Source organism: Panthera tigris, chromosome C2 (assembly GCF_018350195.1).
Source record: "Panthera tigris isolate Pti1 chromosome C2, P.tigris_Pti1_mat1.1, whole genome shotgun sequence".
NCBI classification, from domain to species: domain Eukaryota; kingdom Metazoa; phylum Chordata; class Mammalia; order Carnivora; family Felidae; genus Panthera; species Panthera tigris.
Genome location: NC_056668.1, coordinates 27,315,818 through 27,596,943, shown reverse-complemented (window position 1 = coordinate 27,596,943; position 281,126 = coordinate 27,315,818). Strand labels below are relative to the sequence as shown.

The following is a 281,126-nucleotide window of genomic DNA, read 5'->3' as shown; positions in this document are numbered from 1 at the left end:
AAACCTAATAAATTTTTTCTAACAGCTTTATTGAGATATAATTTACATACCATAAAATCCACCCTTTTAAAGTATACAATTCACTGCTCTTAGTATGCTTACAAAATGGTGCAACCATCACCATAATCTAATTTTAGAACATTTTCATTGCCTTAACATAAATAACATTTTAGTTCTTTTCTTTCTTGCTTTAGGAATTCCGTATTTCTGGATAAACATAAAAAGCATTTTATTAATTTGGCAGTGGCTGTGTCAAACCTACAATAAGGAAAAATAAGCAAAAATTTAGACAGTTGGCAAGAAGGAGATAATAAAAAGTAACTATTTTTGTTGAAGGCTTTAGAAATGTAAAGGTTTCTGGTAGGGATCCTCAAATCTTAATTTTCAGTAATGGAAATTCTAGAAAGTAAAATATGTCACACACCAAATGTTATGCAAAATTTTTAAAGCCATAATAGGCTGTGTTAGTAAGGTAAATTTCTATGTAAGCTTATAAAGGCTTTTCTTATAGATCACCTTTGAAGGATTTGTACTATTCTAAAGAGAAAACAAACTCTCTTCGATGTAATCCTAGCCTTTGGCTCTGCCAATGTCTAACACATGTTATCATGTGACTGCGAAGTAATAAGAGTGTTTTTATAGTGCCTATTCATACAGAAAATGTTCTTTGTAGCCCTATGCAAACTGTTATAAAAAGGATAGATGCTATATTTCAGCATCTAATCAGAAAAAAGGTATCCACTTATTTTACATTCATTAGTCTCATATAATCTTTACAAATCTTTATAATTTGTGTTATTTATTTTATTTTTATTTTGAGAATGAGAGTAAGTGGGGGAGTGGCAGAGAGACAGGAGAGAGAGAATCTTAAGCAGACTTCATGCCCAGTGCTAAGCCCAACGCAGGGCTCAATCTCAATCTCATGACTGTGAGATCATGACCTGAGCCGAAATCAAGAGTTGGATGCCTAACCGACTGAACCACCCAGGCACCTATGTGTGATTCATTTCAAATTTGCATTGCATGAGTTGGAAGAAAGCTCAATGGTCAAGTTGTTTGGGAGGATTAGTCATTGTTCATTACTATGGTCATTGCTACACTGGTTTAAATTGTCTTTGATAGTCTTTTCTCCAACATTATTTAATGTGCTTACCAAATCAACAATAAAAATGCTTTTTAACAATTCAGTCATTCGAACTTTCAGATATTACAGAATTTTTCTAATTTTTGAGTATTGCCTCCCCCCCAATAAAAACCCACTTTTTAAAACTTTTTTAAATAGTTGAAACTTTTTAAAAATAATAATTCCTGTGTCAGTCCTGCATATTGAAACAAAATCTCAGAGTTTAATAAGTTGAGAATCTAAACTTGTAATAAACATTCCAGGCAGTTTCTTATGAAGTTGGCCTACACCTTTCTGAGACAGAGAATTTGGGAAAAACTACAAGAATGTTGTGCAACAAGATTTGGGAAGCAACTTGTTCGGAATTTGGAGCTATGGTGTTTCAGGACAGGAAATCATTAAGATGAAAACACACTGAAAGCAGGCATCATCTCTGCCTTGCTCCTAATACTTATGACTACATCACATGCATGCACATATTCGTTGAAAGAATTTGTATGAAAGAATTTTCTTTATGGACAGATCTCAGGTTGAACTTGAAGCTACTTCAGAAAAAAAAGTAGGCGTGTAGACACAGGAATCTCAGATGAAATGAATCTTTCATATGACTATTTCAACCAAGACCTTTGGTTACGTTAGAGTCAAGAAAATTCTAGACATTTTGGTGAAAGGTACTGTGATTAGATTCACCTTTCTGGATGTCCACTAGATCAAAAGAACATGGACAAAGAAAATAAAGAGGATGGCAGAAGACTTTCCTGCACCCTTAAACATTTATTTGGAAAAAAAAAAAAATCAGTCCTTACAGAATGTCTAAAAGAATGATAGGAGGCTAGCCTTAAAACCAGTGTTTGCCTGGTTGCTGTAGTTGAGGGAACGTCGAGCAACACCTGACTCACCCAGCAGGACCTGTTGGCCTTCTTCACTATTTAGGGGCACAGCCTCCCCTCTGTCTGAAGAACAGAGAGAAAACAGGAGGAACAGCACAAGGCGTTCCTCAGACAGCATGGCTGGAATTCTTTCTCAGCTTTTGTGTTCACATAGAAATGTTATCTTAATCTCAACTGACAAGAGTGTTCTTAAGACAAAACTCAGAGGTGGAAAGCTGGAGGAATGCATCAGGGATATCTGAGAAGAACCGAGTGAATAGGATCTCACAGCAATTACATTTAGAAACTGAAACCCGTTAACCACGATTTAGACACTAGATGGAAAAAGACGAATTGATCCTTTCTATTTGGGGGTGAAGATTATAACAGATCACAATAGTGGCTTTTCACATGAAATCATGTTTTCCCATTTCTGTAAAAATGCTTGAATGTTGAAAAGGAAGGAAAATCACTTAGTCACCTCATTGGGAAAAAATGAAACTATGTAGTGGCAGTAAATCATTTATTCCTCCAGCTCGCAGTTCCTAAACACCTATTGTGTGCCTGGTTTGGGTCTAGGCAAAGAAAGAGAAGGAGAGATAGTTGTCATAAGGGCTTTAAAAGAGAAACTCAGCTTAAATCTTCAACCAGGGGGCACCTCCAAACAATGACAGGAGACAAGGGAGGGCTTCTCAAAAGAGATGAATACTTGTAAGTGGATAATATGGAGATTTTAGAAATTGAAGTTTAAAACATCTTAGAGCAGTATCATAAAGTCATCTTTCCATGTAAATTTAGTGTTCTTACCCAAATTGCTGTGTGTCCAGGGCATGTACTCACAGAAGAGTAAAAGCTCAGTGCAATGTGTGGGAGGAATTTCAATAATTTAAGAATGTCTGATAATCCAACCTCCATTAAAAATAACTATTGATCTTCACCTGGTTCAGACATTATGCTGATAACTGAAATTAGGAGAAAAGAATTTTTTCAGGAGTAGCGGGGATGAGCAGTCTTACATTATAAAACTTTGTTTGCTTGTTTGTTTTAAAATGTAGTGATTATAGAAGCCCCCTTGGTGGCTCACTTGGTTAAGCATCCGACTTCAGCTCAGGTTATGATCTCAGGGGTTCGTGGGTCGGAACCCAGCGTCGGTCTCTGTGCTGACAACTCAGAGCCTGGAGCCTGCTTCGCGTTTTGTGTCTCCCTCGCTCTCTGCCCCTCCCCCACTGGCTCTATATCTCTGTCTCTCAAAAATAAACAAAATGTTAAAAAAAATTAAAATTTAGTGACTATATTGGAAAGAAGTTTCATTTTATTCTCTAAGAACCCAAGAACTCTTTAAATTTTCCTTCTCCCTTCCTTCCTACCTTCCTTCCTTCTTTCCTTCCTTTCTTCCTTTCGTCTTCCATTTTCTTCTCATTCTTTCTCTTTTGTCTCTTTTCTTTTGAGTAAATCTCAGATCTCTAAGAAAGAAACATGACACAACTATTAGCAGGTGCTTGTTGCATCCACTCTACACGTGCCATCGCATTGCCTTGGAAACATTATCTCTTAGGCATTCACCGATGATTGGGGAGGAGCGGAGATGGGAGCCCACATGCAGGAAGGTAATTGTGGTTAGCACAGAAGGGAATCTGAGCAATGAGACCAAAGAGTGGAAACCAAATATATTAAACATCTTGTGTTCAATACTATTGATGCTGTCTTCTATCCTTTCTACTAAGATGCCAGGTTTAAAACCATAAGTGACAAATCATTGCTAGCAATATCCCTAAACTCTCTTAGCCCCTTCTCTATGACTCTGTCCTTATGATACTCCCAGAGTCAGGAGACAACGTAGACTGCAGGCTAAGGGGAAAAGAATAATCAAGGAGAAGAATTCCAGATGTGGCGAGAAGGAAAATTCCATGGTCTTCAAAGCAACCTTGTTTCCCAGTTTGCGGCTGGGAGGGAGAAAGAAGGTAAGATTGCAGCACACCCGATTGTCCAACCGCTGCATATAAAGCAAGGAGTTCCCACGTTGAGAACACGGATGCTCTCAAACACCTGTCTGTGCTTACAGAACAGGAAGGGTGCCGTTGAAAACGTAGAATACTATAAATTCCATTTACGTGTTTCTGACAGCATACCTCTTTGAGAAACCCTGGGTAAGAGGTGAAATACAGGTTTCTTGGAACAGACTGTAAAGTCTGTTGAGGAACTAAAAGAAACCAAGTGGAGCACTTACTAATCATCGGGTGCTTTTGGCAAATTCGACAGCTCCCAGCGATGAGAGAGAGGCCTTGGCTGGCAGTTCTCTCTCTCTCTCTGTCTCTCTCTCTCTCTCGTGTAAACTTGCTACCTCACGGTAGGTTAACAATGAAAACAAGTTTGAGAATAAGCCCTATGTAAGTAACATTTACTAACGAGCAAGTATAAATAGTCATGTAAACCATGCTTGGGAGTTCCGACCACCAAGGCTGTTAAGACACGCTGAACGCAGACCAGCCAACCTTCTGGTTTGAGTCAAGCAACACTAGCCTCTCTGAAGTGAGGGTGCCTGGCCAAACGGAGCTGTGAACCTCACATGCTGCTTCAAAGCTACTAGCTGCTACCAGATTCTTATGTGCCATGTTCACACATCAGTGTTGCCTACTGGCTCATCCTATGTGCTCACATAACTCAAGCACAACTCATTTTTAAGACAACCCTCTGGTGTATATTTTGATAATGATATTTAACAGTTTTAAATTTCATTTATTTATTTTGAGAGAATGCGCACACACACGAGCAGGGAAGGGGCAGAGAGACAAAGAGAAAGAGAGAGAATCCCAAGCAGGCTCCACACTGTCAGCACAGAGTCCGACGCGGCGCTCGAACTCACAAACTTGGAGATCGTGACCTGAGCCTAAATCATGACTCTGACACCTAACTGACTGAGCCACCCAGGGATGCTTTATGTTGGAAGTTTTTATGTTGCTACTCCAAATTTTAGACATACTCTTAGCACATTGAACATAGTAAGCATTCAAATGTTAGCTAATTCTGTTTTTCTTGTAATTACCCTGGTTGTTATTTTCATCTGTTATAGTATATGACACATGCAGCTATTTCTTTACATATCTTACTTAGTTCCTACACTAGTGCTTTTCAAACCCATGAGGGGGTTATAAAATCAATTCAACAGTTTCTACATAGCATTTGTTAAAATAGACCGGAAGAGAATAAAAAATATTGGAGCATATCAAGCTTTGGTTCAGTCTTATAAAGGTACAAATACTGAGTTGCAATGAAAAAAATGTGCAATGAAAAATCTGGGGGTCATAATCACAAATAAAAGATGAAAAGGAACTATAGTACATGATATGCCTCACAATAAGGGAGTAAGGGACTTCCCATTTATGTTGTTATCTGCACTGGTGAGCATATGTTTTAGATGCTTACTGTTCGATTGAATGAATTCTCTTTTTTTTTCCTGCTAAGATAAATTTCACTGTAAAATGCAACCAAAGATATTTAAACCTTTTGCAGAATATGAAGCAGGGCGTATGTAAGCATTTGTAACTGATATTTGTAGAGCCAAAGAGTAGAAGTATTCTCTGCTGCTCTGGTTTGAAAAGAACTGTAATTATGTCCCTGGAAATCTTTATAGCTCACTTTCTCCTGTATCACAAGGTTCTGCTTTTTTTTTTTTTAAATTACTTACTTTTATGAAATGTATGCCTGTGCCCTTCATATTAGTTTCTTATTGTTGCTACAACAAATTACCACAAAGGTAATGTCTTAAAACAATGCAGATCTATTATTTCACAGCTCTCTAGAATAGACATCTGGCATGAGTCACACTGGGCTAAAAACAAGATGTCCACAGGGTTGCTGTATTTGAGGCTCTGAAGGAGAATCTGTTTCCCGGCCTTTTCCAGCTTCTACAGGCATTTCTTGGCTCCCGGCTCTTTTCTCTGTTTTCAAAGCCAACAGTGAAGCATTCTGGCCTCTGCTTTGATGGTCACATCTGCTTGTTTGACTTTGACTGTCCTGCTTTCCTCTTTCGTTTATAGCAACCCTTGTTATTACATTGGGCCAATGCAGATAATCCAGGATAATCTCCCCATCTGAAGACCGTTATTTAGTCATGTCTGAAAACTCCCTTTTGCCATTTAATATGTACAGGTTCCCAGAATAAAGCTTGGGCATTTGGCGGGGACAGGGGCATTATTCTGATGACCACATCTATCAATTCCATCATCTAAAACTGCCCCACAGAATGACCAATTGCAAAGCATTTTTAGTAATGTTTCTTCTACTTGATTATAGACATCACTATCCAGGAAACTTCCTATAAACCTGTTTTCTGATTTCATATGATTTGAAGGACAAGGGCTAATACACTACACCTTACATCTGTGATTTTAGTATTTTTGGTTTTGAAAATTTGATGAAATTTATGTAAGAATACTAGTTTTTATGTCGGAATTTTTAAGTTGATCATTTTTAACATCTGTATTGTTTAGTTAATAATCTTAAAGGAAAGAACTAGAGAAACAGAAGTACAATGAACACACAAAATTCTAAGCAAGTGGAGGATGGTTCGATAGTTTGTAAAGATGCATTTCTGTGTAATATTTGAGGAAAGAATACGGGTGTTCACCAAAACATCATTGCTGTGTTTCCTGAACAATTGAGGAAAGTGATTCATAAGAGCTGCTATCTGTTGCCAGAACATTCTAACCCTGTCTACTGTGGTTTGTTTTTGCAAAAACAAGTGCCTAACACTTGTTTTTGGTGACCAGCATTTTAATTTTTTTCTCCAGCTCCCTATTTTCTATGAGAATATTGTCTCACCAAGCAGATTTTTGCCAATCGTGGGAATTGTCAGCAACATAGATCTTTGGCCAGGAATTATGTTCCTTTACTTAAAATGTTTATGGATTCTCTTAAAACGTGTTCTGCAGAGTAAAATTCAAAATCAAACATCTACCAAATGAGTAGGTGTTTCTCATTACCTCGCGGATGTTAAACTGCTCTTATAAATTAGTTTCCCATCGTCTTTTCCATGATTTCCTTGGCTTTAATAGCAGGGTGCACTTGCTCATTTCACTCGGTTTATTGCTTTCCCTAAAAATAATTTTAATAGCTGAAGTAGGCTTGTAAATTTGATTCTCTCTAATAGTTTCATCTATAAGTGGTCACATTTTCTCTCTCAAGCACAATTTAGTATTTCGATCGCAAGCCAGGCAAGGTTTGGTTTTTAAATTGCGCACCTATCTCAGTTTGAAGCGACTATTGTTCATAATCAATATTAGATGAGGCAGATGTAACAGAACATACCTTAACAGTAAATGTTTCTCGGAATGTTTATACTAATGGTTCATTGAAAATTTGTTTGAGTCAGAAGGATTAGGTTATAAAGCCCTTCAACTAGCATCTGGAAGAAATCAACATTGAACTTAGAAATGAAACTTAGAAATGAAATGAATCTGACTTTATTGCTGTTAGCTGTGATTTGGAGTAAGTTATTTGTTGTCTGTGAACCTCAGTTTTCTCATCTGTGTGAACTGGAAAGTACCTATCTTGCAAGAATCATGTGAGAACTATACAGATATAGGTGATTTTTAGCACAGTAAGTACCTAATCAACAGGGCAGCTGTTGTCACCTCAAATGTTTTACTTTGGCTTTTAAAAAATCCCAAGTATTCTTAAAAGATTTGTACTTGATATGTGTTATAAACATTTCTCAACATCCACAAAGAATACACAGTATACCAAATAGCTCAATATCACAGAAAACATTAAATTTAAAAAATTCAATAGATGAAAATTACATCGATGTCATTTTTAAATTATCAGACTGGCAAGAATTTTTTAAGCAAATTTTCTTCTGAATAGACTGACATAGCAGGCAGATGTGTATGTGGGGGGATGGGTTTTTTTCTATGCAGATGCTAAAACAACTAATAATCTGTATCTAAAAGAACAAAACTGGTCCCAATCTCACACCATATTAAAATACCAATTCCAGATACACAAAAGACTTAGATGTGGATGAAAAATATGAGGCAACCCAAAGTAAAAAATGAATAGACATGAATGTATACATAAATAAAGATAAGTGATTGTATAAATCAACTGGGAAGAAGAGACAAATCTTCCTTACAGAGGAATTCCATTTACCATACGTAGATATTCCTCCCTTGAGTAGATAGAGCCTAATCACCACTACCCCACCTGCTGTGCAGGCTGGATGTGGTGACTTATTTCCAAGGATTAAAGTAGGAAAAGAGAAAAATAGTCACTTTACAGTGGAGAAATCTGGCAGCAGTTACTGAACAAAGTGATTAAGGTTAACCTAACCAGTGATGTCTTATAGATATTATATAACCCTGGATATTCTGGGATAAGATATACCTATATGCTATTTTTTTTCAAAAACTCTTAACCCCACTCTCATCATGAGGAAAACATATGAAAAAAAAAAAAAGATTCAAATGCATTCTACAGCATAACTGGCTGGTATTCCTCAAACTGTCAAAGTCAAGAAAATCAAGGAAAGCCTAAAAGCTTGTCACAGATTAGCAGAGATTGGGGAGAAATGACAAAGAAATGCAATCTCACCCAGATTAGATCCTGAAACAGAAAGAGAAGATACTGGTGAAATCCAAATAAAATCTGGAGTTCAATTAATAGAAATTTGTTAATGTTGGTTTCTTACCCTCAAAAAATGTACAATTGTAATGTAAGATATTAACAAAGGGTGGAACTGAGGAAGGGATATATGAGGACCCTCTGCACTATTGTTGAAAATTTCTGAAAACATAAAATTATTCCAAAATAAAAAGTGTATGGAAGAAAGATTGCAAGACTTAGAAAACAATATCAAAAATATCTTTATATTCTTACAATATAGAGAATTTCTTAACTGAGAAAAAAAAGTGTAGGAAAATATTGGTGAGTTTGACTACCTTAAATCCTAGATTTAAGAATGTCTTTAATCTAGATATTCTAGAATGTCTGTTCATCCAAAGACTCTCAAAGAGAGCAAAAAGTCACAAAGTGGGAGAAGATATTTACAACAAACACATTTCAACGGCAGAGATCTCTTGCAATGCAAATTGAGAAAGACAAGCAACTTTGTAGAAAACTGAGGGAAAGACTTTAACTAGGCACTTCAGAGAAAAAGAAATCCCAAAGATCGGTGAATATATAAAAGATGTTCAATCTCATTACTATTCAGGAAAATCCACCAGGAGATATCATTTCATGTTTGCCTGATTAGAAATTTTAAAGCCTAAGAATTCCACGTGTTATCAAGGACACGAAACACCAAAACATTTATACACCACAAGTGGGAGTGGAAGGCTATATTGTCACTCTGGAAACAATTGGGCTGTAGCTAGAGTTGAAGATGTGTCTATCTTACTTATGGCAGAGCAATTGCACTCCTACGTTTACACCCTAGAGAAACTATTCTATATATGGACAAAGAAACATGTACCAAAATACTCCCCAGAAGCTTTGTGATAGAAAAAAAAAAAAAAAAGGAGGAAAAGAAAAAGCTAGAAGCAACCTGAATATCTATCACAACACAATCCGTCCAACAATGAAAATACAATGATAACAAGGAACAACAAGGATGCATTTCAATAATATAAGCTGGAGGGGCAACTGGGTGGCTCAGTCAGTCAAGCGTCTGACTTTGGCTCAGGTCATGATCTCATGATTTGTGAGTTAGAGCCCCTCATCACGCTCACTGCTGTCAGCACCATTAGTGCAGAGCCCTCTGCAGATCCTCTATCTATCCCCCTCTCTCTGTCCCTTCCCATGTGCTCTCCAAAAAATAAATAATTAAAAAAAAAAAAAAAGAATATAAGTTGGAGGGAGAAGAGGAAGATTCAGACCAATGCACCTGGCACGACCTCATTCCCTAACAGTTTAAAATGGAGAGTTAGGGGCGCCTGGGTGGCTTGGTCGGTTAAGCGTCCGACTTCGGCTCAGGTCATGATCTCAGGGTCCGTGAGTTCGAGCCCCGCGTCGGGCTCTGTGCTGACAGCTCAGAGCCTGGAGCCTGTTTCAGATTCTGTGTCTCCCTCTCTCTCTGCCCCTCCCCTGTTCATGCTCTGTCTCTCTCTGTCTCAAAAATAAATAAACGTTAAAAAAAACATTTAAATGTAGAGTTAAACAATTTTGTGTTTAGGATGACAAACGTGGGAAAGCTATAAAGAAAATTAGGAGAATGGTAAACATAATTCTTACAACTGGTATCTTTATGGAGGTAAGCACATAAAGAATTTTAAAAATAATGTAATATTCTTTGTTTTTAATAGGATGGTCAGCTCACGGGTGTTTGTGCTGTTATAATCTATACATTGCCTATAGTATAAATATTATTTTATATCTAACTAATAAAAATAAATGAAAAAAAAAAGAATAGGAGAGAAGAGGACAGAAAGAGAAAAAGAAGAGGAGCAGAGAGGATGTGGCTTATCATTCCCACTAACAACCATACCCAACCAAGAAGCATGGTTACCCCAACATAGAAAGGGATTCCCAAGTTTTGAACTAAGTGTGTTAGTTTGGTAGATTTCACTGCCTCTTTTTATTGTGATCCCATATGAAATCTCCATTTAGATTGGCTGGGCCCAAGGTACAGAAAGGAAAACACCATTATTTACTTCCTCAGAATCAGCCTCTTTGACACACTGGGTTCCAGGCCCTGCCCCAAGCCAGCTTTGGCAGAATCTCAGTCCTCTGTCTTCCTCCTCTCGTTGCCACAACAGATTCTAATGTCTCTGTCTCTAAATGTACTCTATCCCACTACACATCTTTTATTATTGCTCTCGTGGCTCATACACCTGGGCTCCTGGATGCTGTAATAAGCCACCCTTCCTGAGAACTCATTCCCCAGAGCCTGGGCTGCCTTTTCCTCCCTCCCTAGGACTTCCTTCCTCCTCACTTTGTCCGAGGCCATTGATGCAGTGGCAATGGAAGATTTCTAATGAGAATCTGGCCAATCACTGCCAGAAACACCTCTTATCTCTTCCTGTTCATGGCAGCTGTCAGGAGTCCTCAGAAAGTGGCCTGAGAGAAATACAGATTTCTTTTTTTAAAATGAAATGTTCCATATTAGATTTGAGTGTGTCTTATTTACTTAGGATGCCAGAAGAAAAATGTTGAGCAAGTGTAGAGTTAGGCAGACACATGGGCTAGTCCAATAGAGGGGATGGTCTGAACCAAGGCAGTGGATGTGGCAGAAGTGGAAATAGGAAGGAGAGGACAGATTTGAGAGAGATTTGCCTGGAGACTTCTTAGTCAATAAAAAGCAATCTAGAAGGAGTGATGTGCATGTGAGCCATAAACTCCGTGAAACAACAGTAGATGGACAGATTTAGAACTTTAAACTCTAAACCTGCTGCTACAATGAGGCACGCAGAAGCTGAGTATGTATGAAAGTTATTGGATTATTGGAGCAAAATTATTCATGGAGGACCAGTCTCTGCTAATGCCTGCAGGAAGCAACAGAGAGAACATTGCTTGTAACCTAGTAAAACCTTAAGAAATCAATGACTATCAGGGAGCCTGGGTGGCTCAGTACGTTAACTGTCCAACTTTGGCTCAGGTTATGATCTCACGGTTCATGAGTTTGAGCCCCACGTTGGGCTCTGTGCTGACAGCTCAGATCCTAGAGCCTGCTTTGGATTCTGTCTCTCTTTCTCTCTGCCCTTCCCCTGCTCACGCTCTCTCTCTCAAAAATAAATAAACATTAAAACTTCTTTAAAAAAAGAAATCAATGACTATCTTGTTCATGGCTTGCTATAACTATTATTATTATGCATGAATTGAACAAATTTTAGTATTGTACAAGGATTTAACCTGTCTTTTTGACCATTCTCAACTACTCACATGTATCTTTCTTATTCCACAGTAAAGTAAACTATATTGAAAAATATGAATATGATTCATAATATTATTTTAGCTCAATAATTTATTCTTTTAATAATTAAAAGGGTTTCTGAAAGGATAATAGAAAACTTTTAAGAAAATATTACAAGTGTAATTATGTAAATGATGGTAAAAGATCTGGAGGAAAAAAAGAAAAGTGGGAAAAAAGAGCTTAGTCAGCAACTCATACCATGGACAGTTTTTAGAACTAAAAAAGAATTCTCTAGCAACAAAGAGAAAAGTTCAGCCACATTGCTTTCATCAAAGAGGCAAAGGCAATATTTAAACCAGAGAAGAAAGAAATTAGTTAAGTTTATTTTTTTACTCTGAGTTTAGCGTTTAAAAATAGCCCTTCAATTTCAGGTATATAGTTTCTTTTCCCATGTGATAAACATATTTTTATAACATAATTTGGCACATTTTATGGCAAAAATAAAGCATGCAAAAATATACTGTTAATGTCAATGATAACTCTAAAAGAAAACTTCATAGGGGAGAAAAAAGTACCCAAATATCTATTAAATAGAATTCAAGATAAGTGTAGAGTTTTTTTCCCCTCCTACATGTAAATGTTTATGTGTTGTATCTTTTTAAGGTAGATTAGCCCAGAATGTGTACTCTCTCAACAGAAGTTATTTCTTTTGGGGTGCCTGGGTGGCTCAGTCGGTTAAGCGTCTGACTTCGGCTCAGGTCACGATCTCTCAGTTTGTGAGTTCAAGCCCCACGTCGGGCTCTGTGCTGACAGCTCAGAGCCTGGAGCCTACTTCAGATTCTGTGTCTCCCCGTCTCTCAGCCCCTCCCATGCTCATGCTCTGTCTCTTTGTGTCAATAGTAAATAAACGTTAAAAAAAAACTTTTTTAGGGGCGCCTGGGTGGCTTGGTCGGTTAAGCGTCCGACTTCGGCTCAGGTCATGATCTCACAGTCCGTGGGTTCGAGCCCCGCGTCGGGCTCTGTGCTGACAGCTCAGAGCCTGGAGCCTGTTTCAGATTCTGTGTCTCCCTCTCTCTCTGCTCCTCCCCTGTTCATGCTCTGTCTCTCTCTGTCTCAAAAATAAATAAACGTTAAAAAAAAAATTAAAAAAAAAAAACTTTTTTAAAAAGAAATTACTTCTTTTAGGCCTATATATCTCTTGTGTTTTCACTGCATTGATAACAATAGCCCAGCACACATCTTTTATTATTGTTCATATTACATGACACAATTTTTTTTTAGTTTGCTTTATCCCCTAGAATGTTAATGCATTGAAGACAGAAATTGCCATTATTATCCGGAATAGTTTTTTGCACAGTGCGTGGCACACAGTAGTTTCTCAATAAATATGTAATGAATTGATTTACACACATATAATATCTTTTCCCAGGATATTTTAATTCACCTAAAAATTGTTAGCTCTAAGTATAGAGTTAGATAATACAGATGTTCTTTATAAATGCCTGCTTAAAATCTGTGTTTATGTATAAGTGCTGTTGTGAAAACTTTGTACAAGTACTGTAATGAAAACTTTGATTCATCCCTCTAAAACATTGTGTAAATTCTGTAAACCAAAAAAAAAAACCTCTAAGTATTTTTTCTTCGTGAAATACAATACCATTAAATGACTTTCTTATATTTTGGAGAGGGACTATGTCATCCAGAAATGTAATAGAATATAATGAATTTTAAAATTTTCATAAAATGAAGCACATAGGAGTGTGAATCTTCTCTTTTTCAGGCAGGCATATTCTGCTCTGTGGGTTGCTAAGATACATAAACTTAAAAGTACAGAAATGTGATTTAGCTCTTTAAAAATAGGCTAGGCAGCTTTCTTATTTCTGGCAAAATTAGCCTCTAGAGAATATATACAATCTCAGTACCATCATTTATTTTAGTTACTTTCTGGATTACTGAATTAAATTGTGGTTTGTAAAGATTTTAATCTTAAATTTTAATGCTGAGATCAGCAAAATTATTTGCAAGCATTAACCAAATGCCTCTGACTTTGGCTTCCCATCACCCCCCTCCCTTTATTTTGGCAGTTGGTAGAGAACAAGCCAGACCCATTTCAGCCAGCGGCCACTGATTTCTATTTCTGCAAGTAGCTAAGTCACATTCTCTTCATTTCTTCTCCTTTTCACAGAGGAAGAAAGGTTACACCACAGAACCAACCCCTCCCCGCCTTGTTTTGAGGTAAAGTGGTACTGAAAGTGGGTGGGGATACCATGATGAATTCTTAGATTATGACAAATCTTTGGCAAATTTTGCCGGTTGACCCAGATAACAAGCATTATGGAGATCTTTAAAAGGTTCAAATTCTGTCTGCCGTGGAGCCTGACCTCAGAACGCATGACTTGTTTTCAGTTGTCAATATTTTTTTTAAGTTGATTTATTTATTTTAGAGAGCAAGCCGGGGAGGGGCAGAGAGAGACAATCTCAAGAAGGCTCTCCACTGCCAGCGCGGAGACCAATGCAGGGCTCGAACTCCCGGATCGTGAGATCGTGACCTGAACTGAAATCAAGACTCAAGACGCTTAACCGACTGAGCCACCCAGGCGCCCCAGTTATCACTATCTTCAAGCTGAATGACACCCTGGTCATGTCCCTGGCCACAAACCTCACAATATGTTCATGATAGAAACAAACACAGAGTTGAGCTTTTACAGGAGTTTACCCTTAAGTAGAAGGTATGAAAGGAATATATAAAACTTGGGTCTACGTAAGTTTGAAAGCAATATGTATATAACAAATTTAAGTAAATACGTGTAACAAGTAAGATCGCTGGACCTAGCGATGGTAGCTTCAGATCAAAAATCTCTGCCATGTCCTGTCTCTTAATCCTTGAATGTGTTTCTGTTTTTAGCCCGGGCACTATTTCACATCCCCTTGTTTCCTCTCTTAATTCTACATAGAATTTGATTTCTTCTTCATTTCTCTTTCACATAGCACCTCTCATTTTACCTACTGCACAACTCCACCTTTTTTCCTCTTCCTTCCTCACTGCACACTTAGTCTAGGTGAATTCATTCACTGTCGTGTTCCAGTCAATGCCAATACGTGAGTGATTTTACATAGTTCTCCCAAGCCCATACCTTCCTCTTTTATGCTGTCAATTCCCATCTCTAAAGCTGTTTTCAAATGGAGTATTCGTAAGACCAAACTCATTCTTCAAGATTCCATATCTATTCCTTCTCCTCTGTTCCTTACCTATTATCCTTATGATTCAGACACTGATATGGTCAAGACTGATGGTAGAGTCTTCCAGTAATGTTTCCTTACCCAGGATAAACCCTCCTAGTACAGACTCTATCTACCTGCATGCATTAATTACTTGCTCATTTTACTAGATAATGCATGAACGAGGCACAAGGTGCAAAAGATACAGGCTCCCTAATTCCCCTCCTCATAGTAATTATGAACAGTTCCTGAACTGTTATAATTCTTTCCAAGATGGTCTTTTTCTCTGTAAGTATGTACGTGCATATAACAGTGTGTGCGTGTGGCAACAGTGTGTTGTTCTTCACCTTTCTTTTTTTTTTATTTAACAGTATACTGTGGAAAACATTTCACATAATTCATAAAGTGGTTCCTTGTTTCTAAAAAAACTGGTGCAAGTTATTCCACTAAATGTAGTATGAATGGTATTCCATTAAGTGTAAAAAAGCAAAATGTAGATCACAGTAGTGCAAAGGGTAGGAGAGAAGAAACGGAAATATACTATTATAAAGTTTTCATACTACACATTAAGAGGTATGATACCACTTTAAGCTGGATTATGATATGTTAAAGATGTATACTCTAAACCCTAAAGCAACCGCAAAGGTGTTATCTGTTCAAAAGGGCTTTTCACAGACACTGCCAACAACAACCCATATAGACCAAATTAGTTGATACAAACAAAAGAACTATGTACACCTTACTCTACAACAAAATAAAAGCAATTCCTAATAATAGGAATAAATGCAAATATTAACAGCAGAGACCACTGAACATTTTGTGGATAGGAGCTCCTCAAGACAAATGGAGACTCTCGATTTAAAATTTTGTTAATGTTTATTTATTTTTGAGAGAGAGAAAGAGTGTGAGCAAGGAGGGGCAGGGAGAGAGAGAGACACAGAATCTGAAGCAGGCTCCAGGCTCTGAGCTGTCAGCACAGAGCCCGAAGCGGGGTTCGAACTCACAGACTGAGAGATCATGACCTGAGTTGAAGTCGGACGCTTAGCTGACTGAGCCACCCAGGGGCCCCATTTTTTTTTTTTGAGACTCTCAATTTAAAAGAGCAGATACTGCCTTTGTTCCTCTTTTCTCTTTTCTAAAACCAACTAATAATTCTGTAGAATGTCATCTTATTTCTTGCTCTCCTCTTCTCCTCTGATGAAAATTTCCCTTTCCTAGTCACCCTACTTCATACATACATACCAAGTTTCAGGCCTAACTGGTTTCATCATTTCATTAAAGCTGACATTTTCCTTTCTGTGTTTTTATTTGCATTGAGTTAAGATCGGTTTCAGAAAAGAAAAACAAGAAAGAAACGATGTCTGCTGTTTTAAGACTTCGGGTGCTATTTCTCCTTCAGGAAAAAAAAAATTCTCCTCACAAAAAAAAATTCAAAAGCCTCTACCAGAGATATTTGTATTTACTCACAGCTACAGCTGCTACGCTTAATGTTTTGGGTTTTCTGCCTTCAGGGTACTGTGCTTGAAAATCTTTATTATCCTTAAAGTTATATGACAGCCTAATTATGCAGGTACAAGGGAAAGAAAAAGTAACTGATTCTGTGATTTATAAATTAAAACTATTCTTCCTTTTTCTCTTGCCACCCATACATCTTTCCCATGTTCCACTAGGCAAAACAACTACTCCCAAAGTCAGTTCCAAAAATCCAATATAAAATTTCAAAAACGTTAAAGAAATACAATACACTCTGCTTTCGGACTGAGAATTTCAGGACACACAGGCAAGGAACTATCTGGGTTGGTACAATCCCACCTTCCACGGTGTTTCAGAAATCAAAACAAATGATTTTCACTTGTTTTTCATGTCATATATTTAACAATTGTTTTGTGCCACCAAGTCAGATTTCTCAAATATCGGGCCCAAGTGGATTATAGAAAGATTCTTGAATGTATCGCATACTTTTCTATTCCAAGTTCCTCTGGGTTTTTCTCACCGAAGGTCACTTTGTCAACCACCCCCAAGTGATGACTTCTTATGTTTCTGAGACCTGATGCTGCCCTGGGATGCCCATAACACAGCTGTCACCACCATCTGCAGATTTTCATTATCTCCGGGAAATATTTTTCTCTTATCCATGTGATATTATGACCTTTCCTGAGTATTCCAGTGGGGTAAAATATTCTTTCCCCATCAGCATTATAACCTGGTCAGCTGACAGCATTGACTCATTCTCATAGTATTCTGGATTCCAACTTTTGAATTACTCTTTATCATAACTTTCATCTCCTAAGGACTTGGGCAACAGTCCAAAGGGGAATAGCTCACAGGTCAAATTGAGTATCACCATGTTATGTATCCATTATGAAAATAAATATTTGAGTTTTTTTCCTTCTATTACGTGTCATTGGGTAAAGTTAACCTTCCCATAGTCTACATGTAAATAATCCACATTGTTGGATCATCTACAATAACATGTTATGTGTTTGTATCTCAGAATACATTAATTGCTCCCTTCTCTGTGTTCTTTACAATAGTATTGACAGACGGCAGATCATTATTTTTGTGTGTTCGCTTTTAACCAGTGTTTTCAGCAAGGCAGAGGATCTGCTGATATTTGTCAAGTGCTTCCTCTGGGCTGGAACTATGCAAAATACTGCACATACTTAGCTCTCACAGCGCTCATTTAGTAGAAGTCTGTACGATGACGGTCCCATTTTAGAGATGGAGAAATGGAAGCACACAGAGGCTAACTAATAATTTGTCCACACAGCAGCAAGTGTAAAGCCAAGACGAAAACCCAAGCAGTGCAGCTCCAGGATTTACACTCTCAACTAGTGCTAACTGCTTCTCGCCATAAAACACACACAAGCCAGTGATTTCTTAACCAAAACCAAATTAATGGACATTTAGGTTGATTGAAATCGTTTGCCTTTATGAACGATGTTACAAAGAACACCTCTGTACGTATATCATTTTACACATGAGAGTTTATCTATAGAATAAATGTCTTGAAGTGAAATTTTTTGAAAGAGGGAGAACGCAAGAGGGAAGGGCAGAGGGAGAGGGAGACAGAGAATCTTAAGCAGTTTCCACTCCTAGCGCGGAGGCAGATGCGAGGCTTCATCTCACCCCCATGAGATCATGACCTGAGCCGAAATTAAGAGTTTAATGTTCAACCCACTGAGCGACCCAGGCAGGCACCCCTTGAAGTAGAATTTTTTTAATCAAAGGGTATGTACCTTTGACATTTTTCTAAGTATTGCTAAAGTATTCCCTGTAAGCAGTAGTAAGAATTTATATTTCCTACACCCATGTATTAGACTAAAGCAATGTATTTTACAACTATTCAGTTATTTTTGGAGGGTATCTCCATGTTCTTTGCTTTTCTTCTCCCTCAGGTTTCCTCCCACACTAAATTGATGCAATTATTCAAGGACTTGGGCCTCAAAGCATTTTGTTCAAATATTCAAAATCTAGGCAAAAGTATGTTTTTGGTACTTCTGAAGGATAGGGAAGGAGTTACATAAAGTTATCTGGATAATTGGATCTGTCTCCCCATTTCAACTGGTATGTCTAAACTTACAGATGTTAAAGAGAAGGCCAACTTTATCATTAGATTTTTTGGAAATCAGATATTAACCATACATGAGAAAACTTCAGTTTTTCCATATATAAATTGTGAAATATCTGAAATACATTCAAAGCAAACTAACCACAAAATGATTTATGGAAATAAACCTTAAAACAGGGGGAAATTAAAATGGAAAATTTGTCTCAAAAGAAAGAAGCAGCAATTAAGCACTTTGAAGACTTTTTAAGGCAAAATTTTCATCTCACATATTTAAATCTAAGTAGGAAAATTTTCATACTTTGATTTTTTTCAAAATGTTAAACGAAAATTTAATTGACCCTAGTGCTGATACAGAAAAAAACTAGACAATTTATGAAAAGCTATAATAATGTTTAAGGACATACTATATCATTTGAATTAAATTATACAAATACAAGTTTCAAAATCAATCTTGGGTTTCAAAATGAGTCAATTGCACTTTAAAATAATCTAATTTGCATTATGAAGACATATTTAGAATGACTGTTAATTGAGTGACTAATAATAATCCATCTCTTTTCATGTTAGCTCACTTATGACCCACAACAGCCAGGTGAGATAGGAATTTTCATCTCCCTGTTACAGATAAAATTGGAATTCAAGAAGGTAAAGTGACCTACAGACATGCACAGGCAAAAACAGATATAACCATGCCACATCTCAAACACCACAAGTCTGAGACAGAAGACATAGTTGTGAGTAACAAGAAGATATTCTGTCTGATTCCTGAATGTCAGTTGAATTCGCAGTAGCTATTTAGGGGTACTTTGACCCCAGAGTTTGAATGTTGATTATTTTAAGTTCCTGCTATCTTGATTTTAATTGTCAAAAATAAACTGGAGGAAATACATTATTTTTTAGGAGTAAATTACTTAACTCTCTGCACTGCTAAGACCTCCAGACATAGATATCAGGTCACCACCAGTACCTGTACCAAGAGTGCCTGAATATGCTTTCATTATTACTGTTGGAAAGAGGGACAACTTACTATTAAAAACTAATATTGTAACTTTCAGAAGTCACAAGTTCAGTGCCTTCAAGAGTCACAATTTTAGGAGCAAGCTAGAAAAAGACTATGGGGAGTAATAGGTCCAGAGGCATATGGAAGAGGCATGATTTTATAGAGATACCCAACTTCAAAGATATTTACAATCAAATATGCAGACTAGGCCTATGGTTTTGGTGTCAGCACCTTGGCTATTTTACTAGAATTGAGCCTGAATAGTTATGATATCCAGAAATATAATAGAAAGATGATTTAAGTTGGATTCCAAAAAACAAACTGTCCATTAATCATAACACCTAGTAGAATAAAGAATATTATAAACATATGTAAATAATATACTATAAATAAACATATATTTATTTTCAACCTTGCTTGGAAATAAAATCTACAGCATTCCCTACACAAATTTTAAATTTAAATACACTGTTACTCAGATCTAACAACACAAGCCCAGTTCTAGATCTCAAAAGAGATGTAAGCTAAAAATAAGAGAAGAATATGATGTTGCCCACAGTCTCTGTCACCTTCTTCAGTTTTTCCTATCTCCTCTCAAGGGAGACTTCACAGTGCTGCAGAGTTTGCAATGACAATAGCTCTGAAGGTGGTTTCTCTCCTCTAAACCTCTGGTCTTTTTCTTAGAGTACCTGTTCAAGGGGAAAGTGAAGTTCTGCAAATTTTTATACAGGGAATGATAGAATAAAGGAAATCCACCAAAAGCAAAAAAAACAAGAAAACTAACAAACAAAAAAAACAATGCCATATTGATGTATATATGATATAAAGGTCTATAATATCCTATACTTTCTAAGTGAAGGAAAGCTGAATAAATTGTTCATTATTTTAGATGTGTCCAAAAAAAAAATGTTTTCAGATTCTAGTTAAAAATCCAATTCACTAGCACTTAAAATACCTGGCAGAAGAAATCCTTAGACCCCTATTCATGACCAAGACCAAAGAATCTCCTGTCATTTAATATATCCACTCCCAAAGTCATTATCTTTCCCTGTAAAGCCTTTCCTTCGTCTTAAGTCGTTAGCGTTGTTCAAGGTGCAGCTTAAATAATTACCACCCCCCCATGACATAGGTTGTGATAAACCTGATGACAAGATCCCTCTCTTTCTCTTTCTCCTCAAATTCTCTAGCGTTTGCCTGCGATATTCAGATACTTTATTTAATCATAGTTATGCGTACATATTCACCATCACCAATGACACTCTAGGCTCTAAAAAGACAATGGTAACATTGTTTCTCTTAATTGTATTTTACTAAGGACATGAACATAAGCATAGTTAATATAAGTTCCTGGCTGTCAAGGAACCAGTGGTCTGGTTTCTCAAAGCATCTTACATATAGTAAATGCTCAGTAAAATTTTTGGAATTTTTTAATGGGTTCCCAAGCCCAAAATGATAGCCAGGAAAGGAATGTAACCAACAAAGATTTTTTTTTGGTCTTTTGTTTTGTTTTGTTTTGTTTTGCTTTTCTGGAATATCATTTGAACATGGCAATTTGATAGAATAACATAAAAGTTACAGTATTAAATGGAGAAAAGACAATGAGTTAATACTTTGAATTGTATTCACGTATTTTGGGATGGGGGGAAGGGAACCACAATGAATAATGACATTGCAGTTTCTATTTTCTTGATTTATTCTTTAGCTTTAGTGTTTAAACAATTAGTAAGAAGAAATGTTAATATTATTTAGATTTAGTAAAATATATCATATAAACTAAAACAGGCACTTAGATAAATCTTATTACACTTTGAAGTTCATACTTTACCACCATTTAAAGCTGAAATACAAGAAAAAATTATAAATGGTCACATAGAAAGTTAGAATTGAAATAAGTCAGGTGCTATCTCTTCATATTTACAGCGTACTACCTCGTTTATTTTGATCCACTGTTTAAATTTAAGGATCGTGCTGCCATAGGAGTTAAAATGAGGAACTGCATCCAAAGAAAATTCCAGTGAGACCGAACTGTTTATTGCAAACAAACCCCTAAAATGAGAGTGGGTACCAGAGTCCACGGGTGTATGCGCGTGTAAGGGGGGAGGCAACCCTATAGAATTTCCCAAAGGTACTTCCATAACGTTCATCGAGAGGTAAGCAATTTTTTAAAATGTGCCAATGTGAAGCTTGCCCTCATGTTATTAAGCCCAAATAGTTGCCACAGCAATTGTTTAGAGTTTAAACCAACAAGAGATGTCTTTTGGGCAGGAGCATTTTATTGACATTGGATCAAGATGCTGATGCCTGGTAAGAAGCAGACTAACTTTAGTCAGCTTTATTATTATTGTTTGGTTTTGAAATTTCCCCATACAGCGCAACCCTTGATTCCAGCTGTGCCCTCGTTACTGCACTGCCTAACAGCTGCTATCCTTACCTGAGATAATGAATGTGACACTACCCGGCACCAGGCCCCGATGGGTCATTTTATGGTGGGGATTGCAGAAGTGAGTGTTAATCATTGGCAGAGGATATTCTTTCCGAAATACGTAGAGGCTTCTTTCTAAGCCACTTTCAAGTTTAGCATGTCAGATCAGGATTTGTGTTTGGACTGTTAACTGCAAATCAATCTTGATCACTCTCCGGATCACTGTGGATTTTTTTTTCTTTTAATGATCAGATGCATATAAGTCTTTAGCTGTCAAAATTAACTAGATAAAGAAAAGGCCTCCCTTCTTGCTTTTCACTGGCTGTAACATGTATACAATAAAGATGTTGAGTGTGGTTCCAGAATAGGGTTTATAACTGAGATCCTCAACCAAAGCTGTGGCTCCTTTTCCCCAATTTCATGAGCTTTGAGCCGTTTGACCTTGGGCAAATTTCTTAACATCTTAAAGCCTCAGTAAACTGGTTATTAACATCAGTACTTGCCTTCATAAGATTGTTATAAGGATTAAATTAAATAATCCATATAGAGTAGACTGTACCACCTCTGGGATACTGAATGAAAAACATTCAAATGATTAGCTACTACTATTAACATCATAACATTTAGATAAATCAAGCCAAATAGTTCCTTATTTCTCCCTTTCTCCTTCTGCCTCTCCCTAAATTTTATATTGCTGCCACCACAATGAGGATTAAGTTGTCAGGGTTTAGTGTTATTTTTTATTATTGCTATTATTATTATTATTTGCTGTCTCTAGTTTTTAAAAATCCTTAATGTCTCAGACAATTCTTTATCACTGCAAAATAGCAGTGTTTTTATGTGGTGTTGCTCACACACATTGTTTGCAATTCTGGTTGTAGTTCCCTCACAGACAGTGCTACTTTAAACACTGAAATGCCAACCATTTGGTCAGTGGATTACCACTAGATTTAAAAAATCTGACATGTGAGTCATTTATGTTTTGGGGACTCATTTTAACTCAAGGACTTAATGTGTTGAAGAAGGAGAAGTTGGAAGAGGAGGAGTTGAAACCATGGGACAATCTGCATGCCTGGGCGGATCGGTCCAGAGTGAATGTCAATTAGCAACAATATCCTGGTGTTATCAAAAGTCACAACGAGGGGCGCCTGGGTGGCGCAGTCGGTTAAGCGTCCAACTTCAGCCAGGTCACGATCTCGCGGTCCGGGAGTTCGAGCCCCGCGTCAGGCTCTGGGCTGATGGCTCGGAGCCTGGAGCCTGTTTCCGATTCTGTGTCTCCCTCTCTCTCTGCCCTTCCCCCGTTCATGCTCTGTCTCTCTCTGTCCCAAAAATAAATAAAAAACGTTGGAAAAAAAATTAAAAAAACAAAAGTCACAACAGGAAAAGTCCTTTTTCTAGTCCAAAGACTTTCAGACCAAATGGGATATAAATGTGAACACAGAACTGAAAAAAAAAAAAAAAAAAAAAAAAAAAAAAAAAAAAAAATCATCAATGGATCATGAAACTAAAGGAGATAGCAAGCCCAAAATGCCTTATTGGAAATAAAACAAAAACAAAACATCCCAGCTTGACACCAATAAAATGTTGCAACATTTCCAAAAGCAAAACGTTGTTCAAAAACCACTTCACGAAGTTATCAAATGAGATACGGGATTGTTGAAGATGGTGTCAGAAGGAAACACCCTGATTGGCTAAAAACAAACTCAGTATAACACCCACACCCTCAACTAGTTTAAAATCAGAGGAAGTTTTTTATTAGCAACAGGATTTTTTTCACAAAAACATGTTCATTACTCAACTGTGACACAATTGATTCGTGTCGATTTAAAAAGTCAATAATATTCAATTTTTAATATATCGTGATTACATTTTCCTCACTGGATGTAGTGTTAACTCTATTTTTCATTAAAATTTACTTTTATTAGTTTTACCTGCTAATCCTTTATATTAGAATAATAATAGTATCTATTGACTGATATCAAACTTAACTTATGTTACGTGGTACCTATAAAAATGTTTTGTAAAAAGTAAATGTCTACCTACAAATATTTTATAAACTTGTACATAAAATGTGTTATATTTCTAGCATGGTAATTTTATTTTATTAATTTAATATCTTAAACTCTCAGAATGTGAGTGTTGCAGCCACTCTGGGCATGCTGTCCTAGCTTGCTCTGGAAAAAAAGAGAGTACTGAAAATCTTTCTTCAGCTTCTCTTCAACTCACATGACCTCATTTTATTTCTGGGTTAAGGAACATGCCAGAAACATGCCAGGTTAGAGTGTGATTATCAACATTTTTTTTCTTCTACATGAACTTTTTTTATGCTTTTACAACTCTGTTCTCTGGTTTTTCGGTACATTTCACGGAAAATCATCTAGGCAAATTTAGACGTGTCCTGAATCTTCACTTGTTTCTGCACACAAAAGCTGATCAAATGTCTGGTTTTCTTTTCATTTTACAAATGAAAGCATGTTCTTATATATTAGTGTTGAAGGAAACAAGAAGGGATTCCATGGAATGTTTTTTTATGTCACCTTGAAGAAATTGTCATACACCATCTGCTGGTTTATTGAGCATACAGCATGGCAATGTTGATGAATTCTTCTTTAGTAAATGATACGTATTGACATAGCCACCAGCCATATCCTAATGACCAGCAGCATGCCAAGGTGCTTTGAAATACATCCAGCTAAAATTACCCATAGGTCTTTTGTATTTATAAAGTGACTAATATTCTAAATAATCTATTTTGGTTAGTGCTGTGCTTCATGTGTCCATGCTGGTAAATGTCTTTCAAACCAGCTCACAAATGGATTGCTTAACAGTCTTCCCTGTCTTCATTGTCCTTGTGGGTTGTCATCTGAGAATTCTTGCCCTGTTAAGAATGGACAGGATGAAAAAAGGTCATCAGTCTAGTTGAATGTCAAAAATAATTTAGAAACCATTCTCTCTGTCTTATTCCTTGGATTTACTAACATGAATATGGGAAGGAAATTACAACTATAGCCTAGAAATGAGAATCATTCCATAAGTCATTAAGATCAAAGTCTCAATGATTCCCAAACAAGGAGGAAATTGAATACAGCTTCTTAAGCAGAAAAAGTTGGGGGTCCAAGGGTGGGTGATGAGGAGGGAGAGGGATTGCTTATATAATTAATAAAGAGCCAATTTTGAAAATTGAGGAAGGAGGCTTTTATGAATCATGGAATAAATTATGGACTACGGAGTCATGGGAAAAAACATGGAATGTGTCAGAATCTCAATTCTATAACCTGGTTTATGGATATGTAGGCTGGAAGACTCGAAATAAAACAGAAACCTGCTGTCAAGCATTGGATGCCCAGCATTTTAACATTGCTTCATAATTAAAAATATTAAATAGGGTTCAGTTCAAGAATTATAATCACTTTAGGTACTTTAAGCAGGAAAGGAATCAAATCAAATAATTCTATAATATCTTTAGAAGAATTGGAGGTGTGGATTGATCTGGGCCTCTAAATCTGACCTCCGTCAGAATCAGAAAGGCAGGGAAATGGGAATCACTGATGAAAGTACTGAATTAAAAAAAAAGATGCCACCACTGCTGTGCTCCAAGGATAAAAAAAAAAAAAGGCACCGCCAGAGCAATGCCCTTGGCTCCCACAAAACTGGTGATGGAACTCTGGCCCCCAGACACCAGCTGCCTCCTTCAGGGCAATTTCCTCCTGACATCATTAATTCTGCTTCTCAAGTGTGCCTGCCAGCAGAACACAGCATCAGGCATGCAGGAGATGTCTCCAGCTCACTTCCACCTCCCTGGGGTCTGGCATCTATGTTGGGGGAGCTTATTTTCAAATATAGCACCGTGGATGCCAGAGAGCCTGGGTGGTCTTCCAGTCTCTGCAATGCAGAAAGCCTCACTGGAAAGAAGCAAGGATGGATGTCAATTTTACACCAATTAACCATATTCAATATATTTACAAAGTGTTTTCATGGTCAGAGTGATGCGCACTCCTCCTAAAAACCCATTGAGATAGATAGTGCTATAACCACTTAACAGAGGAGGAAACTCACCATGTGAAATTGTCCCATGTCTAAATTACAGATGGAAGAAGGTGCTTGGAGGAGTAATTTGGTAGCACAGATTTGCTTTTGAACCCCTCCGCATTAATGTCACACTGTCTCTACTGGGGTCTGCTGAGCAGAGCCATTATCTGTATCTTGATTATCAAGCATCCATAAAAGAAAGATGTGTTAAGCTAAAACTTAAAGGAGAAAGACCATCTGGTGAAAACTAATATATATATCTATAATAAATATGAGTAAATGATGTTCTGAAATTGAATATGAGAGTACATTTATTGAATCAAAGAAATGGATTGCCCTAATTGACCACCCAAAGAAGTAGTTGTGTATCAAAAATCCTGATGCATAGGAAATGTTCACTGTAAAGTAGTTTTAAGTGACAGAAGTAGGTTATGACACACTGCAAAGAAAGGGATATGAAGACTATATCAAAATTAAATGGCTATGTCTGGATAATGGTAATTTGAGGGTCTTTATTTCTTTGTGATTCTTCTCCCTTTTCATTATTAAATGAAAGTCGAATCCTACACATTTGAAACACTGAATTTTATCTTATATATTTAGAAATGGATAACTTTATTTTTTATGCCAATAAACTAGAAGTAGGATAACACATATTTCCTTTTGGGACCTTGAAAAACCACACACACACACACACACACACACACACACACTCACACAGTCACTCATATAAAACAGCTCTGGTTCAGATAATGTGATTTTTGAAAGCATATCATCTTGGCTGTGAATTATTACACCAAAAGGATATAATTAACCAATCATTTATTTCCTTAATGAGTATACTGAAAACTACTAAGCTATTCCTCAAACAACCTTTCAGACATTACCTCTGGACCATAGCACACTGCTCTACGTTGTGTTATTGATACCCTGGCACTGAATTGAACTCCAATTTGAGGAGGTAGAACAGGCTGAAGAAATAAGCAAATACTGTACATAAGTACAAGCCTAATATCCATGGATAATTTATAGCTTCCTACGTCAAATGTTGATGGAAAGCATTTGAGAATAGAGTGCGGATTAAGCCGAGATGAAATTTCAAGGGGATTGAACAGGGATTAGCTGCTACTGTTTTGGAATCTCAGGCCTACAGAATGCTAGACTGCTCCACTCAATACTCTAGCTCCACAGATTTCATAGTTATTAGTTCCACTCACCCCAATGGCCTCTGTCATCTCCAGAGCAGCTCCACATCTATTTCCTAATTGCTTATTTTTTCTCCCCAAAATATATTCTGATCCCTTTCGGGAGTGATCCTTGTCTTCTCCCAAGCTCAGCAGTCTGCCCTCTGACTTCTCTATTCAGAAATGGACATTGGCCAAGACATTCTTAGTAGATGATTTGTAGTCTCCATTACTGCTCCTACTGACAGCGTTGAAAACCTAGATGGGCACAGAAGGCACTCCTATGGTGATCACGCTGCGTCACTATCGCGGCTCATTCACTTTGCTTAACTGTCCAAGTTAAGCACTTTTTGTTCTCACTCCCCCCCACACACCCACGCAAGTTATGAACTGTCTGTATATTTTAGTAGTCCTGTATATTTAAAGAAGGCAAACAGAATTTGACTATTCGCCCAAGCGAAATATTATCGTGTAATCTATAAAATCGTGCCATGACCAGCCCAGAGAATACAGATTCACTTATTCATTATTTTTTGGAAAAGTTATATTTGCTTACCATCATGAAATTTTCAAATTGGGACAATGTTGCTCTTTTATCTGGTAATAAGTAAGAGATAACAACCAGTATTAAAAAGATTGCACATGTGAGTTTGAATCAGATGAGGAGAATTGGCAGATGTAGGCTGAAGAATTAAATTTCCATAAAATTGTGAAACCAGAGAAATATGCTTCCATAGATGTCACTAAGCACATCTTCCTTCCTTTTTCCATTTTTTTCTCCCCATTCATTTAATTTCTGCAACCTTAAAAACCTTAGTGGTGAGGAGAGTTTGGGGAGGGAATGGGGAGGTGGGGCAGATTAGGGAGAAGACAGTGGAGAAGGACAGGATTTGGGGAAGTTTGAGGAGAAGTGAAGAAATGAAATTCCTACTGTCACTGGAAAATCAGACTGAAGGGACAGCAGGAGCTCCTTCTGTGAGCAGCATAGCTGGTGATTTCATTCCAAAGGCAGCTGGGACAGAGCTCTTTCCAAAGAAGGCATCAGTAACTGTTTATAAAAAGGGCAGAATTGCTCAACTGCAGTCCCAAGAGAGTTACCCTACCTGTTTGTAAGATGAGTGTCGGAATGTTTTGGGACATCCCTCACCATTCCAGGTCACCGGAAACAGGTTAGCATTGGTGGGGGAGGGTCTGGGGAGAAGGGCTTGACACACCTCTGCACGCCTCTCGGACAAGGACAGAACAATTTTTGTATTGGTAATGTGGAAGAAATGTCAAACGTACAAAAAATCAGTGAAGTGTGAAAGTGTCATTGAAAAAATTGGTAGTATACCAACCTAGAAGTGCTGTTAGCACTTCGATCCAGAGTATAAAAATATTGAACAATTGATACAGATGGGTAATGACCACTGCAAATAGACACAACACAGAGTGTTGGAAAGGAACTTACAAGGCCTGGGGGTCCGGTGGAAGTCTGGGGATACCCAGGTGTTAACAAGTATTTCAGTATTTCATTACTGTAAAGACCTGTACAGACAAAACAATGTCTATGGCCTGAATTTGAACCCTGCCGTGATATAATTCAAATGTTGATAACATACTATTTATGGTCTCTAGCAGCCTCATATTCTGCCTAAAAACCAGAAGGAATTTGCTTGTTCACAGTGGCACATATCTTTTCATGATTTGCAATATATGTCTTTTACTATACTTCAATAATTTTGTGCTTTAACATTGGCTAGTTACTGTTTTTTTTTAATCAGATATCTTGATTCATATGAAAATAATGTTAAAACAATCCTGTTGTCTTTCACAAATAATTCTAAGAGTTTGGCTACCATATTAATCAAGGGTACTAATGTGTGAAATAATGGAATATTTCATCAAATGTTTAGTCAGTCAATGTACAGCCAATACCAATATAAATATAGCTAATAACAAGATTTCATACCAGAAGTCTGCATCAAAATTTACCAGTAAAGACAAAAGATCAAAATAAAGTTTGAAATTTTTTTTTTAAGAGAGAGAGAGTGCGAGGCAGAAAGAAAGGGAGAAAGAGAATCTTAAGCAGGCTCCATGCTTAGCATGGAGCCTGATGTGGGGCTCAACCCCATGACCCTGAGATCATGACCTGAGCAAAAATCCAGAGTTGGAGGCTCAACCAACTGAGCCACCCAGGTGTCCCAAAGTTTGAACTTTTAAAGAATATTTGTATTAAAACTTCAGTTTTTATTGAGATATAATTAACATGCAACATTACATTGGTTTCAGGTATACAACATAATGACTGGATACTTGTTTATGTTGCAAAATGATCATCACAGTAAGTCTAGTTAACATCCATCAATACACATAGTTACAAAAGTTTTTTTCTTGTGATAAGAAGTTTAAGATCTTCTCTCTTAGCAACTTTCAAATATACAGTACAGTTTTGTTAACTGTAGTTACCAGGCTGAACATTATATCCCATGACTTATTTATTTTATAACTGGAGGTTTATACCTTTTGAGTCCCTTCACCTATCTTGTCTAATCTTCAGCCCTCGCCTCTGGCAACCACCAGCCCTGTATCTATGAACTTAGATGTTGGTGTGTGTGTGTGTGTGTGTGTGTGTGTCTGTGTGTGTGTGTGTGTGTGTGTGTGTGTGTGTTTTGGCTGGAGATTTTTTGTTTGTTTGTTTGTTTGTTTGGGGGTGACTTTTTTCTTATATTTCACATACACATGAGATCATATGGCATTTGTTTTCTCTGTCTGACTTTTTAAACTTTGCATAATGCCTTCAGTGTGCATTCTTGCTGTTGCAAATGGCAAGATTTCCTTCGTGTGTGTGTGTGTGTGTGTGTGTGTTACATTTTTATTATCCAATAATATATTAATGGAAATTGAAGTAGTTTCCACATCTTGGCTGTTATAAATAATACTGCAACAAACATGGGGGTGCATATATGTCTTGAAAGTAGTGTTTTTGTCTTCTCTGGTAAATAACTAGAAGTAGAATTGCTGGATCATATGGTAGTTCTATTTTTAGTTTTGTCAGGAAATTTATACTGTTCCATAGTGGTTGTACCAATTTGCACTCCCACTGACAGTGGACAAGAGTTCCTTTTTCTCCATCTTTGCCAGCACTTGTTATTTCTCAAAAACTTCCATTTCTTAAATTACTTTATATTGTCTTATTCTATACATGTAAACTGTTTTGACATGCTTACTCAAGTTCAGTTAGGTGTGGTTTTTATGTTTTCAGCCAACTTACTGTTAAACATACTGTTCATAGTGAAGACATTAACTTATCAAGTTAATAGTATCAAGTAACAAATAGGTTATTTATAAGAATTCTGTATATTTTTTCAATGCTTGCCAAATCTGTCTGAAATCAAGCTCGGAATTTCACACATTGCTGTATTAAATATATCCAACTATTTTACACTTAAGAAAGTACATAAAATTGTTTATGAGAGTTTCATGCCTTCCAAAGCATTTTTACAAGATTTAAGTTTTAAAAAGTAAAAGTATAAATAATGCCAAATTCCTTTTGAGAACTTTAAGAAGAAATATACATAAAATAGTAAAAGAGAACTCAGATGAACTAAAATCAGGGGGAAACTCTTTCTCATCTAAGACAGAAGTAGTACTTGAAGGAAGCAGAGAGCAATTGGAACCAAAGAGCCAGTTTCCACACGACAAGTTGATATAAAAGAATAAACCTAGAAAGGGTGTTCCCACCATGAGTGCTAATATCAGAATACTTTGCTTGCAAATAATAGAAAATCCAACTCAAAGTGACTTAACAACTAAAAAGAATGTAACCCCAAGTCCAAAGATATGCTTGTTCAGGACAGACTTGAGCTACAGGTGTATAAGCACTTCGCCAAGGATCCAATTTCTTTGTCTTGCCAGCCCGCCTTCTGCCCAGCCAGTTTCCTTCTAAATATGCCTCTTCTTATAATAATACCATGATGGAACCATATGGATCCACCTATCCAGCCTTCAAGACCACCAAAAACAAAGCAAAATGAAACAAAACAAAAACAAAACAAAACCTGAGACCATGAGGAGTTGGTGCTGGGAAAGCATGCAACAAATGCCCTCCAAAATAAATACTCTAAACATAATAATTGATGTCATGAAAAACTTTCTCCAATTAGTCATACACAATTCACAGGATTTTGATCATTGGATACTAAATATTAAATCTGAATATGATGCGGACATTATGCCTGTAACGAAATATGTAAGTTGATATAAAAAAACAAAGTAATATTTAATTAATAAACACTTTGCCGGAACAGCATGTTTTTCACCGATTATAACTACTGATATAAATAAGTAGAGCTTCCCTGTACTCAGTGTTCTGCCAACAAAAATTCAGTTATGAGGAAAAATGGCAGTTAAGGGCTTTATTTGGATAAAGGTTCTAGGATACCCTAAAGACTTCTAAGCGGAATGCATTTGAAATTAGAATTTTGGAAGAAATATGAAAACTATCAATAAAAAATGTTAGGGCATTTTAAATAGATTAAAGAACACAGAGTACATCTTAAATCTATATGTAAAAATGGCAGTTGGTAGAAAATAGTGCTTACTCTCTTATGTGGATCCTGAGAAACTTAACAGAAACCCATGGAGGAGGGGAAGGAAAAAAAAAAAAAGGAGGTCAGAGTGGGAGAGAGCCAAAGCATGAGAGACTCTTAAAAACTGAGAACAAACTGAGGGTTGATAGGGGGTGGGAGGGAGGGGAGGGTGGGTGATGGGTATTGAGGAGGTCACCTTTTGGGATGAGCACTGGGTGTTGTATGGAAACCAATTTGACAATACATTTCATATATTGAAAAAAAAGAAAAGAAAATAGTGCTTACTTACAAGAAGCGTTGATGAAATAAATCTGAGAACAAAAGTAAAATTTTTACAAGTAGAATCTAGAGTAAAAGATGAGGACAAATAGAAAACCAAGAAATGAACCCACAACTATAAGGTCTACTAATCAACAAAGCAGGAAGAATATCCAATGGAAAAGAAGACAGTCTCTTCAAAAAATGGTATTGGGAAAACTTGACAGCAATATGTGGAAGAATGAAACTGGACCACTTTCTTACATCATACACAAAAATAAATTCAAAATGGATGAATTACCTAAATGTGGGACAGGAAACCATCAAAACCCTAGCAGAGAACACAGGCAGCAACCTCTTTGACCTTGGCTGTAGGAACTTCTTACTATACATGTCACCAAAGGCAAGAGAAGCAAAAATGAAAATGAACTATTGGGGCTTCATCAATACAAACAGCTTCTGCTTAGTGAAAGAAACAACCAACAAAATTAAAAGGTAGGCTACAGAATGGGAGAAGATATTTACAAATGACATATCTTATAACTGGTTAGTATTCAAAATCTATAAAGAATTTATCAAACTCAACACACAAAACACAAATAATCCAGTTAAGAAATTGGCAGAGGACATGGACAAACGTTTTTCCAAAGACATCCAGATGGCTAACAGACACATGAAAAGACGCTCAACATCATTCATCATCAGGGAAATATAAATCAAAACCACAATGAGATATCACCTCACACCTGTCAGAATGGCTAAAATTAACAACACAAGAAACAACAGGTGTTGGCAAGGATGTGGAGAAAGGGGAACCCTCTTGAACTGTTGGTGGGAATACAAATTGGTGCAGCCACTCTGGAAAACAGTATGGAGTTTCCTCAAAAAGTTAAAAATATAACTTCTCTACAATCCAGCAATCACACTACTAGATATTTACCTAAAGGATACAAAAATACAGATTCAAAAGGGTAGATGCACCTAATAGAAGCATTATCAACAATAGTCAGACTATGGAAAGAGCCCTAATGTTTATTGACTGCTGAATAAATAAAGGAGACTTGATATAGATACACACACACACACACACACACACACACACACACACACACAAATGGAATATTACTCGGCCATCAAAAAGAATGAAATCTTGCCATTTGCAATGACGTGGATGGAGCTAGAGTGTTTAATGCTAAGTGAAATGGGTCAGAAAGACAAATACCATATGATTTCACTTATATGTGGAATTTAAGAAACAAAATAGATAAACGTATGAGAAGGGGAAAAAAGGAAGAGAGAGAGAGGGGGGGACAGAGGGAAACAAAGCATAAGAGACTCTTAACCATAGAGAACAAACTGAGGGTTGATGGAGGGAGATGGGTGGGGAAGGGGCTAGATGGGTGATGGGTATTAAGGCGGGCACTTGTTATGATGAGCACTGGGTGTTGTATGTAAGTGAGGAACCATTGAATTCTATTCCTGAAACCAATATTGCACTGTATGTTAACTAACTAGAATTTAAATCAAAATTTAAAAAGAAAAAAAAAGATGAAGATAAAATATTTTCACTATTCTTTTGTATACAAACTTAATAGGAATAATGAAATCCAACCTATTGAATCTGAACCATATCGTCCCAGTTTATTTAACAGGTAAATGGACAAATTATGGTACAAAGGAGTAACTGTGAATTAGTTTAAACTATGAGTAGAAACCCTCAAAAATATCTTCAATAAAGAACGTCTCAAGTTTTAGCTATGCTGTCAAAATAAATCACTGAGGCTAAGTTTTACTATATTAATAATAAACTTACCTTCAACAAATTAAATTATGGCCTTGTTTATAATGGACCATTTAACTGTAATAAAAAATGTAAAGACTGCCACATTTGAGATATATATACATATGTATATATATGTGTATATATATACAAAATATATATATTATATATATTTATTTATATATTATATATATTTATATATATAATTATTATATATTATATATATTATATATTATTTATATATATAAATATTACATATATTTATATTTATATATATTATATATATTTATATATATTTATATTATATATATTATATATATTTATATTATATATATTTATGTATATATATATACACATATATATATAATGTTCCACAGACATATATAATAGCTTTGAGATTCAGCAGTAATGATATTTTGTGGACAAGAAATAACCATTAAATGCTTTCAGTGGTATCAGTTCTTTATCAGATTATATACATACAAAAAGACCAATTATTTTCCAAAACATTTTTAAGTGAACTTAAGTTTAAAATTATGAGCACTTCTGGCTAAATAATATGCTATTAAACAATGAATGTGTCAACCAAGAAATCAAAAAAGAAATTAAAAAATTACATAAAAGCAAATGAAAATGAAAATACAACAGTCCAAAATCTTTAGGATGCTGTAAAAATAGTTCTAAGAGGGAAGTTTATAGCAATACAGGCCTATATCAAGAAGCAAGAAAAATATCAAATAAGAAAGCTAACCTTACACCTGAAGAAGCTGGAAAAAGAAGAGTAAGCAAAACCCAAACCCAGCAAAAGGAAGGAAATAATAAAGAGTAGAGCAAAAAACAAATGATACAAAAACTAAAAAGCAATAGAACAGATTAATGAAACCAGGATCTGTTTCTTTGAAAAGGTCAACAAAGTGGATAAACCTCTAGCAAGACTCATTAAAAGAGAGAGAGAGAGACTAAATAAACAAAATTACTAATGCAAAAGAAGAAATAATAACCAGCACTATAGAAATACAAGTGTAACAGAATACTTTGAAAACCTATATGTCAAAAAATTGGGCAACTTAGAAGAAATGGATAAATTCCTCAAAACATATAACCTACCAAAACTAAAGCAAGAAGAAATAGAAAATGTGATTAGACCAATCACCAGCAATGAAATTGAATCATTCATCAACAACAACAACAAAAAAAACTCCCAAAAAACAAAAGTCTGGGACCAGAAAGCTTCACAGGCAAATTCTACCAAACATTTAAAAAAGAGTTTATATACCCATTCTTCTCAAAAGATTCCAAAAAATACAAGAAGGAAAATCTTCAAATGCATTCTATGAGACCAGTATTACCATGATACCAAAACCAGCCTGATAACCAAAACCAAATAAAGACACTACAAAAAGAAAGAAAGAAAGAAAGAAAGAAAGAAAGAAAGAAAGAAAGAAAGAAAGAAAAAGAAAACTACAGGCCAATATCTCTCATAAGTATAGATGCAAAATCCTCAACAAAATATTAGCAAACTGAATCCAACAATATATTTTGAAAAATCATACATCAGGATCAACTGGGATGTATTCCTGAATGCAAGGGGTGGTTCAATATTTGCAAAACAATCAGCGTGATATGTTACATTAATAAAAGAAAGGATAAAAACCATATAATCATTTCAACAGATGCAGAAAAAGCATTTGACAAAGTACGACATCCATTTGTGATAAAAAAAAAAAAAAACCTCTGCAAAGTAGGTCTAGAGGGAACATACTTCAACATAATAAAGGCCTTATATGAAAATCCCAAAGCCAAAATCATACTCAGTGGTGAAAACCCGAGAGTTTTCCCCCTAAGATGAGGAAAAGACAGGAATGTCCACTCTCACCACTTTTATTCAACATAGTACTGGCAGTCCTAGTCACAGCAATTAGACAACATAAAGATATAAAAGTCATCCAAATCAGTAAGGAAGAAGCAAAATTCACTATCTGCAGATGAATAGAAAACCTTAAAGATTCTACCAGAAAAAAAACTAGAACTGATAAATAAATGAATTCAGTAAAGTCACAGGATACAAAATCAATGTACAGAAATCTGTGGCATTTTTATCCACTACTAATGAAGCAGCAGAATGTGAAATTAAGAAAACAATCCCATTTACAATTGCACCAAAAACAATAAAATATGTAGGAGTAAATTTAACCAAAGAGGTGAAAAACCTGTACTCTCAAAACTGTAAAACACCAATGAAAGAAATTGAAGATGATATAAACAAATGAAAAGACATTCCATGCTCATATTTTGGAAGAACAAATATTGTTAAAATGTCCATACTACCCAAAGCAATGTACACATTTAATGAATCCCTATCAAAATACCAACAGCGTTTTTCCAAGAACTAGAACAAACAATCCTAAAATTTGTGTGGAACCACAAAAGACCCTGAAGACACAAAGCAATCTTGAAAAAGAAAAACAAAACTGGAGGTATCACAATTCTGGATTTCAAATTATACTACAGAGAAGTAGTAATTAAAACTGGTACTGGTATAAAAATAGACACACAGATTAATAGAATTGAACAGAAAACCCAGAAATGAACTCACAACGGTATGGTCAATTAATCTTTGACAAAGGAGGAATGAATATACAATCCAAAAAAAGTATCTTCAACAAATGGTGGACTGGACAACCACATGCAAATTAATGAAACTGGACCACTTTCTTTCACCATTCACATGGATTCACATGGATTAAAGACATAAATGTGAGACCTGAAACCATAAAAGAGAACACAGGCAATAATCTTTCTGACATTGGCCATAGCAACATTTTTCTAGATATGTCTCCCAAGGCAAGGGAAATAGAAGCAAAATAAACTATTGGAACTACATCAAAATAAAGTTTCAGCACAGCAAAGGAAGCAATCAACAAAACTAAAAGGAAACCTACTGAGTGGGAGAAGATATATGCAACTGACATTTCTGATAAGGGATCAGTCTTCAAAATATATAAAGAATTGATATAATTCGATACCAAAAAAGTAAATAATCCAATTAAAAAATTAAGAAGACATAAACAGACACTTCTCCAAGGAGAACACAGACATGGACAACAGACACGTGAAAAGATGCTCAACATCACTCATCATCAGGGAAATGCAAATCAAAACCACAATCAGATATTACCTCACAATGTCAGAATGGCTAAAATCAAAAATACAAAAAAACAAGTGTTAGGAGGTGGAGAACAAGGAACCATTTTACACTATTGGTGGGAAGGCAAATTGGAGCAGCCATTGTGGAAAACAGTATGGAGATTCTTCAAAAATTTAAACTACCGTTGGGGTGCGTGGGTAGCTCAGTCGGTTGAGTGTCCGACTTTGTCTCAGGTCATGATCTCACGGTCTGTTAGTTTGAGCCCCATGTCGGGCTCTGTGCTGACAGCTCAGAGCCTGGAGCCTGCTTCAGATTCTGTGTCTCCCTTTCTCTCTCTGTCCCTCCCCTACTCGTGTTCTGTCTCTCTCTCTGTCAAAAATAAATAAACATTAAAAAAATTTAAAAATTTAAACTACCCTATGATTCAGGAATCACACTATTGGATATTTACCAAAAAAAAAAAAAAAGCAAAAACACTAATCCAGAGAGATACATGCACCCTTATGTTTATTGCAGCATTCTTTAATAAAGCTCAAGGTTTTTGTTTTGTTTTTTATTCTCAAGTTAGCTAACATACATGACAGTCTTGGCTTCAGAAGTAGACTCCTGAAGTAGAAGTAGAAGTAGACTCCTGATTTATCACTTGCATTTAACACCCAGTGCCCCTCCCAACAAGTGCCCTCCTTAATGCCTATCACCCCTTTTTGCCTCTCCTCCCCCACCCCCACCCCCATCGACCCTCAGTTTGTTTTCCATACTTAAGAGTCTCTTATGGTATGCCTCCTTCTCTGTTTTTATCTTATTTTTCCTTCCCTTCCCCTCTGGTCATCTGTTAAGTTTCTCAAATTCCACATATGAGTGACATCATATGATATCTGTCTTTCTCTGACTGATTTATTTCGCTTAGCATAATACCCTCCGGTTCCATCCACGTTGTTGCATATAGCAAGATTTCATTCTTTTTCATTGCCAAGTAGTATTCCATTATATATATACCACATCTACTTTATCCATTCATCAGTTGATGGACATTTGGGTTCTTTCTATAATTTGGCTATAGTTGATAGCGCTGCTATAAACATTGGGGTGCATGTGCCCCTTTGAATCAGCACTCCTGTATCCTTTGGATACATTCCTCATAGTGCAATTATTGCAGCATTATTTTCAATAGCCAAACTATGTAAGTGGTTCAAGTGTCCATCTATAGAGGAATGGATACAGGAGATGTGGTATATATATATATATATATATATATATATATATACACACACACACACACACACACACACACACACATATATATACGGATGCATATATATATATATGTACACACGGATATATGTATACACAATGGAGTATTTCTCAGCCACTAAAAGTGAAAGAAATCTTGCCATTTGCAATAACATGAATGGAGCTGGAGAGTATAATGCTAAACAAAATAAGCTAGAGAAAGACAAATGCCATATGATTTCACTCATGTGGAACTTAAGAAAATGAGCAAAGAGGAAAAAAATAGAAAGAGGCAAAGCAAGAAATAGACTATTAACTACAGAGAACAAACTGATAGTTACCAGAACAGAGGTAACTGGGGGATGGGAGATATAGGGGATGGGGATTAAAGACTACACTTATCATGATGAAAAAACAAAGTAAAATTAAATTAAATTAAATTAAATTAATTTAAAAAACGATAGGCACCTCTGTCATTGAAAATGAATCATACTGTTGTATCATAGTGCTTTATTAATCATGATTGGAAAGATTAATGAAAGATCATTGAAACATGTGGTATTAAATGGCTTTTAAACAATACATGTTCATTTGTAAAAGTTCACACAGTACCAAAGTGTACGCACTGAAAAGTAGGTCTTCCTTTGTAGGTGCTTGCAAAGTCTTGTGCAGTTTGAACTTAGCTTAGCGATTGCTACCTCCCCATTCTCCCCCACACCCTCGGGAGAACCCAGTATCTAGAATCTAACACAACATTCCAGTGAGTACTGGATCTTTCAGCCCTTCCCTTTATATAGGCGGTGGTGATGGAAGGGGAGGGAAGTGGAATTAAGAGGTGCTACAGTTATGTCTGCCAGATTTTATATCTTGTCTCCTCACCCTCACCTAGCACCGTTTCCAGTTTGCTACCAGATAAGACATACAAACCGAGGTTCTTGTAAGGGGACCATGAACAACTTTTCCTTATAGTAGCTGTTATCTCTATGGAACTTGCCTCATCTCTGAAATGGCATGACATACTTAACCAGGAAATTTACAGAAGGTTGAATTTGCATGTCTGCTTGTGCAAGCGGTGGGAAGTGTTATACAGATTTTTCTTTAAAAGAAGAAAGGCCTGTACCACCAGGGAGAAATTACAAAGATTTAAAAACACTTGGGATAATGATACCAAAAAGGAAGCTCAAAATAATTTATAAGTTGAAAACAACTTACCTTCACAGAAAGATATTCTGTGGGAAAAGGAAAAAAAACAAAACAAAACAAAACTATACTACTCCATGTATTACTTTCTCATCAGAAGCATAGTATAAAGTTAGTATTTATTCCCAAGTTACTGGATTTTTGGATTTATATTAAATTTATCTTTCTACTCTGTAGCATTCAGTTACTTTACATGGTGCCATGTGGTAAGAGAAACTCCATTTCCAGGGCTTCTTGGCTAGAATTTGTAACCAAAGCCTGGAGCCTTGAGAACCTAGTGGTATTGTGAGTAGTTAGGTGCATCAGCTAAAGGACTTTTGATGTTGCTTTCATATATAAGGATTTTGAACTTCTGTTGGTCTGTACGTATAGTTTACATCTCCCAGTTAAATTATGGATATCCCAATGCTCACTGTCATCATTAAAGTTGGCTATGATGTAGTCATTCTTGCTTTATCATAATAGTCATATAACAGTTATAAATTTTTTCTTCTGTATTTTTATCACAAGTATAATATCCTGGTTATGCCATTTATTAAATAGGCTTCTGTGGGCTAGCCTGGGAACTAGAGTGTTTACAATGAAGTAACATGTTAACATGTCCTTTGCTCCAAATAATCAACTTAGTTTAGTTTTATTTTCTTATTTTTTTTAAGTTTATTTATTTATTTTGAGAGAGAGAGAGAGACAGCACAAGTGAGGCGGGGCAGGGAGAGAGGGAGAGAGAGAGAATTCAACTGTCAGCATGCAGATCAACATGGGGCTTGAACTCACGAACCATGAGATCATGACCTGAGCCGAAATCAAGAGTCAGATGCTTAACCGACTGAGCCACTCAGGCGCCCCAGAAGGTTACCTTTAAAACATAACTAATTGATATGCTAAACACCTATATCAATATACAGTTGTAAAAAGGATATGTTTATTACTACATGTTAGTGCTTAGTAACACTGAACACTCTAAATCAAATTAAATTAAATTGAGGCCTTGTTTACTTATTATAGATATTTTTACCTGTTGAACTCTCCCTAGTGCTACTTTGTTTCTTCTAGATTAAATAAAATCAAAGGCATGACAAAATATTTGTCAAGTGTAATAAGTTTTATTTATTTCTGAAGAAAAAGATTTCCCCCCCACTTTGGAGTATCCATTGATGCCTTCCCCTGGCATCTAGCTTATTCCCCTGTCTCAAAAGCATTGACACATTCACAGAGGAGCGACTCTGTATCAACCATGTTACAGATTACCCTACAGTTACCCACATGAGGAAGGAAAAATTCAGTCCATTTCTGTTTTTGATAAATTAAACTGAGTCATCTCCCTCACGATCCTTTTGGTTTTCTGTTCCAAAATGATAATTCGGTCAGCTAGAGGATCTTCTGTCTAGCACACACACCGAATGCCTTATCTTTTATGGGAAGCATTTTGCCTTCTGTTTACACGTCTAGTTAGATGTAACCACTGGTATGAGGCTGTCTTGAATACATTGGAGTCCTTTCAGAAACCAAGTGGTCCTTTAGGGCTTAGTTGTTCTTCACTGTATTAAGAAGAGAGAAACATATTTCACCAAATGCATCGAATAATGCCAAGTTAGACATTAAGATACAAATTATGTATTAAATATCTTAATGTGCAGAAATAGCACAATGTAATGAAAATAGCACAATGTAATGTGTTCAGAGGTACACAATACATAGTGTGCAATATGCATTTACAAAAAGGAAAAAGCATTTGATCATGAAAATATTCACTACTGAGTTCAAATCTTTTTCTTGGAGTTAATTAATTGTAGTTAAACTTTGTCATTAATTAATCGAATGAGGTCTTCATGGATCACGTCTGAGCCATGTCTGTGTCTATATTGTAACAAGTTAAGTAATTTAAGGTTAAACTGGTTTCAGCAACACCAATCGTGAATGAAAACTTTCAATGATTTTTTCCACCTTGATATGAAGAGGGGAAGTAAAATCCAAGATTAGTTCATTCAGGTTTTATGCTTGTTGATATTTTAAGAAGGGTGTCTTAGTTTTCTGAGGCTGCCATAACAAAGTACAATGGATAGGGTGCTTTAAAATAATGGAAACTTGTTCTTTCAGTCTTAAGGCTGGAAGTCTGAAATCAAGGTGTTGGCAGAACCTTGCTCCCTCTGAAGCCTCTGGAGGACTCTTCCTCCCTCCTCCAGATTCTGGTAGCCCTGGGTAGTCCTTGGTGTGTGACAGCATAGCTCTACTCTGTCCATTTTCACATGGGTGTCATTCCTATATATCTCTTCTCCTTACAGGGACACCTACCAGATTGGACTAATGTCACACCCTACTCCAGTATGATTTCATTTTAACTTACCTAAAGAAATCTGCAATGACCCCACTTCCAAATAAGGTCACATTCTGCGGTACTGGTACATATCTTTTGGGGGGATATCAATTGAACCCATGATAGGGAGCGACCAACAGAACACATTTATTTGCGTCCCACGTGAGTTCTGAACCAGGTGGGAAATAAATCTAAAGGGAAGACAAATGGTGAGTAACGTATCACTTTTATTGGTGCTAAAGCTCATTCTGAGAATCTGACAGTTCTGCAGGCAGATGAGCATGGTAATAGGAAACACTGACATTACATCCACTTACCTGTTCAGTAGCAGACAGCATTGGACGGCCACAGATCTCTTCATGTGATTGCTTGCCCCTGAAGAACGAAAAGCATGGAGGAGCAGAGCAAATGTGTCCTTTTTGCAGCTTAGGCTGACTGCTCCACAAACACAGCAGAAATAAAAGAGAAAGAGAAAGGGAGAAAGGAAAAAAAAAAAAAACCTCAAGTGTCATGTTAGTATTGTTTTCTCCACATAAAAGAAACGTCAGGAACAAGGAATAAGCTTCCCCATGACAATAAATGTGTAACCTTATCAAGACATTTTCAGGGGCTCCTGGGTGGCTCAGTCAAATGTCTGACTTCGCCTCAGGTCATGATCTCATAGTTCATGGGTTCAAGCCCCGCGTCGGGCTCTGTGCTGACAGCTTGGAGCCTGGAGCCTGCTTCAGATTCTGTGTCTCCTCTCTCTCTGCCCCTCCCCTGCTAGTGCACGCTCTCTCTCTCTCTCTCTCTCTCTGTCTCTGTCCCTCTCTCTCTCTCAAAAATAAATAAACCTTAAACAAAGAAATTTTTTTAAAAAGACATATTATTGTGAACAGCCATCAATAAGGCTCAGAACATTTTTTCCTGGAGCTTGATTTTATTTTATTATTTTTTTAATGTTTATTTATTTTTGAGAGAGATAGAAAAAAAAAAAAAACGAGCAAGAGTATGGAGGGGCAGAGAGAAAGGGGGACAGAGGATCCAAAGCAAGCTCTTTGCAGACCGCAGAGAGCCTGATGTGAGGCTCAAACTCATGAACCCTGAGATCATGTCCTGAGCCAAAGTCAGATGTTTAGCCGATTGAGCCACACAGGCACGCCATTCTGGAACTTGATTTTTAAAGATTTTTTAAAAAATATTTGTATAATGAATGGATATATAATTTGTTCTATATGTTCTGTAGAATTCTATGTTCTGTTTTGCAGAATTTTAGCCTAAATTTAAAATAAAACTGTCTAGAATATTTTGTATAATAGAAAAAGGTTTAGAATCCCACATCACTAAACCCATTCTACATTGAACAACTTTGAGCTTGTCACAAGAAAGTTTGCCAGGAGGTTCATTTGGCTAGAACTGCATGTTCAGTAAGGGCCTCAAACATTGACTTTTTATATTTTCCAAAAGGAGTAACATAAAATCTTAGAAGAGTAAAAGTATGTGTCTCTTAGCTTTACATTTGTATCCTGGTACTAGACCATGCCTACTAGACTTACTAGACCATACCTACCATAAGCTACCAGTAGTTTTTGTAAATTCTGAAATTAGCTTGTTAAATAGAAAAATATATATATTTGTGTCCTGAAAAGGTTAGGTTGTTTAATGTAAACACACAGGTGAATTACAATTTTATTAACGCCTTTTTATATACCTTTATTTTTAATATTTTAGAAGTGTTAAAAAATAAAAGGGGGGGGGCTTTCCTTTCCAAAATTCTAAAAAATACACACACTTAGAAGGCTTTTGTTTCTGAGTAGGGAAATTTCTACTAAGGGGAGGATGCGGTAGGCATCCTCCAAGATGACTTCCTATCATTCACCCACCTGTATGCAATCCTCTCCCCTTGAGTGTGGGCGGGACTTAGTGACTTGCTCCTAAGGAGCAAGTCTCATCCTCCATCTGATGGATATCCCTTCGAAGATGAAGTTTCAAAAGTCTGTGGCTTCCATCCTGTTTGCTCTATCATACTATCTCTTGGATCACTTGCTTTGGGGATAGCCTTGTGGAAAGATTCATGTTATGAGAGACCTTAAAAGATTTCCCCGCTTTGAACCTTCACGTGAGACTGCATTCCCACTCAACAGCTTGACTGCAACGTCATGAGAAGCCGTGACCCCAAGGTACTCAATTGAGCTATGCCCAGGGTTCTGATCCACAGAAACTGTGAGATAATAAAGGTTTGTTTTAGTTTAAGCCACTGATGTGCGAAGGAATTTATTATGCAATCAGATAGCTAAAAGGGGAAAGGGGAAAGGGGAAAGGCCAAAGATTCTGTGTAATTTAGTGTTAAGATTATGGATTTTAAAAGCCAATTTGTCCAATAACTTAGAAACATTTTATTTAAGTAATACATAATATTTTCTTGTCAAAAAATCCAAATATTAAAGAAGTATAAGCAGTAAAATTCAATCTCCAATCTCCCTAAATTCACATCCCTCTTCTGAATAAATCATTAACCTGTTTTTCTGGACTTTTTTCTCTGCATTAGCATTTCATAAATGGAGTTTCATTTCACAGAAATAAAATAGAATGTTCTGTAACATTTTTTTAAAATATTTAACTTGTCCTGAAGATCTTCCCACAGCTGCACATCGATATCTAACTTACTCTCTTACTCTATGGTAATCTATAATATAACCATAACACAACTTTATTTAATCCACCCCCTACTGATACACATCTGAGTTGTTCCTAATATTTCACTCTGACCAAAACTGTTGCAATTAATAGATTTGTCTTTATCTCTTTGTGCTTGTGAACTAATATATCCCTTTTCTAGACGTGTAGATGTGAAGTTTCAAAGAGCATGGGCATTTTTTCTTGATAGATTTCTCATCTTCTCTTTAACACAATAACAATTTACAGTCACAACAGTATATTGAAATATAGGTTTTCCCCACACCTATGTCAATCTTAGATACTTTCCATCTTTTGAACACATTCTACCTTCTTCTATCACCCTACCAATTACTATGTGTTTTATGTTTCTTCTCGTAGTTTTGTTTTTAAAATGTTTAGATCCTGGGATGCCTGGGTGGCTCAGTCGGTTGAGCGTCCGACTTCCACTGAGGTCATGATCTCGCAGTCTGTGGGTTCAAGCCCCGCGTCGGGCTCTGTGCTGACAGCTCAGAACCTGGAGCCTGTTTCGGATTCTGTGTCTCCCACTCTCTCTGCCCCTCCCCCACTCATGCTCTGTCTCTCTCTCTCTCTCTCTCTCTCTCTCTCTCAAAAATAAATAAACATAAAAATAAATAAAAAGTAAAATGTTTAGATCTTTAAACCACTTGTCAGTTTTCTAATAATGTCTAGTTAACTTACAGATCAAATTTGGAGAAGACCATAACAACAAGACCACTCTTCCAAATATGAAAACAGGTAATATTCTTAATTGGCTTTAAATTAAACCATAGAACGCAAACCCTGTTGAATTCCTCATTTTCTTCTCATTAGAATATCCTGCAGTTCTTCTACGTAGTTGGCAATCAATAAATGTTAATTTCATTTAGTTGATTAAATTGCCTATGATGTCTCACATCAACTACCATTGAAATATAGTGACCACCCAGAGCTCAGATCTTTGTTCTAAAAACATGAGCTTCCTTAGAGATATGACTGAATCCAGAGCTGGTGGAGGGGAAGTACAAGATGAACCTGGAACATCTTGTAACAGAAAATATGGAAAAACTCAAAGAATGATGGGGACATGCCAAAACAACACGAGATCTGGCTTGATTTTCGTGATTTTAATAATTGTGTATCCTTCTTCTTGGGAAATACACACTGCTACTTAAGAGTCAAGTGGCAAGGTTTCTGCAAATTGCACTCAAATGCTTCAGAAAAAGTTGACTGATGATAGATGATACAATGATAAGATAAATGGAAGCAAATATAAACAGCCGATCAATCTGAATCAATAATATATAGGAGTTATTCATAAGATTTTTATAACTTTTCACTAAGTTTGAAATTATATCAAAATATAATTTACCCCAAAAAACAATGTTTGGGTTTGTTTCTTATAATATTAGTAATCAATATCCTTTGAAAGTGGAGATCTTTTTCTCAAAGCATTTTGGCTATAATTCTGTCTCTTAGATACTTAATTCAACACAAACCTCACCATTTAATTCTCTAAAAAACTTGGGAGCTCTTTCCCACAGCTAACTTTTCATTTCATACTATGACTGCTATGAAATTTATGATTTATAGATTTCAAATTGCTGCACATCACAAAGCAGAACAAAATTAGTTGAAAAGTTTTCACTGTTGGGAGACTAGACTGATATTCTAAAGCCCTGAATTCTGATCTTACATTTGAACATTGAGCAATGTAAATTAGCACCATTTTATTCATATAAATACTATAGCTTAGTGTTCTTGGACTCTTTTAAAATTATCATTGCTTATGTTGAATTTTAATATATAAAAGAAAGTAAAGCTCCTCCAGGAAGGAATATTAATGTAGGTACATGTGTAGAAATATTTTTAGTCGTAGAGCAACAGAAAAAGAACAGCCCTTATTATTCCACCCACTGACCAGCCTTCACTGAAAACTGTTTTTGTGCATATTAAAATTCAGAAAATAATTGGGGAGAAATATCTCATTCCATAAAATATTACTTTCAAATTTTCATTCAGGTTCGAATGTGAAAAATGCAAATGGAAAACATTATTGGTTCAATATTGTTAATTAAAATATTCTGTGTCCATGAGTTACAGTTTTCTATGCTGTACACTTTCAGATATCCAAAATAACAATGGATATATAGGGTATATTTTCAGGAATGTAGTGTTCATTACTTAAAAAAAGAAGGGGATTGTGGGTGGCTCAGTTGGTTAAGCATCCAACTTCGGCTCAGGTCATAATCTCACCGCTCCTGAGTTCGAGCCCCGCATCGGGCCCTGTGCTGACAGCTCAGAGCCTGGAGCCTACTTCTGATTCTGTGTCTCCCTCTGTCTCTGCCCCTACCCTGCTTGCGCTTTGTCTCTCTCTCTTTCAAAAATAAACATTCAAAATTGTATTTAAAAATTTAAAAAGAAGAAATTTTGACATAGACATTTTTGAAAATGGATAGATGATACTGTTTGAAACTGAATGGTTATGGTCCTGAATATGAATGCAATTCGTTACATAAAAATAGTTATTTCATGAAGACTTATACTTCAGTGGAAAATATGATTGAGAAATTACAATTCTTTAAACATCATTTACTGCTACTAAAAGTACTTGTGGTTTTCTTTAATAGTCTTATAAATTCAATCCCATCTACGATGGCAATGTAAAGGCCATCTATTACATAAATTCTAATTTATGAACTCAGCAAAATATTGGTGTGTGTTATACTCTGGTGATTAACAACCTTAATATCTTTGGCCATTAAAGTAAAATAGGCTTGGGGCACTTGGGTGGCTCAGTCGGTTAAGCATAGGACTTCAGCTCAGGTCATGATCTCACAGCTCGTGGGTTCAAGCCCTGTGTCAGACTCTGTGCTAACAGCTCAGAGCCTGGAGCCTGCTTCAGATTCTCTGTCTCCCTCTCTGCTCCTCCCCCGCTCACATTCTCCCTCTCTCTGTCTCTCTCTCTCTTTTTCAAAAATAAAAGAAACATTAAAAAAAATTTAAGTAAAATAGGCTCCAATCAAAGCCCAGCATGAAAGGTTTAACCATATTATCCAGGTGATTCTTGTATACTAAAGTATTAGATGCTCTAATGTAAGAAAAATAGATGCATTGTGGCACCTGGGTGGCTCAGTCGGTTGAGTGTCCAATTTCAGCTCAGGTCATGATCTCACAGCTCATGGGTTCGAGCCCCACATCAGGCTCTGTGCTGACAGCTCAGAGCCTGGAGCCTGCTTCGGATTCTGTGTCTCCGTCTCTCTCTGCCCCTCCCCCACTCATGCTAGCTCTCTCTCTCTCTCTCTCTGTCTCAAAAATAAATAAACATTAAAAAAGAAAAAAGAAAAGAAAAATAGATGCACTTGTCCACAAGTATTTTGAACAATTATTTGGATCACAGGGTGAAATAAGAACTAGAAAAACATTCTGTTTTCTAAATACTGTTTGGTAGTACTTGGATTTAGAAAGTACATTTCAAACTTAAAAAACTCAAGATACTAATAGTTTTTAGTTGCCTTTACATTCTCTAATTAAAAGATATTAATTTTGTCAGGGTATGAAGTTACCTCTATTTTTTTTCTAGAAGGAGTGCCTTGACGAGGCACCATTGTCATTACATCTCTTCATTAACCGAAGGTATGTGTTTTCAGAAAGTTATGATAGGATCATGTTGATCCCTTTCCAATGCCTTGGCCTAATTTGAAAGATCACTGGCTGAACTCAAACTACTGTCTGTTAACGGAATCTATGAAATAAATCTATTACTTTAGTCACAACCGTAACATGATTTCATAAAATGGCCTGCAGAGAATGGCAGTTGCTTAATGGAATACCTTCATGTCTAAGAATTCTGATTCATTTGCAGTGTTTATGTGTAGAGTTGCCTCTTGATCCCAAGGACTTCACCCCAGATCCATGGCTACTGCCACAAAGCAAGCTACTAGAACATCTTCCTACTGCAATATCTGAACTGAGCTCTCTCCATCTTCTCTCACTCAATTATAATTAGTTTTCTAGGTAGCACCAGAGTAATTTTTTAAACGGTCCCTCACTGCTGCTCAAAACTTACCTGTGGTTTTTCAGTGGCACTTAAAATTCAAACCTACATGAACTGGCCACAGCCTTCCTCTGTAGCTTTGGGCTATTTGGCTCTCTTTCTGTTTCGGTGATATGCCAACATGGTTTCTGCCCTCAGTCTTCAGCATTCCTTGTCCCCACTGCTCTTCCTCCAGCTCTTTGCAAGGCCTTCCTCCTGACATTTGGATCCCAGCCCAGATGTCTCCTTTCCAGAGCAGCCTTCCCCATAACTATCTCAACACACCGTTACACAGTCATCATCATATTTGTGACTATCATTCATCATCTTGTTAGTTTCCCCTCCGAAAAACAAACTCTATGAGTATAAGAACACTTGTCCCTAGGAGAATGGAAGAGGATGTCTAGCATAAAAGGGGAATTCAATATTTGTTTTATGAATGAATTTTCAGTGTAGGTATCATTTTTCTTCTGAATAGAAACTGTTCATTTTGGCGAAATCCTGAAGTCTCATAAAGTGCCTCCTGACTGTACTGTAAAAAACGGTTCCTTTGGGCGACTGGGTGTCTCAGTCGGTTAAGGGTCTGACTCTTGATTTCAGCTCAGGTCATGATCTCATAGTCATGAGACTGAGCCCAGCATCAGGCTCTACACTGGACATGAAGCCTGCTTAAGATTCTCTCTCTGACCCTCCCCCCCAGCACATGCACACGGTGTGCGCACTCTTTCTCTCTCAAAAAAACAAAATAAAATAAAAAAAAGTTTCTTTAAAACTAAAATAGATGCCTTCAGATTTTTTCAGGTTTGTAATTTCATTTCTTCTAAAATTAAGAAATATATATAGGCAAAACCTGTTTTGTGAGGCTAGGGGAAGCATCAAAATGCCTGCGGTGTGTTCAAATTCAGATACGATAGAAATGTTATGACTCTGGTGTTATAAAGTGTGTAGGTATTGTTTTGTAAGCATTTGCATAACACACATTCTGATCATTGTTGAATTTGCAAACATCACTTAGTTGAGAGGAAGAGGTGGGAAAGGCTACGTCATGCTTCATTGAGGTAGAATACTATTTATCCATCCTATTGTTTAAAATAGAGAGCAGGCAGGCGATCCACACAGATGTTTGTCCTGGAAACAACATGAGTCAGATTCTAACCCTGCCCTGGCTGCATAGTCTCCATTGTAATCATAGGTTTAGACACAAACAAAAACTGTGCATAAACCTCTCTCAGTTCACTTTAGCATTTCACAGTCAACAGGGGATATGCCCTTAGGCTCAGCTGCCCAAAGAAAGGAGACCAGTTACTTTCATATCCATACTTCTAACACCTGGCATAGTCCCTAGCAGCAAATGAAAACTGAATAAACAGGTCATATAGGTAAGAATTGATAAACCTAACATATTATCAGTCATCAATGAATTAAAAAGCTTTGTTCTACAATTTCATTTCCAAACCACCCACTTTTGTATTAGGAAAGATGTCCCTGCCAACCGACATGTGAAAAAATGCTCAACATCACTCATCGCCAGGGAAACACAAATCAAAACCACAATGAGATACCGCCTCACCCCTGTCAGAAGGGCTAACATTAACAGCTCAGGCAACAACAGATGTTGGCCAGGATGCGGAGAAAGAGGATCTCTTTTGCATTGTTGGTGGCAATGCAAGCTGGTGCAGCCACTCTGGAAAACAGTATGGAGTTTCCTCAAAAAACTAAAAATACAACTACCCTACGACATAGCAATTGCACTACTAGGTATTTATCCACGGGATACAGGTGTGCTGTTTCCAAGGGACACTCGCACCCCCATGTTTATAGCAGCACTATCAACAATAGCCAAAGTATGGAAAGAGCCCAAATGCCCATCGATGGGTGAATGGATAAAGAAGATGTGGTATATATATATATATATATATATATATATATATATATATACAATGGAGTATTACTTGGCAATCAAAAAGAATGAAATATTGCCATTTGCAACTACGTGGATGGAACTGGAGGGTATCATGCTAAGTGAAATTAGTCATAGAAGGACAAAAATCATATGACTTCACTCATATCAGGACGTTAAGGGACAAAACAGATGAACATAAGGGAAGGGAAATAAAAATAATATAAAAACAGGGAGGGGGATAAAACAGAAGAGCCTCATAAATATGGAGAACAAACTGAGGGTTAATGGAGGGGTTGTGGGAGGGGGGGGAATGAGCTAAATGGGTAAGGGATCTACTCCGGAGATCATTGTTGCACTATATGCTAACTAATTTGGATGTAAATTTTAAAAAATAAAAAATGAAATTAAAAAAAAAAAATGACCTCCAAAAAAAAAAAAAAAAAAAAGGAAAGATGTCCCTGGTTCAAATGTTAGCTGTCTAAGTCCATTAAAAAAGCAATTTTGCCTTGATTCCTTCATCAATATTTATCACATGCTTTCTCCAATGCTAGGCACTATGGGTATAGTGTGGGAGAAATAGACATAAACCTGCTATGATGACACATATGGTCATCTAGGGAGGAAAAATGTGATCAGACAATCACCCAAGTATATAATTATGAACTGTGATAAGTGCATTTAAAGAAGCTCTGAGATCCCCGTGACCTCCTTATTTGCTGCAAAAAAAAAAAAAAAGTTTCCTTTGTGTGAAAACTCCAAAAAAGGAAGAGGAGAAGGAGGAGCAGGGAGAAGAAGAAGGAGGAGAAGGAGGAGGAGGAGGAGGAGGAGGAGCTCTGAGACTGCATGGAAAGACGTGTGATTTAGTCTGAGGAGTCAAAGAAGGCTCTCATGAGAACATTACTTTTGAGTTGAGATTGGAAAAATGGTTAGGAGTTAAAGTGAAGAGTTTGGGGGAGAGTTGTATTTATGGAAAGTGAAGAGCTTATATAAATATAGGTTTCTGGTGGGAAGGAGAATGGACTACTGGAAGAACTGAAAGAGTAGCAGTGTTGCTGGAGATGAAACAAAGGAGAGAGACTGCCACAAAGTGAGACTGGAGGGCTAGGCATCAGCTAGACCGTGGAAGGAGGGGGTCCTTGTCGGCACTGTCAAGGGGATATTGATACGCTTCGTGTCTAGATAACAGGACCAGATTTGTTACACCATTGTTCCTCTAACGTGTTGGATGTGGGACCCTGCTAAATGCAAGGCTCCTCCTGAAGGCTCAGAAGCTCCCAGTCAATGATAGCAGTAGAAGAGGGAGCTAGCTAGCTAATGACACCTGACTTCTCTATCCTGTCTTTTCCTCGTGCACAGATCAACAGTTCCTTACAAGAAAATAGTGGAAGCCTCATCTGAAGCATTTGCTTAATGCACACACTTGGAGAGGACACAAAGTTTGTCATGATTATGGGGTTACTGAAGCAGAATTGCTTAAGGGTGCCATCAGCAATCGCAAGTAAAATTCATAATCTTAAGGTCTTGACATAAAAGGATTTTAAATTCCAAATAATAATTTTAAAGAATTTTCTCTTTGCCACACAAACTATAATTTAGTGAATATGTACTTTTGTTATGTTTAATTTATAAAATCATAGAATTCAGCCATTAGATTCTACAATGACCCTTAAGGTCCCCTATGACTTTGCTACTTGAAATGTGGTCCAGGCATCAACAGCATCATCATCATCATCACCTAAGAGTGTATTAGCAAGCTAGAATCTTAGAATCACCCCCAGCCAAAACCTACTGAGTTAGAATTTGCTTTTTAATAAGATCCTCATATGACTTGTTCACAAGTTAAAGTTTGAGAAGGATTGCCTTAGAAGTTTATTCACATTCAGTACAGAAATCTCTATTTGAATACTAGAAAGCGTTTAGTTATATGATGTTTAATTTCATTAAATGTAATACTCTGTCCTTTTGATATGTAGGTATTTAATGTTGACTTGTAAGAGTCAAACTGGAAAAGTTTGGGAAGTCAACATTAAAAAATTCTTATTCATCAAACTTTACTCTCTTCCCTTCATTAGACACATCATTTATATATTCCTATTTAAAATGCCCAGTGTAGTATACACAAACATATTTTATCATTTTTTTGGAAAAAGGATATTATTTCTAGAATCATTTTTGGACAGTATATTTGTGACAGAAATGAAAAATGTCATAAATATGGTAAGAGAGCTGGATGGGGCTCAACATCATGATTTCACGGTTCGTGAGTACAAGCCCCATATGGGCTTGACAGAGCAAACCCTGTTTGGGATTCTCTCTCTCCCTTTCTCTCTGCCCCTCCCCCACTCACTCTCTCTGTCTCTCTCAAAACAAGTAAATAAACTTAAAAAATTTAAAAAAAAAAAAGGAGCTTGAGCATGAAAGGGCTCTTTCCCCTTCATCATAGGGATAGACAGCTGTTTTATAAAGGAAGGTTTGTTAATGTTGTTTTTAATTTGGCAATGGAAGGTCCCAGAGTTTAGGCTGGAGCAGATTTTGAGTGAAAAGATTTAGGACACTTCACACCAAAATGAATTTGGATTTGTTGTCTTGGTTTTGTGTTGTCTTGTGTTCTTTTTGCTACTGTAATGAATTATTACAAACTTAATGACTTAAACAACACAAATTTATTACCTTACAATTCTGTAAGTTGGGAATCCAACCCCAGTCTCAGGATTAAAGTCAAGATGTCAGGAGAACTGAATCCCTTTCTGGAGACTTCAGGAGAAAGTACAATTTCTTGCCTTCTCTAGCTTCTAGAGGCTACCAGTATTTCTTGGTTGTGGCCCCTTCTGTCTTCAAAGCCAGGAATGACCAGTGGGGTCTTTCTTACATTGAGAACTTACAGTTCTCTTCACTTTCAAAGACCCTTGTGATTTCATTGGATCTTCCTGGATAAGCCAAGATATTCTCCCTATTTTGAGGTGACCCTGATTTTCAGCCTCAATTTTTCTTTGCCATGTAACATAATGTATTCACAGATTCTGAGGATTAGAACATAAACATCTTGGAACACCATCATTCTACCTACCACAGTCCTTGAAGGGAGGAGTGAACTCCATGGCATGGGGGAAAAATTCAGAGAGAGGGAAAGGAGGGCAGGTTGTGTTCTAATGAGAAAGATATCCAGGCAGAATTTCCCTATCATAGGGATTGATTGCCAATGAGGCTTTAAACTGGTTTTTATCATGTTTGTTTTTTTAATACTTATTTATTTTGGGGAGAGTGCAAGCAGGGAGGGGCAGAGAGAGAGGGACAGAGGATACCAAGCAGGCTCTGCACTGGCAGGCTCACAGCAGTGAGCCCGATGTGGGTCTCGAAATTAGGAGCCACGAGATCATGGCCTGAGCAGGAGTCAGACACTGAACCAACTGAGCCACCCAGGTGCCCTATCATGGTTTTTAATACCCCACTTTGTGTTTATTCCTGTTCTATGCATTTCTGCATTTTTCCATTAAGCCCTGATGTGTAATAAAAAGTCCGTTACTTTAAGGTGACTTTTGGAGTGAAGAAAGAGAAGAGATGGAACCACGTTCACAGAACCTGGACTGAAGCCAAGACCACGGAGAAAAGAGCTGCAGGGCAAAGATGATTAGAAGGGATAGTGAGTCAAGCAAGCCAGGAACAGAAATTTACAGTAAGAGAGGACAGGGAGATCACCTACTATCTCTGCATCCTGCCATTCACTGTGTCCATAGGACATATGCCTATGGCAATTCATTTGAAAAAAGCAGAAGTGACTATTGATTTCACAAAGCTCTACATGTGGATTAGGCTCTGAGATACAAATGCTAAGCTTCTACCTTCAAAGCGCTTGCAATCTAAAGGAAGGGACTGGCAAGTAAATGTCTATTTTTCGGACAAAATATGCACAGAGCTCTGTACAGGGAGCATCTGGGAGCACAAGGAGAGATTTCCAAAACAGATTGCACATGTCAAGGAAGGCTTTCCAGAAATGATGTTGGAGCTATGTATGGAAGTATGGGTGGGAGATATGTGTCCATGGAGGAAGGAAGCTGGGTATTTCAGAAACAGCAAATAACAGTGTGGAGAAATGTGTAGTCCTAATATAGATCCTAGAGGCATACTCCTACTTTACCTTTGTTGCCCATTAATCCTTCCTCACTTCTGTCACAATGGTGCAGAATGGTTCTTTTCCTATAAAAATGTATCCAGTCTGACCCCATCCACTCTGGCCACCCAGGGGTTTTTCTGCTGCATTGGGTATCCTTTTGCCCATTTGAGTCTTCAATCTTTCCCTCTCTTTATCTTTTTCTGTACTTAAGCTCTCTGATGTCTCCCACGTTAGTAATTTTGTAGCCTTTGATCCAGTGCCATATCTCCATTCTGCTACTCCCTCCCTCTGTTTTTTCCCCCAACCAATCTTCTTGAAAGGACTCCAACACTAGATTTTTCTACTTTCTAACATGCTGCTTACCTTCAACACTCAGCTGTCTGAGTTCCAAAGGCTCCCTGCAAATCTGCCCAACACTGCTTTCACTGAAGCAGTGAAACTTTTGTGTTGAAATCAGATGGCATTTTTCAGTCATAAATTTTCTGAATTCTCTGACACATCTAACACTATTACTAACTTCCTTCTGGGAATGTTCTCTTCCTCTTTCTTCAGGGATGACAAGATTCTGATTTCCCACCTGTTTCTTGGCCATGCCTGCATCTCTTTAAAAATCTATGATCTGGGGCGCCTGGGTGGCTCAGTCAGTTAAGCGTCTGACTTCGGCTCAGGTCATGATTTCACGGTCCATGAGTTCGAGCCCTGCATCGGGCTCTGTGCTGACAGCTCAGAGCCTGGAGCCTGCTTCAGATTCTGTCTCCCTCTCTCTCTGACCCTCCCCCGTTCATGCTCTGTCTCTCTCTGTCTCAAAAGTAAATAAATATTTAAAAAAAATTTTTTTAAACCTATGATCTAAGGTACATTCATATACTTTTTCTCTTATTAGTATAAAAGTATTAAATGAAATAGGTTTCTTGTTGAATAAAATATTTGAAGGGTACCTTAGAATTTATTCTACTAGGATTCAGCCTATACAAGTCTGCTTCAAAAATCAAACATTTCTTCCTATGGCTGACATTGTAATTAGAAAAGCAAGTGAAGTCTACCAAGATTACAAATAGTTTTGTTGTGAGAAACATGATTTATGCTTGTCCACAGCCATGTTTTCTCTCAGACACTTCTGCTACTATTGTTTTAGGAAAGCAATTAGAATTGGAAAATTCTATTCAAGAGTGTGGGCACAGGACAATGTAATGGAGAGGAGAGGGCATAAAGTAATCATGGTTATGAACTTCAGTTTGAAATACTTAATGAGTGGCATAAAAATAATCAACAGTAACTAGCTAATAACATTTAAATATAACTCCTATTTCATTTTTTTAATATTTATTTATTTTTGAGAGAGAGAGAGACAACAGGAGCAAACGAGGGGCTCCTTTTTTTGCCCCTTTTTTGAGGGAGAGAGGGAGAGAGAGAATTCCAAGCAGGCTCCACGCTGTCAGTAAAGAGACCCACACAGGGCTCAAACTCACAAACCATGAGCTCATGACCTGAGTCAAAACCAAGAGTCTGACGCTTAACTGACTGAGCCACCTAGGTGACCCTTATTATTATTTTTTTAGTGAGGGGCAATTTTTCAGAAGAAAATATTAAATCATCAACATCAAAAAAAAAAAAAACTACCATCTCTACTTGATTGAAGTTGATTTTTTTAAATAGAATATATCCTTTTAAAAAGTCAGGAGTATATTTTCTGGCATTGAGAAACATTTTGTTACTTCTAAGAATCAACCACCGTTCTCTGCTCACACAAAACATGGTTTTGAAATAAGAGTTCATTTTCTTAAGAAAAATAAAGTGCTTATACAGAGCTAGCCAAAACAAGTCTCCACAGATTGAATAGATTAAATTGTTGGGAGTACTGTAACTCCAGAAGTGCCTTGCATGGGGAATTCAGTGTGAATGAATGGAGATCCTGGGATGAAATACCGCAGCAATACTTGTATGGTTATTCAGTTATTCCACATATGCTATAGAAACATGATTTTGTAGATACATCCTTGTCGGTGGGGATACAATGGTCAAATGGTGTTTACGTTTTGACTTAAATGCTATAGAAATGTAGCAATTACACTAAACTTAAATGGCATTTTGCCCAATTGATGTATACCCCAAATTGTGTTGGTAAGTTACAATTATTTTGTAAAGGTCATTATTTTTCTAATATTCTAGATAAACTCAATATTTTATTGAAACATTGATTCTTCTCAGGTTTGAATTTATTGGATCCTAACGTATCTTTTAAGTATGAATTCTTTTTATGTCTGGCTCAAGCTAAGATTTCTATTTGTAATTTACAGTGGAGTCAAATTTTAAATTTTTTTTTTTTAATGTTTATTTATTTTTGAGACAGATAGAGACAGAGCACGAACGGGGGAGGGTCAGAGAGAGAGGGAGACACAGAATCTGAAACAGGCTCCAGGCTCTGAGCTGTCAGCACAGAGCCCGACGCGGGGCTGGAACGCACAGACCGTGAGATCATGACCTGAGCTGAAGTTGGACGCTTAACCGACCAAGCCACCCAGGCGCCCAGCGGAGTCAAATTTTAGGTAAGAGCTTGGTTCTGAAGTCAACTTGAGATGTGAAAAATTGCATACAGTCAGCATTGTCCTTGAAAATCCCTTAAAGTGCTGGTAAAAATAAAAGGGCATATGACTTAGTATTGTAAGCCAAATTAGAGTATAATCTCCTGTATCTAAAGTCCAGTGTGAAAGAGCAGACCTAGGCCAGCCGACTAGTGACTATGTCCCTGACATGGCCGCAGAAAGAAGTTCCCGCTCAAACCTCAGACCACGCCTCCTCCCCTTGAGTAACTTATGTTTTCTAAGAAAGCAGGCTGCTGATTGATGCATTCTTCCGAAGTCTGAGGTGGGAGGAAGGGGAGTGTGAGAGGCGTAGGAAGTGTGAGTAGAAGAGGGAGGGCTTCTCTCAGGTAGCGGCCAAAGGTAGGAGCCCTCAACCCTGTCCAGGCTTAGAATGACCTGGGAGCATTTTACTCCTCTCCAAACCAATTAATCAGAGTCTCTGGGGATGGTGTTTGGTGCTAGGTATTTATATAGCACAGCAAGGCTGACAGCCAATGGTTAATAGGTGACCAGTGAGAAACGTTCTGCATACATGGAGGCCAAACATGTTAGAGATCCTCAGACACAGTGGTTCTTAAACTTCAGGTGCATCAGAATCTCTTGGAAGACTTGTTCAAACACAGATTGCTGAGCCCCACCCCCGGAGTTTCTGATTCAGTAGGTCTGTAACCACCAGGCCCAACATTTACATTTTTAACAAGATCCAGGTGACGCTGATAATTGCTGATCTGGGACCACACCTTGGCAGGCATTGTTCTATCCTTCCCCAGCCAATTGGCTGAGGCCACGACCCTTCCCCAGCCAATTGGCTAAGGCCATGATCCCTATAAAACCTTTGTGCTTTTTGAAACTCGCTCTCTCTCCGGTATCTCACCGCTTCGTCAGTGCATGTAGGAGATTGAGCTCGAGCTAGCTCGAATAAAGGCTCTTTGCTTTTGCATCGGACTCGGCTCCCTGGTGGTCTTTGGGGATCACGAATTCTGGGCATAACAAGTGCAGTCATTTCTCCTTGAGCTTTGGACCAGATTTTTGTTCTTCAAATAACAAATAACATACTTTGTTTAAGTTTAGGACCATACTGTAATAAAAATGTATATATTTAAATGTTAAAATCACAACTCAGTGAGGGAGATGTTTACAACATGAGAGGCTCATGAGAACAAAATAATTGAGGAAACAACAGATAAAATCAACCAAACTGGTTTTTTTGGCCTATCTTATACAGTATATATTAATTTGCTAGGACTGCCATAACAACGTCACATAGACTGGGTGGCTTATACAACAGAAATTTATTTTCTCATAACTCTGGAGGCTAGAAGTTTGAGATCAAGATATCACAGGGTTGGTTTCTTCTGAGGCTTTTCGTTGCCTTAGAGATGACCCTCTTTTCTCCGTGTCTTTACATGGTCTTCCCTCTGTGTATATTGGTGTTTCAATTTCTTCTTCTTATAAGGACATGAGTCATTGGATCAGGGCCCATGCTAATGATCTAATTTAACATTAATTACCTTGGTAAAAGACCCTTCCTTCAAATATAGTCACATTCTGAGATACTGGGAGTTATGACTTTAATCTGTGAGTTAAGGGGGGGATAATAATTCACCCCATAACGCAATAGTGTTTAATAATATTGTGTCTGATTATATTAGATACATTTCTGCTGCACTAAAAGATAAGGTAGCCTGGAAATAAAACGGCTTATTTCTGTGATTTGTGCAAAAAGGCCACCCCACTACTATTATCTCTATCTCCATCACCACTACACCATCACCACCATCATCTCCATCATCAACACAACATGGCCACCATTCCACTACCATCACCACAACCATCACCCCGCCCCCACCCAGTAACAGCTACCCTGGATAATTCAGCCTTCAATTCTAAAAGAGGAATTTGAACCAACTGTTGACCAAGTCAAAAAATTTCCATGGAATAGGTCAGTTATATCAAATCTTCAACTTGGATTCTAAAGTAATACAGACAATATCTCTTGGTTAGTGATAGCTTCTCTAAAACATGATACTGATACATAAATTATAAAGGAAGGTATTGATAAATTTAATGACATAAAACCCAACATCCTTGGCATGTCAGAAATATCACAAATAAAATTCAAATACCAACAAAAATCCAGAGATTTTGTTTGTTACATGTATGTCAGAAAGGGTTAATAAAGTGCATTTATAGGTTAGCTAGAGTAAAGATGTCTAGCGCTGCAATTTATTGATAAGGAAAATCTTGGAGAGAGTTAGTTATGGGAGAAAAACCAAAAATTTTATTCAGGGAATACCAGAGTTGAGATGCCTATTCAACGTACAGAGATACTAGGTAGAAAATTGCATATCATATTTATGTAAGCCAAATGACATTCATATTATTATTTTTTTCACTAGTAAGATTTTACTTCTAATAAACCATGAATATCTTGATTTTATATTTTTCAAAGTACATTTTCAGGTGCATCTCTCAGCCCTCCAAATATTGCTCCCATTCACTTCATGCAATAAAAGATGTTGTCCTTCTGTAGTTATATAGTTCTGTCCTCTTTCTGTATTATAATATTAATAATTTTAGTTGCCACACATCTTTATCTGATTAAAAAAAGAATTTACAAATGTTATAAACTTTGTTTTGAGGGGTGCCTGGGTGGCTCAGTCAGTTGAACTTCCAAGTCTTGCTTTTGGCCTTAGGTCATAATCCCAGGGTTGTGAGATTGAGTTCCACATCTGGGCTCTGCATTGAGCTTGGAACCTTCTTAAGATCCTCTCTCTCTCTCTCTCTGTACCTCTTCCCCCACTTACACATGCTCTCTTCTCTCTCCTCTCAAATAAATAAATAAATAAAACCTGGTTTTGGAACATTTTCATTAGTTTTTAATCCAATCAGCATTTTGTGGTTTAAAAAAAAAAAAAAAAGCAAGACAACAGTTTGAACTCACGGTTTACTGGCAAAGACATTTCTGCTGAGGGAAGGGTCAGATTGAAGAGAAGCAACCGTTCCATTTCTTCATTGGCCTCAGAAGTGTGTGCTGCCCAAAAGGATGCATCAAAATGAAGCCCACAATGATTATTTTGAAGCTTAGACAGCTGCCAATTTTTACCCCAAATAATGTGAATAAGAAACTAACTGTATTTGCAGATACTAACTATAATTGTACAGCTTCTTAAATCACCTAAGAAGGGGCTTACATTCAACAATCAAGAAATCATTTTAATTTTTCTTTAAAATTTAATGTCTTTAGGGAGAGAGAGACTAAGCACGAGCGGGGCAGGGGCAGAGAGAGAGAGAGAAAGACACAGAATCTGAAGGAGGCTCCAGGCTCTGAGCTTTCAGCACAGAGCCTGACACAGGGCTTTAACTCAGGAGCCATGAGATCATGACCTGAGCTGAAGTCAGACGCTTAACCAACTCAGCCACCCAGGTGCCCCGAGAAATCATTTTAAACTAGTAGTTATTTTCATATAAAGAGAAGGTTTCCCTTTTTTCTACAAGTATTTCTCATTAAAGAATGTGTTTTCTTACACCAATGTCATACGTATTTGAAGAAGCAACAATAGTCAAAAAAAAATTGGCATTTCTGTATACAGTCACTCCAAAATATTTTTCAATTTCACAAAGCTATTATCCAATGTGGCCATAAAATAGAGACTATAGAGTCTAGGTAGCAAGGATTATTTCTAAAACCAATGTTAAGTCAAAGAAATACAAAACACAGCATGACACTAAATTTCTGGATTTAGTGCAGTAAGAGTAAACACCTAAGAAAAATTTCCTACTATTTTCTAAAAGAAACAAAGACCTGCAAAGGCTGGTTTCTGGTTGTACAACATTCTACACACTGTATGGATATGCAATTTAAATAGACATACACTACATTCATCTCTGCCCTATTTCCTATGTCTCGCCCTTTCCACCCCCAACAGTATACTACCTTTTACCAAGTTACAGACATTAACCTAAATCATCCCACATGGTCCAGGGAAGAGTTAATGTAATGCATTGATGTAAAATGTGAGGGTAAGAAAGTCCCTTTCAGTCTTCTCAAAAGCAAAATATGTATATTTCATAAGGCTCTCAGGAAACACTGATGTCTTTAACCTCGTGATCATGTCTTTTTCCTCATACTATACTTGAATGTGCTTGTCTTCATCAGCTGGGGATACTATAACAAATTACCATAGATTGCATGGCATGTAAACAACAGAGATTTATTTCTCATGGCTCTGGAGGATGGAAGTCCAAGATCAGTGTGCTAGCATAGTTCTGGTGAGAACCTTCTTCTGGATTACAGACTACTGACTTGGATCCTTACATGGTCGAAAGAAGGCAAGAGAGCTCTCTGGGGAGTCTTTTACAGAGGCACTAATCTAATCTAATTAATGAGGGCTTTACTCTCATGACCTAATCACCTCCCAAAGTCCTCACCTCCTAATGCCATCACATCTGGGGTTCGGATGTCAACCTACGGATCCTGGGGGAGCACAAACATGCAGTCCATAATAAGGGTTCATACAAGTTCTTCTGGCTCCTGCAACTCTTCCCCTGCCACTTCCATTCCTCTTCCTTGGCCACGAGCTTCCAGACATCATCCACTTGACATCTGAATCAGTACTCCTAAGGTTGGCTACTTGGCTGAAGTCTGAAGATTTTCATGACTTGTTTGAGGTAGCAATACTGGAAGCAGTGAAGGTTTCTGCTGATTGATGTATCTCATCTCAGTCAAGGTTGATTTCATAAAATTTCAAGAGCAAGTCCTACAGAATCTGCAGCTGTAGCCACTGCTCAAGGCTGAGGAAACCAGTTCTCACTGCCTGAGGAAGTCAACCATAGCCTAACTTTCTCTGTTCAGGACTTCCCATTAAAAGATACTTCTATAATTGCAGACAAGCCACAGACTGGGAGAAGATATTTGCGAAATGTATATCTAATAAAGGACCTGCGTCCAAAATATAGAACTCTTGAAACTTGACAATAAGAAAACAAATAACCCAGTTAAAAAGTGGCCCAAAGATCTGAACAGACACCTCACCAAAGATGATACACAAACGGTAAATAAGTATTTGAAATGATGTTCTAGGGGTGTCTGGGTGACTCAGTTGGTTAAGCATCCGACTACGGCTCAGGTCATGGTCTCACGGTTCGTGAGTTCAAGCTCCGCTTCGGAGTCTGTGTCTTTCCCTTTCTCTCTGCCCCTCCCCCACCCCTGCTCGTTCTCTCTCTCTCTCTCTCAAAAAAAAAAAAAATGAACATTAAAAAAAATTTTTTTTAAAGAGAACTGATGCTCTCCATCATATGTCATTAGGGAATTGAAAATTAAAGTAACAATGAGATACCACTACACATCTATCAGAACAGCAAAAATCCAAAACTGACAAGACCACTGCTGGCTAAGATGTGGAGCAGCAGGAACTCTCATTCATCGCTGGTAGGTATACAAAACGGTATAGCCACTTTGGAAGACACTTGAGTGGTTTTGTACAAAACTAAACATGCTCTTGTTATATGACCCAGCAATTGCACTCCTTGGTATTTACCCAAGGGAGTTGAAAATTTATGTTCCCATAAAAACCTGCACATGAATATTTATGGCTGCTTTATTCACAATTGCCAAAAATTGAAAATTACCAAGATGTCCTTTAGTAGGTGAATGGGTAAACAAATAGTGGCACAGACAGCGGAATATTATTCAGTGTTAAAAAGAAATGAGCTATCAAGCCACAAAAAGACATAGACAACTGTGGAAACGTATTACTAAGTGAAAGATGTCACTTTGAAAAGGCTTCTTGCTGTGTGATTCCAACTATATGACATTCTGGAAAAGACAAATCTATAGAGATGGTAAAAAGATCGGTGGTTGCCAGAGGGAAGGAGAGGGGGGATGAATGGGTGGAGCACAGAGGATTTTTAAGGCAGTGAAACTAATCTGTGTGATACTGTAACACAGTATGTATATGACACCATACATTTGTCAAAACTCATAGACCTGAACAACACAAAGAATGGCCCCTAATGTAAACAAAAGAGTTTAGTTAGTAATAATGAAAGTATCAATATAGGTACATAAGTGATAGCAGGGGTATCATACCAATGCAAGATGTTAATAACAGGGAAAGCTATGGTATTGGGGGGACAGAGATACATGGGAGTTCTCTCAATGTCTGCTCAATTTTTCTGTGCACCAGAAACTGCTCTAAAAAATAAAGCTTATTAGTAATTTTTAAAAATATAAAGTAAAAAAGTACTGCTCTGTCAGGGTTGTTGAAACCAGCTCATTGACATGATTTCATTGTATATTTTAGGGAGAGGGAGAGAGAGAATCTTAAGCAGGCTCCACGCTCAGCATGGAGCCTGACACAGGACTCGATCTCATGACCCTGAGATCATGATCTGAGCTGAAATCAAGAGTCAGACGCCTAACCGATTGAGCCACCCAGGCGCCCCAATTGCCATATTCTCATGAGGCCAACCTGTCACAAGTACTCTTGTTGCATCTTCAAAAAGGTTTTTACTGAGAAGAACCTCCTAATGTGCCATTCGGTTGGTATTGGGCAAGTGCTCACTGAAGTCTCCACTGGCTTTTGTGCAGGTTTGTCTCATTTAGTTGCATTAGGAAGTGCAGATTCAGAAGATGTTGTCCCTGCTGCCTGAGGAAGGGGTGCAGTTGCAGAAGTGGGAACCAAAGCAGAGACAGCAGTTGGACTTGAGCTACAGCTACTGCTGGGGATGAACCGACTGGAACAGTAGTCACAAGATTTGGTCACTGGGTTGTAACTGGGGCTGATATTATTGCTTTGGAATTTGTCACCATTATCATCATGAACTTTTCCTCATCTTGATTATTTATTTGAAGGCAGTTATCATAGGAGCATCTGGTGGCTCAGTTGGTTAAATGCCCTACTTCAGGGGCGCCTGAGTGGCTCATTCGGTTAAGTGTCCGACTTCAGCTCTGGTCATGATCTCACAGTTCGTGAGTTCGAGCCCCGCGTCGGGCTCTGTGTTGACAGCTCAGAGCCTGGAGCCTGCTTCAGATTCTGTGTCTCCCTCTCTCTCTCATCCTCCCCTTCTCACACTCTGTCTCTCTCTCTCTCTCTCTCAAAATTAAATAAACATTTAAAAAAAAATGCCCTACTCCAGCTCAGGTCATGATCTCTCTGCTCGTGGGTTCAAGCCCTGCATTGGGTTCTGTTCTGACAACTCAGAACCTGGAGCCTGCTTCAGAGTCTGTCTCCATCTCTCTGCCCCTCCCCTGCTCATGCTCTATGTCTCTCTCTCAAATATAAAATAAAACATTTTTAAAAATGTGAAGGCAGTTATCATTAAGGGGATTATCATTATTAAGGACTTTGTCTGCAGAAATTGACATTTTTCCCATTACCCAAAAATGCATGATTCACCTTCGAGGCTGTTACTACAAAGCTGCAGCCAACTCTGAAGGGTCCATTTGCGTGAACTACATTGAACTCTGGCACCAAGGCCTTGACTGAGGCTGGAGCCCACAGTTCATATCACATTCACAGAGCCAGAGTGCCCAATTCCCCATGTCACAGTGTATTATCCAGGCCTCTAGAAAGCTCTCTTCTCAGACTGACTGCTGCACACAGCCAAAATTACCTTTTAAATGACAACAGAGTCAGTATCTCTTGCTTCAAAAAGAAAAAAAGAAGAAGAAAGTCCTCCATTAGCACGTTAGTTCTCACCACCCTAAACTAAGAGAAATTTTCAGTAAAAGACGCACAGTTCACACTGGAGAACTTAAATCATACTGTATTTTTAAAAACAAATTTTACACAAATCATGTGATGACAGCTTTCAGAGGAGACTGTTTTTGACCCTGTCCCTGAATGTACAGCTGAGAGAACACGGCAACCCAGACAACCAGGAGTGGAGGGTGACCCTGCGGGAGAAAGGGGTTCATCATGGCAGATGACCTGAAGCGATTCCTGTATAAAAAATTACCAAGTGTTGAAGGGCTCCATGCTATTGTTGTGTCAGATGGAGATGGAGTGCCAGTTATTACAGTGGCCAATGATAATGCTCCAGAGCATGCTTTGAGACCTGGTTTCTTCTCTACTTTTGCCCTGGCAACAGACCAAGGAAGCAAACTTGGACTTTCAAAAAATAAAAGTATCATCTGTTACTATAACGCCTACCAGGTGGTTCAATTCAATCGTTTACCTTTGGTGGTGAGTTTCACGACCAGCAGCAATGTCAATACAGGATTCATTGTCAGCCTAGCAAAGGAACTTGCTCCATTCTTGGACGAACTGAGACAAGTTGTGGTAGCTTCTTAATCTGGCAGTGGTTTTGATGTTCACCTTATTTTCATTATAACAGACACAATATCAATTCAGCAATCTTTAGACACAACAATACTTGTATCCATATACTCAAGAATGGGCCCCTTTCCCACCTTCCACTAAAGAAAGAGCCTATAGATATAATTTACGGACAGATTGTTATCTTTTCTTGTGTAGGGACTTTTCTTAATTTAGTGAGATCAGGGGTACCACAGAAATGGTTCAGTACATCACAGCTCCCATGGAGTTAGTGCAGTCACCAGATATGCATGAGATTCCATTCGGTGGGTCAGAATCAAAATCGTACTTTGATCCACTTGAGCCATGAAGTGCTCCCTATAATATAATATGCCCAGGCCTACAGAATGAAGCAGACCTTTTTTATTGTGAATAATAATGAGGACGTATTTTCTTTATATTGTTTTATTTCTTTGTATTGAGAGTGACAAAGATAAACTGACTTAGTAAAAGTAATAAAATCAGTACAATCGCTAAAAAAAATTTACAAATTAGAAAATAAAAACAAATTTTAACTACTAAAAAAATGGTTTTAAAACTACCTTTCTGTTTTTTGGCATTTAGTACCTGGCAAATAATAGCACCCAAATGTATACAATGGAGGCTTAGGGAAGAACAGATCTAATCGAGAATTTAGTTTTAGACAATCTGTGGGTCAGGTACTTGTAGATATCCACCTGGAGTTGTTGAGTAGGCAGACATTAATTTTTTATGGCATGAAAGCCATGGAACTAAATGACATTACCTAGGAAGTAATATATATATATATATATATATATATATATATATATATATATAGACAAAGAAGTTTTCTGGGGCAGACCAACTTAGAGATTATCAAGGCAGAACCAGATCTTACAAAAGAGACTGGTAAAGAGTGGCCAATGAGACAGATGACAACCAAGAGCAAGAAGAGTCCTTGACATGGAGTAAAGAAAGTATTTCAAGAAAGAAAGGCTAATCATTTGTGTCAAAAGCTACAAAACCATTTGTGTAAGCCAAAAGGTGCTTACAGGTACGACAACATCCCAACTGAGAATTGACTTGGATTTGGCTGCATAGAAGTCATTGGTGATCTTTAACAATCAGTTCTTGAGGAAGGAAAGAGACAGAAACACTTTGGAGTAGATTCAAGGGAGTGTGGGAAAACAGGAAGGCAAGAGAATTGGTATAGACGATTGTTTTTAAGAGAATGTGATATGCTGCGAAGGGAAGCAGGGAAATGGAAAATGGAGCTGAAGGAGATGTAGAATCAAGTTGAGGTTGTTGTTAAATGGAAGAGAGAGGGGGGAATTGCAAACATTAAGTCTTTCAGCAGATGAGAAGTGATGAGAGTTAGTACCCCAGAGGAGGAATTGACTTCAAGACAAAGTACTACCCTTTGTGTTTAACCATAGGAGGTAATATAGGATATAGGATTACAGGTGCAGATTGGCAGGTTGGTATTTTTCTATGAAATAAGAAACAAGACCATCCATTAAGAATGAGGAGGAGGGAGGGGTGTCTGGGTGGCTCAGTCTATTAAGCCACCGACTTCAGCTCAGGTCATGATCTCGCCGTCGGGCTCTGTGCTGACAGCTTGGAGCCTGGAGCCTGCTTCAGATTCTGTGTCTCCCTCTCTCTCTGCCCTCCCACACTCATGCTTTGTCTCTCTGTCAAAAATTAGTAAACATTAAAAAAATTTTTTTTTAAAGAATGAGGAGGAGGAGGGAGAGGAGTTAAGATGGCTGAGAAGTAGGGGGACTGGGCTTTCCCTTGCCCTCAAACACAGCTATAATGAGGTCAGATCACTTGGAACACCCAGGAAATCAATCTGCGGAGTGGCAGAAGGATCACCACAGGGGGAGAGAGACAGTTTGGTCAATTTGAGGCGCGTGTGTGAGAATTGGGGGAAATAAAACGACATAGGCATGGAAGAGAGGGAACCCCTTCTGTGGAGAGACAAAAGGGAAAGACAGAGAGACTGGGGAATTGTGGTATTGACAAGATTAAAAAACCTCTCAGGACCATGGACTGGGGAGGGAGAAATATGGACAGTGTCAGTTTCTATTTTGCAAACAGCTTCAGGAGCTGAAGATTGGAGTTTTCAAAAGCAAAAGTGCCTCACTTTCTCTGGACGGGAGCTGCCAATGTGTGCATGTGCCTGTGGGGTAGGGAACCAGCCCCGGGGCAGTAGCAATCTCAAGGGTGCACTGGGAGAGAACAGTCCACTTCCTCGAGTGCTGTGGGAAAAGGGTCCATTGTCTCCTAAGGACAAAAGAACCTGCAGGTGCCAGCCAAAGGCATTTTATCTGCAGGACTGAATGGCGCTACCCCAGAACAGGGTCCACGTGGTGCAGGGGCCTGGAAGACTTCAGGTTTTGAATCCCAGCCGAGCACCTGGGAGGCACAGGAGACTGTGGATCAGGACAAGCGGCCGCCCTCGCTACTCTATGAGGGCTGCCTGAACAGTGTGGTTTAAGACACGCAGTCCAAGGAGGAGAGACTGGGGTGTCTCCATTTTTCTCCCCAACAAGAACAGCAATGTGAGGCTTCAGGGAACAGCACAGCAACCTCAGCTGGGTCACGAACAGCCTTCAATAAGTATAAAAATATTGAGATCATACCATGTATATTTTCAGATCACAACACTATGAAACTTGAAACCAACCACAAAAAATTTTTTGGAAAGCTCCCAAATACATGGAGGTTAAAGAACATCCTACTAAAGAATGAATGGGTCAACCAGGAAATTAAAGAAGAAATTACAAAAATATATAGAAGCAAGTGAAAATGAAAACACAACATTCCAAACACTCTGGGATGCAGCAAAGGCAGTCCTAAGAGGAAAATAAATTGCAGTTCAGGCCTATCTCATGAAGCAAGAAAGGCCCAAATACACAAACTAACCTTACACCTAAGGGATCTGGAAAGGCAGCAGCAAAGAAAGCCCAAAGCCACCAGAAGAGAAATAATAAAGACTAGAGCAGAAATAAACAATATAGAATCCAAAATAATAATAATAATAATAATAATAATAATAATAATAATAAAGAAAGAAAGAAAGAAAGAAAACAGTAGAACAAATCAATGAATATAAGACTGTTTTTTTTTTTTTGAAAGATAAATGAAATTGATAAACCCCTAGCCGGACTTCTCAAAAAGAAAAGAGAGAGAACCCAAATAGATAAAATCATGAATGCAAGAAGAGAGATCACAACCACACCACAGAAATACAAACAATTATTAGAGAATACTATGAAAAATTATATGCCAACAAAATGGGCAATCTGCAAGAAATGGACAAATTCCTACCAAAACTCAGTGGGAAAAAATAGAAAATTTGAACTGACCTATAACCAGTGAAGAAATTGAATCGGTTATCAAAATCTCCCAACAAATACGAGTCCTGAGCCAGATGGCTTCCCAGGGGAATTCTACCAGACATTTAAAGCAGAGTTGATACCTATTCTTCTCAAATTGTTCCAAAAAATAGAAACAGAAGAAAAATTTCCAGACTCATTCTATGATGCCAGCATTATCTAGATTTCAAAACCAGGCAAAGACCTCACTAAAAAGACCTCTCACTACAAAGGAGACGGACAGACCAATTTCCCTGATGAACATGGATGCAAAAATTCTCAACAGGATAGTAGCAAATCAAATATAAACATATATTAAAAGAATTATTCACCATGACCAAGTGGGATTAGTTCCTGGGCTGCAGAGTGGGTTCAATATTTGCAAATCAATCAATGTGATACATCACATTAACAGAAGAAAGGATAAGAACCAGATGATCCTGTCAATAGATGCAGAAAAAGCATTTGACATGTACAGCATCCTTTCTTAATGAAAACCCTCAAGGGGCACCTGGGTGGCTCAGTCAGTTAAGCTTCCGACTTCAGCTCAGGTCACGATCTCACGCTCCGTGAGTTCGAGCCCCGCATCGGGCTCTGGGCTGATGGCTCAGAGCCTGAAGCCTGCTTCTGATTCTGTGTCTCCCTCTCTCTCTGCCACTCCCCCGTTCATGCTCTGTCTCTCTCTGTCTCAAAAATAAATAAACGTTAAAAACATTTTTTTAAATAAAAACTCTCAAGAAAGACAGGATAGAAGGAACATATCTTAACATAATAAAAGTCATGTATGAAAGGCCCACAGTTAATATTATCTTCAATGGGGAAAAACTGAGAGCTTTCCCCCTGAGATCAGGAACACGACAGGGATGATCACTCTCACCGCTGTTGTTCAACATAGGGTTGGAAGTACTTGCTTCAGCAATCAGACAACAAAATGAAATAAAAGGCATTCAAATTAACAAAAAAGAAGTCAAACTTTCATTCGTCACAGATGACATGAACCTCTACGTGGAGAACCTGAAAGACTCCACCCAAAAACTGCTAGAGCTGATACAGGAATTCAGCAAAGTCACAGGATATAAAATCAGTGTACAGAAATAGGTCACATTTTTATACACCAATAATGAAGCAACAGAAAGAGGTATCAGGGGATTGATCCTGTTTACAATTGCAACAAAAACCATAAAATACTTAGGAATAAACCTAACCAAATAGGTAAAAAATCTGTACGCTGAAAGCTATAGAAATCTTATGAAAGAAATTGAAGAAGACACGAAAAAATAGAAAAACATCCCATGCTCATGGATTGGAAAAACAAATATTGTTAAAATGTCAATACTACCCAAAGCAATCTACATATTCAATACAATCCCAATCAAAATAGCACCAACATTCTTCACAGAGCTAGAACAAATAATCCTAACGTTTGCATGGAATTACAAAAGACCCCAAATAGCCAAAGTAATGTTGAAAAAGAAAACCAAAGTTGGAGGCATCACAATCCCAGACTTTAGCCTGTATTAGAAAGCTGTAATCATCAAGACAGTATGGTATTTGCACAAAAACAGACACATAGACCAATGGAATAGAATACAGAACTCAGAAATGGACCCACAAATGTATGGCCAACTAATCTCCAACAAAGCAGGAAAAAGTATCAAATGGAAAAGACAGTCTCTTCAGCAAATGGTGTTGGGAAAACTGGACAGCAACATGCAGAAGAATGAAACTGGACCACTTTCCTACACCATACACAAAAATACATTCAAAATGGATGAAAGCCCTAAATGAGACAGGAAACCATCAAAATCCTACAGGACAAAACAGGCAGCAACCTCTTCGACCTTGGCCATAGCAACTTCTCACTTGACATGTCTCCAAAGGCAAGGGACATAAAAGCAAAAATGAACTATTGGGACCTTATCAAGATAAAAAGCTTCTGCACACCAAAGGGAACAATCAACAAAACTAAAAGGCCACCAATGAAATGGGAGAAAATATTTGCAAATGACACATTGGATAAAAGGTTAGTATCTAAAATCTATAAAGAACTCACCAGACTCCACGCCCAAAAAATAAATAATCCAGTGAAGAAATGGGCAGAAGACACGAATAGATACTTTCCAAAGAAGACATCCAGATGGCAAACTGACACATGAAAAGATTCTCAACATCGCTTATCATCAGGGAAATACAAATCAAAACCACACTGAGATAACACCTCACAGCAGTCAGAGTGGCTAAAGTTAACAACCCAGGGAATGACAGATGTTGACAAGGATATGGAGAAAAGAGAACCCTCTTACATGGTTAGTGGGAATGCAAACTGGTGCAGCCACTCTGGAAAACAGAGTGGAGGTTTCTCAAAAAATTAAAAATAAAACTTCCCTACAACCCAGTAATTGTACTACTAGGAATTTATCCAAAGGATACAGGGATGCTGATTCAAAAGGGCACATGCACCCCAATGTTTATAGCAGTGCTATCAACAATAGCTAAATTATGGAAAGAGCCCAAATGTCTATCAACTGATGAATGGATTAAGAAGATGTGGTGTGTATATATATATATATATAATGTATATATATACATTATATATATATACATATATATATAATATGTATATATATGTATATATATAATATGTATATATATAATATGTATATATATATATACACACACACATACATGCACACACAGACACACGTGTGTATATATATATATATATATACACACGTGTGTCTGTGTGTGTATGTATATATACAATGGAATACTACTCGGTGATGTAAAAGAATGAAAATCTTGCCATTTGCAACAACGTGGGTGGAACTACAGGGTATTATGGCTAAGAGAAATAAGTCAGAGAAAGACAGATATATGATTTCACTCATATGTGGAATTTGAGAAACTTAACAGATAATCATAGGGGAAGGGTAGAAGAAATAAGATAAAAATAGAGATGGAGGCAAACCATAAGAGACTCTTAAATACAGAGAACAGGGGCGCCTGGGTGGCTCGGTCGGTTAAGCGTCCGACTTCGGCTCAGGTCATGATCTCACGGTCGGTGGGTTCGAGCCCCGCGTTGGGCTCTGTGCTGACAGCTCAGAGCCTGGAGCCTGTTTCAGATTCTGTGTCTCCCTCTCTCTGTGACCCTCCCCCGTTCATGCTCTGTCTCTCTCTGTCTCAAAAATAAATAAACGTTAAAAAAAAAATTAAATACAGAGAACAAACTGAGGGCTGATGGGGGCAGGAGTGGAGGAATGGGTTAAATGTGTGGTGAGCATTGAGGAGGGCACTTGTTGGGATGAGCACTGTGTTTTATGTGTAAGTGATGAATCACTGGAATCTACTTCTGAAGCCAAAACTACACTGTATGTCAGCTAACTTGAGAATAAATAATTAAAAAATAAAATTAAAAGGGAAATAAAAAAATAAGGTAGAAGAGAAGAGAAGAGAAGAGAAGAGAAGAGAAGAGAAGAAAAAAAAGAAAGAAGAGAAGAAAAGAAAAGAAATGGGATAAGGTGTTGAAGGCTTTTGTAGAGAGGAGAATGTGTGAAATAGCTTTGGGAGATGGAGAGATTAAGCTGACTCAAAGAAATCTCACAACCTCTGTCTAGGGGATTCTCAGACTGATAAAATAGTTTGGGGCCTTTCTGCAGAGTTCTGTTTCATTGGAAGAAGTGAGAAATCCCAGTTAGTCTCCATTCTTCATGAACTGTATCCAAAAGTTCTAAGCTCCAAAATTTGCTGTCTTCATTGTCCTACAAAATTTCAGGGTTGTAGTTTGCTTTGGCTAAGAATACAACACCATTTAAATGTATTTCTATTTAAGCCTATACTTACAGAGCAATTCAAGAAACCACAAAGGTGAGTCATACAGAGAGAGGCACTCTGCTTCCCAGGACTGGCTGATTGAAACCACAGTGCCCCATCTCTGACCCACAATTGGCCTGGCATATAACACAAAATAACATATTATAAAATAGAGCCACTCAAATGAGAACATCTTCCTTATAATATACCAATATGATTATTTGAACATGGAGAATGTTGATAGTTTGTTAAGATATCTGTCAGTGACCACCACACACACACACACACACACACACACACACACACACACAAAGACAAAAATAAAACTTTATTTGTAATGTCAGGGAGAAAAATATCTTTTTCCCTCTACCTTTCTAGGTTCTTGGGTGGATCTCTATAACAAAAGACAGGCTAACAACAGAAAAGCATAGACATTTATTTAATGTAAGTTTGATGTGACAAAGGAGCCTTCATGAGAAAGTGAAGATCCAAAGAAGCAGTTAATCTTGACTGTTTTTATGCTAGTTTTGATGAGCAGTGACAAGTTGTGGGAAAATGTGATAGGACAAAAAGGGTATGAGCTAAGTATAGTAAGCTGGGAGAAAGTTATCAAGACCCACTCACTCACATTCAGAGATAAAGATACTTTTCTTCTGGGGTGGGGGGCAGGCACCTCTCACATGAGGGTCTTACGACCTGCTTCAGGGAAAACAGGGAGAATCCTTCCAGCAAATGCTCTTTCTCACATTCTTTCAGCTTAAAATATTCAATCTGCCAAAGTACGATATTTTGGGGTAGTATGTTCCGAACCCTGTCAGTAACAATATGTTCCCTCTATTCCAGAGAAGCTTCACTAATGAAAATAACTCTGAGATTGGGACACCAAATGTAATTTAAAAATATTTTAGGTTAAGAAACCAGTACAAATAGTTTCATAAATATAAGGTGATATGCAAACTCAAAGTTTCAGATGTGATTTATGTAAAAAAAAAAAAAAATACATTAATGCCTGAAATAAACTGACAAAAAATTGGGAATAAATATTACTCAATTAATACGGTAGTATTCATAATGTAGTCTCTGAGGAAGATTTCATGAAATGGCAGATTAGGATTGCTATATTTATTAACTGAGAAGTGATTGTTTTATAAACTAAACAAAAACAATTTTCACTATCAACAATAAAAATTGGCAAAAATCAAAGCATTAATTTCAACTAATATTAAGCACTGTAAGCTTTTTAATTTTTATTTATTTTTTTAATTTGTTTTGAGAGAGTGAGAGCACAAACAGGGGAGGGGCAGAGATAGAGAGAGATGGAGAGGATTTCAAGCAGGCTCCACACTGTCAGCGCGGAGCCAGACTTGCGAACTGGGAGATCATGACCTGAGGCAAGATCAAGAGTTGGATGTTTAACTGAATGAGCCACCCAGGTGTCCCTACACTGACAGCTTTTAAATTTTTTTTTTTTTTTTTTTTTTTAGGTTTTGGGGCACCTGGGTGGCTCAGTCGGTTGAGCGTCCAACTTCAGCTCTGGTCATGATCTCACAGTTTGTGAGTTCGAGCCCCGCGTCGGGCTCTGTGCTGACAGCTCAGAGCCTGGAGCCTGCTTCAGATTCTGTGTCTCCCTCTCTTTCTGCCCTTCCCCCACTCATGCTCTGTCTCTCTCTCAAAGATACACAGTAAATTTTTTTTAAGTTTTCTTTAGGTTTTCAAATATGGTTAAATGGCAAGATATTTAGTTCCAATGGAAAACTTAAAATCTTAAATTGCATTTGCCTAGAAGTTTAGAAATATACAATTAGAAATAACTTAGGCTTCTGGTTTCAGCTCTGACACATAAAAAACTTGGAAGTTGTCACTGCTGTTCTTACAACATGAGAAAACTGGACAAATTGAACATCCATGAGTATCCTGGAGCTCTGCAGAGAACTGAGGTCTCAGGGCAAATTGCCAACCAGAAATCTGAACAGGCAGGTTCATCCAGAGAGGCGCAGGTGACACTTGCTGATCTGGAGCAGAAACCACAGGAGCCATAAACCAGTAGGAACACTGTAAAGATAATTTTGGTGAATGGCTGAAAGCTGAGTATGGACCAAGGTAAGAGTGAGAAACTTCTGGGGATTGCCAACTTCAGAGGGTCCCATATTTTCATGGGCTTTCATTCTAATACCTGTACTAGGTTCTCAGCATGAAGATCCAAGAAAGATCGCTGTGGACCTGGCCGGGGAAAGGGAAGACTAACCCCTATGAAATAACCTGGCAGTTTTAACCGTAGTGAAGGACTACTCTCCTGGGGAAAGGACTTTTTCAGAGCTTTAGCCCAACTGGCGGAAGGGAATTCCCTTCACTCCATTCATCTCCAGGCTTTCTGTTTCACCTAAAGAGGCAAAAGCACAACCAAACCAAACTCCCTTGACCCTCAAAACATAGTCAACAGGGATAGGGCTTCAGGGAAATAGATTCGTATAGCTGCAGCCAGAAAAGGGAGTACAGAGTGGTAGGTAGGGGAAGCTATACCACTAGAGAAAAACTCATGGAAGTCATAGTCCAAGGACAAAGGCTCCCTAAAACACTGAAATTTTAAAATTATAGAATGCTCCCCCTTGCCCACACCATCCCCACTGCACCATACATTTAGTGGATATAACAGTGGATTGCACCTGCAAGTTCTACAAAGAGCAGGCTCTCTGATGTGACATACTTAGGGAAGGCCAATGTCAAGAAGGGAAATAAAGACATTACAGGAATTGGAAGCTTCTAGCACTCATAGCTACAGTAAAAATTAGCATAAACCCTCACACTCATGGCCTATTTACCTCAGTTTTATTCGTACATTTCATATTCACCTTTCAATAAAAAATTACAAAGCCTACCAGAAGCAAGAAAAAGCAGTCTAAAATGACAAAGCAAATGTCAGAACGAGCCTCAGATATGACACAGATTTAGGGACTATCATGCAGAGAATTTAAAATAACTATGATTAGCCTTTCTGCACTACCCACAGAAGGGTCCATACAGCATTGTTCTGGGTTCCTGCCATAACTTAAAGGGAAACTTTCACAACATCCTGAGGCCTTGATGTCCTGCAAACGAAGGAGGGGGATGTCCTCAAGTTCCTTGCAGCAGGAACCCACTCAGGCGGCAGTGACCTTGACTTCAAAATGGAACAGTACAGCTACAAAAGGAAAAGTAATGGCATCTATATGACCTGAAGAGAACCTGAGAGAAGCTTCTGACAGCTCATGCCACTGTTGCCTTTGAAACCCCAGCTGATGTCAGTGTCCTACTGTCTGAGGATACTGGTCGGTAGGATGTGCCGGAGTTTGATAATGCCACTCCTAGTGCTGGCCACTTCCTCCTGGTACCTGGGACCAGGTCCAGGCAGCCTTCTGGGAGCTGACGCTTCTGGTAGCAAAGGATCCCAGGGCTAATCACCAGCCTCTCACAGACACATCTTAATGTTAACCTGCCTGTCCCTGTTCAGCGTAACACAGACTCTCCTCTGCACGATGTGGACGCTGCCATCCCGTACTCAGTGGGTCTGATGCGGCAGAGGCTGGCCCAGGAAGTTCTACACATGCGTGCCACCATCTCCTAAGAACATCCATAGGAGGTCATGCCCGATTTCCACTTTTACAGAAATCCTGAGAAGGGATTAAAAAGGAAGAGCAGGCCACTGCTGAAAAGGCTATGTAACTAAGAAAAGTTTCAGAGTGAACAGACTGCTCTACCTCCCAAGTTTACTGCTACCCAAGGTCACAGGCTGATCCAAAAGCATGCAGGTGTTCTCTGTGCCTACCCAGAAGTTACTCACTGAAGACTGGAACACTCAGCCTGCCACTGAGGACTGGTCCACAGCCCCCACTGCTCAGGCCACTGAATGGATGGGAACAACCACTGAGTGGTCTTAAGTTGTTCATCCACAGATTCTCAAGAATAAAATGGAAAAATGTGGGCAGAAAATAAACAGTTTTCTTAAAAAAAAATTTTAAGTTTATTTTTTAATTTATTTTTAATGTTTATTTATTTATTTTGAGAGAGAGAGAGAAAGAAAGTAAGAGAGCATGAGCAGGGGAAGCAGAGAGAAAGGGAGAAAGAGAATCCCAAGCAGGGTCTACACTCAGCACAGAGCCCAACATGGGGCTTGATCTCACAAACTGCGAGATCATGACCTGAGCCAAAATCAAGAATCAGATGATGGGTGTCTCAGTCAGTTAAGCCTCTGACTTGGCTCAGAACATGATCTCACAGTCCGTGAGTTTGAGCCTCTGTGCTGACAGCTTAGAGCCTGGAGCCTGCTTCGGATTCTGTCTCTCTCTCTCTCTCTCTCTCTCTCTCTCAAAAATAAACATTTAAAAACTTTTAAAAAGAGTCGGATACTTAATTGACTGAGCTACCCAGGTGCCCCTAACACTGACAGCTTTTTAAAAGTTTTTTAGGTTTTAAAATATGGTTAAATGGCAGGATATTTAGTTCCAATGGAGCACTTTAAAAACTCAAAAATGTTTCAATAAAATAAAATAACTGATTAATATCGTAGTGGCCCTAATGGAAAAAAATAGACAACATGCAAGAGCAGAGAGGTAATATAAACAGAGACATGGCAAACCTAAGAAGAAATAAAAAAGAAATGCAAGAATAAAAAATACTGTGGCATACATGAAGAATGACTTCTATGGGCTCATTTGCCGATGTGACATGAATGAGGAAAGAATCAGTGAGCTCAAAGATAGATCAATAGAAATAATTTAAAGAATCTAAGGGATGAAAGAGACATTAAAAGTTGCCCAGTATATTTACTCACTTTCCTTTTGGAAACTTGGATTTAAAAATAGTCTTGGGGCGCCTTGGGTGGCTCAGTTGGTTAAGCATCCAACTTGTTTTTGGCTCAGGTCATGATCTCATGGTTGGTGAGGGTGAGTGACACATTGGGCTCTGCATTGACAGTGCGGAGCCTGCTTGGGATTATCTCTATTACTCTCTTTTCCTACCCTGCTAGAGCTTGCTCTCTCTCTCTCTCTCTCTCTCTCTCTCCCCCACACACCCCGTCTCTCAAAATAAAAATAAATAAACATTAAAAATGTATTCCTTTTCTGATGGGATGTCAATGATATAAATAATCATCTAACTCTTGCTGTCAAGACTTTTGCAAATAGAAGCATATACTTTAACACAACTAGCATAGATGAAACAATTTTAGACATTTAAATACAATTTGTCTCTAAGGATCAATGTAATACACAAGTTACAGGCAGTTATGATTTAATTAGGAGAATTAGAATAGGATCCTACATTTTCCCACTATTTTATAGCATGCTGACCAAATTTCTTTAACATATTTGCATTGTCATTCTTTCCCCAAATGCCCTACATTCTTCATGCTGTATCCTTTACACTTGTCCTCTGCTGCTTTGATCCTTTCTGGGATTAAGGATCAGTTGTCAAACATTGAAACTAAAAGCTCTTATTAATGGCCCTGTCTCCTTGATTCAAGTGTTTAACATCACTTCGGTCAGTGTTCAATTTCAGTCCTGCTATTCATGTTTGCAAATTTCGGTAACTTGTTTCCAAATATTCATTATGTTGAAACATTGAAGGTCAAGCTACTGCTAAGTGTATTTTTTAAACATATATTGTAACATCAGATAAAGAATAGTGTATCAGTTTAAGATTAGTAGCTTTTCCTACTTCATTGACTGAAATTGGCATTTGAGCTCATATTTGCATATTTCACATGCTCATATTTCACTTCTCTTATATGTAAAATTCTGTGCCGGTGATGAAGTGGCTAAGAAGAGGTTGCCCTGTCTTTAGGGCATGATCAGGCTATAACTGTATGTTAGAATTACCTTGGAAGCTTTTTAAAAAATTTTCAGTCAGGCCTGTTTGAAGCGGGTCCTGTTGAGTTGGGGTCCAAGTACCAATATTTTTAGGAGGTTCCCAGATAATTTTAATGTGTAATCAAGATTAGAATTATTGAACAATACAATAAGAAAAATATCATGCAGATAGACTTGAAAGTGATAGATGAGGGGCGCCTGGGTGGCTCAGTCGGTTGGGCTGCCGACTTCGGCTCGGGTAATGATCTCACGGTCCGTGGGTTTGAGCCCCGCGTCGGGCTCTGTGCTGACAGCTCGGAGCCTGGAGCCCGTTTCGGATTCTATGTCTCCCTCTCTCTGACCCTCCCCCATTCATGCTCTGTCTCTCTCTGTCTCAAAAAAAAAAAAAAAAAAAAAAATTAAAAAAAAAAGAAAAATAAGAAAGTGATAGATGAAAATGTCACACACACACACACACACACACACACACACACACACACACAAGATTTTAGAGGACAAGGAGTTCATTTCCCATGGAAGAATCAGCAACAAAGGATTTTGGAGGGTAATACCTGACTAAGTGGAGACCCAGTCTGGCAGGAGGACACTATGACTGAAAGAAGACAAAGAAATGTACTAGATAATGACCTTTTTAGATGATGCAGAGAAAAGATGGATCCAGAAGAAAATAGGGTAAGGAATTGTGGGAAATAAGATGAGACAGAGATCCCAAACTGAGAAGACCTTAAAATTTTCAGGATGAATATCAGATTGCTATCATTACAAGGTATTTCTTGCATATTTTTTTTTTTGTATTAAGTATGCAGGACCTTAAATCTATGACCCTGTTACCTAGCTTAAGAATTAAACGTTATCAATACAGTTGAAACCCCTGTGCTTCCTTCCCTAGTAATAACTGCCCCACCCTCTGCAGAGGTAATTATCATCTTAAATTTAGTATTTATTATCGTCATGCATTTCTTAACACTTTAGATACATGTGCTTATGTTCCTAAACAAAATACATTTCCAAGCTAAAAAAATACCTTGTAAAGAATAAACATGGCATAATGAAAAATGTGTTTCAGGACATTGGGCCCAGTGGCAACACAGAAGAGTCATGAAGGAAGAACTGGTTTCTGGGATAGTAGATGTTGTTTTGTGAAATCGGGACCTATTGACCATTCCCTTATCACTAAAACACTCTCCTCCCCAGTCTTCTGCTGTACCTCTCTTTTGACTTGCTGACCTCTCTCTTCTTTCTCAGTCTCTTTCATGGCATCCTTTTTTTGTCCACCTCTTACAGCTCTTACTTTCCAGAGTAGACTTCAGAGCCTTAATACACAAAATACAGATGACTTGCAATTCTGTATGATCAACATGTGTGCCTCCCCAGTTCTAGGCCTGGATTACTAATTGCCTGTAGTTATCTAGCACCACAGCCACTTTCATAGTGTCCCAAATCAATCTTGGTGCCATCGTATTCTCTTCCTGCTTTATTCATCCCCTTTATGATGTATTTCCTCTACCTTTACTTTCTGTCTCTACAAATGGTTACAGGTATTTGTCTTCTTACCCAAGCTAGGAAACTGAAAGCCTTTCCCACACTTCTCCCTGAACTTCAGTTGTGCCCACTAATGCTTTGTCTTGCCAAGTCAACCTCTTTAATCATGTACGTATTGTTTCCCTTCCCAATTCTCTCCACTGCCCTAATCTCAGGGTCATTTGTCACTTCTCCAGTCTGAGTCTGTAAGCTTATCTCCCCAGCCCTCATTTTGTCCAAGACCTACTATCTGTATCCCATCTTCTCTCTGAGTGATTTTCTTAAACACAAATCTGATTATGTTCTACCTCAGGTGCAAAAAACAAACAAACAAACAAACAAACAAACAAACAAACAACAACAACAAAAACACCAAAACTCCTCTAGCTTCTACAGAGGCTTCCCATTTGTTCTTTTGAGCCCTAATTAGGATTCTACAGAGTTGACTCAAAGACAACCAACAACGAATGATACCAAGTTAGAAGCTACCAGAGCAGACGAATCTTTTGGAAAGACATAAAAGAGTTGGGTTTCAAGTCACAGACGCTTTTCACTACTATCCTGTTGCTAAGTAATTTGTCCACCAAATATTTTTTTATTTGATAAATTTTACCTGCAATAATTTGTAAATTTAAGGTTTATGGCATATTACTGTGCACAGTAGATCTCTATGGCTTCTTTACTACTCATTACAACTTTGCACCCTTAAATACTGTCAATATTATCCCCCCCCATCTCCCCCCCCCCCGGTATTCACCATTTTACTCCTCAATTGTAAATGTATACCACATCTTTTTTTATCCATTCATCTATTGATAGCCATTTGGGTTGTTTCCGTAAGTTGGCTATCATTCACCAAATATTTATTGACACCTACCATGTGCCAGACACCCTTCTCTGTGCCTTTATATTAACTCTTTTAACTTTTATAACAACCCATGGAGGTAGGTAATACTATCATTCCCATTTTACAGATGAGGAAAGTGTGGATGTCAAATTACCCAAGGTCATAGCTTGGTGCAATCTGGAACAAGGACTTGAACACAGGCAATTTGAGTCTAGAATTTTGTCACTCAACATGGGATCCTTGGACCAGCAGAATTGTTTCACTGGTAATATTATTAGAAATGCAGATCCTCTGCCTCCATTCTAGTCCTACTCATCAGAATTTAACTTTTTTTAAGATTCCCAGGTGATGTATATGTTCATTCATGTTTGAAAAGCACTGTCTTTGAGTCTGGGCTTTTAACCATCATATTGCTCCCCTATATCAGAAGTTGGCTCATTCTTTCTTCTTCAGAAACATCAGTTGTCTCTTCTTTTCATGAGCCTGACAAAAACACAAATAACAATCCCAATACTTTTCCCCTTTACTTTTCACTGAAGGGGTGAAGGAAGGTGAATGCTATATACATATGCTCTGAAGATGGGGAGCCCCATGGAGCTGAGGTAAGTCTCCTCCTTTTTATGGCTGCTTCATCATTTGTCCTCAGTCTGGCATCTGTTGCTCTCAACACAGTTAAGACAGGAAATTAAGAAGCTGAAAGTTTTCTGGCCAGGGGAAATATGAGCTCGTATCCCTATTTGTTATTATTCTAATCAGTTCTTAGGGTGGGTGAATTTTATAGCTCCTAAAGAGGATCTGAGGGACTGATGTTCACAATGACCCCTGGCAACTTCATGGTTGTTCATACTTGGTATGAATTTAGTACCAGTTGCTAGCCAAGCAGGAGGAAGAGGTAAAAGCAGCTATGACTAGGAGTCCAAGTAGCAAGGAAACCTGGGGATCAGATGCCATTATAACTCTAATGGATATCACAACCTTAACAGTGAGTTAATGTGACATGTATCTTCTAAGTGCATATTGGAGGAAGGGGTGGGTTTCAGAATAAACTGTAAATCACTCTGTCTTCCAAAACTCACTCATGGAAGCTTCCTGGCCAGCCTCACCCTTGGCTCCTCATCTACCTGGGAGCTGTCTTCAGCATGTTGTCGGTTCTCTCACAAAACACTCAAAACTCTGTCAAACAATAATGAGAAATGGATGGTTTACTAAGGTTTTGCTGAGAATGCACCATGTCACATACTACACTGCAGACACTTGAGCAAAATCTTCATTAGACATAAGTGTCCATGTTTTTCTTTCTCAAATGTTTTCTTCCCAAATAGTTTTCCCCCACTCTTCTTTCTTTCCTCCTTTCTTCTTTCACAAAATGTCTAGCAAGCCACTGTTTTGTACCTAACATCAACTCCAATCCCAAGTTTCAATAACCTGAGGAAAACATAAACTGGAGAATTAAAAAAAAAAAAGGGGGGGGGGTAATGCATTTCCTAGCTCATTTCACTAGCCACTGCATCCAACCTCATTCTCAGGACCCTTTCGAACAAAAGCAGGTCTCTTCCCAGGTGGGGGTAGAGATGTCTAAAATAACAATAGACACCTTCTCCATATGGCTACATTCTCCTCCCTTGCAGTTCTACTTCATGTTTTTTATAGAACTAGGAATAAAAGCCTTTATCCTGTTGGCAAAGGGCTGAGTGGACATGCCATCTTCAAGGTTGAAAAGACAAGGTGCCTGCTCTTTGAATGTACGTATTTATGTGGCCAGCATTTGAAATAGGTTTTTTGTATCACTATGGTGACTCTCAGTACCTTACGCTCAATCAGAGAAGTCTCACTTATATATAATTTCATAAATTGGCTTTCCACATGTATTCCTCAGGAAAAGTAGCTCAAATTCTAGAAGTAGTTCTAAAAATATTGAAAACAAGTAACAGACAACAGAAAGTCTTACAAGTTTAACCTTCTTTGCATAGTGAAGAGCTCTGTATTACTTGGCCTCTACCAGCCTTGCCGGCCTTAACCCCTCCTCTACTCTTCTTATTCCACCATCCTGCATGCTGCCAAACAGCACTCTTGACCCAGAAGACCCCTGATGCTTCAAGTTTCTGTGCTATTTGATGGTGCTGTTCTGTCCATTCAACTGGGAGCACTTTACATCCCTCTGGGATACAATGTGTCATTGCTATTACCAAGACTTTACTTAGCCTTGGTCTGTTTTGGCTGCTGCAACAAAGTCATAGACTGGGTGGCATAAACAAGAGACATTCATTTAATCACCACTGTCAATGATGGAAGTGCAAGGTCAGGGTGACAGCATGGTCAGGTTCTGAGGAGAGCCTTCTTCCAGGTTCAGACTGCTGACTTCTCATTGTACCTTATGGTTGAAAGAGAGTAAGAGAGCCCTCTGAGGTCCCTTTTGTAAGAGCACTAATCCATTCATGAGGATTAGTTCAATTCATGAGGTCTCTGCCCTCATGACCTAATCACTTCTCAAAGGCCTCTTCTTCCTAATACCATTACAAGTAGGATTAAGGTATCAACGTACAAATTTGGGAGGTGGGGGACACAAACATTCAGTGCATTGCATTGATCTGCCCCCTTAGAAGTGATCACTTCTGTTTTTGTTACCCTGAGCATATTCATTCCATTGCATCTATCCTCACTTTGTATTTATCAGTGTTTTAACTCTAGTAGAAACTAAGCTTTTGGACAGCGAAGACTGTTGTCCTACTTTACTTTTTTTTTTTAATGTTTATATTTAAGAGAGAGAGAGAGAGAGAGAGAGAGAGAGAGAGAATGAGTGGGGGAGGGGCAGAGAGAGAGGGAGACACAGAAACCGAAGCAGGCTCCAGGCTCCAAGTTGTCAGTGCAGAGCCTGACGTGGGGCTCGAACTCACGAACCATGAGGTTATGACTTGAGCTGAAGTCGGTCGCTTAACCAGCTGAGCCACCCAGGCCACCCTGTCCTACTTTACTCTTGAACCTCAGCCACTGCATGGCTAATGTAAATATCCTATGAATCTTTGGATAAATATTCATTTGGATGTTTATTTCCATACTTAAATGACTACAGACTTTGATAAAGGAAAAGTAGTGTAAGTGTATAGTCTGCATTAAGGCATAACTCTGCTTGAGAGGAGTCAATGTGTCATAGGTTTTTTTTTTTTCATTCTTGTATTCTATTTTTAAAGTGTCTTGGGTAAGTATACAACGTTAATAGTTTAATTAGAACTCGCATCACTAGTGTATTACAGGATATAAGTGTGATTTTCAACTACTTCATAAAGTCTGAGATGGCTCTCTAAATTCTCAAAAAAGAAAAGAAACAACAACCTATGAATGAGTTCCAATTAAAAAAAAATTCCTGAAAATCTCTATTCTGTTGACAAATAGAATTATTCTTAATTAAGAATAATTCCATACATCTCCAGCTATAGTGTTAACTTATTAAGAAAATAAAGTTAACTTTCCCACTATCAGAGTGTTTATAAAATTGGCATATGTATATATGTATATACAAAAACATATGATACTTAGCTGGTAGCTGTCTTCTAGAAGGGTCATTAATGATCTAACATAGTATCAAACTGATAGGCAATATTTCCCTTGTGTTACAAAAATCAATTTAAATTTTAAAAATATGGTTAGGATGTCGAGGCAATTGATAAGCAATAAGGAAGGTTTATAAAATAATTCCCATTCTAAAACATAGGGCATACATTTGTGTTTGAATGTATGTCACTAAAATGGAATGTCTCACAGCACAAGAATATTGCGAAAACTTATCACTATCTCTTAAAAATGAGAACAGTCTAAGTTAAGGCAATAAATTAATGCAGAACAGACCACTTATACTCTGGAATTAGCATAGACCTGAATTAAAACTTTGAGATTGCTAGAATTCTTTTTGAATTTTGGTGACATGGGAAAAATCTATTTCTAGCCCTGTGATTTATTCACATTCGTTGTATGACTCAAATTTATGATTACATTTGGGACACTGGCTGGTTATTCAAAAAGATATAAAGAAAAGAGAAAAATATCTGTTTATCACCTTAAGAATAGAATTAGCAAACAAAAATTAAAATGTGGAAAATGAGCAATAATTAATATGCTATTTTATCCATAATATAAAAGGAAACTACTTAACGTTGTAAATCTGATAAATGCTACTTGTGTTACAAAATACAGGCAGAATATACTCTCAAATATGATGTTCAGGAAGGACCAAAATATCAAAAAATAAAAACAAAATGTCTGAAAAATCTTTCTACTTCCAGATAGAAGACAATAATTCCCACCCATGTACATTTTACTTGCATTCCACAACCTAATTTAAGAATGAAGAAGTGCACTAAGTTTTTATTTAGCTGAGTTCAGGGATAAGAATATGTAAAATTCCCTGGATTTTTAGTTATCAATCTAAATATAGTGTATATATCTTATTTATGGCTTTGAGAACATCCCTGAGTGCAACTTTTTGTCATTAAGTTTTATTTTTCTCAGTTGTTCCCAAAGAGAATATCAATATTGAAACACAGAAAACAATTTCAATTTGTTTTAGTGCACGTCTAGCATCAGAGAGGTTTTCTATTTAATATTTAAACACGTTAATAAATATTTAAGCAGCAAAGTGCTCGTGCTGGGTAAATTCTAACTAAAGTAAGATGGAAACTATTTTACTGTTCCAATGTTACTCACTATAAGTTGGGGATTCTCAGATATGAGGCTTTTTGATCTATGTGTTTGTGTTTGTATGATCATTTCAGTCCATTCAATGTAAAATATTTTCCACATTAATTTTGCTCCAATAAAATTTATTTCTTGATGAACAAACAATAAATCTAGTTGGAAAATTAAAATGACTCTTCTTAAAACTTTAGTTATATGCTTTTTAAAAAATACAAATTTCAAGAGGAAAGTAAAACTCTTTTCATATCCAAATTGGTAGTCATCGGTATGTATGTAAGTTTACTTTTATTTTTCTTTTGCGTATCTTTGATAATAAGTTAATATATCACCATTACACATATAGATTAGAGTCTTTGGAGTTTGAAGTTTGAATATTTGTAAACAAAATCCTTTGCAATTCTGTCAACTGTTCAGACAAATATCAAAAGTGGAAGTTATAAGAAGGCTAGAATTTTATGAAGGTTACTTATTTACTAAGTCTTTAGGACAAAAGTCCCAGTGTATTTGCCAGTCTGGTAAGAATTCTGTATTTTAAATAACAAAACAAAAAACAAAAACAAAAACAAATTGCAAACTTAGATTGGTAGGTAAAGATAAAGAGAATGTGGGTTAGATGGGATTTGATTAAATCAGTGTGGCTCCAGGACAGAACTGCCCCCTTTCAATGTTGGTAGAGCCTAAGGCACACAGAAGATTTTTACCAGTGTATTCAATCTGTTGAAATACTTTGAAAGTGTGTGTGTGTGTGTGTGTGTGTGTGTGTGTGTGTGTGTTTTTCCTATCTTTTTTTACCCATCCCCCACCCACCTCTACTCTGGCAACCTCCAGACCTAATCACATGAAACCTGTTAGAGAGGGTTAGAGCCTCTCTCTTTCTTACTGATCTGGAAGAGGAAAACTGCTGAGGCTTTTACAGCTGCAAGGAAATGTATTCTGCCAACAGCCATGTCAGCTTGGTAGAGGGCCTCAATCCCAGTTGAGACCCAGATCCTGGTGACTCCTTGATTGTAGCTATGTGGGACCCTGAGCATAAGGCCCAGGTAAGCCAGCCTATACTCACAGAAAATGTGAGATAATATGAATGAATTATTTTAAGCCACTGAGTTTGTGGTAATTTATGCAGTATTGAAAACGAATGCACAAGCCTATAGAATATTATAGGTAACTATGATATCCTTGTATCATCACAATAAGATTTTTACATGTCTCTATTTTCATACACTCCTTGAAAGCTGGACTCTTCTTGAAAGCTGGTTCTCTTTGTGTTTTCCTTCACTTAGACATAAACACTCTGTGAATGTTCTTTGAATGAATAAATTAGTGGATGAATTCCTTTTTTTGTAGTACCCTGGTTCTTTTTATGTTCAATCCTGCTAAGACACTACTCTTCCTATCTCCTAGTTTTAGTCCCTCCTCTGACTGTTCCCAACTGGGAATGAGTTGTATCCATGAACAAGCAATGTTTTGGTTATAATTAGCAAGCATTGGAATTGCAAAGTCTAGTGAAAGTTTATCCCCTTTGGCTTGGGAGTCCATGTGAACATCTCAAATTAATGTATCTTTCTTCATATTCAACCATTAAGACATTCTTCCTTTGGGATGCCATCACATGTCACTTAACAATTGTTAAGAAATTCTTAAAATGCATTTCTCATAGAAATTTTCCAATTAGAAGTACTACAAGATGCAATTACATTATACATTCTGTTACTTAGAGGAAACTGGGCCAGTCAGGGTTTCTTGTTATAAGTGACAGAAATCAATTCTGCCTTTAAGAAAAAAAGTGTGTTGGAAACCTACTTGGCAGCTGACAGAATAAAAGGTAGAATAGAGAATTCAGCTTGGAAAATGAACAGGACCCGAGGTGCGGGGGAGCCTATAACTCCAGTTAAAGAGATGACCTTCAAGCCAGTGCTGTGCGTTGGTACATCCTTGGCTCGATCCTAGGCACCACTCATGAAACCCTCACCACCACCACCTTCCCATTCCCCCCACCACTCCCACCATTAGTAAGAATTCTAAATTGTCTCTTTCTTTGCTTCACTAGCTAGAGATTCAGTGAGCCTGGGGGAGCAAGTGATTGGCAGAGTTTCTATGGCTCTGAGAGAACAAGTATCTGGCATTTTTGGTTTCTGTGGCAGTAGGTGGGGCCTTACCTCTCACCAAGACACAATAACCAATTGCCTAAACATAGGGTTTGGATAGTGGGCTGCCTTTCCCCCAAAACATAACCCCTAATACCTCCAATACAAAGTGTTGGCATTTTCAAGAAATAGGCTTAGTTTGATTGTATTGTTGATGAAAATAAGAAGCAGATAAGAGTTTCAAGAAAGACTAGAAATGAAGTCAGAGAATTTTAAAACATCACAATAAGATTATTTAATATCCAAGTATATGGCCACTTTTGGCGATAGTTACATAAAGAAGGAGATGAACACAAGATGGTTCTGGAGACTTCTTGTCTTCCCAGAAATTGTTATTCATATGCACAGCTATGGGTGATCCATTTAAGTGACATAAAGGTTCTGCAATGTTTAAAAAGTAGGATTCCCATTCTTATGGGTATCCCCACCTCCCGTCCGTATCCCCTATTCACTAGCCTAACTGTTATAGAGACTATGGCAACAGGACTTCCTGCTCATCACATGCAGGTAATTGGATTAAAACAAATACAACAGGTTCATGATCTTTTACTTTATTTTATTTTTATTTTTTTATTTTAGGGAGAGAGAGAGTACTTAGGAGAGGGGCAGAGGAAGAGAGAGAGAGAATTTCAAGCAGGTTCCATGCTCTGCACGGAGCCCAACATGGGCTAGATCCCATGACCTTGGGACAATGACCTGAGCTGAAACTAAGAGTCAAACACTCAACTGACTGAGCCAACCAGGCGCCCCTCCCTTCAAGTTTCTATGAGGCAAAGGTAAAGATTAAGTTTTTAGTAGGCTGGGACCTGAGGACCCTGCTGTCAGTTACTTTTACTTCATACGTTTTCCTCCAACACCTATATCAAATGTCACCTCTGTGAAACCTTGCTTTATTTTCTCACACTGAGTCCATTTCTCCTTCCTCTGACTTCCAGTAATTTGTAAATACATTTGCTTATTAACATCTCATGTTCCTGATTTCCTCATCAGATTGTGAATTTGTCAGAGTAAGGATCATCTTATTTGGGAAGAGTTAGGTTAATTCTATTCCTAGTTCCCTCATTACCATGAGGTTGTATTTATAGCTGACTCTCCATCAGGCTAAAAGCTTTTTGGGGGTAGAGATTATTTGTTTTCTTTCCATCTTTGTCCATGGTACTGAAATTCTAAACAGCCAGTAGGGTGGGATCATTGGTTTGTCTTAAGTGGACTTGTCGTAAACAAGATGTATACCAAACTCCCCTTTATTTGGCAATTATCATGCTTTTTGAAATTCCAGTGAAAGCCATGTGTGTGTATGTATGTGTGCATGTGTTCCTGGTTTTTAGAAGTTAATCCTCACATGCCAAGTGAAAAAGAGTTAGCATTACATCCCTTACTCTTTGAAGATGGAAAAAAGTAAATTTGAGGATTGAATATAAGCCCTTAATAAAAGAATGCATATCATCTTCATCTATTATTGCTCTCCTGACAAAGATATGCATAAATGAGCGGTAAATGAATACCATAAAGTGCCTTTTTTGAATTCATTTTGAATAATGTTGGCAAATGAGGCAGTGTTGCAAAATACATTCCCCTGAGCTAAGACTGGACTAGGAGTTAAAAGATCCGATGTTTTTATTTTATTTTATTTTTTTTAACGTTTTTATTTATTTTTGAGACAGAGAGAGACAGAGCATGAACAGGGGAGGGGCAGAGAGAGAGGGAGACACAGAATCTGAACTAGGCTCCAGGCTCTGAGCTGTCAGCACAGAGCCCGACGCCGGGCTCGAACTCACGGACCGTGAGATCATGACCTGATCGAAGTCGGACGCTTAACCGTCCAAGCCACCCAGGCGCCCCTTTATTTTTTAATTCAATAAATATTTGCTGAGGTATTACTCTGGGTACAAGTTTTAACACAACCATATACTTGCAGTTAACTTTTAGTAAATCATTCAACCACTCTGAGACTAGATTTCTACATTTGTAAAATGAATATAGAATATGTCCTGCATTGTCTCATAGCATAGGTAATGGAAGTCAAAAGAGACACACTGTATATTCAAGTGACTTATCTATGGTAGGGCACTTACATGTAAAGTTATTATATTTATTATATTATGCTAGTTATAATATAGTAATATGTTATGTTAGTGCAATAAAATTATATTTATTAAATAGCACTCTGGTTATCTCAAAGCCAATTCCTAACTTCCATCATTTCATTACTACGAAAATACATCATTTCATTACTACCAAAATATTATACTAACTTAAAACAGTATGCATTTGAATTGTTTTTTACCATCTTCAGAGCACTTTCCAATAATTCATCTTTGATCCTTTCAACAACGGATCCTTCATTTTTTCATTTTGCATTTCACACATTTCTAGGGCTCTATTTTTCTACATGGTAATATTTAAACCTAGAGATACACTAGCTTTTGAATGGTACTTGGATAAGGAAGACATTTTGATTCAATTTATTTCTACCTCAATTTCTTGAAGGATCACAATGATGATACATGATACCTAAGAGACACAAAAAGCTGTCAGATCAGTTTTATTACTAGTTCTTGCAAAATGACTGATGACAATGGAAATCTAAAGCAGTGACTCTCAACATTTTTGATCCTAGGGCTGCTTTACACTTTTAAAAATTATTGAGGACCTCAGTGAGGTTTTACATCTGTAAATTATATCTAATCACTCTTTATGGTATTGGAAGTTAAAACTGAGAATTTTCAAACATATTTATTTATTATTTCACATAAAAACAAGAAGCCCATTACATTTTAATGTAAATATTACTTTTACAAAAACACATTTTTCAAAACAAAAATGATTAGTGAGAATAATGAGACTCTTTTACATTTTTGCATATCTGTAATGTCTGGTTTAACAGAAGACAACAGAATTCTCTAATCTGCTTCTGCATTCTATGTGTTACCATATACTGTCTGCGTTGAAGCAGAAGAGGAAACACACAGAAATATAGTTGGAAAATGGAGAATCTTGACAGCCCCTGAAAAGGTTTTGAGTACCTCCAGGAATCTATCAACCACACTTAGAAAATGGTTGGTCCATAGTGCAAGAGATTTGAAGTCAGATCTCCTATCTGGGTTCATACCGGTTTAACATGTTTTGGTTGTGTGTCCTCGGGCAATTTACTTAATAAACCACAGCTTCTTCCTCTGTGAAAGGAGTGTAGTAATTTCAACATCATGGGGTTGTTATAAAAGTTGTTTGAAGTGTGAAGTGCTTAGTATGGGTCTTGGTACATAGTAAGTATAGAAAAAGTATTAATTGGCTCTAATAGACTGTTTCCCATAGTCCCCTCAAAATAGAAGGCCTCGACTAGCCATTCCAACTCACCTGACAGTACAACCAGTCTTAGAGCAAAGGTTCTGAAATCAGAACCAGTAGAATCTAATTGTAAAATGTGCTACCCTATTTGTTTTTACATTTATTCCCAGTCAGTATTTCCATAGAATTATGGATGTTTATAATATGCTTACCCAAACTGAAAACTATGGTAGATTTGAACAGAACAAAATAATTTACCTTCACATAAAAAAATTCCATATGTTGTTCTTGATGAAAAACAGACCAAATTAATATATTGAGATAAGAGATTACTGTTTATATATCTCATTTTATAAAATGATATCAGATAGACTAAATATACTAAAAGCATTTCCTGAAAGCCTGAAAGCATGAATGGAGATTTTAAAATTTTGTTTTCATTGTTGTTTATAAATTCATTTAAATTACACTTATTGAGCACTCATTCAGTATGAATGTCATTGTGCAGAATCCAAAAATGAGTAGCATTTTTGCTTAATATTTAAGTTTTTCATTTTGTTGTGTTTTTACTTGCTAATAGCTTTGTTCATCCAAAAATATATTTTTGATTTGCCATATCTTTAGTATGTATTTTTTAAAATTAAAGGTATTACACTTGAAATTTGTGTCTTTTCAACCACCCAAAAAAGAACACAAATACTCACCAAGGGTCTAAAATCAGTAGTAAAGTAGCTGCCTATGAATAACTAAACAAGTTCTTCTGTACATGATTTGATATGAAATCATTAGAGAAATGGCAATGGAACAGTCCCTTCTTAGACTGTAAGATTTGGTTAACTGCCCTCTCTTAATTCTGCTTCATGTATCGTTTTTCTAGACTAAGAATATTCAACCCCAGCTGACTAATTCTTGGTGCTCACCTAATGGTTTTCACTTTTCAATTTATAGGTCACAAGGAAGGCCTAATAATAATAATAAAAGCAAAACTAATAATAATAATAATAATAATAATAATAATAATAATAATAAAAGCATGAACTTACATTTATTATTCACTCACTTTGTGCCTTACTCTGTTTTAAATACTTTATATGTACTTATGCATTTAATCATCAAAATAGCCCTAAATTATTATTCTCATTTTGTAGATGACAGAACTGACCCAGAGAACATATGTCAGTAAAATTCACGTCAGAAAAACGGAATACTCTTTAAATGTTTAAATCAAGGGATACTTAATCCAAAGAATTGGTTATATAGGTAATGAAAGAACTAAAAAGCCAAACAGGGACAGGGAGTTAAACCAGTTTGGCAACAGCAAGAAATCATTATGACTCTTAATTTGGAGGGGTGATGGAAGGAGACAAGATTTCCAGAGCTCAGGGACCTGCCTCACCAGGAAGACCTTGAGACAGGGTAGAACAGTTTGATGCGAGCTGGGTCCACCAAAGATCTACAGCCCAAGGAGAAGCAACCCAAGGGAAGAGGGAGAAGAAGAAAGAGAAATAGCCTGAGTTCTCTTATTCTCTCACCCTCCAATCCTCCAACTATGCTAAATCCATTCTGAAGCCAGCTGACCTCAGAGCATGGGACATTCAAGGATAGTCTTTTCTGTGATTCAGAGAAAAGCAATAGAAATGCAAGGAATGTGTACTGAAAACAAATAGGCAAGGATTATGTTGAAGGTTTAAGCAATTTGCCCAAGATTACAGAACTATCTGTCACTGAGTTGTTCTTTGGGATTTGTATATATGTAGCAATCATGTGCTCTGAATACAGGGGATAGAGGTCTTAAGGAGTGACAGTAATCACTTTTGACTCCATACTTTTCTCTGTCCGCATACCTTATAGGGTAACTTCAGGAAAATGTGTGACTACCACCACAGAAGCAGAAGAAAGGCAAGAAATGAGGAAGGGTCTGGGAACTCTACGGCATTTGCAGTGTCAGAGTATGCTTTGGGACTTATTTAAAGTAAAGGGAGCAAGTGATTCATGCAAGAAATCTGTACTTTTGTGCTGTCTTTCAGTTGATAAAGAATAGCTTTTTCTCCATGTAGACCTTATTTTCAAAGTAGATCTTACAAAGAAACAGTTCACATTAGATTAGATTCCTTTTTCAATTCACAGAACTTTTCCCCCAAAACTATTCCAACTGGAAGTGTGAATATTGACAGAAAATGTGGAGTTACTATCCTTAAATGTTTTAACACATTTCTTACTGATCTAAGGGGTTATGGGATGGAGCAGGAAAAAGGATATTTGATAGTACATAGGTATGAAGTGTAGGATTAACTGAAATAGATTGAATATGACCGTTATGGGCTAAGTGTGTCCCCCCCCCCCAAATTCATATGTTGAAGTTCCAATCCCTAGTACCTTAGAATATAACTGTATTTGGGAGTAAATTCTTTAAAGAGGTGGTTGAGATAAGGCTATTAGACTGGGTCCTAATCCAATATGACTGTGTCTTTATAAAAAGAAGAACAGACACCAGAGGAGTGTGTACACAGTGGATCAACAATACATGAAGAGGCAGGAAGAGGGTGGCATCTACAAAGCCCAGGAAAGAGGCTGCAGGAGAAACCAACCCTGCTGACATCTCAATCTTTGACTTCCAGCCTCTGTGAGAGAATAAATTTCTCTTGTTGAATCCACCTGGTCTATGGTATTTTGTTATATCTGCCCTAGAAAATGAGCATGCTGACCAAAGAAGCAACATCTGGAGACTCTCAGTGTGTGAGGCACCACTACCAGCTGGAGATACCAATATTGATACACTTTGTCAGATAAAACAATATGGCTGCCAGGACACCAGAGCTGTCTAGTTGGAATGAGAAGTTAGAGTTAGCCATTCTCTGCAAAAGCATAGATAAACTTGCTTTCTTTCCTTCATGACTTCCCATTTAATTCAATAAGCATTTAATTGTGCATGTATTAGGCAGATAGTACTCTTACAGGTTCTTTTTTTTTTTTTTTTTTTTTCAACATTTTTTATTTTATTTTTGGGACAGAGAGAGACAGAGCATGAACGGGGGAGGGGCAGAGAGAGAGGGAGACACAGAATCGGAAACAGGCTCCAGGCTCAGAGCCATCAACCCAGAGCCTGACGCGGGGCTCGAACTCACGGACCGCGAGATCGTGACCTGGCTGAAGTCGGACGCTTAACCGACTGCGCCACCCAGGCGCCCCTCTTACAGGTTCTAATGCATGAACACCTCATCAATGAATGGTACCATTGTGACATTATAGAAACCTCCTCTTTCAATGATTATATACGGTTCCCTAATTGGTGGAAATAAAATCACCCCAGAATGTAAATGTCAATGTCAATACACCTAAAGAAGGAAAATAATTGATTTTCCTCAAGAGGAGATTTACAAACCATTCTTTTGTCATGGAAATAGTTCAAGTCTATACTATGCATTGAATGTTTCTCTTACTCATGTCTTACAAATGTGCTTTGGCAAAGGTGCCTGGGTGGCTTAGTCTGTTAAGAGTCTGACACTTGATTTTGGTTTAGGTCATGATCTCATGGTTTCATGAGTCTGAGCCCCACATTTGGTCTCTCCACACTGGCCGCTGAGCCTGCTTGGGATTTTCTGCCCCTCCCCTGCTCACACTCTCTCAGGCTCTCTCTCTCTCTCCCTCTCCCTCTCTCTCAAAAAAAATAGACTTTTGGTGTTCAGAAATGGATTTTCAGGCTCCTTCTAAACAAAGAGAAATAGTCAAAATAGAATACCAGTTTCCCTGGTTCACACAAGGCACAATACTGAATATTGTTAGAAACATCATCTTGAAAGCACCTGAATGGCTCAGTTGGTTAAACCTCTGACTTCTGCTCAGGTCATGATCTCATAGTTCATGAGTCTGAGCCCCACATCAGGCTGTTAGTGCAGAGCCAGCTTTGGAACCTCTGTCCCCTTCTTTCTCTGCCCCTCCCCCATTCATATTCTCTCTCTCTCTCTCTCTCTCTCTCTCTCTCTCTCTCTCAAAAATAAATAAACATTAAAAAAAATAATCTTGATCCCACATAGAAAAACAGAGTTGGTGTTAAAAACTAAATTTTTAATCTTAATGAAATCTGGCACTTTAAGTGTTTACCTGAGTGTCAACAATCCAGAGTAATACAACTTAGGAATTACTCAATAATATCCTGAGGTTATATAATTCCAACAACTATATATATTGAGGCTGACTCATGAACAGAAAAACTGACATTGGGACATATTGTTAAAATGAATTAGGATATCTGGCAATGGATCACATGTGCATATTTATCTCAAATTTTCAAATTTTTGTCCTCTATTCATTCCAATTATGTGCTTTCTAAAAAAGAATGTGTATAAGGAAACTTGAAATTTTCTTTTCATACAAAACAATTGAGATTTAAAAAATTTCAGTAGGAAACCATCAGAAGTAAGCTGGAAATAAATGATCAAAGTGGGCAAGTATGACTATAAAGATTTATTTAATGATTATCTAGTAACCACTGGTAATAATATTTTTGTGGAATTAAAAAAATTAACTCAGAGGAATATTTGTTTATTTGTTTACTTAATTTATTTTGAGAGAGAGAGAGAGAGAGAGAGTGCATGCATATGTGGGGCAGAAAGAGAGGAAGAGAGAGAATACCAAGCAGGCTCTGCATTGTCAGAGCAGAACCTGATGCCAGGCTGGATCTCTGGAAGTGCAAGATCATGACATGAGTAGAAGTCAAGAGTCCAGCAGTTATCCAACTGAGTCATGCAGGTGCCCCTCGGAGGAAATTTATTGTCAAATTCTTGAAACTAAACTTAGTATATGGCGATCTCTCTCTCTCTTTTTTTTAACTACAATACTAGATTTTTATGTTAAATTTTACTTTTTTATATTCAAATGTCATAAATTGTGAACAGAGTTATTTTTTTTTTAAAAATCCATATTACAGAGAAACGTGAAGGTGACATGTTGGAAAGCACTTTGGGCTATAAATGAGGTAAAATGGGCTCTAGTATGTTTTCTCTGCCAAATAACCTTCTTTGGGTCTCAGTGTTCTCATAACAAAATAGTGCATTCTCTCAGAACTGTTGCATTATTCCTAACATTCTAGTTTTCGAACCATTTCACAACTTTTCAAATTCCTTTGGCAAAAAACATAGGATATCAACAAAATAAAACTTGTAATATGTCAAAATCAAATGCGCAAATAAATACGAAGACTCAAGGGAAAGATCTCAAAAGGTGGTTGAGTACATCCAAGGTGCAGAGTAAAGACGGTTGTAAACTGCACAGATTTGTTACAAAGGCTACTATGATCCATGATTATTAAATAAAACCAGATAATATTTCAGTGATCATTTTCTACGCTTACTTTTCTTGCCATCAGATTAAAAATTATACCCGGATTTGCATATGAGTGTATTGCATTTGTGACAATATTCACTGATTATTATGCCCCTCTTATTGCTGCATCCTCACCTCCTATTTCCAGATTAGCTGGGGAAACTCAAGATGTTTTTGAGGATAGAGATAACTTATCTCGAGGCTAAGTTCTTCTTACAATTCCATATACAGTCAAGTATTCTATGCAGGAAGGTTAATTGCTAATTGTTTGGCAACCGGTATATTAGAATTATGTACCATCTGGGCAGTGATACTTTCGTTATGTTGTCTGTTGTATAGACCATATTTCATTTTTATCAAATCTTCGGGAAATAAACCTCATTTCTCCAGAGCCTCCCAGACACTGGCACATGCTTTAATGAATGAAGTAGACAGAGAATGTCAATATTCATTTATGTAATGATTTGTTATGGAGAAAAGTACATTGCAGCAAAAGGACTTCTGACAGCCCTTTGCTTAAATCACACTTGCCTTTTCCCTTCGGGCAAGTTTATTGCTTGCGAAATTCCTAGAAAGGTTAGGCGAGAGGACCGGAGACATAGAAAGGAGCTGAGGTTCAGGGACTCAGCACGGTTTTGGGACGTTACCAGACCTAGAGGGAAAGGTTTTGTCTTGGAGGAGTTCGGAAAGCTGGCGATCCGACAAGTCCTGGGTACAGAGAGAACGCTGCCCTTCGCCTCGGCTTGGAACTTAGCAGAGCCAGGGGAAGGCTTCGCGCAACCTGCCGCAGGGGCGGCTCCGAGGCAAAGCCCGCGGGGCGCGCCCTCGCCCCACCCCGGGAGCGCCGGGGCCGCGCAAGGCGGGGCGGGGCCGGGCTGGGGGCGGGGCTTCAAGTCAGCCCCGCCCCGCCCCGCCACCCCGCGGGTCACAATGTAGGGTTAGGGAGGCCGGCGGGCGGGGCTCGGCGGGGGAGGAGTCGCCGGGCGGGGGAGGTGACGGCGGTTGGGGGAGGGGAGGAGGAGTCGAGGAGGGAGGAGAACAGCGCCATTCCAGCCCGCGGCTCCCTCCGTCCCTTCTCCCTTCCCCGCAGTGGCCCGCGAGCCTCCAGCGAAGGAGCGCGCGCGCGTGACGCGGCCCGGCTTGCTCGCGCCCTCTCGCGCCCCAGCGTCCGCCGCCCGCTCATGGCCCGGGCCTCGGCGGACGAGCCGCGCTGAGGCGGGCCGCGCGAAGTCGTGGGGCCGCCGCCGTGGCCCTCGCTGTCCGCGCCTCGCCGCCAGCCCGCGGTGCCCGCGCACGCCGGCCGCCATCGCCTTCGCGCCTGGCTGGCGGGGGCGCTGTACTCCCCGGCGGTCCGCGCCGTTCCCTGGAGCTCGGCAGAGCGCGGCTGCCAGGGCCGGCGGAGGCGCGAGGAGCCGCACGCCGCCGCCCGTGTCGCCGCCGGCACCGCGGGGGCCATGACCGTGGAGCAGAATGTGCTGCAGCAGAGCGCGGCGCAGAAGGTGAGGCGAGCCCGGGAGCCGGCACGGCCCGGTCCCGCTCCTCCTTCCGACGTGCCGTCCTCACCCGCTCCCGGCCTTCCCCCTCCGCCCCTCGGGCCTCCGCTGCCCCGCGCTTGCTCCCCCGCCGCCCACCGTCCCTGCCTGTCGCCTTTGGGGGCGTCGCGCCCTGTGCGAGGTTGCGTGTGGGAAGTGGGGTGTAGTTAGTGGGTTTCAAGCCACTTCCTTGTTTTCCCGTAGCAGACAGTGCTGGCTGTGTATTGAGAGCGACCCTCGCATTCCTACACTCCTCTGTAGGGCTTCGGAATTAAACTTTATTCACCGCCTCCTTCCTTTAGAAAACGGAGTAGCCAGTTGTCATCCTTCCCGAACACAATTTGTATTTCGAAGGTGGGAGCATTCCAGGCCTGCTAGTTGGCAAAAGGGTCTCCTTTGACTTGAACTGCCTGCCTGGCGGGGCAGGTACATTTACCAGGTGGACTCTGTGGAAGTAGAGGGTTTGGTTGGTTCCTTTTCCTTTCTGTGTTTCTTTTTCTTTCTTTCTGAATATAGAAACTGCCTCTAAGAAAGGAAACCTTCCTGGCCATGTTTATTCCAGGAATCTTTTGTCCCCTCAGTTTGACCTTATTCCCTCCTTCACCCTTTACTCCTGACTCGGTCACACATTCAAGTGGTCACTCTCTTCAACAAAGTAAAATAAAATCTGCGTGAGGCTTCAGATCCTTTATAGCGAGTGGTGAGAGAGGTTCCTTTTAGTCGAGATTTCCTTTCAGAATCTCAAGTGCACGATCATGGCTTGCACCATATCCTGAAGAGTTGTTGGCCATGACTTAATTGTATTTATTTATTTATTTATTTATTTATTTATTTATTTATTTATTTTTTGGCCTTGTCATTTTGTGAAAAGCATGTTGGGCAAAAAGAAAACATTGCTTTAGTCGTTTTGAAATTTGGGGGATAGCTAGGGTTTACCGCGAGCTGCTCCCAAAGCTGTGTTTGGTTTATCTGGGTGAGTAATGAATGCCCCACCCTATTGTAGTTTTGGCGTAGTTTGTATCCTACCTGGGCTTGATTTTAGAATAAGGCCTGCTGCTCTCAAAGGAACTGTGTGTATACTCACTGTCTGCTAAGTTTCTGCTTTGTCCGCTAAGTTTTTGCTTTGAGATTATTTTTAGAATTCTATGATAGTACTTGAGGTAATTGAAGATGCTCAAGAATTTTGGAAAGCAGGGATCGTGTGCATTGTTATTTTAGGCACTTTGGGAAAGTTGTTTCTGGAACTCCTGGTGTGTTAGTTAACTGTTACTGGTCAATTGGGAAGATTGTTGCAGACTGCAGTTCATTTACAGTGAAATGATTCTAGATTTAATAATGGGAGTTTAGAACAGTTTATCTCCTAATCCTTTCTATTCTACTTTGAATTCCTTAGACTTTACTTTTTGATGTTGAGTATGTGACAAAGTGTTAATACTTAGAGCAGGATCTTGTGTTCATATGTATGCTAAGCAGTATTTAATAGGTTTGGTATCATTTTTGTTTATAGTTCTCCTCAGTGTTGCATATTAAAGCCTATTTGTTTCAAAGTTGGACATTTCAAAGTGGCTCCTACTTTTCACATCTTTTAAGTTTGAACTCTGGCAAGAAGTTTGTCAGTTTTTTTTTTTTTTTTAATTGATTTTGACTAAAGTACTTCTTTAGCATAGATTCAGGTAGTGCAGATCTTCGTGGTTCAGAGGTTTATGCATAAAATTGTGGAATCAAGAATCAAATTATTGCAAGTGATCTTGGCCATCAAATCCAATTTACTAGTTTAATGAACTCCCTCCTTACACAAAGGGAATAGTTGTTAATCCACAATATTACCATTATGATGCTATTTTTAGTGTGTGTGTTAGATCATTTTAGTGATATAGGGGAATTTTGGGGGGGCAATATTATGCATTTATTTTTATACTTCTATAGTGGTATTTATGTGTGTGTGTGTGTGTGTTTTAAAGAAACAATGTGTTTGCTTTTCACGTTAATAAACTATTACTTTGTTATTCATGGTAGAACTATTTAAAAATATTTACATAGTTATAAATACTTTAAACCATTCACTATAAACGAATAGATAGATTTAAATTCACCAAATTAGTAACTAGGAAGTGGACTTCAAGCTAGTAACTAGGAAGTGAACTTCATACTTTAGAAGAAACAAAAGTGAAACTCTTTGTTTTCACTTAGAAACTTTATGAATTATCAGGAAAGCAAGAAGTGTCTAGTTGCATAACCAAAATTTCAGCCTATTTTCTGCTTTCCTTAAAAAGTTATGTGATTGCACATGTATATTTGTTTTATGTATATAGTTCTATTCCAGTAGTTGGAACAGTTTGCTTTATTTTCAGGATTCTTTTTTTTCTTTCAAAAGGATGATTAGTAATCTTTTTTTTCTTTTTAATAGCACAACACAGAGCTTTCATCTATCTTTTGTTCACCTGCAAAGTAGCTTATCACAGTATAGGACCAGGGGCTGTCTTTTCCTCTGATGTGTTCTTTGCTTGATTGCTGAAGTTTATGAAATGGTATGGAGTGATGAGATGTAGTAAAAACTGCAGAAAGCTTTTTTGAGCTTTAGGTGATACAGGTGAGATGGTCAGTGATAGATTAGCTGTAGTTAGGGGCACCTGGATGGCTCAGTTGGTTGAGTGTTGGACTCTTGATTTTGGCTCAGGTCATGATCTTGTGGTTCGTGAGATTAAGCCCTGTATGGGGCTCTGTGCTGGCAGTGCAGAACCTGATTGGAATTCTGTCTCCCTCTCCCCCCTCTCCCCCCCTCTCCCCCCTCTTCCCCCTCTCTCCCCCCCCTCCCCCCTCTCTCCTCCTCTCCCCCCCCTCTCCCCCTCTCCCTCCCCCTCTCCCTCCCCCTCTCTCCCTCCCCCTCACTCACTCCCCCCTCTCCCCCCTCTCCCCCCTCTCCCCCCTCTCCTCTCCTCTCCTCCTCTCCTCCTCTCTCCTCCTCTCTCCTCCTCTCTCCTCCTCTCTCCTCCTCTCTCCTCCTCTCTCCTCCTCTCTCCTCCTCTCCCTCCCTCTCTCCCCCTCTACCTCCCCCCCCCCCCCCCCTGCGCTCTCTTTGTCTCTGAAAAACAAATAAACATTTTTAAAAACAATTAGCTAGGGGCGCCTGGGTGGCTCAGTCGGTTAAGCCTCCCACTTCGGCTCAGGTCATGATCTCATGGTTCCTGAGTTCAAGCCCTGCATAGGGCTCTGTGCTGACAGCTCAGCCTGGAGCCTGCTTCAGACTCTGTGCCTCCCTCTCTCTCTGCCCCTCTCCTGCTCATGCTCTGTCACTTTGTCTCAAAAATAAATAAAAAAACATTAAAAAATTTTTTAAAAAATATTTAAAAAATAAAATAAGATTAGAGATAGTTAAATCCTGTGCATAATTTTGGTTTTGAACATATACCTTCAGTATTTGTGCTTGATATTTACCTAAATGTAGGATCCTTAGATCTCAAAAATCTGATACATACATAGATTCAAGTCCTAAATGAGGGATCTTGAGGGCAGCGATAGAAAGCTTCCTCCTAGGGACCAAATTGATTTATAGAGTGAAGTGAGCTGGATGCTATTTACATTAAGTGCATTCTTCTGAGTTGAATAAAATATAAGGTTGATAGGGCAGGTATTTTGCCTATTTTGTTTTACCCTAGAGCTTAGAATGTTTCTTGCACACAGTAGGTTTCAGTAAATATTTGATGAGTGAAGTAATGAGTGAATGTTTTCTAAAAGAAATGCAAATGCAGTAGTTATTTTAGTTTCTTAATGGAATCTCGAGATTTAATTATTGAGAAACCGTGGACAACTGTGGAATATAGGCTGTGTAGTGAAAAGACCATAGAGTGTGGGTTAGGTCTAAATCACCTTTCTGTGACCTTGGGCAAGTCATTAAGTGACTCTGAATCTTCCATTAAAGCCTTAAAGTTAGTATGATTAGACGTGAGCAACTCTTTTAGATCCTGAGTGTTTGGTGGAGGTAAGCATGCATTTATTTCTGGACAGGGAGGACAAAAACGAAATGTTAGAGGATGGAGGCAGAAGGAATTTAATGGGTCAGCAGTCAACTTTCACTTAATTACAGAGGGGTGTTAGGTGGGAAAGATGTCATAGATCAACCAAATTAAGAGTTAAAGCAAAACTTGGAAAAATAATACAAACTGAATGCAGGGTAAATATTTTAGTTAAATTAGTATTTTCTAATTTAGCTATCATTTAAAGTCATGAAAATATAGTACAGCATTTCAAGGGACAGTTAACATTATGTAAATCACTGTAAACATTACATAAAAGGGATATTCTTTAGTACTAAATAATTGGTTATGTTGTTATTAGCACAAGACTTGGTTTGGGCAAAGAAACAGGATCCAGGTACTTACTCCCTTCTTATTCTTTCTCTTTCTCACCTAATTTTGATTTGTATCCAGCATTGGATAACATTGTATCCAGCTGCCTTAATGAATTTCATCAGTTTCAATAAATATTCTGTTGATTTTCTTTAATATTCTATGTTTATAGTTATATCATTTGCAAGTAATTATCATTCTGACCTATTCCTTGTTAATACTCATACTTTTATTTTCATTGTTATTGCTTTAGCTAATATTACAGAATACTGTTAGGATTAATGTTAGTTTCTGTTATGTATTGTTTCATTATGATGTGGAGATTTCCTTATAGCCCTCTAAGTTTTTTAAATGTTTGAAAACAGATTTTGATTTTTTTATCAAATGCCTTTTCCTTTTTCCTTTTGCAATTACCTATGTGATAATTTGTGTGTCAGTAGTAAAAACGACTGTAATAGATATGTGAAATATGATATATATTTTTATGTTAAGGAATTGTGCTTGGAGTTTTAAAAACTTTTTATTCATTAATTTTTTTCCAAACACATTATTAGGTGAGCACAATTGTTTTTTTTTTCCCCTGAATGTTGTGGTTGAGGAAAGAGTATTAGAAAAGAACTAAAACAACATTTCATTGCTAGTATGTGTTGGGGTGGAATTTAAATTCATGGTCATTGCAGGCAGGTTATGAGCCTGCATTCGTAACCATTATGCTATATTGCTTTCTGGTAAAATTTAATTTAGTCACGATGCCTCCAAATTCGATATACTAAATTTTAATCTGGAATTTAGTATCGATATTCTTAGATGAGATTGGTTACACAGTTTACTTTTCTGCATATGGGCTATCGGGGTAAGGTTAGCTTATAAAATCATTAGAAAGTTTGTTGAGTTTTCCTATGCTTTTGGAATTGTTTAGTGTAGGGTTAGGTTAAATCATTCAAAATTGTTGGTTTTCAGCCATTTTTTATTGTTAAATCTAAGTACTTGTTACTTTGAAGGTTTGATGAATATGACTATAGCAGGCAGACCATTTTATTTAGAACAAGTTTTAGATAAGCCTTCCAAATTTTGACTATTACCTTTTAGGTTTCTACCTCTTCCAGCATCAATTCCAGCATCAATTTTAAAAATATTTATTGATTTAGGTTTGATTTCATTTAGATGTATATATGTATGTATGTACAGGTCTGATTTTTTTCTTAAATCTGGCTGTGTAGACAGATCCTTTTCTCACTCCTGTTTGTTTTGTTTTAGTCTCAGTTTTGCCAGACGTTGATCTATTTCACTCTCTTTCAAAATCCACTTCTTTGTTTCCTTTATAAGCTCTGTTTTATCTTCTAATTCATTAATTTTTGCTTTTTGTCTTAAGTATTTTCCACCTTTCTCCTTTTTTTTTTTTGGGAGGTTATTATTGCTCTTTTTATACTTGGTGAGTTTCTAATAGAGTAATAATGACAGGTATTTTGGACTGTTGGTTTTCTTTGCTTGAGATTTGACTTCATTTTCTTTAAAAGTTTTTGTTTTTTGTTTTTTTGTTGTATGTCTCAAGATGTTGCATTTTTTTTAAGTTTATTTATTTATTTTGAGAGAGAGAGCATGAGCAGGGGAGAGGCAGAGAGGGAGAAAGAGAGGATCCCAAGCAGGCTCCACATTGTCAGCACAGAGCCTGATGCGGGGCTTGATCCCACGAACTAGAGATTATGACCTGAGCTGAAACCAAGAGTTGGGTGCTTAAGGGACTGGACCACCCAGGTGTCTCAATGTTGCATTTTTAAATTGTTGATTTTTAGTTTGAATATGCTGTTTAAACAAGATGATTTGTAATAGTTTTAGAAATTAAGATTTTCATATGACTAAGTACATGAGGTATTAATGAGCATATGAAAAGGATGTGTATTTGAAAGTTACAGAGTTCTATGTTGATATATTCAATGTACACATAGTGTGGTTTGAGTATTTCGTGTTTTTTCCTTGTGTCTTAATTCTGAGAGATGTTGAGGTACTTTTAATATAATTTTATCAGATTCTTTTTATTTCTAATATATCTGAATCCAAACTTGTGTGCTTTTGCTAGTCTTTTAATACAATTTCATCATTTACATATGATAACTCATAAATTTTTTGTCATCTGAGTTTCTATTGTTTTCCCCACCCAGCTTTGATGGCTTGATAAAGTTTTCATTCTATCACCCTCCCTCTCCCCCTTGCCTCTTATGTCCTCTATGATTGGGAAATCTTTCTCATTTCTGCCCTTTGTTTATTTTAGAAAGTAGGAACATGAGCAGGGGAGAGACAGAGGGAGAGAGAGAGAGCCCCATGCGCCCTACCTAGCGAGGAGCCCCAAGTGGGGCATGATCTTTTTACCATGAGATAATGTCCTGAGCTGAAATCAAGAATTGGATGCTCAACTGACTAACCCACCCAGGCGCCCCTCATTTCTGCTCTTTTAATTTTAAATATATATTTAAACATAGTTTTCTGATGGTGCCAAAATGAATAGTTTTCTCTGTTTTCCTCTGTCCTCAATAAAATAGGCTTTTTCACATATTTTTATGTATAGTATTCCTGAGTTTGTTGGGATAATATGGAATCGTAATTCTAAATAATGGCATTTTAATTTTCTTAAGATATACCTTACATCAAGAATATTACTTGCGTTATAGACACATTAGTAGCCAATTAGTTTTTAAAAATTAGTTATTTATATCCTTTGGTGTATATGCAAGTGGTGAATCTTTGGGTTCTACTTCTGAAACCAGTACTACACTGTATATTAACTAACTTGAACTTAAATACATTAAAAAAAAAAAAATGAAGAATTTTTAAAAAATTCGGTATTTAATATTAACTAGGTTTTTCTGTAAAATATAATACCGTTTGGTGTTACTCTACCAAAGTGGTAAGTTGTAGATAAGCTGTTAGTTAACTCTTTTTTAAAAAATTTTATTTCAATTCAAGTTAGTTAACATACAGTGTACACACTGGTTTCAGGAGTAGAATTTAGCACCTGATATACGGGATATAGCATTCGTATCCAAAATCTACAAAGAATGTATCAAACTCAACACACAAAAAACAAATAATTCAGTTAAGAAATCACTTACATATCACTTACATATAACACCCAGGGCTCATGTCAACAAATGCCCTCCTTAATGCCCATCACCCATTTAGCTCGTCCTCCCACCCACCTCCTCTCCAGCAACCCTGCGTGTTCTCTGTATTTAAGAGTCTTTTATGGTTTGCCTCCCTCTCTGTATCTTATTTTTGCTTCCCTTCCACCCGTTCATCTGTTTAGTTTCTTAAGTTCCACATATGAGTGAAATAATGTGATATTTATCTTTCTCTGATTTATTTAGCTTGGCATAATTCATTCTAGTTCCATTCATGTTGTTACACATGGCAAGATTTCATTATTTTTCGTCACCAAGTAATATTCCATTGTATATACGTACCATATCTTCTTTATCCACTTGTCAGTTGATGGACATTTGGGCTCTTTCCATAGTTTGGCTATTGTTGATAGTGCTGCTGTAAACACTGGGGTGCATGTGCTTCTTCAAATCAGCATTTTTGTATCCTTTGGATAAATACCTAGTAGTGCAATTGCTGGGTTATAGGGTAAGTTCTATTTCTAATTTTTTGAGGAACCTCCACATTAGTTTCCAGAGTGGCTGCACCAGTTTGCATTCCCACCAACAGTGCACTAGGGTTCCCCTTTCTCTGCATCCTTGCCAACATCTGTTGTTTCTTGTGTTGTTGATTTTAGCCTTTCTGACAGGTGTGAGACGGTGTATCATTGTGGTTTTGACACGTATTTCCCTGATGATGAGTGATGTTGAACATTTTTTTATGTGTCTGTTATCTGTCTGGATGCCTTCTTTGGAAAAGTGTTCTTTTGCCCATTTCTTAACTGAATTATTTGTTTTTTGGGTGTTGAGTTTGATACGTTCTTTGTAGATTTTGGATACTAACGCTATATCCCATATATCAGGTGCAAATAACTTCTGTTGGTTGTCTTGTAGTTCTGTTGATTGTTTCCTTCACTGTGCAGAAGTTTTTTATCTTGATGAGGTCCCAATAGTTCATTTTTGAAGTTATTAGTTAACTATCTGTAAGCTTGTAAGATTTCCCCTTTGGTTTTAGAAACCAGAAATTTTACATGTGTGTGTTCCTTCTTAACAGTCCTGCCTAGGAATTTTGATCTGAAAAGCTTCATGTTCTTAGGGAAAAGATATACATTCTAAAATTATCAATTCTACTCAATTCCTTCCCCCCCCCGCCCTCCTTCCATAACTGAATTATTTGAATATTCGATACCATTCATCTCTCTTATTTGCTATAAATTTCATTTTATAATTTCTTTCACTCCTTTTTGTTCTATATGCTGAGATAAATTTTTAGTTAGATTGTACAAATTATTATTTTTGTAGTACCAGTTCTAGATGCACTACCTCCACAGGTGGTCATATAATATTTTGAGGACTTTTAATAATCTACAATACCAATTGTGAGGTAAACAGAATTGAATTAATAAATATTGGTTTATGATCAGCTGTCCATGCAAATATGTTTTCATTTATTCATAAAATTGCTTATTAATATTAATACTTACAAAATTTTACTTTTTAATAATAAATACACATGAACTCTACTTAAAACAAAAGCTATATCTTTGGAGGTAACCTATATCTAACTAGTCTCATTTTCATTTCCGTCCCTGTATTTGCATTTGAAATTATAATTATCTTGAATCCTATGTTTATCTTCCCTTTGATTTCCTTTTTAAATATTTTTTAAAAATGCGTATTTATTTTGAGAGAGAGACAGAGAGAGAGAGAAAGAATCCCAAGGATTCTCCACCCTGTCAGCCCTGAGCCCTGTGGGAACCCAGGAACCGTGAGATCATGATCTGAGCCCAAATCAAGAGTCAGATGCTTAACTTACTCAGCCACCCTGGTGCCCCTCCCTACCTTTGATTTCCTTTTTATTGTACCTTTATGAATTGTCGAAGGTACATATTTTTAATTTTCATTGTTTTAAATTCAGGAACTTTTTTCTACTTGATAGCTTAAAGATATTCATCTGTGTTTTCCACTGAGAGTTTTAAATGTTGTTTGCAACATTTAGACCTTATTCTATCTCAGTTGCTTTTTGTAACTTGTGTGAGGTGGGGATCCAATTTAATTTTTATCATATATTTTTTTTTTGTTTTGTTTTTGTTAATTTTACCTTATTGAATAGGTAGGGCTCTATCTCACTGAACTGACATGCCATTTGTCATATACAAAAGCTTTATTTAATGCTCTTTTTTTCTTGTGCTGTCTTTTGTTTCCTCATTCATTTTGTGAATACCATCCTGTCTTCATTGTTGTAGCTTCATTATAGTCTCTAGTACTGGAAAAGTAAGTTTGCTTCTCTTCCAAAATATCATGACACTCTTCTTCCTTAGAAATTTTGGAATAATCTTGCCAGTTTCTCTGAAAAACTCTCGTGTGAGTTTTTTATTAATTCGATTGATCATATAGACTATTTTGGGATAATTAACATATTTATGATATTGATTCTATCCATGAATAGAGTATACTTCTTTTCTTTAGGTCTTCTTTAAGATCTCTTATTCGGTTTTTAATTATAACTGTAGAATTTCTGTACATTATTCGTTTTAGATAGTTGATCATTTCTGATAATTATATGTGGTACTTTCAAAGATTTGCTATTGTTACTTGTTACTATGTTCACTTGCAAATGGCTTTTGTATATTGATCTTCTATCCATAGAAAATAAGCTTTTTTATTGCACTACTTTTCCAGAGATGATTTTGGATTTTCTATGTAAAATTATATCAGGAATAAATTTTGACTATTTCTAATTTTTATGCCTGTAATATCATTTTTTTATTATTGTACTAGGTTAGACCTTTAATAAATGTTGCTTAGAAGTGATAATAATGGATATTGTTGTCTTTTTTTTTTTAATTTGTTTTAATGTTTATTTATTTTTGAGAGAGAGAAAGAGAGAGACAGAGTGCAGGCAGGGGAGGGGCAGAGAGAGGGAGACAGAATCTGAAGCAGGCTCCAGGCTCTGAACTCTAAGCTGTCGGCACAGATTCTAATGTGGGGCTCGAACCCACTAGCTGTGAGATCATGACCTGAGCTGAAGTCAGATGCTCAACCGACTGAGCCACCCAGGCACCCCTGGATATTGTCTTATTGCTGACTTTAAAGGACAGTTCCCTACTTCGGTACCTGATGAGTTTCTAAAGTATTTACATGTTGTTAGTTGTATGAACTTATATGTCATAAAAAGGGTTCTGTTTCTGAAGAACTAAAGAATATTGTTATATTTTAAATTTTGATGCTTGCATGTACTTTTTCTTTTGAGTCCTGGTGACTTGTGAAAGTTTCGGTCCAGACCTCCTGGGGGTGTGTGGGGAGGTAGTTGGTTTGTCAGAAGATAGTTACTTCTCTCATCCTACCTCTTGTAAAATCAGGCAGTGCACTTAATTTTTATCATGGGCCCTCCCTTTTCTTTTCCCCCAGGGGCCATTCCATAATTATTCATTCCTGCCCTGATGTGTTTAGAGTAGGGGTAGTTACTATAATCTTTCCTTCCCTGACTCTGCAACACGTTAATACTCTGTAATGTCATAGAACTGACTTGAGCGTAACTTGACTGCAGCAGTGGTCTGCCTTTTTCCTACAAATAAACATGGTGATATGGCATCATAGCTTATAATAATCATTAATTTATGTAATATATGAAAGGTCAAATTTGGCTTATGAAAGGCATTTTGGAATGTCACTGTGCAGTGTGGGTTAAGTAGATGAAGTAAAAGTTCAACTTATGACCACTTGTGTTTATTTTGGCAAACTTGTATTAATTTCCAAGAATATTCTCCTTGTCATGATACCTTGTTTTGTACATGTGATAAGTAGTTTTTGAAAGGTGTCTTTTTTCTCCTCTCTATTAACTGTTTTAGTACAGTCTGTCTACTTTTTAAAAATTATTTGGTCTGGGGGCACCTGGGTGGCTCATTCGTTTCAGCATCTGACTCTAGGTTTTAGCTCAGGTCACCATCTCATGGCTTCGTGGGTTTGAGCCCTGCATCGGGCTCTGCACTGGCTGTGTGGAGCCTGCTTGGGATTCTCTGTGTCCCCCTGTCTCTCTGCCTCTCCCCAACTTGTGCTGTCTTTGTCTCTCTCAAAATAAATAAACTTAAAAATTATTTAATATTTAAAAATGTCTAGCAATGTTTTTCTTGTCTCTTTAGCTTTGTTGATAGAGGTTTAGGTCAGAGTTTCTTACAGTGTGGTTTGTGGACTATTCATTTCCTGTGGTGCTTGCTAAAACTGTAGAATGCTGTACCTCACCTCAGACTTACTGTTTCAAATCCAAGAGTTGGACTAGGGCATTCTCAATAGGAATCACAACTGATTCTTCTGTACTTAAAGTTTGAAGACCACTAGTTGAAATTAATTAGTATTCTTAAAGATGAGAATGCTTTTTCAGCACTTGTGTGAATTGACTGCAGGGCTCCTCCAGGGTTTGAATTATTACAGTACACCCAACTTAACAGGGGAGCAGAATCTCTTTGAACACATAGGCTTTCTTTTGTTTCAGGTGTTTCTCCCCATCAGTTCACTGATGTGCTGTCCTGTCTTAAGGGAAGTGCCTCCTCCCTCAGGCTTTCAGGGTCAACATCTGTATGGAAACTCAAAGCTTCAGGTGCATGGATGGGAATAATTGCTCCCTGCCCCCTCGCCCCCAACGTCAGTAGGGCAGATTTAGTCTTGTTTTTAGCCATTGACTTCTATATCAAGGAGTTGGGAAACAACTATATATGCTAAGGTTACAGTCTTCCTGTTTCTCTTTTTGGGGTGTGTGTATATGAATCATTTCTGAAAATTTTTTTGCGTGTGTGTGTACCAAAGCATATGAAAGCTTATGTACACTTTAAATAAATATAGTAAGATTACTACTCTTTGTACCACCCTGGACATGAAATAGAACATTTTATTCTAGAAATTTCCTTTGTGTCTCCCTCAAACTGCCCCTTCCTTCCACATCCCACTAGCTGCTATCTTGACTTTTCTAAGTTAATGTTACTGTGGTATATTTACAAAAATAAATAAATAAATAAATAAATAAAATGGAAACATCCATTTAAAGTATATAATTAGATGAATTTTGACAACTTGACAAGATTCCCTTATATCACCCTTTCAGTTTAGTATCCCTACACTCCCTGTACCTGGTAACCATTGATCTGATTTCTATTACTATAAGTCAGTTTTGGCTGTCTTAGTTCTTCACATAAATGGAATCTTAAAATTCCTTTTTATTACATTTAACATTTTTTTGCTCAGCAAAATGTTTTTGAGATTCAGCCACGTTATTACATGTTAGTAGTTCCTTTTTGTTGCTGAGTAATATTTCATTATATGAATATTACAAACTGTGTAAACATGGTTCTTTTGGTGGGCTTTTGGGTTGTTTCCAGTCTGTGACTCTTATGAGTAATATGGCTACATGTACATTTGTAAGTAGATCTTTGAGGAGACATATTTCATTTCCTTTGGGCAAGTACAGAGGAATATAATTGTTATAAACTATTACTAAGTGGTTATTCAAAGTGGTTGTACTATTGTACATTCCTATCAGCCAGTGTGTTAAAGTTAAAGTTGGTCTACAATTTTGTCAACACTTGGTATTGTCAACTTTTATGTTTTAGCCATTTTAGTGAGTATGTAGTAGTACCTCATTGTGGTATTAATTTGTAGTTCCCTAATGACTAGTGGTTTTAAACTTTTTTTCATATGCTTATTGGCCACTTTTGGAGGAGTTTTATATATTGCTTCTCATATACAGTTGACCCTTGAATAATGTGGGGGCTGGGGTGTTTAGCCCCCATGCAGTTGAAAATCTGTATAGCTTTTGACTCTCCTAGGATTTAACTACTAAAAGCCTACTGTTGACTGGAAGCCTTACTGGTAACATAGTTGATTAATACAGTAAGCTAGGGAAAAGAAATGTTACTAAGAAAATCAAAAGGAAGAGAAAATACATTTATAGTACTGTACTATATTTCCTGGAAAAAAAAAAAAGCCACATATAAGTGGACTTGCACAGTTCAAACCTGTGTTGTTCAAAGGCCAGCTATTCTATCCAGTTTCACTTGGGATCAGCATTAATCATAACTAAAAAGTTAAAGATGTTGCTAGAGCTACGTTTTAGAAGCAAGTACTGATATGCTCAGAAAACAAAATGAAACTGCATAATTGTCCTTCATTTTATCACTTTTTAAATGCCTGTTAAAAAGATCACTGCTGAAGAATGAAAACCCTCTTCTTCATGCCTCAAACTAACATTAAATTAATGTCTTTGATAATTAATTACACAAGAGAAATCTTTTTTGTTGCACAGGGTACAGAATATTTTGTTGCACAGGGTACTTTGTTTGCAAGTTTGGAAAGAACTTGCAGGACCAATGGCGGGTGGGCTGAATTGTGGAGAGGTAAGCAGTTGGGTCAAGAAAGATTTTTATTACAGTTTTGGTCCATTGGAGTACAAGAAGGAAGAGACTGATTTGAACTGGAAAAGGAAACAGCTCATACTTGCTGGGTTTTTGTTGGTGCTGTTCAGCCTTGAAATGGGTGGGGTGGAGATGAGTGGTACTAGGCCTGAGGCAGGATTGGCTGCTTAGCTGAGAGCTAGGTCGTCAGTGAAGCTGGAAGGACGTGGAGGAGAAGAGAGGGACCAGGAATGAAGAAACATTAGTGGCCAAGTCCATTACTATGGTAACACTAATGTGAGAACAATGCTACACTCTCATATACACAAGTTTATGTGTTATAATTCATGCCAGAATACATGCAAAATCAAATATCTTGTTTCTTTGAGGTGGAGCTACTTTGGGCTCCACAACTTTGGGTTGATGGTGTGGGGCTTGCTGTGTCCTTCATTGAGCATTTGAACTGGTCTGGGTTTCTCATCAAGAACACCCTTGAAGTCTTCTCATGAGGCCTTAGACAAAGGCTATGGGGCAGAACAGGGCTGAGGAAGAGGATTTAAAGAAACCTGCAGCAGTCCACTGTCTCAGGTTTAAAATTCTCAATTTTTAGACAGAAGAAGCAGCTCTTTGCACAAGCTTTGTGGGGTCAGTGGACACTTTGTGTGCCTATTCTGGTCATAACATACAGATTCTCAGAAGTGGCTTCTGGGCTTCTTTCCTAGGGGGCCAGGGCTTCAAATAGTGATAAGACTGCAGAACTAATAGAAAACTGACAGCATGTATTTCCATTCCTGCTGGTGGCATCAGAGGAGTGGTACCCTTGCACCTGAGCATGTTGCTGGGTAGATGAAGGCAGCATATGGGATGGCTGGGTTCGATGTAGGAATCACAATAGCCCCCTTAGGGCATGGAGTCCTGTATGAGGACATATGGTCCCAGGAGCCTGTGAATATTGGTTTTCTTTGGTGTTGCCATTGGCTTGCTCTTGGCCATCTTGAAGTTGGCTCAGGCAAACTCTAGCTCAGGGTCTGTAGTTTTCTGATGGAAATGAAAACATTTCCCTGCATTCTTGGCTGTGCCTGTGGCAGTCAGGAACCTTCTACCCGTTGCACTGCTGGAAGAGATAGTAGAGTTCATAGAGCTGTTTGGGTTTAATGCGCAAAGGGAGGGGGCCAACCAACAGAACCTTTGTTCTTCCTCTCCCTCCTGTCTTAGGGTTTCAGGGGGCTTTCTGTGGAGAAGAGGGAATGGGGCTCTGGGAGGGTCTGGAGGTAGGCAGGGAGTGTGATGGGGAGGTACTTTGAACTGGCTGTTTTCATGTATTCCTTACTGATCATTTTTATATCTTGTACAAGTAATCTGTTTATATGTTATACAAATAAATGTTGTTACTGAGTTGTAGTAATTTATATATTCTGAATGCCATACATATATACATACATATAATTTGTGTATATATGTATATTTCCCCCCTTAATGTGTAGCTTGTCTATTGCTTATCAGTTTATTTGAAGTCTAAACTATTTTAACATTGATGTTCATTGTTCCTTTTTTTTTTCCCAGTTAGTGCTTTGACCTAATTTTCTTGAACCTTAGTTTACAATTTTTTTCCCCTGTGTTTTCTTCTAAAATGTTTTATTATTTTAACATTTACATGTAGGTCTGTCATTTATGTAGGGTTTATTTTATTTTATATTTTATTTTACTTATTTTATTTTATTTATTTTATTTTATACAGAGTGCAAGTGGGGAAGAGGGGCAGAGAGAGAGGGAGACAGGCTGTACACTCAGTGCAGAGCCAGGAGCGGGGCTCGACCCAACGACCCCACGACCCTCAGATCATGACCTCAGCCGAAATCAAGAGTCAGGTACTCAACTGACTGAGCCACCCAGATGCCCCAACAGTTTATTTTTGTGTGTGCTTTGAGGTGTAAGAGTCAAGGTTCATATGAAATAAATAAACCTTTGAGTTGCAGTTCATTTATACTTCTGGAAACACCAGAACTTAACTGTCCTAATGCTGGTAAGTTATTCAGTTACCCCCACCCCCCTTTATTTTCAGTTTATTTATTTAGTTTTGAGAGAGCACAAGTGGGGAAGGGACAGAGAGAGAGGGAGAGAGAGAACCCCAAGGAGGCTCCGTCAGTGCAGATCCCAACATGGGGCTTGATCTCACGAACCTTGAGATCATGACCTGAGCCTAAATGAAGAGCCAGATGGTTAACCGACTGAGCCACCCTGGTGCCCGCAGTTACCTTTTTTTTTTTTTAATTTTTTTTTAACGTTTATTTATTTTTGAGACAGAGAGAGATAGAGCATGAACGGGGGAGGGTCAGAAAGAGAGGGAGACACAGAATCTGAAACAGGCTCCAGGCTCTGAGCTGTCAGCACAGAGCCCGACGCGGGGCTCGAACCCACAAACTGTGAGATCGTGACCTGAGCTGAAGTCGGACGCTTAGCTGACTGAGCCACCCAGGCGCCCCAGCCCACCGTTACCTTTTTATCTTTATGGACGATTAAGACTTTTTCACATTTGTTTCTCTTGTTTTTTCTTTTTTCCTTTTTCTTTTTGATTTGAAGGAGTTCTTTATAGGCTAAATACTTTTTTTTTTCTACTTACATATTTTGCAAGTATCTTTTCCCATTTTCAGGATGTCTTTTTACTCTCCTTATGGTGCCCTTTCATGAATAGAAATTTATTTTAATTTAGTCTTGTGTAATTAGTTTCCTGAACTTCCATACCCTGTTTTATAAAGATATTTTCTTTTATTGCCCCCTATTGTTTTTCTTGTTTTGCCTCCAGTATTTAAGTCTTATTCTACTTGGATCTGAATTTTATACATTGTTTGTGTAGGTGGCCAAATTCACTTTTCCTCTATGGAGAACCAACAGCATTTCTGAAAAGTTCTCCTCCTGTCCATTAATACTCCACCTGATGACAATACTTTTTTTTTTTTTTTCTTTTTAAAGGAAAGCAGGTCTCCAGGACTCTCCAAGTATTTTTTATTATAGTTTTACTGAAGTTTGCATAAATATAAGTAGGCATAATTTTATTATGTTCTATTGTATCACTATTATGCACTAAAGCCAAAAGCCAACTAATGACTTAGATGTAAGCAGTGCTAGGAAATTAGTAAAATTTAGATTAACAAGGTTAATTTGACAGATGGTAGTGTTTCACAGAAGCTAACTTAAGCACTTACAACTTCAACCAAGGAAGTAAATATATGTGTATCAAGATATTCTTGTAATGTATTATTGTTAAACTTTGGAAGTAGATTTTATTGCTGTTGTCATCCACATTACATCTGTGATCCTGCTAGTCAGTTGATAGCCATTGTCTTAGAGTGGTGTTCTCAGCTTTTTTGTTGTAAAATCTTCACAGATGTGCCTCCAAATTTGATCATAGTTTAAAACAAGTTTGTCTTTTTAAAAATTTTTTGCTAAAGCTCTGTAAATGTAATTACTGCAGTATCTCTCAAGCAGAATATTGTGTGATTTAGTGTTGAGTGGAGTATACTTGCTGTGAATAACAGGTAACAATTATAGCTTACTTTTAAGTTAGTGCCTGATAAATATTATTTATTAGAACCTGTGAGTACTTTGCCTTGTGAACAGATCTTAGGACCTGGACAATCAAGAGGGTGAGCTAATGCTATGTAGTGTGATAACTGCTTTTGCAGACACCTTGAAACAGTATTATATACTGGAGTAATAATTGTGTTGTAATTGTTACTACCTCTTTTAGGGGTTGTTGCACTCTGTTGCGGTGAAGGTTTTAGACCTTTTCAAGCGTGCTGCACAGATATTTAGTATTTGAAAGCATGTTACAAGCGCACAAAAAATTTAGAATTATTTGGTAAGAAGACAGCAGACAGGCCTAGCTGTTGGGCAAGATTTCTGTGAGTTTGTCAGTTTGTGCTATGTGAACTTTCAATACATATATTTAAACTGTTCACATTTGGGCTGTGTTGTACAGTAAAATTTGGCTGCTAATACAATGTGTTTGTACTTGTTAACTGGGGAAATTTTCCAAGGTTTACTCTTTGATTTTCTGCTTTCTTTGTAAGCTGTCTTGGAGAGATCAATGTATTTTCTCACTCACATATATGTTCATTACTACCTAATTTGTATATTCAAAATTAATTAAATGTTACACCCTTACATAAACTCTAGTTTCCGTTGCCTGTTGTACATTTCTGCTTAGATATTCAGGCATTCAAGTATTATTTCTTTGTGTTAAGCAAATTGAGAAATAAGTAGTACACTAAAGTCTTCTAGTTTGGTGGTGCGGGAGCCAGAAATGCATATATGATATTAGACGTATTTATAAGACGTATTGGTAGGACCAAGGAGAGGATATAAGAAGAATAGAAAAGGCCTCATCAAGGTGGGAGTGCTTGAAATGAGCTGTGGAAGACAACCAGGCAGATTGACAGTATCATTCTGGGCAGAGAAGTCCATGAGCAAGGGAAAATGGAACAATTTGGTGTCTTCTGTTATCTACCAGTAGCTTTATGTGACTGGATACTGTATAAGAAAAAGTAAATATTTAGTCTTTCCCTGATTCCTGCCGCAGAGCTTCTAGAATCCTCAGAATTTACTGTCTTTTGTATGCTAATGAGTTAACTCCTGGATGGGAGACTAGGCAGCTTCAGAGGCTGTAAAACCAGCCTCAGAAAACCAACCACTGTGATTAGAGGGTTAGAACCCTCAGCCCACTGCCAGTCCAGGGGTCGGAAATGAGGGCTGGAGATTGAGTTCAGTCACCAGTAGCCAATGATTTTATCAATCATGCCTATGTAATGAAATCTCTGATGCCTTCTGTACTTTTCATAACTGCTCAGTTAATCGTAGTTCTAGGATAGGACTTAGCATATATATGATTAATTTTTCCCTTTCTAATTATTTTTGGGACTTACTCTCTTCAAAATAAAGAATTACAACATTAATATGTTGTTAGAGTATAAAAGTTGCTTTTGAGGAAGTTGTATTAATAAGGACCCAATTAGGACCCAAAAACCACACGGCAATTTGAATGTCAGGGAAAGTTTAATACAAGGAAGTATTGACCAGTAACATGTGATTAACTACAAAAATATGAAGAGAACTCTGAAGAATAAAAGAAAGAGTAAATTTGGGAGAGGTCTGTCCTAAGACTGAGATTCAGTTTCTAATGTAGAATTTGTGATTGAAGCCCACTGGGATGGGAGACATGTTTGCTGAGGTGCTGAAGACTGGGACATTTCTGCAAATAGTTCTTTTGTTTTTTTTTTTATTTTCAGAGACAGAGTCGTGTGCCTCACATGTGTGAGGGCATGTAATTGGGGGAGGGGCAAAGAGGGAGGGAGAGAGAGTAAATCCCTAGCAGGCTCCATGCTGTCAGAGCCTGACACAGGGGCTCCATCCCACAAACCATGAGATCATGACCTGAGCCGAAACTGAGACCCAGACGCTTATCCGACTGAGCCACCCATGTGCCCCTAAGAATATATATTTTATTTAAACTGCAGATTTTGTAGTCAAGATTATGACTTGATTCACAAAAGTTTTGATTACCCACATGTTTTCCAGAATGTAGGTGCTCTAAGTTAAAAACACTGTATCCCAGGGCACCTGGGTGGCCCAGTGGGTTGAGTGTCCAACTTTGACTCAGGTTATGATCTCACATTTCATGGGTTTGAGCCCTGCCTCAGGCTCTGTGTTGACATTTTGGAGCCTGGAGCCTGCTTTGGATTCTGTGTCTCTCTCTTCTCTGCCCCTCCCTGGCTCATGCTGTGTCTCTCTCTCTCAAAAATAAACATTAAAAAAAAAATTAAAACACTGTGCCAAAATATTGGTATACTTGGGTTTTTGGAACTCAAAATGCATGTATTTAACTCTTTATAGACTTATATGATAATGCTGTGTAACAATACTTTGGGGGAAATTACAGGTAGAATTTCTATTTATGATACATTTCTGTTATCTGCCAGTTAATAAGGTTGGGGGGGGGTTCTGTTAGGGGCATGGATATCATGCAGATGTTAGATTTGTTGTAGGCTTGGGGTGGCAGGAAGGGATATGAACTCTGAGGTGAGGAAGGATAAAAACCAACTATATCTTTACTTCCTTTTTTTTTTTTTTTTTTGTATTACATGAATGCTTAAGATTGTGGCTCTGGGATTCTATAAAACAATAGGGAAAATCTTCTTTCTAAATTTAGAACTTTTGGAATATTTAAGCCTAAATGTAAATAGTGAAGAATGAAAATGCATGCCTTCAGATTTGTATACCCGTAGAGGTTTGTGGTTTGTTTGTTGTAATGCTAAAGTTCTGTTAACCCAAAAAAAGATTGAGATAAGCATTGACTCCAACCATTCATGGGGTTATGATATAGATAATCTGCATTTGGAAATTTCAGCAATATTGTACTTAGACTCCTGTTACTATAGGATTGAGAAGACCAAAACTAGGAAATGAAACTTTTTTGTGGAATTCTAGATAGAATGTGGAGAGTGTGGAAAGTTGGCTTGTAAGTGGGCCTGATTTGTGTATTCTTCTTGTTCTATCTCCAGTAAGCAGTTAGTACGTCTTTCCTGTAGATGAGTTCAAGCCCTATGATCTACTTACTCCTTCCTGTTCACCTCTGCAAACTGCTGTATTCATTTATTCAGTCAATAATTGTTGAGTGCCTAACACATGCCAGACACTGTACTAGTTACTAGGAATACATTTATGAACAAAATAGTCTGTGCTGTCTTCAGACTTAGAGTCTGGTGATTAATTAACCATGGTATATTATTATAATCTGTGGCAAGTGCCAGAAGACCCTTTAATCTTAACAGAAGGCAAGTGGTAGGTAAATTCGGGTTGGTAGATAGGGATAAAGAGGATTTAGACCATGAGAGACTCTTAAATACAGAGAACAAACTGATGGTTAAGGCGGGGGTGGGGGGTGGAGAGGCGAAAATGGGTGATGGGCATTGAGGAGGGCACTTGTTGGGATGAGCACTGGGTGTTGTATGTAAGCAATGAATCATGGGAATTTACCCCCAAAACCAAAAGCACACTGTATACACTGTTTGTTAGCCAACTTGACAATAAATCATAAAAAAAAAAAAAAAGGATGTAGAATAGATGGGATCTTTTGAAATCAGTGTTGTTCTAGCACAGAACTGCCCCCATAGAACAGTAGAAAAACCTAGCGCACATTGAAGGTTTTCACCATGTCTTCAGTCCATTGAAGTACTCAGAGTATGTTTTTGCTTTGTTTTGTTTTGTTTTGTTTTGGCTTATATAGCTGGTTAGAGGCAGAGGCAGGTTTGGGGCTTACAAAGAAGTTACATGGACATATTATGTGTTTGGAATTATCTGTCTAGGAAGTTAGGGGATTTCTTGTTATGATAAGAGATAACATGAACTAGGGCATATCCAGAACGTATTTGCAAAAATAGACATATGTATGGTTATGTGCCTTAAAGGCAGCAGTATAATTAATTCTTTTTTTTTTTTTAGTGTTTATTTTGAGGGGGAGAGAGCACGAGCGCGTGCGAGTGAGTGGGGGAGGGGCAGAGAGAAAGACACACACAGAGTCCGAAGAAGGCTCCAGGCTCTGAGCTGTCAGCACAGAGCCCGATGCAGGTCTCAAACTCACAAACTGTGAGATCATGACCTGAGCCAAAGTCAGACACTTTACCAACTGAGCCACCCAGGTGCCCCTAATTAATTATTCCTTGATAGGTGACTTTGAAGTACTACATAGTGCCTAGCAATGCTTTTAGTGAATGTGATCCTGAAGTTTAAGAATGTCTTGGGATTTTCTATCAAATTAGTATTTTGTCCCCTTTTTCTTAAAAAACTTGGAAGTGTTTTTAGAGATCATCTTCAGAGTTGCCTTTTTTTCTCCTGAAGATGGAAACCTTTGACTTTCTTTTGCACGAAACCAAGTTTTATTTATATTTGGAAATTCAGGAGCCAATGGCTGACTTATGAGTTATTCACCATTTAATGTAGAAAGCTTTCTTGTCTTGTTGTCAGTGGGGCTCTAGTTTTTTTTGTACCATTATTTAAGTATTTTACTTGAACATAGTATTGGATTTTTGCACTGAGTTTTCACTTTTCACAGATTCTTTAATCTCCAAAATCAAATATCATAGAGAAAATATGGAAAGGGTGTGCATGTGTGCACATATTAAGTGAGATGATAAACTGGTAGCAATTAAAACAGTCTGGCATACAGCAAGAGCATAATAAATGCTTACCTTCTTTCTTTGGTCTAAGCCAGGGATCCCCTTTTTTGCATCCTCAGAAGTTATACCAATGTTAAATATGGTGTATATTTACTGAAAAATATTTAAAACAGACCCAACATTAGGTAGGGTCAACTGTGGAGGGAAACAATTCATGTGGAACTCTCTGGTTCTTAATTTATATTGAAATTACTGATGCTTCTTTTTCCCAGAAGTGTGTATAGTATTCTGTTTTGCACATAGTGGGCACTTAAGGATGTCATCATGCAATAAAAATAACGTTAAGGAAGGAATCTGAAGGCCTGCATGCAGTCTTGGCTTATTGATTTCTATGGTGTTTGCACCTGCTGAATTTCTTTGAACATTTTGTCTTGCCTTTCTTGGTCCAGCACTGTGAACAGATTGCACCCTCCTCCTTATACTTTAGTATATAAATTCATACTGAAAAGAGGAGCTCAGAAAAGGAGCTCTAGAGAGGGAGGTTGGTTGTATCCATCTTGGATCAAAATTGCTAGTCCAAGAGGAGAGAACCATATGCAGGACATTTTTAGTTGAGGATCAGGGTGTATGCAGGCCAGAAATTCAGTAAATAGAAAGGTGCAAACCTTGAAAGAAAGACCAGAGTCTTAATTACAACAGAAATAGCAACGACAACAACATATAATTGTAGGAAATGAAGGTGCAGGTTTTCAAAGACAGGAAAAGCACAGCTGGATGATGCCAGTAACAAGAGAAAACTACAAATGAGGTGGCTTCTGTACCATAAACTTAGATTTTTTTCTCATAGCTCATCTCTTTTGATCTCTCTCCCATTTCTTGCTAACTAAGCTAAGAAAATTTTTTCACCTTTTCTCCTTCCCACTCAGCCTTCTTCCCCACACCATTTTCTCCTCATTGTTTAATTTTCTCTCAAAATTCATGTGATCACAAACTATGCTAGAGATACTCCTGGATTGTTTTTTTCCCTAAGATACTTAGCTGACTTTTTTGTGAAAGAGAAACAAAACATCAAACTATAACTACGAATTAGAAAATTTCAAACACATTGCTTCTGTTTATTAAATACTCAGTATTCTTGCTGCACTCTGTATCAGTCAACTGTCACCATAACAGGCCACTCCAAAACTTAGTAGCATACCAAAATACTATCATCGTGCTCACAGATTTGCAGGTTGGTTGGGGTGGCTCTTCTCCACACATGCCTCATTCTTCTGGGTCAAGTGGGCTACCCATGGTCATGTTCTTTTTAAGAAAGTTGCAGAAGTTCAGGACGGAAGCTCATCCATGCAAGCACATCTCATATCTGTGTCCCTGGCTATCTTTAATATGTTATTGATCAAAGCATGTAATATGGCCAAGCCCATCATCAGTGCAGCAAGGAAATAAATTCTCTCTAGGGGGAGGAACTTAAAAGTGGCAGAGGGTGAGGATATAGAGATGAGAGAATTAACACAGGCTCCTGTCTTTTCTGAGCTTTACATTTATGTTTACATTTTACCTTGTAGTCATTAGTGTGTATGTATACTATTTTGTGTTCTGTCACTTTAATATGATTTTGTAAAGATAATTTCTATGTAGGTTATATATTTTGGTATTTAAAAATATGCAGTTGTTTGCTTAACTCAAACTGTGCCTCTTGGTCCATCTGTATAAAAATAATATGAGATGCTTATTAAAAATATAGATCCCTTAGCCTTAACCCTGACTGCTCTGGAATTGGGGTCGGGGCCTGAGAATCTTCATTATTATCAAACTCATCAGGTCATTCCTCTGCACATTCAAGTTTAGAACCTCTTCCTTAGTGGGAGGACATCTGTATTGTTTCCATTTTTCTAGCATTATAAATAATAGCCAGCAACATTTGTATAAATGACTAATTTGGGGGGAGTATTCAGTAGTCTTTCCCTGATCCATGACCAAGTAATTTGCAGTTGACAGAAATAATGTTCCTTGTAAAGAATGGAGTTTGGAGGGCTGCTAGTGGTGAAATTACAAACAGGCTTCAGTTTTTTTTTTTTTTTTTAATTTTTTATATTATTAGAGAGAGACAGAATGCTGATGAGTAGGGTAGGGACAGAGGGAGAGAGAGAGAGAGAGAGAGAGGCAGTGAGAGAGAATCTCAGGCAGGCTCCATGGCCAGTGTGGAGTCCAATGCAGGGCTCAATCCCATGATCCTGGGATCATGACCTGAATTGAAATCAAGAGTGGACATTCAACCGAATGAGCCACCCACACACCCCAAATCTTTTAAGTTTTTTAATGTTCACTAAAATAAGACGTTGAATTAGATAAGAAGAATTTCTGTAAATATTTTCTACATCTTTAATTTGTGATGTTACGTATTGAGTAACATAGTCATGGTTCCATTGCTAGTTCTTGGTACTGTTTTAAATGAACATAGAAAAGTTGACAAGTTTAAAGAGAATTTTTTTTCACCTCTGTAAATTTGGCAGTTTGATATTTTTACTCAACTATTTTATTCTTCCTGGCATTTTATGTGACCTTGTTTATATACTTTATTATTTTTATTTTATTGTCAGATAGTCTTGGTTATTTCAGCTCTTTAATAAGGTTATTGGAAATGAAAATGCACTGATACCATGGTGGATACTGCCAGTGTTTATCCACTATGCGTTCTTTTCTTTTCTTCACAAACAGAATCTTGATTTCATTTTTATTTTTATTTTTTAAATGCTTATTATTATTATTTTTTTTTTTGAGAGAGAGAGAGAATGAGAATACAAGTGGGGGAAGGGCAGAGAGAGAGGGAGATACAGAATCTGAAGCACGCATCAGGCTCTGAGCTGTCAGCACAGAGCCCGCTGTGGGGCTGGAACCCACGAACTGCAAGATCATGATCTGAGCCGAAGTCGGATGCTTAACCAACTGAGCCATTCAGGCTCCCCTAAATACTTCAGGGTATATTTCTTAAGAAAAAAGATGTTTTCTTACATAACCATAGTGTAGCTATCAAATTCAGGAATTTAGTAGTAATAAAATATTACTAAGCAGTCCATATTAATATTTCTCCAATTGTCCCAGTAATGTCCTGTATAGCATTTAGTGTTAGATGCAATTTGGTTTCCCACATTACATTTGATTGTCATGTCTTTGTGGTCCTCATTAATCAAGAAACTCATTCTTGGTCTTTTATGGTATAGACATTTTAGATATAATAGAGTAATTATTTTGTAAAGTGTTCCTCAGTTTGGATTTGTGTGATGCTTCCTCAAGTTTAGATTCAGGCTGTGCATTTTTGGCAGGAATACCTCACTCAGGTGATATATTCTTCTTGGTGTATCACACAACATGAGGAGACATATACTGTCATTTTCTCAAGTTATTGGTAATATTAAATTTGACTACTTGAGGTGGTGTCTGTTATGTTTCTTCATTATAAAGTTATTCTTTCTCCCTTTAAAATTTATAGTAAGAGAGTTTGAAACTATGCAACTATACTGTTTCTCATCAAACTTACACCCAACAGTTTTAGCATCTATTGATGATTCTTGATTGAATTATTACTAAGATGAGTGCAAAATATTTTCAAGAAATATTTCAGCAGATCCTTTTATTCTAGTGTGACTTATTTTTCCTGTCATTCCCATTGAGCTTACTCTGTTTCATGGTGCTATCTTACAGTTTGGGGGAACTTAAGTTTTAAGAAATATGGAGATGTAGGAAGGAACGTGGTCCTAAGTAGGGATGTTCAGGGAAGGGTTTGATAGTGGAATCCCATCCCTCTTTTCTCTTTTCCTCTCTAACAGAGTATAAGAGATCATATAGACCAACAGATCTGAAGTAAATGGGGACAAGTGATTAATTCTGTTTAGGATCTTTTATGACAGATTAGAGAATGAGATGATCTTTTTCCTCAAAGAGATCTTAGGATCCCCCTGATGTCATATACCTACTTACTGCATAGCCTGCCTTTTGACATGTCTTTTTCAAACATCTCAGGTGCATGAATGCTGACTAGTTAGAGCTGCCTGGGTTTCATTCAGTGGCCCCAGCCCCTAGGTAAAGTAGTCCAATGGATAAACCTGTTGTTCTTAATTTTGCTCAGGGTTAGCCATTGTGCATCTCACTCCATTTCTTATTAGGAGGGATAAATTAGGCAGTGAAGAATGGGCCAGAAACTGTTAATTCAGTAAGACTTCTTGGGAAGTAATATAGAAGTTCCCTTTTGGAAACATGGGAATGGAGTTAGGGCTCCCCACAGCATGGTTTATTCTTCATAAAATAATGAAATTTGTTGAGTCTCTCTCAAGTTCTATATTTTTTCTTCTCTATACTAGTTTATTTTTTGTCCCTTCCCCAAAGGTCATTTATTTTTTGTCCTTGAATATTTTCAGATTTTAAAATGTAATGATTTCGGTTTTTTCTCCTCTAGCACCAGCAGACATTTCTGAATCAGCTGAGAGAAATCACTGGGATTAATGATGCCCAGATACTACAGCAAGCCTTGAAGGTATGGCCTCTGTTTTATGGCATATAGTTTACTTACTCCCTCATCTCTACTGCATACCTTATTTGAAAGGTTTTTAGTTACATTATGTGGTATAGTAGTAGAGATATAGGAAAGAAATTTTATAATGTAAGAGCCTTACTTATGCTATAATTTTGAGCATGTTAGTTTTCACAACCCAATGTTTCAAGATACCTTGGGGGTGACAGATGATCTCTGTCAATATGAAACACTTTTCATGCAAAATGGAGGGATATGAATCCAAATGCCGTGGCTAGAGTGGGGTGGGGTGGAGAAATAATGGGGAGGGAGAGGAGGATAAAAAATAGGAGATTAATAGAAGGTCAGAAGCTTACATTTTTTTCTTTCCAAGAAGAAATAAAACTTGACTAACGTTTAACTAATTGCACCTTAAGAACATGCAGTCGCAAAGTTGTTAGTATATGCAGTAAATGAAGGGCATCGTTCTGGTTGTATCTTCTGAAATTCCCTCATTTCCACATGGAGAAGCCCAAATGAGTCAAATCACATGGATATGCCCATTGAAAAAGATCAAGTAGATGAAAGATATTTAAGAACTAGAACTGCATTTTAAAGTTATTTCCATATTGCTACTAATGGCTAACAGCAGGATGACATTTTTGCTATTGTAAGGCATACATACAGCTTCAATCCTTTGCAACGTGTTCCATGAGACAAATTTAATTATGTAATTTTTGATTCTGAGCCAAAAGTTTGTCATTTGTTTCCAGAAATAATTTTATCTTTTTAGATGATTGTAATCATCATAATAACTAGCAGTTATTAAGCACCTATAGCACTAGGTGCTATTCTAAGTACTTTATGTGGCTAACATCCTCCTAGTAACTCTGTGAGGTAGGTGTTACATTCATCCCCTTTTATTTTTTTTTTTTTAATTTTTTTTTTTTTAACGTTTATTTATTTTTGAGACAGAGAGAGACAGAGCATGAACGGGGGAGGGTCACAGAGAGAGGGAGACACAGAATCTGAAACAGGCTCCAGGCTCTGAGCTGTCAGCACAGAGCCCAACGCGGGGCTCGAACTCACGGACCGCGAGATCATGACCTGAGCCGAAGTCAGCCGCTCAACCGACTAAGCCACCCAGGCGCCCCCCAATTTTTTTTTTTTTAATGTTTATTTATTTTTGAGACAGAGACAGAGCATGAATGGGGGAGGGGCAGAGAGAGAGGGAGACACAGAATCCAAAGCAGGCTCCAGGCTCTGAGCCGTCAGCCCAGAGCCTGACGCGGGGCTCGAACTCACAAACCGTGAGATCGTGACCTGAGCTGAAGTCGGACACTTAACCGACTGAGCCACCCAGGCGCTCCCATTCATCCCCTTTTAAAAGATGAGTAAACAGGTTAAAGTGACTTGCTCAAGCTCACACAGTTGAAATGTGGAAACCAAGCAGCCTGATCTTGGAGTGCCGCACTTAATTTCTGCTTTTACTGCAGTCTTTGCTTCAGCTTTTTTTCCTGTCAGCAAAATGATGAAACAGTTTTGTTTAGAGTGTTAATGCAGGGTTTATGAAGCCACTGTTAAGTATTTGGAGAGGAAGCAAAAATGTCATACCTCAATTTTTATGATTATGACATTTAGATGATTGCTAGTCCTTTCTTTATCCTGATGAATATGATTCCATCACTCTGTGTCTGTTTTCAGAAAGTGCCTTTCCCATTCTCTGTCTCTGAGTGTGAGGCTGTCCACTTACCTGGTCAGAGCAAGTTTGGGACTTCACTTTTTTTTTTTTTAACCTGGGAATTGTGTAGAATATGTATGAATGTAAAGATTCAAATTAACTATTGTCATCATTTTCTTTGAGGTACCTTGTGTGACTTCAGGTTTTTTTTTTTTTTTTGAACTTTGGTTTCAATTAACAGTAGTTGGGGGGAGGGGACTATTCTTAAACCTTAACTATTACCCAGTATAAATTTGTAAGATATTTAATAATGAATCAACTTTCTTAGTAATATACTGACAAGGAGTCTGCTTTTGGGAACCACAAGGTCATTGACTGATTTGAGTACTTTTATTTTAAGAATCTATTTTTAGCCCTCCAAAGTAAGTGATTTTCGAGAAATCCCTGTTGCATTTAGTTTATTATTATTATAAGAGTATATAGAAAGCAATTAGCACATTTCTTGGCACATAGTAAGAGTTCGATAATGTTAGTCATGGTTATTGCAAATTACTTTACAACTATTTAACTCATCTAACATAGATTATGTTATACTCGTATTTTTGGTGAGTCATTTAAGAGTTTTATAATGGTTGTGATAATAAAGTTTAAAGCAGTGATGCTTTGGGGTGCCTGAGTGGCTCAGTCAGTTGTGTCTAACTTCAGCTCAGGTCATGATCTCGTGGTCTGTGAGTTCGAACCCTGTGTTGAGCTCTGTGCTGACAGCTCAGAGCCTGTAGCCTGCTGAAGCAGGCTGAAGATTCTGTCTCCCTCTCTCTCTGCGCCTCCCCCGCTCACAATTGTCTCTCTCTCTCTCTCTCAAAAATAAATAAACATTGAAAAAAAATAAAAATAAAGCAGTGGTACTTTTCCAACTGTACTTTTACTTTTTTTCTCTTCCTGGCTAACTGGAATTGGAGTTGGGGTGGGGGTTGGGGATCTTATTCTTGCAGTTGCTCAGGCTTCAAACCTTGGAATCATCCTGATCTTTCTTTCACATATTTAATGTGAGAGCAAATAATGTTGGACTTTCTGCTTCAGTCCTTTCTCTCCCGTAGTGTATACTCAACACAGCCAGAGTGATCCATTTAAAATGTAAGTCATACCATATCATTTCTGTCCAAAACCCTCCACTAGCTTGCTATTACAGTCTGTGTGTATGCTGGAGTTCATGAGGCCTTCATTGTCTTAGGTGTTCTGGCCTTCTGTTACAGAGATCACTTCATTATTAATATCTGGGTTTCCTAATGTTGTTTCAGTTATCTGTCCTAGAGCTAAGTCTTCTATTTATTAACTCTACAGACTGTAGAGATAGAACTGGTCATGTCTCTTTTCATTGTTTTGTTGTAAAAATTAGTTTTCTAGCATCTGCTTCCTCCTAAATTAACTTCAGCATAATTTTATTCAGAAACGTTTTTGATGAGAACTACATAAAATTTATATATTTAATTTGGGTAGGATTGTTATCTTGACAGTATTGAGTATTTGTGTCTAGTTCTCTATGTCTCTGTACTATCAAGCTTCAGAATATTTTGCGATTTTCTTCCTTCAAGTCTGACATTTACTTAAGTTTGCCTCTAGGTATGTATTCAGCATATATATTACAGGGGAATATCTTTTATAGTTCTTCTTGTAGAAGTAGTGTTTTAAATATTCATTTTCACTCTTTTATATGGCAGGTTCCAAAACCGTTTTTTAGTTTGTTCATTTGTTTAGAAGCATCAATTTGTGATTGACTTTTGTTAAGGAGAAATGAAAGTAATGGAAAACTAAGTAATTATAGAATTACTACTTTTGTCATGTTAGTTGTCTTAACAGAAAAAGGAATTACTATTGGTAGAATATATTGTTTACGATCAATTTACACTATAAAATAGTATGAATCATTCAGATAGAATGATTTCAAATCTAAAAGTGACTTTTGCTATTTAAGTATTAGTTGCTATGGAGAAATTCAAATAAATTGTGTGAGAATGTATGGAGTTATTCCAAAATGTTTGATGTTCCATTCTTGATATTTGAAGGATAGTAATGGAAACTTGGAATTAGCAGTGGCTTTCCTTACTGCAAAGAATGCCAAGACCCCTCAGCAAGAGGAGACAACTTACTACCAAACAGCACTTCCTGGCAATGATAGATACATCAGTGTGGGAAGCCAAGCAGACACAAGTAAGTTTACTTCTCTCTTAATATTTTAATAAGAATGTAATGAAAAATTTTCCTTGGAAATATATTAATTTTGTTGAAGCAGAGGTGAAGGACAAAGAACTACTTAATCTTGGTTGTTTTTAGTGTAGTTGAAAAGAGTATATGTTTTTATTAGTTGCATTCTTTTTTTTTTTTTTTTTCCCAGTCCAGGAGTAAAACATTGTATTTAAGTTGTATATCCTTTCACAGAGCATTTCATTTAGTGTTCATTGTTGGAATATAGAACAGCTGTAGGTGTTACTCATTAAAGAAACAAACATTTCAAAGGTTTTACATGAGCACAAACACTTGTTTTATAGGTTTTAAGTGTTGGTAGAGGACTTAGTATTATTTTTGAAGGCAAACTATTGTTTCTAATTACTGATAGGTTTACCACTTACCAGAATTTCCCTTCCTTCAACCCTTGTTCCTCCCCCAAATTAAGATTTTAGAAAAAAGTTTATTACTGTGTAACAAAGTAAACACACATACACAGACATACATACATATGTAGGGAAAGGATTATATGGGACTCTACTTTTTCTTTATAATATGAATATATATTTTCAAAATATGTTTAATTACCTCTGTGTTTCATTTTGGTGTAATAACTGCACCATATAACATGTAGATATTTATTTTTATGCATTCTGGATTAACAGCATTTGGTTACTAACTAGTATTTGAAGAGAAGAAAATTTCTGATTTTTGTTTTTTAAAGATTTTATTTTTAAGTAATCTCTACACCCAACATGGGGCTTGAACTCACAACCCTGAGATCAAGAGTTCCATGCTCTACCTACTGAACCAGCTCGGCACCCCTCTTATTTTATTTGTACACTTTCTCAAAGTTAGGAAACGACTAGGAAGAAAGAACATATAAACATAGATGTTTATAACTGTTGGCGTTAAAGATTAGTGTTTGTTGGTAAAATATTTTAATTTCACAATTTTGGGATAATCTTAATATTTTTTGTTCCACAAATGACCTTATGTCACCCAAAGCTGAAATACTCCCATCTCACATAGATAATAGGCAACGGATGAAGTTTTATAAATGTGAAACAGCCCCAAGTGTTTTTATGTGTAAGTTGAAGACAAACTGTGGTTTGGCTCCTGTCTACATCTCTAACTTCATTTTCTACTGTTTTTCTCTTCTCACTTTATATGTGATAATTCAGAATGGCTTGAAGTTCTTATCATCCAGTGCTATTTAATTCCTCAGGTCTTTATGTTGCTGTTCCTTCTGTTGGGAGGGCCTTCTAGCCTTTGCCCCCAGCCTCATTACCTCTGGTGTTGTAAGACTTAGGTCAGGAGTTTTTGCTGTAGCAGGTGCTTCTCCAGCACCCAGAGCATACTTGGGTCTTAATGAGTACTGTGTAATTTTGAAATTATTTGCTTGTGCCTCTCTTTCTTACCAAACAGGAAGCTTAACAGGGCAAAAGACCATTGATGTTTGTACCATCATGCTAGATTTGCATGGTTACTCAAAAAGTGTTTGTTGAATTATTTTTGATAATACATGTAAAAAAGCTGTTTCAAAACCAATGAAAGGGAATGAGATTGAGAAGCTTGATGCAAGAAGTTGAAAAAAAGAGAAGTAATATGAGTAGAGAAAGAATTAATGTGTGAGAATAGCATCTAATATCTTTCAAGGTTCTGAGACTTGGGGGGAAATGAAATTAGGTACAAAAAAGAAAAAAGTTTTTGATTGAAGGCAGTTGGTTCACGTGAAGGCAGCAGGAAATTGACTAAACATGGTTCACTGTTCTAGTGGAAAGGATGACAAGGCTGATAGCTGTGAATTCTTAATATAGATGGTAGACTTTGTGACATGAGGTAGTGTGTGTGTGTATATATATATATATATATATATACATATATATATATATATATATATATGTATATATATATATATATATATATATATACATATATAGGTAGGTAGGGGAATTAGGGTTATAAGACTGTCCTGAATAAAAGAAGAGGTGTCATTTGTTCTGTGAAAGTCCGTGAATAATGCTTAAGCCAGATGTTATACCTGTTCAACACTGTTGACAAAGAATAGTGAAAATGTTATGGACAAGAGAGCTTCAAACAGATGTTCTTAGGGAGAAGGCACCCAGATTTCAGAAGGCATGTGTCCTATATAAATAATAATAAAAAATTTTGTGTGTGTGTGTAGCTCCTGAAAAATATTCCTTAAGCAATTTTATATTCCATGTGAAATGGTAGAGAAAGGAAATTTCAGGTTTGATTATAACTGATTATCATATTGAGCAAATTGTGTGCTGTTGTAATTTCTTTATCAATGAAACGTGTTATCCTTCTCACCAAGGTGCTAATTTATACTTAGTAATTCAATAATTTGGATAGTGTGTCCATAAAGTTGTTTTCAGATTGTTGAGAAAAACCCTTGTAAAAATAGAATGTGGTGATTGTATCATAACAGTATCAAACTGGGGAAAAAATATCTGATGAAGTAACCATTCTTTTCCATTTAACAAATGTGCACCATATTTCAAAAAGTTCTAAGTGTGATTGCCATTGGGAAATAGTCTTGATTCAGCATTTAAATTGGCAGTGTCATACTAGTGTTATATGTTTTCAAAATGAGAAAGTAAGGAGATGTCATGCATTCAACAGATCAGATTCTTTAAATCACTGTGCTATTATTCCTCAGGAGAAATGAAATCTTTTGTGTATTTTTAATTCTTGGAAGAAGTGGTAAAACATGTGGGGCGGAAAGATAGGAAATAATTACAACTATATATTCAAATACAGGCCTCTGCTGAAAAAGCTGTGTGTTGCAGGAGCATGGCATATTGAGTGATCAGAGTAAGGAAATTCTCAAGAGATTGTTCTAGTTATGAAAATCCTTTCGGAGCATTTTCTTAATTTTGTATGAAATACATTGTTATTTAAGAATTGACCATAGTTTAGCTTAATTTTTTCAAATACGGCTTTTTTTTTTAATTTTTTAAATTAAAAACAAATTTTATTCCTTCTTTTCTAAGTATTAAGTCGTTACAACCAGGGCTAAAACATAAACAACACCTTGCTAACTTCAAGTGTGTCATCTGTTGGTTGTGGTGCTAACAAAACATCTACATTTTGAAATAAAAGTCTCTACTGCTAAATACATAAGATTCCTTGTGGCTATAAACTCTTAGAAGGAATAAAATGTATCTTTTTTTAATGACTAGAAAAGTTTAGCTTTTAACATAATATCCCATAGAAGTCACATTGGGGGCTTGTGGGGAAATTTTCTTTTATGCATAACTGGGTATGTCAGGAAAATAGATCACTTGATTTGGAGATTCAACACATATTTGTGAACCTTCATTTAATATTGAAGAAGTAATTACATTTTCAATAGTAGGGCCGTGAGTGGGCTTTTTAGTGCATTTTTACCTTTCCTTTTTGAGAGAAAAAGAAAACATTTCAAGGAAAGCTTGTACTCTGCATAATAAGGAATTAAGTAGTAGTGTACCTGGCATCTTTTTATTGCTTTGGTAATTTTCCATACTGTAATTTAATACTCTCTTAAATTTTGAGAAAAGGTCTAAATCATTCGTGGTAATATTAGCAAAAATTTTAGACATCTTTTTTCACTACTTGGATCTCCTGTCCAGATTAGATATTGTGGATTGTCCAATAAATGCTTCCCACCTCCAGCTTAAATTGGAAATAAAATTGTTTTGGAGTTTTGCAGTAAAAGGTACTAATGCAAAGGGAACAAGGAGAGAGTGCAAGATATTGAGATATCATAGGTATACTTAATATCCTGTAAGTTTTTGTGTCATGGCAAACTCTGTCATTGACATGACCATACAAGGCTTTGCCCAATTTGAAATCAAGTAGTAATCTTCTTTCTTTCATGACCATTAAATTCTTTTGAACTTTTTTAAAACAGGAAAAAAGTATATGCCCACCAGAACAAGATGTGCTACAATTGAGCAATCAAAGTATGGATCAAAAGATGAGAGGGATTTGGGTAGGTAATTTTAACACAGAAAGTAATGCCGCATATTGGCTTAAGTTTTGGAGAAATAGGTATAACACATTGGAATAACTGTTAAGTGGTCGACCCTTCACAAATTTAGATTCAGTGTATCCCCCCCCCCCCCCCCGCCCCCCGCCAAAAGAACTGAATTATTAGGTGAGGATTGCAAAGAAAGTGAGAGGCTCTGTCTTAGAACTCTGGTCTTGGTTATATTGCTTGGCCACTCTAAAAATGATTTAAAGCACAAGTGATAAATAGATCCAAGTGTAGTGTTGTCATCTCTCCTGAGGGTAAATCACTTAATGTTAAGCAGTTTTGGATATTATTAATTGAACAGTAATATTTTTCCTGTTCTTCAAATATGTTAAACAAGTAACTGCAGATAGAGAAAAAATAATGCAAAGAAAGTTAAATCTTTTTCCATAGAGATTTCTAATGCATAAAACTATTTGGATGATTCACAAAAAGTCAAGGTTAAGCTGAAAAATAAGATGTTACAGTGGTGTGAAAGTTACTTATAACTGGTTGGATACAACTAGGCTAGGCTTACATTCTAATCTAAGCATGTACTTAGAATTCTGTTAGACATGTACTGCAGAATGACTTGTGTAAATTTATGAATTATATATATTTATATATATATTTGTATATTTATGAATTATATATATATATATTAATGTTTATTTTTGAGACGGACAGAGAGAGAGAGAGAGAGAAAGAGAGAGCATGAGCAAGGGAGGGGCAGAGAGAGAGGGAGACACAGAATCCAAAGCAGGCTCCAGGCTATGAGCTATCAGCACAGAGCCTGATGCGAGGCTTGAACCCATGAACAGTGAGATCGTGACCTGAGCCGAAGTCAGACGTTTAACCAACTGAGCCACCCAGGTACTCCAAATTTGTGAGTTTTCTTAAATTTTACTGCCAAATGATAGCTGTGGGCTATAACTTTTGTTGACTAATACTGAATGTTGTTGTTGTTGTTTTTTCCCCACAATCCAAGTTGCAAAACAATGAAGTTTATGACAAAATTCAGGAATGGCTGCTGTACTCTTCACTTTTGTTACCAGTACTGCCATTATAATGTCAGCAGCTATTATTAAAAATAGAACAAGACCATTTTGAGCTGAGCTATTCAATACAGTTGCCTGTAGTCACATGTGGGAACTTAAATTTAAAATATAAATTAAAATTAAATAATACTAAAATTTAGTTCCTCTGTTGGACTAGACACATTTTCAATGCTCAGTAGTAGTCACATGTGCCTAGTGGCTACCATATTGGACAGTACAGATTAACAGTACATTTCCATCATCACAGAAAGTTCTATTGGACCTCGCTGTTTGAGAGAGTCTGAATTCAGCAGTGAGAAGATTGGAAAAGTAGGAACATCTTTGGAGCTGAGTGAGAGCAGAGGAGAATGGGAGAATGCAGTGGGAAACATTTGTCCCCTTGAGCTGTGTTACACTGTGTATGTCTTCTTGCTTTTAAGTACTGTTCTAACATGATACTTGATTATGCTGTTGGTCCTAGAACTTAATAGAAAAAATTTTAGGTGGATGAAGCATATGTTCTTAAGTCTTCTAATTAGTCACTGTGAAGATGACTCACTCAGTTTTGTCTCTATTCCATAGTCGAGATTTGGCTTTTATTTGTTTAATAAATATTTATTGATTCCCTCATCTGTGTCAGGTACTTTTTTAGGCCTTTAGAAAACAGAGTCTCAGTTTACATAGGGGAAAGACAGTAAACAATAAATAAATAATGTCAGGCAGTAGTAAATTCATGAAAAACAGTAGAGCAGGGTGAAGGGATGGAGGGTGACAAGGATGTGGTTGTAGGTCAGGCATGAGTTGTGCCAAACAAGGGGTCAGTTGGGGAATATCTGTTGGATGAGTTCTCATTTACGAAGACACCTGAGTGAAGTTAGGGAGTAAACCTTGTGAATGTCTGAGGCAGGTACATCCCAGGCTAGGTAGGAGTATATTGGGCTCAGGAGCTGAATGGTGAGGATCTATGGTGAAGCAGAGTGAATGATGGTGAGCATGGTAGTGCCCTTACTTCCAGTCTGCTGACCATCCTTTTGATCATACTTGCCTGTCTCTCCTAAGGCATCCCCATCCTTCTGGTGGCCTAGTGATTTTTATTTTTAGTTTTACAAGCTCTTTGTAATCTCCCCAAGCAGTTCTTTGTACTCATCACTCCCTTGCCTAGAAATCTTTGCTAGTGGTGAAGGATTTCCCTTAAGTTTAACCTTATGTAGGTAAAGAAAACAATGGAAGAGCTTTTTTCCTCCTAAATTCAAAATCTTTACATGTATTGTAATTCAACTATATTATGGGCTAAATTGGCTTTTGTAAACTAACTTGGAAGCCTCATGTCATTTAATATACTATTTTCACGGGAAAATGAATTCTGAGTTATAAATAATTCATATATTTGAAAGTCTAATTCATTGTTATGTTGATGACTGCCTGTATTTTGGAATAAACAGAGAAATGTTTTGGAGTTGGTACTTAAGTTTTACTCAAATGGTAATTCTTTGGAGAGTGAAAGATTTATTAGGGTAAGTGTTATGTTTCGGTATATATATTTCTGACTGTATAGAAAAAATGTTTTAATTTGGGCAGACTTGAAAATATTGGAGGTTAATATTTATAGGCTTTTGTAACCTGTGATTTTCTATAGTGTTACTCAGCTAACAGTAACACATTTGTGCCCTGAGCTGTGTTCACACCTAGTACTAGAGGGAGGGTTGGTTGAAACATTTTGGTGTTTTACTGAGATCCTCCCTTGGCACAGTTATAAAAATATTCGTAATACTCTGATATTTGCTTGGATTTTTACAAAGGCTAAATTTTTATAATTGAAATTATAAATTGTTTCATTTAGAACTTGTTTATAGCTATGCTTATTCTCTGTTCCATTTTGAGTATAAGCATATAAGAAACTCATAGGGTGCTAGGCTTCATTGTGAAATTAATAGTTCATTACACGTTTCTTGTTTTAGGAGAAATTGTTCTCCTAACTCCAGAAAAAGAAACTCATGTTTAAGCATTCTATTGAGATAACATTTAATTTGCTAATATCTAGTCTTAAAATCATGTGTATTTGGTGTAAGAGTAGGTTGTAATAGTCTTTGAGGATTGCCCTATTGTTCTAAAATACCCTATGGGAATAAGCGTTAATGCAGTAATGGGAACATCATGGAGAAAATTATTGTAATTGTAGTAAAACTACAAATAATGAATAAACCTCCTCCATTGCTTAAAGGAAAAAGCCCCAGCTTTTCAGCTAAGGACCAATAATAGTCTCTGATCAACCTATCTTTTTAGCATTGAAGACTACTGTTGCTTGTTTATTCCTCTCCTTACACTCTGACACCAGATGTGTGCATTTTTCCCACCTCTGACAGATTCTCCAACACCAACTGGGTATCCTACAATTCAACTCAATTCTGAAACTGTCTACCTGGAGTTAGCATAGGGTTCCATAAGTTAAGAGCTCTCAGTCCCACAAGACTGTCCCCACTTTACATGCCAGTCACAAGTTCTACATTCTACATAGTCCACACTTCTGTCTGACTTGGCTACTGATTGGGGGTTCTCATAATCTCCTCCTTGATTTTGATAATTTGCAATAATGGCTCACAGAACTCAGGGAAACACTACATGGACTGGTTTATTGTATAAGGATATGATAAAGGATACAGATGAACAAGCCAGATGAAGAGGTATATAGAGTAGGATCTGGAAGGGATCCAGGAGCTGGAGCTCCTGTCTCATGGAGTTGGGGTGTGCCACTGTCCCAGCAGGTGAATGTGTTCACCAGTTCGGAAGCACTCTGAACCCTGTACTTTAAGGATTTTTATGGAGGTTTCATCAGGTAGGCATGGTTGATTACTAACTTAATCTCTAGCCCTTCTTTCCTCCCCAGGGAAAAAAGTTCCTCTCAAAGTTCCAAGCTTCTCATCATGGCTTGGTTTTTCTGGTGACCAGCATTCATCCTGAAGCCATACAGGAGCTGGTGAGCATCGGTTCATCCTGAGCTATACAGGAGTCCCCCAGGAGTCATCTCATTAGAACAAAAGATGTTCCTGTCACCCAGAAAATTCCAAGTGATTTAGGAACTCTGTGTCAGGAAATGGGTCAAAAACCAAATATAGAAACTAAAGATGCTCCTAGCATCTTTGTCACTCACCTTGCTCTTTGAATGGATTGTTTACCGATGCATGATTTTATAACACCACAGAAAAGATTTCCTTCCAAACGTTGGAAGAATGTCTGCTTTACGAAACAAATAAAAATTGTTAGTATCACTTGATTTCACCAGAAAAGACTTTAAGTGTTGGGAAGATGTATGCATAGTGATGGAAACAAGTTTTCAGAGGTACCATTTTTGCTTGAAAATTCCACATTAATCATTGGCAGCACATATTCTCATTTGTTCTCCCTCAGGTGACAGGATCACTTTGTTTATTCTAGAGAGAATATCTGCCAAATTTTGAAGTTTGAGTAATCATAGTTTGTTAGTTGTTTTTTTCAAGTAAAAATAGTGCTCTGTGAAAAAAATATCTGCCAATTCAGCTGGCTTGCAACTCAAGCATTATACTAACATGTTTTGCACATGCGCAAGCGGGGGAGGAGCAGAGAGAGAGAGAGGGAGAGAGAGAATCCCAAATAGGCTCTGTGCTGTGAGCGCAGAGCTGATGAGGGGCTCAGACTCACAAACGGAACCATGAGATCATGACCTGAGCCGAAATCACAGATCGGATGCCTAACCAACTGAGCCACCCAGGCGCCCCACACAAGTGTTTTTTCTGGAGCAAAAGCTTACTTTGGAAGCAGCAGAAGTACTATGCATACTTTGTATTTTGTCACATAGGGTTAAAAGAATATGTAAATCAGTGTTTGAGATTTAGTAAAATATTTTCCTTTATATCAAGGATCTAAGAGAAACAGGCTTTTTTTTTTTTTTTTTTTTGAATAGTGAGTATGCTTAGTTGTGACAGTGAATTGCTCAAAGAACTTGGTGCTACTGCCTCAATTTCTGCAGATGCAGCCATTTTATCCATCATTCTTTTGCATCATCAGTGCAAATATGATCACAGGAGAAAAGGCAGATAACATGTTGGTATTTTTAGGAGGATGATTTTTACCTATGGGACCCTTTTCTCTTAGGTCATGGGGGAATCCTGAAGGCTTTATTGACCACTCTTGGAAATTTGCTACTATGGAGGAAAGATTTAACAGTTAGAAGGCATAAATTTAAAACCTGTCCACCATTCTTTATTCTTATGATGGTATACTTCGTTTCTCACAACTGCAGTTATCTTTGAAATAGGTTTAAAACGACTTGTTTTTTACTTTTGTGTTTCTTGGGTTACAGTTCAATTATTAAAAAGCTCTAATTATAAGTTGTTACTATTTCTAAATGAGTTTTTGTTCTAGCCAGTTTGCTTTACTTGTCAGACATGAAACAGTAAATACTCCAGATAGTTTTAAAGAAGAAATTTAATACAGGGGATTAGGTTCTTACAAAAAAACAAAACAAAACAAAACACTGGAAGTACTAGAGGTGGGATCTCCAGCTCAGCCTTAGGAAATGATTCCCAGGTTCTTGCAGGACTGGCCACCCAGGGAAGCAGCTCCCTCTGCCACAATCAGGAAGATAGTGAATCAGGAGGCCGCCTCTGGGACTACTGAGTTCAAGAACTTACTTCTGCAGCTGCAGCCCAGAGAACAAGCAGGCAGGGTTAGGTAACTGCCACTGAGCTGTGCCTGAACATTGGAATGCAGTCTAGTTGCCACTTCTCTATCTCTTGACATCCCGAATCTGGAAATTGGACACTGGAATGCTATGTGGAACAACACGTATCTGTTCAGTCATGCTGGAGAAAATAGCCAAAAGCAGCAGGATAATGGCTTTCCCCTCGCTCCTTCCTTCTCAGTCTCTTGTTAGTGCATCTGACTGATGCAACCTAAATTCTATTCGGAACCATAGCTACAAGTGAATTGGGAAAATAGATTTGTTTAATCTTCCTAGCTTTTGTAGCTGAAGAAAGCACAGTAGGAGGATGAGAGACTGGAGTCTGAGGGCTAAGTAATCATATCTCCCATACCGGTTTTTCTGCTTCTTTGTGATTTTCATTTTTTTTGTTTGTTTGTTTTGTTTTGTTTTTTTTTTACTTCCATTGTTCTTTCTTTACTCACTTGCGTTCTAGTCATTTAATAACCACGGTAGTTCTCATTTTTTGGGGCCCATTCGTGCCTCTCTAGTCCTAGCTTCTTCAACAATTTTTAAGCTGGACTGGATAGCTACACCCAGGGTGACATCTGTCTGCAACTGTTGTCTAGATGGACTTGGGTCTTGTAAGCAAGACTTAGGAAACTTTCGCTTGCTGGTATATGTAGGCATGCTCCATCATTTCAGTTACCTTGCTATATTCTGTTCTACATTTTACCTGACTGAATTTTTTTGTATCCTACTTATTACATTTTCATTGTACTCTCTTAACGACATTTAAAAAACACCTTCCATAGCCAACAAATATTTCTAATATTCTTGTAAGCTGTTGTTGAGAGAAAAAAAGTGTCGATAACAGTAGAAGTAGACTTTTGAAACTATCAATATACATTATTTCTTTCTCAGTAAGTATGGCATATTCTTTTTGAGTAACTATAACCCTACAGTCAATTGGTAAAATACAGGCACCTTATTTTCCCATCCCCAACCCCTTTTCGTGTTTCCACTCTTGCAAAATTCTTTTCTAAGAGTTACAAAGAAACAAATTAATTTTTAATGTGTCTCAATATAAAACATTCAAAATACCTGTAACCATAAGCCCAACCTCACAAAGATAAGGTAAAACAGCTATAGCTTTTTCTCTTTCTTACTGTATTGTTGTGCAGTCCCCTACTTAGCAATGCATTATGGTTCTTATGATAATGGAGGTATTATTGCCATCTTTTGAGTGAAGGAAACTGACCAGTATAGAAAATTGGATTAAAAAGTGTTTTTTTCTGAAGGTAGTAATAGCTGTAGCCATTATTCTTTGGAAGAAGAATACTTACAGCATCAAGACTGTTTTCTTTCTTGCAAAAGAAAATAGTATCATTTATTTGTATATTTCTTGCTTTTTGTGAAATGAAAGTTTTTTTTTTAAATGAAAAGGACTGCATGTTCATTCATTAATTCGGATGGTAGCAAAGTGTTTAAAATAGAAAGTGAAAGGCCCTGATACTTCTAATCCCATAACCCTCAAAATTAATTACTGTTAACAGTTTAGTACATTCTTCTAGTCTTTAAAAAAATGTATATATAAACATATATTTATGGTCAGTTAGTTTCTGAAACATAATTTTTGAGATCTCCTTTATTATCATACTTTGATAGATAATGTGTAGGTGGTAGTATGTATGAATTGTAATGAGTATATGATTGAATTAACTTCAGAAAGCATAAATACAACTTTAATTATGTTGATTTCAATTTTTGTTGGGAAAGAACCAATTTTTTTTTTTTAGCATTCTTCTGCTTATTAGCTTTTAATCAGAGGCTTCCCAGTAAATACTGAGATTCCTCTGCAATGAAAATTATTTATGCTCTTATTGCTTTAGGTATATTTTCTAGGGAAGAACATTGAGTTTTAAAACATAACCAATTTAAAATGTGTTTGCATTCTCTTCAGAGAGGCTCTTATGGAGAATTAAGTTGGTGCTGACTTTGGTTTGAAAGGATATATTGGGTATAAAATCCCCATGATAAGAATTACCTTCATTTTGTTTGACTTTTAATTTTGAGAAAGATAGTTTTGCTTTTCAGATGTGATTGATCTCACTGGAGATGATAAAGATGATCTTCAGAGAGCAATTGCCTTGAGTTTGGCGGAATCAAACAGGGCATTCAGGGAGACTGGAATAACTGATGAGGAGCAAGCCATTAGCAGGTAAAAACATAATTTGTATAAAGTAGATATAAGTACTATTTATAATAGAAATAATAATTGGCTTTAATTAATTTCAAGAGGCACAAAGATATACTTTGTTATTTTAAATAAATCATTAATAAACTTCAGTACTGTTATATTTTCTGTAACCAAAATTTTCATATTCTAGTTCGATTGTATTTGGAGCTTAGATTTTTAGGATTTTGGAGTGGCATTATGAGGCGTTAAAATTTAGATGTATGTTTTCATATTGTTTTGATTGTTTTCTTACCCTAATCTCTTTTGGATATATTGTCCAATTCAGTTTATAGTCATTTATAGCAGGGGTTAGCAACCTTTTTCTGTAAAGGGCCAATAGCAAATGTTTTAGGCTTTATTGGCGATATGGTTTCTGTCAAAATTACTCAACTCTAGTATTATAGTGCCAAAGCAGGCATAGATAATATATAATTTAATGAGTGTGACTATGGTCCAATAAATCTTGATTTTAAAAACAGGCTGCCGACTGGATATAGCCCATGGGCCTTAATTCTCCATTTTCTGATCTATAATATGATAGTATGTTTATAGGTTTGTTTGTTTGTTTTTCTTTTAAAGAAATAGGCAAGGTTCCAAGATGTGTGATAGAATGAATCTTTTGATTTAATAATGAAAACTTTTTTAGTTTGAAACATTTTGATTCATCAGTGGATCAAATAAAAATAAATTTGATTTTTTCATGAAACAATGTTGATTTAAAAAAATCTTTATAATCTTCTAAACAACTTTGTGGAGGTAATGGTAACTCTTTTATTGAAGAGGAAATTGTTCTTTTAGGAGGTTAAATGATTTTCCAAAGGCACACAACTAAGGTAAATCTGACGACGCCAGTGTTCTTTACCCTCTAACGCCGTTGTTTGGTAGCAGAATGTACTAGCTTTCTCAGATAATTTCCCTTGGCACAATATCAATAATGCATTTCTTTGTAGGTAATCTGAGATTACTGTATGGTAGGAGATGCCTCAAAATGCTATGTTTAGCAAAGGCACATAATTTTTCTTAGTAATACTTCTTAATGTCTTTAAATGTTACTTTGTAAGACATTAAGATGGAAAGACTTAAATTAAGATTTATTGTCTTTTTCAGTTGGGGCTAATTTCAGTTAATGCCAGTAATTTTAAATGAAAAACCAAAAATTCATACATTATCTTTAGACATTTTAATTAGGCTTTTTTTTGTGTGAAGGATTTAGAGAAATTGTAAAATTAGTTTTTGCCTCAAAAAAAGGATCAGAATGAAATAATTGTCTTGAATAATTATAAAACTTGGCAGGACTTAAACTTTGAGGAGAAATATTTTAAACATGAAATAGGCGAGTTGGATTTCATATTTAAGGGCAATGATCTTTTAAGTGTAAAAGATTGTAATATAGAATATATATTATAATGCAAATCTTGTTTGTAAAAGTATATGTATATTGTAGAAGCGAATTTACATGAGTATACAACAGAAAAAAGTCTGGAAGCTTATATACCAAATAGTGTCACTAGTTTTTATATCATCTGTTTTCTAATTGAAACAGCATGTACCAGTTAGTTAATAAATAAAAATAACTTGAAAGTTAAGGATTAAAACTTATTCCTAATCTGTTACTTAATGTATATGTTATGTATTGCTCTAGATACTCATTTTTGTCCAAATGGGAACCTATATCTCTTAAGATAATGTTCTTTTTTATTCTTGGTCTTTTAAATTCTAATATACTCTTAAAATAGTGAATACTTTATAAATATTTTTATTGTACATAACATTACCGACATTTGGTGTGGTGTAATATACCATGAAATTTTACATAAAATTATATTCTGTAGAAGTAAAAAATCATATTAATTTAGTTGCAAAATGTAAGTCTTTTCTGGTATGTGTAGATTTTATAATTTACAGCTAACAAAAATATGTCAAGTGTAAAATGTGCAGTTAATAAGCACATATGTAAATCATACTGTGTCAGACAGGGGCACCTGGGTGACTCAGTCGGTTAAGCCTCTGACTTTGACTCAGGTTTTGATCTCATGGTTCATAGGTTTGGGCCCCGCATCTGGCTCTGTGCTGACAGCTCAGAGCCTGGAGCCTGCTTCAGATTCTGTGTCTCCCTGTCTCTCTGCCCTTCCCCTACTCGTACTCTGTCTCCCTCTCTTTCTTTCAAAAATAAACACTGAAAAAAAAAAAAAAAAAAAAATCAAAAGGGAATAAGAGAATTGTAGCTAAATATATGGCAAAGAGATATTTATATTTGTTCCTATGGGTTTTATGAAGGTTTAGGCTTCTAAATTCAAAAGAGAAAATGATTTTTAAGAAACAGTTTATATATCATGCATCAAAGTAAATTTAACTATTTGCTCATTACTTATGCTCAGATAGCAAAGTTTAACCCAACAGAATCATTTGACTATGATTATATTTCAGCAGACGTACTTTAATATGAGTTCATACATTTGGAATACTACATTATAATTATATGAGTTACAGCATATCTTTTTATATCTCACAATCCTCTGTGTAGGCACTCACAAATTTCATGGTAAATTTCTTAAGTGGAACATTTAAAAAAAAGTTTTTTTTTTTACATTTATTTATTTTTGAGAGAGAGAGACAGACACAGGATCCCAAGCAGGCTCTGCACTGTAAGCAAAAGAGAAAGAGAGAAAGCAAATTCTAGGGAGTATGCTACTAAGCTTGCCACACTTAGAAAAACAAACCCACAAACAAAACCCAGGTGCTCGGGGCATCTGGGTGGCTCAATTGGTTAAGTGTCTGACTTCGGCTCAGGTCACGATCTCATGGTTCATGGGTTCAAGCCCTGAATTGGGCTGTGTGCTGACAGCCCAAAGCCTGAAGCCTGCTTCGGATTCTCTCTCTCTCTCTCTCTCCCTCTCCCTCTCCCTCTCCCTCTCCCTCTCCCTCTCCCTCCCTCTCCCCCTCTCCCCCTCTCCCCCTCTCCCTCTCCCTCTCCCTCTCCCTCTCCCTCCCTCTCTCCCTCTCTCCCTCTCCCTCCCTCTCTCCCTCTCTCCCTCTCCCTGCTCACTCTCTTTCTCTCTCTGTCTCTCTCTCAAAAATAAATAAACATTAAACAAATTTAAAAAAAAGAAAAAGTTGGATGCTCAGCCAACTGAGCCACCCAGGCATCCTGGGGAATTTAGTTTTGGATGGTGTTGTTTTTGTGTTGTTTCTAGGTTCTGGCAGAATCAAAAGTATAGTCTCTCTAGGAGGGTGTCTTTATCCTTGGCCTCAGAGAACCCCTTCGGTAGCTTTTGAAGCTCTGTAAGAACCCACCCTGAAAATTACCACACACACTTGGAAAAAAGAAAAAAATACCGTGAGAATCAGCAAGAGCAATAGGCAGTACACATGTATTTAGATATTGTGATTGATAGAGTTATGCTTTAGCTTTTACAGGATATAAGAAATCCTTGAAAATATGACGTAGTACATTTGAAAAAGAATGGAAAATATCTTCTGGAAATGAAAATTAGAATTACCAAAGTAAGACCAGAAAAGAAAACAGAATATAGGTTTAATAGGTTAGAAATAGCTAAAGAACGGGGGAGGAGGCACGGGAGTCACGATCACAGGGTCACGGGATTGAAATCTGCATCGGGCTTTAGACCAAGCATGGAGCCTGCTTGGAATTCTCTCTGCCCCTCTCCCCGCTTGCACATGCATGCGTGCTGGCTCTCTCTCTAAAACAAAATAAAAACAAAAAACAAAACAAAAAAGAAGTAGCTAAAGAACATTAGTCTGGAGGGTGAATAGGAGAAGAAATTCTCCAATTTGTAACAGATAGCTAAAAAAAAAGAAAAATATGGAGATAGGTTAAAAGACATGGAAAATAAAGTGAGTAGGTCTAACATACTTTAATTGGTGTTACAGAAGGAGAGGAGAGAGTGGCTCAAAGGCCATATTTAAAGAGATAATAATTTATAATTTTTCAGAAGTGGAAAAAACCTATAATTTCGCAAAGCCCAACAAATCCTAGTTGGGAAAATTAAAAGAAACCCACACCAGAGTCACGATAATGATACTCCAGAACATTTAGGACTGAGAAAATCTTTAAAATATTCACAGAGAAAAAAGGAATCATCCTAAAAATAGTGACAGTGAAGGTGACAAATGACACAGTTGACACAGTAATAAGACACATGAAAATCATGAAATGATTTTCAGTGAATGAAAAGAACTGCCAGGATTCTTTGCTCAGTGAAACAGTGAGGGGTAGTCTCACCAGGGCACTTTTCCTTGTGTTTCAGGCTCCAAGGGCAGTTCTGGAAGACTGAGTGTGGGGTGGTTATACTGCCTCCACTGCTACAAAATCAGTATGTCCCATTCCGGTAGTTGTAATTTTACCTCTTTTTGCAGTAATTTTCTACTTGAACCTGACCTTTCATCTAGAAGGGTAAGTGCAAGAGGAAAAAAATTTTTACAAAATTTACAGGGGCTCATTGTGGCTCCCACATAGGCCTCCATGGGCCATTGTAGAGAAACTGATTGAGCCGTGTGTTCAACTGACTATTGACTAGTTTTATACTCCAAGACCATTCAGTCCAACAAGGAAGTCCAGGGGTCTGAGCTGGAGTTAAGTTTGGGAGCCACCTGGGGTAGGGGGTTTACCAACCAAAATGGCCTGCTGTTGCCCTTAGGGAAAGAAAAAAGCATCATGTCCAGGAGCAGTTAGGGTGGGACTCTGAATTTTTATTACATTTCTTTATTTTTGAGAGGCAGAGAGAGACAGAGCATGAGTGGGGGAGGGGCAGAGAGAGAGGGAGACACAGAATCCAAAGCAGGCTCCAGGCTCCAAGCTGTCAGCCCAGAGCCCGATGCTGGGGTTGAACCCACGAACCATGAGATCATGACCTGAGCCGAAGTCGGACACTCAACCTACTGAGTCACTCAGGCACCCCGGATTCTGAATTTTTAAAATAGTTCTCTTTTTTTTTATTAAAAAAATGTTTTTAATGTTTGTCTTTGAGAGAGAGACACACAGAATGCAAGCAGGAGAGGGGCAGAGAGAGGAGGAGACACAGAATCTGAAGTAGGTTCCAGGCTCTGAGCTGTCAGCACAGAGCCCAACGTGGGGCTCAAACTCATGCAACAGTGAGATCATGACCTGAGCCAAAGTCAGTCACTTAACCAACTGAGCCACCCAGGCACCCCTAAAATAGATCTCTTAACTCCTACCCTTTTTATTTAGGAAGCTGTGTGAGAGGAAACTGCATTAAGAAGATGTGTAGGTGAGGCAGTCAATTATAAATCTTTTTAGTTTTGTGAAAATAATAGTAAGGCTCAACAATACCAGATACCTGTGGATCATAGAAGACCCATGGAATGCTTTAATTCCTATTTAATTACTATTCATTTTTTGAGTCATTTCTGACATTGTCAGAGTACAAGTGGTCCGGAAAAATTGAAAATATGAAACAGATTAGTTTCAAGGAATGCAGGACTGTGGCCAGAATTGACTGATTAGATGGGAACAGCAACACTGTAACTTGAAACAGTGTCAATAGTGAGGTACCACCTAGTCCCAAGAAGGGCAGAGGCCAGTAAGTGGGGAGAGCTGAGTGGCCAAAGGTTCTTTGTAGTCAGTCTTCCAGAATTGACAGGCAGGAATCCCCCATACAGTGTGTCCTACCTCACCACAAGAGAAACAGATCAACTTTTGGAAGAGTCACATGTCTGACAGGCAGGCAGTGGTAGCCTCTGTGTCGGAAACATAGAATCTCTTAATTTGTATTCAACATACGATTATTGACATGTTGCCTTGTTGGCTGTAATGATACATTGCAGCAGTGGCGGCCGTCTGGTTAGTGCACACTTGCCAAGTCATCCCCTTAGAGAACAGGCCCCACTGTTCCTCCATCACAGTGGCTAAGATGAAACAGCAGGACTATACCAAATATTGGTAAGCATGTGAGTACCTGGAACTGTCACATATTGTTGGTAGGGGTGTATAATGGAATTACCACTTTGGAAAATCTGGAAAACTGGGTACTTATAATGAATTTCAACATATACTATACTACTACTTAGTGTTTCCATTCCTAGGTATAGACCCTTGAGAAAGGAGTCCATTAGTTTTATTGATAATAACTAAAAACTGCAAACAATTGAAACTTGATGCAAAAAACTGACTGCTGTATGATTTCGTTTCTGTGATGTTTAAGGACAGGCAAAACTAATTTACAGTGATAGAAGTCAGAATGGTGATTTCCTGGGAATCACTCTTGGCTATAAAAAGGGTATGAGAGAATTTACTAGAACGATGGATATTTTCTGTATTTTTATCTGGGTGGTAGTTAAATAGGTGTATAGATATGTAAAAAGTTTCACTGAGCTGTACATTTAAGATTTGTGTATCTTATATGCAAATTATCCCTCTACAAAGTACTCTTTCCAAGAAAAGCATGCTTTGAGCTATGTTGATTGATAATCAATATGCAAAAATTATATTTCTATGTACAAAAAGAATGATAGGGAGAAATTTTAAAAAGCTACCATTTATAACATAAAACTGTCAAAGACAAGAATAAATTTAATGAATGTGCAAGAACTTCCAAGAAAATTAGCAAATATCATTGAGACACATTAATGAATATGTAAATAATTGGAAACATATTGTATTTCACAAATTGGAAGATTGAATGTTGTAAAAATGGTCAGTTTTCCTTAAACTGATTTATGGATATAGTATGATCCTAATCATAATACCATTTTTTTCAAAAAAGGAAAATTACAAAATTATTCCTCTCTTCCTTCTTTCCTCCCCCTCCCTCCCTTCTTTCTTTCCTTCTTCAGTCCTCTGTCTCCTCCCTTCCCCTCCCTTCCCCTCCCTTCCCCTTCCCTTCTCCCTCCCTTCCCTCTTTCCTTTTCATTTTCTTTTTTGTTGGTCTATACAGCCTAAATGATATGTATGTTTTTCAGTGAGTGTGATGTTTCCCTAAATGTACTCAGATGATCTAAAGTGGGATGTTTTCAACATTACTGCTACGATGCAATTTAAATAATTTAAATATAATTAACACTACAAACATAATAAAACTAGCAAAAACCCAAAAACCAAAATCAGTACAATAAAAATTTAATGGGAAGGTGAACATTTATCATAAGTAAGTGCTTTAAATATTCCATGTAGAGTGTAGAAGGAAAAGAGCAAAACATTTTATCATCTTTGTGTATTGCTGCATGGTCATGACCAGTGTTGGGAAGATAAGAAAGCAGGTGATGGGTAGTGGGAATTGGTTTTTGATTTGTGGCTTTTGGGGTTGCATCTCTCAGCATGCTGTATTTTGCTATAAGCTATTTCTAAGCTCTCTGAGATTTACAGTGTTGTTTTTTTTCTTTGTTTTTGTTTTTTGTTTTTTCTCTCTACTGGCAGACTTAATATCTGGATTTGTAGCTATTGCATACTTTATACTTCAGAGCATGGATAGTATCAGTGGCTTTACTTTGGTGAGGTCAGGGAAGGAACTCTTATTTATGTAGGACCTGGCTTTATAGAAAGTTTATATTCATTTTGCCAATACTAGACTATAAAAAGGGATGGGGTCTTGGGAATAGAGTAATATTTGGGCTAGAGATTGGGCTTTTGCCAGAAAAATAGAGAAGCAGCAGCCACATCTAATATCTTAATCCTTTCACTGTAAACATTTGTTTAGCCCTTAGTATTTATCATATGTGCTCTAGGAATGAAACAAATCTGTTTTTACCCTCCAGATGCTGATGCGAGAGACTGGCTGAGTAATAAATATTTTTGGTGCAGTGTGATAAATGTATTAATAGCTTTTTAGGAGTCAGGAAGAGTTGGTGGGAAACTTAGTGAAGTGTGTTGTAAGTCCCTGGTGATACAAAACTGAATGTGTTATAAACTGTAAATCAAGGTCACAGAGTCATGGCATTCTTCCATCCACCATCTTTTAGTATGATAGCTCTACCATGTGGTGTGGTTAAGGAATGTTACAATAAACCTAGTTCTTTAAAACCCGTATTTTTTGTTATAATGAATGAAGAGATCTACATATGACTGAGTTGAGTCTTCTTCTTTCCTGTTTGTGGTATTTGCAGCTTTCCCCAGAACTCATTGCTTGTTTTAGTTCATTCATCTCTAATTACCAAGGCTGAAATAAGTTTCCTTTATTTATACTCCTAAATATGCATATGCGTTACAAAAAGAACAAAATTGTCAAAGGAAAGCACTCTCATTTGTAAAAGTCAATAAAAAATTAAATATACCTTATATACAGCAGTCTTTTGTGTTATAGTTCCCTTTTGTATACTTACATTAAATAATTGCCTTGTACAAAATCAGTTCTAATATATTATTATTATATTGAACTGTACAACTTGAACAGTAGGGAGTCTTTCAAGTTGGCTTTTTTACTTTTTATTTCCCCCTTACGTTCTTGAAAACTTCATAACAGTGGGCTATTCTAGACAAATTCTTACTTTCTTCTGCCCCAACTCACCTAACTAAGTATTTCCAAGGATTCTGGTACCTTTTACTGGTAAATAGTTGATAAGAAAAAGCTTCCCATGGGCTGTGGTTGCATGTGAGAGCTGGTTTTTGGGCACAGTACTGTTGCTAATACTGGATCACTTTTAAAAGTTACAGAGGTATTGCAAACTGTTTGTTTTTATTTTAATTTTATTTTTTTATTTATCTTGAGAGAGGGTTCACATGTGTGCAAATGGGGGATGGGCAGAGAAAGAGGGAGAGAGAGAATCCCAATCAGGCTCTGTGCTGACAGCGCAGAATCCGACATGGGGGTCTATTCCGTGAACCGTCAGATTATGACCTGAGCCTAAATCAAGAGTCAGACACTTAATCAACTGAGCCATTCAGGCACCCCTGAGGTGTTCATTTATAAATGTCTTGAGTTTGATCTTTGCATTTCAACCTATCATGTTGTTACCTGCTATTTTTTAGGATGTGGTTTCATTGATTCCCAAACGGAGACTTTATCCTGTATTCACATAACTTAAGTGATGATGTTATCCTGTATTCACATAACTTAAGCAATGATAAGTTGAGTCCTATTATATTTTATCTAATGTCATGTTGAAAATAATACTGTTAGAGATAAAAGTATAATTTACTTTTCCCCCATAATTAAGGAATATAGCTATATGAATTTGACATTAATCTTAGAGGGCAAAATCTTTAAAATAAAGATGGTGTAGCATGAGTGAGATTTTCACAAGTAGCCAAAATGTTGGAAAAACTTACTCTTGATAAAGTCTTTTTAATTAACACAAAATGGGTTAAGACGCTTTGAATATTACTTATGCTTATTAAGAGTAGTGACACGTTTTGAACAGGCAAAATGCTTTGTTAGTTATATTGGGAATTAAGGTTTTCCTGCATGTTGTTACTTGCTTATGAGCAAGAAAAACGTGATTAAGCAAAGTAGCCTTATTCTTGCCATGTTTAGATGTATGTAAGATATTATATAGATAAGCTTATTTTTAAGAGGTAAATCTTTTATTATTCTGATATGTATGTAGGTAAGATTTTGGGTGAAAAAATAAACACATAACTATTCTCTTTATTTAGCTGTCATAAGTCATAGAACCCTAGAACTGAAAGAACTCTAGAATTTACCTTAGCTTTTTTTTTTCCTTTTAATAGAAAAGGAAAATTAATGGTCAGAGGAGTAAAAGTTCAGTTTGTTTAGGAATGTTTTCTTGGTGATTTAAAGCAGTTATTATTAAAAACTAGTCTTTATGTTATTTTATAAATATTTACTAGAGTGATTTCTTAGAAAACTTAATATAGGTGCTATATTCCTGGTACTAAGCCTCATATCTGTTGAACCATAATTTAACATAATATATTTTCTGTTTTATAACACTGTCTTTTGCATTTGAAATTTCCTTTTTCTTAGGAAAAAAGGCTGCGTGTCTCTTGATATGTTTGCAACTACTGTGTGCTTACAGAAAACTAACTTCTACTTGAGTAAAGTTTGTGTTTAACATTAATTCCCCAGATACGTTATCCCTAGCTTACGTAATTAAAATCCTTAGTTTGTGGTATGTTATTTCCTAGGTTACAGCACTAAATTAATAGTGTATTTTTTTTTTTTATCATTTTCTTTCCATCGTTTAAGAGTTCTTGAAGCCAGCATAGCAGAAAATAAAGCCTGTTTAAAGAGGACGCCTACAGAAGTTTGGAGGGATTCTCGAAACCCTTACGATAGAAAAAGGCAGGACAAAGCTCCTGTTGGACTAAAGAATGTTGGCAATACTTGCTGGTTTAGTGCTGTTATTCAGGTAAGGATCTTCATGCAGATCTTACTTGGTGGGCATGATGGCAATGGAAAGTGGGTTGGGGTGTGTGTCTTTTAAATTGTGTACTTTAAACATAAATGTAAGCAAGGTTTTAATATGCCCTTCTGTCCAATGAGCTAGTTGTGGATTGTTAATACTCCTCTCTCTTCTCTTGTCCTCACCCCAGTATGAAGCTTTAATAGTAGAGTAGTACTTAACCCTTTCACTTATTTGGAAATAATCTCCTTCCTCCCTTCTGTTAGGAGTTATTGTCAGAGTAGAAAGAGTAAAAAATATTTTGTATGTATTACTCTGCAAATTTTGAGAAGGATATAACCGAGATATGAAAGCAGAACTGTTATTTTTTGTTGTTGTTAACCAAATTAAATTATTGTACATGATGGAAGATGTTATTCATAGAATTATACTCATTTTAATTATATTCTTAATATAAGGTGACAATTTGAGGAGGGTATAGATTGACATAATTTTCTAAGCATATGATGTGTAAAGAATAAATATTGATAAATCAAGAGTAATGAATTTTTTTTTAACTTGAAAGGCCCTTAATGAAATGTTTCTTGAAACCCTTATTCTAAAATGAAAAATATTTGTATGCATAGTTATGCATCCTCTTCTCAATTTGGACTAATTTTCTTTCTTTCTTTCTTTCTTTCTTTCTTTCTTTCTTTCTTTCTTTCTTTCTTTTTCACTTTTCTTTTATGAGATACTATTGTCATAATTCTTTACTATTCTCAGGTAGACATTGGTAATGTTATCCATCAGATTAGAAAACATGAAATTAAATGATCTCCTTAAAACAATCTATGGGGGCGCCTGGGTGGCTCAGTCAGTTAAGCGTCTGACCTCGGCTCAGGTCATGATCTCACAGTTGGTGAGTTCGAGCCCTGCATCAGGCTCCGTGCTCACAGCTTGGAGCCTGGAGCCTGCTTCGGATTCTTTGTCTCCCTCTCTCTCTGCTCCTCCCCTGCTTGCACTCTGTCTCTGTCTCTCTCTCTCAAAAATAAGTAAACATTAAAAAATTAAAAAAAAAATAAAATAAAAAAATAAAACAATCTATGAATAATAACATACTCAATTTTTATGACCCTTTAGGAAAATCTTTTGTTTTCCTAATACAGTTGAATTATAGCTTATTATTTAGTATTCCTGAGGAGTACTGTTTAAATCATTATGTATGCCATTTCTTCTTATATTCAAAATATCTCTTCATTCTGTAGCTTCCCAAATCTGTAGGTACGATGGTATAAACTTTTGTGTGATATTAAAGCAACTAACTGGTTATTTAGTTCATTTTCTATAAAATTGTTAATTGTCTTCTGTAATTTTAACCTTTTTTCTACTTCAGTGTTATAATTTCCAACTGTCACTCCCTTTTTTGTTTGGCACATAATATCGTACAATTTGATTCCCTTTGGTTTTCTAGATTTATGTCTCTAAATTCTGTAGTGTATACTAGTTTTAAGTAATATACTGTGTTGTTTGTTTTTTAGGCTATTAAAATGTTAATGAATACCTGAATTAACATAAATCTGTAGTAATACCTTTGTTCCTGTCTTTGATTATACATTAATTATTCATGTACCTGACAATAATATCTACAATTTTATTAGAATCTTTATGTCTTGCTTTACTTTACTTTGCACTGTAAGAGTTTTTACATTTTATTGTTCAATATAAGTTTTATAATTTAGACCTTATTTGAAAAATATGAAGCACAGTTTGAAGGCTGTGATGTGAGTCTTCAATTATGCTTTGCTGCCTGTATTTGGACAAGTAGGTGCTATCTCTGCACTTTAATGGCCAGCTAATGAGGCTCATTGGTTAATGAGGCCTCTTTTAGAAAAACTGTTAGAAGAAAGTACTTGCAAATGATCAATATTTCTTAGTTAGAATAGGTGCTTTGTATTTCTATACACCGTATTGTAAGAAAGGCCTGTTTGAAATGATGACTAAATTCATACTAATAGAAATGGGGATAACCACTTTTTGTTTTCATGGGATAAACTTCTTTCAGTATCTTGGTTCAAATTTTTTTTTAATTTTCTTTTATATTTGTTTATTTTAGAGAGAGAGAGAGTGTGAGCATGCAAGAGTGGGGAAAGGGCAGAGAGAGAGACACACACAAAATCCAAAGCAGGCTCTAGGCTCTGAGCTGTCAGTACAGAGCTTGACACAGGGCTCGAACTCATGAACCACCAGATCATGACCTGAGTCAAAGTGGGACGCTTAACTGACTGAACTACTCAGGCACTCCCAGAATTTTATTTTATTTATTTATTATTATTATTTTTTAATGTTTATTTATTTTTGAGAAAGACAGAGTTTAAGTGGGGGGAGGGGCAGAGAGAGAGAGAGAGACACAGAATCCGAAGCAGGCTCCAGACTCTGAGCCATCAGCACAGAGCCCGATGTGGGGCTCGAACTCACTAACCGCAAGATCATGACCTGAGCCGAAGTCGGACACTTAATTGACTGAGACATCCAGGTGCCCCCAGAATTTTATTTTATTTTATTATTATTATTATTATTTTTATTTTTAACGTTTATTTTTGAGACACAGAGCATGAGTGGGGGAGGGGCAGAGAGGGAGAGACAGAATCCAAAACAGGCTCCAGGCTCTGAGCTGTCAGCACAGAGCCCATTTGGGGCTCAAACCCACAAGCTGTGAGGTCATGACCTGAGCCAAAGGCAGACAGTCAACCGACTGAGCCACCCAGGCACCCCGAGAATTTTATTTTAAAGTGAAGAAATTAAGCAGAGTGTTTTTGTGCAGGCATCTGTTCTTCAATCATTGTGGAAATTAAAATTTTGATTCTTCAAACATTAGATTTGAAGTTATATAGTAGTTCTTGTATATTAAATTGATTGCACATGGAAGAATAGTATCCTTAAATATTTTATGTTATTAAGTTTATTCATTTTTGAGAGAGAGGGAGAGAGAAAGAGAGAAAACGAATGAACGAATACAAGTAGGGGAGGGGCAGAGAGAGAGGGAGACAGAGAATCTGAGGCAGGCTCTGAGCTGTCAGCACAAAGCCAGATGTGGGGCTTGAACTCAACGATCTGTGTGATCCCGACCTGAGCTGAAGTCGGATGCTAAACTGACGGAACCACCCAGGCACCCCTTAGTTCAAATTTGAAACTGTTGTCCATCTATTTCTACTCTAAGTGGTGTTTGCTAATCTTAGCTTTTGTTTGACTTTTCAAATTTTTGGTGTTTTTTGGTGGGGAAGAGAATGGACTGCAAAAATTGCTTGTCCTATTTAAAATTTGAAATAATTTCACGAATTTTTAAATTTTTCCTTGGATTAGTGGCTGTGTAACTGGTAATGTAGCCTTACCACACTCCTAACATAGGCTAGTATAGGGTTCTTGGGATTATTGTTATTATTATATTATTTTTTGCAAAATCTAGACACATTGCAGAAATGACCTCTAGCCTTGAAAAGTTTGGGTTATAATGAAGTATTAAGATTATTGGCTTTTGGGTGTGTGGATACACATTACACTTCAGGTTTTGGGAAATTGTGGGTAGGAAGAAAAACTTGTCAAAAGACCACTTCAAGGTTTTTTTTTTGTTTTTTGTTTTTTGTTTTTGCTGTAATTTTAAAGCCTATTCTATTTAAAAAAATTTTTTTTAATGTTTATTTTTTAGAGAGATAGAGTGTGAGTGGGAGAGGGGCAGAGAGAAAGGGAGATGCAGAATCCTAAGCAGGCTCCAGGCTCTGAGTTGTCAGCACAGAGCCCGATGTGGGGCTCGAACTCAAAAACCGCGAGGTCATGACTTGAGCCGAAGTTGGATGCTCAACTGATTGAGCCACCCAGGCGCCCAAGTCTATTCTATTTTTAAGTAGCTTTTCATTTTCATCTCTAGTAATTAAAATCTTTTATCTTTTTTCATTTTGTGACATTACTTTTTAATTCCATGGATATCATCTGAGGTGTAAAAACTTATCATCATAAATGGAATTTTTCACCTATGAAAGAAAGTCGGGCAGGAAATCTCTTGTTAGTGCTGGAAGTTTCTTATTTTTTTTTCCAAAGTGAATTGAAACTTGTTCAAACTATGACATAAATGCACTGTAAAGTTTCACTTACAGGGTTTTCTCAGGGGTGGAATTTACTTAGTTGGCAGGACTAGTGTGAAACAACTGGGACTTCTTTTCTTTGTAAATATATCTGCCAATTATAGACATTTACTTAGATTATAAACCTCTAACTCCAGAATAGGTAGCAGGGATAGACTACAGAGGGTACATCTTTGTTTTACTTGTTCCTTTAGATACTGGCACCAATATTTTGGGAGAAAAGGGAAACAGTATCAGAAAGGGACTATAAGCAAGGAGAAGATGGTACAGAGGATGGCTTAAATCTTTTGGATGCTAGCAATATTAGCCTGACCGTCCTAGATTGGGCATTAACTCGTTATCTAGTCGAGTATTTTTATCTTGGAAGTTATATGTAAAAGGACTAATTGGTGCTCTTTTTCTCCACTAGGGTATCAGTGAAATGAGGTACTCATTTAGAGGTATATATTCTCTCTTGCTAGTTTGGGGTATAATTCATGGATTCTCATGATGGCCCTTGGTGCCTTTCCCATTTGGATGCCTCTGAGATGCTCAGAAGTAAGATTCTCATACATCTGTTTGCCTTGTACAGCCCCAGTTCACTTCTACTGTAGATCCATTGGTGCTTATTAATAAGTCTTATAACTCCATTTCACACTCAAAAGGGTTGTTAGTTGGAAGATAAAGGATATGGTCACCTTCCTCATAAATCGTGTAATTCCACAAGTATCCTGAGGGCAGAGCACAGATTTTCTAGGTTATTGTTTTATACCAGTATATAGTATAGTGTCTAACACATTGGAGGAATCCTTTAGGTAATTATTGAATGGGTGACTGAAAGAACCAAAAAGGAGCATATATTATATATGGTGGAATTGAAAACTTAAGATGCTTCTCTCACCCAAATGATCGGGATCGAGAAGATGCTATGTTTTCAAAAAATGTTAGGACATCATTTAACATGTTTATTCGCATTATTTTCTCTTAACTCTTTAATTTTCATCAAAGAACAGAAGTACCTGGTTCAAAGAGAAAATACAAAATTCCACAGCAATAAAAGGCTTATAGTGAAAAACAACAGTAATCTGCCCCAAACCTCCCTACCTTATAGTGATGAGTCTTAAAAGTAACTACAACCAGTTCTAGATTTTTTTCTTGTCATTTTTCTAAATGACATGCCTTCCTGCTGAGATAGATGAGGAATTAGCTGTCCATTTCATGTACCTAGAATTGCCTTTCTTTTCATTCTCAACATAGTTATATCATAAATTTAAATAGTCAGTAGTCAGTGTTTACATTTTCTATGATTTTGTAAACATTATAATGGTTTACTAGGAGTATCCCTTTGTAATTTTTTTGTTTTCCTGGAGTAGTCAGTTTCCCATTTTTTTCTTTCCATTTTTTATTTACTTATTCTTAAAATTTCCTCTAACATCCCTGTTATGGTTCTGAATGCACAAACATATTAACTCTATCTCCCTCTTTCTTGCTTGCTTTCTTTGTTTCATTTTTTTTTTTAATTAAAAAAATTTTTTTAACATTTCTCCATCCTTTTTTTTTTTTTTTTTTTTTAGAGTAAGAGAGACAGAGTGTGAGTGGGGGAGGAGCAGAGAGAGAGGGCGACACAGTATCTAAAGCAGGCTCCAGGCTCTGAGCTATCAGCACAGAGCCCGATGCGGGTCTCAAACTCAGAAATTGTGAGATCATGACCTGAGCTGAAGTCAGCTGCTTCAACTGAGCCGCCTAGGCAGCCCTGTTCGTTCTTTCCTTCCTTCCTTCCTTCCTTCCTTCCTTCCTTCCTTCCTTCCTTCCTTCCTTCCAAATTTGGTTCCCTTTACCACAGATTTCTCTGTCTCAGGTTCAAGCTGGATTCCGATTCTTTGTGTTTTAAGCATGATTGCTGGCTTTCTAAAAGGAAGCCTAGAGAAAGGTGATTGTGTGAAGGTTGATTGGGGATCACTTTGCAGGGTTTTTTACTTACTCCTCCTATTTGTAGCCCTGAGTCTCATTGCCTCACACACACAGACACTATGATTTTTCTGAAACCAAGTCCATTCAGTTCAGTTATATCCAAAGACAAAATTTCCTGTATCCCACAGAAGGAAGTGGTAGTTGTCTCAATCTTCTGTATCTGGGAAGGACATGGAGATTTAATTGCTCTGTATACAGACTTTCATCTTTTAATCATGCCATCTATTTCCAGTCCCTGCCTTACTCTGAACTTATGTGATACCATTCTTTTTTTTTTTTTTTTCCTAATCCACCAAGGAGAAGTGATCTTACTTTTCTTCAGTATCTTCATTATAGACAGTTTATATCCCTTTGCTTTCTTGTCATTGCTCTTTGTTTTCCACAAGTTATTTGAAATCTCATCTCATAGCTTTATGTTATTAACAAGAGTTTAGCCAAATTCCATTTTATCAAGTGACCTTCAAAATTTAATTTTTAGCTTCGGACTCAGTGAAAGGATACTTGTTTTCAGGATGCATCAATCACAGACACAGTTTAGGCAGCAGTGACATTTACCTTTTCCCACCTTTTTTTTGAAGAAATAGGTTGATCAGTACTATTATGACTATAGTTGAGGATATACAGTATTTGTGACTTAAAAACATTAATTTCTGTGATTTATTGTAATGATCACAAGTTCTACTTAGAGTTGTAGCTTATTAGGTTGTATTAGACCACTTACGTGGTCATATTTTTCTGGAACCCAACTCAACCAAACCAAAAGAACATCAACAAAAAAATCAACTATGTCACCTAACACTAAAGCAGTGAGGGATTTTGAGACTAAGCTCTGAAAGATCAGTATTTTTAGAGTAAGCTTCATATTTTGGGCAGATTTTATCCTTGAGACAGTTCCAGAAATGGCTTCTGAGTGGTTGGGAAGGTAAGCATAGTTTTGTACAAACTTGGAGCATTAGTAAACACCTTAGACTTCCAGTTAAATTCTAGAGGGCTAGAATGTTGGATTAGTGGGAACTGAAAATAAGCCAGGCTTCATAGTGTTTGAATTTCAGCTTCAACTCAGTATTGTTTGGATTAAGTTGATCTGGGACTGCAAATGACTCCAGTTTTAGTGCCTGCCAGAAGCAAATGTGTAAATTCTGTTAGAAGGTAATATTATCTAGAACTTTGAATTTTCTCCACTTTTTCCACATAAAAATAAATGTTTAGTATTCAAATCAGTTATAATCAGTTATAATCAAAAATTAAAATAACTGGCAATATGAAACCTGAAAATTGAATTGTTTGTTATAATAACTATTAATATGATGAAGGAATTAAAAGCAAGATTGAGAATTTCAATAGAAAAGTAAAAAGTATAAAAAAAAGCAAAATAGAAATTTTAGAATTGCTGAATATAATAAAGTTAATCAGTGGATGACTTTAGCAGTATATTTGACACAACTGAAGAGAAAATTAGTTAACTGGACATTTGGTTTGAAGAACATTTTCAGACTGAAGCCATGAAGTACAGATAAGAGGATATAAGAGATATTTTGGACATGGTGAATTGTGTTGACATAACATTTATGGTTATAGAGGGAAAGTAAAAAGAGAATATAGCAAAAGTAATATTTGAAAAGATGCCTGAGAATATTCCAAATGTGATGAATGGGATCAAGCCACAGATACTGGAAACAATAGGAATCAAGTAGCATAAACATAAAGAATATTGTGCCAAGGCACATAAAATGGAAAAAACTATGGACAAAGAGAAAATCCTAAAAGTAGCCAGGTGGAAAAGATGTATAGGCACACCTCAGAGACACATGGGTTTTGTTCCACACAATCGCAATAAAATGAATATCTTAATAAAACAAGTCAAATGAATGTTTTGGTTTCTTAGTGTGTATAAAAGTTATGTTTATACTATACTGCAGCCTATTCAGTATACAGTACGATTACATTAAAAAAAACAATATGTATACCTTAATTAAAAATAATTTATTGCTAAAAAATACTATTATCTGAGCTTTCAATGAGTCATAATCTTTTTGGTGGTGGAGGGTCTCGTTTCAATATTGATGGCTACCAACTGATGAGGGTGGTGGTTGCTGAAGGTTAGGGTGGCTGTGGCAGTTTCTTACACTAAGATGGCAGTGAAATTTGCCCAAACAGTTGAAAACCAAATCAATTGAATGAACACTTAGAAGCCACTGTAGTATTATTAATTGGCCTGATTTCAATATTGTTGTGTCCTAAGAAATAGGGAAGCCTGAGGAGAGTCAGAGAGAAGGAGGAATGGCCAGTTGGGGCAGCAATCATAACACATACAACATAATTGATTAAGCTTGTCATCTTTTGTGGGCATGATTTGCAGAGCCCCCCAAAAGTTTGCATTAGTAACATGCAAGATCACTGATTGTAGATCACCATAAAAGATATAATAATAGAAATTTTAAAATATTGCAAAAATTACCAAAATGTGACACAGAAACACAAAATGAGTAAGTGCTGTTGGAAAAGTGGCAACTAGGCTTGCTTGACAAAGGGTTGCCATCAACCTTCAATTATAGAAAATATGAGCTCTACAAAATGCATTAAGATGAAGCGTTAAAACAAGAGGTGCCTGTATCACCTCTATAAAGAAACAAAACAAAGATTGACAGCTGACTTCTGAACAGAAATACTGTTTTTAGAGTGCTATAAAAAATAACTGGCCATCTAAAATTCTATAACTGGCAAAAATCTTACAAAAATGAAGAAAAACAATTTCACACTAAGCAGAAGCTGAAGTAATTCATTACCAATAGACCCACACCGAAAGAAATATAATTGTTTAGAAAGGTATTCAGGGAGAAGAAAAATGTTCCCTAATGGGAATTTAGAGTAAAGAAGTGGGATTGAGATTATCCTAATTTGTCATTATTCTCTTTCCTATTTAAACTACTCATAAAACAGTCTGTATTTTATCATTTTTCTATCCCATTTCTTCAGTACTCCTTGCTGCCTCTCTTCCATCATTCTACTGAAAAGGTTATTTCCCAGTTGCCAAATCCAAAAGTTAGTTTTCTTCCCTTACCTTACTGGATCTGGCAACATTTGAGAGTATAGGTCCCTGATTTATCATGGTTCAGTTTATGATTTTTTGACATACAGTAGTACAAAAGCAGTATATATTCAGTAGAAGTTGTACTCTAAATTTTGATCATTTTTTGGGCTAGCAGTGTGCCGTATAGTACTTTCTTGTGATGCTAGCTCCTAGTCGGACATGTGATCACGAGGGTAAACAATGATATACGTACAACCATTCTGTACCCATACAACCTATTCTGTTTTTCACTTTCAGTACAGTATTTAATAAATTACATTATATATTCAACACTTTGTTATAAAATAGACTTTGTATTGGATGATTTTGCCCACCTGTACGCTAATGTAAATGTTCAGAACACTTTTGAGGTAAGCTAGGCTAAGCAAAGATGTTCGGTACGTTTTGTGTATTAAATGAATTTTCAGCTTAATGATACTTTAATTGTAGGGAGGGTTTATCCAGATGTAACCCCATCATAAATCAAGAAGTTCTGTATTGCAAATCTTGTCCATCTTGAAATTTGCCGTTGATTCTTTGAAGTACTTCAGAATTTTCTGTGGTACTTTATTTTTCTATCTTTGTTGAGAAGCCCCTGACCTAGGTACTTTTTAAAGTTCCACAGTTACTCTGATACACTGCTATATTTGAAGGACATTTTCTCCTTTTTCTTTTTGCTTGCATACTCTTCACTTCCCATACTATTCTTATTTTGTCAGAGACTCAATATATTTTATTATCTGCTTGTTCTCCTCGTGTCTGCATGTAGTGGGTACTCCATAAATATTTATTAAATGAATGAATAAATTAATTACCTCACATGTTCATTTGTTTAATTGAGAAATACTTCAAGATTACAAGATAACCAAAATATTTTCCTACAGTTTCTGTTGCCAGCTTTATGATTTTATCTTTCTTTCTTTTTTAATGTTTTTTAATGTTTATTATTTTTGAGAGAGAGAGAGAGAGAGCAAGCACAGAAGGGGAAGAGAGAGGGAGACACAGAATCTGAAGCAGGCTCCAGGCTCTGAGCTGTCAGCACAGAGCCCGATGCGAGGCTCGAACTCACAAACCACCAGATCGTGACCTGAGCCGAAGTCGGCCGCCCAACCGACTGATCCACCCAGGCACCCCTGGTTTTATCTTTCATATTTAGGTCTTTAAACCACATCTATATCTATATATCTATATCCTAGTTTTTTCTTTATAGATAGTGGGCCAGTTTTCCCAACCCCCAACTCCTAAACAAAATCTTGTTTTATGATTGATTTGTGGTGCTACCTTTATGTTCTATCAAGTTGGCTCACACAACTTTGCTAAGACCTCATGCATCCTTGCCTCCTATAGTGATTTTCAACAGAAAGGAATATGTTTTACATCTTAAAAAACTTGACACACACGTGTATATAAAATGGATACAATGAAAATTTTGCAAACAGTATTCTGGTGTGTTTACTGTGTATGACAGGTTCTGCTATTTTCAGTTGCATTTTATTTCATTTTTTTAAACAAATAATCATGATGATGACAATATGAGTTCTAGGAAGCTTTCCTGTGGACATCTTTCATATGCTCTCATCCTCTGTGAGATCAATAGAATTGTATCTTGGAGTCAGATTTCTATTGTCCTAATATCTTTCTCCTTTCTGGGCTGTGTGTCTTCTTGAGCATAGAGATAATATGTAATTTCTTTATGTCTCTATCACCTAGCAGCTGGCCCATAAATTTATTAGTGCTACATTTTTGTAGTATTGATACCTCAAGATAACGCAGTGAATATAACATGTTTAAAAAGTTCTAGACTTAGCATTTGTGTACCTTTTGAGGAAACTGCTTATTAAGCACATAGAGAAAGCTTTTAATAATATATAGTATGATTTTTTGTGTTGTCCACAATTAATTTTCTGCTTTTCCATACAATAAATATTGTTAATGATAAAGAATAGTGTGTCAGTATATAAGAAATTTGACATTTTCTCTAGGAGAAAATAGGTCTTGTGCTAGTGGCAACAATCCTGTGTATAAGTAGAATAGTTGTCAAAAATAAATCTCTAAGACCAGTCATATTTTTATAGTTCTGTTAATAGAACTTTCCCCTAGATTTTCTTAAATTGTTGTTCTTTTTCAGTCATTATTCAATCTTTTGGAATTTAGAAGATTAGTTCTGAATTACAAGCCTCCGTCAAATGCTCAAGATTTACCCCGAAACCAAAAGGTAAAACTATGAAAGATTTTTAAGCAGTGTGTGTGTGTGTATGTCATCATATTCTTTTATCTGTGCTTGATTTTAGGGCAGTTTGTCTCATCAAATATGAAACTGTTAATTTTGAATGTCAGCCCATTAATCTCAGTTACTACAGTAACTTTCTAATCTTTATCAGTATATTATAAATCTGAATTTTTCTTCACATGTGTGTCAATAATATGCTAGTTTATTGTGTCACTTTAGTAATTGCTTTTCACTCTCTCTTTTTTAAGTTCATTTATTTATTTTGGGGGGTGGGGAGAGGAGCAGAGAGAGAGAGAGGGAATCCCAAGCAGGGATTGACAGCTCTGAGAAAGCACAGAACCCAATATGGGGCTCGATTCCATGAACTGTGAGATCATGACTTGAGCTGAAATCAAGAGTTGTGTTGCTCAACTGACAGAGCCACCTGGGTGCCCCTCCCTTTTTCTTCTTTTTGAATTGTCAAATTTCAGGAACTTTATAGGTTTTAATTTATAATTCAAGGTTTTTCTTTCAATTGCCTCCCGAAAAATTGTGTGAAAATAAAAATTTTTGTGTAGATGAGCCCTTTAAAAGATTAGTTTTTACGGGCTGTCTTTGCAGTGACAATCTATAACTTCCTTTTTGTAAGTTTATATTGTTAGGCAATATAACGTGACAGAACACACACATAATCAGGGCTAGATTGCCTGGGTATCCTGGCTGTGGATTTAGGGTTTGAACTGTCTGTTCAGTTTCCTTTCCTGAAAGGTGTAAATAATATTAGTAATTATGGTATACGGTTTTGAGAATTAAATGAGGTAAAACATACAAAGGGCTTAGAAGTACATAGTTCATAGTAAGTACCTCAGATGATGTTATTGTATTCATGTTAGCTTTTCAAAGTAGGACTGATGCAGAAATTTATATTTAATGTAAGAAATTAATTATGGAGGTGATACATGTGAGTATTTAGGGCTTTAAGGATCTTGTCATAAAAAAAATTGTAGCCCTAAAAGGGGACTGGTTGCACAAAGAAGTTAAAGTGTTAGGTTACCATAAAGTATTGAACTTTGCGTGACTTCCTTTTAGTGTTAATGATATGTAATAGAATTATATTTTTCTTCTTTTTTTAAATTTTTTTTAATGTTTACTTATTTTTGAGAGAGAGAGGAGAGAGATAGAGTGTGAGTGGGGAGGGGCAGGGAGAGAAGGAGACACAGAATCTGAAGCAGGCTCCAGGCTCCAAGCTGTCAGCACAGAGCCTGACACGGAGCTCAAATTCTTGGACCGCAAGATCATGACCTGAGCCAAAGTCGGACGCTTAACCAACTGAGCCACCCAGGCACCCCTGTTTTTCTTTTTTTTAAAAATATTTATTTATTTATTTTGAGAGAGAGCACGCGTACATGTGAGTGAGCAGGGGAAGGAGACAGAGGATCCCAAGCAGGCTCTGTGCTGTCAGTGCAGAGCCTGATGTGGGGCTTGAACTCATAAACCATGAGATCATGACCTGAGCCTAGACCCAGAGTCAGACACCTAACCAGTTGAGCCACCCAGGCGTTCCTGTTTTTCTTTTAGTGTGTAATTTGAAAATCACTTGTTCTGTAAACATGAAACATTTATAATGCAAACTAGTGGGAATACAATGATTTATAGCTAGCTTTTCAGGCTATAATCTTTGAGCAGTAGAGTATCAGGCTGGTAAGCAAGCCTAAACAAGCCATTTTCAAAGGGGACCAAGATTACCTGACTACCCCACAGACTTGCAGAGAAATTAAGCAAAACCCCTTCACTCATTACAGTTGTTCCATGAAGTTTTTTGGACTGTTGCTTCCATTATCACACCTTGTTAATAATCACAGTTCTCTCCTCTCCTTTTTTTTTTTTTTTTAATAATGCTTTCCTTTTTTTTTTTTTTTTTAAATGTTTATTTACTTATTTCGAAAGAGAGAGTGTGCATGTGGCCTAGGAGCTGGGGAGGGGCAGAGGGAGAGAGGGAGAGAGAGAATCCCAAGTAGGCTCTGCACTGTCAACACAGAGCCAAGCGTGGAGCCCCATCTCATGAATTGAGAGATCATGACTTGAGCCAAAATTAAGAAGTTGGGCGCTTAACCGACTGAGCCACCCAAGTGCCCCCACAGCTCTTTCTTCTCATGTCTCAGTTGAAGTATATTTATAATTTACGTGACATTATTTGGAAATATTGCTTCCAATTAGGTATTTATATGTATCTTGACTTTTTCTCTTTTGTTTCTGGATTTTAGTGCTTTAAAGAGTTTTAATTTACTTTATTTTTCAAAATGTTGAATAAGACCAAGTTAGTTTTAGAGTCGTATTTAAAAACGATCATAACATCCATGCTTATGTACCAGAGCTAATTTTAGGATTGTTCAGCTGAGTACCCATGAAATATATAAATCTTACCTTCACCTTTCTAGAGAAATTTGTTTTCTTGCAGTAGATGGATCAGTATGTCCAGGTGTCCCTTTAGGTTAAGGAATTAAAAGGATCTCTACTTCAATTGTGAAAAAAAAACGCTTTATTTAGAAGAACTCTGTGCAGTTTTTTAAAAGATTATTTCACAAATGAAGTTATTCTTTAAGTTTATTATTTTTATTTATTTTGGTAGAGAGATAGCAAGCAGGAGAGGGGCAGGAGAGGGAGACAGAATCTCAAGCAGGCTCTGCACTGGCCCCACAGAGCCTGTTGCAGGGCTCAAACTCATGAACCCTTGAGATCATGACTTGAGCTGAAGTCAAGAGTTGGATGCTTAACTGGCTGAGCCACCCCAGTGCCGCTGAAGTTATTCTTTAATGTGGCATGGTAACATCAATACATACTATAACTGACATCTCTGAAGCAGATATGTGGGACTAATAGGTAGTTATCAGCCACTGATTGGTGCTACATTCAGCTGAGGTGATGAAAAACACCAGGTGTACTGACTGAGTCATCCACACACCCCAAGGTACTGTTTGTAATTTTAATGTCTAGGAGAATTGTGAGGTACTAGAAGTCTAAAGATGGATTCTCACCGTAAACATCTTACCCCTCCCCACTCCCATTCATAATGTCTTTTGGCTTAAACAGTCATAAACTGATGACAAAACATGTTCAAATGTTGAGAAAACAGAGATAAATAGTTCATAATAGTGGTAATCTTCATACAAATAGCTAAAAGCTTATTACTCATAAGGTATATTATTTAAAGTCTTGTTTAAGGGTGAATATTTCCAAATAAACAATATTTTCTCATTTTCCACTACTCATAGATAAGATGCATATGAGCAGGGAATATGTTTAATTGAATTCCGTTTGGCAAACACCTGAAGGAATTTGAATTTTCAAATGACAGAGTCATTCTGGAATTTCTGTCTTTAGTTATGAATAAAGTAATAAGATTGGATTTACAGGTTTCAGTACATTTCAAAGGATTCAAAGCATGCAAAGTATATTTTCTGACTGCGGTGGAATAAAGATGGAATTTGACAACAGAAAGATATTAGAAAATCTCTCTGATTATGGAAAATTAAGTAATACACCTTTAAATAACCCAAGGGACAAAGAGAAAATCAGAGGGGAAATTTCAGAATATTTTAAATTAAAACACAACATACCAAAATTAGAAGGATATAGCTAAGGCAGATGTTAGTGGAAAAAACATGAACTAAACACATTAGAAATTAAGAATAGTTTCAAATTTATGACATTGGCTTGCACATCAAGAAATTAGAAAAAAAAGCACATTAATATTTGAAAATAGAAGAAAGGAAATAATAAAGATAAGAGCTAGATTATTGAAATAGAAATGAAATTGAAATAGTAGAGAAAATTAATGGGACCAAAAGCTGCTTCTTAAGATCAGTAAAATGAATTTCTAGGTAGTCTGAGCAAAAAAAAAAAGAAGAAACAAATTACCAGTATAAACAATGAAAGAGAGGGACATCACTATAAATTATCTAGAAAATAAAATAGAATAGTGGAATATTATAGACAAATATCTTGAAAGCCACAAACTACTGAAGCTCACTGATGGAAAAATAGATAACCTGAGTATCCCTATATTACATAAAGAAATAGAATTTTTAGTTAACCTAATCACCAAAAAATTCAACAATGAAGTAGCTTACTGGTGAATTATACCAAACATGTAAGGAAAGAATAATACCAGTTCTCTACATGTTTTTTCAGAAAATTGAGAATGAGGTAAAACTTCCCAGTTCATTCCATGCGCCCAGCATTACTGTGAAGCCAAATAGAAAAATATATTTCTTTTATTTTTTTTTAATTTTTAAATACCTTTTTAAGTTTGTTTATTTATTTTGAAAGAGAGAGCATGTGTGAGCAGGGCTGGGTCAGAGGAAGAGGGAGAGAGAGAATCCCAAGCAGGCTGTGTGCTGTCAACACTGAGCCTGACACAGGGCTCCATCCTAGGAACTGCAAGATGGTGACCTGAGCTGAAATCCAGGTGCGCTGCTCAACCGACTGAGCCATCCAAGCACCCTTAGAAAAAGATATTTCAAGAAAAGGAAACTAATGACCAATATTCTTCATGAACATAAAAGCAAAATGTTGTAGCAGATATTTGGCAAATAACTCTTGAAACATCCATAAAGGATACTACCTCAGCAACTGGAGTTTATGTAGACTGCAAGGTTGGTTTAGTGTTCAAAAATCAGTCTAATTCACCATGGTAACAGACTAAAGAAGAAAACCATATAATCACCTTAGTAGATAAAGAATTTGACAAAAGCTCATGTACCTAAAATCTCTCAGAAACTAGAAACTGGAAGAAGCTTTTTTATCTTGATAAAAATCATTTATGAAAAGCCTATGACTAATATAATACTTAGGTGAAAGACTGAGTGCTTTTCCCCAAAAATCAGGAGGAAGCAAGGATATCTGTCCTCACCACTTCTGTTAAACAGTAGACTGGAGTTCTTAACCAGTGCTATAAAGCAGGAAAAGGAAATAAACATGAAGATTAGAAGGGAAGAAATAAAGGTGTCTTTGTGTATATGCTTGGTTGTCTATGTAGAAAATTCTAAGTACTGTACAAAAATAAATAAAAGATGGTAGAACCAAGGAATGAACTCAGCAAGGTTACGTGATATGAGGCAAACATGCAAAAATCAATTTTATTTCTAGGGGCACCTGGGTGGCTCAGTCAGTTAAGTGTTGGGCTGTTGACTTCAGCTCAGGTCATGATCTCACGGTTCATGAGTTCGAGTTCTGTGTCGGGCTCTGCACTGACAGCACAGAGCCTTCTGGGATTCTGTCACCCTCTCTCTCCTCCTCCCCCTCTTCTTCTTTCTCTCTCTCTCAAAAGAAACTTTAATTTTTTTTTAATGTTTATTTTTGAGAGAGAGAGAGAGAGACAGTGTGAGCAGGGGAGGGGCAGAATAGGAAGGAGACACAGAATCAGAAGCAAACTCCAGGCTTCCAGCTGTCAGCACAGAGCCTGATATAGGGCTCGAACTCATGAACCCTGAAATCATGACCTGAGCCGAAGTTGGACGCTTAATCAACTGAGCCACCCAGATGCCCCTCAAAATAAACTTAAAAAAAAATCAGTTGTATTTGTAAATACAGTGGGAAATTTAAATTAAAAAATACATATATACAGTAGCATAAAATGTGGACTATTAGGGGTAAAGTGGGCAAAAGATACTTGTAGAAAACCACAAAATTTTGCTGAGAGAAATTAAAGAGATAGATATGTTTAAGGATGAGAGGATTCAATATTGATTGTTATGATATCAATTATCCCCAGTTTAATCTATAGATTCAGTGCAATCTCGATCATAATTCCAGCAGGTTTTTTCATAGGAATTGACAAATTGATATTACATTTGTATAGAAAATCGGACTACTAGAATAGCCATAGTAGTTTTAAAAAGAAAGACAATGTTGGAAGAATCAACTCTTATGCATTATTTTTGGTGAAAAGATAGTCTAGTCATACAGATCAATGGAACAGAATAGAATCCAGAAATAGACCTACACATATAGAGTGAGTTGGTTTTAATGAGAATTGACAAAACAATTCAGTAGACAAAGGAAAATCTTTTAAACTAATGGTATCATAGACAAAAAGATAACCCTCAGCCCTTACAGAACATATCTTTTTCAAATATATGAAAAAAACTGATAATGGATTATAGACCTAAAAGAAAACAAACTATAAAAATTCTTGATGAAAACATTAGAGAAAATTTTAATGTCTTAGGTTAAGAAAAGATTTCTTAAGTGGGAGAAAACAAGGACACAAATCATAAAAAAATGATTAACTGGACTTCATCAAAATTAAAAACTTATCTGAAAAATTTATACAAAATGAAAAGCTAAGCCACAACTGGGAGCAAATTGCTCTCAGCCAATTTCTGTGGCTAGAAAATCTTTCTGAATTTCAAAAGGCGAAATTGTAAATGATGTTAAATGCAGCTACTACATTTGGCTAAATTATGAAAATATCACCACATGCAGAAACTATTCAAACTATTCTTAGTCTTTTTTTAAAAAAAGACTTATTAAGGTGTAACTGATGTACAATATACTGTATACTATAAAGTGCACACTTAGCAAAACACGTATCAGATAAAGGAATTGTATCTAGAATATATACAGAACTTGCATAAGTCAATAAGATAAGCTATTACTGTTCTGGGAAAAATATTTGGACAGACACTTCACCAAAGAGGATCTACAGACAAATAACTACATGAAAAGGTGCTTGACATTATTTCATAGGAAAATTGAAATTAAAACTAGAGGTGCCATTTTGTACCTACTGGAAGAACTAGTTAAAAATATAACCCATATCCAAATGATGTAGAAAATGGATCTAGAACTCTTATTAAGCTGTCAGTGGGAATATAACATGTATAACGCTTCTGCAAAAGCAGTTTGGTTGTTTCTTGAAAAAATAAATCTATATACAACCTAAGCTCTCTCCAAGTTTTTACTCAAGAGAAATTAAAACATATGTCCACACAAAGACATGTACGGTAATAGCCACAACAGCTGGAATAGGTCACTGGATAAAGAAGTGTGGGATATTCAGACAATTAGAATACTACTGAGCGTTAAGACAGAATGGATTGTTAACACACACAGTCTTGGGGATGAAACTCAAAATAATTACTTCTGTTGTAAGAAACCAGACTAAAATGAGTACATAGAGTATGATCTGATTTGTGTAAATTTCTAAAAAATACAAAGTGACCATGGTTGCCCTGGGATGATCAGGGAAAGGGAGTAAAGTTTGAAGAAACTTGTGGGAGTGATGGATAGGTACATTGTCTTGTCTGTGGTGATGCTTTCATGGATGTATACATGTCTGAAGCTCAGGAAAGTATGTACTTTATAATGTACAGTATATTGTACATCAGTTATACTTTGAGAAGTCTTTTTTTTAAAAGACTAAGAATAGTTTGGATAGTTTCTGCATGTGGTGATATTTTCATAATTTAGCCAAATGTAGTAGCTGCATTTAACATCATTTACAATTTTGCCTTTTGAAATGCAAAAAGATTTTCTAGCCATGGAAATTAGCTGAGAACAAAAATGTTTAAATAAATTATTTTACTTTTCCAATGTGCTTCTCAGCAGAAATACACTAAATTTTCAAAAGCCCATTTATTTCATCCTTGTTCTTAGCAAGGAATGTCTCAAAAAACTGTGCTTAGATTTGGTCATAAAAGAAAGAAATTGAGCTCAGAAAATTAAGGGTATTTTGGAAATTATTTTGTGGATTAAAATTGTATTTATACTTTTAAAACCTATCTATATAAGGCATTTGAGGGGGAGTAGGAAGTACAACAGAAAAATTATAGGTTAGTTTTCTTTCATTTAAAACTTTTACATTTACCCTTTATCATCGATGATGGATTTTATTATACTTATATAAAATACATGTTTTCTATAACTTAGCACTTTCATTCAGACAATGCACTTTGTGATTGCTGTAATGGTGTATTGTTTTTGGATCAAATGCCAAGCATTTGGAGCCAAATGTTTTATTCCTTTATACTTGTTTCTTAGGACTCCTTTTTAAAATGCATTCTAGGAACAACTATTTCTACATTGATTATATCATTCTGGACAGCACTATACATATACACACACATCCCTACAGTTTATAATGTTGAGAACACCAACTATATACACTTGGAAGATTTTTCTCATATTTCAATCGAATAGATAACCTTTACGTGTTGAAATTGTTATTGCAAGAGCTAAGTATATAATAACTGCTTGTTTGATTTGTTACCATATTTATTTAACTGAGATATGTGAATTCCATTCTTTAAAAACATTTCCTTCTTGTTTTAAAGTAAGTTCATAATTGATAATATTGGGTTGTTTTTGTTTTTTTTCTGGAGGGTTTAAACCAAATGTAAAGAATTGAATACCTGCTTTGTGTAGTAGAAAGTTGTGGAAGAAATTTAGAAGTTCTTGTTTTTGAGAAGCTTACAGTCTATTGAGACACAAAAGTTAAGATTTCAAAGGAACACTAGAAGCATGATACATTAGTCTAATATTAGGAACTACTCTAATTACTTATTAGACTCATATTGTCTGATTATTAGGATCATCACAGGACACTCCCAGTTGGTGATTCATTGCTGAGTGAAAGACATTCATTTTAGTAGATGTGGAGTTTGAAGGAATTATTGACTTGAAGGGGTCTGGGAAGGCTTCATGGAAGAGGAGGGATCTTTGTTTAAATGGGCTTATTGAGGAAAAGTACTTAAATAGTGCCTGGCATGAAGTTAGCACTCATTGAATATCGGCTGTTGTTATTGCTGTCCACAGCAGCTGGCTTTGCTGAATGGAAAGAATTATAATAAATAGGCTTGAATGAGGAGGATATTCTTGGCTGGGTAATAACATGATTAGCTATAAAAATGTAGCATTTGTGCTAAAATTGTGAGCTAAGCGTAGGTCCTCTGCTGTTTTTGTGCTCTACTCTGTTGAATCTCCTAGATCACAACAGTCTTCTTTAATTACGATGTAAGGAGTGCTGGACTCCTCCCTAATCAATATTAGTTAAGTTTTTGCATTTTAAAATGAATATCTGTTTACCAATAAAGATTAATCTTCACTTAAGATTTTCCCCCCAATAGGAGCATCGGAATTTGCCTTTTATGCGTGAGCTGAGGTATCTATTTGCACTTCTTGTTGGTACTAAAAGGAAATATGTAGATCCATCAAGAGCAGTTGAAATTCTTAAGGATGCTTTCAAATCAAATGACTCTCAGCAGGTAGTTTTTTTTTTTTTTTTTTTGTACTTATATATTACCGATCGTATTTTATTTAATCTGATTGTTCCTTAATTAGTTTTTTCAAAGATACATGACAATTGACGATGTTGTTATTCATCTTTATTAAAAATAAGTTGTAGTCATTTGAAACATTGCTTATTTGGAAGGTTTACTTTTACATTAAAAAAATAACGGTGATCTTGAAAAGTCTTAAATGAAGCTGTGATTTATATTATGATTGAAATTAATAAGTGAAAACGGGTAAAATTAAGAGTGTTCACAAATATGTATATATAAATCTTCACGAATGTGTGATAATCCAATGCTACTATAGTATACATGCTTTTGATATGTCTGTTTTTGTTGACAGGGAATAGTTTCTTTAATTACTCAGAAAAGGTTTCTGAACTACATTAACTTCGTTATTGCTGCTTCTGGTTTTCAATCTTTGTATAGTGCTATTTTGTGGTTTTCAAAATCTATTTCTTAAAGATAATTGGGAGTTTCACATATAATTTGAGAAGTCAGAAATTAAAAAAGAAGGAGAATAAGAAAAGCAAAGAAAATAGCAGTGTACTAGCAGCAGTGATGGAGGAGATGGCAGTGAAGCAGATGAAACGTTTCAGGAGAGATTCCTAAAGCCACCGCACTTGCAGCAGACTGGGCTGTATCTGTTATGTGGATATGTAGAGACAGTGTTTGGAGAAGGTTCTGAAAAGATGTGTAATTCTGCCACTGTCTTCCCCATGTTTTTTGTTTGTTTGTTTTGTTTTGTTTTTTTGTTTTTTTTTTGGGTTTTTTTTTTATGAAATTTATTGTCAAATTGGTTTCCATACAACACCCAGTGCTCATCCCAAAAGGTGCCCTCCTCAATACCCATCACCCATCCTCCCCTCCCTCCCACCCCCCATCAACCCTCAGTTTGTTCTCAGTTTTTAACAGTCTCTTATGCTTTGGCTCTCTCCCACTCTAACCTCTTTTTTTGTTTTTTTTTTCCTTCCCCTCCCCCATGGGTTTCTGTTATGTTTCTCAGGATCCACATAAGAGTGAAACCATATGGTATCTGTCTTTCTCTGTATGGCTTATTTCACTTAGCATCACACTCTCCAGTTCCATCCACGTTGCTACAAAAGGCCATATTTCATTTTTTCTCATTGCCACGTAGTATTCCATTGTGTATATAAACCACAATTTCTTTATCCATTCATCAGTTGATGGACATTTAGGCTCTTTCCATAATTTGGCTATTGTTGAGAGTGCTGCTATAAACATTGGGGTACAAGTGCCCCTATGCATCAGTACTCCTGTATCCCTTGGATAAATTCCTAGCAGTGCTATTGCTGTGTCATAGGGTAGGTCTATTTTTAATTTTCTGAGGAACCTCCACACTGCTTTCCAGAGCGGCTGCACCAATTTGCATTCCCACCAACAGTGCAAGAGGGTTCCCGTTTTTCCACATCCTCTCCAGCATCTATAGTCTCCTGATTTGTTCATTTTGGCCACTCTGACTGGGTTTTGTTTTAAAGACACTTTTATGGCAAAGATACATCAATGAAAAAGGTGCTCACATTAGGATTTGCTCTTATTTATTTTTGGTTGGTTTGGTTTTTAAAAAAATTTCTAACAAAGTTCCAGTGCTGTATAGGTTTAATGTCTTACTCTTATCTGTTATAATAACACTTAACATAGTCAAATATTCTTAAAAATGATCTCAAACCCCCATTTTAGAGTACTCCTGGTTCTACGTGTCTTTTTTTTTTTTTTTTTTGTAGCACTGTTTCTTTAGTATGTTCATTATATTCTCTAATAGCTTTGGGCATAAAATTAAATTTAAAAAGTCACTTCTATTTCCTGACTTATGTTTCTTATGGAATTGCTTTTTCTATGTCTTTTTCTTGGTTACTATGAATATTAATCTTTGGGTATCTTTTCATATTTAAGAATGAGGCTGCACAAACTTATTGGGAGGCTTATATGTACACTGTAGACTTTTTAGTTTTGTTAGAGTGGACAGGGAGACAACTAGCTGTTGTTAGGCTGTTACAGACTCTTGACTGCCACGATGCGAATGCCATTGCTTTAGGCTGCAGTGTAGACTAACTAGTTTTCTCGTTGTTAGTTCTTTTTCTCTGGAGATCTTTTAGAGTAGTTGCACGTTATATTCAGGTTGATACAGGTTTGATTCTCTTTTCGCAGACGCTTGAATCTGAAACACACATTAGTGGCAGAGTGGAATAAATCCACGAGTGAAGTAAACATCATTACTTTTTTAGAACGTGAATTCATACTTCTATTTGATAGTCTTCTTAAATATATCATGTTTTGGAATATGCAAGAGTCTTGTGGGATACCCTTTGGTATATAGTACTGTCAATTTTAATTATACCTATAATTGTTACAGTTTAAAATTAAAATGTTGTGGGAAAGGCCTCATCTTTTTTCTCTTGATGAAAGCAGGCAGAATTCTTTTGTAAATGTTGATTTTAGATCAACTGCTTAAAAAGGGATTGATTTATTCTGAATAGTATTGTGATAAGTAGGAAATGTGTGTTTCTTGTTAGATTTAACCTTGCAAGATAAGTAAATTACAGAATTTTAAAGTTATGGAAAGTTGTTTTTAAGGTGTTCTGTTAGTTTGTGGGGCAGCTGTAACAAATTACCATAAACCATTGACTTCAAAGCAACTGAAAACTATTCTCTCACAGTTCCAGAGGCCAGAAGTCTAAAGTAGAGGTGGTGGCAGGGCTGTGGTCCCTCCCATGGCCCTAAGGGAGACTTCTTCTTGCCCTAACCATCTGCTGGTGGCTTATGGTATTCCTTGGCTTTTCGTGGCATAGCTCCTGTCTCTGTTACATGGCCTTTTCCCCTGTGTGTCTTTGAGTGTGCTTCTTTTCTGTTTCTTGTAAGAATACCTATCCATTGGATTTAGGGCCTACCCTAATCAAGGATGATCTCATGTAGAGATTTACCTTAATTATATCTGCAAACACCCATATTCTGAATAAGATTTCATTCTGAGGTTCCAGGTGGACATACATATTGGTGGGCCACTATTTAACTCACTCCAGTTCGTATGGATGTTTATAACTGGATTTTTGGGCTGAGTTTAGTTATCTCTAACTATATGGCTTTGGAACAATTCATTTAAGCTTCTTAGATCCTAGTTTCAGCATTCTAAAGGTGAATGGATAGACCCAGATGCTCTTCAGAAAACTTCTAGCAGGAAAAATATGTAATAGTAAATTTGTTTAATACTTGGGGCTCTTTTGGTAAATAAAGGCAGATTGCTTACATTGATTCATCGGTCTTTGGCAGAGCAGACTTAGTTGGATTGGTTTACTTTTTCTCCCTAGGTTCTAGATGAACCTATTTTCTATGTTCTACCTCACATTATTGAAAGGATTATGGTAGTTCATGAGTAAAACTGCCACTGTCTATTCCTGTTTTTCCATGTTAGGGGAACTAGGACTGAAAGAAGGGATGGCAACAGGTGAGGTTTGTGCTAGTTCTGAACGGAGAATTTTAGAGTTCATGAGATGGTGGACTTGATACTGGGAGTTGGTGACTGATTGAACTAAACCTGTCCAAGGTAACATATCTTAGTAAAAGTGCACATGGCTTAAAAAGTTGTGTGTAAAGTTGAATTAAGAAAATGAATTGTCAAAAATCACATCTTCATTCTAAGAGAGAAGCCAGTAACAATTCTTTATATAATAAAGAATCTGTTAATGTGGGTCCTTCATTTTATAAACATTCATTAGAGAACCCTTTTTTGCGGTGATAATTGTTTTTAAAAATCTCATTTGCAAATTAGAATTTATGTATGTGTGTGTATGTGTATAATACATATATTTAACGTATAATACATGTGTATATTTTTTCCCATATTATAACCTAATTACTGTGATTTATCATTATAATGCTGACTCTCAGATCTTAGTTTTATTCTCTGGTTAGATTATAAATATTTATTGTATTTGATGTGAAACATTTCATGTAATACTTTTGGGAAAAGTCAGTAATTTTATATTTGATATGACGGGCTGTAAGTTTTATGTTGCAGTATTTAGTATTTTTATGAGTAGGCTTAATAAGACCTTGTTTTCTTTCCACAGCAAGATGTGAGTGAGTTTACACACAAATTATTAGATTGGTTAGAAGATGCCTTCCAAATGAAAGCTGAAGAAGAGACGTAAGTTACCATAACATTTAGTGATGGGGTTTTAGGAGATTGATAAATAATGCTCATTTTTTCCTTTTATGTATCAGTGTTTATGGATAAATAGGAAGCTGAGATAAATTTGTAGGAACCCAAAATATTGTCAAGTTGTTTGAAATTTTTGGCCAAAATGCTGGGTAGTTCTAGATATCTATTGTAAGATTAGAATCCAGCCAGAAATATCTAAAAAGCAACCCCTGAGAGGCTGATCCCACATGCCCAGTTGTTTTCTTTGGATTTGACAGTCTGTTTTCATGAGGAGGAATGGGTTAGTGGTGAGAAGAGATCCCAAGAGTGTTATTTCCAATGGAATCCTATTACATGGAATCACAAGGACAAGGATATGAAGTTCCTCTTCGACATTCTCTAGCTTTTTATTTTCTGCCCATCAGGTTGATCCATTAAGATTTTGGTTGTTTAAGAAATCTACACACTTTCAGCACAGTCCTACTCCCATTCCAGTGAGGCCCCTCTCTTAATACCAACCACTGGTTCCTTTGTGTGTCTTCATGAAACATGGGTGGACCATTTAGGATTTGCCAGCACATGTTCTGATGTGATCCTACAAGATGAAGTATATAAATTAACACCTAGAAGACAGAACTCCAGGGCAGAAAATTGTCTCCCTTCTCTTTTTTTCTTATTTTTAAATTATAACCAGCTTCACTGTTCAGTAAAAGTCATTGTACAGGTCTGCAATGAAACTAAATTAAAGTAAAAAATTTCTACTTCTACAATGTTAGCCAATAAGAAATGCCCCTAATCTTTAATAGAGACTTTCCCCTTTCATCCTTCATTTCCCAGGAGAAAAATAATTTCCCATATTATATTCCCTTGGTCTTTGAATGTAAAGTCAAGTCCACAGAAGTTTTATACTTAAAAATCCGATTTTATTTTTGCCTTTGTGGTTGGAGTCTAACAAAAAATAAAAGTCACTTGCGAGTTCCTAAGTTTGTTCACCCTAATGCTACATACATGTTATTTCTGTGCCTGAATAGCACTGGAGTTCTGCAGCTGTAGCCTGGGCTCTCTCACTCGGGTGTGTATAGATCCTTCAGTCCTTCAGACGTTCACTTTCATATGCTTGAATTTTAGCTTTCAGAGGGTTATTACGACACACATGTTTAACACTGAATGGTCTCTTACCTTTGAAATTTTGAAACAAAAGCTAAACTTCAACCCTTTAGCTCTCAGTTCAACTATATAATATTCTCGGAACTTTGTGCAATCCAGACCCAAGTCGTTGCCAAAGGCAGTAGCAGAAATTTAGGATATGTCGTAAGCAGGAAATCATTGGTTTTAATTCTGCCAGGATGCCTGCTTGCAGAGGGGCCACTTGCTTGCAGACAGCAATGTGTTGTGAACATAAATAGAGGTGGGAGAAATCTCTGAAGAGATCAATTATGGTTCTAAGCCCATATAGTATTTGAAGAAAAAAAATTCTAGTTTTGGTAAATTTTACTCAGAATGGGGCAATTGAAAGCTCCTTCCTTCTTGGCATGTTTAGAAGTTTATGATGATGACAGCTCTGGTCCTCAGGTTCTCCTCTTTCCTATCCACCCAAAGTTTTAGTTGCATTTTCCTTACGAGCTTCAGTTCCTAAGGCTCCAAGTGGTATAGTGCATGACTTACTTTTGTGCCACAGTGGTGGTGCCCATGGCCGTTTGGTATGGAATTACTTAGGCTTCCGAAACCTGCCTCTTAGGTTAGTTTCTTTCTTCTCTTCATGTTAGTTTCTCTCTTCATGTTAGTTTCATCTGGAAAAATCTCCCCATCAGATTCCTGAAATGCATCTGCTGTTGATGCATCTGAAACCTGAGTCCCAGCATCTTACACTCTTTCCTCAGCTTTTGAATGTTCAACACCTTGTGTATATTTCTTTCTGCTGCATCTTTTTTCTGGGTGGCATATGCCTCTAAAGTTCACATACTTGTGTATTTTATTCTTCTTTTAGGACGATTTGGCTGAATTTTTAACAGTTTAACCTTCTTCTTAGCCTGTATGTCATGCAGAGCCAGCCCTGTTTGTTGGATGAGTGTCTTTTTTTTCCTATTCTTTGGGTTTGTTTTCTGGCCTTTACATTTGTTTTTTCTAATTTATTCCTTTGATATTGTCTTGATAGGTGCCTCATAATGAGAGTTAGCAGACCCTGATCCATGAGAGTTGTCCACCCTGGTTTCTGTCTTGTACAGCTCATGTCTCTTGTATCTTTCCTTAGAGTTCTAATACCAAAAATTCACTGGGCATGTTTCCTGAGAGTATGAATAGTATCTGTATCCTCAGTCTGTGATAACGGAGTCTCTGAAGTTCTGTCAGTAATTCTTTGAATTTTACCCTGAAATCCCTAGTTCCTCCTTTCAAACCTATCCAGATTTTCTAAAAGTACGTCATTTAGTTTATCCTATCTTTAGTATATCATCCCCAATTGCTTTTTACCTGTCTCCATAGAAGGGTGCCTAAATCCTTATTCCTTCTGGGGGGGGGGGGGGGGGCATTTTATCTTGATTTTGGAGATCTTGTTTATTATTTATTTATATGTTAATTTTCGTTGCGTTCTAGTCACCTTTTCTGACCTAGTAACTAACAGATTATTTCCCCTTTTTCTACAACTGTTTTAAAAGAAGCTGGAACTTTTCCATTCCAATTCACCTGAAATCTTAACTTTTATTTGAAATATGTTCTCCATGTTAATTTCCCCATAATTTTCTATCTGCTCTTAACTGTTTGTGGAGCTAAAACTATTTTTGAATGCCTCCCCCTATTGAAACAGAGCTTCCCAGTTGGTGTGGCATGGCTAGCCAGATATGGGTATATGGAGATATTGATCCTATTTCTGTGACCATGAGAAAATATGTCTTTTTACCTCAGAGTTCTCTGCATATATTATATATGTACCAAAGGTGTTAAAAAGATTGGGAAGCTGTGACTCTGTTAGCTATCCTAGGCCTTTGAATTCCTGTTCCAGCCTAATTCCCAAAGATAAGATGTCCCTGATACAAATTTTCTGTAGTGATTTCTTTTGGCCTTTGTTATTTGTGTCAGTCTATCTTTACTACTGCTTTCATGCAAGTGGTGGGTCTCTCTCATTTTTATTATAGGAATCTTGTGTCTTTTTAATTGGTCTTCACTTGCGTTCCTTACTTTTCTGTTGGTATAACCGTCTGGGCCCCTGAGATTCATAAAGTTTAAATGCAGGGCAAAGAGGGGCGCCTGGGTAGCTCAGTTGGCTACGTATCCAACTTCATCTCAGGTCATGATCTCGCGGTTCGTGAGTTTGAGCCCCACATTAGGCTCTGTGCTGACATCTCAGAGCCTGGAGCCTGCGTGGGATTCTGTCTCCCTCTCTCTCTGCCCCTCCCCCACTCACACTCTGTCTCTCAAAAATGAATAAATGTTAAAAAAAAAAATAAAAAAAGTAAATGCAGGGCAAAGAATAGGACCTCTGAGAGGTTGGAAAGGACAAGGTAAACAATTTTTAGAAGACTCCTTCCTGACTCCTTAGGGAAGGTCAGTGTTCACCACAGATTAGTGGAGAGTAGGACAAAATTCAGGCAGGATGATTTGAAAAGAGATTTAGAAAGTACATTCAGAATTGGTAGAGCTTCTCAACATCCAGTTTCTTGTGGCAAGTCACCAACCTGGGAAGTTATTGCTCATGGAGTACGTGTGTGACCATAAGGAGAAAAATCAGGAATGTTGATTTCCTACATAAAAACAAGAGGCCACGGGAAGGAGATTCCCGCTAATATTCACATCTAAAGATTCATAGATTTTTATGTCAAGAGACACAATCTTTGGATTATTCCTGTTTCCCATATCAGTCTTAAATCCTTTTTATTCTCACAGTGTAAAATACATAAGGTATGAAGTAAATTTTTCCTATAGAGTTAAAATGCCCAAAGACTAAATATATGTAGTGGGAGAGGATACATTGATTTTGGTGTCGGATTTGAGTCCACTTCACAGCTTGAACACTTACTAATTTTGTGAATTTGGGCAAGTGACTTAACTTGCTTTATAGCTTTATTAGTACAATAGAGGTAATTATACTACCTGTTATCAGATAATTATACTACCAGATAGTCCAGTGACAACAACCCCAACAGTTTACAGTCTTATATTGTTAGATGTGTCCATTGGGTGTGAGCAAGGGGCTGTGCCCATTCTTTCGCTCAAGCCCAGGGGTGACAGAGGCTTTGCCTTATTACCTCTCCTGGGGTCACCACAGCAGTGAAAGTACATGGGCTCTCAAAGTTTTTGCCACACATCACTTCTGCTCACGCTTTGTTGGGCAGAGCAAGTCATGTCATCCACTTGAGTTCAAAGTAAGTGAGAACGCTTTACACCCATTAGGATAGCTACCATCAAAACCCCCAGAAAATAACAACTGTTGGCATGGATGTGAAAAGAATTGGAACCCTTGTGCACTGTTAATGGGAATGTGAAATGGTGCAGTTGCTTGGGAAACATCATTGTGCTTCCTCAAAAGATTAAAAATAGAATTACTATTTGATGGGAGGAATACCTTCATAATGTATACGTATATCAAATCTTCACGTTGCATGCTTTAGATTTTGTCACTTATGCCTCATAAAGATTATATGATCCAACAATTCTGCTGCTGGGTCTTAAAGAGATAATTGTACACCCATGTTCATAGCAGCATTATTCACAATAGCCAAATGGTGGAAACTACCCAAATGAATAGATAATATAATAGATGAATGATGAATAGATAAATAGATAAATGGATAGATAAATAAAATGTGGTATACATACAGTGGAATATCCTTAAAAAAGAAGGAAATCCTGACACATGCTGCAACATGGATGCTTAGTGAAATAAGCCAGTCACAAAAGATAGACACCATATGCCACTTATGTGACGTGTCAAGAGTTGTAAAACTCAGGAACAAAGTAAGAATGGTGGTTGCCAGGGCCTGGGAGGGAGGGAAAAGTGTGGAGTTGTTCAGGGAGTGTTGTGTTTCAGTTTTGCAAGATGAGAAGACTCCTGGAGATTGGTTGCACAACAATATGAATATACTTAACATTACCGACTAAACACTTAAAAATGGTTAGATGGTAAATTTTATGTTATGTGTATCTTACCTTAATTAAAAGTTTTTTAAATGGGGGTGTCTGGGTGGCTCAGTTGGTTAGGCATCTGACTCTCATGGCTCAGGTCGTGATCTCACAACTCTTGAGATCGAGAGCCCCCATTGGACTCTGAGCTGACAGTGAGGAACCTGCTTGGGATTCTCTCTCTGTGTGCTGTCTCTTCTCTCTTTCTCTCTCAAAATAAATAAACATTAATTTTTTTTTAATGTAAATAACATGTGAGTGGGAAAGTATATCTTAACCATGTACCTGAAACTAGAGAGTCAGAAATCTTTTTTTTTTTTTTTTTTTTTTTTTGAGAGAGAGAGAGCGCACAAGCAAGGGAGGGGCAGAGAGAGAGGGACAGAAGATCAGTAGCTGGCTCTGAGCTGGCAGCAGTGAGCTTGACATGGGGCTTGAACTCACAAATAGTGAGATCATGACCTGAACTGAAGTCAGCAGCTCAACCGACTGAGCCACCAGGCGCTGAGGCCAGAAATCTTTGTGAAAAGTACTGACAACTACCATACTACCTCATAGGATTGTTGTGAGGATGAAGTGAAGCCCTTCCCACCAGTTGTTTTAAGGAGTAAATGGTGATGCACATTTATAAAGACACGGTGTCCTTCACCCATCCCCCACCCTTTTTTTTTTTTTATTTTAGCAAATCAGTTTTACTGGTTTAAACACAAAATTTATGAAGATAAATTTTATACACAGTTGTGGATACCACACACTTTTATGTAGTAATGCCAAGATAAACTGTTTTCAGACCACAGAGAATAAAACAAAAAGAAAAGGTTAAAAAAATTATCAACTTCTATTTGCTTCAAGGGAAAAAGAAAAAGAAAAAAACAATGTATCTGAGAAATAATTTGGAAAATTCACAAATGACTGTGCCTGCGCCTGCAACATGAAGGATGGAGTAGCTCCTTAGCTACTTTGGGTCAAACCCAGTGTTTTGCTCCTTCATTGTGACAGGCTGTTATCTTTGAATGTTGTGTACTGTTCTATTTTAAATTTGGGAGATTACATATTAAAAATTTACAGAAATTGCCTCTGATTAAGGGTGGCTTTTCTTTGTTCCCAACAAGTCCAAATAAGCATGTATTGCATAGAATAAATGTATGAGATCAGAATGAACAATGATAAGGAGAAGATCAGTACTCCTTGAGCATAGACTATGTCAGGTCTTCTTGTTTTTGTTTTTGTTTTTTTTTTTTCAGGATTTCTCCACTTTTATTTTTTTTTTTAATTTTTAAAAAAACGTTTACTTATTTTTTTATTTTTATTTTTCAGTATATGAAATTTATTGTCAAATTGGATTCCATACAACACCCAGTGCTCATCCCAAAAGGTGCCCTCCTCAATACCCATCACCCACCCTCTCTTCCCTCCCACCCCCCATCAACCCTCAGTTTGTTCTCAGTTTTTAAGAGTCTCTTATGCTTGGCTCTCTCCCACTCTAACCTCTTTTTTTTTTTTTTCCTTCCCCTCCCCCATGGGTAGGTCTTCTTGTAATGTTGTGCCATTTTAACCCTACAACAGCCCTTTGAGTTCAATTACTATTATTATCCTCAGTTGACATGTGAAAAAATGGAAGGCTAAGTTTAAGTGCCTTATCCGAGGTGACGTAAATAGCAGCAGTGATAATCACATAAATAAATGTCACTGACTTGGCATATATTGTTCTTTTAATGTTTTCTCTGTTACATACAGATACAAAAATTATAACCACATTTATGTTTTATACCATGCTTTAGGGATGAAGAGAAGCCAAAGAACCCCATGGTAGAGTTGTTCTATGGGAGATTCCTTGCTGTGGGAGTACTTGAAGGTATGGTTACACGTTTTTATTTATTGCATTTGAAGGGATATTATTATCGATTAGCTCTTGTCTTGATAGTGACTCCTTATTTGTTGACTGGTTTTTAATTTTAATTTGACTTATTCTGTCTACTGGTTCCTGTTGCATTGTTACTACTAATCACTTGCACAGAAAACACAAAATTGAGTGAATGAAGAGGAAGGTACAAGGTCTGTTATCACATACTAATTTATACTGGGTTAATGTTATGCTAATAGTCTTTCCCTGAGAAGGCTTCTGTGATTCTGTGAATTTGGGGGTACAGGGATTAAGGGGGCATTTGGTTTTGAAAATGATATTGGAGTTGAATACTGGTTTTGCTATGATGATCACTGTTTTTGAGGATTTCAAGTCTATGAATGTTGAAAGCTGCATTTAACAATGTAGCATAATCAGGGTATTGCATTTTTGGGGTGATTATAAAATTCTTTAGGTTCTCGTTTTCAAGAAAGAAGTGTACTCTTTTGAAAAAATCATTTAAGAGTGACACTACACTATCTACCTTAAATGCCTATTACTTTAAATCTGGGTCTAACCAGTTACTCTTTGGTTTTCCTAACAAGGGAAGGGAAAGGACTCATTAGATATACTTCAGATACTAATAATTACTAATCCCAAAGCATGAATTTTTGAAAAAATTTGAACATTTGAAACATTTTCCAAATTTTCAAAATGGCCCAGCACATCAACTTTTAGAAACTTAACCCAAATCACTTGAAGTATAAAATTTGGAAAATTGGTTTTCTTTCAGGATCTTAAGTAATGGATTCCTATGAAGTTTCGTTTGAACATAATTTTATAGTTTGGGATTCAGAAAAAGGCAGACATTAACTCAGGATTCAGTCAGGCGTTTAAAAGGTTACACTGTCAGTACATTTTTTAAAATTGTTGCCTCAAATACTGAATATTCATTATATAAATAGTGGGATATTTTCCAGTTTGGATTGTCCATACTGTCCTACTGATTTTTACTTGAAGTAGAACACTGTATTTGAAGGAGTAGGGTGGCTCTAATCAGGTTGACTGTGTACTATTTATACCCTTTCTACTTCTGTTACCTTGATTCTTGAAAGTGATTTATTGGGGCACCTGGGTGGCTCAGTCAGTTAAGCCTCTGACTTCAGCTTAGGTCATGATCTCACAGTTTGTGAGTTTGAGCCCTGTGTAGGGCTCTGTGCGGACAGCTCAGAGCCTGGAGCCTGCTTCAGATTCTTTGTCTCCCTCTCTCTCTGCCTTTCCCCTACTCATGCTCTCTCAAAAATAAATAAACATTAAAAAAAAGTGATTTATTGAAATAATTAATTTGTCAATCAGTATTGAAGTCCTGGTACTGGGTATTAGTTGTTTCAAAACTATTCTACATAAATGTGATTTTAGTACATTTCCACATGACCTATGTATTTGCTTCAGTGAAAATGATTTGGTTTCTTGCTCTTATCACTTTTACATATATTTTCTTAATGCTTTCTTTTAGACCAGAGGCTCTCAATTGGAGGTGATTTTCATTTGCTTTCTAAAGTTCCCTCATTGCAAAAGTTCCTCAACTTTTCCAGAACATCTAGTCCATTGACCCTTTCATTTTATTCCTCTAGGCCCTTTTCTTTACTTACTTCTTTGCCCATTATGATCATTCTTAGAAATCTCTAACACTCCCTTTCCCCCATTCCCCATCCACTACCTCTCTGGCTGTTCTCTGACCGTCACTGGGATGTTCATTTTCTCTCTGTGTGCACCAAGTACCTGAGTATTACTGGGGAAAAGTCACTCAGTGGGCAAACTAGAAATGTTCCATGAATTTGTAGCAGATACTAAGTGTCCCTGGTCCCAATCCTGTGACACTACCTGGCATCCTTACTTGTTTTGTTAAATCACTGTCTTCTATCCCATTTTCTGCAATAACGATTTTTATCTTTTCTGTTTTTTAAAAAATGAGTTTAGAGAGAATGCACGTGCACCCACAGTGGCAGAGGGGGAGAGGTAGAGGGAAAGAGAGAAAGAGAGAATCTTAAGCAGGCTCCACACACTCAGCATGGAGCCCAACATGGGACTCGATCCCAGGACCCTGGGATTATGACCTGAGCCAAAGTCAAGAGTCGGACACTCAACCTACTGAGCAACCAATACCAATGCACTCCTTACCTTTTCTGTTTCCAATTTAACCTCTCTGTCTCTCCATTCACTCAGAAAGACCTTCCTTCAGGTTTTATGGATTTACCCTGAAGCTAAGAAATCTAACCAGAGGTCCTAAGGTCCCAAATCTAATTTTGTTTGTAATTTTCTATCTTAGGTCTTAAAAGCAAGTTTCTCAAATATGTGAGTTTCAGGCTCCACAACCTGGATCCATCCCAGCCTATACCACATTCTTTTTATTTGTCCTTCCAGATAATAAGGAATTATTCAGTCTTACTTGAAAAGGCTATTGTTTATATGTCCTCAGGATCTCACCCCTTCATGCTTTCACTCAGACCTTGCCCTCTTTGTTATCTTGCCTTTTTCCTGTATTTTCAGCTTCTCCCTCCACTGTCTTCCTCATCAATATTTAGATGTGGTCTTGTAACTCCCATTGTAAACAAAAAAGAGCTCCCTTCACATAGTCTTCCAGTTAATCTCATTCAGTTGAGAGAGGAGTTTGTTTTTACCTGCTAAGTCCCCATTTATTCAACCCATCCCACTTTTGCTTCTGGCCCCAGACTTCTTCTAAAAGAGCACTTTCTAAGGTTATCAATTTCTAATATGTGTTCAAGGCTGTCAGATTCCACTTAGTTCTCCTATTGAACTCTTATCAACTATTCATGCTATTTATTCTTTGTCCCTTTTCTTCTTTTTTTTTAAATTTTTTAAAAGATTTATTTATTTTTGAGAGATAGAGCATGAGCAGGGGAGGGGCAGAGAGAGATGGAGACACAGAATCTGAAGCAGGCTCCAGGCTCTGAGCTGTCAGCACAGAGTCCGACGTGGGGCTTGAACCCATGAACCGTGAGATCACGACCTGAGCTGAAGTCAGATGCTTGACCGATTGAGCCACCCAGGCACCCCTGTTCCTTTTCTTTTTTACTATTCAGTCCTTAAAAACACTTCTCTGGCTTCTATGGTACCATATTCCCTTGGCTGTTTTTCCCTACCTCTGCGGGTACTTCTTAGAAGTTGTAATTATAGCCTCCTGTTTTATCTAAAGGTAGGCGATCCTTGGGACTCAGCTCAGGCCCCCTGCCTTTTCCTGTCTGCTGGTTTCCCTCGGCAGAGTCTCATTCACTCTCTTGATCCACCGCTGTCAGTAGCCAGCAATTCTCTCATTTATAGCTTCAGACCAGAAGATTAATTTTAGTTACAGACTCATATCCAACTCTCTTCTCAACTTGAAATGCCATGGGCCTAAAACTGTGATTGCCACTACTGCCTTAAAACAAAAGGAAAAAAAAAATTCCCTGCTCTTTATTTAGTGGAGCCCCTTTTAGAACATAAACAATCAATTGAGTTGCTTATGCTAGAAATCCGAGTATCATTCTTGATACCTTCCTTACTCTTCTGTCCCCTTTCCTGCCAATGAACCACCAGTCAATCATAAATACTCCTTCCTGAATATGTGTATAAAAATTTCATCTGCTTTTGTGCACTTTTACTATTAACACCCTATCCCACACTGCCTTTATTTCTAGATGGATTCTTTAAGTCTTCTAACAGTCTACCATCTATTTAACACAGAAGCCATAAAGATGTTTCAAAGATAAAAATCTGGTCCTATTATTCCTAGATTTAACTATTCAGTGACTTTCTGTTATACTCCAAATATATTGAGGAGAAAAAAATTCTTAACATGGGCTTCTAAAGCTTTATAGATTTTGTCTCCTTACCTGATTCTTCATTATCATCTTCCTGTTGCTCCCCTAAGGAATAATGTCCTCCCCTTAAGCCTTCAGATATGCCAAGTTCTTTGCATCCTTGAAGTCTTTGCATGTGTTGTCCCTTAGCCAAGAATTCTCCACAGCACCCTGACACTCTGGCCTGGCTAACTCCTACTCACCATTCAAGTCTCAGTGTAAATGTCATTTTGCTATGGAAGTCTTCTCTGCTTTACCCTCCAGCGCTAATGACTAGGTTAGCTCTCCTTTTCATACTCTCTCACATTACTCTGTTTTACCACAAATTTTTATAGCACTTATAATAAGTAATTTTTTGTTCATAATTATATGTACAATTAATATGTGTAATATCGTTCTTCCAAAAGAGGCTGAGAGTTTCCTCAGCTCAGGGACCATATATATCTGTTTCATCCACTGCTATACATATTCTCAGTGTTTAGCACAGTATCTTGTCCTTAGAAAGTATTTTTTGAAAGAATATATGTATTTACACACACATACATATAATTACTTCCATATATACAGGTGTGTAATTAATATCTATGGTTCGATGTGAATGTGCATATGTGCATGTATAAACCAACAAGAAAATTACAATGACTACTCTGTGGAACATAATCAGAGTTATGGTTTTCAGGTTCAGGAGGTAATTCATACACATTTACTTTTAGTGGCTAAAAGGCCATATTGAGTAACAATTAACTTTCCCTTCTTCCGTAGGGAAAAAATTTGAAAATACTGAAATGTTTGGTCAGTACCCACTTCAGGTCAATGGATTCAAAGATCTACATGAGTGCCTAGAAGCTGCTATGATTGAAGGAGAAATTGAGTCCTTACATTCAGAGAATTCAGGCAAATCAGGCCAAGAGGTGAGTTTAGCATCTTCATTTTTCATTTCTCCCCAGGTCTTTCTTACACTGCTGTAAAGTATAATTTAAGGCTCTAATTATATAGCTGCCTAATACTTGAGAAAATACTCAGATTATGTGTTTGGATTTAATTATGGTAATTTAGACATTTGGGAAACCTGCACAAACAAGTCTGTAATCTTACATTAAATTCTCACTTAAACAATTTAGCTTAAAATTTTCTGTTAAAGCCTTCTTTTAGGACATTGTTAAGTCTGTTTAGAATTTTTAAGGAAGGTACCAGTCACTGTGGCATGTTAGTCCTGGAAGTGAGGAAGAAAAACACTGATAGGAGGGTGGAATTTTATATAGACATATGTTACTAATATCAAACAGTGTTGGAATTTGTCTAGATTCCCTTTTTGGTAAAATTACTGTGTAATTGCATGAAGAGCAGATGGAAGAACTTGGCTTTCTCAAGAGAGATATAACTTAAAAAACATAAACCTGTTTGTTTCCACTGATCTCTGTCTTTTCATTCATGTCTCTAGATCCATCTGTATATCCATCCACCCATCCATAAATTCATCCGTATGTGTTACTAGAATAGAAGGCAAAGGACAGATCATGTGCTGCAAAATCGTTTATCATTAAGCAGTTGCTGATAGTTGTCTACTTGTAAGCTCCATTCCGGAGGGTAGAGAGCGTCATATGTGTTATTCTTCACATAGCCCTAGTGGATAGTACAGTGACTGCAGGTAGAATTATGTAATGACTGAATGAATGAAATGTCTCAATGTTACCAAAAAAGTTTCTGAGGTCGTTATCCCTGAAGAGGTGCTTAATAAATATTAAGCGATGATATCTCTGTGTTTATCTAAAAAGGGGCTGAGTTCTTGTGTCTTTGAAAATAAATTGCATGTATCTAAATTTGTGCTTTTTGTTTAGAAAAAGATATGATTAATCATTTTTTTGTTCTTCATCCTCATTTCCTTCTCTTCTCTTATGTACCCAACAAAAAAAGAAAGAAATAACATTTACTCTTTTTTTGGCTTTTTGTTTTTAAGAGTGGGGAGAGAGCGGGGGTAAAAGAGAGAAAATATTTGAGATAGTTTTGCTCTCTACATTATAGATCATCTACTTTAGTGAGTCTCAGCAGATGCCTAAGCCCTGCTTCAGAGCTGTCCATCAGAATCTCGGGTAGGGATATGGTACCTGGGCCCAAGAGGTCCGCTCCTGATTCCCATATAGACCTCCAACTAAGAATATTTAAATTAGGCTTTAAATTAGTCTCTAAAGATTGGGACTCTCCTAGGATCCTATAATGGAACAAGAAAGCAGATTCCCCTCCCCACTCTGCTCCAAAATGTGATCTGTTTTCTGTTTAATAAAAGGATGACGGGTTGGGGCAGGGAAAGGAGGGATGGCATTCTCCTTACTCTATCAAACTGGCTTATAAGTGAAATAGACATTGGTTTATTGGTAAATAATTTAGAAATTAATTGGTAAATAATCTCTCTCACATATTCACAACTTTTAAAAATGTTTTTCTTACATTGAATATGAATTTCATTTATTTTAAAAGCTCTAGTTTGTTCTCCATCTTTGGCTTCATACCCTGAATGCCCTATACTGTAGTATGTATTTTCTGCCTGGGCTTTTACATCCAACCTAAGGGGTACAGTCATTTGTTTCCTCTGAATTCAGCAGTTTGTAAGCAGTCTTAATAATAGCAAATTCAATTACCTGTGATTCCTATTACCAGTTGCCTAGATTTGCAGGACACATTAGTTTCAATAATAATTTAGCCTGATTTAAGAGACTATCACTGACTAAAGTAGACTGTCTTAAAAGTTTTTAATAGTGTGCTTAAATTATAGCCTTATTTCATTATGTCTTTCAGAATAACTCTTTTGTTTCCTAAGTATCTATAAAGACCAATGAATAACATTTTAGGTTTGTTTCTAAATTCGCATAGTCCGTGGTGATAAAACCTTTTATCTCCTACACTATTATTTAGTAAAAATTATTGATTTTACTTTGATACAGAAAACATCTGCTTTGCTGAAATAGCTGTAGTCTTGTAATAGAGAAGACCTCTAGTCTCATGAATCACTTGTGTTAAAATATCCAGTGTGGCCTATAAGAGTTTAAATTTCTGGAATGACATATCAAGAGACAACTGAATAAATTAAAAATGATTATATGTAAGATAACTGTACAAATACTTTTATAAATCATAAATTTTAAATTTTAATGAAATTGTATGCAATTTATGGATGAATCAAACTATCTTGGAAAGCCGGAGATTTTTTTGATTGCCTGTTGGAGCAAAAAAATTTCAGATAGTAAATACCTCACTTCTATAAATAGTGTGTTGTACATTTTCTTTTGATTACTGCTATTCACATATAAGTATTTGTACTATCCTATGACTTGCATTTTTCACTCACTAGTGTATCATGAACATCATTCCATGTGAATGTGTATGGCTTTACACCAGTCTTTTTAAAACCGGCATAGTATCAAATAGCCTGTATTTCTAAAATTAAACAGATTTAATTCTTCTGTAAGACAGTAGTTGGACAAAGAATAATTTTAAAGAATGCTTATGTATAAATACCCTTGAGAATTTAGGAATGAAGGATAGTCAGAAGTGGGATCTTTGGGTCACCAGGCGTACTCATGTGAAAATGTAAATCCTGCCAAATTTCCCTTCACAAAGCTGTACTAAGTTATAGTCAGAGTACTAAGAGAAATTTTATGGAGCTTTGAAACTAAATTAGGGAAACAGCACCTACATGTACCATATTAGACATAGGTAAATGTTGTATGGGAAATTTATCTTTAAAAGTGAAAAGGCACTTTGTAGTCCGTTTTCAATTGCAACAACGTGGGTGGAACTACAGGGTATTATGCTAAGTGAAATAAGTCAGAGAAAGACAGATATCATAGGACTTCACTCATATATGAAATGTAAGATATGAAACAGATGAACATAAGGGAAGGGAAGAAAAAATAATATAAAAGCAGGGAGGAAGCAAAACATAAGAGACTTAAATACAGAAAACAAACTGAGGGTACTAGATGGGCTGTGGGTGGGGGATGGGCTAAATGGGGAAGGAGCATTAAAGAGGGCACTTGTTGGGATGAGCGCCGGTTGTTATACATGGGGGATGAATCACTGGAATCTACTCCTGAAGTCATTATTGCACTATATGCTAACTAACTTGGATGTAAATTAAAAATAAATAAATAAACTTAAAAAGAAAGTGAAAGGGCAAATGTGTGAAGCTGATTAAATGACTAAAACTAATTTTTGAGTTGGAATAGGAAGTTTTTGCTTTTCATGCTTAATTTATATCCTGGTTTTGTCTGGTGTTCTGTGGGAATCTGAAACGGTATGTCTGCTTTTTCTGTCTGCTGCTCCCTGTGTTCATGTAAAATCACAAAAGCAAGGTATTTAAAACATGTTAATAGAAAAATCAGCTATTAGAACTCATAAAAATTATTACATTCTCTCTAGAAAATATTTGTTATAGTCATAATAAGTTCAGGAGCATTTTTGTTGCCCATGTTGATTATGTATTTTTTTTATTCATTGCCCTAATCTGTTACTTCTGTAGGGTTGTTATACAATATAATATAATAAATAATAAGTGTGTTTACAGAAAAGAATAAAGCCTTATTTTTACCTTTAATGACTTGTGTCTCACAAGCATGGCATGCCAATTAGAGAAGTAAATACAGTTTTTTATTGAATACAAAAATAATATTCTGAAAGAAAAACATCTGATTGTTGTATATGTAAAATTCTAGTTCTCTACTGCTATACTTAGGCTAGATAAACCTGTAATATTTTCTAAGATGAATTAAGGGAATGTCTGGCTGTCTCTTCTTGTCCCATCAGCTTTAGAATAAGAAAGTGAATTGGGGCGCCTGGGTGGCTCAGTTGGTTAGGCGACCAACTTTAGCTCAGATAATGATCTCAGTTTGTGAGTTCGAGCCCTGAATCCGGCTCTGTGCTGACAGCTCAGAGCCTGGAGCCTACTTCAAATTCTGTGTCTCCCCCTCTCTCTACCCCTCCCCTGCTCACACTCTGTGTCTGTCTCTCAATAATAAATAAATGTTTAAAAAAAAAAAAAAAAAAAGAATAAGAAAGTGAAATCCTTCCACTCTTGTAATATGAAAAAAACTGTCACTGTTGTTAGAGTAAAAACAGTCACAACGGAGACATATTACATAACTATTATAAACATTCTTTCTTAAGGTATGGAAGTTATTTCCTGGACTTTTCATGGTCTACAGAGAAGCATATGCCCAATTTGGGTGATTTTATTTCTATTGGCCATGGTAGGTTTCCATGAGTTAAAGTATGTAACTATTTAATTTTAATGGTTGACATTTAAAATACTGCAATAAAATATGAAAGTAATAGTTCTTGAAACCTACTTACTTACTTTAGTATCATAAATTGGAGTAGAGAATATTATCCTAAGGCATCAAAAGTTTTCTTTATGATATATATGTAGTATGATTTAATTTAAATACTAACTTTAGTTTTGCATTAGAATTAACTAAAATTTTTGCCAGTGCCATGTGAGAACAAATAAATAAGCAGACTTTGCTCTAGAGATTTTAAAACTTAAGAGTTGCTTCTGGTGTTAGCTCTTTTGTAACTTTCCAGTCAACTTCAGTTTTAATAGCCATATAAAATACATTTCTTCAACTTCAGCTTTTGGTTAAATAGAAACCGAATCTAACTCAGGAAATTGCAATTCATGTAATCATAATTAGCGTTTGGGGAGGGAGAAATAGTTTTGAATAACCATTTACATTTATTAGCTTTATTTAGAGAAAAGTAGCAACTTTTAAGATCTTAGTCAAATTCAGTTTGCCAAATGTGCATTGTTCCTGCTTTTTGGGATGTTTGAATTTAAATTAGTGTACTCTTAGCCTATTGACATGCGTGGTGGCACTTTGTGGCACTTGAAAATACCACCATGTGTAGCAATTACTTTTTATAGTAGTACATTGTACACTTTATAATAAGTATTTAAAAATAATTGTTACGTTATTTTATATTTTATTTGGTGATTCATGAATTTTTATTCATTCTTTAAAAATATGTTTATGTAGTTAGGGCACCTGGGTGGTTCCCTTGGTTAAGTGACCAACCCTGGTTTCAGCTCAAGTCATGATCTCACAGTTTGTGAGATTGAGCCCCGAGTTGGGCTCTGTGCTGACAGTGCAGAGCTTGCTTGGGATTCTCTCTCTCTCCCTCTCTGTGTCCCTCCATGCTTGGCTCTTGCTCCCTCTCCCTCTCTCTCAAATAAATAAACTTAATAAAAAAATTATGTTTATGTAGGAGTGCCTGAGTGAGTGGCTCAGTCGGTTAACTCAGTGGCTGACTCTTGATTTTTGGCTCTGGTCATGATCTCATGGTATGGGATCAGTCCCATGTCAAGCTCTGTGCTGACAGAACAGAGCCTACTTCAGATTCTCCCTCTCTTTCCCTGCCTCTGTCCCACTCGTGTGCATGTTCTCTCTGTCTCTCTCTCTCTCTCTCTCAAAATAAATAAATAAATATTAAAAAAAATCTTTGTGTAAAACTTGAATCTTTTTTTATGAAAATAATTTTCTTTTGAGGTTTTGTTACATTTCATGCTTAACTAAACAGTTGCCGAAGTTTGTGGATGAATTGGCTGGCTCATCATAATGAGACATTTAATTTTTTAAACACTAGTCATTTAAAAAGATTTTAAATATAGTTACCGTTAGTATAAATTTCATATTTGTTAGTAATCTTTTTCTTAAATTAGAATTCCAGTAGGAAAATTAAATTTAAAACAGGGAAATACCAGTCTCTAGTTTTTAGTGTGAGAACTGTGATCATTTATGCTCTAAGAATATATTTGTGTGTGTGTGTGTGTGTGTGTGTGTGTGTGTGTGTGTGTGTGCGCGCGCTACATCCTACAAGTTGCTTTGTCAAAGGTTTTGAATGGTGGTCAATTGTAGTAAGTGTATGACCATTTCTGGTAGTAATAGTGAGATAATATTGAAGAAGCCAGATAGTTGAGCTATTAAACCATAATTTTAACCAATGTCTATCTTTTTTAGGTTAGAAAAGTTTTTAAGGTATTTATTTATTTTGAGAGAAAGAGAGAGAGGGAGAAAGAGAATCCTAAGCATGCTCTGTGCTGTCAGCGCAGAGCCCGACTTGGGGCTCAGTCTCACAAACTGCGAGATTGTGACCTGAGCTGAAATCAAGAGTTGGACACTTAACCTATTGAGTCACCCAGGCAGCCCTTTGTTAGGAATTTTAATGTAAAAAATTATCATGGAAGAAGGAGAGTTGTTAGAAGATTTTTTTTTTCTTTCCTGGTTGAGTATTATTCCCATCCTTAGAATTTTCAAGAGGTATGGAAAACTTTTGGGAAGAAGTTGAATTTTAACTAATTTGCATATCTAGTCAAGTATTTGTGATGTCAGCATTGTGATGATACATATAAAAATGCCAGTGATAACACTCTGTGCCTAACATTGTAATGGAGAGAACAAAAAGGTTATAGTAAGGTTTTTTGTTATTTTCTTTCAGCATTGGTTTACCAAATTACCACCTGTGTTAACATTTGAATTATCAAGATTTGAATTTAATCAGGCATTGGGAAGACCAGAAAAAATTCACAACAAATTAGAATTTCCTCAAGTTTTATATCTGGACAGGTATCGTTTGTTATACAGCATGACTTAATTTTACAACTGTTTAGTAACCAAGTAAAGAATTATTATTGTGTTTAGAAAAAATTTTTGCTTAATTTCTTTAGAATTAATCATTACTTTTTTGCATAATATGTTGAATACTGTTTGTCAAGGAACGTGGAGTTCTCTTTCTAGTTAGAAAAGTATAGTTACTGGGAATAATGTTACAAGGAAGTTAAAAAATTTATATTTGTATTACAGTTGTCAGAATTTAAAAAAATACTATTTTGTATTGTATAATACTTGATTATAAAATTTTATTTTTAACGTTTATTTATTTTTGAGACAGAGAGAGACAGAGCATGAACAGGGGAGGGGCAGAGAGAGAGGGAGACACAGAATCAGAAGCAGGCTCCAGGCTCTGAGCCATCAGCCCAGAGCCCGACGCGGGGCTCGAACTCACGGAACGTGAGATCGTGACCTGAGCTGAAGTCGGACGCTTAACCGACTGAGCCACCCAGGCACCCCTTGATTGTAAAATTTTAAATGAATGGATCTTCTGTGGTGTTGGCTAGACTTAATATTGTGTCTATTTCCATGATATTTAGAAATGGTAATGTTAATTTTTCTTTTTCCGATAGATATATGCACAGAAACAGAGAAATAACAAGAATTAAGAGGGAAGAAATCAAGAGACTAAAAGATTACCTCACAGTATTACAACAAAGACTAGAAAGGTATTACAGCTTTAAGAAGTTATGAGCTAACTATAGGAAGTCATATTTTTAGTGACTCTCTGAAATCTTTCATTTTAAATTTGCTTTGGGTGACTTATAATTCTAGTAGTAATCATTCTGGACTAATATTTTGCTTGAGTAGTTTAGTTTTGAATTTTGTTAGAAACTAATTTATAGTTGATATTAAAGATTATTTTAGTGTTTAAAATTAAGTATTTTTACTGTCAAGTAGTAATGCTCATGGTACTGAAAAATAGATGCAAAGTTAAACTAATCTTTAAAAAAATCCAAAAAAAAAAAAAAAGGACACCTGGCTGGCTCAGTCAGTAGAGCATGTGACTCTTGAACTCTGTATCGTGAGTTGAGCCCTACATTGGATGAAGAAATTACTTAAAAAAACAAACAAACAAAAGAACAAAGTTAAACTAATCTAAAATTTTCTGCTTGTAGGAGACTAAATATCACTCTTGAGATTTCAATTAAAATGAATGGTGACTGTTTTTCTCCTTAGTATAGGAGATACAAACTCAGATGCCTACTAGGGCCTCATGGAGGCTTTATAAAGAAGGGAAGCAAGTATGTGTATGCTGGTTGGCAAGAGGAGCCTAGAGGTCATATCTCTGTGGAGAGGGAGTGTCTACTGTCTGCACCAGTGGGCGGTGTCACATGTGATACCACGTGTGAATATTTGAGAGCTTCCCAAAAGATGCCAGAATCTGGACAGTCAGAAATGTTCTGTAATTCAGACAAAGTCTACAGACTGAAATGTGGCCTGAGACGTCCCAGTTTGCAACATCAGATTAATCTGTATCTCTTGTTTTAGTGTTAATTTTCAAATTAATAGCCCAAACCTTTTTAAACAAAAATAATATATCATATTTCAATAATTTTTATTTTTTAAATGTATCAGTAATCATATTAAAAAACAATCAGAGGTAAAAGGTAGGATGATAATATTAGTCACAATCTTAGTCATGAGACCAGATGACAGATCTAAAAATAAAAACAGTCTCAGGATATGAAACTGTCTGTTTTCATTTTCCTATTGGGTTACAACTTAGAGCAGCGTTTAAAATTTATAACAGTATACGGACACATTCAGTTGTAATCAGCTTTGTTTTCCTTAATTTAGAGAACGTTTAAGTTATTTCTTAAATGTATCTTTAGTTTTTACATCTTCATTTGAAAGCAAAATTAATTTCATTGTTGAAAAAGATTTACTGAAGTGTTTTTTATCATGTTTTATAACAATTATTGAAAACAACCAAATGTGCTTTATATACAGCTAAAAGCTTTTGTACACTTTATGGTTAACAGATATTTAAGCTATGGTTCGGGTCCCAAACGATTCCCCTTGGTAGATGTTCTACAGTATGCGTTGGAATTTGCTTCAAGCAAACCTGTTTGTACATCTCCTGTTGATGATATTGATGCTAGTTCCCCACCTAGTGGTTCCGTACCACAGACATTACCAAGGTAAAAAGTTTTCTTTATACAAGGGCCAGCTCTTTCACCTATATTACATAGTAATAACTGATGCCTTTAAAAAGGTTTTATGAACTGCACATTGTGATTTATTTTAGTAGACTGTAAAAATATTAGAGTCACTTAGAAGATTGCATATTTTCTGGGTGCTTTGTTATTTTACTGTTTCAGTAGATTCTATGGATGTGAATTGAAATTTTTATCTTATCTGTTTCTGTTTGGAATTGTACTTTAGGTTGTTTTGGTATATATTTCCACCTTTTATCCATGAAAATACCGTTAAGTTAGTTTTTTTCTGTAATGTAAGCAGATAAATATTATCTAATTCCAGTATACATAAGATTTATTGACATGATTAAACCATTTCTTCTATAAAGCCACAATTTCATCATTATAATAATGTATTCTTCATATATTGAGATCATTGGATATTAAATTAATCCACATATTTCTCTTTTTTAAAGGAGTTTTCTGTTTGAAAATATAAGCCAATTTAATGCGTGTTTGGCGCAATTTTTGTCCAGAGCTTCATTTAGGAAGTTTAATAAATATTTCATGCTTTAATGATACAGCACAACAGAACAACAGGGAGCCCCTTCTGCGGAACTGCCAAGCACGTCACCTGCACCACTAGCTGCCGTTTCGTCGAGATCAGTCATACATAAACCGTTCACTCAGTCTCGGATACCTCCAGATCTGCCCATGCATCCAGCACCAAGGCACATCACAGAGGAAGAACTTTCTGTGCTAGAAAGCTGTTTACATCGCTGGAGGACGGAAATAGAAAATGACACCAGAGGTAAGAAGCTTCTCAGGGCATGGTTACTGTCACTTCAGTTGGATATGTATAATGTTAAAATTGAGAAGGGAAATCACTTCTGGATTTCATATGTAAATATTATAAAGTTTTTTTTTGTTTTTTTGTTTTTGTTTAGGAAGTTTTTTTCTATAAGATAAACTAGTCTGTCTACCTGTTTTTCTGATCTTAATATCAGGTTCAGAGAGACCAAAAGATTTTCCCTGGGCTACTTAGTTGATTAATGACATAGCAGATGGTGTGATTTTCTAGTTTAGGGCTCTAAATTTATATCAAACTGGTATTCACAGCAATTCCACTGGTGAAACATCATACAGCATTGGATTTTGTATTTGTCAGTTAGGTCCTTCCCCTAAAGTTTGTGTAATGAGTTAAATTGGTAAAAAAAAAAAAAAAAAAAAAAAAAAAAGTTTTTTTTAGGTTTAAGAATTAGAAGTGTGAATTTTAATTTTCAGTATGCTCTAACAGATTTCCAGATATGATCTAATAGCTCAGTGCCTGTCTGTTATGTGTTTTAACTGGCATGTAACAAATTTAGAAAGAAGGACAATGCTCTGTTGGGAGTAGGAGTGTGCACGCGTGCTTGTGGGTATGTGTTGGTGTTAAGTTGCCATCTGGCCTTTCTTGGTAGGAACTCTCCTTTATTCTGAAATTATGTCTTTGCTACTTTACTATTGTTACAATATCCTTTTTCTTTTATTTTAATGAAGTCTTGTTAATATTTTATGATAGATTTTACTATACTTTTTTCTTACATGTGAAAATATATGCCATTACCGTTACCCAATATTATCCTAATTTTGTTTTTCTATGAAAAAAGAAAAATTGAAGAGCTACTGTTTTATACCAAAAGATTGGAATTATGTTAAACAATCTGGATTGTTGGATTGTAGATGCCCAACTTGCCTCTTTATAGACAATATGTAAAGAGCAGTCCTAATGTAATATAACATAACAATAAGTAGGATATGATTGTTGACTGGCAATTAGCGTTAGTGGCTGTAAACATTTCCCTTCGTATTTGCCATATATAAGGAATTTTTTACACTTCATTTCATTAGTAAACATTTATTGAGCACTGTACTAGGAATTGGATAATTTTCTGCTGGACTTGGCAGATTGTGTTTGTTTTTATAAGATTCCTTTCAAAGGGGTGGAAGCTAGGACGCTTTGACATCAAGGTAGTCATTGAGGAAGGAAAGAAATGAACAAATAGAACCTACTTTTTTAGAGAAACTGACACAGGTGGGTCATTGACGAGGTGAGAGGGAGAGAGGAATTAGGGATGATTCTCTTAGTTTCTAAAACTGGTATGAATAGATAGATGGAATGTACTTTTGAAAAGAGCAAACTGGTGGGAGAGCAGGTCCCTACTTTGGAGGGGGAGATAGGAATATGATGAGTCCGCTTTTGGCCATTTTAAGTTTGAGAACTTGGGAGATATTCATACGATGAGGTTTTGGACTCTAATACTTAATACTTTGGACCTTAATAATACTGTGGATCGGGTAAGATTTTCCTTGGAATATTTATTTACTTTTATCCCTGTTATTAGCTTTAGCATTATTTTTTAAACTTTGTGTAATATTCCAACATCTGAGTAGGCTATAATTTATTTAATTTCTATATGGATACTCATTGCAAATAGTGCTGGCCCTCTACATACATATTAACACACTTTCATGAGCAGGATATATTCTTAAAAGTGTCATTTCCAGGGGCACCTGGGTGGCTCAGTGGTTAACCCTCCAACTTTGGCTCAGGTTATGATCTTACAGGTAGTGGGTTTGAGCCCCGTGTCAGGCTCTGTACTGATAGCTCAGAGCTTGCAGCCTGCTTTAGATTCTTTGTCTCTCTCTCTCTTTCTGCCCCTTCCCCTGCTCACACACTCTCTCTCTTTCTCTCAAAAATAAATAAACATGAAAATAAAATTTCTTTAAATGTTATTTTGGTCCAAAGTGTGTATATTTCAAATTTTAAATTTTAACTGTTTAAAAAATTTCCCTCCAAAACATTGAAACAGTTTTTATTCCCACTAACTTATGAAAGAGCCTGTTGCCTAACATCCTCCTTACATTCTTCTAACTTTTTAAATTGTGGTAGCCTGAAAGTTGAAAGAATGGTATTTTAGTGTCTTAATTTGCATTTCCTTAATTTTGAGTAAAATCCTATTTTTCTATAAATTTCTCACTTATGACATTTACCCATTTTTTATATTGGACCATTTATCTTTCTCTTACTGCTTAATAGAAACTTTAATGGTATGGGTATTAACTTATTGCCTGTAGTGTATGCTGTGGGTATTATTTTCTCAGTTTGTCTTTGTCATTTGACCTTTTTTATGTTGATTTTGTTTTATTTTTATAAAGTAGTTTTTTTTAAACATTTTCAAGTTTACTTTGAGAGAGAGAGAGAGCACATGTGTGTGCATGCGTGAGCAGTGGGGTTGGGAGGGGCAGAGGGAGAGGGAGAGAGAGAATCCTAATTAGGCTCAGTGCTGTTAGTGCAGAGCCCGATGTAGGGCTTGATCCCATGAATCATGAAATCATGACCTGCGCTGAAATCAAGAGTTGATTGTTTAACTGACTGAGCTACGCAGGCAACCCTATAATGTAGATTTTTTTAAGTTTGTGGAGAGAGTCTTATCTTTTCCTTTATGGTTACTAGATTTTCTGTCAATCTTAGAAAAAGCTCTTACCCCACTCTGAAGTTATTATTTTTTTGGTAGTCTTTCATGGTTTCTTCCTGATTCTTTGCAACAGCTTCATAGTATAGGGTATACTGTAATTTTATCATTTCCTCATTAACAGATATTTAGGTTGTCTCTAGTTTTTAATTGTTATGGGCAATACAGCTGTGAATAATTTTGTAGAATGGATTTCTCCTGGAAGTAGAGGTAGTAAGTTATTGGGAGGCTCAACACTATTTCCATTAGTGATCATAAATTTGTATTCAGTTAATACATATATGTGTATAGAAGGTATGTGGTAATGTTATTTTATTTCAATCCAAAGTTTTCCTATTTTCTATAAATATGTAAGGGACTTCAGATTCAATTTTTTTTTTTAATTTATTAGAGAGAGAGAGAGCGAGAGAGAGAGAGAGCGAGAGAGCACGCGCACAGAGGGAGAAGGCAAAGGGAGAGAGAGAATATTAAACAGGCTGCACACTCAGTGTGGAGCCCGACTCAGGGCTCAATCTCACGACTGGGGGATCATGACCTGAGCTGAAAGTGAGTCAGGCGTTTAACCAACTTGAGCCATCCAGGCACCCCTAGATTCAATTTTTATTGGAACTTACCTTGATATATTTGAACAAGTTTACTTTTATAGTCTTGGCACATTTTGCAAGTGAACCATACTTGTTTGGTTTTTAATTCTACATTCATGTTATATCTTTTAGTAACGAGAGCTGTATTTCATCTTATACAGACTCCAAATAGTGATGGTCTTAAGAATAGTTTTAAGAATTTTTCTTTATTTCTCTAACATATTGGGAGGAAAACCATTAGTCCCTATCTCATGTCTGGTAGAGACGTACTTGATTTAATCATTAAATCACATCTTCTATCCTTAGATTTGCAGGAAAGCATATCAAGAATCCATCGAACAATTGAACTAATGTACTCTGACAAATCTATGATCCAAGTAAGTTAAATTTTGAGTTGGTAAATGCTATCAATTATTTACATATTTTTATTTATATTATTAACCTAATTCTTAACCTACTTCTCCTTATATATTTTGTTATAAAATTGCTGATCTTAAAGATTCCATATTAATATTTCCCATATTGAGTTGTATTCTCATACTATATTTGTTGTTTATTCTCTTGATTATTTTACAATAAAACCTAGCAAAATTTTTTGGAAGGTCTTAGTATTTAAAAAAAGTAGAAAGGAGAAATTATATGATCGTTAAGGATGTTCAGATTGTGGGGGAAGAATATAGGGCTCAGTTACGTTTTAACTTTTGGTATACGTTACGTAGGCCATGTTGTTAATTCAGTCATCAATTTATAATTGTGAAGATTTAGCCAGATTACACTATATTATATAAAAAATATTCATCATAAGTTCTTTATTTGAAGGAAATACATTTCAAAGTTTTGAAAATCCTATTTATACACATGCTTTACATGTCTTTAGCTTACTTATTTCCCCTTTTTTCTTTCATAGTTTAATTTTTTCAAAATTTTAATCACAGTTTTGTTAAAAACATATTCTTCTGTGGTATTCTCCATTCAGATAGTTTATGGGTTTCATGGAATGTTGTGTTAATAGCGTACTTAATTGTGATTAAACTCTTCTATTTTCACATTTAGGTTCCTTATCGCTTACATGCTGTTTTAGTTCATGAAGGTCAAGCTAATGCCGGGCACTACTGGGCATACATTTTTGATCATCGTGAAAATAGGTGGATGAAGTACAATGATATTGCTGTGACAAAATCATCATGGGAAGAGCTAGTGAGGGACTCTTTTGGTGGTTATAGAAATGCCAGTGCATACTGTTTAATGTACATAAATGATAAGGCACAATTCTTAATAAAAGGTAAGAACATGAAATATATAAGGTGGTCTATATGTTTTTTCATTTTTTTTTAACGTTTATTTATTATTGAGAGACAGAGAGACGGAGCATGAGCAGGGGAGGGGCAGAGAGGAGGAGACACAGAATCCGAAGCAGGCTCCAAGCTCCAAGCTGTCAGCACAGAGCCCAACACGGGGCTCGAACTCAAAAACCGCGAGATCATGACCTGAGCCGAAGTCGGCCGCTCAACCGACTGAGCCACCCAGGCGCCCCTAGGGTGGTCTATATTTTTAAATAAGTAGCCCTTTTATGTGACTCCAGTCTCTAGTATGATCAGTTAAGTAATTGACTCAGAGGGTGATTGGATATCATTAGCAAATGCAGTTGGCCTGTTGTAAATGAGAAACTGGAATTGAAAAGTAATGTGATCAAGCCTGACAATTGGAATATATTTTGTATTCACAGTTAACTATTTAGTAACTACTATAAAATGTAAATCTGACCTGTTTCTCCTTGCTAACATCCCTTTAAGGATCACATCATATATTGACTCATATTTAAGCTCCTTAACCTAATATGTTAGGACTGCTTGTCGAACTGCTTGTTGTATTGTCTTTACACCAAATGATTTCACATATTTATATCACTATTTATTTTTATTTTTATTTTTTGGCAGTAATGTTCTTATTTTTTTATTCTTTTTCTAATTTCTGCTCATCTGTCAAGATTCAATTCAAGTGTCACTTGCTCTGCCAAGTTTTTTTTTTTTGACCTCTACCAAAAAATATCTCTCCTTGTGCTTTCATAGCATACCTCGGTCAGGTACTTTTACATGTTTTGGAATTGTATGTTGACATGCCTTTTCCACTTCACTCTGATCTGCTCAGAATCAGGGCCATGTCATACAATGTTTTAATAGTTTTATTTCTTATATTCTAACATAGGCTTTGCGTATAGGAGAAACTTAAAAGGTTTGTTGAAACCAATATAATCAACTTTCCAACACTAGCTAGGCAGTCTACTTACAACTGAAAGCTGAAATATATTTTGTGGTTCAATAACTTTTAAATACGACTTACATAGTGGTTTTTAAATATCTTGCTATATTGATTAGTTTTCAAATTGCATGTAAGTATATTGCTGTACTTAACTGCTTTAGGTGAAAAAGAATTTTAGTTCTATTTTGAGCTTAATAAGGTTATGAGTTATTCTCATTTTGTGATAATTTTTATTTCATAAATAGTCAAACATCTAGTATTTTCTTACAACAGAAAAAGTAGTACTATGTCAATGTTTGAGTAGTAGATGATTTTGACTTTATGTCTTGTTCCATTTTTTTACTCTTTAAATTAAGAAGAAAAAGCTGAAAATATTTCCATAATGGATTATCAGATGTTTGCATCATTGTTTTTCCAAGCATTTGTTTGAGTTTTCTTTTAATTTTTAATATTGATTTCCTAAATGGTAATAATTCATACTTTAAATCCCATTTGAAATGCATCCTATTTTGAGCTTTGCACTTCCTTTAATTCTTAATTTTATATTAGTTTTTGAAATATGATTTTCAGAGGAGTTAAATAAAGAAACTGGGCAAGCTCTTGTTGGAATTGAAACATTACCACCGGATTTAAGAGATTTTGTTGAGGAAGACAACCAGCGATTTGAAAAAGAACTAGAAGAATGGGATGCACAACTTGCCCAGAAAGCTTTGCAGGAAAAACTTCTAGCATCTCAGAAGTTGAGGGAGTCAGAGTCTTCTGTAACAACAGGTTAGTATAGTTTTACTGAAATGTATTTTATTATAATATATTTATTACTGATATTTTATTATAATAATAAGATACGTTCTTTTAAAAAGAAAACTCTAATTATCTTAAAGTATGAAGAAAGAAGCCAGTAAAAATCAACTGAAATTCCATTACTGAGAGATAACCACAGGTAACAGTTTAGCTAAACCCCTTTGCCAGGCAGCACTGTATACACATATATACACACACATCATATATGAGATGATGCTGCTAGCCCTTTCTTTACCTACAACCACCTACTTAGATTGGGCTTGACCTTTGGCCAGAAGCATAGAAAAGCCATGAAACAGACAAGTAATCCATACCTTTTCACTACAGCTATCAGGAGCATGAACTCTAGTAATTTCCCATTTGGACAAAATAACACTATTGGTATATCCATATATATTTTGTGTAGTACTTTAGGTAATATTTTGTGTAATTACACTCTTATTATAGAGCAATCAAGGTTTTTCAGAATTTTTATTTTTATTTTATTTATTTTTAAAGTTTATTTATTTACTTAGAGAGAGTGTGGTGGGGGACACAGAGAGAGAGGGATAAGAGAGAACCCCAAGAAGGTTCCACACTGTCAGTGTAGAACCTGACATGGGACTCGAACCCACGAACTGTGGGATCATGACCCGAGCCAGCCAATACCAAGAGTCAGATGTTTGACTGAGCCACTCAGGCACCCCTTTTTCAGAATTTTTAAAATTACAAACAAAAAATTAGCTGAAACTGAGTATCTAATTATTTTAAATTAAAATGTGTATAGACCCATAAAATAGAGGTCAATGTATAAAAATATAAATATTTAAAAATATTCTAAAGTTATTAGTTGAAGAAATTAATAAAATATTCAGAGTAAACACAGTAAAAAAGTAAACATGATTCTAGCAAAGTTGAAAATAAAATGTCTTCTGATTTTTTTTTAAAGATTACTTTCATCATCACAGAGTTAATATATTTTAAGGCAACATATTTTCTACTGTGAAAATGTGCTATTTCTCTGTAGTAGTTGGAGAAATCAGAAGAGATAAATGCAGATATTTTTGTCAAACTCATTTGTCTCATTTTTTATAATTCTCAGTGGATCTTTTCAAATGACCTTTTTATGCAACATGTACATGTTTTGTGTTTAGTTTTTAAGAACGCATTTTAAGTGTTTAATTTCATCTTTTACAGATAGATTTCCATACAGATTACTTAACTGAATTTCAGCATTATCATTTGAACTTTAGAAGAAATTACTCTCTTAATGGAAGATGTACAGTACCACAATATGATATTATGAATTATGTAGGCAGATATAGATCTGTCTGGACTTGTTAACTTGTTTTCATATAAATTGAATAGTTGAGTCCTTGATCTTGACGTTAATAGGCATTGATTCAGAAGTTTTAAAAAACCAAGATAATGGTATTATACCAATACCACTTTGCAATGTGGTAAGCTCTACCATGACGCAGGACTATATTTCTTTTCATACTGTAAGAGCCACCGTGTAGGCCACATGAAGGTCTGTGGTTTCACAATAAATCCGTTTCATTTTAGTGACTTTGTCTACTTCAGTAGGAAATGAAATCAGTAGATATCAAGAGGTTTCTGTGCTCAAATCATAGTGTATACATTATAGTTCCTTTCATTTTAGAACCAATTCCATCCCCTTGTGATTTCATCCCTTACCACCCCTTGTCTTCTATACATATCCTTCCCAAACTTCTCCCTGGAACTGACTCCAGTGGAGCTACTTTGTTATACCTCCATTAGCTTTTCTGCACACCTTTTCCATGTGGCTGTTATTAGTGGGAGAATGTGGCTGCCTAATTGGCATAAGTGATGGTGGTACCTAAGTACTCAGATGTTAAGGTGAATGCATTCATTGGTTAAGCTCTAACTCTGTTCTTGGCTCACCTGTATTTTGTGGCACCAAAATATTAAATGCTATACAGTCTCCTCTTTGTCTTGTCTCTCACAAGACTAAATTTACAGACTTAATACATTTTATTTCTGTTTAAACTAATACATTTTCTCCATTAATATTCCTGTCTGACTTTGCTCTACCATTTACATTCTCTCTGTATAAAAGGCCACATTTCCATGCCCCATACCCTTTATCCTGGCGAATATCCCCTACCATATACTTTAAATGCTGTTTAATAATTTCAAAAAATACTAGTAGGTGTTGGGCATATATTTTCCTGTCTCTCTTTTTAGTATTAAAAAAAATATGAGAATGCAGATGTATTTCTGAGAGGGATCAGAATAACTAAAATATAAAGAGACACAAATGGTCAGTTTACATATAACTATTATGGTAATTATCTTCCGGATTGGGTTTTTAGAAAGCTGTGGCAGTACTGCTTCAATTGGAAACATTGAGTTCTCTATAGAGAATTGCTGGAAATACACAGTTTGAGTTAGGAATAGAATGTGCTAAGTCTGTAAATTTGGGGAGTGAGATTATTGTTTCTATTGTTTCTATTGGTTTCTATTACTATTATTTTACATATCCTATTAAGAAGTCCATCCTCTTTTGCAGGGTAATTTAACATATCACAATTGAATAAGGGGGCTCATTCATGTTTATTAGAACCACTTATCTCTCCTATCATTAGTAGAGAAATTTTACTTTAATGCCCATGTCATCTTATTTCTTTTCACAGTTTCCAAAGTAATTGCTCAATTTGGTATATTTTCAGCATATCAAAGAGAACCTGTATTTAAATCTCTCAGGTGGACATTAAAATTATGAGTGACTAGTGGAAGTAATACAAGGAAGTCTTGTTCATAGTGATTTTTCTTTTCTCCTTGCAAATCTTCGCAATAAAGCTGTACTGTAAAAGCTATTAAAATCCTATTTCTTCTAAGTGATATTCCAAAGAAAAGTATTAATTTATATAGTATTAATGAAATGAGTATTTGTCCTGCTAACACAGTGACCAAGAAATCCATAGACCTCTCTTCTCTAGTACTATTCCTTGTTTTACTGATGAAACTAGTAATAAATGATGGGACCAAAAATTATTTCGTCCTTTTCATGCTATCTCCTTAAACCTGCTTATTGCAAAGAAAAACTTGCCTGAACACTTACATTTAGAGATCTATTCAGTAGTTCATTACTATGAGTATATATGTCAGAAGTAGCTGGGGAGTTTTCTTGAGTATAAACAGCACACTGCACCTAAGTAAGATCACCTAAGACTTAACTGGGATCAGAATCTCTGAAGGAAGAGTCGAGAATATATATTTTTAAAAAGACCTTCAGATATTTCTGAGACCGTACGCTTGGTTAAACAGTATGGCTCCAGGCTGTATTTATAAAACAGAGAAATTATTTGGAAGGAGAAAAGAGCTTTGCACTTTTACTTGTGTTTCTCCTATCTTCAAGTACTTATTAAGGACTTAGTAAGGACTTCCTTAACAACCTGTATAGCATATCCAGATTTTTTTTAAAGGTAGAAAAATTAAGGTGGTAATGGTTGATATTGGTATGAATTGCATTCCATAACATTTCATAAATTCACCTAGAGGTAGCATGTAGAAATCACTCTGGGACTTTTCTACAGATACAGTCTACAAGTAGAAACAAGCTGATATTTCAGGAAAGTACAGCTGGTTTCTGAGAGTAAGACCTGGTAGAATGAACAATATCCTCATTATTCTCAAGTTCCCTTAAAACAGGGACTGAGTGATTTTCTTATTTATAGCTCCAGAATCTAGCATAATAAATGACATATGGTAGGTGACCCTTGAATGTTTTCTGAATTGAATTCATTTCCTGTGGAGATTCCAATAATGAGTTTCCTACACGTGATACTCATTGTATGGGAATACTAGCATTTTTAAAGTAAAGCCCAAGAAATTATACATTAGAGAAGCAGGCTAAAAATGTGTGGTACAGATGTAGCTCTGTCCTAGGTAAATTTTAGATTTAATTTTGGTTTCTAAACCTCTACCCCCCACCTTCCCATGATTTGTGGTAGCTCCCAGGAATTTGAAGTCTTAAAAGTTTGGTGATTCTATGCAACCAGCCTACCATGGCTCTTTATAGCCTGCTTTGGGGGAATCATTGATTTTAAATACATTTCTAGAAATGAATGGTCTGCATATCTTTGAAATAATCTTCTTTAAATATTTTTCTAAGTGTGAATGTAATAAGCCACTCATCAGTAAGTCAAGGTATTAAATATTTCTTTTTTAAAAAGTATTTTTTAAGTTTATTTTGAGAGACAGCATGTGTGTGCACGTGAGCAGGGAGGGGTAGAGAGAGAGGGAGAGGGAGAATTCCAAGCAGGCTCCATGTTCTTAGGGTAGAGTCCAACGTGAGGCTCAGTTTCACAAACCGTGAGATCATGAACTGAGCCAAGATCAAGAGTTGGATGCTTGACCAACAGAGAGCCACCAGGAGCCCTTATTAAATATTTCTGAAAGATATGAGATGTTGCTCCTTTTTTTTTTTTTTTTTAGTAGTGATTTAAGAGCAGATCCTTATGCTGTAACAGAAAGCCAACTGGTTATCAAGTTAGCTCTCCTGTTAAAAATTTGAAGAGGATAACCAGGAAATACACATAAACGGAATACTCCCAAGCCTTCCCAATCCCTTACTCACTGTGAAGGTGGACCAAAGGAACAGGCTTAGAGTACTCTTAGAGTGTTGGGCCTTCTCTAATGTCTGAAAAGGTGAGTGAAGCCCCTACATTTTGAACATAGAGCACGAGTAGAAAATCTGTTATGTGGAGGATAACCATTTAAAAATCTCAGTGAAGTACCCACAAGACAAATACACGATTTGAGAGATACTTTGGGTACAGGGATATTATATACCTCCATAGAGAACTGGTAATCACCAGCTGTATTCCAAATTGAAGTCTGAACAATAATATTAAACTGAGGGACCAATTAGTATATCAAGTGTCAGAACACAGATAAAGAAAACAACGTGGTCTCTATTATAAGTTCCTACCATTTATACAGGCCAGCTGTGAGGACGCTTTTGTAGAGTTACAGGAAGAACAAAAAGCATTGTATGTATTTACATACACACAAAGCCAAACTCTTTGTCCTGTTGTTTTTAACAACGAAGTGGAAATTGCCTGTATGTGCAGTAGGTGAAATATGAGCGGTATGAACCCTCCATACGGTATAACCACTGAACATTATATTGACACAAAAAAATGTTTGTTACGTTACGCTAAAAGCAGTATATTCAGAATAATTCCTTTTGTTTATAAAATATGGGTAAGTAAAGTCTGAAAATATATAAACTAAAATATTAATAGCACTTATCTCTGGGTAGTGAAAGAATTTCTAATTTTCCTCATTTTGGTTATGCTAGGAAACATGTTTTTTTATTCTTCTGGTTTGACAAAACAAAGCCAAAACCTTTCTGCTTTTTTATAAGGACCCTGTATTTGACTCCCTTGTAATTCTTCCACATCTGTTTCTCTGTGAATACTTTGTTTCATATAAACAGATTATTTCCCATTACTTTTGCTTGAGGGGAACTTTCTTATCATGGCATTTCTTATGAAGTATCCTTCATTTAAAAAATATCCTCTGAGAGTCAGTATTCTTGAAATTTTGCCCATTCTTCAAGGCTTTCCTCATATCCCAAAGTCTATGAATCCCCCTAATGTTATACCTGTAGCAATAATTATCTTTCTTCCTCTTAATCCCAACTACTCTCACTACCACATTTATGTTGTACCTATATTTTGATTTGTTTACCAATGTAAAGGCTCATTAATAGCAAGGATTTTATTAATCTTTTATCTGTTCTTACAGTGGCTTTGCATATGCTAGTCCTTCAGCCTGGAATCTTCTTTCTCATCTCCCAGGATAATCTGCTCTACAAATCCTTCAAGATTCAGCTCATTTGGCATTTCTTCTAGGAAATCTTTCTTAACATGCAGCATCATCCCAAGTGTGTGTATTGGGCCCACAGTGTTTCTATAGCACCTCATGCATAACTCTGTTATTGCATTTAATACTTTGTATTGTAATGGGGTATATATTAATCTAATTTTATTGAGAGTTCCTTAAAGCGAGTGAATTTCAGGTCAACTTTCTTTTTCATTGCTGATATCTAGCACAGTACTGTAAAATGGCAGAGGGTCAAACATACTGGATGAAGTTTGGGTTTTTGTTTCCAAACTCCTGGATGTCAAATCCTTATAGGTTCATCTACTGTTACTACAGTGCCACTCAAATGTAAGTTCCCGGGAAGATATGTAGAGGAGGATAAATTCTAGAAGAAATAGTACTATGTGATATTTAGGCAAGATCATTCATCATTATTCATAAGGTTTTTGAACTCAAATCCCCATATGGAAGGAAATCTTGACCCTGGGGACCTAAGATATATTTGACTATGTTGATCACATAAAAGTACTTTTGTTTTTAACAACTTATTTTGTGTAGACTGTCCATGTTTCACTTTAGACCAGTGTCAGAGCAGGTGGATTTCTTGGCCCTCACTGCATCCTCCTCTCAGCTGGAGGTATACCCTAAGATTTTCTTTACCTTATCCATCATACAGGGCACCGAAAGAACATTGCAGTGCAAGGTCAGGAGATACAGAAATAGTCAAATATGTATTTGACTTCTTTAAACTTCCCTTCTGTCACACACATTGTAAGCATTCCTTCCTGTAGTTTTCCTTGTCGTAGTGTCATTTCACCTATATCAGCCTGGTTCCTCCTGCCAGGAACTTAGAGTCATCTTCCGCCTCCAACCTTTATGTCCAAAATACATCTTCAGTTTACCAGTTCTCTCTGTCTCTGTTGTCCAGAAACACCGTCATCTCTTGCTCTTATTGCTCTGGTACCTTCTAGTACTTTCACTGACCTCTAGTTTTACTTTCCTCTCTCATCCACTCTTCACATTGTAGCCGGGATTATTTTTTTTAAACTTGCCGCTTTGCCATTATATTTAAAACATTTATTCACTTCCTTTTATCCTCAAAACTTTTATTAGACTTGAAGGCCCTTACGATTTTTGCCTTTGTCCTCTCTGCCATATATCTCCTATTATACTGTAGCCCAGCCACACTGACCTTCTTTCAGATCATCCTTCCATCAAGGAATGGGATGACCAACCCATTATCCTTCAGCTGAAAAGTTTATTTCATATTCCATAATCTAAGTTATCACTCCCCCATTTTATTCCTAGAATGTATTGTAATATCGTCACAGTTCATATGTGTGATTCTTTTGATTAATGACTTTCTCCAGAGCTGACCCTAAACTTCATGAGAGGACAGACTGGCTGCTTTTTTCACACTTTGAGTCTCACTATCTAGCCTAGTGCCTGGCACATAGTTAAATGCTTAATTAAAATGTATTGGATGGATGGAGTACCATGCATATATGTTGAAATTATAGTATTTCTTTTTGAATAATATTTCATTTTGAGAGTTTTTTTTTTAATCACATATTGGAAAGGATGACAGTAGCCCTATTGTGTCCCACCAGTTGGTTGAGGAAGGGCTCACTTAACCAATGCAAGTAACATTGTAGAACATTTTAGTGTACTTTCTTGTATACTCCTTGCATCCTTGTATAGAAGGATACTCCTTGTATCCATTATTTATTAATTCATTTGTTCCATTAAGGTATTGTATGCTTTTTATGCTAGGTTTTGAAGAAATAGCAATACAAAAATGAGATAGTGTCTCTCCTCTTGAGATTCTCAGGGTCTAGCAGGGTATATGGGCTTGAAATGAGAACAGTAGTAATTAAGTCATAATTGGGGTAAAGTGCTACTAAAAGAAAGAATAAGTTACTTGAGAGCAGTGGTTCTCATTTGAGAGTGACTTTGCCACCCAGGGGACATTTGACAAACTGAAGACATTTCTGGTTGTCACACCTGGAAGGACCGTGCCACTTGCATCTAGTGGGTAGATGTCATGGTGCACAGTAGATCTACATGCCACCTAGATGCATCTAGATGCCACAGTGCACAGGACAACCCTTCGCACCAAAGAATCACAGTGAACCTCAATGTAACAGGTGCCAAAGCTGAGACACCCAGCTCTAGAAGTGGTGTAATCAGGAATACTTGAAGTGGTATTTAAACAAAAAGACACATAGACGTTCTTAGATGCAGGAGTGAGAGTGGAGAGTGGGTGAATGTACAGGCAGAGGGAAGAAAATGTGGAAAGATCTGAAGGTTGAAAGGAAAACCTCTTTGGTGTATTAAACTCCCTTTTTGAACAGAGAGCAAAAGTCACAAAGTTCTGTTGGAGCGAGAGGCAGAGACCCACTTACATGAAGCACTTTGTGGATATTCAGAGTACATTGCTGCATTGGTGGATTTGGGGCTCAGAACCTGGATGATAGATAAAACTTTGAGAGTTCTTTGCAGGGATAACATTTAAAGTCTTTTTTTTTTTTAATATTTATTCATTTTTGAGAGATAGAGCATGAGCTGGGGAAGGGCAGAGATAGAGGGAGACAGCTGTCAGCACAGAGCCCAACGTGGGGCCCGAACCCACAAATTGCGAGATCACGACCTGAGACAAAGTCAGATGCTTAACCGACTGAGCCACCCAGGCACCCTTCGAAGTCTTGATTTTATATTGATTTCAGTTTGCTAGGTTGTAATGGTTTTTCCTATGACAACACTCAGTTACCAGGACAGGTTCAGAAAAGATAGCAGGTAGGGTTCATTCAAGGTTAGGGTTTTGTCAGGTGTGAAAAAGGATTCTGTGGCCAGAGAAACAGCTGTGTTTCCTATGGAAATTCAGACCAGGATTCTTATATAAACTAAATCCCCCCCCCCCACCCCCGCTTTTTTTTTCTTTTTGGTAGAATGTTACTGATTTTCCAAAATGAGATTGCTATGAATTTCTAACCATAGACTATGATACAATGAGTATTTTCTCTAGTCATTGACTACTCTTCAGCCTGAATTTGGAGGGGTTATAAATTCTGGGGTAGGTGCTATATGTTTAGTGATACATTAAATAAAAGTAAAATTAATTACTGTATAACTTTGAATTAGAAATAAATAACAGATTCATCTTAGTACAGGCTCTCTGTGACTTGTATTAGATATACAACTGATTCTTTTCTTATGAAGCACAAGCAGGAGAAGCAGAATATCTAGAGCAGCCATCAAGAAGTGATTTCTCAAAGCACTTGAAAGAAGAAACTATTCGAATAATTACCAAGGCATCACATGAGCATGAAGATAAAAGTCCTGAAACAGTTTTGCAGTCGGTAAGAACTTTTCTTTTAGCTCTCTGAACATGGCCATCTTCATGACATTTCCTGCAGTGTAATGGAGAGCTTCCTGCATGGGAGTCAGGAAAAGGAGGCCAGAGGGCAACTCTGCCCTTAAAGGGATCAGGGGCTGTGGGTGGTACCTAACCCCCTAGGCTGTATTTTCCTCACCTGTAATTTTTTTTTTTTTTATTAAAGATTTTTTTAAGCTTATTTGTTTATTTTGAGGGAGAGAGAAAGTGGGGAGGTGCAGAGAGAGAGAGAGAAAGAGAGAGAGAGGGAATCCCAAGCAGGCCCCACAGCCCCACACTGTCAGCACAGAGCCCAGCGTGGCTCTCCAGAGCCTCAAGAACTGTGAGATCATGACCTGATCTGTAATCCAAGAGTTGGATGCTTAACTGACTGAGCCACCAAGCCCCCCTAAAGCTGTAATTTTCTAAATAGCTTTTTTTTTAAACTAAAATTCTGTCTTCCTTTTAGAGAATTATAAAAAATCATAATTATAGACTGTTGATCATTTGATTTGGAACTTAAAAAGAAAAGTATAAAATTTAGCATTATTTCTTTTTTTCCCTCACCCCTCCCTCCATCTTTGGTCTTCATACATTGAAATAGTTGGGAATGTAAGGTAATAATTTTCATTGTTTCATGGAATATGTTTAATAGTAAAGTACTAGATATTCTAGGTTAGAGTATTATTAGCAGGATAAATGTGATATTGCAGTGTGGCTTATGCATATTTCAGTAGTGTCCTATACAAAATTGTCATTATAACCCTCCTGTATTGTGGCTCTCAAGTATGTCTTTTTATAGCAATAAATTGAGTACACTGGTATTATACTGTGTTTTCAGTAAATATGACATTCTGAGAGATGTTATTTCAAGAATTTTCTACTACAAAAACGTTCGGTTGTTGTAGTTACTTATTTTTTTAATAAGTGAGCGAAGCAGCTGTGATGCAGGTTTCATGATAGCTAATTTTAGTATTTGTAGATTAGCCTCCAAGAGAAGTAACGGGAACAGGGCATATAATTTTTCAACACACAATTTTCTATTTAGTGAACTTAATCTCAGCAATAACCTGCTAATTACAATGAGGTCTTTAATATGATAGGACCTTGATTAACCAAAATGTTCAATTAATAAGGTATGTTAATTATGTTTCGATAAATGAAATAATCAAATTACTTTTTTATTTCATTCCCTGTTTGAAAAATTTTTACTATATATTATTTTGCTATAAAAATGTATTAACATAGATTTTTTTTAATATTATTATTCTAAATTTTGCATATCCCCTGGAGATTCTAAATGAGCTTTGATGAACCCCTGCTAACTCTATAGCACTCCTGGAAAATGCTTCTTGCAATGGATCTGGGATGTCTCACCTCTTGGGTCCTGGTAGAAGAGGAAGACGTAGGGAGGTAAAAAGGGCAGAGAAGTAGATACAAGGGAGAAATATTTTTGTCTGATATAAAAATGTAATTTGCTTGGCCCTTTGCTAATTAGGAATTTTATTTGTTAAAGCCTACATTATAGTTAATAAGTATCCTCCTTTTAACTGTAATCAAAAAGCCAAAAGTAGTATTTAGCTTAATATAGAAACGTGATTTTTTTTTAGTTTGGCTAATCATGTGTAACATAAATTTGCAGAAACCAGCACTTTAATTTTGTTACTTTGTTAAGTTAAGTTACTAATACAGATATCATCTTACAAGCCTACAACCTACTGCTTCGTTCTACTTGAGAGAGGAGGATAGCACTGAGAGAGTATGATAGAGAGCTAGCGTAAATATTTTTCCATTTGGCTTATCTTCTGGAGTAGTACCAACAGTTGGCCCCAGTTGTTTGTATAAATCCTGCAACATGTCTAGGAATATGTTAATCATGGCTATCTGAAGGATTTTGTTCTTGGTCTCATGATTAGTTGCTTAGGATCATAGTAACCACCTCCTGGTTTTTCTCATTTAAAGGTATACATATGTTAGAAACTAAATTGTATAGATGAAAAGAGTGTTTAGACTTTAGGATTAGATAGTCCTGGGTTTTTTAATATGGTTTTAATTCTCACTAACTAGGCAAACTTAAATAAAGTGCTTAATTTTTCTAAACCTGTTTGCTTTTACATAAAATGGACATGATTGTGGGATTAGATAGGATTATTTTTTGAGGGAGCCTATCATGTGGTGTAAGTACTAAGCAGCTGTTAGTTTCTTTTTGTTGCTTAAATACTAACCATTTCACAAATATACAATATATTAAGTTCCAATCTTAGTTGAAGAATTCTCTGGAAAGCATAGTCCTAGAAACCATAGAGAGATGTTTCCTAAGTGTTCACACTGCTTACTTTTTATAAGAATGCCTTTAATTTTAAGTGGAATATTTTAGGAAATTTGAAAAATACAGAAAAGTATACTTTAAGAAAGCAATCTTTGTAGTCCCACTTTTCAAAGCTATAATCACTGTTAATATTTTGGTATGCTCTTTTTCATTCTTATTTTTATGTACAGGTTTGGGATTTTTTTTTTTCCTGAGGTACTACTGCATGTAAAATTTTGTATATATGTTGCCTTGTCTTCTTTTAATATTTAACACTGTAACATAGCCATTTCCCCATGTTAAAAATTTTGTAAAAAACATTTAATGGTTGGGTGTTATTCCATTGAGTGATTAAATTCTTATTTACACACCCATTCCCCCATTGTATATTTGTTTCTACTTTTGCATTATTACAAATAGGCTGTTACAAATGAAACTTATTCTGTATTTCAGTTTATTTCTTTAGAATACATTCCCCATAGTTGAATTACTAGGTTAAAAGATAGGAGCATATTAAGGGGATCAAGGAAATTGTAGTTATATAGCTTCCTAAAAGCCCTTTCATGAGAAACCACTTTTTTAAAAAATCCACTTAATGGATTTCAGGCAATTAATAAAAGTCTTTGTATTTTAATTATTTTTGGAACTTCTATTAACTGAAGAACTTATTAACTCCTTTCAAGTTTAGCCTTTGTTAAGGTGTTTTTATAGGGTCTGACAATAGTAGAAAAAGATAAATACACATGTACTTTACTTTAATGAACCCTCATATTCTTTATATGGAAAAATTTTTTGGTGCTTTAGGGTACCTAGACTTGATGAATAATACAAAAGAATTATTATATTCACCCAAAGTTTTTTCCCTTTTTCAACTTGCACCCGTATAACTTGTCAGTATGATGCTGTTGAAACTCTTGTGTGGTAACTGAAAAGGTTTATAAAACATCTTTTCCTAAGTGCAACTGTTTTTTTTTTGTTTTTTTTCCCAAAGGCAATATGTTTTTTTATAAGGAGTAGTATTCTAAGTAATATTCCCAGTTGCTACTTGCCTTACCTTTATATTCTTTCTTCTTAAAATAGTATTGTTTTAGATTAGTTTGATTGTGAGAAATTTTATACCAGTGTCTAGACAGATCGCCTAATTTACCTGCTTAAATTTCACTCTTAGGAAGAGAGACCTAGCACAATTATTCTTCTTTCATATGCTAAACGGATTAAAAATCCTTAATTAAATGTCATGGGCTAATAAGCATATCTCTCTAGGTATGTATGACAGTAATATTGGGTTATTCTATTCAAATATAAGCACTTTAAAGCAATATAATATAATATTGGTAATACTTGTCATTATAGAACCACTAATGTGTATCAGGTATTGCATTAGCTGAATATTATCTCTCGTGATCACAACTATGCAGGTTGGTTATTTCCTCTTGAAAAGTTGAGGACTCAAAATAAGGAAACCTTTTCTAGATGTGTTATGTTTAAAAATAGCATTTCTTTTAAAAGGAACAATATCAGTCTTGGCCATTAGTTTTTGTTTTATTGTTTAAACTCTTTTTGCATATGTACTTAGACTCTTAGACTCTTAGAATTCCTTAGACTCTTCTATATAAATATATCGTACAAGTCTCTCATAGACTTTACAGAGTGAGTTAAACCCAGTAGAGTATGGATATTAATTGGATATACACTTACTTATTAGAAAGGTAGAGCCGTAAGAAAGAAAACCTATAAATTCTCTGGGTTCAGAGGAGGTAATGTCTTATTTTGATGAAGTTATCAGTGAAGGATTTATGGAATTATTAGAATTTAAAAAAACAAAAGCTTCAGCTATAACTTATAGATAACAGTAGGAACTACAACTCTAGTATTCGTTATTTTTAAGGATTTGGTATCCTTGTAGAAATGCTTTGTGGAAAAAAAAAATTAGTGGTTGAGATGTAAAAGGAAAGCTATAGATCTTGTATTATTACTTGATTAATGCATTCACTTTTAATGTTGGTGTTAGGTGGTCATTTCATACTAAGCAAATGCAGGTGTTTTTAAAAGATTCGTGAATCTCTGCCCTTTAACACTTGTTACTTCCATTGTTCTCTTTTCTAATGTTCATACTAATAATTTTTTTCTGCAGAAACCTGAAAATACCACAAGCCAACCACCTTCTAACCAGCAAATTGTAGAGGTGGCGATTCCTCATGTAGGGAAATTCATGATTGAGTCAAAGGAGGGGGGTTATGATGACGAGGTACCTTTGTTATGGATGTCTGCACTGTTCTTACTTACGTTTGGCTATTTAATACACATACTTGGGGCATGCATGCACCTTCACCTTTATGTCTATTGCTGCATAACATACAGCTTACCCACCCGTGATCTGAAATTACCTTACCAACTGCTAACAACTTTGAATTTCAAATGAAAGTTTAAGTAGAAAGCTTACAGAATTTGTCAAAAGGATAATTTTATGTTTCCAGAGTTAATTCTTTATGTAGACATATGATCAGTTTATTCTCAGAGTGATAGCTATCAATAAGGTTTGTTTCACTGAATAGCAAAAATTTGAATATTTAAAAAATAAGTTTTTCCTATTTCACTTGAATTATGTATTATAATACTTTACCCACCATTTCCTGCCTAAAGATCCTACAGCATGATTGAAAATAGATAGTGGATATTTTTGTTTCTGCAACCTCCATATGAATGTGAAGTGAGTGATTCATCATTTCTCAATGCCTACCAGTGCTTTATACACTGTGGCAACTCCATTTTATCTCTTCACTCTTAGTTCTTTCTCATCTACTTAGTTTCCCAAATTATAAAGAGGCAGTTTTGCTTTCTGTAATATGGTTCTTGAGACTCCAGATGAAAATGTGCTATTGTCCTTATCCTATCAGATCCCCCCAGCTTTTCACTTTTTTCTTAAACCTCTTACATTCGATCTTTTTTTTTATATTTGAGAGAAGGGCCAGTGAAGTTGTTTCTGAATAGTAACACAGGGAAGACCTTGAATTCTATCATTTATTAGTTTTTACTGGCATGGATGAGAATTTAATATATATTAAATAGTTTTTTCCAAGTAACTTTTTCAACTTACTCCAAAGTTACAATTAAGCTGTTAAATAGGAATTAATCACCAAAATCAGAGGTGTCACAAAGACATTAATATTTCTGTGCCAGTGTAAGAGACCATGGGCCATGAGGAAAATGAGAAGCTGGTTTGTGAGATAGGAACTGGTCAGAAGGATTTTCTGAAGCAGATGTTAGATATATTGTGACTCTGAGTGTATAATCAAACCATTATATGAATCAAAGGTTACGGATGCAATCTCTTGATTGCGCTAATACAATAGCTTCCTAGTTCCTTGAGTTGTTTCATTTTGCAGGTATTTTAAAATGTAAACAGCTAAGAATGATAAACAATTATAAAAACAAAAAAACACTTAAGTATTTACCAGTTAATAGCAGTACACTGTTCCAGTTAACCATTTTATTACCATGTTGGTGCTTGAAAGTTATGGAAACTGGCATGTTTTTAATACAAATGTTAATTTATTGATCAAGCACCTGAGTGCTTATTTTAGGGTGAGCCTTCTGGTATTTTAAAAAAGTAGAATTGTGATTAATCATTTAACACTATATTTTGTGCAAATGCTTATGCTGTTGGCAGAGATGCATTGTGTTTTGTTTTTGTAATTGATTGGAGTGACAGTTTAACAGTGCATGTACCTCGGAACTTAAAGTCATGTGGATACAGGGCTGCAGCTTATAGACATTTAGGTTGTAGAATTATGCAGGGATGCCCAGCCCAAAGGCAGAAGTGGAAGTGAAATTGAGCTCATGCTGAGCTCCTCAAACCTTAAAGAAGAGGCACTTTTTAAAATAAAAACTGTTGCTTGTTCTAAGTGGTTCTCAGAGAGCAGCACATTTTTTAAATTTGTCAAGAGGAGGTGCCTTTTTAAAATTCTTCAGTTCAGAGAGGGTGCCTCTGTGCAGTTTGCACAAAGGCACCCTGTGGAGCTAGCTGTGGCCCTGTATGGATGCTTTTGAAAGATACTTAACATGCATACTGGATCATATTTGCTATAAAATATGCAGTGGTTGATTTATAAATAGTAAAAAAACAAAGGACTTTTAACTTGCATGTAAAGAAATTTGTTTTTATTTTTTACTTTTATGTTAACCATTCAAAAACTCTTACTTTAAATTCCTTGTGGCAGATCATGATGACACCGAACATGCAAGGTATTATCATGGCGATAGGTAAATCCAGGAATGTATATGACAGGTGTGGCCCTGAAGCAGGGTTCTTTAAGGTACAATTAACATTTTCATTTAATTTTTTTTATTTTTTTTTAATTCTTAAACTATTTTATTTTCTTGAATTAAATTTGATTTCCTATATAGTTTCTCTTTTCCTACCTTAGCCATGGCTACCTGATGATCTGAGGGTTTCTTTTATACATGAATCTAGGACTGATTCTTTCTGTTTGTTTGTTTTTGGTAACCCAGATAATTTAACAACAACAAAAAAGGCATTTTACTTGGGTTACCCTAATAGTGCACCTCTGGTTTATTAGCAGAAATTTCAATTGTGTTTTTATTCTAAGGGAATAAAAGGAATTAAGCAAAAATAGGAACTAACTGATTCCGGTATTGTTTATTTTCTTCTCATTTGTAATACTCTTGCAGGGTTATTTACCTCATTACCTGGGTTTTGTTGTCTCCCGGCTTCAAAGAATGAAGAGATGAAAAATAAAATGAGCAGCAGGCAAAGTTTATTAGAGTGTAACGAAGTAACAATAGTAGGAAAGCTCTCTTTACAGAGAGGAGGCATTCGAAGGTCAATACCCAGGACTGTATGTAGGCAAGCGTCTTTGTTTTTTAAGGTTTTGGTCCTTCTGTTCCTTTTCAGGCTGTACCCTTACTGGCTTGATAACTCTAGGTGCTGGGTTGTCCATTCCTGATTGGCTCGACTCCACTGTGTGAGGCATCAGACTGTGGGCCTACTGTCGCTCGTAGAACATAAGTTGAATGGTTTACTTTTTTTAGTTCGGTATTTTGAGTGTCAAATTCCTGAGGGAAACCTGAGGGGGAGTAGGTGGTATCTGTTACATTCTTAAGAGGAACCTTACATAAGCCCGAGAGGGTTCGCTGTGGTCAGAAGCTCCCAGCATTGTTCCAAAATAGGTGTTTTCCTCAGGTTCTAACCATCCCCCTCTGCCTATTTTATCCTCTTCTCCCTATCATAATCCTATTAGTCAGTATTCTAATATTTTTTTTCTAAATTTCACTATCATTTGATATTAAACTGCTTTCTTCATTTGGTTGTTTTAAAAATTATTTGTTCATTTATTTTTGTTTCTTATTCACTTATGTTTTCTTCAGCTTTAATTTTTGATGTCCTTGTCATTTCAAGACATGTGAGTCCATCAAGCAGTTGCATTATTCTGTGACCACATCTTTTTTTCCCTCTAATATCAGATCTTTATGGTGTTTTGATTACAGTATTATTGGTTTTATTTTTTTGAAAGATGAAAACACTGTATGTTTTGCCATTTTGATTTACCAAAAATTTCAAGTTTTTTTCACTTTTTGCCCTTTTTTGTGTTTTTTTCTAAAAGTAACAGCAGTTTGCTACAAGAACCTGTATGCTCCCTTATTTGACCTTAAAAATCTAAAATTTTCCCTTAATTTTCTATACTCTTCCCTCATCCAACTCAGTCTCCAAAAAGTTGCTTATTTTCACTATTTCTTTCATTCTATTGTACAAAAAAAAGGCCTTGTGCATAGTAGCTTTATATCAATAAACACTTTTGAGCTTGTTAGGATTAGAGTGACCAGCCATCTTGGTGTACCCAGGGCTAAGGAGATTTCTGGAATATAGGATTTTAAGTGCTAAACCACAGACTGGTCCCAGGGTGAGTTGATCACTCTATTAAGATCTATAAGAAAGGTTGAAAACTGCTGCTATTGAAAAAAAAAAAAATCAAAACTTTATGTTTAAAAATTCACCTCTATTTTCAGGTAGTCCGTATTTTCTTTGCTTAAAATGCACTGAATGTATGTCTTCTAGAGTTTTTGTCTATTTCTCATGGGAAAACTATCTGTCATTTACAATAACATTGTCATTTTTTGGTCAAGTTGGGTAGGTATCTTTATGTTGAATTGTAAATCTCACTGCTTTTAGTTTAATACCTGCACATATTTTAAAGAGCCAGCTAATTATATACACTACAAACAGCAGTCACACTGCACCGTTACTCTCACCATGGTAACAGCTTCCAGTTATTTTATCTACTACTTTTGGCATGAATTCCACGTCTTTAAGAAAACATACATGCTTGTATTTCTGTGATTCTTAGTTTACACGTTTCCTGTTGAATTTCTTATTTATAGGATATGAACAATGCGCTCTCCTCACACATACAGACACGCGCGCGTGTGCATGTAAAATTTCGTCATTTTGATTAAATCAGAATTCTCAGTTTCTATTATTTCTGTGTATGCTACTCAGGATTGAACTAAGCCATAAACATTATTACTTTTACTTTTTTTGTTTCCCTTCAGCTTTCATTTTCTTTGGAGTTGTTTTAGTTTTTGTTTTGCTTGGTTTTCCATATGTGTTACTGATGTACTTTAAACTCTCCACCAGTTGTTTAAATCTCTTTGTATTCTGTTGTCAGTTTTAACTTCTCAGGAGCTTCAGTTTATTCTGGAATAGACTTCTTCTGGAATAGACTTATAGAATAATAGACTTAATAGAAGAAGTCTGTTTTAGAAGTCTATTCCAGAGCTTTGTAAACTGCTTTAGTGACTGCATTGATTTTCCTTTTCCCCCAGTATGTAACTGATATCTTGGGATCTTTATTCACCATTACCCTGGGGATGCCCTTTACATCTTGTCATTTATGTATTTTCTATATTCCATATACTTCTCTTTTTTGGTTTACCTTCTAATTTTGAGGCAGCAGTAAATCTCTCAAGTTTATATCCAAGTATATTTATTTTCATCTATCTGTAATTAAGGGATATATATGTGTGTGTGTAATCTTATGTAAACATTAATCAGTTGATAAATAATGTGTATTTTTGGTATAGGTAAAATGATTAGGTTTTTGAAAATTCTAGCTGGTAGTATATAATTTTAGAAAACTTGTCATGTAAATAACAAAAGTAATATGTACACAATGCAGTCTATTCAGTAATATACACGTGTCTAAAATAAAACGAATAATGGCAGTCTCTGCCACTGCCCTGTGTAGCCACTGTTATCACTGTGTAACCTTTCTGGTTTTTTTTCCCTTTTGTTTATAGAAACTTGCATGTATAGGGAAATTTCTTTTCATTTTTAAATTTTACTATTAACATTATTTTGTAATTCATATAACTCAAATATATTGTGGTCATTCTTTTTTTTATAGTGAGTATTAAAGTGAAGACAGTATATCTACCATATTATCTTTACAATCTACATTTTTTTTTTAATTTTTTTTTTTAACGTTTATTTATTTTTGAGACAGAAACAGAGCATGAATGCAGGAGGGTCAGAGAGAGAGGGAGACACAGAATCTGAAACAGGCTCCAGGCTCCGAGCTGTCAGCACAGAGCCCGACGTGGGGCTTGAACTCACGGACGTGAGATCATGACCTGGGCCGAAGTCGGACGCTCAACCGACTGAGCCACCCAGGCGCCCCTTTACTATCTACATTTGATATTCCATTATATATATATATATATATATATATATATATATATATATATATATATATACTTTCACTTATTATATATTACCCTTTTTATGGACATAAGTCATGTTGTTTCCCAGCCTTCCATTTCTGTGTAAGCTAATTTATGCTACCTTTAGTTTATGGTACCATTTTTCATAAAGAAGTTTTAAAAACACTGTGCTTTCAAATCTTTCTGCTTCTTTCTGGATTCTGCAGTTTCGTTGCTATATAAAAAGCCTTCTTTCACCCAAAGTATGAGTTTTCTGCAATAGTTTCTTAAAGCATTTTTCTTAATAAATTTTTATTTTATGAATTCAGATGTACACACTATAGTTAACTCTGTAACATTTTATTTGGGTTTTCTACATTCTCTATTAAAATTTTTTATTATATTTTTCTTTTTTGTACTAGCTTCATCACGTTTGATTTTATGCTTATGTTAGTTTTAATTTCTATTTTTTTTTGTACTCAGGTGTAGTTTACATAGTAATTGTTCCATAAGAGTAAGTTAGAACTTGAAAAACATATGAGCCTAGCCCCTTTTTTTGGTAGTAGATTTTTTGATAATTTTTTTGGTTCCTTCCACAGTGATTGGCCTGTTAAAATGTTCTGTTTTCTTGGCAGTTGATTCTAATCATTGTCAACATTCAGTATTAATTCACAAAATGTGTATGTAGCACAGCACTAACATATGATCACTGCTTCTGTCTTTTCCCCTAAATTAGATGTAGTATATTTTTAAGTCTTATTTTTTTTAATGCTTAGTTTATTATCAATGAGGAAAAATGAGGAAAAAGGTGTATATGTCTCTATATCTATATCTATATCTATATGTCTATATATCTATATATATTCTCTATATCTATATCTGTATCTATATGTCTATATATCTATATATATTTCGGTATATTTTTATTACCAAAAAAAAATCTTTATTGGGTTTATTTTATATTAGCTTTTTGGCCATGAGAAGTTTTTCAACTCTGTGCCTTGTTCTATATAAGGACTTATTTATGTATTGTGATTAGATCAATTTTAAATGTTACATATATTTGCTAGTGGTAAAACCATATGATGAAATGTTTTTTACTGATAAAAAGATAATTTGGTGAATAAAACTTCTATCTGGGTAATTGAACTTGTTAAGGTTTAATCTCTTAATTAAGAAGAGTAACCAGCTCAGTCAGTCATGGTTACTGTATCAACCACAGATCCTTCCCCATGGGAGTCTGCCCCCCTATAAACACATAATATAAGAGTTAATAGGCAGGCAGACCTGGAAGAATAAAATGAGGAAAGATGCTTACCTGGGTTCTTTTCCCAAATGGACTTTGTTATGATTAGTTTCCACTGTTAATAGAAAATCCCCGAATATAGTGGTTTAAAGAGAGGCATTTTTGTCATGTAAAAATGAAATTCAGAGAAAGGCAGTACAAGACTGCTATGATGAGCAAATATGAAAGCCAGAAGGAAAATATTCACACAGTACTTGTTGCTTGTATGTGTATGTGTACAGTGGGTGCAGTGGGTGGGTCATATCATAATTATAATCAAAGGATTTATATACTTTTTTTTCATTTACTTTGAAAGACATTAAAAATTTTTTGCCTTTTTTTTTTTTTTGGCCTGTATCTATTTCAGTGTCCTAAAGATTTTAATGAAGTACTAACACTTCTGTATTAATGAAACTTTTTTCTTTTAAGTTATTTTATGGCTTCATAACAGTTGTTCCTCGTTGACATAATTTTATCAGTTCTTTTTATTTTTGAAATGCCTGTTATTATTACCCCTTTGTTTACTCAAAAGATATAAGAATATATCTATTATCACAACATAAAACATGCCAAAAAGTACAGCTCATGAGTGTGCAGCTCAGTGAATTACCACAGAGAGGACATGTCCGTGTAACTACCAGTCAGCCCTAGAACATTATAGTACTTCAGAAGCTACTTTTGTTTCTCATTCCTGTCACCACTACTTTCTCCCACTACCCAAAAGCAGACATTATCAGGACTTGTAACAACATAAGCAAGTGTACTTAATACACTTGGAATCTTGTAGTACAGTTCCTTTTTCGTCTGGCTGCTTTTATTTAAGAACGTGTTTGGAGCTTTAGCTATGTTACTGACTGTAGTTTATTGATCTCATGGTATCCCACTGTATGCCAGTACTGTAAGTTTTTTACATCCTGTTGATGGGCATATTCAAGATGTATTTATTATCTGCTTATATCAAGGTTTTGTCTTAAATCTAATGTATGTAGCTGGAAAAATGATGGACTGAGTTTCTGCCTTACCGGAGCTTATCTTTTAGTGGGGAAGCCAACACTAGTTAGAATTTTAATCAGTATGATCAGGGAGTGGTTTAACTTGGAAAAACATACAATGGGAAAACAGAGCTGGTATCTAGAGGGGGCTTCTTCGAGAAGTACCTCCAAATAGTCCAAAACATAACATTTTGACTAAGGCATCTTTTTTGCACTGACTTGAATTACCATCTTTATTACGTATTAATACGTAATAATCCACTGATGTATTTTTCTGTTTTTGAACACTACACGTATGTACATTACGGGTCATTTATAATATATTTTGATGTTTTGTAGGAAAAACACTTTGTTGTTTTTGTTTTTTCATAAATGAAAAGTTTGGCAAGTCTCTCTTTTTTTGGATGATTTTAGAATCACTTGCCACCTCTGTCCCCAAATCCTTTCAGAATTTGATTGCACTTGCATTATGTTTATGATGAATTTAGGGTGAGATGGATAAATAACTTTTTTTTACTATTTTCAGTCTTCCCAAAAAGAAACGTGGTATGACTCTTCATTTTTAGTCTTCTGTTATGTCATTTAATAAGGTTTTCTAATTTTACTTTAGTAATGGTCTTATACCTTTCTTGTTTATTCCTAGATGTATAAAAAATGTTTGTTTTTATGAATTGAATCACTTACCCTACTTTTTCTATCAGTTTATTGGTATGATAGGTAATGGGAGAGCTAATTAATTTTATTTGTTTATATTGTATCTAGTTACCTTATTGGACTCTTCATGTTTTTTACTAATAAATTTTTACTTGAGAGTCTTATAATTATTTCAGTATACTCTCTCTCAGTAATTATCTTATTATTGGCATAATTTTCATTATACTTTTTATTTCATCACTGTTTTTATTTTGTTGACCAGACTTTTCATAATATAGTTAAATACTAAAATAATGGTAGTAAGCTTCTTTGCCTACTTTGTGATTTTAATGGAAGTGTCTCTAGTGTTTTGTTTTCAAGCATGATGTGTAGTATTGGTTTTTTTATAGATTTCCCTTTACAAATTAAAGACATTTTCTTAAATTCATAGTTGAGACTTTCTTCTAAACTGGTTGGTATTGGAAATTAGAAATATTCTAATGCATCTGTTTGAGATGTGAACAGATTTTTCTGTAATTAACCCTTGGAATGTAAAGATTTTAACATTTACCATCCCCTCTTTTTTAACCATTGTAAACACTTTTTGTATATTCTTTTTATACACAGTGTAGTTTATCAAAAATGGATGAGTGTTGGCATCTGTGTTTATAGATAAATTGATCTATAGTTTTTTAAAATATTTTTTAATACTTTATATTCATATTATTCTGGCCTTGTGTAATCATTAAGGAGACTTTGCCCTTTTCTTGGGCTTCGGAGGACTTTAGATAGAGACATCATTTGGTTCTTGAAGATATGACGTAACATCACATCTCTAAAACGGTGTGAACCTGATTATTGCATACAGATCTTGGGCAACTATTCCAGTTTTTCTCCAGTTTTACTGTGTCTCTTCAAGAACTTGGTACTTTTTCTACCTTTTAAAGCAATTCTGGCCATTTCTATTTTCCTAGATGATTATCTGTTTAATCAAAAACTTGTAGTTTATTGGCATACAGCTATATCTATTATTTTTAAATAAATTTTAAAGCTTTTTTTTTTGTATTTTTGATATTGTCACCTTTTTAATATCTGGTGTTGAATTTTCTCCCATACCTTGATATTTCATCCATCTTTTTGGAAAGAAAAGCTTTTGACTATTTCTTATCTAATTGCCACATTATTTTATTTCTTCTATCTTACTTTAGTTTCTTCCCCCAGCCCCGCCATCCCCCAGCTTCTTGAAATGTGTTTTTTCTATAGTGGTTAAGTTGGAATTTTCCTTTGACTAGTAGTCTGGCTATGTCCAATAGTTTTTGATATCTTATGATCCCAATTATTAATATAATTTTGAATCCTTTGGCCCAAGAATAATTTGAGACTATCTTTTTACCTCCTAAGAGTTTAGTTTGGGAGTTGTCCTTTTTTTAAAATTTTTTTTAAATGTTTTATTTATTTTTGAGAGAGACAGAGACAGAGACAGTGCAAGCAGGGGAGGGGCAGAGAGCTGGGGAGACACAGAATCTGAAGCAGGCTCCAGGCTCCAAGCTGTCAACACAGAGCCAAAGGCAGGGCTCTAACCCACAAACTGTGAGATCATGACCTGAGCCGAAGCAGGATGCTCAACCGACTGAGCCACCCAGGTGCCCCGGGAGTTGTCTTTATTTTTAATTCCTATTTGTATTGCATTGTGGTCAAATACTATAGCCTATATGATTATAATCCCCTGGGATTTGAAGTAGGTTTTCTTCAATTTTTTGGTACATGTCAGTTTTTTAAAAAGGAGTCTATAAATATATAATTTATACACACACATACACGTATTCTCTCTCTAAAGTCACCTAACCTTATTTCACAGATAAGTGCATTAAGACTTGGAGAACTTTGTGACTTTTTTTATGTCACAATTAATAAATGGTATACCTAGCTTTTGAACCTTAGTCTAACTGATTTTCCCTTAGATCTTACTGCCTCGAGAATATATTGTATATTTGGTATCTTCTGATGTATGTATATAGTTACATCAAAATAAAGTTTATAAAAATTACACATTTAGAATATTTTATAATATGATTTAGAAAGGTAGAAAAAGTCTAGGTAGAAATTATTTCGTCTTTGGAACTGAAGATTTCAAAAGAGAGAAACTAGTCTCATTGAAGGGTCATCTGTAGATAGATGGGAAACAAACAAGAAAGGACATTATACATGTAGAGAACCTAAGAAACAAGGGCATGTGTGCATCTGTGGGGAAACCAGCCTAACCTAGGTTGAGAGAAGTCTTTGTTCAAGAGTCATAGGAAATAAGACCGAATAGGTAACTTTGGACCTGATTAGTAGGACCATGTTAAAGGTCTGGTGAAAGATAATTTTAAAAATTATTTACAAAGCAGTTCCATCACCTAATGACCAGTATTAACATTTCATTTTGTATTTGTGTAGTGGTTTCATTGCAGTATCTGTGCTAATTAATTGCCTGCACAGGCAGCCAAAGTATGGAAAGGACAAACGTTAATTCTAGGGGAGTATTTCGAGGCAGTAGTGTGAATAAAATTGAACAACTCAGCAGTGTTAACTTTACTTATAATGATATGATGAAGAACTCTGCTAAATATACCGGCATTGAACATCTGTTGAAAATTTGAAGAATTAAATATGATTGTGGTATATTTTAGACATCAGAAAACCTTTTTAGAAGGCAGTTTATAAATAAACAAAAATAATTGATAATTATAAAAAATAATCTGTGCTGGTAAAAAGTGTTTTATGTGTTTGAAAAATTACTTGTAGAAATTTAAATGTACCTTACTACGTCTTCTGGATTCAACATCTATAGATTGTAACTTTGGCATTTACTTGTGAAAATTGGGATAATCTTAAATAGAACATCAAGAGATAAACATAATCTTAAAATAAAAGGGGGATATATATTCCACCTCACTAATAGAAATCTCTTTACTCTCTATGAAAAAAATACAGCCTCTATTTTGAACATATGTAAAAATATACATAACCATTTAGTATTATAACTCCTTATCTCTAAACCAACAATATTACTTTAAGAGACTCAACATACAGATTTCTTTTATTTTGGTCATACTAATTTTGACCTGAAATGTTTGAATATTCAAAAGAACTTTTAATAGTCTGTGACAGTCATTGTCTGAGCACCATGATAAGAAAGAACAGTTATTAATGGTTTTGTTTTACATTTATTCTCAAAATCAGTACAGTTTGGTTAGTAAATGAACATGTGCCCCTTTTTTCATATTGGGAAAATGGGAAGATTTTAGAGTTCTAAGCGAAGCTTCTGTGTGCCAGTTAGGTATACAGTGAAGTAAGCCTTAATAATCTTACATGTCAAAATATATTTTTATGGCTATTTTTAACCACAACAGCAAGACTTTAACATAGCGTATATAACCAAAAAAAGCACAATGTATTTTAGCCATAAAATAATAATTCTTTTTATAATGCTAAATATATAGAAAAGACTTATTATTGCCTTCCCTTTAGTGAAATATAAGAATGCATGACTAGAATATTTCATTTAATGTTTGTCCGTTATATTTTCTCCCTTTCTGTAAAATATAGTGTAGTATCTGGATAGCCAAGAATTGCTTAAGAAAGACATGCATTAAAAAAAAACTTTTCTAATGGAATGGATTTTTTATAAAATATTTTACATGTGGCCCCAAAATGTTTTACAGTTAATAGAGCTAGGATTTAGATAAAAGTCCAATATTAGTGAAATTTTTAAAAGTGTGATTTTTAATCATATGTGTTTCTTATATACAACAATATTTGATGTATAACCCTACCCTTGTTTCTGTATGAGCAAATATTTTCCAAATGATTGCTCATGTGTAGAAACATGTATCAGTGTTTATTATTTCCCATTATAATTAGTTGTAAATTCTGAGATGTTCCTATTTATAAAGAAAAAGGACGCTCAAGCATTAAGGTAATAATAGTGATAATATTCATTAATTATTACACTAATAAAATTCAGATTTTTTTTTAATTTGTTTTTAATGTTTATTTACTTTTGAGACAGAGAGAGACACAGCATGAACGGGGGAGGGGCAGGGAGAGAGGGAGACACAGAATCAGAAGCAGGCTCCAGGCTCTGAGTCATCAGCCCAGAGCCCGATGCGGGGCTCGAACTCGCGGACCGCGAGATCGTGACCTGAGTTGAAGTCGGATGCTTAACCGACTGAGCCACCCAGGCGCCCTGAAATTCAGATATTTTTGAAGCAACAAGGAATTCATTCTGTGGTAACTACAATCTCAGGGCTTGCTTTTTCATTATTTTGGGGCTCTTTAGCTAAAAGTTAATTGCAGTGGTATTATTATGCATATAAGAGCCAGCCATTTTCTTTCAGATATGGGTATTTCAGGAAACTGTATTTCAATTCTAGAATTTGGGATATTCAAGATACACATGAAACTGATACTAGAAAGCACAGGGTAAGAGATCCCTAGTATCTCAGTCTTATGATGCCTTTGAATAGACCAGACTCCAAACAGTTTTACACTAGTATTCGCATAGTAAGCTTAGGCGTATTGTTCAGTTTAATAGTTCTCTGCATTAAAACAAAAAACTATTTATTCAGTGAAAAGATGAGGGCGTATATGGTCAGTTTTAGAAAATTCTTTCAACCTGTGGAATACGGGACAATATTTGTAGATGTACCATGTGCCACCTTGTTGGTAATACTTTAAAGGAAGAAAGTGTATCTGAACACAAGAACATGTAGAGCTGTAATATTGAACGATTTTAATTACCATAATTAATCAAAATTGGCATTTTGTTACATTTTCTAGGCAATTAAGTTGGAGTATTCAAGATTGGTTAAATTGGCCCAAGAAGACACCCCACCAGAAACAGATTATCGTTTACATCATGTAGTGGTCTATTTTATCCAGAACCAGGCACCAAAGAAAATCATTGAGAAAACATTGCTAGAACAATTTGGAGATAGAAATTTGAGTTTTGATGAAAGGTAATTTAAGAAAATTAAAATGTGAAATATCTAACGTATTGTTAAATTGTCTTTTTAAAATTGCTTTTAGTGCAGTTTCTAAATGTTTATTTTATACATATTCAAAGAAAGACCTATTTCATAAATACAGCACAAAACTTAGACTTCCCTTAATTTTGAACAGTTGTTTTGGAATTTCTCTGGAGTTTATAGTCATAACCTTTAGAAGTTTGAGCTGAAAATAATTTATATTGTTTTAGTACATTTTACTTGTTGACCAAGATACTGAGCTAAGCAACATAAAGATGTACAGAAGAATATAATGTAAGCACTACCCTTTGGGGACTTAATATTTTAGGGAAATAAAGAATTTCTAGTCTCTGCACTATGTATATTTGGAGTGAGATAGTTATTTATTGTGGGAAGCTATCCTATAATTTGTAGGATATTTAGCAGTGTTCCTGACCTGTACCTGCTAAATGTCGGTAACGCCTCCCTCAAGAGGTGACAACCCAAAGTGTCTCCAGATGTTGAGAGATAACCCCTTGAAGAGCAAAATTACCCTCATTTGAGAATCACTAGAGAAAAGTATTTAACCATATATACTAATAAAATAAAATAGTTAAATGTCCTCTGACATCAAGAGAAGCCTTAAAATGGTTAAATTACAGTTCACCCTTGAACAATGTGGAGATTAGGGGCATTGACCTCTGTGCAGTTGAAAATCTGCACATAAAGTTGTGTAACTTTTGACTCTGCTAAATTTAAACTGCTAATAACTTCCTCTTGACTGGAGGCCTTACTGATAACGTAAACAGTCGATGAACACATATTTTATATGTTCTATGTATCAGATACTGTATTCTTACAATAAGGTAAGCTAGAGGAAAGAAAATGTTACTGAAATCTTAAGAAAGAGAAAACACATTTACATTATTGTAGAAAATCTGTGTGTAAGTGAACCCATGAAGTTCAAACCCATGTTGTTCAAGGATCAACTGTAGTTTGGTTTACCCAAAAATGTTTTCTTGTGAAAATTCCTATAAACTATAATTTTTGGCTGAAGTTGGAAAATTAAAATACAATCTAGTTAAAATGAATACTATTAAAAAATTTAGGCCTCAGGTAAACATCAAAGTATTAGAAGTTATTTTATTTTTATTTTTTTAAGTTTGTTTATTTATTGTGAGAAAGTATGGAAGGGAAAGAGAGTGAGGGAGAGTGAGAGGATCCCAAGCAGGCTCCACACTGTCTGCGTAGAGCCCAATGCAGGGCTTGAATTCACAAACTGTGGTGATCATAACCTGAGCTAAAATCAAGAGTTGGATGCTTACCTGAGCCATGGAGGCATCCCAGGAACTTATTTTAGAATACAGAATCGTTTATGTTATCTTGGGGTTTGTAGTCCATTTTAATTCTGAAATAAATTATTATCCTTTCTTGAATATCTCAAAAATACTGAATTAAAAATCTATGTGGCAGAGAAGAAAATGAGGAAAACAAAGCATCTAGGATTAAATTCCTGCTTCACCATGTATCTGCTGTGAAATGTAGGATTAAGTGAAGTAATACAAGTAAATGGTTTTGAACAATATTTGATAGATAATAAAGTGCTCATTGAATGTTGACTGTTATATTTTATTTGTAGTCGTAGGAGCATCATTTATTTTACATGTAACCACAAAGAGCTCAGAAATATGCCAGATTATGACCCTTATTATTTGGGCTGTTGGGAAACCATGTTCCAGTGAATATACGCTATTGAATTGGGGGCAAATATTAATGGGGTAATCACATTCACTTTCACTCTTTTGTAGTTATTTGTCCTGAGGACTGCAAATTCATCAGTTCGTTTTGATAACCTGATTTGTCTTATACTTGAAAAGTTAAGATGCATGCGATAGCTAAACATACTCTGCAGAGATTTCTTTAACAATGATTCTGATCATAACATGTGCAACAATGTCTCTATTACCTGAAATGATAGGCACAGTTTAGATTCTTTTTTGCTGTTCATGAATCATGCCATTTGAAATGGGAAGATGAGATTTAATATCTCCTGAGCTTGCTTAATATATATATATGTTATAAAAAAACACATTTCATTTGTTTTTACTTATACAATATGTATTAATAAAATGTAATTTAAAAGCCATTTGTAAATATAACATGTAAATTTGAGGTAGCATTATTGATGCTGTCTACTTTATATACTTTGTAACTATCCAGTCCAACATTGATCCAAAAAACATTTTCAATTAAACTTATTTGAGAGTTGCTTCCTCAAAAAGTATTGCTTAGTGACAGTGGATTTTATTTTCACGTATGTTGGGTAGTTTAGTTTTGTGTCATATGCTTTTCACTTTTTGTGAATTTCACTTTTGATTTACGAATATATTTCTTTTATTTGAAGGTGTCACAACATAATGAAAGTTGCTCAAGCCAAACTTGAAATGATAAAACCTGAAGAAGTAAACTTGGAGGAATATGAGGTAATGTGCCTTTTGAGAGGTTGAACTGTAGATTGAGGAATTTCGGTAGTTCACTGACCTTTCTTTCATTTCCTCACCACTGAGCACATTTCATTATTGGACAGTGTTGTACATGTGAGAGAACATGCATGAGTGCTCATATCGTGCTTGTGGTAATTTTTGTACACAAAATTCTTTGTGTTAACTTTGGCTTTAAAATTAATACTGTTTTTTTTTAGTTTACCAATTCAAACACCCAGTATTTCTTTAGACTTTTAAACTTAACTTTATACATTGCCTTTTTAAATTTACAAATCTAGTAGGTTTTTAAATTAATTTACTTTTGAGAGAGAGAGAGTGTGTGTATATGAGTATGAGCAGGGAAGGAGCAGAAAGAGAGAGAGAGAGAAAGAGAAAATACCAAGCAGGCTCATAAGGGCTTGATCTCACGAGCCATGATATCATGACCTGAGCTGAAATCAAGAGTAGGACGCTTAACTGACAGAGCCACCCAGGCACCCCTATCTAGTAAATTTTAAGTTGATTTCACAAGTGCCTTTGATTAATTTTGGTCACATTTACAAACTTAATGACTTCACGTTCTCTTAAACAATTATTGTAATTCACCACATTAACATACAGGAGGAAGGATATAGAAAAATAATCATTTTTGAAAAAAATCCTGAGCTAACCTGAAATACAACTATGATAATCTACTAAAGAGTGTCTCAAAAAAAACAACAAAACTGCGGGGCGCCTGGGTGGCTTGGTCGGTTAAGCGTCCGACTTCGGCTCGGGTCATGATCTCACGGTCCGTGAGTTCGAGCCCCGCGTCGGGCTCTGTGCTGGCAGCTCGGAGCCTGGAGCCTGTTTCGGATTCTGTGTCTCCCTCTCTCTCTGCCCCTCCCCTGTCCATGCTCTGTCTCTCTCTGTCTCAAAAATAAATAAACATTAAAAAAAAATTTTTAAAAAAACAACAATAACAAAACTGCATAGCAAAAATCATATGGAACTATGGACATTGAAAGCTTTCCTTTTGTGATCAGGAAAAAGACAGGGATGTCTGCAACCACCACTGCTATTCAGAATTGTACTAGAAATTCACATGGGCAGCAAGGCAACAAACATAAGCAAAAAGTAAAAGATTTGAAAAGAAGAAACAAAGCTATCATTATTTGCAGATTTTACACCTAGAAAATAAAAAATCTACAGATAAATTTATTAGAACTAATAAAACAGTTTTCCAACAGGCAGAACTTATGTCACATACCAATTTCATTCTTTTATCCCAGCAACAGATAATCGGAAAATGAAATTTTAAGAAAATGACACCATTTACAATAGCATCCAGAACTATAGAATAACTAGAAGTAAATTTAACAAGAGATGTGCTTGACTTTAGGAGGCATTAAAGAAGACCTAAATAAATGGATATACATACTATGGAAAACTTAGTATTGTAAAGATGTCATTTTTTCCCCAGAGTAGTTTATTGATTCAGTGCAGTCCCTGTCAAACTTTTAGCAGATTGTTTGATGGAGCTTGATAAGCTGATTCAAAATTTTTACGAAATGTGGACATCTCAGTCTAGCCCAGACATTCTTGAAGAACGTAGGATGGCTCATTCTACTAGAAATCAAGAGGTACCATTCTTAACCGTTATGCTTTATAATAGTAATAGCATAAGGGTAGGTAACTTACAACAAGATAGCAGAAGAGAAGATCTAAGAACATGCACATAATATATGCCAGAGATGACAAACAAGTGGGTTGGTTACTCACTCTACCCTGTCCCCAAGATTCAAGTTACATGAAACTTGATTTTTAATTAGGATTTGCCTCTGCACTCCATCCCCAGGGTTGCAACATTAGATTCACTTTAACATATTTTTGTTCTGAAAACTTCTCATATTTTTAACTGCAGAGCCATTAAATCTTACAGGTATTTATAGGACATGGTTTTAGATTCTGTGTATCCCATATATCTTTATCCTGCTCTGAGTCATGAGTCAGCCAGCCTTGGCCCACAGACCAAATCCAGCCTACCACCAGGTTTTATAAATACAGTTTTATTGGAACACAACTACAACTATTTGTTTATGTATTATACATGAGTGTTTTTACACTACAGTCACAGAGTTGAATAGTGACAACAGAGACTACATGGCCTGCAAAGCCTAAAACACTTACCGTCTAGGTCTTTACAGAAGAAATTTACTCACAACTCCTCAGACATTTCTAATGACAGTAGAGTGGCAATTTAAATACTTTCCCAGAAAAGCTAACTTCACACTTGTAGGACAAATTTTATCTTTATGTTATTAAGGTCTACTAATACTGTAAGATTATGCCTCAAAAAATTAAAATTAAAAATTAATTTATATTCAAGGAGAGTATAGTTGGTCAACTGGTCTATATGTTTCTTACTTTCATTTGCTTATGTAATATGTATATAAGAGCTTTAATACTTTTATTATCAGTATCTTAGTTTAAATCCTATATTGAATTTGGTTATGGTTTTCCTTGAAAAAATTTTTTAAATAAATTAAAGAAAAATCCTGATTTGTTGTCTTGAGTTAGAGGGTGTCAGTTCTGAATTGTTTAGTCCTATTATATGCCCAGTAATTGGTTTTTTTGGAGGAAGGGACAGCTGAAATGTGACATGCTTGTATGTTTTTCACCATACCTCAGATGAATAAACTCAGCTACCACATTTAAAATAAAATTTAACCTAAATTTGGCAAAAATAAAAGGTTAAATAAATGCATTACACTGTCTTTCTTTTAGTTTTTTAATATTCTTCATCAAATAATAGTCTTCAGTGTTGATTCTGTTAGAGTAGTAACTTCATTTACCTCCTACATCCAATTGTGATGTACATCTGTAATAATATCTTAATAATAATATGCCTTTAGACAGAACAGTTTTTGAAAGAGAGAAAACCTGGTTGATTATCTTGCCTTTGCATTTCTGTTATCTTTTAGTGAATCATTGTTATTTCATTGTTCGTTAATGTCTAGTAATTTTTACATTTATTATTATAAATGTAAGACCACTAATAAAGTGGTCTTGTGTATCAGAAGCTAAAGTTTTGATTTAGGTCTTATTTATCTTAATTTTGATTTCTTTGCTTCTATTACTTTGAATAGTTGTCAGAATAACACATTGCTTTATGAACAGTTTTCATTGTAGTTTTAATATCTTACTTTGTATATTTTTAATATTTTCTTTCACCTACAGGAGTGGCATCAGGATTATAGGAAGTTCAGGGAAACAACCATGTATCTCATAATTGGGCTAGAAAATTTTCAAAGAGAAAGGTAAGGCAGAATGGTCAAATATGAAAAGCTTAATTTTTGCATTTAATTCTATTCAGATATGACCTCATCTTTAGAAAAGGTTTTATTCACTGTACATATTTTTAATAAACTTTTAATTTTAGAAGTTTTATCTTTATAGAGAAATTGTATAGTTGGTACTGGAAGTTTCCATATACCCCACATACTTTCCATTTTCAATTAAATCTATAAGGTTGGCATTAGTGTCTTTGTTTTTATTAGCTCTCACATTCTACAATTGAAGTTTAGGATGGAATAGGATTAGATTAAAGCCTAGAAGTTTGCTAGCGACCAAACGAGCTGGTAGCCCAACACACAGAACTCTTTGTATACCATAATATCTGCCTTTAGTCTCCAGCCTTTTTCATATTCTTTCTGAGTCTAATTTTGACTTCAAAGCAGAGACAGTGTTTCCAATGTCCCTTTGTCCAAAGTTTCATTACTATAAAAACTATAGCTATAGAAAATTGATCAGCTGTCTTCTAAGTATTATGACTACAAACACATTTTAGATCATTTTTCATTTAAGGTACAGATGATTTTAAAGGAGTTTCTACTTCTTAAACTATATTATTTTTTTTATTTTAATTGTTATTAAGAACAAAGGATAAATATTGATTTATTTACTTATACACTGATTTGCATTTACTTATTCACATATTTCTTAACTCATATCCTTTAATATTAATGTACTTGACTAGTGATTTTTTAATATATATATTAAAATATATTAAATATTTATTTAATATATTTATTTAATATAATATTAAATATATTTATATTTAATTATATATATTTAATATATAAATATATATTAAATATTATATTTAATTATATATAAATATATAATAAATATAATATTTAATATAATATATTAAAATATATATTAGTGATTTTTTATATATATATAAATATATATATATTTAAACATGGTAATTTATTTTATGTGATTGTTTAAATACATTGCTTAAAAATGTTCAAAAGGCATTTTAAAAAACATATTTAAAAAATAGATATTTCTAACTTATTGGTGAATCACTGAAAGTAAGCAAGTCGCCACACGTTTTTAAACCATTCCTGAAACTATTACCTTACATCATTTTTAAATTACAAAACACGGATATTCACTGTGTAATATAACACACTGCTTAGTAGTAAGATTAGTTTCCTTCTAATGTATACTTACAGGGATTATTAATTTGTAGGGTCCGGCAAAGTTATTTAAACTGAGCTGATATAAACTTAAAAACTAGAACGGTAAAAGGAGTTGAAATCAAACACTATTCACCTATGAAACTAGTTGTAGAGTTAGTTTGTCTAGAAAGCATTTGTAAAATGTCTTAATCTAATCTGTATTAAAATTTCTATTTCAACTCCAATATATAAACATAAGTTATATTTTTAAATCAGTAGAGCTTATGTTTAGCATAAAATAAACCACAAGTTGTCCCCCAGATTTCTTAAGCATGTTTGTGTCGGCCCTACAATACATTAGATAAATGAGACAAATGAGTTTTCTTGCTTTGTTTTTGAGAAAAGGGGGTAGAGGGAATGGAATCCACATAACTTTATTTCATTTAATAATTGTGTATCTAAAATTAATTTACAACTGTAGACTTTTGAGTAGAACAAGTATACTGAGAACCAGTAGGCATTATTTGTAGATTTTTTTTACTTCCAATCTCACAGCGAAGTCTAAAGTCAATAGGTAAAAAATTATTAAAAAGTTAAATTCTAATCACTAATTACACCCAAATTAACCTTGAAAAGGCAGCATTAAGAGTAGTTAAAAAATGGAAATTAGTTACAAAGGAAATAAAGGGCAACAAATACAAAGAAGAAATTGTCAAAGACAGAATACTCTAATGAACTTAAAATTTAAACGAATAATAGACTTGATCTAATCAATAACGTGAAACATTTTTTTCAAGCCTCAGTCTGGTAATAATACGGTTTGATAGGCTCAAGGAAGTGAAAAATTAATACTCAGGAAACACTATATGAAAATAACCAATTAACAAATTTAATGCTCAAAAGCAATTACTGTATTTCAAAAAATATTAAAAACTAGCTAGTCATTTATTTTGAATCTTTTTACAGTAGCAAAAGTTCCTCTGAAATTTAAGATATTTGAAAACAAATAATTGAACTCTGGGACAAAAATCTTCTTTGTATCACCTATGAACTTCCTACTTGAAAATCTAAGTATACTGTTACTGAAAAACATAAAGACAACAAAAGTCTCTGTTTTGAGACCACACTAGACTCATTTATCCAAATGACAAAGATCTTAATTTAAAAGAAAGTGCTGTATTTTCAATACTCTGTAATAATGTATTCAATTAAAAGAGTTATTGAATTCCTTCTTTTCTTTCTTTTCTTTCCTGGTTTTATGTAACATACAGGAAACTCTCACTGCGATATTGATGCAATTTTGTTTTTAAATGACAGCACAGACTATTACTTCTAGAGCTGTGCTGTCTATCCAGCCTGGTTGCTACCAGACAAATGAGACAATTTAAATTTAATTAATTTTCCAACTAAAAATTCAGTGTCTAAGTCATACTAGCCACATTTTGAATGTTCAGTAGCCAGCCACCTGTGGCTAGTGGCTACCCTGTCAGCCAGCACAGACACGACACTGCTGTCTTTGTGGAAAATGCTGGTGGCCCTTGCTGCCCTGTTTGGTGGACAGTGAGCACTGCCATCACTTCTACACTTAGCAAAGGTTAAAAGTTACACAGAATTAAAAAACACTGTTAATACTTGGACACAAGTCATCATGTAATTTATAAGGTGATTCACTTTGGTCACTGAAATAGAGAACTATTTTGATAAGTAGCTCCATTTTATGAGTTATTTTATTTCGGCCACAGTTATATTTCTTTAATAGGAATATTCAAGTTCACTTTAAGATAGCTGAGATTAGTATTTCTAAGATAAATAGTAATGTGATCTTATAAGTGGACAGAGTAAGATCAAGAAGGCATTTCCATTTTATAGATAAACTAGGCTCCACAGTAATTGCATCCACAGATGCAGTAACTTTTTCAAGGTCACACGATTAACTAGGGAGAAAAAAATTGAAATAGAGATCTGTATTCTTATAAAATTTAATGAAATCAGGTGAGTATTCTTTGGTAAGAATTAAAAAGATGAAGCTGTCACTTTTTTGCTCTCTGCATTAACTTCTTATATTAGCTTCTCTTGGTATGTTCAAAGTATGTTCAAATTTCATAATTTGCTTATTCTCAAATATATGCTTATTCTCAAATACATGCTTATTCAGAAAGTGAATATTCTGGTGTAGCAAATGTTTATTAAATTGGAAAGGTCAACTAGAAAATTAGTTAATGGTGACAAATAATATTTATGGAATATTACAAGAAGAAATGTTAATTTTAACACTTTAAATATAGTAGTTACCACAGCTAGTCGGTTAGAAAATATTGTCAAAAGGTTCTGTCCAACTTTTTTTTTTTTTAAATAAAAACACAAAACTTGAAAACTTTGAATGAATACTGATTGATAGGCCATTGTCAAGTCTGTGAATAGTGAAGTGAAATCATGTTTTTAGGAACCACAATTTTATAATAGTACAAGTGAGGATCAAAAGCGTCTGCAGGGTACATGGTCTTATTTTACTTTAAAATAAGAATGTGGTACCTGGACTGCTGAGTCTTACTGTGATTTATTTGAAGATATGTTTGTAAGCACTTTAAAGGTTGATAAAATATGGAAAATGTGTACTTCAGTAGAAAATTGGAACAGGGCCACAGTTTCAGAGCTATTCTTAGAGAGGTGACTCAGGTCTTGAAGGCCAGATGTGAATGTCATTCAGTGAGACTCTTTAATAGGAAACTTAATAGCTATAAAAGAGAAGGCAGATGTGCCAGCAGACTAATTTAGTGGTGTAAAACAGTATTTAATGTTATTATCACTCCCTTCTTTTCTTCTTTCATAAATAAAACTAAAAACCTTTACCTGAGGTTATGTTTATATTTTTTCAAACTAAAATCCCATATTCTTAAGTTTTCTCAAAAACAAGTTCCTGGGAGAAGCCTTTTCAAAAAAGTGTATGAAATAACTTATTTTTTATGAAATAGTTTCAGGTGTGTCATATGAGAAGCCATTAATGTGTACATTAGTTTCCAATTCTACATTTATATTCAAAGTACAGAATTGATTTATATTTAAGCACATGAAATTAAATAATAAAAACTTAATGTAACCTGGAGTTTTAAAAGTGTTTCTTTATAATATTTCGCCTTTTAGAATGTTACATTTTTCTGAATTAATCTATAAGAAGGTATGTTGTAACTGGAAAAACTGGCACAAAGGAGACATCTTAGTATCGTTCATATTTCAGTTATACAAATATATAGCTATATTTATTTCTTACCCCATATTGAGAGAGGATAACTGTTTTAGAGGTAAATAGAATCCTCAAACATTTTTACCCTCCTCCCTTTCTAAAACTTAGTTTGAACTTCGTAACATATAGACTTATGTTAATGTAACATTATTAATATTACTTGGTAAACTTTTTATAAAAGACCGACCCGCCAGCTGTTATGTTCCTACCCTCTTCTTTGTGTGTGTATTCCACCAGAATGTTCAGCTGTAGAAGCACTTTTTTTTTCCATTTCTACTTCCCCATTTCCTTTGGATATTCTCCCCTCTTCCAATTATGTTATTCTCCGTGATGAGAACCATGGGTGCACACGGAAAAATACCTGAATAGTCACTGAATGAAACACACGATGTTTGTGATAAAGAAGCAAAGTAATCTGACCCTTTCTTCAAACAAAAATGACATTATGTTGTTAAAAAAAAGTAGATTCTTGACTTCCCTATCAGTCTAAATGGAAGACATCAGGGAATCAGGAGAGAGGAACTACCTGAATTCAATAATTACGGGCTTTTTCCTCCCAGTCTTTCTTAATTCCTAGCTCCATTAAAAAATTTTTTTTTCAATGTTTATTTTTAAGAGAGAAAGAGAGACAGAGTACGAGTAGGGGAGGGGCAGAGAGATGGACACACAGAATCTGAAGCAGGCTCCAGGCTCTGAGCTGTCAGCACAGAACCCGATGCAGGGCTCGAACTCAGGAACTGTGAAATCATGACCTGAGCCGAAGTCAGACGCTTAACTGACTGAGTCACCCAGGTGCCTCTAGCCTAGCTCCATTTTTTTGTTTTTGTTTTTGTTTTTGTTTTTTTACTTTATGACATAACTATCTCCTGATCTCAGATGTGGCTGTTGCTAAAACAGCTTTTAGATGATACATTTATTGTAATGTTCTGGATAATCAAAATTTAAATGTATACTTAAGCATTTTATAATTGTAGTTGACTTTTTTTTTTACAAAGATTAAATAATGCCTTGTGTTTCTTTTAATTTTTAAGTTATATAGATTCCTTGCTGTTCCTTATCTGCGCTTATCAGAATAACAAAGAACTCTTGTCCAAAGGCCGATACAGAGGACATGATGAAGAATTGATATCACATTATAGAAGAGAGTGTTTACTAGTAAGTTGAATGTACTTAGGAGGTCATGTTTACGTTATTGTTTTGTCTTACACTGAACAGATTTTCCAGACTCCTATAGAAGTGATTGACTATAAACTCTGATGAGGAAAGTATCATGATGATGACATCATCATGATGTAATCTGGGTATAATCGCTTAAGATGCAGGAATGCACTCAATTCTTTATTATCTTTTCTCTTTATTGGTCCTAAATATTGCAGGTGGTAACCAGAAATGTTCTTAATATAGGATCAAAATGATTACTTTTATATTTTGGTTTCTTCATTATTCTACTATTCCCTTTTTTGGTGAGAGAAGGGGGGACTGCACAGGCCATGAGCAATTATTATTCCAGAAAAATAATAGATTTTTCTGAGTTTTTTAAAATACAGTAGTAAATTTGGTGTACATAGTGTTAAATGATTCATTGTAATACAGTATCCTTTTTTTCTCACCTAGTCATTGGTAGTTTTTTTTCCTCAAATATTTTCGCTGTCTATGTGCAGAAATATTACTGTTGTTATATAAACTTTAAAAAAGTCTTTTTAGCAGTTTTGTAGCACCAAATTAGTTTCTAAAGGTCTGGAGTACTTTGTTAATATTTCTCAAGTCAGCTAACCTTGATGTATGAGATCACAAATTCCATCTTTATACATTTTTCTGATTAAATTTAATTCTTTTTTTTTTAATTTTTTTTAACGTTTATTTATTTTTGAGACAGAGACAGAGCATGAATGGGAGAGGGTCAGAGAGAGAGAGGGAGACACAGAATCTGAAACAGGCTCCAGGCTCCGAGCTGTCAGCACAGAGCCCAACGCGGGGCTTGAACTCACGAACCATGAGATCATGACCTGAGCCAAAGTCGGACGCTTAACCGACTGAGCCACCCAGGCGCCCCTAAATTTAATTCTTAGTTAACTATTAACATCATTCTGTTACATACTGTGAACACCTAAGCTGCAATTTTTTTTTTTCCTGTGCAAGGAGAAATATATATGTATATATACACACAAAGATATTCAAGGGTATATGATTTTTCAACCTATATAAGTTACATGATTTAAGTATACTTTAAAAAACTTTAAGTGGTATGCTGATAAAATGTTTTCTTGCAGTAGAACTACATAAGCTACTTGTAATCTTAATATGTCTTTAGAATTTTCAAATGAGAATATTAGATGACGATGATCTTACTATTTTTCTCTCAGCTGCTTTTATTGCATTTGAGTATATTTTAGAACTTGAATTGTTAGTGATTAGCATCCATTGAGGATAGTTCTTAATTTGGCCAGTTTCAAAGGTTTTTAATCATTCCCCAAGAAGGAAGACCTGAATTGTGTATATTTTAGATTTTAAAAATGCAGAATTGTATATATTTATATATTTAATGAACTAAAGCAATTTTTAATGTAAAAATTGAAGGCTTGGGATATGGCAATATTTTGGTAAAGCTATTTTAAATATAAATATAGCCAAAACGTGATGGTTATTTTAAAACATGAAAAAAATGGTAGAATGTTTCACCCCATATTATACTAAACCATTCACACCTAGTTTGGTGTTTCATAGGGATTTAAATGACACTGCATGAAGGTTATTTTAGTGTTCCTTTCAGGGTTTTTCATACTGAGTATTTGCTGAGTGTCATATTTGAGGGATACAGAGACATTTAAGACCTGTTTATTTGCCATCCCCTAAGAACTCAGTCTGTACCATAAATGATTTTTATATTCCAGATTAAGTGTCTTTATAAGAAATATGCAAAATAATATGCTTGTAGTTGTCAAGGAGGACCTTAAGGGAAAAGTTGAACACTGATCTGGATCTTGATGGACAAATAGGATTTTTATGCCTTGTAGAGAAGGCAGAAAAATGTTCCAGCCAAAGGGACACCATATGAAAAGACCTGGAAAGTATACAACAGAAAATGAAGATAGATCCACTGGGGCTAGATTCCGAGGAGCAGGGTTAGGTGCAAGTGATGAAGCTAACAATACTTGTTGATGTCAGCCTATGTTGAAGCTTATGCAGCATTCTCATGTACCCTTGTAAGTTTGAGTAGGTTTGGCTTGGTCACATTTGTTGTCAGAAAATAAATCTGGCTGTAAGTAGTGTACTAGATGGCGGACTGGAAAGGAGTAGAGATTGAAGTCTTCCCTAGAGAGGGAAGAAGGAGAGAGCCTCAACTAAGACAGAAGTGCAGTGGGTATGAAGAAGAGGGCATAAAAGATGGTGGAAGAAGTGAAATCAAGGGACCTGGTAACGATTAGATGAGTAGAAAGAAGGAAATAGGGTTGTCAAAACTGCTTGACTTTACAGTTTTGTGTTTGGCTTTGGGGAATCTAAGATGACGAATAAGTTTGGCTTTGGGTGTACTATGTTTAGGTTGTTTTCAGATAACATTAATTTCAGAATGGTAGTAGCTATTATAAGTTTGAATGTGTATTGTAAAAATTATGCTAGATACTTAAAGTCTTCTCTTGTTTAATCCTCTCAACCACTGTCTAAAAAAGGTGATATTTCATTTTGCATATGAAGAAACTGAAGCTAAGAGATTGCTTATTTACTCAAGCCACTGCTTAGTGGCTGAGTTAGACTACTAACATAAGCCTCTCTACAAAATCAAGATATAAATTACACAAGAATGATAAAATATAAACATGAGAAATAATATAATTTTTATTTTGTAATTCAGCTTAACTATGAATATTTCAAAATCATATCTATCATGCTCTAAATGTTAAGATTTCACCTAAACCCTTAAATACTATAACTTTTACTATACCTATAATACCTTATCTGTTTCTTAAGTCTATATTTCTTACCTCATGAATTTCTGTCTTCTGCTATCAAGGGTCAGCACAACTGGCCTGTGCTCTAGCCTGTCACTTGTTTTTGTAAATAAAGTTTTATTGAAACATAGTCATACCTTCTCATTTGCATATTATGTATGGCTGTCTTTGTGTAACAATGGCAGAATTTAGTAGTTACGACAGAAACTGTATCGCTGTCAGAGCCTAAAATATTTCCCATCTTCTCCTTTACAGAAGTTTGCTAATCTCTGCACCAAATTGTAAACTCTGTGAGAATTTTCTGTATTAATCAGTTGGGTTCCTCTGAATCTAGAATAGTCTCTGGCATATCTCATGTACTCAGTAAGAATTTTTTGAAGGAATAATGAGCTAATTGATTACCTTTAAATTTTAGATTCAAGAAATATAACAGTACTTATTCAATTGGCATTTATGGAGAAGATGATAAAGTGTTTTTCAAAGATAATATGGAGTCTGAATTTTTTTTTTTTTTAATTACTTTGATGGCACACCAAATTTAAGAATTGGGGAAATTTCACCTCTGGAGAATTAAAATATGGTGCCTGTAGTGATAATCAGAAAATTATAAGCTGAACATGAACTTTAAAAACATGACAACAGTATTTTCCCCATTCTTTTTGTTCTTGTTTCTGTTATTCTCGTATGCACAGCTTTTTCTAAGAGACTTCATGCTAGAACAGATAGAGATTGTTTTTCCTGATTGCCATTTGTTCTAATACTGTTTGTGAACATACTTTTTCTGTTGTCTTCAGTATTAACACAGGATTTTTATTTAGTTAAAAACAAAACTTTTTCTTTTTCTCAATGCATTAAGAAATTAAATGAGCAAGCTGCAGAACTATTTGAATCTGGAGAGGATCGAGAAGTAAACAATGGTTTGATTATTATGAATGAGTTTATTGTCCCATTTTTGCCCTTGTTATTGGTGGATGAAATGGAAGAGAAAGATATTCTTGCTGTGGAAGACATGAGAAATCGATGGTGTTCCTATCTTGGACAAGAAATGGAATGTAAGTTTAAACAGTGCTAGTGGACACTTCAGCTGGGATTAACTATAGTTGGAATTAGATGTTATTTATTCTTGTCATTTTTTATATTATTTTTACATTCATGTAAAAACATTATATTACATTATAGTATTTTTATAGTATTTTTACATTCATGTCATTCCCTTTTTTTTCTATTTACAAACCAAGTGCACACTGCCTTGCCATTTATATTTTACCTCTTTCCCCCAAATGGTAATACATATTTTGAAATGAAACATTAGTTGAGTACACTCTAATAAATTATGTTGAAGATGATGATTTCTTTCCCGCTCTGTCTTTAGCTATATCTAATTGTTTGTATTTACAGCAAACCTCCAAGAGAAGCTGACGGATTTTCTGCCAAAACTGCTTGATTGTTCTACTGAGATTAAAGGTTTCCATGAACCACCGAAGTTACCGTCATATTCCACACATGAACTCTGCGAGCGGTTTGCCCGAATCATGTTATCCCTCAGTCGAACTCCTGCTGATGGAAGATAAACTGCACACACTTTCCCTGAACACACTGTATAAACTTTTTTTAGTTCTTAACCCTTGCCTTCCTGTCACAGGGTTTGCTTGTTGCTGCTATAGTTTTTAACTTTTTTTTATTTTAATAACTGCAAAAGACAGACAGACCATAGAGACTTTAGCCAGACTGCAAACAATAAAGCTGAGAATCGCATGGCGCTCAGACTTTGTTTTAACCAGAACTGATGTACAATTACAAATCTGATTGGTTTCATTATGGCAAAGCCATGCTTTTGCCACCTTTCTGTTACAGTATTACTTTGCTTTTATCTTTTCTTTATCTACAGCTTTCCATTCAGTCTGGATCCTTCCATGACTACAACCATTTAAGTGTTCAGCACTGTGTACGATACATAATACTTGGTAGCTTGTAAATGAAATTAAAGAATAAAGTTTTATTTATGGCTACCTATGTGTTTGTAAGCAGGTATATTGTATATTAGTGTATCATTTTAATTATATAAAAATGAATTTTGTCTGGGGATTGTTTAAGATTAGGTGGATAGATGAATAGATTAATACAAACTTTTAATTTGTCTCTGTAGCACATTGGAAGTTTACTAAGTATTGACACTTAAATATATCTATATTTTTGACTAAGTTGTTAAACTTAGTATGGCACCTAAACCTGTTTTGAATTCACATCAGGTTTTCACTGAAGTGAACGGCTGATACTTAAGTCAACCACACTGAAACTTTTAACTTTTCCTTAGATTAACCTTTTATTTTTTTATGTATTTACAAATAATATAGCAAGGTGATTATTTCAAGAGATACCAGAAAAAAAGTACTTGAATAAGGGCTATTTAAATAGTGAAACTTATAAGAAATCTGTATATGTGTATACACACACACACACACACACACACACACACACACACACACATTCTTCATAATGGAGGACAATGTTTTGCATTATATAATCATTCTATTTTTGTAACTTGTATACCACTTTAATTGAAAATGTTCTCTACTAATCAATGCTGTGAAATGAAGTTGATATTGTTGAACTAGAAGTTATGAGTATCTTATCTGCTTTTATTTTCCTCCTTTTCAAAAAGAAAAAGCTGTAGAACATTTTGTAGATGGAACTGCTGTTTAAGATTAATGAAGTAATATTGTGAATGAAAATCGATGCTTTAAAGGTAATCATGTTACCAATAACCTATTTTTGAATTTATAAAAATTTCTTTATAAGTGATACTTTGTTAGCATAGTAAAATATATCATTATACTATGTGTATGTTTGTTATAGCGTCACCAAAACTAGAACTCTTTATAAGTGCCTCTGATAAAAGATCCCAGATAGAGGAAGAAGAAAATATTAAGTTACTGTATAATGTTCCTTATCAAGATATCAATGCACTACTAAGGTATTAATGACAAGGAATTGATACCATTTCTGTTTTAAGGTTAGATTTTGCCTGCTGTAGCTATCAAAATGTGTTTTGGTTTAGATTTTAAATTCTCCACTGAGCAGAATTGGTATTCTACATTGGTTTTCAAGTCCTGTCCAAAGTTTAAAAACTCCGTATGTATCATCAAAGCATTTGTAAACTGTCTTCAGTATTTTATAATATTCTACCATAATGGTAAAATTGTTTGTGTTTATGTGTATAATTGACCACTGAGACACAAAGTGCTCAAACACCATACGGAAATTACTCCCTTCACAAGGCACATCCAGGGAATCCTATGTGGCTCTTGTGCTGAAGGTAAGTATTATTTTTGTATTTACTTTCTACTTAAAATCCAGTTTATTCATTCTTGGTAGTGAATCTGAAGTACTCTTTTAAAAATGACCTTTTTCAAGACCTGGGGAAACAACTTGTTTTTATATCAATAAGTTTCAGTCTAGTCTAATCTAGAACCATGGCACTAAATAAAACTATTAGTAACATTTTATGCACCTTCAGTTGATGCTGTTTAATTTCCATTTACTTATGACCCCTTGTTTGTTAGAAGCTTGTGAGTATTTCCTGCACTTGCAATTTCAAGGAAGTAACTAAGGATTTCATTTTCTTAGTTTTATATTAATTGAGACTAAGGTGGACTTTCTCCTCCTATACCTAATTCTCCAGAGTTCAGTGTCTTTGTCATCCCCCAAAAAGTGTAGTCACACAGGTGCTTGCAGACAGTGAGTAGGGATCCCCTGTGTAGTCATTTTTTTTAATTTATTTTACATCATTAATAAGATCAAATATCATTTGTTATACCCATGATAACTTCATCCAGAGTATGTAAATTAGTCTCAGGGCTGCCATAATAAAGCAGTACAGACTTGGTGGGTAGTTTATAAAACAAATCTATTTTCTCACTGTTCTGGAGTCTAGAAATGTAAGATCAATGTGTAGGCACGTTTAGTTTCTCTAGAGGCTTCTCTCTTTGGCTTACAGACAGCCTTCTTGCTGTGTCCTTACGTGGCCTTTGCTCTATGCACATACACATCTTTGGTGTCTCTTCCTCTTAGAAGGACACCGGTCCTACTGGATGAGGATGCCATCCTTACAACCTCATCGACCTCATTCAGCCTTCTTTAAAAGTCTTGTCTCCTAATACAGTTGCGTTGAGGGTAGCGGCTCCAACAAACGATTTTGGAGGTTGGTGACACGATTCAGTCCACGGAATATGATGGCCCAGTTTATATATACCTCCTTTCCAGACGCAGAAGTATGATTGTTAGCCTCTTCCCTTTAACCTCAAGATTATGATGCAAATATCTATGGCTCTGCTGTTAGATCTACTTACTGTTTTCTTTTACTTTCACCATATCCTAAAAACTATTTTGAAGTTATAAGAAACCAAGTTAAGAATTGCTCACAATGCATTCATCTATTCCGTTCAGTGTGTTTTCATTGAACAAATCTTGGTTGAAAGAATGCAATACTCCATGTTGATTTGCCCTTTATTATGTGGGGTTTTATTCATCATTTTCACCTAAATTTATACCATGGATCTGGTTTCTGTTTTGCTAGTGTTTTATTCTTACCTACTCGACTTCCCTTTTCCATCCCCCATTCCACCCCCAGCCTGGAAGTTAACTACTGTCAGCCATTGTGGCCACATATTTTTCCATGTTTGGATAGTGTTATGCAGTATATACACCTAAGTGTGGGGTTTTTGAGGGGAGCAGAAAGAGAGAAGGTCATCTATTATATAGGCCTTTCTCCTCCCCACTCCTGTATTTCTGGCCTCCAGTTCCTTCTTTTTCTAGTGGGCTTTTTAGAAATGGCAATAATAAAATAATAAATAATGTGACCCTAATAATAAAAGTATTTGAGTCCTGATTGAGGGAACTGTATACACAGTTGAATACATACATGTATATACATCGGAATTTCAAATATCCTGTTCATTCTATATACGGTTTTTCTCAATGGCTGTTTCAAACCACTACCATTCTCAACCTCCTATTCAATGCCAGCTCCAGTAAAACAGGATGATTTTTCCTTTGCCTTACCAAGAAAATGGGGCTATTGGGTATGATACCCTTCAACTTTTAACCTCTGTAACTGTACATTTACACTTAATTATTATTAAGTAACCAAGATGTAATAAGGAAATGGATATTGATAACCCAGTGTTATGAGAAAAATATAAAATACAAAAAATATATAAAATGTAAAATGAATTTATATGGTTAAAAGTACATCATTTTGGGGGGGGGGGGCATATTTGCTCTTCTGTAGAATTAAAAAAAGCTCACTCTTGGCCTTATAGCAGCCCACAGCCTGCACAGTTTTTCCTTTATCAAATGGTTCTTACTTTTTCAGTAATTCAGAGCGAGTCTAGTATTCTTAATCCTGATTGTGCATCAGAAGCATATGAGAAGTGTTCTTTTAAAAAGGTTTCTAGGGGCACCTGGGTGGCTCAGTCGGTTGCGTGTCTGACTTCAGCTTGGGTCGTGATCTCACAGTTGGTGGGTTCGAGCCCCACGTCAGGCTCTGTGCTGATAGCTCAGAGCCTGGAGTCTGCTTCGGATTCTGTGTCTCTCTCTTTTTCTGCCCCTCCCATGCTCATGCTGTCTCTGTCTCTCAAAAATAAACGTTAAAATAAATAAATAAAAGTAAAAAAGGTTTCTAGGTCATATCTATCAGATTCTTAAGAGACTTTTAAAGTGAGAACTAGTTTGAGAACATGTGGTAGGTGTTTCCCCAACTTCATTTTTCTAAGAATGAACTCTGCCCTTAGAGACTGAGTCCAGCTACAGTAGGGTGGAAAAATTTGCTTTTTGCATTCTTGTATGTCACATGAAAAGGCAAGGGATTTAAATTTGCTGATGGTCTCCTCAGCCATAGAGCATGCCCATTTTTGTATGTGCTCTAGCCAAAGCTATGCTCAAATGTTTTTCAGTCACAACTTTCTGAACTTCTCTCTCTTTTCTAAGTGGTTAAGACTGCAGGCTCTAGAACTAGACTGCCAGGTCTGGATACTGGGCCAACTATTGTACAGCTGTTACTCTTGAACTTTTCTATGCCTTACTATATTTCTTCATCTATAAAATGGGATTACAGTATAACCTACCTTATAGGATTCTCTTAAAAGTGTAAATGGTTTTCTGTATATAAAACTCTTGGAAAATGGCAGCCACATAGTAAATGTTCGATAATTGTCAGCCCATGGGCACCTGGGTGGCTCAGTCAGAGTCTGAGTCTTGATTTCAGCTCAGGTCATGATCTCACGGTTCGTCATGAGTTCCCAGCCCTGTGTCAGGCTCTGCGCTGACAGGGATTCCATCTTCCCCTCTCTCTCTCTCTCTCTCTACCTCTCTCTCTCTCTCTCTCTCTTTGCCCCTTCCCCACTCACACGCATGTTCCCTCTCTTTCTGAAAATAAACATTAAAAAAATAATTGTCATTCCTTTTTATAATTTGTCACTGTTGATTACTGCTGATTTTCAGAATCTGCCTTCCTGAGACAGGCTTCTTTGGGCTACCCTCATTCCTACCTGCATTTCCTTTTTTTCTTACTCCTTAAATGTGAGGGCTGTCAAGGTTCTGTACTTGGCCCCCTTCTAAGTCTTCACCTTTTCTGGATGGTTTTATCTACTGGTTTGTCTTCTTTTACTGCCTACGTGCTGATGATTCACAAGTCTGTGTCTCTAATTTCTAACCAAACCAACTTTGTGCATTTTAGACCCATATATGTTTCCAATTGTCTGGTCAACATACAGGCTTGGATATTTCCCTGGCACTTCAAACTTTGCACATGCCACAGTGAATTCATCACTTCTTGCCAAACCTGATTCTCTTATAGCATAGTGTAGTATTATAGTATTATACTATACTATAGCATTATACTGAATAGTATAATAGTACAGTATTATACTATAGTATACTGAGTAGTATAATAATCCAGACATGAGGAATATTTCGCAATTCTATTTTTATTTCACATTAATTACCAAGTGTCAACAGAGCAAGATTTTTAGTACCTTTTCATGCATTTCTTCACTACTAATGTTGATGAGGTCTCTTGTCTCTCATCTTAATTTGGACAATTGATTTGGTCCTGAATGGCCCACTGTCACTTCTTTCTTTCTTTCTTTCTTTCTTTCTTTCTTTCTTTCTTTCTTTCTTTCTTTCTTTCTTTCTTTCTTTCTTTCTTTCATTGAAATACAGATGATACACTGGCCTCTCTGTCTTTGATCTTGCCCCTACAGTTAATCTTCTATACTGTTTGCAGAACAATCTTTCAAAGAGGTTTTTACATGTCTGTCTGCCATTGCTGGACAGAGCTCCTTTAGAGAGAAATAACATCCTGGTTTTGTTTCCTCAGCACCTGTTAAATTATCTGGCAACTCACTAGAGGTGCAGTCTTGCAGTTCTCTGGCCCTGCAGCCATCTTTGACCTGCATTTTTTGATATGATAACCACTAGCTACTTACAGCTATTTAATCAAAATAAAGTTAAAATTACTTAGTCATACTAGCCACGTTGCTCTAAATTGGACAACATGCTTTAGAACATTTCCATTACCACAGAAAGTTGTATTGGACAGAAATGCCCAAGATCCTTGCTGATGTGGACATTTTCCTTTATTGACAACACGAGAACATTCAAGCACCTGTAAAGTGTGTTAGCTTGAGAAAGTCAGTCTTTAACATTTATGTCTTTTTATCTTTATCTTGCCATTAACCACTTTATGGCACCTGCTTTTCACATAGCACCTCTAACAGCATGTGTTCAACTAGGAAAGCCCACAGTAGGTATTCCAACAGAGGAGGTGTTGTAAAGGCATAGGGGACAACCCAGAGATCCTACCTACAGGACGTAGCCACTGTTTCCAGGAGTGAGGAAACAAAAGGGGAGAAGATAGGGTTACCAGAACCTTGGAGCTCCAAAATAGGGGTACTTGTGGACTTGGTACACAAATGTCTGAGACAGTTCACCACTTAACTGTTCTTGCTACTTCTAAGGTATGCAGTGAAGATAGTTCCAGAAGTTCTGAAAGTAGTTGAAAACTGGAATCAACTGACATTAGGTCAACACAGTAGGATTGGCAAGCAAAGATAAAGAAGTAAATCTTGTTTTCCTCTTACCTTCTACTTTCCCCCTAGTACTTACTGGCAGAACCTAAATGGCCTGCAGCAGTCAAGGGGGTCAGGAGAATACAGTTTGTGGAGTCCCAGCCCCAGTATCAAGGATTGAAGGGTGGAATTGGAGCTGAGAGATAATAGGTAAAGAAAAACTAGCTTCCTTTTAAAAATCCCTTTTTAGCCAAAGATGTTAATCCCTAAAATGCTAAATATTCAGGTATGTATTTGTAGACTGTCTCTGGGACCTCAAGAATAAAATGCACTCATTCTGATTTGAATCATGTTGCTCTTTTCCATCAAATGAAACATTTAAGTGATCTATTTATGTTTTGTTTCAAAAGTCAGTAGTGGAAGAAATTCATTCCCAACTATTCATTCACCCTTCCTTCCTTCCTTCCTTTTTTTTTTTTTTTTTTTTTTTTTTTAATTGTGTGCATGCCACATACCACACAATCTGCCAGGTTTATATACATAAAACAAAATAAACTTAATAAGACAAAAGTAATAATTCACCCAAACCCATCTACCTGAAATGAGACACTGTTAACATTTTAATGTTAATCCTGCATGTCTCTATGGATGTACATATATACACACACAAATATACTTAAATGATTTTCATAAAAAACTTTATAAGTACACATACTTTTTCAAGAATGTATGTATAGATCTCTGTTCTACAGTATTTGATTACAAGGAAAATGAGCTATAACTTATTCATGGACATAAAATATAGGCTGCTACTTATGTCTGTGTATATACTAATACTGTTTTCATGCCTTGTGCCTTTCTCCTAGATTTCTAGATGTACAATTTCTGAGTTATTGACTGTACAAGTTTAAACTTTTGAGCCAATTTGTCAAACTGGCCTTCACCAAAACTATTCCATATTATACTGCCACCACTAGAACGTGAGAGTGTGTTTCCACAGGCTCAGCAACATAGAATATCATCAGTTTTTAATATTTTTCAGTAAAATTTATTGTATTTTTTAGTGAGAGTGAACATATATTAATATGTTGATAGCTGCTTGTATTTATCGTGTAGTTAACTGCTTATACTCTGCACTTGTAGGGGGATGATCGTGGCTGAATTTATAGTAGCTTATGTTAGGAATCATTAATTCTTTTTATAAACATTGCAAAAATTATCCTCGTTTATTTTAAGCTTATAATATTGTTTTATGGCTTTTTATTTTTATGTAATCAAATCTGTTGACAACCTACTTTATAATTTCTACCTTTAATATCGTGTCTAGAAAGAATTTTCCCTGTCCAAGATTATAAAAATACTCATCTATGTTTTCTTCTGATATTTTTATGATTTTTTTGTTGGTTCCTAATGTATTTGGAAATTATATTAATTTAAGGAGTGAGGTAAAGATTCACAAATTTCTAACAAGATTATCTAGTTGTCTAATACCATTTATAAAATAATTCCTCTTTTCCCTTACTGATCTAAAATGTAATCTCCACTAGATAATAAATTTTTATATTTGATATTTATAAACACTCAGTTCAATTTATGTTTTTGTCTACTCAACTATCATTACTAATTTAATTACTGTTGTTTTAACGTTGATTTAAAATATTTTATAACTAATAAGTGTTTTCCTGTCTAACACATTAAGTGTTACTCCCCAACACATACATCCTTAATACTGCTTCGGCTCAGGTCATGATCTTGTGGTCTGTGGTTTTTGAGCCCTACATCGGGCTGTGTTCTGACAGCTCAGAGCCTGGAGCCTGCTTTGGAGTCTGTCTCCCTCTCTCTGCCCCTCTCCCGCTCAAGCTCTGCCTGTCTGTCTGTCTGTCTGTCTCTCTCTCTCTCTCTTTCAAAAATAAACATTAAAAAATTAAAAATCCTATTGGCATTTTGATTGTAATTACTTTGACCTACATAAATTGACATATAGAGAAATCATGGTGCCTTCACAATTGTGAATCTTATTATCCAAGAATATTATTTGTCCTTTTATTAGGTTCATATGTCCCTCAGTTGGAGTTTTAATGTTTTTATGAATGAGCTTCTCTTTCCAACTTAAAAAAAAAAAAGTTTTCTAACTGAATATTTTGGAATGGAATTACCATGCTCAGACTTTTTGGTTTCAGGACCTCTTCACACTTGAAAATTTTTGAGGACCTAAAAAAGCTGTTATTTGCATAACTTATATCTATTGATATTTATCATATTAGAAATTGAAATGGTAAAAAATTTATAATATTTTAAAATGGTAGAATATCAACATAACATTGATGTTAACAAAAAAAATATAATCTCTTTTAAGTGAAAAATAGCTAGATTTTTGCCTGGTCCTTCTTTTGGAAGCTGGTGTGCATAAATCATCAGCCTGAGTCTTGAAATAAAGTACTAATCATAACAGCCCCTACTCCTTATAGTAATTATAAAAATTATGCGGTACTCACACTTCCACCCAACACATAAAATTAACTTAAAATTTGGGCTAGCAAACACTCAAAATTTTTGTTTTATTTTAAAAATAAGGATCATTTTTCAAAGAAGTCATTTCATTTCTTTGAAAAATAAAAATTGTGTAAGCTTAACCGTTTGGAATGTTAGTATGCTTTCAGTAATACTGGAAATTTCACAAGAAGACACTGCTCTTTGCTTGGGTTGCATTTTCTTTACCCCGTGTTTTGAAAATGTCTCCAAAAAGAAAGCTTACCTGGTGTGCTTCACTGCCCTCAGTTACTGCCACCTTATACTGTCTATTGTCCAAACAGTGAAATGAGTTGTTTCGATATGTCCAGTTTTAGGGTTATTGATGGCAGGAAAGTTGCTCTGTTACCAACTTTTCCATGATGGCTAAATCACAAAAGTCTATAAATCTTTTAGAAGATAGCCTAGGAAGGAATATTTTTAAGATCTTGGAATAACAATGGATTTCTTAACAGAAAAACATGAAGGAAATTTTTGATAAATTTAATTACATTAAATTAAGAATTCTATCATCAAAAGATTCCCTAAGAGTAAAAAGACAGGGCAATGTGGGGGGATGGGGAGGATATTTGCAATGTGGAGGATGAAATGCAATAATAAAATGATGTAAATAATAAATTTATGGTTTGAGTAAGATAAGCATGACATACTTTCTGAAATGTTCCCAGATGTTTATCATTAAAAAATCAACAAAGATAGCTAAAGAAAAACCAACAGACAACATTTTCAACAAAAATAAGTGACAAGGCATTCTCATAAATTACAAAATACAAATCAATTGAGCCAAACTGGGGAACCACAATATTTTGGCAAAATTTTGGCAGGTTTTGCAGATGTGAGGAGTTAGTAGAATAAAGAAAAAAGGGAAATTCTGTGTCTTACGACCTCCAGAAAACAAATTACCAATAAATATCCATAAAGTAAGAAGATCCCCAGCCTGGAATCCTCTCCAAGTAGATCTGAGAACAACTAACAAAACAGAGAGAAGGCTCCATCTGCTTCAATGGAGCCATGGGCTCTATGGGGTTGATGAATACAAAAGCCATGGGCGCTATGGGGTTGCAAGAAGTCAGAGGTGGGTAGGGCAGTATAACCCTCAAGGAAAGTAAAAAATGGTCAAAAGCAAAACTGTATTTCATAAGGACAGAAGTCATCCTGGGGAAAAAGCTGCTGGGAGTAGAATTCCGTTAAGATGGACCTAACCCCAAACTCTTATTAATCATAAATTCCTACTCTTCCCGGTACCATAACAGCATTCCTGCATCTCCAGGAATTAGTGAAGATATGGTGTCCATTATACCTGAAGTTCTTGATTATATCCTTTCCTCCAATGCACAGTCACCTCGGTAAGTGGACACAAGTTCCTTTAGGGGAAGGTTATGACTTTTATTATGGATATTTCTGCCACACAAATTGGAAACTTTCGTAAGGGGACTAAGTCTCACCTTCATTCATGTGGCTCTGGGACCATTTTCACATTTTGGAATTGGCTGAGGGCCCATGACTCTTCATTTTGGTGATTCAAGTAAACTCCCATTCAACAGATTTATAGTCTTTTCTTGTTTAATTGGCTACTTAGCTATTTCCCTCCTATGGCATCATAACAATTAGATGTTGCCATGATCACACCTTCCAGTTACTTTGGCTGTGCTGTCATTAAAGTAACCATGACCACCTTGTCTCTGCTGCTTCAGTGATGCTACAGGACCCCTACCTGTCTTGTGATCACATTGAGTTCTGGGAACCTATTTTGAGGGCAGCATTTCCTATTGTCATTTCTGATGCACAGAGAATAACCACAAGAGTTCTCCAAGAATGTTGGTGATGACTTCATTAATATGTTTTCCAAAGATTTAATAAGAGGAGTGTTTTCTGGACTCTCCAGTGACATAGTAGGTGAGTGAGCAGGTCTTACATAATAAATCTACTCCAGTATTTCAGTCTCCCTAAACTTTTGGGCAATTCCATTTATGATAAACCAAGTGAGTTCTGCCATCTCAACTTTGTTAAGTGTTGGCCATGTGTGGGTCCAAGTTTCAGGCAACAAATCGAGAAAACTCTTACAGCTGCTCCTAGACATCATAGCCAAGAATTGAATCCAAAGTCTCTACTTAGTGCTTCATATCTATAGATTCTGCCCAATCCAATAGTACATTCCTTCACTCTGATTAAATACCCATTTCACACATAGTCCTTAGATTTCTCTCAATATAAATTGACAAAGTTTTGCATTACTTTTATATATGATATCTCCTCTTAGGTCACACTCCATAGTCGAACGCTGGAGCCTACTGGGACTTGAGTCTGATTGCAGACCTGTAAGCTGTGAGAGGTAGTAAATGTGAAAATATTGAAAAAGATCAGCAGTTCCCTACCTCAGGGGAGACCATTACAGGTTCTCCAAGCAAGGGATATCTAGGCTCAGACAGGGGAGGGAAGCTGCCCTTATTTAGCAGAACTTAGGATTCAAGGTCCTCAGCTTCTTTGGAAACTGCTCGTGTGTCCCCATTTCAATTTTAGGGTCCCACTCTTCCCCAATCAATTACCTAACTTTAACATAAGAGAACTGTGAATTCAACTTGCTTTTTAATTCTGTGCCACCCACAGAATTAAACTTTGGGTATGGTTTTAGAAACAGCCTTGAGGATACAGGAGACAAGGGTTTCCTTTAGGATCACTGCAGAAGCTTTCTTGTCCTTTATCCAGACTTTGAGGATAAAGTCTGGAGCTCATCATTTTCTTTCTTCAAATTCTTTAGTGCACTTCAGAGTAACCCTTACACTCCAGTTCCACTGAAATATGGCAGCAGCTACTTACTTACAAGTCAAAGTCTTGCCTTCTGGAGTCATTTAACCGTAAGTGATTTCAGGTGATAATTTAAGTCACAACTTTGCGGTTGCAATCAGTGGACTATCAGTGTCCCCTTCATACCAGTGCCTTTATGATAAGCAACATGAATTCACTTTAATCAGATTAGAGATAATAGAGATTGTCACGCTGAAGATTCTGTGACCCTGGAGCCACTTTTGATATCAATAACTACACTTACGAGGTTGAATAAGGGAAGCAGAACTGCTATGTGTTGTGAGAGAAGATACTTATGATGATTAAAACTACACAATTGTGGAAGGATCTGGGAGGTGAAATTCTAGTTGGGAAATTAGGGAAGGTGTCACTGACCAGTCAACCTGGGAAGCCAATCATACCCAGCTGCTACAGCAGGGTCCTAAAGAGAAAGCTCACAGGCCGATCTATGAGAAGGTGTGCTTGTTTAGCTCCCACCTCTACCATGATGATGGGCCTGGGGCAACTGATAGTCAACAGAGTTAGCAGTCAAAGAGCTGGGTGTAGAGTGGAGAAGAGCAGATACAAACTAGAATGTGTTGGCACCTCTCCATGTGTTAGTCACCACATCTAACCAATAGCCTTCGAGAATAAAAGCTAATTCTTCTACTTTCCCAATATTGTGATTCTTTTGACCAACGCTAACTAGCAGCCGTATAGAAAAGGAGATTCTAGGAAATGGACTTACAACTTTAACAGTTGACACACTTCTGGCTATGATGAAGGCATGTAAGAAACACATAGCCACAAAGCAAATGTGGTGTGTGTGTGTGTGTGTGTGTGTGTGTGTTCATACATACAATATCTATTATACAAGAATGCTTGAGAATGCAATAAAAAAGTAGACTTGAACAGGGTCTTTACAAAAAAAAAAAAATCCAAATGACTGATACACATGGAAAAGTGCTCAACCTCATTAATAATCAGGAAAATGCAAATTAAAACCACAAGATCCCACTAAATGCCCACAAGATTGGCAAAAAAAAAAGTTAACTTTTGGCACTACCAAATGCTGGGGTGTGTATGTAGCAATAGGATCACTCATATTATGCTGGTGGTGTGTGAATTAGTGCAACCATTCTGGAAAACATTATTTTAATATTTGGCATTATTTTAAAACGTCTAGAGTTATAAGTACATTATTCAGTAATTCCTAAGTATTTTTCCTAAAGATAATTGGGTATATGTGTATCAGTTTACACATACAAAAATTTTCTTAAAAGCTATTCATACTAGAAACAACCCAAATATCCATCAACAGTAAACTGATAAATTGTAGTATATTCCCATAATGGAATATTATACAGCAATAAAAAGGAGCAAATGACAGCTATCTATTTCAGCATAGGTGACTCTTTTGTGATAACACTGAGTGAAAGAAGCAAGACAAAATCATATATAGTATCATTCTATTTTTTAATGTTCAAAAATACCCTGGGTAAAATCACCATATATAGGAATTCATTCATGAATAGTAAAATTAAAAGACAAGAAAAGGATTACCATTAAGTCAGGATAATGGCTACTTCAAGGCGGGAGGAATGATGTATGGTTGAAAAAAGACACTGGGGAGATTTGCTTCCAATTTCATATGATCTGATATGTTTTCATTTTCTGTGTGTATATAAGTTTAGAATCGGAGCAGAATTATCACTCAGAGATATTAATATGAGAATCAGCTCTGAGATGCACTTAAGGCCAAAGGAATTTCCATGATATATAATAAGATGATGTAGAGAGAAAAGAGGAGGGTCCAGGGCTGAGTTTTGAGGAGCATAAAAGGTGCTATATTTGAGAGAAAACCAGCACAGGAAATAGAGAAGAATATGAAGTGAAGTAGGAAAGTCTTATGTCTCTTAGTCTAAGAATAGTTTTTCTACAAGTAGGAACTGGTCACCTATAAGTTTTTCTGAGTAAAATGGGGACAGAAGGGTGAGTTATCTTGACAAGGATTATCTGAGTGGAGTGGTGAGGACAGAAGGCATGATGGAATGGCTTCAAGAATTCAGCAGGTACTGTGCAGCTAGAAAGGACTCTCATTAACAAGATACTTACAATACTGGATACAAGATTAGAACAGTTTTAATGCATCCCTCAGGCTGGGAAGGAAGTGAGGAATATTTTTAATGGCCAAGAATCATGTGAGCCTGGATCATAGTTCTGATCAACTATGCCAAAAGGAAGACTAAATTACTTGCCTAGTCTCCCTATAGAAAATATTACAAAATCATTAACATGTGAAGACATGTGGCCAAAAATGTCAGAAAAAATATTATTGAGATGACCGGATTTAATTATATTGGTTAGTATGTGTCATATTTTTTATAATTTTTGCTATTCCTTTTCCTATTCCAGTAAATATTAACTTTCCTACATAATTTTACCTTTTTTTTTTTTAATTGAAAAGCTCCTCCTCCCACCACAAATTGGATCCTTGGGCCCATGAAACTTAATTCAGGCCAGTAAGCAGGGGAGGGAGCGTAAAGCTGAGGAAAAAGGAAAAGCATTAGGAAAAGGGGGAAAAGCTTCTCCCCAAGGAAGGTGGTAAAGAAACATGTCTTTTTCATCCTTTACTCTGGATGGATGGAGAAATTCGCAGCCACAAACTCCTTATCTGTGGATATGGTTTGAGTCTAGACCTGACACCGTATACATGATCTGAAAAACCTCAAGATGTGAATTTTTTTCCCTTGAAGTGGTGCCAGGTTGATAGTGGCAGCAGGAATCTGGCATCAGTGGCAAATTCAAATCCTTTGTGGGTCAAGCAATTTATACCCACAAGGACTGAAAATAGAAAATGAAAAGTGTTGGCCCTGAGCAATGTGATTTTTAAATTGATTTTGTATAATCCATGACCAAGAGGTAAATATAAACATTTGCAGAAATTGGCATCAAGAGTCCTTTCAGATGTTGACGCTGGAAAAGAATTTGCCTCCGTTTTGACGGCGGTTATACATTAGGAAAGGAAGAATTTTGGAAAGTAGAAGGGTTGAAATAGCAAGATGTGATCTCATTTATCAAACTGATAAAACTTCCAATAAATATGGCCTTAAAATAATCTTTAGAACCTCTTTGTTATCCCATGTTGAGGTGGGAACAGAGAGGGGCTGCCTAGATCCCCTTCGTAGGGGGCACTTCTTGCTGGCAGGTCCTATAGGGTCTGCCTCAGTGCAGAGTGCTTGCTTCATCCAAGGGCATTGCCCTCACTGGGGTCCCACAGATGCACGGAGTGTATAAAGGTCATGCCATTTTGGCCCAGTACAGAGCCATGTATGCTCCAGAGTTCCCCCACTGGATTGGCGAAGGCTTTGACCCTCACTCTTAGCCTTCTCTCTCTATCTAGTCCTATCTTCCCCCATCACTCCCACAGGTGATCATCTGTTTTCTGCACACAAATTCTGCCTCAGTGTGAGCTTCCAGAAAAATGCAATCGGGGACACATGTTTATCCAATTAGGTTTGATTAGGTTTCTCAAGTATATTCATGCAAAAATAGAACCAAATTCTTACAAGCAATTACCTCTCATTACAGGTTAATAAATGTGTGTTCTGAAATGTCTATAGTCAGTTTCATCAATCCAAACTAATTCATCTAGGTATGATCATCCTGGCTGACAGTACTCAAAAAAGTGACGAGAAATGGTTGTACTAGAGGTCCCCCTAATGTGAAAATTTACTAACAAATTTGTCGAATTTTTCTATGCCTTTACCAATGTGTGTATACTGGCCTTTTGATCACTTTATTGATAATTATTTTAAAAGCACTTATAGCTGAAGAAGGGATAGTTACTCTGCAATAATGTGATTGTTGTCTTCTAAATTCCCAGTAGGTGGTGTCATAATACTGTATTTAGGGATTTTTTTTTTTAATGGGGTAGAAAAAGAAGAGGGGCTAATATACTTGCTCAAATATATGTACTTTCACTTTAAAAGCTGTTTTACTTTTTCTTCTAAGGTGGCACTATTATAAACACCTTAATCCCTTATGATATATATCTTTAATTCACATTTTTACAAAACAGTATGTACTAAGTGACAGCATTTTATTATCTTATTCTTTGGAGTTATACAAGGCTACACAATCAATCAGAAGAATAGGATGGACAAAATGTTTCTAAACATTTTTTCCTGGGATCTTTTTCTTTACTCCCATATCTTAGACAAATAAAAAAAAGAAACTATTCTTGTTCTGGAATTGAAACAGAAATGTAGGACCTATCATTATAACCATTAAAAACCCTTATTTTGCACTCAAAATATTTTCTATTTTTAGCTACTCTTTTGAACTATCTGTATCATAAATGATTGACCTTGCTGGAAATCCCCCTATTTCTAGTTGAATTGAATGTAGTCTTATTTTTCCTTACATTTTAATAAATCTTACATTTTCTTTGGCATTATAATACATACTAATTCAGAGGATAGTACAGCCTCAGTGTAAGGATGAATCTCAGTGTTCCATGTAACATTTCATGTTCTTAGTGTTTCCCCAACTAGATTATATACCCTTTGAAGATAGGCCCATGGATTAGTGGGGTTTATTTTGTTTGTTTCGTAACCACCACAAAGCCTGTCTTAAACTATGCAAAGTTACATAGTAGATGTTTGGGAAATGTATGTTAAATAATGTGCTACTATTTAAATTTAAAAAATTAACTTTCCTGGGGTGCCTGGGTGGCTCAGTCAGTTAAGCATCCGACTTCAGCTCAGGTCATGATCTCCCAGTTCATGGGTTTGAGCCCTGCATCAGGCTCTGTGCTGACAGTTCAGAGCCTGGGGTCTGCTTCTGATTCTGTGTCTCCTTCTCCCTCTCTGCCCCTCCCCCGCTTTAGCTCTGTCTCTCTCGCTCGCTTGCTCACTCTCAAAGATAAATAAAACGTTAAAAAAATTTAACTTCTCCTTGAAATATTCTTATGCCCTAGAAATGAGGTGTTTACAGTGTGAGGTCTATTATTTTGGTAATTTAATGCTTGTGATATTTCAGTAGTAAGGAATCTGAAGATGTATGCTCCCCATAGAGTTAGTCTTTAATGGAATTATATAAAATTCTTTTGAAAAGTTATAAGTATTTTACTTATTTTTAACAGTCTGCTAAAGAAGTGAAAGCATTTTTAAGTTTCTATTTTCTGAAATTATAAAGTTAAGATGAGATAGTTTTAAGTTAAAAAAATAGCTTTCAGGGCACCTAGGTGACTTAGTCATTAAGCGTCAGACTTTGGCTCAGGTCATGATCTCACAGTTCATGAGTTCAACCCCCCCATTGGGTGAGCTTATGCCCTGCTTTGGGTAAAACACAAGCCACGGATGACCCCTGCTTCTCTCTCTCTCTCTCTCTCTCTCTCTCTCTCTCTCTCTCTCTCTTTCTCTCTCTGCCCCTCACTCACTTGTGCCCTCTTTCTCTCCCTCAGGAAAAAAAATAGTTTTCAAAAAATACTGAGATATCTCATTACTTTCAAGAAAATATTGAACACGCAGGCCTTGAAAGGGCAGAAAAGTATGGCAATCTCAGGGACTTAGCCATAAGAATCCATTGACATTTCCCGGGGGAAGTTGTCTCTAGACTTTCTCCCTGAATTTAGTAGTTTGAAGAGCCATTTTCTGAAGGCTCTATAGGAGCTCTATGGATTTGATCCTAAGTTGTAATGGTCTCCAATGTATGGAAGTAATGATCTTTCTCCTTGAGAGCCAAGATCCATTACACCAGGTATTATACTTGAATTATGTTTCCTTAAAATTCATGTTGAGGTTCTAACTCCCCATTACCTCAGAGTATGACTATTGGTAAGTAGAGTTATTAAACAAGTAACTAAGAGAGAATGCAGTGATTAAAGTGGGCCCTGGCTCAGTATGACTGGTGACCACATAAGAAGGAGAAATTTATACACAGACATGTTGACATGGAAGATCATGTGGAGACACAGGGAGAAGACTCAGAAGAAACCAATCTTGTCAACACCTTGTTCTTGGACTTCTAGTCTCCAGAAACATGAGAAAATAAATTTCCATTTTAAACCACTCAAATTATTGTACTTTTTTACAGTACTTTGCAGCCCTAGCAAACTAATATACCAGCCAATGTTTAGATGATCTTTTTGGTCTCTTCCTTTAGTGCAAATGTTCTCAAATCTTTCCTTTGCTTAAAAATGGAAGAAAACCTTTGTAGAATGCAAATCTGGGCACCGCACGCAAAGAGAGTGGGTCACCAGATTTGACTCTAACCAGGGTGGTCTCCAGTGGCGTGAGGACGCCAACATTCTCTTTTTTGGATTCCATAAACCTGGTGGGAAATGACTCTTCCTTGAGGTAAAACTAAACAAAAGCAAAACAAACAAAAATAGTTCTCCCAACCCAGTTCAGAAACCTAAGGTCAATAACTAAAATTTTGAGTGGAGTTTTTATTTCTGCGAATGATATAATCATTTGCTTCAGAGCAGTCATTCCTGTTTGAATTAAAAAAAATCTGCAAACAAAACTGTACGTGTGGCTACATGAAAGCAGTAGCACTAGCTAAGTAACGTGACTTGCTGGCATCCTTAGCTGGGTTGCCTGCTAGAAATAACAGATACATCATTCAGAGTATGTCTCTGAATATGGTCTCTTCTAACTTTCTATATAATATGAAGCAAGCTGAATCAGACAAAGCAAATAAAAACGAAAACTAGCACAAAAGAAGACATAACCTTGAATTTAAATGACAGGGGAAAAACATGAGAAAAAGATACATGGGAGATCTAGATCATGAAAAAATCATATAAGGACTTTACAATAAGTGTAATAAATAGGGTCAAGGAGTTCCAAGGCAAAATCGAAAGTTTCAAATGGCAATTAGAAATGTAAGAAAGAATGACAAACAAAATATAAAGTAAATATATGGGAGAAAAAACACTTCTGGAATGGTGGAGTAAGAACTTCCGAAAATATATGCCTCCATAAAAACTTTGAGAACATGAGAGAAAATGATCAAAACCAACTTTTTTTTTAACACTCGATATTAATCAAAGGACTGTACAACCTAAGAAATGTATACTCATCAAAAATGACAATCTTGGTAAGAAGAATGAGCTCTTTGGCATTTTAACCTGCCCTATTCCTGTCCCCTCCTCCTGCTCTATCGTAGCCTTGAAAACCAGTGTCTAGGTAACCTCTGAAGGGGGCAGAATGGGTTTGGTACTCTCCAAAAAGCCTCATCCCCAGATAATTGTTACTACTTCACTCTGGCAGCTAGCTACTTGGGAAAGTCCACCTCAAAGGACTTATTTTTATTTGAATTGACTCAGAATTTGCTATGCGGTCCTATGCCCAGAGCATTTTTAAAAAACAATCAGTGACAATTCTTTAACATCCAGGTAGCTCACTGAGGTGGTGACATACCAGTTGTGGCAAACAAGAGGCTGGCCCAAAAACAAAAGACAATTTAGAGAATAAGGTGTTCATATGGGGTTTTAAAAAGCTGTGACATAGTCCTGGGGCTATAGAAGATCAAGCACATGGGCAAAGCTGTGGTATGTCCAGGCCAGGAAAGATCTAAGAAGTCCTTAATATCTCACAAATAGGAAATCAAGAGTATGTCAGGGGAGGTGGCCATTTTGAATTCGTTTAGAGGTTAGAGACATGGATTTTATGTTCTTTTGCTGTCTTTTTCCCTCTCAGTCTTTTCTCACTTCAGTAGTATTTTCCTGCTATCAGTTTTCTGGCTTTTCTCAGCCAGAGATAGTGTGATTTTTTACAAGTGCCCCCCACTACCACTGGATGGCCTCAAAGACTACAATTAACTTTAGGCTAAAAGTTATAGAGATACGTGCCTACTTCATATAGCTCCACTACCTTCCCTTGCGGGTATACTCCACATCGAATTCTGTCTGCTTCAGTTCACTCTCCGTTGCCCTTTTGCATTAGTCCAGATTTTCTATATGCTTCTTGTAGGGTGCATTCTCTGATAGAACATTACTCCACAATTAATGGAAACCTTCTGATTGATTAATCTTGAGTTTTGAAAAAATTGATACTGATAAGTACCTGATAGAAAATTTGTAAACAAGTAACATCTGTTCTATGCATTGAATTTATTCTGAGTATAAAGGCACTGATAAGGTTGATGTTAATATGAACCAATAGATGCAAGACATATCAAATATGCCCAAATCCCTAGTTAACATAAAATGCTTAGTTTGACATCCAACAGATAAGAACAGCACTGGACTCCCTGCCTGTCTCCGGAATGCACTGATCTTGCTGCAGACAGTTACGTGAGGTTATTATGACTACCTCCTTCTGTTTCGGGTCAGAATACTTGTGAACAAAGGATCAGCTGGAAATAGACAATAGCCAAAGGAAATAGACTGGCCAAATAATAAATAAAAAGTGGTAAATCCCTTCCAGCTGTCATGGCTTGTTTGATTGATTGCTTGTTTCATTAATTTCTTGAATGAAAATAAATGTATTTTGTAACAGTAAGTAGTTTTCTTGGTTATTTATTTTATTTTTTATAAAGTATTTATTTTGAAAATGAGAGAGAGAGAGAGAGAGAGAGAGAGAGAGAAAGCAGAGGAGGGGCAGAGACAGAGAGGGAGAGAAAGAGAGAATCCAAAGCAGGCTCTGCACTGTCAGCCTAGATCCCAAGGAGGGGCTCGAGCTCACCAACAGTGAGATTATGACCTGAGCCGAAATCAACAGTCGGATGCTTAATCCATTGAGCCACCCAGGCATCTCATGATTATTTCTTTTAATTGACATCATCAGCCAGGTCTTTTTTGCAACTGGAGATAGAATCTAAATTTAGAGTATACAAATTTAATTGGCAGTTGACTTAAATACAATAGTCTTGCAACTCCAATGATCTAACTACTGGGTAGTTTAGTTCTATTCCTTTTTTTTAACTTTCAAAATTAGATATAATAATTAATAACATGTACAGGCAAGTTGTTTTATATTTATAGACACATTAATAATTTTATTTGTTCAATATTTCTTATGATCTGTCACTCTATCATCAATTTTCTTCTCATTGAAATACATTTGAAGTTCCTCTCATTAGGTGATAAACATTCAAAGATTTTGATTTCTAACATGTCTTTACTTCACCCTTGTTCTAGTACTAGAGTTTGGCTGGATACACAATTCTTGGTTGGTATGTATTTTCTTCTCACACTTTGTCTTTCTATTATCTTCTGCCTTCCCTTGTTACTGTTGAACATTCCATCATTAATCTGTCTGTTATCACTCAATCTATCTTGCCTTTGTAGGTAGTCTGCCTTTTCTCTCTTATGTTTTTAAGAACTTTGTTTGGTGTTTACATTTTCACTATGATATTTCCAAATGTATAGTTCTTTGTATTCATCCTGTTTGGGATATATTGGCAGATACCTTTCTCCCATATACTCATTGAGAGACTCAGTTCTTTTATTCTGTGGCTCAATGATTCACTTTTCTTGGTCTTAATCCAACCAGCAGAAAAGAAGAGACTATTGTGGAAGAACCCTAGGTTACTAATATCTTTGGCCCAGAATGACATATATCAGTCATTTCCATTCATTTTCCATTGAACAAACACTAATCACATGCTTCCTGTAGATGCCAGTGGGGCAGCTGCTCATAGTCCATCTTTTTCTTTCCAGGTATAGAACACATTTCTCTTCTTTCCAAGAAAAACAGCCCAAAGTCATTCAGTTATTACATTATTAGACAAAAGTCAAAGCTCTTTAGGTGATGCCCAGTGTAGTCGGCTGAATAACGACCACCCACAGATATTAGGTCCTAATCCCTAGAACATACCAATGTTACCTTATAAAGGAAAAGAGTCTTTGCATTTGTGCTTAAATTAAGGATCTTGACATTGGATATTATTCTGGATTATCTGAATGAACTTTAGCTGTAATCACAAGTGTCCTTATGAGAGAGGAAGAAGGAAATTGAGACAGAAGAGAAGACAAGAAAAGGAGAGGCCCATGTAAAGGTGGATGCAGAGATTGGCGTGATAGGATCACAGCAAAAGAATACCAGCAACCACCAACAGCTGGAAAAGACAAGGAGTGGATTCTCCTCAAGAGCTAGAGGAAGCACAGACTTGCCAATACCTTGATTTCAGCCCAGAGAAACTGACATTGTTCTTCTGGCCCCCAGCAATGTAAAAGAATAAATTTCTGTTGTTTGAAGCCACCAAGTTTGGGATAACTTGTTACAGTGGTCACAGGAAACTAATATACTCAGAGATTCTTCATGATTATTGGAGCATCTTTTTTGAGTGAGTCCTACGGACAGTGAAAAAAGTTACATGGTCACTGGAGCTCCTTTTATGGAGCTCCTTCTTGGAGAAGACAGAAGCCATGGATGCTATATTACCTTCTCTGATATTTTTGGCTTGATGGAACATGCATGAGGAAATGCAAAGTAGGTTTGTCTCTTCAGGGTTTTTTGGAGTTATCATCTTCCTCTTTTAACATATAGATAGTCCACAAGAAACTAAATTAACTAGACTACCAACTATTGGAGTCAGTTGCCATCAGAGTGTATTTCATCTATCACCTATCTATTAGCTGTGGTGCTTAAGGAATGAGAGACTTAACCTTAATGGTGTACATAGTGAAAAAAGATTTTTGGGCTTACAGTATTTTTTCATTTTACTTCAGCTAATATCCTAATTTCCACTGAGTTAACTAACTCTCCCAATTTGTGTCATTTTGGTGAGACAGGAAAATCACAATGCTCTCTCTTCTAAACAAGGAATGGGCAGATGACTAGCTGGAGAAACTGGGCTTCCATTCCAAGGACTTTGACTTTTGAGTAGAGAGACTTAAGGACAGAAGAGTGTTCAGACCTCATTTCCCCTCACAGGTATCCTTGACAGGATGCTTGCTGCCTGGAAGCATCCAGAGAAGCTCTTGTTCCAAGCCTTTCCTGAGCCTGACCCTCACTCTTTCCATAGCCTGACTTCCTGCTAATATTGTAAGCTGCCACCGCAAAATTAAAATATATTTCATACTTGCATAAGTTGGACGTTGGAAGTTTCTGTTGCTTGCAACTAAATAATAGCCTTAAATCCACAGTAAGTTACAAAACTAAGTTCTGACACCTTGATGGTATTGTTCACTTGGAGGAGAGGAAGGGAGGGTACCTCTTAATGGGGGAGTTATGAGAAGAAATGTTAACCTACATATTTATTTGGCTAAAGGCAAAAGTTGTCCTTAATATCTCTAAATAGTATCCCAGTTCCTTTGCTGCATGTACTTTAAAATGTCTACAATTAGTAAGAGCATTGGCAGGGTTCCATTCTGGCAGGTTCAGAGGTATTTTAAATTATATAAAATAACATAAACAAATCTACTTCTTTTTAAAAGTAGAGTTGATCTCATTTTGTTTGGCTTTTTAACTGATCAATACCTGTGCAGATGTTTCAGCAGCATTTCCCACTCAATGAAATTTTCTTTCCAATGGCAAAGATCAACAAATTAGTTTGATGATATTTATTCTATTAAGTGGTATATTTATGTTGGCAGTAAGTGGATACTTTAAAAATAATGTCTACCTAATAACTGTGGGATCATGTTTTCTTAAGATAGTGTTTTAGATTTTGTACGTTATTAGTCCATAATTTTTTTTGGAAACTAAATAGTTTCCAAAATTGTACAAAAGTACAAAACTGTACTCATATTGGGAGATACTATTGAGTTAAAAACTGGGTCGTCATTCAGGGTCCAATAAGCAGATAGGAATCACATAATTGTAACAAAGTTTAATATAGAGAATTAATAACTGCAACCAATCTAGATTACTTGCCTCAGAAAAAAAAACTAAAGAAGAATAGAAGAATAGATACAGGAGAAGCCATTACCTCTAAGCCTGAGAGGCAAAGTCCAGAGGAAGAAATCTGGAAGAGGTACTCCTCCCCTACAATGGAGTGGTTATGGCTATGGCCACGACCCACTGGATTATGAGGTTCTCTGGGGTACATTGGCAGCTGAAATTGCCAGAAAGCCGCCTTCCAGGTGCTTGGAAAACTGTCCATAGGGAAGTATTACTTCATGGAATTTGCTGGGAAGCTGCCCTCCGAAATGCCAAAGGAGGTCGCCCACAGGGAATGCCATTCAGTAGAACTCACTGGTGGGGAGGGGGCACTGCTGGGTGTCTTATGCACTGCTGGTTGCTGTGTACCACAGGAGCAAGCAGAGAAAAACACACTGGAACAAAGCCTGGTTTTTCTCCAACCATCTGCTGGGTTCTCTCCAACCATCTGCTGACAACATTGAACATTGTGTTACCTGAGAAAGGGATATGTTTACAGGGCCCATCTCCAATATCATAAGTAAGGCAAAGGAGGGTAGATTTGGAAATAAGAGGTAATCAACTGATAAGTGGCACAAGGCAAGTGAGATTGCTTTCAGTTTCCTAAGTGAAAGCAAAGGATTTTTTAAAGACCTGGAATCCATTGATTTCTCAAACAAGGGAAATCAGTCCTTGAGTAGAATTTTGCATAGGGCTTCATGTAAGTGTTTAAACTGCAAAAACAAGAAAGCAGTTCATGCTCAGGCTTTGGACTATTCCTTTGAAATATTCAGGTACATTTATGCAATGAAAATACTGGAATTCTTAGTTTTCATCTGTGAAAATGCTCTCTTGGAGAATAGTTTTCTTGTAAAAGAGACAGCCTGCCCACAAACAGTCCATTCCCTAAGGGGAAAATCTGTGGTTTCTTAAAAATTGAATTCAGATTGTATTTGCATGCTTAAGGCCAAGCTGATTTTTATGTACTGCTGATTCATCTAGACAGGGAATTGTATTCCATCCAGCATGATTGGAGGGGAATACACAGGCCATCAGCTAAGGTTGCATGTACAACACATTGTAAACTGTAAAGTAGTATGTAAAAGCAGTTCCATACGGATTTCTGCTTCGACTTTGCTTTTTCTAATGTCATTTAACTCCCATAAAATTGTTCCAATGCAGCTTTCAGAAATGATTCTTACAAGCTGTCGAAGTGACATGGTGGTGCTCAACAGGTGGGCCAATGAACAATTTACCCTTCATAACTCTCTGTGACTATTGGAATTTACTATAAAATAACAGATTCTAGATATCATCTGTAGAAAAACTAACTCTTGCCCAAGTGGATCCGAACATTATTAGAACTTCAGGCAGCTGCCACCCCCTAGGCCTTTCTCTGGAAATCCTGGCATTTCATCCTAGCCTTGTAATGTTCTGAATCCTTATTGTCCAGAGTTTGTTTTGAGGTGGCGGGAGTACCAATCAGAGAACTCAGTTGGAGCAAAGGTTTGCTATTTCCTGAGATGTTACCCTGAAATATGACTGAATCCTAAAAATCAGAAGAATGTTTATATAGTTCTTTATTTTTGTGCTAAGAGTTCCAGTTTACCTATTAACATAAGGATTAATCTTATCTCAAAGTCAATTTATAAAGGTTTAAGAGATTCCAAACATCACTACCATGTTTCCCAGTTTTGCACACCGTCATTTATAATTTAAGCAGAAGGAAATACAGCATGGGTAAAGCTGAAGTGTTTGCATCTCATATTTCCTTCTAAACTGTGTAGCTGGAAGGGTGGATGTCTCAGATACCAGAGAGTTGAGCGTGGGCTGTCTACCACATGCTGGTTTCTGTAAAATTTCTATAATAGTGTTGTTATCTAATTAAGTAGATTCTCCCTCTTTAAATTAATTCCCCCAAACTCCTCATCTTTTAATTACTGTAAAAACTGGTTTCATTTTGCTTGCAAGTAATTTTCTGCTTCCTACATTTTTGTGGTTTGCTAATTTGGAAAGAATTATAATCAGTGTACTCTACCAGAGAAAACTCTATAATACTATGGAGTCCAGGATAAAAAAGTTCCATTTTCTGTGTTTTGGGCAGTTTTCAAGAACTTTATTCACAGTTAGATGGCTCAGTCAGATGGTTTTATTTGTTTTAGAAGACAAGAAAAAATTTCTTACAAATATGGTAACATGTTAGAGCTGCTGCATAACAGAAGAATTTCCTTCCTTTCTCCCTCCCTGCCTTCTTTCCTTCCTTCCCTCCTTCTTCTTTCATTTTATATTCAAGTTGAATATCCTCCTTCTTTTTCCTAATAGGACCCATCCCTGAGATTTAAAAAACTCCAAATAAATCTAGTAAAAGTGGAGAAAGAGAAATTTATTTTTTTATATTTAATTAAATGAAAAATTGAGTCATCTGTATTTTTTTTCCTCCTGAGATTAAAAACCAGGTGAAAGATATCATGTTAAAACAAATGACCACACAATTGAAGCTATCCAATGGTTTTGAAATCCTAGCATGGTCTGCCAAATCTTGCTTTTAAGAGTGGAGAGGTTTATAAGAACTTTTATAGTCTTATCTTGGAGGGAAAAACAATCTATAAAAAGCCTTGTATTGCTTCTGAATCATGACATTATCTTGTAAATAAAGACTCAATAAAATTTGACTATAAAAAGAAAGAAGAAATACTCTTTGTAGTGAAATGGTATCTTAAAGACTATCAAATTCAGTAAAATAATTTGGGGTTTGTTTTTCAAGGAACTAGATACTGAGAACTTTTTTAAGGAGGTAAAGTAGTTCGGAGCAAATAGAAAATTAATTATTTAACTTAAAGTCTGATGGCCTACTTGTCTTTTGTGTTGTGTATCATTTTGACTGGAACTTGCCAAGATATTTGGTTAAACATTATTTCTGGGTGTGCCTGTGAAAGAGAGTCCAGTTGACATTAGCATTTGAATTGATAGATTCGGTAGAGCAGAGTGTCTTCCTCAAAGTGGATGTGCATCATCCCACATTGAATAGAACAAAATAGGTGGAGGAAGGGAGAATTTGCCCCTTCTGCCTGACGGAACTCAGACATGGATTTTCCCCTGCCCTCTGACTTACACCACAGGTTTCCCTGGTTCTCAAGCCTTTGGACTCTGACCGAACTACATCATCAGTTTTCCTGGGTCTCCAGCCTACAGACAGCAGATGGTGGGACTTTTCAGTCTCCATAATCATGTGAGCCAATTCTTCATAACAAATCAATCTCTCTCTCTCTCTCTCTCTCTCTCTCTCTCTCTCTCTCTGTATGTATATATATATATATATATATATATATACACACACACACACACACACATACATATATACATATATATGTGTGTGTGTGTGTGTGTGTATATATATATATATATATATATATATATATATATATATGTATATGATAGATGGGTGGATAGATTGATAGATCAATCCTATTGATTTTGTTTCTCTGGAGAGCCCTGACTAATAATACATCTTCACTAGGTTCCATTCTTAAAAATTAGTATTCATAATTGTGTTTGACTATATTTGAATAATTCTAATTTATAAGCAATTAGATACTTCCAAATGATTATGGTATGTAAAAGCAAAGTTTGGAGGCATGGTGAAGGAGATCATGTAAGTAAATGTTTATGGACAAATAAACCCCAATCCATATAACTCATTTGGCAATGATTTGATAATAATTTGTGTAGATAAAGTAAAACATGGATTCTTTATTGTCCTAATTCTTATTTTTTTTAACCTGTATTCCAGTCTTATTTTGTAAAATGCCATCATTAAACGCTGTCATTAACTTCTTTATGATTGTTGATAAGTGAGTGACCATTTTTACAAATACATTTCATTTCATGTGAATTATGTTTCATTAGACTTATTTTAATTGAGCTTCACACTTCACTGAAAAACTAATGCTTATACTAAATCTGCTAAGTAAGAATGATACTAAATTCTTTTTGCCAGATAATTCTAACATCTGTGGCATCGTGTTATTAGTATCTATTGACTGTCTTACCGTTTGAGTTGAGATTTTCTTGGTTCTTAGTATGAATGAATGATTTGTGATTATATCCTGGACATTGTCAATATTATGTTATGAAACTGGATCTTATATAAATCTTTTTTTTTTTTTTTAGCCTCTTCTAACACTGGCAAGAAATGTGAGCATCTCTTCATTACTTCTAGGAGAAGGTAGAAATATGGGTTTCCTGCCAGCCCTCTACTGACCCCATAGTTGGGGGCAGGGAGTGGGTTGTTGAGGAGTACTTCAATACCTCTGAGTTAGGGTGAAAATTCAGGCTTTCCACTAAACCTTTGCTGATACTCCCCTTGTCTAGAATGCCTGCTGTTTGTTTCCTGTGTGGCCTCCGCTGACATGTGGGGCAGGAATAGAGGTGGTTTCATTACCTCTGAGCAGTGGTAAGAGTTCCGACGATCCTTTATTACCACAGTGTGGGGGTAGAAGTCCAGAGTCCACAGACACCTGCAGAGTAAGGTAGAATTCATTAATGCTGTAAGAAGATGGACTTCCCTCCTCCTCACTCAGTATTCTCCAACACTACCAAGTGTGGAGCCTGGAGGGCCACCTCTACAGCAGGGTCAGGGTGTAAGTCTAGACTTTTCACTCAGCCTGTGTTGACCCAGAGGGGTGGGGTTGGCACGGGGATGGCAGATTTTCCTGTGTTTGTTTGGTGTTGAGTTGTTACTGTCTAAAATGCCCCTTTCCTGCTCCTTTGGGTAGAGAAAAATAGACTTGCTGAGGCTCAATTGTCTATGCCCAGTAACATTTCCTGCTTACTGGCTTTTTCAGTTACAAGTCTGGGATATATGAAGCAGAAAGAAAACCCAGGGATCTCACCATAGTATCATTCCTTGTGTCCATAGTCCTTAGCCAGTTTGTCTTCTTCTTTCCACCGTTCAGAGCCTTTGTAGTGGAAGAAATAGGGGAAAATGCCTCTCATCCATCTTTCCAAACTGAGAATGAGTTTTTCAGTGATAAATCATAAAGGTATTAAATTAATTTAAAAAAAAAAAAGGAGGCTTGAGCCACATGGGAGTAGGATGGAAAGAAAGTTATTTAAAAAGGCAAAAAAAAAAAAAAAAAAAAAAAAGAAGTGAGAGGGGAGACAGGGATTAATTTGACTGAATATGGTGAAGTTGCACATGGGCTGTTGTAACCAGCAAGTTCTCACAACGGTATTTCCCAACCATGGCCATATTGTCCACAAATATGCAGACTTACCCCTATGCCCTCCCTCAGGACAATGGGATGGAAATGCCCAAACCTTTGGGGAAAAACTGGCTAAGGCAATAGTAGTGGCTCACTGAACCTTTCTCCAATTCCTGCTTAAGTGCTGGGCAGACCTGGAACCAGGGTGATTGCCTGCCTGCTTGGTTATGTAATAAATAAGTGCTATTTGTTTATTTTTTCTTTTCTCTTCCCATTTGCAAACTTGACTTCTCTCATCATGGTTTCAGGTAAAAGCAGTATAAATCTTGGTATTGCCAGAAATTCCATTGAAAACAGAACTTTATGGTTTTACCAGACTTGTGAGCCCCAAGCTTTTATTTTAACCCATAGCTCATAACCTCAAAATATCCCAACCCATGCAAATCAAGTTGTTCTTGGAAGAAGGAAGTTCCCCAGAAACCTAAAAATCCCCTGTCCCTCAGTTGTCCAGTGTTCCATCATCAAGTAACAATTTTCATATTTATAACATGAGAATCAGATCTGATTTTCATTTCTCGCTCTCTTAGCTTAGCCAGCTGGGGTGAGAATTTGCACAATATGGATTGATGTTTAATACCAAGATAGAATCACGACTGAGAAACCGGTAAAAAAAAATTATTTTAGGAAACCTAACACCCAACATATCACCTGGGACCAGTGTTAAAATTTGCTCTGCATATTTAATCAGCAAACTATAGTTTGTCCAAGTGTATGTCAAGTGTATGTTTGGAACGTGTGCTCCTTTACTCAGTTTAAGGAGAGGCAGGCCCTAAGAGAATTTGAGGCAGTTGGCAATTTTCTGAGTTATCGGAGCCCTTTCTCTCAAAACTTCTTGAGTACTTCTACAGAGGATGGGGAGAAAAGAAAATGTGTCTCTAATCAAGAACTGGATTGAGGGGTCCTATTTTTAGGAGCAATGCAAGTAATAATAATACGCTCATCTTTTCACATATCAGTACACCTAGATGTTTCCAGGTGCACATTCAGTGAACTTATGAAAACATCTGTGAAGAATGGCAAAAACTTACCATGGTCTTTGTCTTGGTCTACCATATCAGTGTGGGGCATGCTCGAAGGAGGGAGGATACCTCCATGGGGTATTTGTATTTTGGAATAAAATAGAGATTGTTGGCTGTTCACTACAAGTATTTGTACTTCTGAGGATTTAAAAAAAGATAATGTTTATTTTTGAAAGAGAGAGAGAGAGCGACAGGGCACAAGTGGGGAGGGGCAGAGAGAGACAGGGAGACACAGAATCCAAAGCAGGCCCCAGGCTCTGATCTGTCAGCACAAAACCCAACATGGGGCTCAAACCCATGAATTGTGAGATCATGAACTGAGCTAAAGTCAAACACTTAACCAACTGAGTCACCCAGGCACCCCTCTGCTTCTGAAGATTTTCATACCTTGAACAGTGACTGGCATATATAATAGTTCATTTACCAAATTCCTTTCTATCAAAAATTAATAATTTTCAAGAGTCAAGTTACCCAAATTTTGGGTAGAACGCAAGCTTGTTACTGAGACCCTAAGAGACAATGCAGTTCTTAGGTGTGTGATCTACTTGATAGAAGACCACACATGTCATGGAGTAACTTTTGGAAATATTAACAGAGATTCTCCCATATTTTGCTGTTTTTTATATTCTCTCAATCAGCTAGAGCATTACTTATTTATTTCCTTATTGGTTTCCAAAATATTTAATCAATTAATGATCTTTCAATCTCTGCAACATGTTTGTTTTTTTGAAGGAGTACTTGGTGAGTGACACAAAACTTTCTGCCTGCCCCCCGAAATAATAAAGCCTCCTGGAGCTGGGGTGGGGGGTGGAGGAGAGTGAGATGGAGAAGCAGTAAGTGGATAAATACTGGGAGTCCTGGAGGAAAAGGGAGATGGCTACTCTCCTGAATGAACTTAGGGGGCAACTCAGACATTCTAGGCAGGTTTGAGGGATGGGAGTACGAGTAGTACCTGTATTCTCTTCCCCAACACCCCATGGAGACATTGGTTTTACACAACAGAAAATAATTGGTAGCATATTAATCAGATGGATCTGTGTATTAGGATATACTAGTCTTTGGTAAGAAACAGACTTAATCTAGTAATGGCTAGACAAAAACAGAAGTTTTCTTTTTTTTTTTAGGTTTATTCATTACAAAAAATTTTTTTTAATGTTTATTTTTGAGAGGGGGGGGAAGGGGCAGAGAGAGAGGCAAGCTCCATGCTGAGACCAGAGATCCTGATGCGGGACTCAAACCCATGAACAGTGAGATCATGACCTGAGCTGAAGTCGGATGCCCAACCAACTGAGCCATCCAGGTGCCCCTAAGTTTATTAATTTTTTGTTTAATTTTTTTTAAATGTTTCTATTTATTTTTGAGACAGAGAGAGACAGAGCATGAACAGGGGAGGGACAGAGAGAGAGGGAGACACAGAATCTGAAGTAGGCTCCAGGCTCTGAGCTGTCAGCACAGAGCCCAATGTGGGGCTCAAACTCACAGACTGTGCGATCATGACCTGGGCTGAAGTCGGATGCCCAACTGACTGAGCCACCTAGGCACCCCAAGTTTATTCATTTTTTTTTAAGAGAGATAGAGACAGTGCAAGTTGGGGAGGAGCCAAGAGAGAGAGAGAGAGAGAGAGAGAGAGAGAGAGAGAGAGAGAATCCCAAACAGGCTCCACACTGCCAGCACAGAGACCAACATGGGGCTCGAACTCATGGGTTATGAGATCATGACCTGAGCCAAAACCAAGAGTCAGACACTTAACTGACTGAGCCACTCAGGTGCCCCAGTTTATTCTTTTTTTTTTTTAATTTATTTATTTGATTTTGAGAGAGACAGAAAGAGAGCATGAGCAGGGCAGGGGCAGAGAGAGAGGGAGAGAGAGAATCCAAAGCAGGCTCCTCACTTGCCAGCAAAGAGCCTGACACAGGGCTCAAACCCATGAAGCATGAGATCATGACCTGAGCCAAAATCCAGAGTCGGTTGCTTAAATGACTGAGCCACACAGATGCCCCAAAAGTTTATTTTTTGATCAATAGCAGTCCTAGTGGGCATTGCAGATTACCACTCTCATTTAGGAAGCAAGGCCCTATCCAGCTTGTACAATGTGTCTACAGCTGCTAAGGCCTTTCCTGTCAGTGTCATAACAACAGAGGGAGAAAGAACACAGAAGAGCATGCGTGGAAGGTTTGGGGACTGGAAGTGGCCCACATTATTTCAGCTCATGTATCCCATCGGTTAGAACTCAATTACACGGTCACACCTTTCAGCAAAGGGGGTTGCAATATTAGGCCAGGAAAAAGACAAAATGGATTTAAGTGGACAAATCTCTCTATTCAACTTATGAAAACACACACTTTCCTCACTCCCCAGGTTAGTACCTGAGAAATATAAATATCCCCTGAAACTAAGAGGAGCAAGGAAGTAATGAGAGATTACTGATAGTCCCCCATCCTGTAAGTCCCTATGACTTATAAGATGAGGAGAAGCAGAATGATCCCACATACCCAAAAAGACATGAGAGGCAGCCTAGAGAGTACACACGAAGGGGCCTCTTGAACGGGAGGGACAAATGACTTAACAGTGACCTGTTTGAACAAAAATCCATGGAAAATGAATGATGTATCTTTTAGCAAATCTCAGGAGATGCCGGTACATATAGAATGGAACACAAGGGCCAGATGCCCACCAACTGTCAGCCACCACAGTGACAGGTATATTTAATGAATATTACATTTTTGTAATCTGACTACTTGGAACCTGTTATAGAAAATCAACCGAGTAGTAGAAAAATAAAATTGCATTTTTTACACACCTGAATTTTTATATTGTGCTTCGTACCTACCACACATGATCAATTATTTAATCATGTTGCCAAAGAAATAGCATTTGTTAACTTTTTGAATATGCTAGCTTTCCAAATGCTTTCATTGGCTTCTGAAAAACTTAACTGACATAGAGAGCTCTGAAGTTTATATGAAATTTATATGAAAGTAGTCATATACCTTAAAGAACGTTCTTTATCGTATGATGGATTAGAGTGTAGGCTATCACATTCTACTCAGGTTTAATTACTAAGACTAATATGAAATAGTTTTGTGACTTTGAGCAAAGTACAATATCCTTCTGCGCTCCTGTTTTCTCATCTGTAAAATTGCAATATTGATGTACTGAATTCTCAGGATTGTTGAAGCATTGAATGAGGTAATATATTACTGAGAGGGGCAACTGGGTGGCTCAGTCAGTTGAGCATCCAACTTTAGCTCAGGTCTCGATCTCACACCTCATGAGTTTGAGCCCCGTGTCAGGCTCTGTGCTGACAGCTCAGAGCCTAAAACCTGCTTCAGATTCTGTGTCTCCCTCTCTATCTGCTCCTCCCTGGCTCATGCTCTGTCTCTCAAAAATAAACATTAAAAAAACTAATTTAAAAAGGTGGGGCATAAAAACATTTTAGACTCTGGTAAACAGATGATTAAAAAATTACAACAAAAAGTTCTATAAGAAGGGACTGGAAGCCACTTTGGAACCATGCCATGTTTTTCCAGCTCTGACCAGGAAAACAAGGCTCAGTTACATTCTGTATCTACTTTATTCAGGGTGCTTTGATTTTTCTAAATAGACTTTATTGAGGAATAACATACAATAAATTTCACTTATATTAAATGCGCATGAGTTTTGACTCATGTACCTACACAAATATCAGTCCAATCAAGATATAGAACATTTTCATTATCCACAAATGAAAGTTCCCAAAGTTCCTTCCTATTCCTTTGTAGTTAATTCCTCCCTACCCATCCCAGCCCCAGGCAATCACTGACCTCCATTCTGCACGGTAGATGAATTTTGCCTGTTCTAGAATTTCATTGACTAGGATCATACAATATACATACTTTTGTGTCTGGGGTCTTTTGAAAGCATAATATTTTTGAGATTCATCCTTGTTGTACATATCAGTAAACTGAATATTTCTTTTTAATATTATTTTTTTTAATTTACATCCAAGTTAGCATATATTGCAACAATGAATTCAGGGGTAGATTCCTTAATGCCCCTTACCAATTTAGCCCATAGCCCCTCCCACAACCCCTCCAGTAACCCTCTGTTTATTCTCCATATTTAAGAGTCTCTTCTGTTTTGTCCCCTCCCTGTTTTTGTATTATTTTTCCTTCCCTTCCCTTATGTTCATCTGTTCTGTGTCTTAAAGTCCTCATATGAATGAAGTAATATGATGTTTGTCTTTCTCTGACTGACTAGTTTCGCTTAGCATACTACCCTCTAGTTCCATCCATGTAGTTGCAAATGGCAAGATTTCATTCTTTTGATTGCTGAGTAATACTCCATTGTAGATATATACCACATCTTCTTTATCCATTCATCCATCGATGGACATTTGGGCTCTTTCCATATTTTGGCTATTGTTGATAGTGCTGCTATAAACATTGGGGTGCATGTGTCCCTTCGAAACAGCATACCTGTATCCCTTGGATAAATACCTAGCAGTGCAATTGCTGGGTCATAGGGTAGGTCTATTTTTTTTTTTTTAATTTTTTTTTCAACGTTTCTTATTTATTTTTGGGACAGAGAGAGACAGAGCATGAACGGGGGAGGGGCAGAGAGAGAGGGAGACACAGAATCGGAAACAGGCTCCAGGCTCCGAGCCATCAGCCCAGAGCCCGACACGGGGCTCGAACTCACAGACCGCGAGATTGTGACCTGGCTGAAGTTGGACGCTTAACCGACTGTGCCACCCAGGCGCCCCGGGGTAGGTCTATTTTTAATCTTTGAGGAACCTCCATACTGTTTTCCAGAGTGGCTGCACCAGCTTGCATTCCCACCAACAATGCAAAAGAGATCCTCTTTCTCCACATCCTTGCCAACATCTGTTGATGCTTGAGTTGTTAATGTTAGCCATTTTGACAGGTGTGAGGTGTATGTCATTGTGGTTTTGATTTGTATTTCCCTGATGAATGATGTTGAGCATTTTTTCATGTGTCTGTTGGCCATCTGGATGTTTTCTTTTGAGAAGTATCTGTTCATATCTTTTGCCCATTTCTTCACTGGATTATTTATTTTTTGGGTGTTGAGTTTGATAAGTTCTTTATAGATTTTTGGATACTAACCCTTTATCTGATATGTCGTTTGCAAATGTCTTCTACCATTCTTCCAGTTGCTTTTTAGTTTTGCTGATTGTTTCCTTCACTGTGCAGAAGTTTTTATGTTGATGAGGTCCCAGTAGTTCATTTTTGCTTTTGTTTCCCTTGCCCCTGGAGACGTGTTGAGTAAGAAGTTGCTGTGGGCAAGATCAAAGAGGTTTTTACCTGCTTTATCCTGGAGGATTTTGATGGCTTCCTGTCTTACATTTAGGTCTTTTATCCATTTTGAGTTTATTTTTGTATATGGTGTA

The 281,126-nt window shown here is 36.3% G+C and overlaps 2 protein-coding genes across 8 annotated transcripts; both read left to right on the top strand.

The window, feature by feature from the left end:
- Window positions 1-64,974: 64,974 nt before the first annotated feature.
- Window positions 64,975-65,349, top strand: LOC122230708 (ragulator complex protein LAMTOR3-like). The gene has a single exon (XM_042956969.1). The coding sequence runs from the start codon at window positions 64,975-64,977 to the stop codon at window positions 65,347-65,349; it is 375 nt and encodes a 124-aa protein (XP_042812903.1).
- A 32,187-nt stretch (window positions 65,350-97,536) lies between these two features.
- On the top strand, window positions 97,537-246,265 carry USP25 (ubiquitin specific peptidase 25). 7 transcript variants are annotated; one of them, XM_042956528.1, is made up of 25 exons: window positions 97,537-97,677; window positions 124,198-124,275; window positions 127,996-128,140; window positions 132,075-132,155; window positions 139,986-140,109; window positions 150,249-150,411; window positions 161,669-161,755; window positions 170,878-171,015; window positions 175,131-175,207; window positions 182,095-182,168; window positions 186,779-186,927; window positions 193,505-193,632; window positions 194,250-194,345; window positions 195,663-195,821; window positions 196,403-196,629; window positions 200,224-200,294; window positions 200,971-201,199; window positions 202,747-202,947; window positions 212,053-212,192; window positions 229,968-230,146; window positions 232,539-232,617; window positions 235,837-235,916; window positions 241,341-241,464; window positions 245,113-245,308; window positions 245,655-246,265. In XM_042956528.1, exons 1-25 carry the CDS (start codon window positions 97,633-97,635, stop codon window positions 245,825-245,827), a joined length of 3,243 nt encoding a protein of 1,080 aa, XP_042812462.1. In that variant the 5' UTR covers window positions 97,537-97,632; the 3' UTR covers window positions 245,828-246,265. The 7 variants fall into 7 exon arrangements, with proteins under 7 accessions (XP_042812462.1, XP_042812459.1, XP_042812460.1 ...); XM_042956525.1 differs by lacking the exon at window positions 97,537-97,677 and adding an exon at window positions 109,347-109,787; XM_042956529.1 differs by lacking the exon at window positions 97,537-97,677 and adding an exon at window positions 127,013-127,066 and having other exon boundaries at window positions 124,208-124,275.
- The last annotated feature ends 34,861 nt before the right edge of the window (window positions 246,266-281,126 follow it).

Coding starts and splice junctions, on each gene's coding strand:
- LOC122230708 (XM_042956969.1), top strand. CDS start 64,975: ATGGCAGATGACCTGAAGCGATTCCTGTATAAAAAATTACCAAGTGTT.
- USP25 (XM_042956525.1), top strand. CDS start 109,554: ATGAGAATGCTTTTTCAGCACTTGTGTGAATTGACTGCAGGGCTCCTC. Junction 140,110..150,248: donor GAGGAGCAAGCCATTAGCAG/GTAAAAACATAA, acceptor CCATCGTTTAAG/AGTTCTTGAAGCCAGCATAG. Junction 182,169..186,778: donor TGCTGTGGGAGTACTTGAAG/GTATGGTTACAC, acceptor CTTCTTCCGTAG/GGAAAAAATTTGAAAATACT.